General features: G+C 36.4%; 23 protein-coding genes, 1 long non-coding RNA gene, 3 other non-coding genes and 1 pseudogene across 46 annotated transcripts; 14 read left to right on the top strand and 14 right to left on the bottom strand.

The window, feature by feature from the left end:
• The first annotated feature begins 10,587 nt into the window (after positions 1 to 10,587).
• On the top strand, positions 10,588 to 14,412 carry LOC109014823. Its single transcript, XR_004797991.1, has 3 exons — positions 10,588 to 10,856; positions 12,396 to 12,545; positions 13,948 to 14,412. It is a non-coding gene; the product is annotated as an uncharacterized LOC109014823 (long non-coding RNA).
• Positions 14,413 to 27,899: 13,487 nt separating this feature from the next.
• Positions 27,900 to 33,658, top strand: LOC108981804 (probable WRKY transcription factor 57). Its single transcript, XM_018953052.2, has 4 exons — positions 27,900 to 28,703; positions 30,394 to 30,537; positions 31,094 to 31,461; positions 33,213 to 33,658. The coding sequence occupies exons 1-3, from the start codon at positions 28,294 to 28,296 to the stop codon at positions 31,455 to 31,457; spliced, it is 918 nt and encodes a 305-aa protein (XP_018808597.1). The 5' UTR covers positions 27,900 to 28,293; the 3' UTR covers positions 31,458 to 31,461; positions 33,213 to 33,658.
• An 8,992-nt stretch (positions 33,659 to 42,650) lies between these two features.
• LOC108983759 lies at positions 42,651 to 45,566 on the bottom strand. Its single transcript, XM_018955516.2, has 2 exons — positions 43,145 to 45,566; positions 42,651 to 42,897 (listed from the first exon to the last, which is right to left on the bottom strand). The coding sequence occupies exon 1, from the start codon at positions 44,971 to 44,973 to the stop codon at positions 43,330 to 43,332; it is 1,644 nt and encodes a 547-aa protein (XP_018811061.1). The 5' UTR covers positions 44,974 to 45,566; the 3' UTR covers positions 42,651 to 42,897; positions 43,145 to 43,329.
• A 7,408-nt stretch (positions 45,567 to 52,974) lies between these two features.
• Positions 52,975 to 56,906, bottom strand: LOC108999459. Of its 3 annotated transcripts, XM_018976347.2 has the most exons (4): positions 56,525 to 56,906; positions 56,207 to 56,427; positions 54,924 to 55,074; positions 52,975 to 54,820 (listed from the first exon to the last, which is right to left on the bottom strand). In XM_018976347.2, the coding sequence occupies exons 3-4, from the start codon at positions 55,066 to 55,068 to the stop codon at positions 53,337 to 53,339; spliced, it is 1,629 nt and encodes a 542-aa protein (XP_018831892.2). In that variant the 5' UTR covers positions 55,069 to 55,074; positions 56,207 to 56,427; positions 56,525 to 56,906; the 3' UTR covers positions 52,975 to 53,336. The 3 variants fall into 3 exon arrangements, with proteins under 3 accessions (XP_018831892.2, XP_018831896.2, XP_018831897.2); XM_018976351.2 differs by lacking the exon at positions 56,207 to 56,427; XM_018976352.2 differs by lacking the exons at positions 56,207 to 56,427; positions 56,525 to 56,906 and adding an exon at positions 55,906 to 56,080.
• A 2,211-nt stretch (positions 56,907 to 59,117) lies between these two features.
• Positions 59,118 to 62,043, bottom strand: LOC108999461 (UDP-glucose 6-dehydrogenase 3). 2 transcript variants are annotated; one of them, XM_035684473.1, is made up of 2 exons: positions 61,739 to 62,043; positions 59,118 to 60,981 (listed from the first exon to the last, which is right to left on the bottom strand). In XM_035684473.1, exon 2 carries the CDS (start codon positions 60,959 to 60,961, stop codon positions 59,519 to 59,521), a length of 1,443 nt encoding a protein of 480 aa, XP_035540366.1. In that variant the 5' UTR covers positions 60,962 to 60,981; positions 61,739 to 62,043; the 3' UTR covers positions 59,118 to 59,518. The 2 variants fall into 2 exon arrangements, with proteins under 2 accessions (XP_035540366.1, XP_035540367.1); XM_035684474.1 differs by lacking the exon at positions 61,739 to 62,043 and adding an exon at positions 61,083 to 61,135 and having other exon boundaries at positions 59,147 to 60,981.
• Positions 62,044 to 63,608: 1,565 nt separating this feature from the next.
• LOC108983761 (beta-glucosidase 40-like) lies at positions 63,609 to 71,039 on the bottom strand. The gene is made up of 13 exons (XM_018955517.2): positions 70,579 to 71,039; positions 68,986 to 69,052; positions 68,239 to 68,297; positions 67,696 to 67,771; positions 67,118 to 67,189; positions 66,855 to 66,942; positions 66,224 to 66,479; positions 65,801 to 65,916; positions 65,360 to 65,583; positions 65,193 to 65,224; positions 64,561 to 64,663; positions 64,224 to 64,332; positions 63,609 to 64,133 (listed from the first exon to the last, which is right to left on the bottom strand). The coding sequence occupies exons 1-13, from the start codon at positions 70,708 to 70,710 to the stop codon at positions 63,959 to 63,961; spliced, it is 1,509 nt and encodes a 502-aa protein (XP_018811062.2). The 5' UTR covers positions 70,711 to 71,039; the 3' UTR covers positions 63,609 to 63,958.
• Positions 71,040 to 83,242: 12,203 nt separating this feature from the next.
• LOC109014360 (COBW domain-containing protein 1) lies at positions 83,243 to 94,137 on the top strand. Its single transcript, XM_018996791.2, has 9 exons — positions 83,243 to 83,473; positions 83,584 to 83,801; positions 83,889 to 84,003; positions 90,971 to 91,060; positions 91,232 to 91,405; positions 91,495 to 91,614; positions 92,358 to 92,468; positions 93,569 to 93,650; positions 93,750 to 94,137. The coding sequence occupies exons 1-9, from the start codon at positions 83,312 to 83,314 to the stop codon at positions 93,806 to 93,808; spliced, it is 1,131 nt and encodes a 376-aa protein (XP_018852336.1). The 5' UTR covers positions 83,243 to 83,311; the 3' UTR covers positions 93,809 to 94,137.
• An 8,898-nt stretch (positions 94,138 to 103,035) lies between these two features.
• Positions 103,036 to 110,733, top strand: LOC109014361 (probable methyltransferase PMT5). 2 transcript variants are annotated; one of them, XM_018996792.2, is made up of 10 exons: positions 103,036 to 103,261; positions 103,620 to 104,566; positions 104,729 to 104,864; positions 105,087 to 105,327; positions 107,218 to 107,443; positions 107,649 to 107,809; positions 108,030 to 108,333; positions 108,935 to 109,067; positions 109,596 to 109,800; positions 110,233 to 110,733. In XM_018996792.2, the coding sequence occupies exons 2-9, from the start codon at positions 104,061 to 104,063 to the stop codon at positions 109,743 to 109,745; spliced, it is 1,857 nt and encodes a 618-aa protein (XP_018852337.1). In that variant the 5' UTR covers positions 103,036 to 103,261; positions 103,620 to 104,060; the 3' UTR covers positions 109,746 to 109,800; positions 110,233 to 110,733. The 2 variants fall into 2 exon arrangements, with proteins under 2 accessions (XP_018852337.1, XP_018852338.1); XM_018996793.2 differs by having other exon boundaries at positions 103,036 to 104,566.
• Positions 110,734 to 111,797: 1,064 nt separating this feature from the next.
• On the bottom strand, positions 111,798 to 111,870 carry TRNAA-UGC. Its single transcript has one exon. It is a non-coding gene; the product is annotated as a tRNA-Ala (tRNA).
• A 4,615-nt stretch (positions 111,871 to 116,485) lies between these two features.
• On the top strand, positions 116,486 to 120,919 carry LOC109014362 (14-3-3-like protein GF14 iota). The gene is made up of 7 exons (XM_018996794.2): positions 116,486 to 116,713; positions 118,717 to 119,023; positions 119,701 to 119,788; positions 119,898 to 120,007; positions 120,098 to 120,246; positions 120,471 to 120,517; positions 120,607 to 120,919. Exons 1-7 carry the CDS (start codon positions 116,641 to 116,643, stop codon positions 120,610 to 120,612), a joined length of 780 nt encoding a protein of 259 aa, XP_018852339.1. The 5' UTR covers positions 116,486 to 116,640; the 3' UTR covers positions 120,613 to 120,919.
• Positions 120,920 to 125,046: 4,127 nt separating this feature from the next.
• Positions 125,047 to 130,523, top strand: LOC109014365 (triose phosphate/phosphate translocator, chloroplastic-like). The gene is made up of 12 exons (XM_018996800.2): positions 125,047 to 125,852; positions 126,052 to 126,123; positions 126,557 to 126,622; positions 126,715 to 126,793; positions 126,884 to 127,004; positions 127,585 to 127,680; positions 128,278 to 128,390; positions 128,987 to 129,064; positions 129,182 to 129,298; positions 129,650 to 129,749; positions 129,876 to 129,976; positions 130,180 to 130,523. Exons 1-12 carry the CDS (start codon positions 125,560 to 125,562, stop codon positions 130,204 to 130,206), a joined length of 1,263 nt encoding a protein of 420 aa, XP_018852345.2. The 5' UTR covers positions 125,047 to 125,559; the 3' UTR covers positions 130,207 to 130,523.
• A 956-nt stretch (positions 130,524 to 131,479) lies between these two features.
• On the bottom strand, positions 131,480 to 137,074 carry LOC109014363 (pentatricopeptide repeat-containing protein At1g26460, mitochondrial). 4 transcript variants are annotated; one of them, XM_018996799.2, is made up of 7 exons: positions 136,337 to 137,066; positions 135,307 to 135,529; positions 134,726 to 135,208; positions 133,599 to 133,805; positions 133,059 to 133,196; positions 132,777 to 132,965; positions 131,480 to 131,708 (listed from the first exon to the last, which is right to left on the bottom strand). In XM_018996799.2, exons 1-6 carry the CDS (start codon positions 136,963 to 136,965, stop codon positions 132,777 to 132,779), a joined length of 1,869 nt encoding a protein of 622 aa, XP_018852344.2. In that variant the 5' UTR covers positions 136,966 to 137,066; the 3' UTR covers positions 131,480 to 131,708. The 4 variants fall into 4 exon arrangements, with proteins under 4 accessions (XP_018852344.2, XP_018852340.2, XP_018852342.2 ...); XM_018996795.2 differs by lacking the exon at positions 131,480 to 131,708 and adding an exon at positions 131,813 to 132,146 and having other exon boundaries at positions 136,337 to 137,074; XM_018996797.2 differs by lacking the exon at positions 131,480 to 131,708 and adding an exon at positions 132,153 to 132,617.
• Positions 137,075 to 141,076: 4,002 nt separating this feature from the next.
• On the top strand, positions 141,077 to 143,641 carry LOC109014366 (PLASMODESMATA CALLOSE-BINDING PROTEIN 3-like). Its single transcript, XM_018996801.2, has 4 exons — positions 141,077 to 141,420; positions 141,814 to 142,050; positions 142,139 to 142,178; positions 143,009 to 143,641. The coding sequence occupies exons 1-4, from the start codon at positions 141,369 to 141,371 to the stop codon at positions 143,256 to 143,258; spliced, it is 579 nt and encodes a 192-aa protein (XP_018852346.1). The 5' UTR covers positions 141,077 to 141,368; the 3' UTR covers positions 143,259 to 143,641.
• A 2,268-nt stretch (positions 143,642 to 145,909) lies between these two features.
• Positions 145,910 to 150,147, bottom strand: LOC109000893 (uncharacterized hydrolase YugF). The gene is made up of 10 exons (XM_018977930.2): positions 149,897 to 150,147; positions 149,703 to 149,797; positions 149,528 to 149,625; positions 149,330 to 149,379; positions 149,154 to 149,249; positions 148,917 to 149,006; positions 148,286 to 148,378; positions 148,042 to 148,137; positions 146,573 to 146,638; positions 145,910 to 146,375 (listed from the first exon to the last, which is right to left on the bottom strand). Exons 1-10 carry the CDS (start codon positions 150,083 to 150,085, stop codon positions 146,220 to 146,222), a joined length of 1,029 nt encoding a protein of 342 aa, XP_018833475.1. The 5' UTR covers positions 150,086 to 150,147; the 3' UTR covers positions 145,910 to 146,219.
• A 13,866-nt stretch (positions 150,148 to 164,013) lies between these two features.
• On the top strand, positions 164,014 to 169,162 carry LOC109014369 (ureide permease 1-like). 6 transcript variants are annotated; one of them, XM_035684470.1, is made up of 9 exons: positions 164,018 to 164,252; positions 164,560 to 164,862; positions 165,863 to 166,001; positions 166,142 to 166,316; positions 166,644 to 166,687; positions 166,817 to 166,878; positions 167,129 to 167,262; positions 167,365 to 167,503; positions 167,683 to 167,940. In XM_035684470.1, exons 1-9 carry the CDS (start codon positions 164,232 to 164,234, stop codon positions 167,833 to 167,835), a joined length of 1,170 nt encoding a protein of 389 aa, XP_035540363.1. In that variant the 5' UTR covers positions 164,018 to 164,231; the 3' UTR covers positions 167,836 to 167,940. The 6 variants fall into 6 exon arrangements, with proteins under 6 accessions (XP_035540361.1, XP_035540362.1, XP_035540364.1 ...); XM_035684468.1 differs by having other exon boundaries at positions 164,014 to 164,252; positions 167,129 to 167,503; positions 167,584 to 167,689; XM_035684469.1 differs by lacking the exon at positions 167,683 to 167,940 and adding an exon at positions 168,823 to 169,162 and having other exon boundaries at positions 164,015 to 164,252; positions 167,129 to 167,503.
• LOC109014367 (protein root UVB sensitive 3) lies at positions 167,969 to 173,763 on the bottom strand. The gene is made up of 16 exons (XM_018996804.2): positions 173,534 to 173,763; positions 173,389 to 173,446; positions 173,221 to 173,280; positions 173,075 to 173,113; positions 172,915 to 172,977; positions 172,688 to 172,744; positions 172,020 to 172,083; positions 171,469 to 171,552; positions 171,026 to 171,108; positions 170,797 to 170,926; positions 170,446 to 170,538; positions 169,823 to 169,961; positions 169,441 to 169,481; positions 169,170 to 169,357; positions 168,551 to 168,649; positions 167,969 to 168,451 (listed from the first exon to the last, which is right to left on the bottom strand). Exons 1-15 carry the CDS (start codon positions 173,650 to 173,652, stop codon positions 168,551 to 168,553), a joined length of 1,317 nt encoding a protein of 438 aa, XP_018852349.1. The 5' UTR covers positions 173,653 to 173,763; the 3' UTR covers positions 167,969 to 168,451.
• Positions 173,764 to 173,887: 124 nt separating this feature from the next.
• Positions 173,888 to 173,961, bottom strand: TRNAN-GUU. The gene has a single exon. It is a non-coding gene; the product is annotated as a tRNA-Asn (tRNA).
• A 91-nt stretch (positions 173,962 to 174,052) lies between these two features.
• LOC109014373 (pentatricopeptide repeat-containing protein At1g69290) lies at positions 174,053 to 176,788 on the top strand. Its single transcript, XM_018996815.2, has one exon. The coding sequence runs from the start codon at positions 174,078 to 174,080 to the stop codon at positions 176,019 to 176,021; it is 1,944 nt and encodes a 647-aa protein (XP_018852360.2). The 5' UTR covers positions 174,053 to 174,077; the 3' UTR covers positions 176,022 to 176,788.
• Positions 176,789 to 176,870: 82 nt separating this feature from the next.
• Positions 176,871 to 179,524, top strand: LOC109014374 (wall-associated receptor kinase-like 1). Its single transcript, XM_018996816.2, has 3 exons — positions 176,871 to 178,157; positions 178,752 to 178,808; positions 179,224 to 179,524. The coding sequence occupies exons 1-3, from the start codon at positions 177,341 to 177,343 to the stop codon at positions 179,256 to 179,258; spliced, it is 909 nt and encodes a 302-aa protein (XP_018852361.1). The 5' UTR covers positions 176,871 to 177,340; the 3' UTR covers positions 179,259 to 179,524.
• Positions 179,525 to 185,886: 6,362 nt separating this feature from the next.
• On the top strand, positions 185,887 to 192,574 carry LOC109014375 (probable inactive purple acid phosphatase 1). 2 transcript variants are annotated; one of them, XM_018996818.2, is made up of 13 exons: positions 185,887 to 185,986; positions 186,608 to 186,797; positions 187,080 to 187,171; positions 187,304 to 187,370; positions 187,481 to 187,603; positions 188,096 to 188,188; positions 188,495 to 188,624; positions 188,799 to 188,880; positions 189,453 to 189,585; positions 190,016 to 190,221; positions 190,311 to 190,436; positions 191,359 to 191,668; positions 192,116 to 192,574. In XM_018996818.2, exons 1-13 carry the CDS (start codon positions 185,937 to 185,939, stop codon positions 192,419 to 192,421), a joined length of 1,908 nt encoding a protein of 635 aa, XP_018852363.1. In that variant the 5' UTR covers positions 185,887 to 185,936; the 3' UTR covers positions 192,422 to 192,574. The 2 variants fall into 2 exon arrangements, with proteins under 2 accessions (XP_018852363.1, XP_018852364.1); XM_018996819.2 differs by lacking the exon at positions 185,887 to 185,986 and adding an exon at positions 186,007 to 186,191.
• Positions 192,575 to 193,136: 562 nt separating this feature from the next.
• On the bottom strand, positions 193,137 to 195,987 carry LOC109014376 (pyruvate kinase, cytosolic isozyme-like). The gene is made up of 3 exons (XM_018996820.2): positions 195,537 to 195,987; positions 194,314 to 194,775; positions 193,137 to 194,120 (listed from the first exon to the last, which is right to left on the bottom strand). Exons 1-3 carry the CDS (start codon positions 195,786 to 195,788, stop codon positions 193,308 to 193,310), a joined length of 1,527 nt encoding a protein of 508 aa, XP_018852365.1. The 5' UTR covers positions 195,789 to 195,987; the 3' UTR covers positions 193,137 to 193,307.
• A 1,953-nt stretch (positions 195,988 to 197,940) lies between these two features.
• Positions 197,941 to 200,841, top strand: LOC109014377. The gene is made up of 3 exons (XM_018996821.2): positions 197,941 to 198,550; positions 199,086 to 199,417; positions 199,779 to 200,841. The coding sequence occupies exons 1-3, from the start codon at positions 198,100 to 198,102 to the stop codon at positions 200,571 to 200,573; spliced, it is 1,578 nt and encodes a 525-aa protein (XP_018852366.2). The 5' UTR covers positions 197,941 to 198,099; the 3' UTR covers positions 200,574 to 200,841.
• Positions 200,842 to 201,209: 368 nt separating this feature from the next.
• Positions 201,210 to 204,963, bottom strand: LOC109014378 (magnesium transporter MRS2-5-like). Its single transcript, XM_018996822.2, has 6 exons — positions 204,091 to 204,963; positions 203,830 to 203,900; positions 202,493 to 202,621; positions 202,076 to 202,420; positions 201,662 to 201,709; positions 201,210 to 201,562 (listed from the first exon to the last, which is right to left on the bottom strand). Exons 1-6 carry the CDS (start codon positions 204,554 to 204,556, stop codon positions 201,332 to 201,334), a joined length of 1,290 nt encoding a protein of 429 aa, XP_018852367.2. The 5' UTR covers positions 204,557 to 204,963; the 3' UTR covers positions 201,210 to 201,331.
• Positions 204,964 to 205,374: 411 nt separating this feature from the next.
• On the top strand, positions 205,375 to 210,512 carry LOC109014400. Of its 3 annotated transcripts, XM_035684466.1 has the most exons (6): positions 205,375 to 205,487; positions 205,885 to 205,970; positions 207,267 to 208,410; positions 208,762 to 208,920; positions 209,164 to 209,324; positions 209,998 to 210,512. In XM_035684466.1, the coding sequence occupies exons 3-5, from the start codon at positions 207,356 to 207,358 to the stop codon at positions 209,318 to 209,320; spliced, it is 1,371 nt and encodes a 456-aa protein (XP_035540359.1). In that variant the 5' UTR covers positions 205,375 to 205,487; positions 205,885 to 205,970; positions 207,267 to 207,355; the 3' UTR covers positions 209,321 to 209,324; positions 209,998 to 210,512. The 3 variants fall into 3 exon arrangements, with proteins under 3 accessions (XP_035540359.1, XP_018852410.2, XP_018852412.2); XM_018996865.2 differs by having other exon boundaries at positions 205,375 to 205,970; positions 207,354 to 208,410; positions 209,998 to 210,438; XM_018996867.2 differs by lacking the exon at positions 208,762 to 208,920 and having other exon boundaries at positions 205,375 to 205,970.
• An 860-nt stretch (positions 210,513 to 211,372) lies between these two features.
• On the bottom strand, positions 211,373 to 215,845 carry LOC109014408 (annotated as a pseudogene).
• A 6,104-nt stretch (positions 215,846 to 221,949) lies between these two features.
• LOC109014379 (ninja-family protein AFP3-like) lies at positions 221,950 to 230,874 on the bottom strand. Its single transcript, XM_018996824.2, has 2 exons — positions 229,797 to 230,874; positions 221,950 to 222,551 (listed from the first exon to the last, which is right to left on the bottom strand). Exons 1-2 carry the CDS (start codon positions 230,512 to 230,514, stop codon positions 222,130 to 222,132), a joined length of 1,140 nt encoding a protein of 379 aa, XP_018852369.1. The 5' UTR covers positions 230,515 to 230,874; the 3' UTR covers positions 221,950 to 222,129.
• Positions 230,875 to 239,168: 8,294 nt separating this feature from the next.
• Positions 239,169 to 239,240, bottom strand: TRNAT-CGU. The gene has a single exon. It is a non-coding gene; the product is annotated as a tRNA-Thr (tRNA).
• Positions 239,241 to 239,363: 123 nt separating this feature from the next.
• On the top strand, positions 239,364 to 249,393 carry LOC109014380 (asparagine synthetase domain-containing protein 1). 5 transcript variants are annotated; one of them, XM_018996828.2, is made up of 14 exons: positions 239,364 to 239,554; positions 239,928 to 240,282; positions 240,685 to 240,878; positions 240,974 to 241,109; positions 241,705 to 241,983; positions 242,198 to 242,295; positions 242,492 to 242,606; positions 242,882 to 242,987; positions 244,822 to 244,915; positions 245,508 to 245,704; positions 247,152 to 247,251; positions 247,369 to 247,485; positions 248,343 to 248,399; positions 248,873 to 249,393. In XM_018996828.2, exons 1-14 carry the CDS (start codon positions 239,453 to 239,455, stop codon positions 248,984 to 248,986), a joined length of 2,064 nt encoding a protein of 687 aa, XP_018852373.1. In that variant the 5' UTR covers positions 239,364 to 239,452; the 3' UTR covers positions 248,987 to 249,393. The 5 variants fall into 5 exon arrangements, with proteins under 5 accessions (XP_018852373.1, XP_018852371.1, XP_018852374.1 ...); XM_018996826.2 differs by having other exon boundaries at positions 239,370 to 239,554; positions 241,705 to 242,011; positions 242,496 to 242,606; positions 248,873 to 249,324; XM_018996829.2 differs by having other exon boundaries at positions 239,370 to 239,554; positions 240,974 to 241,121; positions 241,705 to 241,941; positions 248,873 to 249,324.
• The last annotated feature ends 4,090 nt before the right edge of the window (positions 249,394 to 253,483 follow it).

Below are 253,483 nucleotides of genomic sequence, written 5' to 3'. Positions count from 1 at the left end.
GAGCCTCAGGATGTATTAAATGCAACGTGGTTCCTGTTGTGGCATGCCCGTCTCTATTCCATTAAATGTGGCGTGGTTCAAGTCTATCCTTCTGACCTGTTTGGACTTTGTGGTTCAGGCACAAGGGATGTCCCTGACTGTCGGCCAGTTGCGGTGTTAGAATGTCCTGCCTCCTGTCCTTTTGTCAGCATGCTTTGCTTGGTCGCTTCACCTCCTGGGTCACCCTAGCCCAATCCTTGTCCTCGGGCCTTGAGATTCTTTGGGCCTCGTGGATAGAGCCCACTCCCTCGGACTGGCCCCTGGGATTACTCCCCTCATAGTACTCCCGTGAATTCCTAGCACACGTGTGGTGGGAATTCAAAACATTCTTGTCGTGCCTTCCTCGAGGGCGTTCCTCGTGGTCGTTCCCCTGTCGTCATTATAAGGGCACTTTGTCTTTCCAACTTCCCGATCGTTGAATTCGGGGCATACCTTTCTTGTCTCAGGCAGTGTACTGGCTCGTGCTCTCTACGCGCTCAACGTGACCTCCCATGTCTCCACAACCCTGCACTGGTTGGGCTTCCAGAGGTCAGCTACTCATGTCATTTGACGTGGGTGTCACCAATTTCGTAGTCCTCACGTCTCCCGATGGTTGGATAGGGTGGGGAGCCCCTCCCCATGTCCTGGGCCGTTTATCGGCTCGTGCTCTCCACGTGCCTGACATGACCTCTCATATCTGCATAGCCCTACGTTGATTGGGTTTCCCGAGGCCACCTACAGTTGGATTGGGTGGAGGCGCGCCTCCGGCCTCTCTCCGTCTAGGGCCGTTTATTGGTCCGTGCTTTCCACGCGCTCGATGTGACCTCCCATGTCTGCAGTCCCCATGTCTCCCGAGGGTTGGATCGGATAGGGCGCGTCTCCCATGTCCTGGGTCGTTCATTGGCCCGTGCTCTCCACGTGTTTGACGTGGCTTCACACGCCTGCGCAACCTTGTGCCGTTTGGGCTTCTAGAGGCCACCTACCCGTAACATCAATGGTGCCTCGGTTCACGTGCGACCCTATATATGGCTTCTCCCTCCTTACATTTTCAAGGTTTGCGTCACTCCTTTTCAATCCCAGTTCGTGTTCATCACCTTCTTCATCTTAGTCCTTATCGTTTTTGCCTGAGTCCTTCGTTGTTCTTCATCTTAGTCCTCAGTTCTCAATCCTTGTTGTTTTTGCCTGAGTCCTCAGTGGCTCCCAGTGACCTGGCTACTGACATTCCTATCGGTAGTGCGTTGGACTCGACCTCGTTGTTGGTAGTTTTGAAACCAAGTTTGATTGCGTAGTTATGCTCTTCCCCAAGCTCTATGACAATGTGCACCCCTACACGCCCCATAGGAATGCTACCCGCCCTTGCATGGGCGGGGTGGGGGAATTTTTTCCTGTACCCCATCTGCGTCCATGCGGGGGCAGGGTACCCCATCCGCTTGTTGAGGTGTGGGAGTGGGCGACCATCCATCCGCCCCCCTGCACCCCCCCTATTGGGCCTTCAGCCCAGCTCATTTATTTGGGCCCTAAATGGCTCAAAATCTATTTTTGGATCACTTCTGGCTGATAATCCATTTTTGGCCCACTTTTGGTCCATAATTTAATTAAAATAAATAAATATATTTAAAAATTAAAATATATATATATAACTATTAACTATATACTAGGTTTCAACTATTAACTAATTAAGTAATAATCATCACTAAAGCATTAAACTATTACAATTTACAATTATACAAATTAAGAGAACTATTAAATTATTATAATATTACAAACTCCTCTAAAAATATTACAAATTAATGAATTATACTATTAACTATTGTAGCAACATTACACTTAATTGTAAATTAACGAAATTATAACTTTTCAATTTGATCAATTTGGGTGGTGCTGTGGCATTGAGTTCACTAAGTGATGAGTTGTGTCGACTGCTGTGAGACTGAAAATCAAAATTATAAAAGTTAATAAGTTATAAAACCTGAAATATTAATAAGTTCAAAATAAAACAAATTAGAGTTATAAAGTTATAAAATGAAACAAAAATCTAAAAAATTAAAACACAAAATATTATAAGTACTAACCAATATGAGATTGGAATTGGGCCATTGGAATTTGAGATGAAGATAAGGCAGATGAGCATAGATTGGTCATTAGGATTCGGCATATTATATTGAAAATATAAAAGCTAAAAAGCATACAAGCAAAATAATTATATATTAAAATATGATATAAAATTATAAATGCAAAAAATAAATAAGGGACACATTGTGCAAACCATGGCAATGGTGGGTCCAATACAAAGTCATACTACATCGGAGGTAGCCGTAGACGCCGTCTCATGTATCACTATAACAATTAAATTTGAAATGAAATTAATGAATACCAATTAAATAAAAATAAATTAATTAATAAGAAATTAAAAAATAAAATTAAAATAAATATCAGATCCAGGCTGATCACCACCCTCCTCCTCGATGTCGGCCTCCTCATACTCAAGAACATCCAGAACATAAATTGGAGTTCTTTTGATCCAATTATGCGTGCAAATCAAAGCCTTCATAGTGGTAGGAGCTAATGAACTTCGAAATGAATCTAATGCACGCTCTCCGGTGCTAAAAGACGACTCTAAGGCTACTGTGCTAACGGGGATGGCCAAAAGACTGCAGGCTATCTCTCCAAGGATGGGTTACTTCACGACATTCACATTCCACAAACATAATATATTGAAATCTCGTGAAAATGGTAGAAGCTCTGCTGCTAAGTATATGTCTATCTCTGACTGAGCCTCTACAGAACTCCGGATGAAGGGGTATGCTCAAACCTCTCACCTCCGTCCAATTTACGTCTTTTCCCAATCTCAACTTTTGGAACCTGTGTGGAGTAGGCGTAGGTGCAGCAATATTACCACCCTGCAGGACGATAAACTCATCAAATAATCTACTAAGGGTTTTCCGAACCATTGCTACAATAAGCTTCGCCCATACTTGCTCGTACGCAAGGTCCAATCCAAATACCATGCCATCCACCTTAAAACCTCGGGTCAAGGACGACAACTACATATAACAAAATATTAGCCCTAGTAAAATCTCCTCAATACTTGTCGTACTTTGACCTCATAACCAATGTGATCTCTCGCAACCTAATGTGACCACCCGCGATCATGTTATCTAATTCTTCTTTTACCCTACATATTTGCTGACATAAATGATGAGATGTAGGGTACAAACTTCCAGATATCGTCGTGGTGATCTCATAAAAAAATCTAAAAAACTCTACAAAAATATATATAATTTCCCAATCATCATCTATAGGTTTTCCCAATCCCTCGTGATCATCAAAATATTTAATATATTGGATGTATTCATCACCCAATAATGCAAATGCCAACTTATATTCTTGGACCGCCTCCAACATAAAAAAAGTTGAGTTCCATCGTGTAGGCATATCAGTATAAAGGCCTTTCTTGGATGTTAGGGCCGCAGACCTCGCAGTAATCTTGAATTTCTCCAACCTCGAAAGAGAAGATCTCACCCATCTCACAGTAGTCCTGACCCGAGCAATTAAGTTATGAAGATCCCTCAAACCATCAATGGAAATAAGATTCAGAATATGTGCCGCACATCTCACATGCAAACACTCATACCCAAAATCTTCTTATTTGTCTCTCTAAGATAGGTCTTTAAATGTCCCAATATGACTTCATTAGACAATGCATTATCAAATGTGACTGTAACAACTCGGGTCAACCCCCACTCCTTTATTATGTCCTCCAAGACCTTTCTAATTGTCTCACCCTTGTGATCGGTGATTTGATAAAATTTTATAATTTTCTTATGTAATGTCCAATGACAATCAACAAAATGCACAGTTAAAGACATATAATTAAAATTTTAGACTGATGTCTAAATACTAGTGGTAAGGCAGACAAATTGACCAGCCAATTCACCACTCAACTTCTATTTTTCAGACTAAAAATATTTTTTTACATCATTTGCTACTATGTGACGAGAATGAATATTAAACTTTGGTTTCAAGTAGCGAGAATACGTTTGGAACCATTTTCCCATCAACAACTTGAAAATGTAGCTCATTCATGATGACCATACTAGTTAGGTGTCTTCTACACTCATTGGGATCATACTTAGTATACCCCCTCAAAGTTGTACTCCCACTAGTCTCATTCGCCATTTTTTTAAGTCCAATTTCTAGCCTAGATTGACTCTTCTCTTGTAATGATCTTAATATTGGACTTTTTTTACATTGATTTCCAGAGTGCACCTTTAATTTTGAGGTGTCATGTTTCGTATAGTGGCATCTATAAATTTTTTAATAATGGTTACACTTGGCTTGAGGGTTATTGGGGTTAAGGGTGTAAATTCAAACCGGAAAATCGGTCCGGACCGGATCGGTTTTGGACCGGTTCTTAGAATGTGAAAACTGGCCGGTTCCGGTCCGGTTCCAGTTTTAGGATTTTTCGGACTAGACCGAACCGGACCGGTTGATAAAAAATATATAAAAAAAATAATATTTGTATTATTGTATATGTAAGTTTTATACAAAATATTATATATATTAATATATATAAGTTTTATATATTATGTATAATTATAAATTTTTATGTGAAATTTTTATATATAATATATATAATTATATATATTCATATATGAAATAATTTCTTATTATAATTTATAAATTATTACATAAAATGTTAATACTAAATCACTAAAAGTTTATAACTAATATTAATAGTCTAATATAGACTAATGACTGTAGTTATACTTATAATTAATACTACAAGTTTTTACTAAAAGTTTATAACTAATACTAATATTAAATATATAGTTTATAACTAATACTATTATAAAATTTATAACTATACCAATAGTCTAATATTAGTACTATTATATAGTCTAATATATTTATAAAAGTATAAAATAGTTTTTTTTTTTAAATTAGTTTTTTTTTTTTAATAAACAAATTTTAATGACAAATTGTGAAATTTACATTTTAAAAAAATTGGAAAACTGGACCGAAAACCGGTAAAACCGAAAGTACCGGTTTAGGAGGGTAACCGGTGCGTAATCGGTTTTGAAAAATATAAAACTGGTACATACCGGTTCAGTCTTAGATTTTGTCCAAAATCGGACTGAACCGGACCGGTTACACCCCTAATTGAGGTCACCACCCTCTAGTTTGGTGAAATGAGCCCAAACTATGGAAGCATGTTTCTTATTGGGCTTGGAGGCTGGGCAAGGTGCCGTAAGGGTAGGTGTCGGGTCAGAGGTAGGGGTTGGAGTAGAAGTAGGAACAGGGGTAGGTGTAAGGGTAAGGGTAAGGGTAGGGATAGGGGTACCCTGAGCATTGAAATGATAGCTCATACTAGAATTTGCTGGCGTATCCATGAACTCAAGCAAATAAGAAATCTGAAATTATAACAAATATAGCAACATGCCAAACAATTAACATCTAAACATTAACATATATATTGGAAGACGAAAGATCAAACATCAAACATAAAAAAGTGAAATATCCAAATTAAAAACATCAAACATAAAAAAAATTAAATACCCAAACTAAAAAGAGATCTAGACGGAGCATCATTGTGTATGGAAGAAATAAAACAACTTTCGGATTGGATGAGTATAAAAAAACAGGAGATCATTATGAATACTAGTGTATTGCGTGTATTCATAAATTAAATAATAAATAGATTTTTTTCTAAATATATATATTATTTATTTATTGATATGTGCGCCATACTATCAACTTTGAGGCAAGATCTAAATTTGACTCTTCTAGTTATTGATTTTAAAATAACTTTACTTTCTATGTTGGTAAAGTCTATTGATCTTCTCCAGAATAATGTGAAAGATCTAAATTTGAACAATAATCACTGTCCAAACAATTAACTATTTGTCAAATGAAAGTTTGAAAACCATGAATCAAACAACATATCAAACAGATTGGTGATCATGTTGAGCTACCTAAAATACGATACAAACAGATTGGTGATCAAGATTTTTGTAGCTAACTAAAAAATAAAACTAATCAATAGCGTGAAGGGTTTAAGTTGAATTCAAAGGATGTTAGTTCATTATAACAAAGAGAAAATCAGTCAGATTATGAGGACAGGTATACCTCCAAATTAATTTAGGGTTCAGTTTTTGAAACCACAAAATTACTTTAGGGTTCAATCTTTGAAACCCTTAAATTATTTTAGGGTAAATCGAAACCCTAAAATAATTTGGGATTCCAATCTTTAGGGTTTCAAATTGGAACCCTAAATTAGGGCTGAACTGAAACCGACGCCATTGGCCGCCATCGACGCGAACCGATCGGCCGCGTCAGGAATCAGCCGGAACCGGTTGGGCATGCAGTGAAAATTTCAAGAAACCGATGTTCAGCGGTTCGGTCTCGGTTTGAAGCTGGACCGGACCGCTGAACCGACTGATATAATAAAATCTTTTTTTTTAATATACACTTAAGTGGAACAACGTTGTTTTATTAAGGATGTAAGAAAAAATTAATAAGTCTGAAACGACACTGTTCCACTTAAACTTAAGTGGAACGGCGTCGTTTCGTAAGAGTCTTCTTCTTCCTGAATCCTTTTCTTCCTGAATTTGATCTCTGCAACTCTCTCTCCTCTATAACTCTCTCTCTCTCCTATGCATACATATACATATATATATATATATATCTCTCTCTCTCTCTTAGTCTTTCTCATTATTCTTTCAGTAGAACTACCAGAGAATCGACGCAGACCGAGATCGCCTCGATCAGTTATGTCGGCACCTCCCCCATTTTTCCAGACGTCGGTAGGTGTCGGTTTTGTCCAAAAACCACGTCGAAGACGTCGGTTTTCACCCCTACCCTAAATTAAGGTATTTAAAAAAAAATAAAAAAATAAATTACGGACAGATTCACACACGATTACATAGTACACATCGTTCATCAATCATTCAAACCATATGCACAATCAACTCTCCACAACACATAATTTACAAAATCTCATCATTCATCTCTGATTAAACCTCATCCTTCCTCCAATCTTCATTCCATAAAATATAAATTACAAAAAATTAAAGTAGATTTAGGGTTTCTTACCTTCAGCGATAGAGATGAAGACGGAGTCACGGAAGGCTATGGTGATGGTGATGGAAACTGCAACAGCTACAGTGACGAAGACGGCAACGGAGATGCCGATTTCATAAGCGAGCTTGATTGTTGTGCGAGGGAGGTACTCGAAGTCGAATTTGATTAACTCACTTGCCCAGTTCGTCATCCGGCCAGACATGTCGGGCTTCTGTAGTATTTTTCTAATGGAAACATCAGTGAGTACCTTCATCGGGTGGGCTTGGATGTATGGCCTCAGCTGGCTTGCGGTAATGACAAATGCAAACGCCAGCATCTCCGTTCGGGAGTATCTAGCCTTGGCTCCGCAAAAAGTACGACTTGTGTAATAGACAAGTTGTTGGTCTCCTCCCTTGCTGCGGACTAGGATAGCGGACATGAAGTTCGGGGTCACTGCCAGGTATATAGTCAAATTTTCCCTCGACTCAGTTTGGCTGAGAAGTGGTGGGTGGGCTAAATACTCCTTCAACTCGCTGAAGGCCCGGTCGCACTCGGCGTCCCACTCCCGCACTTTTCTGAGGACCTTGAAAAAGGGGAGGTAGCAGTTGGTAGATCTTGCGATGAAACGGCTTAGGACCACCACTCTCCCTGCCAGCCTCTGGACCTCGTTAATTGTTAACGGTGGTAGCATACTTACTATCGCATCAACCTTTTTGAGTAGGCCTCAATTCCTATCTCCTAGACCGTGAAGCTCAAGAACTTCCTCAACTTGATGCCAAAGGCACACTTCAGCGGGTTAAACTTCATCCGGTATCTCCTCAGTATTGAGAAAGCTTCCTGAAGTTGGTGATATGCTGCTCAGGTTTCCTGCTCTTGACCAAGATGTCATCCACATATACCTCTATGTTACATCCAATCTGCTTCTTGAACATCCGATTAACCAGTTGTTGATAAGTTGCGTTGGCATTCTTTAGACCGTACAACATAGCTTTGTAGCAGTAAAGTCCCCGGTCAGTGATGAAGGCCGTCTTCTCCTCATCTTCTGGGTTCATCCTGATCTAATTGTACCTGGAGTATGCATCCATGAAACTGAGCAGGGGTGCCCAGCTATCAAATCCACTATTAGGTCTATGTACGATAGTAGAAAGATGTCCTTAGGGCAGGCCTTGTTTAGGTCGGTGAAGTCAATACACATCTTCCACTTCCCATTCGTCTTCTTCACTAGGACCACGTTAGAAAGCCATTCAGGATAGTGGGCTTCCCGGCGATGGCCGCATACTTCTCTACTCTAAAGTTGTGATGCTTTTGCTTGACCTTCTTTGCTTTGGGATCCACACTCAAGTGATGTTCAATGACTGTTGTGTCGATTTCGAGCATTTCTTCTTGGCTCTAGGCAAACACGTCTTGGTGCTCGATGAGGAGCAGCTTTATAGATCTTCTAAGCTCGGGAGCCATTTTGGTTCCCACCCAGAGGGTCCATTCGAGCCTTTGCAGATCCAAGAACACCAATTCCAAAAGCTTGTTAGGCTCTGCTTACCGTAGTGCATGCTCGTCCCTCACTTATTTATCCAGCTCTATCAGGGTTAGAGGTGGGGGCAGGTCGGCACCCTCTCATACTCCTTCGAGAGCTCGGACCTCCTTGGCCTCTGGCTTCAGTTCTCGAGCATAGCATTCCCGTGCTAGGACTTGGTTGGCTAAGAGATGGGGTATTTATACCTGGCCAGGGCAAATCTCGAGGTGGAGGTAATGGATGTGCAGCTCTGTACTGGGGGTCGGGTGTCCTTGCCAACTTCTTCTTGTACTGCATATTTGCTAGGCTTGATTGTGGCTGTCACTAACACCCCAGGAGGCACGTCGTGATGTGCTAAGCCCCGGGATGCATTAAATGTGGCATGATTCCAATCAGGTACGTCCATCCTTTTGACCTGTCTGGATGCCAGGGTTCAGGGACATGGGATGTCCCTGACTGTCGGCCAGTTGCACTGTCAAACTGTCTTGCCTTCTATCCTTTTGCCAGCGTGCGTTGTCCTCGGGCCCTGAGATTCTTCGAGCCTCGTGGACCAAGCCCACTCTCTTAGCCCAGCCTTGGGGATTACTCCCCTCACACATATAATAAATGAGTCGAATTTAATTGACTTATACATAACCTGAAGCATACTCGACCTAGTGACAACAAGTCCTAGTATTTTTCTTCTTTTAATTTCTTAATATCGAAGAATACTATTGACTCCATTTCTTATTTGAGTTTTGCTACTCATCTTTCTCACACACTACACATCACACTTTTATTTATTTATAAAAAATTTTATTTTATTCTTCTTAAACTAATTGAATTTTTCTACTCATTATTCATATACCATACATTTGGTAAGAAAAAAAATAAAAATAAAAAAAGTGTGGTGTGTGGGTTGATGAATATAATTTTTCTTCTTATTTAGGTATTGTTTGGATAATAAGTTGATGTCAATTCATCTCATCTAATTATTATAATTTTTTTAAACTTTCAAACAAAATATAATAAATAACTCAACTTTTTCAAATCTTAAAATAAAAATAATATTAAAAAATAATATTTTATTCAACTTTCAACTCAACTCTCATCTCATCTCAACTCAATTCTCATAGTTCAAATTCGATATAATGAACTGGTTAATTGTTTGCACAGCAATACTTAGGGATGGATTGAGAATTCATAATTTGATGAAATTCAATCTAAATTCTTATATATAAATAGTTGTGGCGACACAAACAAGAAAATGGAATCTTATGGAAATCAATTGTAGATTTAAGTTGGGGAAGTCTTAGAAGGATGATGCTCTAATAAGGTATGTGGATCATATAGAATAAGGAAAATGATAGGGTTACTACCCTCTTACTACTCATTTACTATTTTTGTTGTATTTGGGAGACTTTCCTAAGCCATACACGTGTTGAGATAGGTGATGATTCTCGAGTCTATTTGTCATGGATATGAACACAATTTCTCAAAATGATATAGATTTAATATTTATATAATTATCTAATAGATTATAATTTATTTAAAATTATTTAATTTTAATGAGTTTGAATATAACAAAAAGGAAAATCCGGGAGACCCTTGAATTGGATCTCGAATCCCCCAATTCGATAGATACTTTGTTATTTTTTTTTAAATAATCTTGTTTATTAATAAATTGGTGTTTTTATTTAAAAAAAACATGTTTAAAAAATATGTAAAAAAAAAAAAAAAGATTGCACTTGTCATCCGGCTATCAGTACCTTTTATCCTATCGACGATAGTATCTTAATCAAAAAAAAAATGTTGATAGTTAAGTTGTGAGTATGCAAATATCGTATAATAAAAAATAAATATATATGAGATATATATAAAAAATAATAATTTTTTTTTAAAAAACTCTATGATATTTGTATATTCTATAAATATCGATAAATATACGTAGTATTATTCTAACAAAAATATACACAAATCCTTTTGATTTTCTCTCCTCGGTAATCACACTACTCTAAACTAGATTGGAAGGTTGGAGAGAGACGGCGTCTCTAGTCTTTACCATTCTCATCAACTTCCACTACATGAAAGTTCGTTTCCCATTCCAACTTTATGTTAACCCTTTCGAAAATTCGAGCTGTTCCTCATCAGAATCCGTGTTCCAGTTGTTCACGAAGAAAACTTTCAGTCGAGAACGCTGCTAATAATCAAAAGCAGGAGCTGAAGCAACCCGTTACCCAAGATGAAAGTTTGTTGTTCTTTTCCTATTTAGTCACCATTTGTTACGGTAAATCTAGGCTCTTTTATAAATATGATCATGTTCGGTATCCTTATTTGTGTTGAATTTTTGGTATTATGTTCAGGAGTGGTTGGAGTTTAGAGTTCATTCACATGTTGGTGTGATTTAATCTCTTCGATGTATAAAGTACCACTGAAATTGTATTTCTTAAGATTACGATTCGATTTAACGGTACGGTTGGATATGGACAGAGAACTTTGCTTTATAAGCTATGAGCTCTATACGTTTGGCATGAAGAGAAATTGCCCAAACTAGCAGGCACGGTTTCTCTCATAGTAAAGAAACAATTCTTCAACCGGCATTCCTATTGCCTGTATGAATTTTCTACATACAGCACTTTTGGTGCCTTCTTATGGCAACCATCTTGTTTAGTCAGTGTGCTTTCTGTGCTTATTGAAATTTTGCCTTCTCCCATCAGTTTACATTTCAAGCAGTGATAATTCGAATCTAGTCACATCTTGACATGACCATGTGGGCAAGGTTTCCCTTAACAAATCATTGAAATCCTACTATCTGCTTTACCGTGTAATCATTTTATTTGAGGAAAGCAGATTATTCCCATGTTCGAGCTTGAGTCATACTGCGTTGTGATTGTTATGACATGGGCATGGCTGAAGAGCTATAACTGAATATCATTTTGCTCCCTTCCTATGTTCCTCTCTTGGTGTTGGAAACCTTAGATTAGAGTACATAGCATAAGCGTTTACCTCAAGCAGAAAATCTTGGATCGGGCGTGGTTGTTCCACGGACCTTTCACTGTTGCTGTTCGTCCAAATTCATCCTCAGCAATGGTGGCGTGTGCCACGTGGTAAAGACCAAGACAATACTCACATATTCCACAACCTATATACTGGGACCAGAGAGACATTTGAGAGAGAGAATCCTATTTTTCTTTGTGATCTTTCTAAGGGAACAAGGAAAGAATCAAAAGAAGCTCTACATGAGTTTCTCTGTACGTGCCTCCTTGGCTGGCCATTATAGGCCAGCTCCTATCTTGTAATGAAGTGCCCGTTTCAATGCAAGTGTAACGTCCAACCATAATGACCAGGCGTTACATGTACGACCAAGGGGTGCTGCCACTGTGGGCGCCCCCCATTCCTACACTTGGACAAGCTTGTCCACTGCTGTCATTTGTTTATAGGTATACTACCAAAAAGGTTCACACTTCCAGCATTTTTTAGGAGATGCCAGTGCATGGTCCAGATACCTTCATTACAGATGCACAGCATCCATAGTGTCAAGTCTTAAATATCACACAGAGTTCACGCCATCAGTTTCTCTTGACCGGTTTGAGCTCCCCAAGCAATTTTTCCAGACCACGGATGGTGTTCGCGATACCAATATCATAAATAGAAATGCTAATTATTATTACTATGAGAAGATGAATGTAAAGTAGGCATGTTATCTGTATATGGAGTATCTATAGGTTTTTATTGGGTTTCTGTTAGTTACAGCCACTGATAATTAATTCTTGTCTGCACATTACTTTCAGGAGGGTATTTTTAATTATTTTTCTTATTATTGCAGGGTAGAGCATTGCTAAAAGCAATTGGGGATTTAGAGCTTTCAGGGGCTTATGCAGAGGCTTTGAGAAAGATGGGGCATGATTGATGTAGCTAGGCTGGTCAGATAGTTCGACAATACATCAATTCATCTGCTCTTGTGGATCACTTCTAGGTGAGTAAATGAAAATTAGTCGTAGTTTCATGCCATTTGGTTCTATGACATAATGGTAATCTTGGAAAAGGGAACAAACCCGTTAGCCACATATAGTTACAGTTGAGCCGTTAGGAGCTTCAGACTAATGTAATTTAGCAACTTAGTAGATAAACGAAGTGATTGACTTATTGATTTCCAAATAAATCTGTTAGCAATTTGGACTTTCTAGTCTTCAAGTAATAAAGTTCTCTCAGCTAGTTCTATGGGCCACAGCTGTGGATTTTTGTGGCCTCAATTTTCATGATTTCCTAGTTTCTATTTCCTCTTCCTAAATATACCATCTTGTGTACTTGGGCTATGCCTATTAATATCAATATAATCGTTTACTTATATTAAAAAAAAAAAAAAAAAGTTCTCTCAGCTAGTTGAACTTCAAATATTACCTAAAACTCTTGACTTGTGACTTTGACGACTCCAAGAGTGACATTCAAAAAGTAATTTTGTGAGAGTACAAAAATTGAAAGCCTAACACGGACTTGTTACTGAAAATATTTTTTTCAAACACAGAAACTTATCCAGCATGAGGATTCCACTGGCATACACTAACCTAACACAGACTTGCTACTTTTCAAGTGCCTAAATTCTGTCAGTTAATTATTCACTAGAAACAGATGCTGCACTTGGGTATGGGGGATTAGGGTGGCTTGCTTCCTGCTTTCTGGGCACTGAAAAAATTAAATTGTACTGCATGAGGATATAAACTTAGATACTAGTATAGCTTATTCAAACAGGATATCACAAAAGATGGGGGCAGTGGGAAGTTGCTGAAAGTTGACTTGAGGAATGATACAGCTGTGTTCATTATCAGTTAGAGCAACAATACTTACAATGTGAGTTGTTTGTTATGGTTACATTCTTAAAACTTCAGTGGAAGCATTGCTAGTCACAGACTCCCATGTACTCAAGTGCAATGGAATTTGCTTATTCCTGAGTATGATTTTTTTGTTTATCTCTTGGTTGATTAAAGCATCTTTTATCAGACTGTCAATCCCTGGGAAATTGTAAGAAATGATGTATACCCTGGGAAAAAGTAGTTACTGAATATTTGTGGTCCTAATCACATCACTACTCAATATTTACAATGTGAGTTATTTGCCTTGGTTGCTATAGTGTGATAAATACTCTTGAACAACATATGAATATGAGTTGCCAATGCTTTTCATGTGCTTACTATAAGAAAGAAAGTTTCAAAACAGCCAAAATTATCTGGTTACTGCTGAATTTGAGTGTTGCCATATTTGATGTGCGTGTTATGTATTTTCATGTGCATAAACTTGTTTTCGTTTCCTTCCCATCTATAACTGTCATATCAGCTCTGTACATGTCGTATTTTAACAGGTCCTTTTTTAGTTGTCCACAGTTTGCTGATAGTGAAGAACTCCAATCTGAATGGAGGGAAGAAAAAAAGAAGAAGAATCAAGTTCAAGGTTGCATCCTTCCTCGAGGAGAAATCTGGCTATGTTGTCAAGCCTGAAGGAATGTTTGGTGTCCAGGTTATTCAATAATGATGAACTATATTCTTTGTTCTCTTTTAATTTCTCTGTTAATTTATTGAATACGATACCATGCAAAACAAGAATCATATTCGGTTTTTTCACTGAGTTTGTCCTATATCGTGTAATAAGAGGAGCTACGAACAGTTGGAGCATATCTTTGAGAGGCACAAAAGCCAAAAGCTTGCTTTTGTTTATACAACTCATATGGATAATGTGAATCATCTTTGTGGTATCTGGAGCCTCTTCTACATGCTAGTTATTTGCCTTGGGAAATAGTAAAACTATTTTATGTATTCTCTCAGATGAAGCACATCAATGAATGAATTCAAGAGGCAGTTATTGAATATCAGGGGAAATTTCGTTTCTTTGGGTATGTGTTTGGAGGAAAGGCATTAGCACAAATGTCCAAAAGCTAGGAGAGGATTATGAAAGTCATCAAAGATGTAGGAGCCGTTGTAAATCATAATCCCGAAATTTCTTTCATCAATTGAAATCCATAACTGGAAGTACTGTTATCCATTTCAAGTGAAATAGAGACTAGAGAGGGTGCTATTCTGAGTCATAGATAACAACGAGACTGCTGTGTTGCATCTCATTCTGGCTTCTCTCTATATGGAATAGGACCAAATGGGCTTCATGACAAGGCAAAGCTATAGCCCACTAAGTAAGAAAAAGCAAAAGCCTTCATGGGCCATGACCATTTTTACTCCTTTCAGTTTGACTCTTTCTCAAGGCGACAAGTCTGAATGGTATTTGCTGCCTGTAAACTTCACAAAAGAAGCTTAATCACTGCCAAACACAAACCCTAGGCTTGTCCATTGATCTCTGAAAGTTTCAGTTGGAAAGACCCTTGTCCAGACTACAGCCAAATTCTATCATTTTATCTCGTCTACGTTGATCCATGATAGTAGTTAGTCCGGTATCAAATACTACCCCAAAAAAAAAAAAAAAAAATTACTCCACTTTTGTAGTTAGTCTTGTATTCTTTTTCCACCCCCATTCTAAATGTTATTTCGTTTGATGAAATCTTCATTGGGTTCAGAGAAAGGACAAAAACAGACTGCAGCCAGCCAAATTATGCTGAGGAATCGTATCCAATATTCCCACTTGAGTAATGTTGCATTTGGATAGTGAGGTATTTTTAGATATTCTGTGAATAGTAGTAAAAAAATAATAAAAATAATAATTATAGAATATTGAATAACAGTAAAAAATAAGTAAAAAATAATATTAAAATAATAAATAATAGTGAGGTATTTGCCGAAACAGTAAGACAAGGTGAATCTCTCTCTCTCTCTCTCTCTCTCAAAGCAACAAAGTGCTTAGCTATCAACCATAGAAAAAGGCCCCTGTTACTTCATGTGGATCCTACAAAGGAAATCACTGATGATCTTCAACTGGGAAACACTTTTTATAACTAAACTCCAATCGAGCACATCAATTTGAATCTTAGTAGGGTCCTCCTAACCTAAATTAAAGGCAAGGCAGGCAATGTCTGATCGTCTCCTTTCTCCCTCGGAAGCAACGCAATTAATTAACAACCGATATCTCCTTGAAGTTCAAATGAACTTTTACCAATTATATATAAAGACGATCGAGAACACTTTCTGTAAATTTTTAACACAAAACGCATGAAGCTTGCTCTTATTGATCTACAGTTTTCATTTGCCTGAGATGGCTTTAATACAATGAACAAAGAACAAAAAAAAATTGCTTTTGTGTGTGAAAGTGATACCATAGATCCCCTTTTAAAATTCTTTAGGAACCACCCGGGGAAATGTGTTTGCATGCCATTTAATTAAAGTGGATCGAAAACTGGCCTAACATTCTTAGAAAATATGCAGACTGAGATGCCTTAGAATATGATTCCTTTTCAAAAGTTGCTTTCAGCCTCATCTTTCTGAATGTCACGTTGAGGTGAATATCGCCTAGAGTACCCTAGACCCATGGTTCGGCAGAGCAACAGACACCACTTTTAAAATAGATTTAAAATAATAAATAAAAAAGCTTCATGTTTAGAATCCACTTTAATAATTTGCTTATTTCATGCCCTCTCTCTCTCTCTCACTCTCTCACTCATGCACAGAGAAAATTTGGTCCATTTCCACTAGCTAGCTAGATGATCATCAAGTTGCAAAGGAAAACTAATTGATTATACGACTTCTATCATGGAGACTATCATATATCTTTGGTAATTAAAAGATACATTATCTTTGAAAACTCTCCAAAACTTACAGCTCAGATAGATATCTCAATCCATCTCATCTCATTTCATTTTCTTTCCGAACATAACTAAAAAATAAAAGTTTTTCAATTTCAAATCTTTAATTTTTTTCATTTAATAATTACTTAATCATTACAACTTTTTCAAATTTTTAAACAAAACACAAAAAATAATTTAACTTTTTCAAATCTTAAAACAAAAATTATATTAAAAATTATATTATAACAATATTTTAACTTTATAATAATTTTATTTAACTTTTTTTTCTCTCATTTCTCAAAACTCAATAAAACATCTTAACTTAAACTATTTTATTACTATTTACAAACTATTTCACTATTATTATTATATTCACACATTTTAATATCATCTTATACTACAAGAAAAACCTTAATCTTTAAAAACTTTTTATGCCCATGAAAGACTCCGAAACTCTTTGGCCATCGATTAGTTCAACTTAATAATTTTTCAGTCTAAAAAATGTGGCCTCATGCACCGCACAAATCACACGTGATGAGCTTCATGCAGCTCTGCGCCCAGTCTCTAGTATCCGGCCAACTGCTATAGGCGCATTGCACTTCGGCTTGTCTTGATGATCTCTTTATTTAACATGGTTTTCCTAAAACTTATGAGTTATACATGAACTGTCATATCCAAGAACCATTAAGTACTGATCTTTCTTTCCTTCTTTTGTCTTTTCTTTTTATTGCGCTGATGTGGCATTTGTAATGAGATTTTTCTCTTCTACATCTAGTATTATCAATACATCATTTGCTTAAAATGATTAAAAAAAAAAGAAGGACAAAGCGTGATATAGTTGAATGAGTCATTAATCCAAGTCATGCACTAGGAGATCAGCACATTGGCTTTCCTCTGCATGATTAACTTGCCCTGCTAGTGGCATAAGACTCTGGAGTGCAATAATGCAAGCATTGGAGCAATATAATCCCACCAGCTTGGTCATGAAATAATGAACCAGTCAGACACTCAGCTAACTAAAGCTCTAGCAAATTACGAAGTTAATCTCCCACGATCTGGACCCTTAAATATTACCCTAACACACGATGAACCCCCAGCTACTTATATATATATATATATATATATATATATATAATATATATATAATATATATATATATATATATATATATATATATTCTTCCCAAATTAAGCTCAAAGCTGCATGCATGCCTGCCAATTAAGATAAACACACGATGTACCAAGGTCCTTTGGACCAGATGGCACAAGGCCTAGTCTTCAAATAGGAGAACTAGATTCGAACCCCCACTCCTGTATCAAATATATATATACACACACACGATGTGATGAGTTTGAGCAAAGATCATGTGGTATTGTCCACAACCATAACATGAATGTCTTCTCATCAACGTATAAATTGGGTCAAATTCCCAACTAGCTAGCTAGATTAACTGAAGGAGTACCCTTTTAAAGTTCATTCATTTCTTTATGGCCTAATAAAAAATAAATGAAAAACCTTGGAGCGAGGTGGGTCTGCCATTGTGGATTGCCGCGTCAAACTGTCCCTTTCTCATCGTATTTTCCTTTGAAATAAACAAAGTGGTTTTTGCGACACTAACACGCCTATATATGATGTGATTGTGCTGTTTAATCACACATGAGGTCTTTCACATCAAGGGCGCCAAAACCCTTTCAAACCCAAGTGCTAGCTAGTACTTCATGTGCCAATGAGCTGATCCCCTCACCGGCCCCTTGCCTAAAAAAGCCACATATACTACTTTTTACTAGTGGTCCATATCTATTCAGTCCCTTACATTATAATTATACATTGGAAGATAATATTCTAAAGCGACCCGTCGATATAATTAATCACATGAGAAATTATATTTATCAATCAATGTACTCTGCATGTAGGACATACATGATTCATTAACGCTAGCTACTTATATTTACAAGACCAAAATTTGCATTTAAAAAAAATTAAATTAAATTCTACTATATATATATGTTTCAATATATATATATTAGTATGAAACGCGCGTCCTCATCAACATGATCGATCAGCTTAAAATAGAAAAATTCTAGTTAAACTTGAACGCGGAAAGTAATTAATTACAAGCGGCCCATATAATTAGTAATATGTTTGAAGAAATCGTTCATTGATATATGAAAATTTTAACTTTTTGTGTTGGTCCTTTACATGACTAGTCGCATTAATATATAGCTTGAGCGGTTGAGATTCTACCCAACACTTTGGTGCAAAGTCTTTGGGTAGAGATGAGTTTACATGTCACTTTCATGATCATCAGGAGCAACTTTCTCAAAGGGCGGGAACACACGAAAATGGTCGACGTTCATGAAGATCAAGCTATATATATAGCCTCATGCCTTGCCTCCACCAACTATATATGATATAATGATGACATTTTAATTATATAATTAACAACAGTAAATCTTATGATGCTGCCTTTATATATATGATTTCATCAAGGTTCAATGCTTCTGCCTGCCTGCCTACTGTATCGTAGCTAGCTAGCCATATATATATATATATATATATGCATGGCCCGCGCTTTTTGCTTCATCGTATATCTGTTCATCTCTGATCAACTCATCATGTTTAACTAATTATTAGTCTGTGTCGGTCGGGCAATCTTGGCCCTTCATCTTTTAATTACGAAGTAATGGAAATTATATTATCGTTATAATTATAATAATCCAAATTGTCGGCACATAAAACCCTTCATGTAGTAGATATATATAATATGTATGTGTGTACACACACACATATATATATACACACAAGCTAGCTAGCTAGCTACAAGCATCGTCTATATAATGAAGTGCTCAAATAAATTAGTTGGCCTGGGGCCGTACGTACGTATGCTTAGCATTAAAATTAATTGAGTCATGTGAGGATCGAGCAAAACCTGTTTGACAAAATTAGAAGGGTGACTTATTTGTTCGATCTCTATCATATTGATGCAGTAATGGTACGATATTATATATACACACACATATATAATATATGTGTATATATATATATATATATTTATATATATCATGAATGAGACTTGGCCCTGATTTGATCTAAACATTAAGATATATGGCCCGAAAACGATTGATGCAGAATGTATGCGGACCACATATATCATGGCGTACGTAGTACCACATGATACGGGGGGAGAATGGCTAGCGCGCGGTCCATATTTTTATATATGCTTGATGCTTTGATAGGAGGCCGGCATGCATGCATGGCAATATTGATATGATGGTGGCTGGGATACAAGTGGAATTATGATAACATGCATGATTATACTTTGGTACATCCATTTCTTGTTAAAACGCATCCACCTGATTTGTTCCCCCCACATATACATCATATATATATAATGAATATAATGGAGGCCATCCATTATATCCAAGTGCCCATGGGTGGCTTGGGTCTTGTTTGGGAACGCATGAATCCAAGTGCCTTTACCTTAATGTTTTAATCATGTACAGGAAATTGATGATTAATATATCTAATTGCAAGGTGATCTTTTTTAATTTTGGGTATCAATATTGCCAATGATAAAAACTCTACCTTTTATTTGTAAAAACGTAAAAAATTAAATATTGATGCTACACGTACAATATTTAATTATAACCCTAATTAAACTATTACTAATTAAAAAATTAATTAAACCCTTGTCATATATAATAGAAAAATTATGAAACAAAGCATGATTGACCAAACATAACGGTAAAACCCCTTATAATCAATCACCATTCAAAATTGGTTTGAAATACGTACGACACTTCCAAAACGATACTGATCTTCTTGCTTGGATTTGAAGTTTGAACAATATCTCATCATGTCAAACGAAGCAATATTAATTTTTTCTACCAAAATTAGAATTAATCCATGGATTATGAGAGTCGTCATTGAATATATATATATATATATATATATATATATATATCTCTCTCTCTCTCTCTCTCTTTTGATTGAAGCGTACGTCTCACCTAACTTGGACGTGGAAAGTATCCTACAAAAATCAGCCTACTAGAGGCCGTAGATCACATCAAAATCACCAACGAACTGGTCAAAATTCATCAATCTTCACTGGTTAGCAAGCTAAAACCTTATTTCTTTGAGAAAATTAGTGTACAGTGTGTCAATATACAAAAAAAATTAAATAAACTGAACTATATATATATATATATATATTATATGTATTTCATGAAAAAACCTTATATTATATATATATATATGCATGCAGTATACTGCATATATATTTGTATATATATATATATGCAAATTAATTACTTTAAATTAAGAAAAAAGTTTTAGCCATAAATAGATTTTATAAAAGTAGATTCACAAATTATCGATGTAACTTAAATACATAGTACGCGTCAAATTGTTATAAAACTACTATTATTATAAAATAGATCTAATATACATAACACATGAAACTATATAAAATTTTGAAATTATTTTTATAAAATTTATTTATCATAGTAAAGCTACTCTTAAATTAATCCTAGCTAGTTAGAGAACTAGCTAGGAGTCATTGTCGGCGTGCTTGGCAATCGGATATAAATATAATATGGTTGATGATCTAAACTTGTCATTTCTAATGTTTTTTTTTTACCTCTTCAATTAAAGCTCTGATGAAATTAGTTAGGGCCTGTAGCATTAATAATTAATTAATTAAGCCGCTTAAGAAATTAATAAAAAGCCTTTATCAACATCGATCATGATATATGTATGTAGCTAGCTAGCTAGCTAGCCGTCATCTTTCGGTGTTAATTATTATAAGCTGTCTTTGTCTAATTAATTAGACTACTCCGATCCTATTATTTATAATATATATATACATATATATATATATATATTTATATATAAGTGCCTGCCCAGAGATCCAACAACACTTTTCTATATATCCCCCGGCCTATTCGCGCGTTATCTGCATCATCTATCTCCGAATTATTAATACCACTAAATTAAACCATTAATCAAAACCCTAAGCGCGCATCGATCGCATGCATGCATCCCTGTCAATTTATGCTATATATCCATTTTTATAGAAATATATTAGATATGTTTTTAATTTAAATGAATATTTACATATTTATTAATTCGCATGATAAAATAATATATAGGTTGGCCGAGAGATATAATAATATATAGTTCTAAAGGTAATAAATGACCTAATATTAATGTGTGTGTATATATATATATATATAGTTGTCCAAATTAATATAATTAGGGGCCGGGGTTGGAATCGTGGGATGCTCAGGGTCCACTCTGTATGCCGAGGATGAAGCCGCAACCAATTCGAATTGACTACTAAATTAATATCTTAGTCCCCAAAATTCTCATATATATATATATATATATATATATATTTGTCGTACATATATATAATATGTATTTTAAATAATTTCATGATTATAAACTAACTATTTAAATAGATAATTCTTGAATATAATATATATCAAATATTAACTGATCATATATATATATCATGATGATCATTACCCTTTCATGTGTTAATTTCATGCCTATTAATTTCATGTTTATAACCCTTAATTAATTTATTGATCACATTATTAATCTTCCCATGATTACCCTTTGTATTAATTTATTTGTTTTCATAATCTAATCCAAAAGATCTCGTGAAATGACATGATCGATCCTGGGGCCAGATCTATGATCATCTGTTAATTATACACACGTGTTCTCATTGGTACGTAGCCCCCCCTCTTCTCCTTTTCCTTTCCCAAACACTTTGTGTTTATAAAACGGTGAGTTTAAATAATTCAATAAATAATACTATTTTATATATATATAATGCAACACGACATGATATCAAATCGTTACTTTCTTGCTTTCTTCTTATTCTTCTTTATGTTTTTAGAATATATATATATATATATATTTTTTGTGTAAAAATATATATAAGAAATTATAGAAAGATGATGATCATGATTATTTATGTTGAAGAATATATACTATATACAAAAGAAATCCTCAATGAAGTCGATCGCGGTTGAAAAAGACGTGCTTGCTTAAGAATCAAGTTAGTTTTTTTAAAAAATAAAGAGATTCGGATCATGACTCTCGACCCACGCACACACTATCCCCTCAATCCGCTTTGTTTTTATCAATCTATAATATGATGAAGAAAAGGTTGATCTCCCATCACGTCCATTATTCAGCATTTCTTTAAGATATAAATTAATTAATTACCATTTATATATGTGTGTGTGCTTGCGCATTATTTAATGAGTAATGTTACATACAGTCGTGAAGTATGTAAGTGTCGTGTAGTCGCTTTGAAAAAGAGTGAGATTCATTATTAAAAAATTAATTTTTTTTTTCATATTGATTTCATATTGATTCGTTTTTTTAAAATAATTATATGACGCTTACATACTCACGATTGCAACTATCATTTTTCTTATTTAATTCATATATTTTTTTCTCTCGTTTCTTAAAATCTCATAAAACATTTTAACTCAAATTATCTTATAATTACTATTTATAAACTATTTTACAACTATTTATATTTTTTTTTATCTCATCTCAACATTCAAACAAGATCTAAGGTTGTTTGCATCTGGTATGGCATTCATTTAACAATCATCAACGATTTGATATTTTTTCAAATTCTTTTAATTTTCTTTTATCAAAATAACTTTTCGTTGAAGATTTCGTTTAAGAAAAATTCAGAATTTTGAAAAAGTGTTCATTTATATTAGTACTGTTTTCCCCAAAAAATGATATAACTTTTTTCATTTTTATAATTAACGCGTACGTATATACTTTCATTTAATTAATTCATTATAAATCGATCGATCGTATGGGTGTATAATAATTAAAGCCTAAAGGCGATATATAGATGGGCACGCGCGCGCATACGTCTAATTAAAGCCTAATCACGACTAAAACTCTTTCAACTTAGATATAATTAAATTGTAATTAGATTGTAAGGCTACCATCTCCCTTTCCATATATAGTAGTACGTACGATCAGTTCTTGATAAAATTTGTGCCGCTTTCTTTAATTGTTTTGATAATATCATTTCTTAATTATTAGAATATTATTTTTTAATATTATTATTATTTTAAAATTTAAAAAAATTAAATTATTTATTATATTTTATATTTTATATTAAAATTAAAAAAATTTATAATAATTAATTGAGATAAATTAAAATGTATTTGAGATCCAAACTGGCAGTCGCTGCCGCGGACAACCCTCATGACCAATATTCACAAAGTCTAGCTATATACATATAATATATATATATATATATATATTTATAAATGACGATCGAGCTAGTACTAGTACTACTGTTACTACTATATATATATATATTATATAAAGTGTAGTACTGGACCACATTGAAGGCCGTGGTGCCCTGGCTAGCTAATTGATGGCATGCTGCATATTGATCGATGCCTATTTTTTATTGGGCATTAAATTGGAGCACTAATTCATCAACCACCGTTTCAGCCTGCATGCATATATATATGTATATATATATATATAATATGCTTTACTTTATTGATCTGTATATATATATATATATATATATATGTAGGGTGTGCATGCATGGTAGTCATGTTAATTCGGTAAGAATTATGTAAGAACTAATAAGTACGTACAATATGGCCGCTAGCTAGCTCTTGCCGTCCGGCGGGGGATCAAGTTTTAACTACTTACTACTTTTTTCCACTTAATGTTAATCAAAAGCTGTGAAACGGTGCCAAGACAAATACTATTAGCCTTTATTTGGTTATATAAATTATCTTATTTAATTATTACAATTTTTTCAAATTTTTCACACAAAATATAATAAATAATTCAATTTTTTTAAATATAAAAATAAAAATTATATTAAAAAATTATATTATAATAATAATATTTTATTCAACTTTTAACTTTTATTTTATCTCATCAGTAACTAAAAGAAACTTTAATCTCATTGTTCAAAATACTCATGACGTATTGAGTTAGTGTCACATGGTGGAAATTTTTATTTTCATTTTTATGCATTATTTGCTCGAATAGAGCGTAAACGTTAAACGAATTTTATGTCTAACGTTTTTTCTTATCGCAAACCTTGCTCCAAATTTTCCTCCGGAGGCATTGCTCCCAGACCCCAACAAGGCTCTCGGCGTTGCAAATCTGTCAAAATCCATAATGTATTCTTGTTGAATTAGATCATCAAATCGAATAGACACACCAACAAAAGTAACTAACTAGCATTCCCAAAACCATCAAGCTGATAATAAAATTCCATATTAAATGATAATTATATATATATATATATAATTTAAACACACGGCTCCCAAAACTGATCCCTGCAAGCAAATTAATTAATGGAACTATATATAAAGCTCGTACCAGTACGGGCCAGCCAATATTTTTGCAGCTTTTAACACCTCTCAATTAATTAATTAACTAATTGACACAAGCAGTTAATTTAACCCACGTCACTCGTGTGGCAAAAGACTGGCCCGTACGTACGTACCCTAGCTAGCTAGCACTGTTGTTGGGGTAATTAGGCAGAGGGGAGATTAAAAACTTGTACATTAGTTAAATTAGGTTATGATGTCCGATATTGAGTTTAGAGCTGTGCTACAATTATCCAAATTATATTTTGAATAGAGTTATTGAATAGTATATTTTAAATTTTTATTTTTTTATATATCTTTTTTTATTATCATAAATATTTAAAAAAATAAAAATTTAACAACATCATTAAAAAAATATTTTCTTAATCACTAACTAAAAAAAAAAAAATATTCTCATTCAGGACATTCTTTGGGTACTCTCGAATTTGAGATCCAAAACATTTCTGTTGAGTTTATATCTATTAAGAAGGCTGCTTAAAACAAGATAGTGAAATTTCACCCAAAATATATAAAAACAAAATGATGCATCCTAGCTAGCAGCTAGCTAGTCCGGTACGTGCACAACACCGACACATGATGATCATCGATCATGATCGTAACCTGATTTTTAATATTAGCAGAAAAAATAGCATTATTCCGAATGCTAGCTCGTGTAGTTTCAAGCAGGTTTATAATCATGTGTGTTGTTACCACTTTCGAATTTAATTAGTTGGATTAGTTTCGATTGCATTGGATCTGTTGAGTGAGAAATATGATACGTGTCTTTTATCCAACGAGTCGATCGAATTCTTGTAAGAATTGGATATCTTAATCTTACTGTACGTACGTGCAATATTCCAAACTAAAATGGGTTTAGTTGATGATCAGGTGTTTATTGATTTACATGATGAATAACTTCACTAGTTTGATGGATTCCTGAAATGGGACCAATGAAATAGTCTCTCTAATAATTTGTGGACTAGAAATTAAGATTCCCATATATCTCGATCTTTCCTTTGAAAAATTAACTAATTTAATTGGTTCTATCTTTTTATACATTAATATTACCAATACTTTAAAACTACGCGCTTTAAATAATTAATTAATAAATATCATGTCACATCATTAGTCTAAATTATTTGAGGGTAATATTATATATATATATATCTCCTCTATTATAATAAGTAGCTATCTAATTGTAAATAGTAATTTTTGTAATTTTTTTATTAATTTTTATTTTTTTCCGTTAAGTAATGTTTTACCAAAAGGCTCTTAAGACCCTTAATCATTTGACGTGTAGCTCCCTTGTAGAATTTAATGAAAGATCATGTTTTACCAAAAGACCCTTAGTAGCCCCGCGACGCACATGAATTGACGTCTATTTTTTATATCCTTTTTGTTTAGACAGTGTGCTCATTTTCCTTTCTTTTTGTTTCAATTTTTTAAAATAAAAAATTATTAAGATTTTATTATTATATAGAAAATAAATAGATAATCCAATATGGATGCAAACCAAAGCTCAAACTTTGCTGAAATTTAGATTTTTTTTAATCTTGATTTTTTGTCTTTTTTTAACCTTGTATTTTTTTTCCCAGACAAATAAGCTATTGACTTTTTCATTTTTTTTTTATTTAAATCATTATGTCAGGTACACCCCGGGACTAACGCACCTGGAGCCTTTCCTAGCGCATATATATATATATATATATATATATATATATATAGAACTTTCTATGAAAAATGAACGTACAAGCATCTAAGTTTGAAATTTTAAAGCCTCAATTTGGTAAGTGAAGTAGTTTCAGACTATTTCGTTACTATTTGCAAATTATTTCTTATTATTCATTATTTTTTATTGTTATTTACAAATCATTTGATATCATTTCAGCATTCAATCGTAGCATAAGTATATCTTTGCATAATGCTTCTCTAGCTTATGCTAGGAAAGAGTCCTTCGATCTAACAAAGAGTCCTTCGATCATGAGTACCCCTCTCCTAATAGGTTATTGGTAGTCTCAAAATTAAATTATCAATCTTTATGAAGTAAGATATTACAAAATATATTTATAAGGAAAATGTGAAAAAGACCATATTCATGTCAAAATAGATGAAGATACTTTTGAGTAATTTTAGAGTATATGGAACTTTTTGACGTGTGAATTAGTAACAACTGATCCCCAGGTTAATGACTAATTATAAACTTGTTCCAAACCTTTTTTTTTTTTTTATGGAAAATAGACTACATTTATTTATAAAAGCGAAGTTACAGCTACGATTGATACATACAGAGAAAAACACAGATTACAAGGCAACTACTCACGGTTGAGGCTCTACTTGCACCCATGCAAATTCTTTTGTGACTGGTATGGTCTTAATTTCTGTAACTCTCTACAAACAAACCGTCTGAGAGACTACATTCTACCTAAAGCAGAGATTTTAAACCCTATATTTTAGAGGAGGAGAAGACTTTTACTCTATGGACAAAATATCTAAGAGACTATTTCTTTTTTATTATTAACATAAAACAAAGAAAATAACAGAAAACGTAAATAATAAATGAAAAAATAGCGAAATACAGTTTGAAAAGCTGTAGATCCGTATTTTCAATCTTAGAGAAAATAAAAAAAATAAACACAAAAATTGTAGTGGCGCGTGAGGACTTGTCCCAAACCTTGTATCACTAATTATTGTTCACTATCTTAAATTTTATCATTTTCAATTACACATTCGCATACTATTGAAGTGGTTGGCATGTAAAACTCTTCAAAATATGTCATGTCAACGAGTATTATTAAGAGTAATAAAGTTAAATATAAGCAATAATATTACGCAGATAACATTAAATGATGTGACTTTTCATTTAGAGCAACGATACTCTTTATCATATGACTATGTAGTCCAAATTAATAAGTTTGTGGGATTAAACTTTAAAGATGATGGAAGCATAATGGAAAAAATATAACTTGCGTATTGAATATAATCTTTCCGATTAAAGGGGAAAAAAAAGAAGAAATATGGTTGATAAATCGTGATGATTGGAGCTGATCCCATGCCCACGCCTTGTTGGGTGAGTAAAAAATTAAAATAAAAGGCCTCTCTCTCTCAATCTCTCTCTCTGTTGTTAGAGCCACCAAACAAAAGTGCAAAAATTAAGGAGAGGGGAGGGGGGAGAGAGAGAGAGAGGTCTGTTGTCGGAAAGTATTTTGGGAGTGATTTTACTCATGCGCGTGGGGACCCCCCTTCCCTCCCCCTCCTGCCTTTCCATTCCAATGCTTAAATATCAGCCTGACCCGTACTATTTTAGAGCTTGACGGCGATTTTTCTAACTTATCTCTTTTCTATTCCTCTCTCTCTTTCTCTCATTCCTTTTCCTCTATTCTCTCTCTCTCTGTAACTGTGCAATGACGAGACTAAGCTTTCAAGCCCTTCTAAAAGTTCATAAACTATGCGTCCTTTCTGACCTCCAACGAACACCGAAACCCTAGCTTCCTTCCTTTGCTTCCCCCACCTCCCCTCACTTATTACCTTACTTTCCCTCTCTCTCGACGGAATTACGCTAAATTCCCCTGCGAATCCGGATTTCCAGCACTCCCGAGTGGATCCTTGTTTGAGTTATGGACGAAGGGGACAAATCCGATCCCGGACCTGAGTTCACCAGCAACTCGAGCTGGCCGCTCGGCCCGGACCCGGACAGCGTCTACTTCTTCGCCAACGACAGAGAAAGCAGCATACTCGGCGAGTTCGGGTGGAATTTTCAGCCGGATGACCCGGACCGGGCCGGCCTCCACGATGGCTCCGATTTGACTGGAAGCTTCGGGTTCCAGGACCACGACCAGGACCACGACCACAGCAATAAGAGCAGCGACTGCGCCTTGCAGAGCTCCGACCCGGCGCTTCCTGTTAGGTCTGACAGTAAAGTCCGCGGAGACCTCACGGCATCCAGTAATCCTTCCGTGTCTTCTAGCTCCAGCGAGGATCCGCCAGAGAAGTCCACTGGCTCCGGTGGAAAACCGCCCGAGATACCGTGAGTAATGGGTTCCGTGAATACATATACGTATATATACACTATATTGATCTCCATGTGACTCACTGAATCCTTAGTTAAACTTGTATTTTCAAGGGCAAATGGCAGGCTTTGAGTGTAGGATAATTGGCCCCGGGGGGCGGTGAAGGGGGAAGAAAAGAATCGTATCCGATTATAGTGGTTTTCTCTTTGGACTTGGGGAGGGGGAGAAAATGCAATTTTGTGTCCGTACATCTAGATACCATCAACTTGTTCATGCAAGTTGGACCGAGGTAGGTCCGTAATTTCACCGAAAACATGGGGTCTTCCAGAGGAATTGGGAAATATTAAGGAGCTTTTTGTCTATTAATTTTAACTCCTCGAACACCGCCGCTATTGCGGCGGGAATGGCGTGGCTTAAGTTTTTACTCTTTTTTTTTTTTTTTTTTTCTTCTTTCCTTTTTTTCTCTTGCTTTTCGCGAATAATTTGTATCAAATTTTTGCTGAGAAATCACGAAATTAGTTACAATGAAAGCGAGAATATAGCTTAAAAAGTATATGATTCTAATTTGTCGGGGAACTTTTTCGGTTATTTACGCATTACTTTTTGGCATTTAGATTCTTAATTAAGTGATCACTTCGCTTTATATGAAGAATCAAGGATCGATAATGATCATATGCATATATAGAAGTTTGTTTTATGTTCTTCATATATTCATAATTTCCCTTGAATGCCAGTGCATTAGCATTTCATGATGGCATCGTCATGTAATCGAATTTGATATTTGTCTTGTAAATTGTACGACATAATGCTATTACTGCTTCTGATCTAAAGGTGTTAGGTTCTTGTTTCCAAGTAGCTAGCTAGCTAAGTGGGTTTCTTCTTTAGATTATTGTACATCAGTACATGATCTCTATATGTAAACATAATGTTCTTAGTTAGTTACAGGTCCAGATCATTTAATTAATTTATTAGCCACGCACCAAATTTAGATAGGTCTTTGATAGATTAGCTTGAGCCTTTTTCTATGGGTTACTGTATTATAACAACATGCTTCTAGATTTGTTAATCCTAGCTGCATTACTTTGAAAAGTCTTCTGCTAAGTCTATTCATATATATATATATATATATATAGATATATACGCTAATTTCCATTCTGTTTTCTCAGCCAATATTATATAAACGCTCATTAATTGCCAATACTGCAAAAGAAGTTTAGCATCAAACTGTATTCATGATTTCAAAAGTAATGTGAAACATTCACTCATATGATTTTTCTGTCATTAAATCCCTCTTTGAAAAACATGGGAAAATTTTGATCTCCTGTGCACATAAGCTAGCCTTTCATTCTTCTTCTGTTTTTTATGATCCCTCCTAGTCATAAGACTGCTAAATTAAGTAGCTGAAGAAATGCATAGATCAGTTATACTGAACATTGAAGCTTCACGTATATACTCTTAATTACACCTTGATCACTTTTTCTTTCTTGCTCTTGAGTGACCAATATCAGTCGAACAGTTCGACGTGTGATTGCAAGCCGTTGGATAATTTCATCTGGTTATACATGATTTAAAGCAATCACGTGATTTCTTCCTAGTTTACATATTTGTTTGTTACTAGCTAGCATGAGTTCACGAATTATTAATAGCTAGCTTTTCATTTTTAGGATCTTGTTTTTGTTTGATAATTGTAGGTTGAATATTTTGTAGGAACAAGGTTAGAAAGAAAGGGCAAAAGCGAATCCGGCAGCCTCGTTTTGCGTTTATGACGAAGAGTGAGGTTGATCAGCTCGAAGATGGCTACCGATGGCGCAAATATGGACAGAAGGCAGTAAAAAATAGTCCATTCCCTAGGTCTGTAACTACGTACTTCTCTTCAGTTACTAGACAAATTATTATTGTGTTTCCCATGTTTGATTTTTACTCTTGTTGTTTTGTGGATTGATATGATCAAAATGAATTTTATTAAATTCTTTTCATTTACACGTACTATATATATATGTTCCTTTCTCGTTATAAATCTCCAGTACCATTTCTAACTTTTGCTACGCTCGATCTGTTTATTTCCATTAAGTAAGATAATAATATAAGTTTTTTTAGGTCCAAAATTTGAAGTCTCTAATCTTCTCAGGCCTTTTTATTATTATTATTATTTTCTTTATTGTAATGGTTCAAAATAGCTTTTGGGTTCCCCAAATTAACTAATATTATCGCTCCCTAGCTAGCTCCGCAAGTAATAGGTCATGAGCATTACTGACAAGCCTCATAATTAACCTGTATGTATCTTTGAATTTCTTCTCACTCATATTTTACAGGCCGAAATCCAAAGTTTCAATACACTTTTTTTTTAGAAATATTTAGTAACTTCATATATGCAGTAGATCGATCATAGTTTCGATGTGGCATACAGGAGCTACTACCGCTGCACAAATAGCAGATGCACCGTAAAGAAAAGAGTGGAACGCTCATCTGAAGATCGTACTATCGTAATAACTACATATGAAGGCCAACACTGCCATCACACGGTTGGATTCCCTCGAGGTGGAGTGAATATTAGTCATGAGACCTTTACTGGGCAGTTGGCTCCTCCAGGATCACAATTTTATTATCCAGCTGTTCAGTTACCTCAACAAAGTCCTTCTTTTCGTATGATACAGTCTCAACAGATACCAGCAGGTGAATCCCATTCGATGCCCGAACCAAGTACCCCACAGTTTCCCACTGATGAAGGATTACTTGGGGACATGGTGCCTCCTAACATGCGTAACAGATGAGAAGGTAACACAGTATTATATATAGATCAACTCTCGTCGTAAAATGTGTAAATTTGTATTCTTTATACATATACGCCGTACGTGTTCATATGCGTGTGTCAGTATGACTAGCTAGCTGCGTGCGTATGATCTTAGAGAGAGAGAGAGAGAGAGAGAGTCAGTCCATTTTCATATTGAAACCCATAACCAAGTCATTTTGGCACATGACTATAACCCAAGCGGAGTACCATATATGTCTACGAGTGTCTGTGAGCCAAGTACGAAGCTTAGGTTCTAATTAGGAGATCGCAACATGTACAGGACCTCCAGAAGTAGAACTATTAATATATATATATATATATATTTATATATGGTACTAGTGTTGATGATATCTTGGTTAAAAATGAGATCACTTGTTAAGCTGGGACAGATCATGAGTAATAATGATGAATTATTGCTTTTGTCCTACCTACATTTGATTCATTGAATAATGTCTACCTCAGATTTTACATTTATATATGAATCTTGGTCGCAGATCATGCATAGAGCGTGCAATGATTTTTCTGATTGGCTTTATGAATGATCCTCCGTTGATGTGAATCACAGAAAATCATCATGAGTACGTTGGTTAAAAGTTTTCAACATAATATCACATGGCAGAGTAATCTATACGAAAAATTGTCAATTATTATTATGGTTTTTGTTGTTATTATAGCTGTCACTGCGTTTATTTTTTCCGTTGCCAAGATGCATATATAAACTATTATTCATTAAAAAACTCAAAAAGAGAAGAAAATGAAATTAATTAAGAAGCAGTACAGAATTTATCAACCTGGTTTATTAATATATATATATATAAATGTTCCAGGTTTAGGTTAGGATGCCATCAAGTAGTTTCACTTTTGTCTTGAAAAATCTTTTGCTTTTGTGGACCGCAGTTGTTCCTGACCACGCCTAACATATAACCCCACCAGCATGAACTGTGGATGACCATTGACCATCGATCGACCATCTAGCTAGCGCTAGTAGAGTAAGCTAGAGATAATATTACGTGTACGATAGCACTGGTCGGTGAGAAGTGTTCTATGGTAGGACAAAGCCTTAATTGTGATGGATACTCATGTGTAGTACTAATTGTTTCCTTGTGGCATGCATGCACCATTTTGCCAAAATGATCATGTAGTTCTCAATTATTGGCTGTAAATTTTATCCGCTTCTAAATATACAATTCAGAATTATTAGTGTTTGTGGATCGAACTATTTTGTCCTTCTTATCATGCATGTATCCAAACGGCTTATATATATATAATTTACACAAAAGGCTGTGCTGTGGTTGGAAATATTAATAAAATAAAGAAAGAAAAAAAATTGATGAAGAGCTGAATTCTAATGACCACTAATTAGAATGTAGTGAAATGAGTACTGATCATCTCAACTGTCTGATCCCTTTTCAAAAAGAAAAGATATATGTGGCTGCTTGCTGCTGCTGGATCTGTGGTGTGTGAATATAATATATCCAGCTTTTAGGATTTTTTTTATATGGTCCTTAGCTTTCATTTATTCTCACTCTTAAAACGTACGCAATTAAGCATGATGATCAGATAAAGGAGACGCGTTAATGTGGATCCCAAACTGACAACTCTCTGTGTTCATGTGAATCATGCTAGAGTTATAGAACATGAAAACTCATGTGCATGTTGATGCTTGCTAGCTCTTTTTTGAATTTCTCTGTTGGATTTTACATATTTAATTAACCTTTTCGATCCATTTGGACAGGGCATGCAGTAGCGGGAATATTGGGTCGGTAACGTCCACGATCTTCTCAAGATGGTAACAACCCAAAGCAATTTTCAAGGCGGTATAGTAATCCTTTTTCTGTCATATATTAATTAAGTGCACGCATCTCATCATATTCACGGGCGTACGTACCCAGGTATTGAGCATGAGATCATTTATTCCAGACCATCATTAATTTTGAAGATGATTATAATTAATATGTACAAAATTTCCTCAAGAAACTGATCATGTATATATAGGGTAACTTTTGTTTTGTTTTTTCATTTTGGTTAGGTTTACAGCAGATTCAATCTTAGAGTTAGATCGGGATGGATCTGAACCTTAAACCATCTTCATTCGTATCGCTAATTTTTTTTTTTTTATTATTATCATTAATTACTTTTTGTTCAGACTATAAAGTAAAAGTAACTGGCTGTTTTTTGGTCTCTCTCTCTCTCGGGTGGAGTTCTTCATGGCTCGTACGTGACTCTGAGATACATGAAAAAAGAAAAGGCCACTTGGACTGGACCACCCAGTCGTTGGATCAGTTGCGTGAACTTCGATGTTGCTTCAGAGTTAGCCGACATTGCCTTTTTAACCTTTATTTATTGATTTTACTGGGAAAAGTTAGCTTTCACCCTGATGCCTCGGGGCGGCTTTAATTTACCCCTTTTTTTTTTTTTTTTGGTCTTTACTCTTTAGTGATAGGGTGGCCACACTCCACATACCATACCGTCCATAGATAGTGGTGTAAATTCAAATCAGAAAATCAGAAAACTGATTCGGACCGGATCGGTTTTATCAATTTTAAAACGGTTCAATTCGAAATCGATTCTTAAAATATGAAAATTGACCGGTTTTAATTTTAAAATTTTTAAAATTTGATTAAATCGGACTGGTTGATAAAAAAAAAATATAAAAATTAATATTTTTATACATAAATTTTATACAAAATATTTTATATATATTAATATATATAAGTTTTATATATAATGTATAATTATAAATTTATATGTGAAATTTTTATATATAATATATATAATTATATATATTCATATATGCAGTGGCGGACCTACACAGGAGGGCCATGGCCCTCCCAAAGTTTGAAAAAAAAAATGTATTAGTCTTTTTATGATTTAATAGAATTATATTATCTCATATTGTGTTGGTTTTCTCTCTAAAACATTATCTTAACTTCTTCTACAAAATTATTTTGATCTTATAAATTATTTTGACTCAAAAATAGAATAAAAAATATTTTATTATAATTTTAGCTTTGCTCGGCCCCCCTATAACAAATTTTTGGTTCCGCCACTGCATATATGAAATAATTTTATATTATAATTTATAAATTATTACATTAAATGTTAATACTAATATATAAGTTTATAAATAATACTAATAATCTAATATAGACTAAGACTATAGTTATACTTATAATTAATACTAAAAATTTTTACTAAAAGTTTATAACTAATACTTATATTAAATATATAGTTTATAACTAATACTAATATATAACTTATAACTATACCAGTAGTCTTATATTAATACTATTATATAGTCTAATATATTATTTAGCTATACTAATATATAAGTCTATAACTATTTAACTAATACTAATAGTCTAATATAGACTATAGACTATAATTATACTTAATTACTTATAATTAATACTAAAAGTTTATAACTAATACTAATATTAAATATATATTTTATAACTAATATTAATATATAACTATACTAATAGTCTAATATTAATACTATTATATAGTCTAATATATTATTTAGCTATACTAATATATAATTCTATAACTATTTAACTAATAGTCTAATATAGACTATAGTTATACTTATACTAATATAGCTATACTAAATCACTAAAAGGTTATAACTAATACTAATATATAAATATACTAATAGGCTAATATTAATACTATTATATAGTCTAATATATTATATGGCTATACTAATATACAAGTCTATAACTATTTAACTAATAGTCTAATACTAATAGTCTAATACACCCCTATCCGTAGGCTTATTTACCACCAACCCTCCAATCTATGTGAGTTTTTGGCTTGTCGTCTCGGAGTGCAATGTAAAACGTAGGGTTGTAATCGATTCGAGCCGAGCCGATTTTTGGCTTGTCGAGCTCGGCTCGACTCAAAATACTCGAGTTCAAGATTTTGTTATATTCTTTGTTCGAGCTCGACTCAATAAGCTAAACACTTAACTCCAGCTCGAATTGTGGATTTTTTTATTTTTTGAATAAGATTTAATAATTAAAAAATAAAAAAAATAAAAAATCTAATATTAAATTTATACAACTAACAAGTAGAATCTCTATTGAATTATAAAATTTTATAAAATTTATAAATAATTAATATCTAACTAGTTGATATTTATCCAAAATAACAATATATTATATGCCTACATATATTATTAGTACATACATTTAATATGATAGCATATATATATATTTCATATATGGTTCTCATATACTAGTATATTAAATTATTATTTTTATCGACTAATTATTTTACAAATTATAAAATATACTTATGAAGTATATTCACTATATAGACATAAATAATTAGATTATATATTATTTTTTAATTATAAAAGTGGTTTGTTCATATTATTAGTTACTACATATATATGTGTATATATACATATGTGTATGTATATATTTATCAATATATGACTGAGTTTTAATAGAGTCGAGCTAACGAGTCGACTCAAGCATAAACGAGCGAGCCTTACCGAGCCTTAGCCGAGTCGAGCAGAGTTTTATCGAGTATGTGTCATTTACAATTCGAGTGGGTATCTGCTTTCACGAGCGAGCTTTTTTTTTTCACGAATCGAGATCGATTCGAGTTTAACCGAGTGAGTACCGAGCAGGTTATCAAACAGACTGGTTCATTTACAGCCCTAGTAAAAAGTCATGGTTTCAACTTTTAACAGCCAAGACACCCTGCCCTGGTTATTAAAATCACGTGGCCCTGCTATTTGTTTCGGAGTAATGCTATCAATTAGATAAATTTCATATAAAGTTTTTATAAAAAGGTGGGTCTCATTCATATTGAATAATTTTTTTATATTATTTTTTATGTACGATCTACTTTTTTATAAAAGGCTTGTATGAGACTTGTCTATTTATAGTTTGTATAAATTATTTCTCTTTATTTCAACGTTGTACTTGTTTATGTGTAAAGGGGCAAATATATTAGAAAAAGACCCTTCGTGTTCTTTTCTATGGAGGGACTAAAATAATAATACAAAAATACTTTGTTAGTAGTACCACATAGGGTATATATAAATGAGAAATGGGAGAATGAGTGTAACGCTAGATCATAAATGATATTTACAGTTATAGATTGCGAATATATCGTACATATATATATATATATATTTTTTGTGAAAAAAAATGAGTAAATATTAGATTTATATGAAAAACCCAATCCATTCTTCTTCAATAGGAGTGCGCAATGCTTGCACAACTAATAACTATATCTAGCTTTACCCTTAATTTTTTTTAATGTAAATCTCATATTTATTCACTTTTTTTTAAAAAAAGTGTGCAGCATTTGCATACTCTATAACTACAAATATTATTTCTCTTAAGTAAATCCATTTTGAGGGTTTAAGAGATGAGTGTTTATGGTATGAGGATCACTTCGATTTGCTATTTTTTAACGGAAAATGCTAAGTTGCCCTAGTGTATTTTGATTTTATTTTTAAATGTTTAAAAAAATTACCACTAGTGTATTTGTGTGATTTTGTTAACATTAAAAAAAAAATAGTAATTCTTTTTTTTTTTAAATAAAATAAAATAAAATGCACTAGGGGTAACTTGAGGGATAAGTAGCAGCACCCTTTTTTAATTACAATGTTGATTAAAATTGATTTGTTTATGATGTTGTACGTATATCCAATGAAATATCATTACAAAATTTAGTAAAAGTTTACTTATAGACAGATAATTTTCAACAATTAATAGAACTTTTAAATTCTTTTTTTTATATTTGATTTAGGGATAATTTTGTATCTTTTCTATTATCTATATATACTTTTGAAAATTTTATAATGAGTTGGAGCTTAGTTTCAATCTGTTAATTTTTTCAGGAAATTGGAAGCTGGTACTTCCAATTTAATTGATAAATTCAATATATTAATTTAGTATTAGATAGTATTAGATCTACTTAATATTCTTTCTCATTCATGCTTTAACTTCAAATAATAAAAGTTCTTGGCTCCATCCTTAACCGATGGGTTCATGCGGGATTAGATGGATAATATGAAATATAGTATAGATGGTGTTGAGCTTGCGAGCATGTGGGTAGAGTACTAGATCATTGGGGACAAAATTAGATTCCAATAATAACATAGGCAGCTAGAGTTATTGTTTTATCCTGAAATGCAGGCATTATGCTTGGACATAGAAATAATTACGTACAAAAAAATATTGAAACTCATGATGAGTTTAATATTGGTCAAACCATGTATATAAAAATCCAAAGAATGGCCAAAGGCATTTGGTCTGATTGGCATAACCCACGTACAGTCTCCAAAATGGAGGTCTGGAGTTCGAAACCGCCCTCTCCAAAATGGCTTCCATTCCCACACATGTTGAGTCATAAGTTGACACGTATACAAATGATGTTTATCAAGTATTCATTTTGCAATAGATATGATGCAGCCACCAAAAACTTGTTATAGACGTAGTAATTAGTCTTAATTTCCTGATCATGGTCATGATACTTATTAACATCTAGGCATGCATTCTAGAATATTGAAAAGCAAGGTAATGAATTGAGGTAAATCAAAAGAGTTTTTGATCTGCTTTTGACTATAAGGTTATGATTAGGGGAATTAAAAAGATTCTTGTGATCAAATTAATTAAGAGGATTATGGGTATAACCGAGTCAAGTTTTAGTGATCGAGTAGTGGGCCGGTGATCAAGTTTTATCTATTTAATTTTAGAGAAATGATATTTGCAGTCGTGAGTGTGCAAGCGCCGTGTAGTTGCTTTGAAAAAAGTGAATAAATATGAGATCCACATGAAAATAAATTAATTTTTTAATAGTAGACCCCACTATTTTTCAAAACGACTACACGACGTTTGCATATTTCATGACTGTATGTAACATTACTCTTAAAATTTGAATTTTTTCATTAGCTTCTAATTTTGACACAATAGATTATTTATATTATATTTTATAATTTCATCTACAAATTTTTAACAAACCTTGATTTTTCGTTAATATCTTAATTTACAAAGTTTAGAAACATATGTTGATAAAAATTTGAGTAATACGTTTAGTATTAAGAATATGATTTCTTCTAATATTTAAGCTCTTTATATATTTAAAATATTATTATTATAAATATAGAGATTATATCTATTCTAAAAAATGACAAATACCAAATTATTCGAGTTTATACAAACTTATACAAGTCGAGCTGAATTTTGTATGAGTTGTATTGTTTAAAAAATCGACTATATATAATCTTTTATTTAACGAACGAGTACTTATTTAATAAAAGAATTGAGTCAAACTCAATTTTGACTGAGGTTGAATATAATAAATCTTGTTTATTTATAACCCTAAAGATGATCTTATTTTATGAAACTGCTCTACATTATAAAAATAAAATAAAATAAATAAGACTATCTGACAAACCGCTCTACACCAATCAAGATTAGGTAGAAGCAATTTGGACGATTCTACTGCCCAATCTATATATTTTTAAGAAAAATGATGTGTACAAAATATTTTACGCATTAGTAATTTTATATATAATTGAAAAGTGTGTAAATATCACGTAATTATTTTGAAAAAAAATAAGTAAATTTTACTATTAATTTTTTTACATGGATCTAATGTTTTATTTATTTTTTTCAAAACTATACGATGATTACATAATTTATAATTGTAAATATATTTTCTCTTTACATAATCATGTTTTTTTTTAAAAAAAAAAAAAAGGCAATTGTGGAAAATAGCATTATTTTATAATATATTTTTTTATAAAATTATTCTCATCTTAAAATATTACTGTGAAATATGTGGTGTATATGGTTATTTTTTCTTTTCTAAAAGCAAAGTACGTACTGTCATATATAGCTTTGGACCGAACCAATCAGCGAATGCCGAATGGTCTACACTGTTGGGTCCCCCCGTCTGACTCTCTGACTCAGCACCCGTACAGTACCACCGTGGCTCTGTTTGGTAAAAGTGCCGCGTGTTCCCCGCCGTGTCTTTCGGGCGTAAAATTTTGCCATCTATATTAATATTGCATTCATCTAAGAGAGAAGTCGTTTTTGAGCTACATCTTGATCTGCCTCTTTAACGTTTGTGCATATATCATATGGTTGCTGTGTGAGGCCTCACAGTGCATGCCTATGCCGCCTCCTCCTCCTCCTCCTCCTCCCCCTCTTAACTCTGAAAATTATTAAAATATCATTCATTTTCCAGATGATGAGAATAATGTTCTTTTTTTTAAAAAAAATGAGCAATGCTAGATACAGTCTCCATTTGAGAACTGCAATACAAGCCTAGGCTATTTTAATTTTAAAATTTTTTAAAATTACAAAATTATCCTTCCTAAAATTATATTTTCTCTCATTTTATAATGTGCCTGCACATACAATCTCCACTTGAGAACTGCAAATAGAATTTCTCTTCTGGTAATTGGAAGTGTATACCCAATCCAGATTCCGATTGGCATTAATGTTTTGTAGGCAGCGGCGGCAGCAGCAGCAGCAGCAGGAGGTATGATGGGATTACAGAGCCGTGCGTATGACATTTATGGGCCATCAAGGGCTGGCTCCTCTTGAGTTGCTCCACCACCAAAAGTGGGTCCATACAACCTCAGGCTGGCCCATTGGGCCCTTCTCAATTATGCTGATTGACTTAGGACGGTATATGCTTCATTGGCCCAGTAGCTGAACTGTCACTTCCAAGGAAGCATCTTATAGGGCCCAACTTCTTTTACCAAATAACCCATAATTTTTTTTTTTTTCTAAGAACTAGGAAGATCTTAAAATTAGTTTTGTTTTTCTTTTCTAAAGTATGATTTAAATTAGTGATACTAGTTATAAAATTTCCGATAAGGAAAAAGTAACAAGTTGAAGATTAAAAAATAAAGTAAACGAATACAAATACTCGTGATGAAAATAAAAAAATAATTTTAAAATTTGAATCTGATGCATTCAAATCTTATCATGATGTTAGTTAATACACGTCAAATTGAGAATAAAATAGCTGATAAGGTAGCCTATTTAAAAATTGATTCGTTGTTACCTTGTATAGATAGTCAAACAGCTTTTGTTTGGAAATGACAGGAGGTTTCTCCGAGGATAAAATCCACATCACATTTCGTGGGATGTCAATTCAGTGCTCCATGCTCATGAAACCATGGACGAGAAAGGGTGGCAGCCTTTGACCTCTGGTCGGCTGCCGATCAAACCACCTTCGGTTCTGCTTTATGTCCTTTTGAACTAAACTTCCACGTATTATTCCTGACATGGAAAAGAAATCCTTGCCAAGTTGGTTTTGCAAAGTTGTGGGGCCTAATCTTTCTAATAATTGAAATGATCTATTCACAGCCCATGATTTTGGACTTAAAAATGAGATTTGCAGCTTCAAATTAACAAATCTCAAGCCCAGGCTCATAGATGTTTCCCTTTTCCCACCCTAGTGATATGACACACACACACACAAACACAAACACAAAAGGGCATTCCATGTGGCATGGAAAAAGGTAAAATGCAGAATCCATCATCAAAAAGCATGGATTTATTGGTAATAAATAATGAACAAAAAGAAGGAAGTGTCGAGTGACATGTTTTACGTACATCTTTCCATTGTGATTTGTTCACCCGAACAAGATAAAATGATTTATGGTGCCCGCAGTTCATGACCATGCAGCAAAGACTTACAAGATTGCCGCCTTATGATTTTGCAGCAGCAAAATGCAGTGAAGTGGGCAGCTATATGTTATGTGTGTAACAGGTGTCCCGTGAGGACATTAATTGGAAATGAATGAAAAAGTTCTTTGCAACTTCATTGATGACACATCTAATACATTACTGAGGTGCAAGTTGGTTTGTCTACGCACCAAAATCTAAACTAGTAATACTAGATATAATTATATATTGTGTAAGTATTATGCACTTCTTTTAAAAATAAGTAGAGTTCATTATTAAAAAATTAATCTTTTCATGTATATCTCATATTTATTCATTTTTTTTTAAAATAATACACGAGTGCACAGCATTTACAAACTCTATCGCTCCAACTATCATTTCTCAATCCAAACTCAAGCCAAATATTGCAAACAAAGTGAACCCAGTAGTACACATTACAGAATGCAAGCTGGAGATGGAGTGTGGGTTGTATGTGTTCCTCAAAAGAAAGCAAACCAGACCAGGCTCTGCCATTTCAGAAAATAATGTTCAAAGCCGTACAGATCCAAAGAAATATGTGTGTTTAATTGAGGCAGCTCGTAATAAAGCTTTTGGGCAAAATTGAAATGACTTTAAACCTGTTGAGTCCCATCACCACTTTCGTCCAAACAGTAATGGAGTTGGGGACAAGGCTGGATAATTGCATGTCTCGACTGTAAAAGTGTTTCGGCTAATTTTATTTTATTATTATAATTTTTTTAAATTATTATATAAAATATAATAAATAATTTATTTTTAAAATTTTTAAAATAATAATAATATTAAAAAATAATATTTTATTTAATTTTCATCTCAACTTATTATTTAAATTGACCTAAAAATACCTTTTCAATTGCTGTCCTTTTCACAGGACAAATGAAAAAACAAAACAAAAATACAAAAAAAAAAAAAAAAAGAGGAAGAAAAAAAGGACAACCCAATTCAATATTTCGTTGAACCACTTCATTCAGCTTGCGTGAGAATTGGTCCTTCGTAGCCAAAGCCCACTGGCTCAGGTGGTCCTTGACTGTTGCAAGCCGACTCACTCCAAACCAACCAACCCATTTTATAAATTATATGTACATGAGACTGGATTCTCTTTTCCAGTGCTTATTGATTCATTTGAGACTGGATTCAAATTGATTAATTACCTAATGCAAAAAAGATACGTGTCATTAAATTCTTATATGGACTCCACAATGTCAGAAAATTCTGTACGGAATTTGAACGGATAGTTAAAGATGATCCTTGTTCGTTAGTGTTACACAACCTCCTCGATCTACTCTCCACTTTGGAATATAATAAAAGAGTGCATCGAAGTAGATAATATCATATGCGTTTCAGCCGGCAAATTCAAAGGTTCTGAGAATGAGCACGGACTTCACAAAAAAAAAAAAAAATAGCAGTGTTTTATGAACTTTGAATGCATAGTGCTAGGCATCAAACTTCAGAAGGAAATTTCCTTAAGAACTTCAAGTCCCAATCTTTAGCATGAAACTTTATAAACCCACAATCAAAAGCAAGAGAAAAGCTGTTCAACAGTGAATTTAGATGAAGTAAATCCTATATACTGGGGGTGGAGGTCAGAGCCTTAGTAGTAGCTCAACCCTGCTTGGTCCAGAGGTGAAAAATGTTGGGGACAATTTTGCAAGGCTTGGAAGTAAATCTCGTCAGAGCCCAGTGTAGCAGAGATGTCGTAATTCAGTGCCTTCAGAAAGGCAAAGCGGATACCTAAAATCAGAGTTCACAGTCACTCATCGAAGTAGTACTAGTAGTATTAATGGAATGGGTCAAAAAGAAAAATTAGAAAAGAGTAAAACTAATTCGGTTCACATACGAAAGTGACATAGATGTCTGGAGTTAATAACAGTGACCAAATAAATGAAGAACTTCAATTGCAAGAAATAATGCTGCAGCCCAGAAAACAGAACAAAAAACAAAAAACAAAAAAAAAAAGCAAGAAAAAGGTGCTGCTTACGGTGCCAGAAGCTGTAATATTGGAACATTTAGCTCAAATGAACACCCTTGAATCTGAAGCAAAATGGGAAAATGAAAAAATTTGGCCAACTTGTCTGTACATACACCCTCGCATCATCACGGAAGTATGACAAAAAATATCAAAGTTGGTCAGCGGCAAATCGAGCTTTTGTGGATGTTTGAAACCTACCATGGCATGAACTCGGCAGGCCCATTTGCCTCTTCCTCGACAGGAGCAGGAAGGTTAAGATCAATTAGACCATGAAACTCCGGAACCTCTTGCTTGAGCACAATAGTTCCTTCTCCAGAACCTCCAAAAAAATGGGACCTCTTGTGACCACCTAAAGCTTGCCCCGACCGGAAAACTCTGAAGCAGATTGGGCACTCATGCCCCTTGCTTTTCTTTGTCCCCAATCTCTTCACGGAATGAACAGGCATAGTTCGATTAATGGAGGTCTTGACACCGCAAGACTCGACGGTTTTACTATAAGGCTTTGGGACAGGCAGAGAATCAGTTTCTATGTTGTTTTCACCCCTATCATGTACGGACTCACGGCAGCCACTGATCTGTGTATGGCTAGCTCTGTGTGGCCCCATAGCGCGGCGAGAGTGGAAGCACATCTTACTGTTCACACACTCTTGTTTGCTTCTTTTCTGAGTATTCTTGAAGGTTTCGATATTGGAACAGACGTTTTTCATCTTCTTGTGGGAACCCTCCAAAAATTCAGGACTGTGGGAATCATTTTTGGATTTCATTCTTGAATTACACATGACGAAAGCTCTCCCCACTTGACCATATCCTTCATTTCTGATCAATTCCTTCCCAAATTCAGACGTCACAAACTTGAATCTGTTTGAACTTTTACCCAATTCGGCATTAAAGCATCCAGTTCCATATCCAGATTCCACTTTGGGCTTCTTAAATTCACCACTCGCAATAGACCCATCAACAGAAACATCTGATTCAGCTTTTTTGGGTCCATTCCTAAAATACCCAGAATCAGAATTATCAGAAAGGCTAACGTCTGAAGTTTTTAACTCGTCACTTCGCCTCTTCAGGTTTACAAAATCATTCATGTCAGATACATAATTCCCAACATTCTTCACAGTAATTTTTAAATCGATAGACGATGATTTGGCCTCTAAAACCACAGAATTGTTATTCGAAGATTCTGCCACAGAATTCAAACCACCTCTACAAACAGAGTCCCTAGAGAACATCATCAAACACATTGCCGCCTCTTCTTGTTCTTGTTCTTGTTCAATCTCCGAGACAGATGAGGAACCATTTGCCAAAGTATAAACAGAAGGGTAAGTATCAAGAGTCTTGTACCTCATTCGTTTCGATCTCCTAAGCTTCCTCGGAGCTGATGTATCGGTAACTGACTGAGTGTCCATTTCTGGTTTTTGATTCTCACTAGTCCCTGAGTGGTCCTCAAATTTGCTAATTAGCTTCTCTTTCTCTGAGTGGCAAGCCATGTGACCACAGAGAGCTTTCAATGATTGAAAGCATTTGCCACATTCTCTGCAAACCCTTTCCTGAAGTGAACCAGTTCCTGAATCCACAAACCTCCATGTTCTCTTGGGGTTCTCCCTAAGACCGTAACTGGAATTCCAACCAGCAGTTTCAGGCCCAGAATCTCTCTTGCTATTCTTTCCACCATCCAGAGATGGAAACTTCACTAAATCAGCATTAGCTTCGACTACTTGTTCTTTCTCAGCTGAATTCTGATTCATGTGGGTTCTGATGTGACCGCCCAAGGCCTTCCCACATGGGTATCTCTTGTTGCAAAACTTGCACACAAACTTCTTTTTGTGCTTTTCTTCCATAGATTAATTTGATCGCGCAAACCAACGATACCCAGGAGACAAAACAAAATGAGAAAACAAAGTCTTACCTCAAATCCCGAAGAACGCTACATTCCATGATCTTGTTCCAACAAGAACACCAGAACGGTAGAGAAGCGGACCCAGATCGAGAAGTTCGGCTGCAGATCACGAAGTTTCTTGCTTCTATTTTTTTTTTACCAGTGGTGATAAACAAGGAATCAAAAAGGGCTCAGATGTGATAGTTTGGTGAAGTACGAGATCCGACCCACAGTAGGGGTCCCTTTAAATTCCATCTCCATGTACTCTATCTCCTCTTGAATGTTCATAAATGTAATGGGGTGGAAAAGAAAATTCGAAATTGTGCAGAAAAGGGTCGCTAATGATGGCGACGAACAGGCCTATGAAGAACAATCAACGCAAAGGCATGACTGTGTCACTCTCTCTCTAAATTCTCTCTCTTGTTTGTGCTGTAGTTGAGGAGAATTCCATGCATGGAGGCAAAAGACTAAAGAAGGGAATAAAAAGATAGGCAGCACGTGTACTCGGTTGAGAACCTTTCGCTGATAGATTGGACGGTCAGGATTCATGGGCGTTTTGAGGATCCCAAAGAGTAAGGAGTGATAGATATGGCAAACTGAACTGAAACATCCAAACTACGCCTCAATTTTGTCTTGCTTGTAAGCTCTCACAAACAAATAATATTGCCATATTTCGTTTCGAATCCACTTTTATTCACTTTCCATTTGTTGGTACTTTTTGCAGAATGCCCCCTTTTCTTTTGACCTTGGGAACTAAACCAAAAAAAAAAAGATGGGATTTTTCATCTCTGTCATTAGTGAATAAATTTCAATCTGTACATATATTGCAGCGAGGCCATTCTGCAGCCATGGCTCCAAAGTGAAGTGATAATTTGAAACAGTCGAATCAATATTGATTGAGCTCTTTCGATTTGTTAATTATGAATTGCACTCATCGAATTCCTCCAGTGATCACTTTCAGGATAGAGGGAAAAGCTCCTCCCTTTATTCCACTCGTTAGCACTTGAGATTTCGGCCTGCTTTTTCTATTTCAATATCATTTTGTTTTCTGTATTTCTGGATTTCGCTTTTGTTCTTCTATGGTGATATTGATATATGGTATCCAAATTGCCTCCACACATCTGCCGCTTCTCTTGCCCTTCCCATTGCTTTCAAACGCACCCAACATCCTCGTCCCTTTCTGCCATGCGCAGCCATCTTTCCTCCCTTTAAAACATCCTCTGAACCTCATAAAACCACCCACACCTTCACATAAGCAAGCAGAATTGAGATTTTTCAGAATTTCTGCAATTTCAATCTTCAGAATGTCCAACTCTCCTTCCACTTCGAGAGTACATTAACCAGTCTCAACCATGTCTATCAAGAAATAGCATTTTTTTTCTAAACACTGAAGCTCTTTAACCAAACGTTGCAATATAATTAAACTCGTGCACAATCTTTTGTTGACTTATATCATCCACTGTATGAGTCATTTCAAATCAATATAATCAATGAATTGCTCTAATAAGTTAATAACTGTTTAAGGATGATCCTGGTGACTATATTCAGCACCAATTTCCAATTTTTTTTAAGATTTTGTTGAACCGTCATCCTCCTTATGATGCATTTCTTTTCATTAATAAACAAGAGATATTTACTCATATCTGAAAAGAATATAGCGAAAAAGGAATGAAGGCTGTGTAAAGAGCAGTCCACATTAGGCTACGAGGTATAGATTCATCCAATTCCCATCAATTTCATCCCATCACTGTAATAATTTGCTTGCCAAATGTGCAATCCCAACTATAGAAAAAGGGGACTGTTGGTTTGGATTCGATTTCCTTTTTTTTATTGGATGTGTCGAGCAAAGTGCACCTTTTCCTTGGTGGAATTCCTTTTCTGCGTGACATTAAGAACAACCTGCAAGTAACCTCTTTATCACTATATTTTTCATCTATTCTCGGATGCTGAAGGATAAAAGATTACACTCACTGTTGATGTCGTGTTTCGCGAGCCGGGGTAACTTTATGCCAGCAGTGTTCGAGCGATCACCTGCACAGTAACTAGGGGGGACCTCGGGGTCCGTTGATCATCCGATACTTAAATCAGTAATGGTGATGGAGATAATAAATAGTAAGAAGATGAGAGTTTAAGGTGATTGTGATTGATTACCTCGCTTACGGCTAGTATTGTCTTATTTATAGTTAACGACCTGGTCTCCACGATATTGGGGTGTTCTATAGCAGGAGATAATATGTTTGCGCTGTCGATTCGCCGAGCTACCCTTGTGGCGTCACCTTGCCGAGCTATAAAGTGCTCAGGGTGGCTGGGTATTGCTCGGGCCTTGGGCCGCATTGAATGCGACATGCCTTCTGCTCTGGACCGCATTGAATGCGGCATGTCTTTCATTAATTTTGGGTGTAAACCGTCGCAAGCCCTTTCGTCTGACACCGAATGTTAGGTTCATTCCCTCTTAAGTCTTGCTTGTACTTCCTGTAATGATCAGGACCCGACCCGGACATCATGCCTGAGCCCTGACTCAAGTACTATTGTGTACCTGGGCTCTAGTCTGGCCCATGTCTTCGACGTAGTTCTACCCAAACCTCATATCTAGGTTGTAACCTGAGCCCTGCTCTTGGCTCAATGTAAGGGATTTTCTCCCTTCACACCCACGACTCTATATACACTCTTCGCTTGATACCTATGACCAGACAACTCGTTAGAGCCTTGTAACTCCTAACAACATGCATGAGAGATCTTCACAAGAACTCTCTGTTAACTCTCCCACGTAACACACCCGAATGGTTTAGCCATTCTTTCAGAGCTTAAAAGTTGTAATCATGGTGAGAACAAGGTGTTGGTTGTATGTTACAAGCCTTGACGACGGAACGGGTTATGCGAGGTTCGACTGGGAAGGACGTGGATCCAGACGACGTGCCTTACCTATGATGAAAATAAAATACAAGAAACGGAGCCCGCCTCTTCAAAACAAGTTTGAATAATAATTTTCTGCATAATTCCATTATTTCCTCGTACAATGATATACTCCTTACAATATTCAACTTTCCCAAAATATCATACGTAATTAAAGCTAAATGTAATATTCCCAAAACAGAGCAAAAGTCACATAAAAGGAAAGTTTCCTAATGGGTGGCAAGTGAATAAGGGGAGCGGCAACGTGAAACGTGATCGTCGAGCTCGCCCATTAGGAAACTTTCCTTTTATGTGACTTTTGCTCTGTTTTGAGAATATTACGTTTAGCTTTAATTACGTATGATATTTTGGGAAAGTTGAATATTGTAAGGAGTATATCATTGTACGAGGAAATTATGGAATTATGCAGAAAATTATTATTCAAACTTGTTTTGAAGAGGCGGGCTCCGTTTCTTGTATTTTATTTTCATCATAGGTAAGGCACGTCGTCTGGATCCGACGTCCTTCCCAGTCGAACCTCGCATAACCCGTTCCGTCGTCAAGGAGAGGACATGGAGATCACCGGCGAGCGTTGGATATGGACGGTCCAGACTTTCCCAAGGTCGCTTTGATCTCTCTCACTTGTCACCCTCCTCTTTCTCCTCCTCTGCTCCTTGTTCGCCTCCGAGTCAGATCACAAGTATCAGCAAGATGACCCAGTTACCCTTTGGGTAAATAAAGTTGGCCCCTATAATAATCCACAAGAAACCTACAATTATTACAGCCTTCCGTTTTGTCGTCCTCTGGGCAGTGCAGCTCACAAATGGGGTGGTCTCGGCGAGGTCCTTGGTGGAAATGAACTGATTGACAGCCAGATCCAAATAAAGTTTGGAAAAAATGTGGAGAAGGCTGTCATTTGTCCTCTGGATCTTGATGAAGCAAAGGTTAAACAGTTTAAGGATGCAATTGAGAATAATTACTGGCTTGAATTTTTCATGGATGATCTGCCTTTATTCGCGAATATGGACAGATTGCACGCCCACTCACACAACTGCTAAAAAAAGACTCTTTCGGCTAGAATGAAGGAGCAGGGGCAGCATTTCTGCAACTCAAGAAGGCGATGACATCTGGTCCAGTTTTGGCTCTTCCAAATTTTTCTAAACAATTCGTGATCGAGTGCGATGCTTCCGGATTCGGGTTAGGAGCGGTCCTCATGCAAGAAGGGAGACCCATCGCCTATTTCAGTAAGGCTCTACAAGGAAGGAACTTAAGCCGATCCACATATGAGAAGGAAATCATGGCACTCGTTTTTGCTATTCAAAAATGGAGGCCTTATCTTCTCGGAAATAAATTTGTAATACGTTCGGACCAGAAAAGTTTGAGATACTTATGGGACCAGACCATAGCTACGGAAGCACAGCAAAAATGGTTAGTAAAACTCATGGGATACGATTTTGCTATTGAGTATAAAAAGGGACGGGAAAATTCGGCTGCAGATAGCTTATCCAGACGGGAAGAAGGGGCTCGAAAGGAGAACAGGGCATTTGCCATCAGCATGCCGCTGCCTCTGTGGACAGACACCATCCGAGAGGAAATATCGAACGACCCCGTGTTACAGACTTTAAAAAAAAATATTGAAGCAGGCGAAGCCATCGGACCATGGAGCATCAAGTCTGGAATGATCTTCTATAAAAATAGAATTTTCTTGAAACCAACTTCTCCTTTGACTAAACTCATTATCAGTGAGTTTCATGCAGGTACGCATGAAGGTTTCCACAAAACCTGGCAAAGACTCAAGGCTGTTTTTTTTTTTTGGCATGGAGCGATGTCCCAGATCAAAGCATTTATACGTGAATGTGATATTTGCCAAAGACATAAGAGTGAACATGCCAAACCAGCAGGGCTTCTTCAACCACTTCCGATTCCGATCAATGTGTGGGCGGACCTTTCCATGGATTTCATAACAGGATTGCCGAGTTCGCAAGGGAAAAATGTAATTTTTGTCGTGGTGGACCGTTTTTCGAAATTTGCTCACTTCATGGCTCTCAAACATCCCTTCACAGCAGCGGCAGTGGCTCAAGTTTTCTTTGAAAATATTTTCAAGTTGCATGGACTTCCTACGTCCATTGTTTGTGATAGAGACCCCACCTTTACGAGTAAATTCTGGCAAGAACTCTTTGAGTTGCAAGGCATTAAATTCAATTTCAGTTCATCGTATCATCCGCAAACGGATGGCCAGACGGAGGTGGTCAATCGCACCCTAGAAATGTACCTGCGCTGCTTCACGAGTTCCACACCTGCAGCATGGGCCAAATGGTTACCTTGGGCAGAGTACGTGTATAATACCAGTAGCCACTCTAGCACGGGTCGGTCTCCCTATGAGGTGGTTTATGGAAAGGCACCTCCAACACTACTCACATATGTACCTGGAACGGCAAGGGTAGAAGCGGTGGAACAGACACTCATGGAGAGGGATCAACTTCTGAAAGATGTAAGGCTTAAACTCCAGCAAGCTCAAAATCGTATGAAGCTGCAATATGACAAGGGGCATCAAGAGAGGAGTTTTCAAACAGGTGACATGGTTTATGTTCGGTTACAACCATATCGGCAACAATCTGTAGAGAGGAGGACCACAATGAAGTTAGCAGCTAGATACTTCGGTCCATTCAAGGTCTTGGAACGAATTGGTTCAGTGGCATACCGTCTCCAATTTCCTGAAGGATCGCGCGTTCACCCGGTGTTTCACGTGTCATTGTTAAAACTGAAATTGGGAAAACAGGAAATAGCGGCTACGGAGTTTCCCGAGGCTGCTCTCACTTCCACTCCGTTACAGCCGCAAGCTGTCTTAGCTGTTCGTGGTCAAGGGCACAAAGCAAGGGCGCTCATTCATTGGCAAGGGTCCAACCCAGCTGAAGCCACCTGGGAGGATATTTCAACGATCAAGTGGCAATTTCCTGAGTTCAACCTTGAGGACAAGTGTCGAATTGAAGTGGGGAGGGATGATACGGGTGTCAATTAAGGAAGTGCATAGGAGGATGATACGGGTGTTACGAATGGCAAGTGAATAAGGGGAGCGGCAACATGAAACGTGATCAACGTGATCGTCGAGCTCGCCCATTAGGAAACTTTCCTTTTATGTGACTTTTGCTCTGTTTTGGGAATATTACGTTTAGCTTTAATTACGTATGATATTTTGGGAAAGTTGAATATTGTAAGGAGTATATCATTGTACGAGGAAATAATGGAATTATGCAGAAAATTATTATTCAAACTTGTTTTGAAGAGGCGGGCTCCGTTTCTTGTATTTTATTTTCATTATAGGTAAGGCACGTCGTCTGGATCCGACGTCCTTCCCAGTCGAACCTCGCATAACCCGTTCCGTCGTCAAGGCTCGTAACTTTTTGGCATCAGAGCAGGTCATGGCAGATTCCCGAATCAAACGCCTAGAGCAGCATATGGCGAATTTCGGCAGTATCATGGAAAGGCTCATGAAGAGGTTCGAAGAAACCAGCGCGAAGGTGGACTCTATCGCTAACAGAGGCAATGGCGAGGGAGAAGACTCTGGATCGCGAAACAGGAATGGAAGGAATAATGGTGGTCGGCAGAATGCAGCAGCACCAAAATTTGCAAAATTAGACTTTCTGAAATATAATGGTTTGGAGGATCCAACGAGTTGGATTTACAGGGTGGAGCAATTCTTCGATTATCAACAAACTGAAGAGGTGGAAAAATTACATTTGCCCGCGTATCATTTAGAAGGGGCCTTGACGACGGAACGGGTTATGCGAGGTTCGACTGGGAAGGACGTCGGATCCAAACGATGTGCCTTACCTATGATGAAAATAAAATACAAGAAATGGAGCCCGCCTCTTCAAAACAAGTTTGAATAATAATTTTCTGCATAATTCCATTATTTCCTCGTACAATGATGTACTCCTTACAATATTCAACTTTTCCAAAATATCATACGTAATTAAAACTAAACGTAATATTCCCAAAACAGAGCAAAAGTCACATAAAAGGAAAGTTTCCTAATGGGCGAGCTCGACGATCACGTTGATCACGTTTCACGTTGCCGCTCCCCTTATTCACTTGCCATTCGTAACACCCGTATCATCCTCCTATGCACTTCCTTAATTGACACCCGTATCATTGTATTGGAAAAGTTATTAATATCTTTCATATTTAATAACATGACATCTTATAATAGAACGTAATACCATGTGTCCATACACAGATCAAGTACTTGTTGTTGGAAAGCTTCAGTATCTTCCCAAATCCTCTACAACATTAAAGCAAGCACAAGTGCTTGGCAGATCCACTCATAAGCAATTCCAGAAGTAGGCCTGGTCCAACAAATATTTCTAGCTTGATTCGTTGAGCTGAGGAGTGAGGAGTTAGGACACAGACTACAATTCATCTCACATTTCCGGTAAACTTTTTAAAGGGGAAAAGAATGTAAAGTGAGAAGCATTCTATTGCGCAATGAGCAACTTTCATCGATATCTATGGAAACATTTCTCTCATTTCTATTCCCCCTTGTCTGTTAAATTTTCACAACGGTAATTCCTCTCATCTCTATTCTCCCTTGTCTGTTAGATTTTCACAATAGTAAAGACGCTCTTGTGTTAATATGTAACTCTTACCCGTTTAGATTTAAAGATGAATTGAGATAATTTTAGATGAGTTGAATAAAATATTATTAGAATATTATTTTTAATATTATTATTATTTTAAAATTTGAAGTAATTAAATTGTTTATTATATTTTATATAAAAATTTGAAAAAATTGTAATGATGAGATAAGATGATTCGAAGTGAATTTCAAATCCAAACAGGACTCCTTGTTGAGAAAAAAAAAAAAAAGTACGAAGCAATTGAGGTCCAAAGTCTTGCTCGAGGCTTCTGTAATGCATCAGTATCTGCAAAGAGAAATACAATCTGCTCTCAAATCTGTCCAGTAAGTAGGAAGTCCTGTGCTCAACTCTGTACAGTTTACATTTACGTTTTAACCACTGAGCAGTGCGTTACCCATTTCAATATAAAGTTTACATGTGAATATTAAGATATATAACAAAATTGGCTTCCACCCCAATAAAGAGGTACGGACTGAATAAAATATACAAGAGTTATCGACGTACAAGAAGGCATTTCCTCGAAAGCACTAGTTACCAAATAACAGACTCAACGAGGATGTAGACAACATTTTAACATGCTGACCCCCTCTTCTTGTAACACTTATTTACCCGGGAAAAAAAGGATGTACACCAGGATAATGGAAAACAAGATATCCCACGCTTTAGGGAAAAAAATTCTTGCAAGACAATTCCACCTGCCAAAGCCTCAAAATCTTGGCCCTCTCGCAAAGGCCGCACCAGATATGTTAGTGTGCTAAGAAATCGATACCTATCTCAAGGGACACCAGTTGATGCCTCAATCATCCATCACCTTTTTATCTGAAGTCCCTTGCCCAAAAATCTCTTCAATCATGTTCCATGTGGATAGAAGATCAAAACCTTTTAATGAAGCTGATGGGCAGCTGCCATCCCAAGCTTTAGCATCATAGGGCTCCAGTAAATTGAACTGACCCACTGAATCATTAGACCAATCATCTTTGCTGTGCAAACATTTGGCATGCTCACTCTTAACTCCACACACTTGTAAAGCATTTTCGCTGTTAACAGGATCACAGGAGCTAGTCATATTGGCTTGACAATCAAATGACAGGCATGAGTCATCTTGTGCACTGAGATCCTCCTGATCACTCCCTGAAGTCTTATCCACATGCTGAACCAAGGGGTCAAATTTACTCTCATCAATCAACTTAGCGTGTGCATCCGACGGAAGATTCATCCCACCATCTTCTATGAGAACAACATCTCTACCAGATCTATCGCCACCATCACCATTGCAATCATCATCACCACCATCTTTGTTGTTGTCATCATCATTGTCATCGTCATCATCACTACCATCATCTTCTTCAGAGGAATCGGCCTGGGTATCTTGATCAACAGGTGACTCGATAGCAGAGTCCACATCTTCTTCTGACTCGCCAACCTCATAAGAGCCTCTTCCATGCCACTCATCATCATCACTGTCTATGTCCAGCAAATTAGACCTATTCTGAGCAGCACGCCTCCGCAGCATGAACACATTGAAATAATAGCTTACAAGCTCTGATTTACTTCGAGAAGGAAATACCAAAGATAGGTGTTTCCAAAAGTTTCTACCCAAGGATGCAGGACTGGAGTAAACAGCCTCGTGAAATATCTGCTCTTCTTCTTCAGTCCACTTGTGTGCCACTTCCTCACCCATGTCAGAAAACCCTAAATTCACAAATTTTTCTTCCCCAAGTGTTCTTCTAAGTTTCTCCCGTGCTTCCATAATATGTTGGTGAATGCATCTAATAGAGCCAGAATCCAGACAGTGACAATCTGTCCTACCATCTCCAGCATAGTCACCCCTGTCTATAGACAAATTTGGATCAGGCATTGGGACAATCAAAGCCCCCATCAGCATCTCCTCACTGCCACCATCATCAATGCTGGGAGTAAGCTTTTCTGTCATGTCTAAGTTGTTCTCATTTATGAGTTTGCCCCACAATGGAATACTGGCTTGGTGATTTGTACCAATGGGAACTTGCTTTCTAGGAAAATGATCCAAGAAAGAATGATAGGCATCCTCAAATGGAACAAATCTTCTTCGTGGGAAATCTAACTCAAAATATTCTGGATAAATAGATGAGTATGCCGATGCCCCAGACCTAGCATCTTCTTCACTAGAACTGCTGGAAACCAATGACAAGGGGTCATTGGTCCCGAAACCCTTGTCAACTAAATTTGAAACATCTGTGACAGTGTCTTTTTCAAGTGCCTCATGCCACTGAAATTTATGAAGGCCATCCTCATACTCCCCTGTTTCATATAAAATATGTCAAACATCAACATACATCTCGCAGTTCAGTCAGGCTAGTGCTCCATAACACATACCAAAAGATTGTATGCCACCTATTTCTACCTGAAATAATAGGTTCCTGTGGGGCATTATCACAAGAAACAAGTTCATCACATGGATCTGGCATATTGCTATACTCAAGCTTCCTTGGGTGCTTACAGTGAAGCTCCGGGAACTCTTCAGCATCAAAAGGCCTTTTAGATCCCATCTTAACCTGCAAGAATCACAATTAAAAGTTAAATTCTACAACCACCAAGATCATTCACAGAATTCAGAACAGAAGCTGTAACAGAAAGAAAACAGACAAAGAAACTATTGTACATGCCAATACACCGAAGATGAGCATGTCTATTTGTGCCTGTACCCAAAGTTACAAAAACTGAATGCATGAGGCATGGAGTTATGTATAGTGTTTTATTATGGTTTACATGCATGACAAAACACAAACACGTCACTATCATACACAGATAAAAACAGATTGCATGATAGGAGAAGCAATAATACATGAATAAATCATCATCAGAAGAATGGTCAGCAAAATGTTGCAGCATCCAATCCCTATAGGACAACACAATTTTCTAACAAGGGATTACAGAAATTCATATAAAGCATGTTAAACAACTTAAATCACATATTTTCTAAGAGCTTAAGCCAATAAGATTGTGAACTTCAATAATTTATATAATATTTACTCCACCTCACGTGCAGGACCAGACAGTACATGAACCTGATGTTGAATCGTGAAAGAAATTTACATTTTCACTAGAAGGTAGAGTAGAGTCAAGGTTTAGGACCATTGCTCTGATACAATATTTAATCACAAATTGTCCCAAAATCTTAAACAAGTGAGAAAATGACATCTAATTAATTTCAACATCACAGCTTTGACTTAATATTAAAAACCTAAAAAATTTTAAGGATAAATCAAGCCCATAACAGAAAAAGAGAGCCTTAATCAAATTTTGAAATCCATATATTTTGAAAGAAAGTATTGGCTAATAAAGTTAAAAAATTACGATAAAATCAAAGATCATAGCATTATCACCTTGATACCACAGTAAGCATATGGGTAATTCAAAATTTATTAAACCAAACATGCAACTCTGCTTGCTGCTAGTCTATTGTAGCCATAGATGGCATTACTTGATATCCAGTTAATATACACATGGAGAAAACCTAAAATAATTAACAATTAATTAATAAACACATTGTATAGTAAGTGAACTAATAGAAACTAAAGATTTAAAACTATGTAAAAACCATAAATAAATAAACTAATGACGCAAAACTAGTAATAAAATTATCAACAACAAAGATAAAAAAAATAGTAAAAGCCAGCTTTTTACCTCCCAAATTCGTCAATTCGAAGGACCGCAAAAGAAAAGTGTCGAAGAGATCAAGGTAAAACCCTAGAAGCCTTAATTCAGTTAAGATATCACGGAATCAAACGCCAAAGGTGAATTCCCTATGCCCTTGAACGCATCCCCAACTTAATTACACCAAAGACAAAGGTTCCAAATCTTTCTGAAAACCTAACCCTAGTCGAAGCTATTACACACCCGAATTGCTGGTATATCGGAGAAATTACGGATAAAAAGATCAGAAATCAATAAATCGCTAGAAAAGAAACGAAAACCCTCAAGAAATTTAAAGAAAGAACAAACCTTAGCGAACCGAACGCTTCAGAACCCTAGAAATTAGAACGGGTCCAGACAATCTAAGAAATACGTGCATGAAAGAGAGGGGAGTTTACCGAATCATGAAATAGAAGAGATAACGATAAAGTATTGAAGGATTGCAATGGTCTAAAGGGCCGATTACAAACCCTAAATCGAAAATCGGGTATGATCAATGGCGTGAATTCAATTTGGGTTCAATTAATAGAGGACAAAGAGAATTGAACAAATCTTCGATTTATAATTGAAGGTTGTAAAATTTATCGGAGGAAACGCTGGGCTGGATCCGAGAAAAGTCGTAAAGAAGGAGGACGATGAAGGGGAAAGGAATTTAGATACGGTTCGTGAAAAATTAGTGGAAAAAATAAAAACCGGGTTAATCAGATACCCGAGAGCGTTGTCTGGCCTTGGCCCTATATAGCAAAACCGGCCCACTTCTGGAATTACGATAAAGTCCTCCCATAATTAGCTCTCGATTTTTGTGAGCAATCATTCATTTATGCTTTGATCAAAAATAAATTTATAAATTATAATTTGATATAATATTTAAATTAAAAAAATATTTTTATTATAAAATAGATTTAATATATCACATAAAGATATATTAAATTATAAATTTATTTTTATAAAATCTTTTTTTCATAACTATAACACTTGTCATCGTACATTATGACAAGTAATATCTAGTTTGATTATACAGATGAGATAAGTTGAAATTAGATGAAAAAATTATGAATAATAGTTAGATAGTTTATGAATAATAACAAAATAATTTTAATTAAGATGTTTTATGCGATTTTGGAAAATAAAAAAAAAATTGAATAAAAATATTATTATTAGAATATAATTTTTTAATATAATTTTTATTTTAAATTTTTTTTCAAAAAAATATTTTTTATATTTTATTTAAAAATTTGGAAAAACCATCCCAGAGGTGTTGCAAAACATCAATATTGGGGCTTTCAGTTTCAATCACTTGGATCATATACTGGAGAGTGGAGATCCATCTAGATTGGAGTTGTACTGCTGATGTTTTGAGTAATGCAAATTCTCGTACGCATGATTTAGCGAAATGGGTTGTTACCTCACCAGCAGGAGTCACTCTCTTTCTCTATCCTTCACACCTTGGTTCCATGCTCATTCACTGTAAAGGATCCACCTTTACTTCTATAGCTTGTGCATTTATGGACTTAAATTAGACCATTAGTATCGGACTAGCCAAATATCAATTAAGTCTAAAATACAGTTGAGTTCTACTTAAATGAGTTGCATTGGACTAATTAAAGTCTTTTGTGTGAAACTCTGAACTACAGAAAATGAAAAGGGAAGTCTAAACTTAACCAATTACTATTTACAGATCAAACCCATATTTAATTTCTAAACTTTTGATTGTTTGTTTTCTAATGTTAACACTAACTATATGTTAATTAATAATTTTATAATTTATAAATTATTAATTAACATATTTAATTTTCAAACTTTTGATTGTTTGCATTTTAAGGTTAACACTAGCTTTATATTAATTTATAATTTAATAATTTCTAAATTGTTAATTAACATATACTTAGTGTAGTAGAAAAATATGTTTTTTTTTAAAAAAAAAAATTACTATTAAAAAAATATTATTATATTATTATTTTGACTTATTTTTACCTAATCTAATATAGTATTATATTTTAATAGCTTTGGCTTTTAGCCAAAAAAATCTAATTTTAGCCAAATTTTGCCTACCAAAAAAATAATATCAAAGAGTAACTGGACACTATTGATGATTTGGAGGCTTCAAAGAGAATGTCATTCAGAGCCGAAACCTCTTCCATATCTCGGGACTTACAAAAATTGGTTTTCTGTTCAAACATGCCGTCTAGGTTGAACTGCTAGCGAGGATAACCCTAGCAAGTAATTTGGGCATATTATTAACACAATTCTTCACGTGTCAGCTTAAAAAGGAAGCTTGCTGATCACAATTCACGTCTAATTTTACGGCTATTGGTAAAGAGTAATATCACCTACACTCGTAGAATGTATAAACATCATATAATCATTTTAAAAAAAAAAAATCTATTATTAAAAATATATATATTTTTTTATATAGATCTTATATTTATTCATTTTATTTAAAAATGATTGCGCGTCGTTTACGCATTCATAACTGTAACTATCATTTCTCTTTATTAAATGCATTACATGTATGATAGATGGGGGACTAGGCTTGCAGGAATTATTCCAATCCCTCTAAATAATCATTAGGAAGAGGTAGATCCAATGTGGGATTTTATTCTGCAGCACAGGTAATGGATTGAAAATTTTGGCGTGTATTTCTTTCTTTAGGTAGAGTTTGTGCTGCTTTGTACTGCATATTTGCTTGGTGTTGTTTCTTGAATGCTAGTGTGTTGTACTGGTTTTGCTGAGTTAGTAAGGGCTGGCTTTTCACCCTTCTTCAGTTCTTTATTTGGAGGACTCTTCATTTTTCTTTTCAGTTAATTTTGGAGAGAAGTGCACAAGATGCATTAATCATAATCTAAAAAAGTTGCCAAGAAATCACGGCTCTGACCATTCGCTTTTATTAAATTATTGAAAGAATGAGAAAGTAGATGAAATCCATTGACAAAATCCCAAAATATAATCCACAAGGCTCTTAAAATTGATGCTCAAAAAAAGATTTACAGTAACCAGGTATGAAAGATAGAATGGTAGTAAATCTCCCGGTGTTCTCTGATTTATTACACTCTTGTATAATAGAGAAAGAGCATACTCTGATTTTCTACTAGCTAAAGGCAGATTTGTAGACACCAGTGTCTTAAAACCCACAGATGAGAAACGAAGCAAGAAGAAGCATAAACAAGAAACAAGAAGAAACACAGGGAATTCAGAAAGAAATAACCAAAGAAAAAATTAAACATATCATAGGACATCCTCTCTCAAATATCAAATTTTCCCCTCCACCCCGCCAAAAGCCTATACGATTATGCTTCTCAGTATTTATGCGACTGCTGGCAAATCTTTGAGCCATGAATCTAGTGGCTTTCCAATAGAGTAAACGATAAACCCAATTTCCCTCAACTTCTCCACATCTGCAATATTCCGGCCATCAAACACAAATGCAGGCTTCTGCATATTGTTATAGATCCTCTGGTAATCAAGATTCTTAAACTCATCCCACTCAGTCAGAATGCAAATACCATGAGCATCCTTTGTTGCCTCGTAAGCATCCCAAACGACACTAACTTGAGTGATAGACATAGGGCTTGCTGGCTGAAGATGAACTGGATGGTCCCAATCGAACTTCTTCATTGAAAGATCCCTCTGGATCTGATCCTCAGACACTTGTGGATCGTATATGCTCAACCGGGCTTTGTCCCCCAACAAACCTTTGCAGACATCAATGGCTGGGGTCTCCCTGGTATCACCAGTGTCCTTCTTGAAAGCAAACCCAAGAATTGCAATCTTCTTTCCCGAGACTGTGTTGAACATTGAGGAAACAACCCGGTTCACAAACCGGGTCTTCTGGTAGTCATTCACCTTAATGACCTGTTTCCAGTAATTTGCAACCTCAGGAAGCCCATTGCACTCACAGATATAAACCAAGTTCAAGATGTCCTTCTGGAAGCAAGATCCACCAAAACCAACACTGGCATTCAAGAACTTGGGCCCAATTCTTGAATCCTTGCCAACGGCATGCGAAACCTGGGTTACATCTGCACCGGTAGCCTCACAAAGTGCTGACATGGCATTCACAGAAGAGATCCTCTGTGCCAAGAAGGCATTGGCAGCAAGCTTAGAAAGCTCAGCAGACCAAAGATTAGTACATATTATACGTTCTACAGGGACCCAATGGGCATAAACATCTTTCAAAGCCTGTATCGCCTTTGCACCTTCTGGGGTCTCCCTACCACCAATTAGAACCCTATCGGGATTGAAAAGGTCTTGAATTGCAGTTCCCTCAGCAAGAAATTCTGGGTTGGAGAGAATTTGGAAGTTGATCTTCTTGCTATTGTGGGTCAGGATCTTTTCTATTGCCTCAGCCGTTTTCACTGGCACTGTTGATTTCTCAACAACAATTTTGTCAGATTTTGACACATCAGCAATCATTCGAGCAGCACTCTCCCAATAGGTCAGATCAGCTGCTTTGCCAGCTCCAAGGCCCTGGGTTTTGGTAGGGGTGTTAACTGAAACAAAGACTATATCAGCCTCTGCAACATGTTTCTCCACATCAGTAGAGAAGAAGAGGTTCTTTCCTCTGCACTGCTTCACAATATCGTCAAGTCCAGGCTCGTAAATGGGAAGCTGCTCGCTGTTCCAGGCATTTATTCTTGATACAGATATATCGACCACAGCTACTTCAATCGCAGGGCACTTCAACGCAATCACAGCCATGGTAGGCCCACCGACATACCCAGCCCCAATGCAACAAATCTTAACCATTTTTATTTGTTCTCAACAGCCTGAAAAAGAGGGGAAAAAAAAAAAAAAAAAAACAGATCAAACTAAATCAATCGATGGAAGTTTACCCCAAATGCATAATACCAAAAAGAGAACTTTTAACCTCTTGAAGTTCAAAGTGACCATCACTTGTATGCTTGATCATACAATCAGTGTGAGATCTTAACAAACATAAACCATCTAATCAGATAACTAATATCGAAACTTACTTTAATCGGTACATATATAATCTTATCATTAAAGCAAATTAACATCAGTTCCACAGTGACATCACAGTACTCATTTAAATGAGATTAATTGGCAACAAGACGGGTCTCCAAGTGTAGATTTTAGTTTAAATTAGAAATATATGACATAATTGAAAGTGAAATTGAGTAATACTGAGAGAGAGGGAGCAAATTTTCTGACCCCAATGTGGAGATCACCACAAAAGTTACAGATCCAGAATTAGCGCATGAATAGGTAATATGTAAATGAATTGCAAGCGGTTGTCTCATCTAACACAGCTCAAAGATGGCATAAAGGAAGTTCAAATATCAGATTCACACCAAAAACATGACAAACAGGAACAGATCTGCCCATAAACAAACTCATACGCCCACCATAACAAAAACCCAAAATTTCCATCGCAACCAAGACAAAAGAAACACAGTATTATAAATCTCTCAAAGCAGAAATCCAAATCAAGCACAACCCACGACGGCAAAACACGGAGCCGAACTTCCCACGACTCAGTTGACTATAAAGCAAATTAATTACCTCTTCGGATCGAGTGGAGAGAGGGAGAGAGCGAGAGAGGGAGAGAAATCCGACGCGGAAGAAGAAGAGAATGAAAGAGCTTCTTCTGCCGAAGATTGAGGGGCTCTAAAGACTTCTTCGTTCTTCCCTTCCATATATAGTACCCCACCACCACCCAGGCTTCCATTACTCAGATTTCCGTGACCGAATAAAACATTACATTTACCGCTTCTACTGAGCCATTTGCATTCAACACGTTTTCAATTTCTCCCATTACCCATCATGATCCGACATCTAAATACCAACCATTTTTTATTTCGTTGAGAATGTCCTAATTTTATATTTACAAGTTTGGTCAGAATTCATAAACAAGTCAAGTTATTATATAAAAGGAAGTATTCAATGTCAAACACCAAAGAGATATTTTACCAGAATTTTTTGGGGACTGCCATAAAATGTTGTCTCTATGTTAATCATTAACAGGTACGGAGAAAGCTTCAAATCACAGGAAAGTTGGTGGGTCCGACTGGATTGGGTGAGATAAAAGCCAGCGGATTTGAAAGAAGAGAAATCTTTACCCATTATTTTACAAAAATAAATTAGTAAATTAAATTATAAATTTATAAATTTATTTTTATTTTAAAATAAATTTATTATATCATATCAAATTATATCTTTTTATAAAATTATTTTATGATCATAATACTTTTTAAAAAAATATATAAAAAAATTGGCAGGCACAACATCTTTTATAAAATTATGTTTTAAATAATAAATGTTTTTATAAAATAATTATAAAAATAACACACTTTTGAGTGTCATTAATCTTCAAATTTGTGGTCCATTACCTTTATCTTTATTTTACATCTCATCTGCGTTCTGCTCCTCACTTCTGCTTCTCTTGTATTTTTAATTTAAATTAAAGCATTTTTAATTAATAATAAATAAATAAAACTTGAATTGTAAATTAGTCAACATGTTGTTGTTATAGTTGTTGCTATTATTTAGCAGACGTGAATAACACTACTCTAAAAAAGGTTGCTTATAATTGTGACGTCCACCTTCTTATTTTTATAAGATCATAAGGAGTCATTTTCAATTAGGTTCGAAAAATTATAAATGTATCGGTCATCTAATTATTCGAATTCGTGTCAAATTGGTTTTCTTTTTATCGTTCTCCATAATTACATACATCTTTCTCCATAATTACATACATTCTTTAATGGACCCACTTTAATTATTTGATTATCCTATGATATAATTCATAAAAAATATATAAAAAAAGATTGAAAATGTTAAATTTTTAAAAATCCAACTAGAAATTGGGATCTCAATAAAACTATTTTTTAAAGAAAAATGATACATACAAGTCCAAGTGTACAAATCTCTTGCACATGCTTTTTATAAAAAAAAAATATGAAAATTTTATTTTTTCTTGATGGGCCCACAGTTTGGGACTTAAATATTTAAAATTTATACTTAACATTACTTATTTTTAAAAACTCGAAATCCAATCAATTTTGGCAAAAAATACAAGAAAGCAAGAAACACATACCAGCCTTGTTGTTGATGGATTTAACCCTTTTCAAACGTATCATATGGTCAAAGGAAGTTGGGTTTTCAGTTTCCACCCCACTAAAAAGTCCACTAAAATCCATAAAGATTTAAGTTTTGATCATTGGAGTCGTTTACAGATGACTCACATTCGTATTCAGTGGCAGATATGGTATTGGACCAACATTAGAAAATTCAAAGAAAAACGCCAGGCCGAATTCAGATATTCTACTAATTAAAATTGAAAACAAAATCACAGCGAAGGAAGACTGGATGATCCAAACACATTCATGACTATTATAATATATCAATTTGAAACACAAAGAAAGCTGCTGGATGCGGTTATATAATGCGGGCTGGTGTTCAAACCGCATTATAAACCTGGATGCAGATCCGGGTATAGCTAGCCGGGTACCCGGATTTACACCCCGGTCCCCTGAGTTGTAGTTCAAGTGAATGTGAGATATAAAGTTACAATCCTGACAAAAGAAACATATCCTATATCCAACAACTAATGTAAGGAAAATACTGCTCCATAAATTGTAAACAGTTAACTTAAAAACCTTTCAACAAATGGAACAGGCTCAAAAGTTATTTTGATTAACACATAGGAAACACATTAAAAAAAAAAAAGAAGAAGAAGAAGAGGAAATGTATGTAGTTGCTGCACCTTCATTTTCTCCATCTTTAAGTGGATGTCAAAAAGTTCTTAAACCATTGAACAGAGTCCTTTGGATATCTCTTGAGATTGTCATTATAATCAACAAAATAGAGACCAAATCTGGAAGTGAATCCAGCTGCCCACTCCCAGTTATCCAATAAAGACCATGCAAAATACCCTTTAACATTGCAGCCATCTTCCCTGCATCATCAAAGTAAAACATGTTGGATTCTATCAACATATGACAGTGAACTTATATGTACCTAAATGTAAGTGGGCACTACTTCATACTTGATTGAAGCAAGCAGGTTCGTTAGATGGTCATGGTGATATTTGATCCTTTTCTCATCCTTTAGAGCATCTTTGAGGGGGATAAGTTGGTCGTTTGGATCATCCATCCCTGTTCAACCATGAAAAAGAAGATTTCTCATTGATTTTTTTGTCATAACTGAAGCATTGATAAGGGTAAATATGCTCAAATCTGAGAACAGTTCTTTTGACTTTCCCATCCAATGCTATTTAAGAAAGTGTTGCTACTTAGTTTTCATTGGGATATGGAAACTTCCTCGGTTTTATTTTCTTTTATTTTTTCATTGTGGCAGTTGGGGGAGGATTTATAGAGAATTACCGTTTTCAGTGATAAGAACCAGAGGGTTTCCATACTTTTGCTTGATGTAATTCATTAAGCTTCTGATCCCATGAGGAACTATGTACAACCATATAGAATTGGCCTGCAATTTATCATGGACAATATCTAATCAGTTAGCTAGACAAACTAAACCATTAAGAACAATGCTTGCATGACAGATAGAGGCTTTATATTTTTCTGCTCTCACAAAGTCCAGAAAATCTTCCAAAGGGAAAGGAAAATTGGAATAACTTCCAAAAAAACAAATTGATCAAAGCTAGATTGGAAAAACATCCCCTCAAGTTCTTGTCTGCTCAAGTTCTTACCTGAACTTGAGGATCTCAAGAGGAGAGAGATAGACACATCAAATGAGTTCTACATCATTTGTTGTTGCCCATCTAAATGAGCAGCTAGGCAAATATTTTGGTCAGCATTAAATGAACAATAAGTAATGTAGGGCTATTTATGTGTTTATTTATCTCCCATTTTGAGGCCCTCAACTTCAGGCAAGAACTTGGGAGACCTTGATCCAGCTAGATCAATGCTGTTTGGCACTCTATCATGTCATGCATGTCACTTGTCTTTACTTAAAATCTATACATTCATCCACCATTCATACTTCTATTACATACCCTGTCTCCAATAGGTATCCCATTTCTCAATGCTGAAAGCAAAGACAAAAACATGACAGAGTAGAAGCAGAAAATTAATGAAGTAGATGATTCTTAACTATCGAAACATCTAAGTTGAGTCTATAAAATATTAAGACCAATAAATAAAGGGGCCACCGTTAACTTACGAAGTGCAATGGCACCAGAGTCCGCAATGGAGTCGTTTAATAGGTCACCAATAAAATTACTCGAATTAATTTTTGCATAATATGTAGTATAGTAATTTATGCCAACAAAATCTAAAGAACCCTTTAGAAGAGAAACGTCGGATTTAGAAAATTCAGGCAGCCGGCTTCCAACTCTATTTCTCATTGAGCTTGGATAATTCCCGAAGATCAAAGGCTCAATAAACCTGCAAATATAACATTATAATTCCACTGAGTAACTGCACAGCTCTACTCTGCTTCTCATGGCAGAACAAAATTCGCTGATGATAGCAGCAGTTATCTACAGGGATTAGCAGTAAAATTAACGATACTGCCTGTCCAATAGCCAAAAAAATATCCCTTTTCTTTCTCTCTTTCTTCAAGTCTTTTTGACTTAATATCTGTTGGATGATTAAACGTTACCAGCCAAGCTGAAAATCTTGGGCTCTTTGAGTAGCTTCAATGTCTTCTGTGGAGTTTGTTGCTGGTTCATACCACTGAACATCGAAAGATATCCCGACAGATCCATGCTGTTTTGACTGCACAATGATTTGGAGCATTAGGACTTAGCTAGTTTTGTTTAAATGAAGCTAATCATGAATTCTGCCAAGAAATGCATATGAGCATGACATGAATGAAAGTCTTGAAGTGCTCCGAATAACCAGTACAGGTTTTGCATCGACTTCATCTTCCATCAGCTCTTCCTAGTTCCTACTTCTGATTTAGTTGAAGAGGATCACGTTTTGATTTGTTTCTTCTTACATTTTACCTTGACATCTATTCCACTTCACCAATAACCAATGTCATTCTTATCATGGTGATGTGATATGGTAGCCATCATCGTACCTTGTATTTTCTTCTGTATATTTGTGCCGCATTTGCATGAGAAAGGAGAACATTGTGGGCAACAATGTAAGGCTCAGTTGCAGAGTTTCCTGCGCTACACAAAATGTGAAGCACAATGGAGCACCGTCCCGGTGCCTGGAGACCCACGTCATACCCTTGGATAACAAATGTATGGGGCTCATTGAATGTGATCCAATGTTTCACCCTGTCACCAAATTTCTGAAAGCATGTCTCGGCATATGTTCCGAAGTCCTTTCTGCAGCGGAGATAAAAGAAGTTATTTGAATTGCAGAAGTATAAGGAAAATGAATTTTTCACCCTCCAACTAAAAGAGATTTGACTCTTTACATTCCAAACTATCAACACTTACACATTGCATTCTCAAATTAAAAATAAAAAATTGCAAGACTGTCATTTCACCTATTTTCATCATCTTAATTAATAAACATAATTGGACGGATGCCACTTGTCAAGTTTTGGTCGGTAGAGTGTAATACATCACGTTTTGTAATTTAGGTGAAAAGGTAAACTGCTTACCAGTTGGAGTGTAGAAAGTGTATTTTCCCCCAAAAGTAGTTTTTAATCATATTTATGAAGAGGGTGAGAAAAATACAAATACAGGATCATTTACATGATTTGGGGGTTCAACCATCCATTGTATTTGTCTTCTAGGGCTTGAGGAAGGTCCCAATGATAGAGGGTCACATATGGTTCAATCCCTGCACATGTTGTCTTGCATCACATTAGCATAGAAGAATATGAGCCCAATGATAATGTTTTGATTTAATGCCTTTGATCATGCATCAAACTAATCACCAATTTGATGGTTACTTAAGCCATCAGAATGGTTTTTATCAAAGGATCATGACCCTTAGAAAGGATATGTAAGCTTACCTTTGGCTAGTAAAGCGTCAATGAGGTTATTATAATGATCAACTCCAGCCTGGTTGATTTCACCACTTCCATCTGATAGAAAGGAACTCACAGTGAGATCGAACTTTCATCTTTATTTAATTCTCCTCTTCTTAGGTTGCACAGAAAGTGTATTAAGAACCAAACAAAATCTTTGAACAGTTGTATTACAAAACAAATTCACAGTTGCGTTAGAACTGCTCCAACATTGTGTCATGTTACACAATTTAATCAGTGCTTTGCTATAATTAATTAATCCGCATGTGGCTGAGGACCAAGCTTAACTTCTGATATGAGTGAAGTAGGAGGCAGCACATTCTAGTAAATCAGAGGACAAGGCAAAAAGTATCTCATTTTTTCATGAAAATTTCTTCAAAAACACGGTTTCATTGATGATGTCTGACATATGTAGCCTGCATTTCCGCTAAGCAAATCCATCTTTGAGCCATCCACAGTCCAAAGATTATTTTGGTTTAAGCACTACTACTAATGATTAGAGCTTAATTTGCTTGCTGCATTAGCACTAGATGAGAACAGATATGATTCTAAAGAAGACTTACTGGGGAAAATTCGAGACCAAGCTATTGAAAACCTATAGGCATCCAGTCCCATGTCCTTCATCAGTTGTATATCTTCCTGTTTGCAAAAACAAAAACAAAACAAAAATGGCCCTTTTTACCACGAAGAATCATAGAAAATAATTCCTTCAGAAGCTTTTTGATTGCTGGCCATAAAAAAGCCACTTGTCCAAAAATTAACTTGCAATGTGCCTCGAAAGCATCCAGAAATGTTGCAAGATGAATCAACCATATATTTGTTGCAAGTCTGATTTCTGACCACTTGCACATTCAAGATTGTCCTACTAATTTGTGCGGATCAACAAGAGTGACTGAGTGAGAAATTCTGTGGGACAATTTATGCATTCAAATCAGGATTTTCTGGTGGGAAAACCAGAAGGAATTATACTTGAAAGACACACACATTGATCTTAGAATTCTCTAGCGACTAATCCCTCAATAAATGCATGAGTGAGATCACGAATCTAAACAAGCTGGCATTAGTTCACCAAGAGAAAGAACCGAAAATGGTTTCGGGAGATTTACATTGTAGCGGTGGTACTGATCCACAGCAACATCAGCATTACTGAAATCAGATATTTTACCTGTAAGAATGCAAGGTAAAACACCAATTAGATCCCTCTAAAAAACTGGAAATTCTCACAGAGCTTACAGGCACGAAGATCAGTTTTATTATTTGAAATTTATGGACTTGTGCTGCATTCCAAACGGTATAAAAGGAAGCCAAAAGCTCTACAGTTCCCCGAATAAAGCGAACTCTTTATTCATTGGTCAACTATATATGATTGCCACAAAACTATTTAACCTTTTATGCATATTTGAAGTGCCTTGTGATACCCGAAAGAGGTATCACACAAATAGTGCAAATTAAGAGATGTGCAAAATAGCCAAATCAAAATGGCATACTTTATGGGCAGGTGATATTTTGCATGGAAAAACATAATGGTGGACGCTTTTAAGTTTTAATATGGGGCAGCTATAACTGAGCTTATGTTAGGAACACGTGTTATTTTATAAAAATATGTTTCTTACACGAGAAATATTTGTTCTACACAAATTTTATAAAAAAAAAAATTTTATAAATTGACGTGATTTAATATGATACGTTAAATTGACGTAGTCTAACATAAATACTTTAAACCACATCAGCGTGTGAACTTATATGCTCACGTAAACACACCAAAAACGAAAATGCACATGTATGTATGTGGTATCAGTATCTGAGCTTATGGCGCAAGGACAGATTGTTGTTCCTTATAAGAAAATATTTACCGAACTTATGTGAAAAAGTGTCCCAAATGGACGGTCCCCTCCCATCCTCTTTCACTGCTCCTTCATACTGCAAAAAAGGCAACTCATTAACAGCATAGATAGATTTTAAGTTCAAATCAATAAAAAAAAAAGGGGGAAGAAATTACCAAATGCATCTGTTAACCTTGGTTTAGGCGAAGAATAATGTTACTCTCACCGCTCTTGGTCTCGCTCAGTGTAAAATTATTTTTTTAATATATTTTTTTTTACTTAATGATTAAATAAGTATTTTTTAATAATATTATAATTTTTTTATTTTTTTAAAAAATATTTTATAGTATTAAAAAATATATATATATAAAAAAAATAAAAAAATACTACATTTTACACTGAACGGAACCGAGAGCGGGAGAGGGAGCGGGGGCTGAAGGAGGACTCTTAGGCGAATAATCCTCAAAGAACTGACTCTAAAACCGTCCACTACCATAAATACTTTTTTTTTTAAATTACAAAAGTACCATTAACTTGTTGAGTTAATTACATATTTTTCATCCTATTATCATTCACATGCAGACATTTATACGAGGTTATTATTTAGTTATTTAATTTAGTTTTTCCATAACTAATACATGCCTTCAACATCAATAATATTACGTGCGTGTTGCATTGACGACGTTGGTGTTAAAAACTTAAATAATTCTCTTGAATACGAATATTTTCTCTTTGACAAATAACTAGAAAGTAAATATTTTAAGTATTTCAATTTTCAAATCAGGAATTTGTAAAAAAAAAGGATATATATATATATATATATATATATATATTTTTGGTAAAATATCCTCAAGTTGTCAGTGAGAAGTCGAAGAAGTTGTGTTTGGATAGGGAAATATTTTTAGATATTTTAATAGTAAAATAATAATGAAAAAATAATAAATAATAATAATAATAATAATAAAATAATAATAATAAATAATAAATAATATAGAAGATATTTATTACCGAACTAAAGCCTATTGGCACTTCCTCATGCGGCCTTGCCCACGAGAAGAGACACTCCAAAAACAGAGCGAGACAGTGATGGAGACAGAGGGGATGAGAGAGAGGGAGAGATGGAGCGTTAACGGTAGTCCCTATTCTCTCGAATTGGAACCCGATGTTGTAGCCTATATCCTCCACTGACAGCTGAATAACCGGCTAATGGATGAAAATGCCCCCAGTGAGAAAAGGAAAAAAGAAAAGAAAATATATTCCCAGGTCTTTTCATCTCCCTAGTTCCTGTTAGTTTTTGAAGATGGAAAATCTCATATTCTCAGATTCTTTGAAGATTGAGAAGAAGAAATAATCCAACAAACTTCATTGTATTTTTCTCGTGTATCTTGTCAGTTGTCACCACGACTACACCCGCAAAATCAGAAGAAAAACACCGAAGTAGTGTCCCATGATGTAAAACAGAGTAAAATACTCGTGAGGAATCCAGTTCCTCGCAGAGAAAATCAAGGTGAATGAATCGTCTTCTACTTTTCTTGCGAAGAACATGGTTAATGGGTGTTACAGACAAAATATCCTTTGGCATAGAAAACGTCTTGGATGATAATTAATGGGGACAAGACCAACCTGGAAAGCAGCAGAGGCAGTGCCAAAAACAAAACCCTTTGGAAAGCTTCCTCTGGTAATCTCCGATGAACATATCTGGATCCCACAAACCACCACGTGAAGTATCACCAAAGCAATGCCTCGTCTCAGCATCGTTGCCACCAAATGGAATATTATCGGAAAAGGGATATTATATATTCTGTATATACTACTGGCCTGGGAACTAAATGACTGATTTGGATTTACAGGAATGAAAGAGATGAAATATTTAAACTCGTACAGGAATGAAAGAGATGAAATGTATAGGGGCAGGTTGAAGAGATCTGAGCACAATGTAAAATGGGGTCGTTGAGTAAAAGCTTAAAAAAAATGGTGGCACAAGATAGTAGTGGTGCGTGATGTGCCGTGGGCATGGGAATGGATACGAAGATGGTGGGGGGTTTTTGGGAGGTTGGTGGTGAGCTCTTTAGTCATCGGTTCACACGCTTAATGAATTTCTTATTATTCTAGGCATCCTTAGGATTTTGCTACTTTGTTTTTTTTTTTTTATCTATTTTTTGCTTTGCTTTCATCCACGCACGACTGCTATTTTTGTTCTGGATTTGCTAGATAGAAGCGAGTTCGTGTATCATATTATATATCGATGATTTTTTTTATTTAAAAAAAAATAAAAAAAATATTTTAAGAGAAGAAGAAAATCTCATATATCATAAAAATTATTTTTATCTTTAATTCACATCATTTCGTTAAATATATATATTATATATCAATATTGATACACAAATTAATATATAAATTTACTTGCAATAAGATATTTCTTTTTGTTCTTTTATTTGTTTCATTTTCACCTACTTGTTCATAATGAGCTATTGACATACTGTTGATGGGACGCTACGTTTATCATTTTCCTATCGTTTTTTCTGTTTCTTAGTGACACTGTACTTATTTGCTTGGCCGACGATCACAACGGCGAATGACCGTATGGTGGTAATCGACGATGAGATGTCTTGCAATTTTTTGATTCAAACACTTTCAATAATTTGGATAGTGATAACTACAACATTTGGCACTATTAGGTCCTAAGACGTGACCCTCTTGAGATGAGATATTGGGCTGAGTTAAGATGAATATAATTTTTTATAAATAATAATAAGTTAATATGGTAAGTTTTGTAAGATTCATTTAAAATAAGTTTAAATATGTTTAGATGTTAAGATAATTTTATATGTATTTATGAAAAATTTTAAAAAGTTATGGTCTCACGTGTAAAGATGTGTTGAGTTAAAAAAAATTATGGATCTCGCTTGTAAATAAGTGTTGAGTTGAAAAAGGTTGTGGGCTCCAAACGTAAAAAGGTTTTAAGTTGAAATGAGTTTAGTGATTTGAGGGTTGAGTGTTTGGATATTAAATTGAGTTGAGTTAAGATGAAAGTTAAAAGTTGAATAAAATATTGTTAGAATATTATTTTTTAATATTATTATTATTTTGAGATTTGAAAAAATTAAATTATTTATTATATTTTGTGATGAAATTTGATAAAGTTATAATGATTAGATGAGATGAATTGAGATAAATTTGAGATCCAAACTGACTGATTGGACTAAATTGATCTCAGTTCAATTCAAATTTCAAACGGATCCTAAATGTTGAAGTCTAAATGATCACACGTAGTACTTAATGCAATAAGATTTATTAGATTTGCAACTACTGTTAGTTATTAGTTACAAATTAGTTAGAAGTGGTTAGCTTGTTAACAGAGGATTTAAGCTCAAGTGTTTGTATATAAATTCGTCTCATATATAGGAATCAGATACATTGCAATATACCATCTTCTATTCTCTCGACAATTCTCTATTCTTTATCAAGTAATGTTATACACTACATTACTATCTCATTTTCATTCTACTAAATAGTATATGACACATTTATTACTATTAGATGTTAAATAATCATGTAATAAATAATCATTTAATGATAATAAATGTATCACATTTTATTTAATGGGATCAAAATGAGATGGTAATATAGTGTATAAAATTTTACTTCTTTACCTCCAACTCCCTTTTTGATATGGTATCAGAACTTTTTTGAGATCCACTTTATTGTAACTAATAGCTAACAATAGTTTATAGTTATAACTTACAATTCTAATAAGATCCACTTATTGTATTGTTTCTCTCTAAAATTATAAAAAAAAAAATGTTTAGAACATAAAATTGAAGGAAATCTCATTATGTCATGCATATATGTGCATATGTTCACGTATATATTACCTGTATAGAAAATTTGAACCTAAAAAGGAGCCGTATTTGTAGGTGGGTTCTGATGGACAAAACAAGCCTTTTCTGTTTTGGGCTTTCTTGCAGATGTTTCGGACCACAGATGTATGGTTAAAGAGTAAGGTCCCTTTGGATAGAGAGATGGTTCCATTTCATCTTATTTTATTTCATTTTGATATTTAAATATAAATACTTTTTAATTTTTTCATCTAATAATTATCTAATTATTATAAGTTTTTCAAACTTTCAAACAAAACATAAAAAATAATATAACTTTTTCAAATGATAAAACAAAAATTATATTATAATAATATTTTAACTTTATAATATTTTTATTCAATTTTTTCTCTTTCCTTTATCAAAATCTCATAAAACGTTTTAATTCAAACTATTTCTAGCTCACATCAACTCAAATATTTTTCTACTATTTATAAATTATCTCAACTCATCTCATCTCAATTTACTATTCAAATCAGGCCTAAAGTTACTCCTCCGGAGTGAAAGCATACCCAATGTGCACTATTTTCAGTTACAAGTTCTTTTTGTGGCGATCTTGACGATAATATGGATCGTCACCTCATCATGTGCGTTTAATTTACCAACCAATTACAAGGTAGAAAATTACATTTTTTTTATTCGACAAGTTTAAAAATGGCCTTGTGTAAAACAAATGGCCGATTAAAGCTGTAAATAAACAGAGCAACTCGTGAATAGCTCGAGCTCGGTTCATGTATACTCGACTTGAACTCAGTACATTTAATAAATGAGATGTTTGTAAATATTAATATATATTCGAACATTAAATGAGCATAATTCATATAAACTCGGTTTGACTCTATTTAGGCTCGTAAACAAAATTCGTATAAACTCAACTTGACTAGTTTGAGTTCGTTTTTAAGTCGAATTCGACTCGATATGATTCGTTTGCAGCCCAAGGAGATATTCCACTCTATTTAATCAAATGGTTTTTGCAATCGTTTAATATTCATGACTTCTAATATACATTCTTCAATTCCTTTACTAGATAGTAAATAAGATATTCAAATTGTGGATTTTTATTTGTGCTAGCAAAATAATTTGAGTCATTTTGTTCACGAGCCGAAGTGAGAATATACTATTCATATTATTAATACGGCACAATTTGATTTATAATATTAAAATTTATAAATTTTTTTAACAAATTAAATGTTGCCACATCAGTAATATAAAATGTGTCTTTATGAATAAAAATTTTCAATTAATTTATATCTCTTGCCTCTCAACTAAAGAAAAGCCACCGGGTCATAAATCAAAGTTTTTTCTTTTAAAAAAAATATTATTTTATTTGCCAGATGTAATCAATCCAGTCGTTTCATCAATTTCACACTCTAGCTCTATCATGCCCTAAAAAGTTGTCATTGCTGACCTTGCGACTACGAGAAATGTGACAAGACCCCAACAAAAATCACCTTAGGAAAAGGTCCTAGGCATGCATAGATAGTTGAGATGGGGCCACTTTCGGGGTCAAGCCCAGTTTTATAAGACTTCCCTAGGGGTCTAGTGTATGCCCTAGGAATATTGCAGGAATGACACGGGTCAATTAGAACATGGCTCACATATTCTCTCTTGATCGTGCCATGGCTCAGCCCTGACAGCTCCTTGACATTAATGCTGACATGCCATGACAGGCCCCCCAACACAGCCGTTGGCATGCCATGACAGTCCCTTGATACTACCGCTAACATGCCATGACAACCCCTTAACATTGTCGATGACATGCCTTGACAGTCCCACGGGCCATGTCAAGACACTGTCACTGACATACCCTGACAGCCCACGGGCCATGCCCTGACACTGTCCCTGACATGCCATGGCACGCCCAACAGTAGCCCAGTGCCTAGCAAAGTGCCCAGCTGCAGCCCGAAGCCCATCAACACGCCCAACAACCCATCAGCCTGGTCAGCAGGCAGCCCTAGCTTCCATCAGCCTGTCTAGCAACATCAGCACGCTCACAGACATGCCATGGCTCCTGCCTGACAGCACCACAAGCATGCCATGGCCCCTACCAAGGCACGCCCATGATAGCCCAACAAACATGCCATAGCCTCTACCATGACACACACTTGATAGCATTGTTGGCATGCCATGGCCTTTGCCATGCCATGCCCATGTCAGCACCACAGACATGCCGCAGGCATGCCATGACATGTCCCTGACGCTCAACAGCACATAGTAGGCATGTCATAGCCCCTGCCATGACATGCCCTTGACAACCCAGGGTAAGGCTATTGACATGCCTCATTAGCTTCACCACGCACCAACAGCACATGGCCAAGCCATTAGCATGTTCGGGCCGTGTCAGGACATGCCCAGCGCGAGTAGCACAGCACGCGCACGCCCTGTGTGCACGCCTAGTGCGCAGTAGTCCAGCGCACGCAACCATGCTAGCAGGGCAGAAGCCCCATGCACCTAGCCCAGGTCTCCCAGCAGCCACACACCATGCTCAGCGGGCCATGCAGACAGCCTCAGCGCCCAACGCCCATGCCACCTAATTGATCCATTGGCACATCATAAACATGCAGCGCCCATGCCATGCACACAGCAGTAGCAGTCCTGGGCCATGACAACACACCACCACCACCACTAGCAGGCACGCCCAGCATGCCATGGCAGCCCAGCAACCATGCCATCATGCAGCCTCAGCGCCCAGGACCTTGCCTGAGCCATGTTAGACATGCACCAGTAGATAGCCTTATGCCTGGACCATGCCAGCCACACGTACAGCATGCCCATGGGCCAGCTTAGGCCACTAAGGGCCAATGTCATGGGCCCCACACCACTATCACTTATTTATTTATTTTATTTATCAAGGGATCTATTAAGGTTTCCACTTTGTAATCTCTATAAATAGGACCCTTAGCATCTTAGTTTATATCTTTGGATAATTTGACATTTTTCCGTTGTGGAACAGTTTTATGTGTTCTTGAAGAACACTTTCGGTACTTTTGCACTTGGCTCTTTTGGGTGCAATTTGTGAATCCCAAAGAGTTAACACCTTGCAATTCGTGAATATGTGTTGAATCACTTATCTATCCATTTATCTATCATTGTTTTATCACCTTGCAATTCGTGAATAGGTGTTGATTCATTTTATTATTCTCTTATTATTTTCCATTCAATGTTCATTTCATCTATTTGTTAATCTTTTGCATGTTTTTCATTCTCTATTCAAAAATCTAAAAAGACATTGTTGTTCTTATCTTTTCTAGTTGTTCATATATTTTCCTTGCATTTTCTTGCATGTCAAACATATCCTAAGCTATATTCTTCATATCCTTCGATTTCTCAAATATCCATAAACACCAAGAAATAAAGTCATCATCTTTTCTTTGTCATCTAAGGCCAAATTCACTTTCTATAAATTCCACCAATTGCCATAGCCAAAATTCCCTAAGCCTCCATCTTTCCAATCCCATAATTCCATATTTTCCACCTACCAAAATTAGCCTTCCTCCATCCACATTAGCCCTAGCCGAAAGTCCAATGCCTTCATCCTTCCATACACATCTCTTGCCCTAGTTGGAAACCCTAGCCTTCCATAAGGATTTCTTAAACTTTAGGAATCTTAACCCTAGCATCCATTCATCCAACTAAACCCTAACAAAACCCTAGAGTCCAACAAGGTAATTTCTACATTTTAGGACTCTTCATCTCATCTTCTAAATCCAATCCCTAAAATCACTCAATCACTCAAACCACCAAATCCCTAAAATCTCTTCATTCCTAGAATCACTTAAATCAATCATTTCCAAATCATTCTTCCATTTCCAAAACCGAAACGCAATCAATCCCTAAACTAATTTCTACAATTTAGAAATCATAGCTCACTTATCTCCATCTTTCCAAATCCTACCAAAGATCCTCATCCACTAGCCATATTCAAATCTTATATTCCATCTCCAATTCCTTAATTCTAGGAACATCCCTAGAATCACTCATTCCCACCAAAGACCTTCCTCATCTTACCTTAGCCAACCCTTAAAGTCAAGGAACTACCCTAAACTCATTCAAGCACCATCCATCTCCATCATACTTTAGCCAATCCCTAAATTCAAGGAAGAACCCTAGACTCATTTAAACACCATCAAACTTCATCATTTTACCATATCTAAATCCTACATTTCTCATCTTATGTTAGTCAATCCCTAAAATCAATGAGCAACCTTAAACTCATTCAAACACCTTCCAAACCTTAGCAACCCATCGTAGACTCTAACCCTAGTCCATCACTTCCTAATTTCGTAATCCTCCTTATAAGGGAAGTTGACAAAAGTTCAGATAACTCATGAAGCTGCCATAGTCGAGAATCAAGGACACCAAGTTTGCAATTCAAGCTTGTCGAGAATTATTCCTTTTGTAATAAGTGCCGAGAATCATGAGATTTATTTTCTGCAATTAATGCTTCCTGAGAATCATCCATTTTGTAATGAGTGCAGAGAATCATGGGATTTATTTTTCTATAATTAGTGTTGTGTAGCTACTACTATAACGTCTATATATTTCTTAAAATAGAGTTCGAGTCTTGTATATAACTACTCTATAGAATCAATAGAAAGTTGAGTTGAATCTTTCCATTCAAAAACTCCAGGTAACATCTTCTCTCTCTTTGTTTCAGATATTTCTCATTCACATGTTGCCCTAGAATCTCTTGATTTAGATTCGAATTTACCATCATCAAATTTTAATTTAAATCCTATACACACCAATCTTCTATTGTCAAATTCGAATTAAGATCACGTTCCCATTAATTTGGCCCAAACAGAAAATCCACCTTCTCAAACCCATACCATGGCCACACGGTCAATGAACAACATCTTTAAACCAAAACAGATTCACATGGTTACAAAACATCTCATTCCACCAACTCTTGAACCAACGCGTGTCAGCCAAGCTGTATCAAATCCTCAATGGTGTGAAGCCATGTCCAGTGAGCCCACTACCCTTATGAGGCATGGTACCTGGGACTTAGTTCCCCCACCCAAAAATTGTAATCCAATTATATGTAAGTGGGTGTTTCGAGTAAAAAGGAAAGCAGATGGCTCAATAGATCGGTTTAAAGCACACCTTGTTGCAAAGGGGTATAACCAACGTTTTGGACTTGATTACAAAGAAACCTTTAGCCCCATAGTTAAACCAGCCACTATAAGGTCAGTATTAAGCATTGTTGTTATCAATCGATGGGAATTACGACAAATGGATGTAGACAATACTTTTTTGCATGGGAAGTTAACTGAAACTGTGTATATGATGCAACCTCCCTGGTTTAAAGATATGTCCAAAGCTGATCATGTGTGTAGATTGAGAAAAGCCATTTATGGCTTCAAACAAGCCCCGAGGGCTTGGTATTCAGCCTTGAAGAATGCTCTCATGGAACTTGGTTTTCAAAATTCAAAAGCTTATTCTTCCTTATTCATTTATCGACATGATTCCATTACATGTTATTTCTTAGTCTATGTCGATGATATTGTTATTACAGGAAATGGTAAAAAATTTATGGTTTCTGTTATTGAAAAACTTGGACATCAATTTTTCTTGAAGGATATGGGTTCACTTCACTTCTTTTTGGGAGTGGAAGTCATACCAATTTGTGCAGGTCTTTTCCTATCACAACATAAATATATTCATGAGCTCTTGCAAACCACGAATATGTTTGGTACCAAGGATGTTTCTACACCATTTTCAACCACCACATCTCTTCATTTAGTGGATGACACCGCTGCTGTTGATAGTACTGAGTTTAGGAGAGTGATAGGTAGCTTGCAATATCTTTGTCCCGACATTTCATTTGTGGTTAACATGCTCTCACAATTCATGCACAAGCCAATTGTCACACATTGAACATCAACCAAGAGACTTCTCCGTTATCTCAAGCAAACATTGTTCCATGACATTCATCTAAAAAAATCTACAATTTCATGTCTCTCAACCTACAGTGATGCTGATTGGGCTGGAAACATTGATGATTGCACCTCTACATCGGCATATATCACCTTTCTAGGCTCAAATCCAATCTCATGGAGCTCTAAGAAATAAAGAGTAGTTGCATTTTCATCTACATAAGCGGAATATCGGGCTCTTGCCAATATGACATTTGAAACTATGTGGCTTCTTGCTTTATTTCAAGAACTTGGCTTTTCTCTAAAGGCGTCACCTTCAATTTTTTGAGATAATCTTGGAGCAACTCATCTAAGCTTCAATCTGGTGCAACATTTACGGATGAAACACATTTAAATTGATCTTCACTTTGTTTGTGATCTAGTTCATAAAGGAACCCTTCATGTTCGGTATGTACATACTCAAGATCAACTTGCAGATTTATTGACCAAGCCACTGTCAAGACAACACACAAAATTCCTAAGAAACAAGATTGGTCTTGGCAATGGAAGCACAATCTTGCAGGAGTGTATAAGGGAAGTTGACAAAAGTTCAAACAACTCATGAAGCTGCCATTTAGCCAAGAATCAAGGACATCAAGCCTGTAATTCAAGCTTGCTGAGAATTATTCATTTTGTAATAAGTGTTGAGAATCATGGGTTTTATTTTTTGCAATTAATGCTTCCTGAGAATCATCCCTTTTGTAATGAGTGTAGAGAATCATGTGATTTATTTTTCTGTAATTAGTGTTGTGTAGCTACTGCTATAATGTCTGTATATTTCTTAAAATAGAGTTCGAGTCCTGTATATAACTACTCTGCAGAATCAATAGAAAGTTAAGTTGAATCTTTCCATTCAAAGACTCCTAGTATACCTCATCCTCTATACTCTTTAGCCATCACCCAAAACTCTAGCCCAACTTCACCATACCAACCCTAAGCGTCCCCCAAGTAGTCCCAATATCAAGGGCAACCTTCAAGCCGTTCCACATTGCATCAAACACACCAAATCGTCACTTAGATTACTCGAACTCATCATCATCATCATCATTTCACCACTAAACATCATACCTTCATCAACCTAGAAACCCATCATTACAATCATATATGCAAGGCCAAGCAAGTTGGCAGGACACATCCAGTCATCACAAGACGAGGCGAGCTCGTGGACCCCCTAATGTTTAGAGATTGAATCAGGGTCCTTAACAAAATGGTTGTAGAGTAGTTCACAAAACAATTCCGAAAGTTTGCTGAACTAAAGCTCCTCAATTACCATTCTATTGACAAAATACTTTTCACGGATTTTATTGCAAAATTCATGAAAATGTGTGTATATATATATATCTTTCTCTCAGAGAGATAAATAGCATATTCAACAACAATGCCATCCTTCATATTGTTTACATGTTATATTTAATTTATAAAAAATTTAATTTTAAATTTATTTTGCAAATCAAAATCATGACATGTAAATGCTACATAAATATAATCTTCTTTCTTATTAAATGAGAGTTTGACCACACATGAGAGAGTGTTAAATGTTAATATATAAAAATAAATAATCGGGTCAATACTAAGAAGATGTTTGGAAAAAAATTTCATCTCATCACATTTAACTTTATTTAATTTTCAAACATTATTTAAATACAAACATTTTCAAATTAATAATTAAAATTTTTCCAAACTTTCAAATAAAAAACAAAAAATAATTTATTTTTTTTCAAATTTCAAAATAAAAATTATATTAAAAAATTATATTCTAACAATATTTTAATTTTATTATATTTTTTATTTAACTTTTTATCTTTCCTTTTTCAAAAATCTAATAAATACTTAACTTAAAGTATATCACTATTTTTCACAGACTATTTTACTATTATTAATAAAATTCTCATCTCATCTCATTCTCTAAACATCACCAGACTGCACGGATTAATCTAAAAAATAATCTAATTAATAATCAGGTCATGCTTAATTAATTAGAGTCCAAATAAATTATATCTTAAGTATATTACTGTAAATGATATCTCCAAGTGGTCTTCGTTTCATAGAGATATTGATACAATTATAAGTTGTGCAAGCACATCATATATTTTTTTTATTTATTTATTTAAAATGAGTGGAGTTTATCATTAAAAAATTAATTATTTTATTTTTTTTAAATATGTAACATTTACACAATTTATGATTAGTGCAAATATCATTTATCCACTTACGTATATCTCATGATGTTATCCCTTTAATTGCCGTGTACTTCTTAGTTCCTATACGGCTATATCCGACAACCCTGCATGGCGTTTTATTTCCACAAGCTACACAGCCTCCCCATTATCTACGATGACAGAGAAATTGAGAATGGTGTCCGCATTCTACCAATAAATACAAATATACTTTTTAAAAAAAAAAAAATTCAACCATTTTTTATATATCTTTAAAAATTAAAAAAAAATTATTAATAATCATTTCCTTAATTATAAAGTAAAAAAAATTTTAAAAAAATAATCAATCAATTTTGTCAGTAGATATTCTTAGTTCAAATAGCATTTTTCTATCTACAAATAAGAGATCCTCAGACAGGAAATTATGGAAAGGAAAATGATTTATACAATATTCTTCACAATATTTTACAAAACTATACTTTAAATAAATGATATTTTTATAAAATATGTTAGAAAAGTAACATCATATTGCAAAAATATTCTCATCTTAAAACATAATTGTAAAATATATTATAAAAATATAGTGTAATTATCATTACTCGTATGTAAATGAGTTTAGCTATACTCCGAGCATACGTACACGGGCGGGCAGGCGGGGCGGGAGGGCGGAGATGGGGATGGGCAAGAAGAAGGCAACATTTGTGTTTAATTTACTATTCAAACTAATTTTGTGTTACTCTTCAGACAAATTGTGTGTTTACTATTCATAAACGGTGCATGAACAAACTACAAAATCTGTTTTGTGCCATCCGTGCTTGTCTGTCTGTTCATACCACACTAATTTTCCTTATACTCACTCCTTCAAGAACCAGCTACCAGCCTACCATTCAGTTTCGTCCTTCTCCTATCATGAAGATAAATCATTCTTTCATTCTATATGCGTTGCTTACCGAATTATGCCATCCCCTATGCTTTTTAGGCCACAGAGTTATCAATACGATGTGTTTAAATTAAGAGAATTGAAATATATTATTTAAAAATAAATCTATAAAATGATGTAATTTTATGTGATCTGTTAGATATATTTATGATAAAATTAATTTTATAATCTAATATATCACATCAAACTATATCATTTTATGAGTTTATTTTTATATAATATTTTTGTAATTAAAGTATTTCTCTCAAATTAATTTGATTGACTGGGATAAGATAAATTTTAATTGGAAAAAAAAGTATGAAGCACTTGATAAATTGGTGGGCCCATTGGGGGCATTAAGAGCTGGGTCTGGACTCTGGGCTGTTATAAAGCATACGTAGACAGCCCAGTTCAGATACGAGCATTTCTAATGAATTCTTCCTTCTATTTAAAATATATTATTAAAATATATTTATTTTTTTATTTTATATATTAATTTTTATAATATATTATACATCAATTTATCTATTTTTTCTTCTTATCATTTAAATATTTTATTAATTTTTTTATTTATTTCAAATTTTTTTCTAACTATCAATGATATTCATATATTTTAATATTTATAATATCTTCTCGTATATAATATTATATAATTATATCATATTTTGAATTAATCAAAATTTATAAATTAATTTAAAATATAAGTTATTATTATTATTTTTTTAAAATGAAATAGATAGTATTAGAAAATCCAAAGTCATCGACGACCAAAATCTTTTCATGCTTAGTCCATTCATCAGTCGGATATTTTAGTAAGCATCGGGTAAGGGTTGAATGTGAATAAAGAGAGTTAAAAATTGGAAAATTCAGCATGGAGGGAAGATAAATCAATTAAAAGTATTTACAATAATGAGCAGTATTTTTTACATCCAGAGATTTTCTACAGCAAAATATAAAAATATATTTAAAATAAAAGATTTAATGGAGGTTATTTTTTAAAATATTTCTTTATAGAAAATTTTATACAGTATATTACCATCTTACTTTTATCTTACTAAATATGATATGACATATTTAACATCGTTAATGATAATTTATTATATATTTTTTTATCATCTGATAATAATAAATATACTATATATTACTTAGTATGATCAAAATTAAATAAAAATATAATATATAATATTACTTTTTTTTTCTAAAATATAAAAAAAAAATAATATTATACACCACACTCTCATCCTATTTTGATTATACTAACAGTAAAGCTAGTTTACTTTATCATTACAATTTTATCAAAATTTTATATAAAATAAAATAAATAATTCAATTTTTTAAATCTTAAAAAAATATAACATTAAAAAATATAATCTATCGATATTTTATTTAATTTTTCAATCATAACCTCTCGCTCTCAAAACAAACGAGTCTTAAATCTCAGAATTTGTCTTTCTGCTTCTAAATCCTTCGAACAGGAAGAAGAAAATGGAGGACGGAGAAGACGAAGAGGCACCTCTCGCCGTTCGAATTGATGAAATCGTGGAACCCTACCCTCTCGAACAATCCAATTCGAGGCGGCTGGAAAACAATGACGCTTCGGTAGGGGTAACCGTCATTACGGGCTATCTCGGAGCTGGAAAATCCACTGTAAAGCTATCAATCTCATTATTATTATTATTATTATTATCCTTTTTAATGAACTTTTCGAATTCTTCAAGTTAAACAATGTAGCTCTGATGAATGGATTCTTCACTCAGCTGGTGAATCACGTATTGAATACCCAACACGGTAAGAGGATAGCGGTGATCTTGAATGAGTTCGGTGAGGAAATTGGAGTAGAAAGAGCGATGATAAACGAAGGAGATGGCGGCGCTCTCGTTGAAGAATGGGTTGAGCTGGCTAATGGTTGTATCTGTTGTACTGTCAAGCACAGTTTAGTCCAAGCACTTGAGCAACTTATACAGAGGAAGGAGAAGTACGAAAGTCTGGACAGATTTCAATCCTATGATATGTGATTACTGTTTTTATTTTTATTGTTAAAATTTTGATTTTGTTTTTTCAGACTTGATCATATTTTACTGGAGACCACAGGGTTGGCGAACCCGGCTCCACTTGCATCTGTTCTTTGGTTGGATGATCAGCTGGAATCAGAGGTCAAGCTCGATTCGATTATAACCGTAAGTTTCATTCATCTACGAGTTTACCATGTAATTAATAATACATTAGCACATCATTTTTTTGTCGAATTCGTGTTGTCATTGTGCTATTCAATCACTCGTATCAATATGCCACTGATTTTTTTATTTTATTTTATTTTATCACTAAGCAAGTTTATTGATAGAAATACGCATATCCCAAGTACAAGGGACATATACAAGTGCAACACCTAGTCATTATTGTCTAGAAATACAAGAAAGTCATGGAGATTCAAACCATTGAAATCTATTATAATTGACCAATGGAATAAAGTGTTAATGAAGAAGGTTCTAAGCTCTTCCATTGACCGCTCACAATCTTTAAAGCTTCTTGCATATCATGCCATAGAATTCAATGTTCCAAACTTAGATGAGATGGAGGATTGAGATATGATGAAGCTTATGAGCTAGAATATACCAAATTTTGCATTGTACTTGTATATTTTTTTTGATAGGTAAAAGTAAAATTTTATTGAAATAAGGATAGTAACAAAGTACACTAGAAGTATACAAGCAGATCATGAAACCTAATTACAACTAGGTACTAGTGAGAGATACAAGCAGGTCATGAAAATTGTCCGTATTACAAATAATGGCTGAAGGCCAAGAAAATAAAGTATTGTAGAAGAATCACTTCAGCTCCTCCAAAGAACGCTGCATGTCTTCAAAGCACCTCTTATTTCTCTCTAGCCACAAGCATCACATAATGCAATGAGGGATCATTCTCCACACAGCAGTTATACGTGAATTCCCCCTAATTTCTGTCCAACACCCCAGAATATCCCTAACTTTTTCTGGGCATAGCCCAAGCCACCCCTGTCCTATTAAGGATCTCATTCCATAAACATCTTGCCACTTCACAATGTAACAAAAGATGATCCACTGATTCTCCATTACTCTTGCACAAGAAACACCAATATGCTATAATAAGATCACGTTTTCTCAAATTATCCGACTTGAGGATCCATCCAAGAGATGTAGTCCATACAAAGAAAGTGATCTTAGACGGTACTTTACACTGCCATATGGCCTTCCAAGGAAAATTATGATCATTAGAAACTCCCAAGAGGGCCTTGTAGAAAGAACGCACCGAAAGTTTGTTATTTCGATTCAAAATTCAGGTCATTTTATCCTTCGTCTCACTGCCCATCGATATTGCATATAGAGTCAAAAAAATCAGCAAGCATATCCAACTCCCAATCATGAGCAGCTCTCGAGAAACTTACGTCCCAATGGACAACACCATTAGAAATTATCACTAAGTCAGCCATATCAACCTCTTTGCCGCTGGAAATCTGGTAAAGCGTGGGAAACACCTGCTTTATAACCCGTTCACCGCACCAAGCATCATGCTAAAAGTAAACTCCATCACCTCTTCCAATTGCAAATCTAAAGCACTTGGAGAGTCTACCCCATCCTGCTCTAATATTTTTCCACAAGCCCACGACATGTGTCCCTCTAACTTCCTTAGAACACCATCCCCCCATCATACTCCCATACTTAGCATCTATGACTTCTCGCCATAAACCCTCCCATTCCTTAGGTATCTCCACAACCATTTCCTCAAAAGAGCTTTATTGAAGACCCTCACATTGCGCACCCCCAACCCACCACATTGAATGGGTAAGCAAATTTTATCCCAACCCGCAGGATGAAACTTAATTTCTTCCCCCATGCCTCCCCAAAGAAAGTTGTGAAAATTTTTCTCCATACAAGAAGTCACACTTGCAGGTAATAGAAAAAGGGATAAGAAATATGTAGGAAGGTTAGAAAGAGTGGTCTTGATAAGAGTCAAATGACCACCTTTGGACAAATATATCCATTTCCACCCAGCCAATCGTCTTTCAATTCTTTCTAACACACCATCCTAAATGATTTTTGTCTTGAAAGCAGCTCCCAATGGGAGGCTAAGATATTTCAAAGGTAGCGAAGCAACCTTGCAACCCAAGATACTCGCCAAGACTTGGATATTATGTACACTACCCACAGGAACCATTTTAGACTGTGAGAGATTTACCTTCAAGCCTGACACCGCTTCGAAACAAAGTAGTACAACCCTCAAATACTGCAAATTAACATTGTGTGGCTCACAAAACAAAAGTGTGTCATCAGTAAAAAGAAGGTGAGATATGGAAACCCCACGCATTGAAAATCCAGCAAGAAAACCTTCATTCATTGCTGCTCGCAACATTCGATTTTGTGCTTCCATAACAACAACAAATAGCAAATGGGAGAGTGAATCTCCTTGCCGTAAGCCCCTAGAGCTATTAAAGAATCCTTCCGGTGCTCCATTCACCAAAACCGAGAAGCGAACTGTAGATATACAATACCTAATCCATGATATTCATCTATCCCTAAATCCGCACCTCCCAAGTAAATAACACAAAAAGTCCCAATTAACATGGTCATAAGCCTTTTCCATGTCTAACTTGCACAAAAGTCCCGGTATGCCCTCCTTGATTCTACAATCCAAGCATTCATTGGCTATCAATACCGAATCAAGAATTTGTCTCCCCTTTACAAAAACATTTTGAGATTTTGAAATAATGCTACTCATAATTGTGTTCATCTGGGTAGCGAGCACCTTTGAGATGATCTTATATACTCCATTTATAAGACTAATAGGCCGAAAGTCTTACACATCCACAACACCAACTTTCTTAGGGATAAGAGCAATAAAAGAAACATCAATGCCTTCTTCGAATTTCCCAAAGGTGTATAGTTCCTTAAAAACCTGCATAATATCTCCACTCACTACATCCCAACAATCATGATTAAAAGCCATCAAAAACCCATTAGGACTTGGGGCTTTATCCTTTGCCATCCCACAAATCACCTGAAAAACCTCCTTCGACTCGAATGGTCTCTCCAACCACGTAGAGCTTAGCTGGTCAATAGTCTCAAAAGGCATACCATTAAGTTTGGGTCTCCAAGAGGCCGTTTCAGCAAGAAGATCTCTATAAAAGTTGACAATTTGGTTCTTAATAGTATCATGATCCGAGTAAACCTGTTACCCTCAACCTGAATCACCTCAATAGCATTATTTCTATGATGAGAATTAGCCACCCGATGAAAAAAATTTAGTACATTTGTCTCCTTCCTTCAACCATAGGGCTCGTGACTTTTGTCTCCAAGAGATTTCCTTCATAAGAAGCACCTTCTCCAAGTCTGAAGTGATGGCTGATTTCCTACAAGAGGCCTCAAACAAAAGCGGGACGTTCATCTCCCTTTCCTCCAAACCCTTTAGTGCCTCCAAAAGGGACAATTTTTTTATTATTAATGTGTCCAAAGACTTCAATATTCCACCTTTTCAAGTCCCTCTTTAATGCTTTTAGCTTACCCGCCAATGTGAAGCTTGATGATCCCTCAAAGGAATACAAGGACCACCATGACCTCACCTTCTCCACAAAACCCTCGGTTTTCAGCCACATATTTTCGAAATATATGTTTCCTTCGTGAATGCCTCCACAATCCAGTACACCGGGGAAGTGATCCAAGCATACTCTATCCAATCTCTTTTGAAGCAAGGTAAAATAATGTGTCTCCCAAGATGGGGACACCAAAAATCTGTCCAAGCGAGACTAAGCCCGGTTAGTAGACCAAGTATACATGCCACCTATGAGTGGTAAGTCCACCAAGTCCATATCGAACATAAAATCAGCAAACTCCTCCATTGCTTGACTATACCGGACTTCTCCCGATCTTTCACTAGGGAACCGAGTAACGTTGAAATCACTCCCAATACACGATGGTAAATTCCACCAGCTGCCCAATCCCGCTAATTCCTCCCATAACATCTTCCTAAGTGTGTCCACATTTGGCCTGTATACACCAGCAAAGGCCCAACAAAAACCATCATCTACATTTTTGAATGAACATGCCACCGTATAATTCCCAACACACTCCTCAATGGATTCAATCACCCTCGAATCCCATGTGACAAGGATACCCCCGGATGCTCCCTTGGATGACAAGTACACCCATCTCACAAATGGACAACCCCAAATACTAGTGATGATGCTACGATCTATGAACTCCATTTTGGTTTCCTGCAAACACACAATGTCTAATTTCCAATGCCGTAAAAGATTCTTCACCCGTAGTCACTTATTGGGGTCATTAAGACCCCGAATGTTCCAAGAGTGAATTCTAGGCTTCATGTATCGACACAACATTTCCCTTTATTCTGCTCTTGTTAATACTCCCCTCTCTTCCATCATAGTTAATTGAACAAGTGAGATGCTTCAGTTCCCTGTTTTTCCTAGAGGCGGATCTAGGAGATTGAACTTGACCCTCTTCGATAGTAATAAGTAGTGCCCTGAATTGCTCCTCAAATCTATCACATGGAATCCCCACATACTCCTGGATATCCTTCATTTTCTGAATCACCCAATCCGAAGGCGCGCCCTCTGTTGTGAACAAAGGAGACAAAGTGCGTAATGGTACAGGGTCCACCTTTGCCTCCTTATTTACCAACTGGTTCAGTTCCTCAGGCCTAGACGAAAAGTTAAGGGGCTTCATTGCCCCCTGTGACTGCCCAGAAACTTTCGTTGGAGTAGAAAACACATGCACATCTTCCCCCTCGATCCATGGGATTCTACCACTGTCAACGGGGAAGTAGCTTGAGACCCATTCCCACTACCTATCGGCCCTGTCTGTGTCTGTTGTGGTTGAGATTCTACTGCTGCCGGTGAGAAAACACTGAGACCCATCGCTGGGTCAACCATCAAAACCACAGAAAGTTCTTTTTGGACCATCGTCGATGGTTCCTCAGACCTTCGCGCCCCCACCATCGGTATCTCGGCCTCTTCAGACCCTCGCGGCCCCATGGCCTCTTCATCTCCTTCTCCCGAGTCCTCCTTCGTCATTGTTGAGCTTCTCGGAAGGTTTGTTGGGTTCGCCGTGGGATCTCCCATCACTAGATTAACCTACGAGACCAACACATCTGTTTCCCGTGAGATCTCCTCTGCCAATGACTGACCACCCAATGGCTGACCACACGTTGGAACCCCCTCTGTTGGAAAAAGATCTTCGGCAATGGAAACGGAGCTGTTGTTGTAGGTGAAGCACCAACATCCTCCCTCGAACTGGTCTGTGCTGGACCCAACACATCGAAGGCAGGGATGGTGCATAAATCCACCACACATGGCTCTGCAAGTGTAGCCTCCAACAGCGTAGCCCCCATCAATGGTTCCGCAGCCTTCACCGGAGTCCTCTGGTCCTTCGTCGGCTCAAGTGGCTGCCATCTACCGCCGTCGACGGTGCCAGATGTAGGTGGGTTGCGTTTCCTCCATTGGCCTGTTTGCCTGAGCCCGATGGATACCCATTGAAAGCATGGGCTCTTTACCTTTACTAGCCCGCCCATTAAGCCCAATGGGTTGTGACCCAACGCCTGTCCCCTTAGGGACCCGTAAGTGTTTTGTTTGCCCCTAGATGAAGAGGCCCCTTCACCTTTGAAAGGCCTAACTCCCAGACCCAGACCCAGACCCAAGCCCACTCCCACCCCTACCCCCACCCCCTACCTCCTCAACACATTGTTTCAGCCAATTTAAATTAAGCTACAAGTCCCTCAGCTGGTTCTTCATCTCAGTCATTGTCCGAAGGATTATTTCCTTTTGTAGGCCAACAACTCCCCTGTCACCACCCTCACGTCCCTGGGTTGCTACAGAAACGGCGACACTTTTAGGCTGCAATGTTGCGGCTCCTGCAGAACTGACGGGACAGGTCCAAACATCTCGGTTGTTGGACAACCTCCATGTACAACCAGGAAGAAAGCTTTAGCAGCTCTACCGTCCCCGCTAACGGTGCCGCCCCAACAAAACAACCTTCTTGATCAATCTCCCTCAACGCCTCTGTCACTTTCCGCCATCCCATTCCATCTATATCTTCAGGGATGAAGATATAGTTTCGGCGCCTACCCCGTCAGTACTTTACCAGTGCCAAGAACACTCCCTATGAGTTTGTACCCTCTATGCTATAAAACCTCTATCACCTTCCCGATGGCTTGCATAAACCTCCTTCCTCCCAGCCTTCGCACAATCCTCCAGAGCTTTAGTGAACCAACAAGCCGTGGCCTCCTCCAAGCTCATATTTTTCACAAACTTTCACCCTTTTTTAGTAATGTTCACCCATCGGCCTTCCCTTGACACCTCAAATATCTTTAGTTCTATAACAATGGATTTTGATCAACCCATTTTCCTTCCCATACGATCAAAGCTCTATTACTTATATATTAGTTGTCCAGGAACGTTGATTCATACTTTTTTTTTTTGTTTTTTGGTATTTGTTATGTATTTGTACTACAAATAAGGTATTACAAATCAAGTTTATGGTATAGATATATAATGGTGGGCTAGATTTTTGTTTTGATTGGCACCAGGTGTCCGGGAACAGCGTCCTGACTAATCCTGGGTGTGCACATGCCCTCGGTAAATATTTTCCCGCAAGTGCACTTCGGATAATTTAAGGAAAAAATCCTCCAGTCTGATGACCCTTAGAGATTGTTTGCATCCAAGGGGATTTGAACCTTCGACCTGGGGGAGCATACCCCTAAACCCAAAGCCTTTACCACTTGAGCCAACCCCTAGGGGTTTGAGCTAGAATATACCAAGGGATTATAATGGGAAGTTGTTATATATTTATACCTTTTGATTTATCACTGATTCATACCTTTTTTTTCCCTTTCCAAATTGATGCAACAACATATGACTTGTTGATCCACATGTTCATGCAATTTCAAGTTATGTCCTTGCATGTAGTGTGCTCATTCTATGTTCTTGTATTGTAAAATACGAACAAGTCTCTGAAAAAATACTCAAAATAAAAAATAAAATTAGAAACCACAGATTCATATGATTGAAAAATGTCATAAGATTTGTTAATCACGAACTACAATCAAGAATTTTTTACTACTCAATATCTTTCTTTGAATGATTTGCTGTTTTAATAGGTTGTTGATGCCAAAAACCTTCGTTTTCAGCTCAATGAGCATCGAGCTTCATCTTCATTTCCTGAAGCATTTCTTCAAATAGCATTTGCGGTAATGATGTTGTCAATTTATACTGTCCTGACTGATTTTGGATACAAAATAACTCTTTGTTTTTAATTTGGAATTTTGTGTTATATTGCTATAGAGTAACTTATCAAATAAAAATTGAAAAATAGAGTGATGTGAGCACTTAAGAGACTTATAAGTGTGTTGTTTGTGTAGGATGTTGTAATTCTCAATAAGGTTGATTTGGTTTCTCCAGAGGGTTGTGGAGGTGGTTTGGAGGAACTGGAGAAGGAAATTCATGACATTAATTCCCTTGCAAGCATCATCCGTTCTGTTCGGTGTCAAGTTGACTTGCCTAAGATATTAAACCGGCGGGCCTATGATGCTTCTGTTAGTTGTACAAAGTTTAATTTTTCATCTGCTGGTTCATACCTACTTTAGTTAACTGATCTTACTGACTTTTTTTGTGTGTTTTTCAGTATGCCACTCATTTAGAAGCACTGTTGGAAGAAAGCCGTTCTCTTTCTAGCAGGGATATTCATGATAGCGGTGTGAGAACCTTATGCATTTGTCAGCCACAACAGGTTGATCTTGATAAGGTAGTTTTCTGAAACAGCCAACGTGTCAATCATCTTCTGGAAAATTGATGTGATGTGTATTGTTGAACTTTGTGTCACTTTATTTACAGCTTTGGATGACTGATTTCAACTATTACATTGCAATTAGTTGGATTCTGTATCTTGCAGCTGAATGATTAGTCGTTGCTGATCACGTGTGGTGTTTTTGCTCATTGTCCATATGAACTAGGCTGCTTTTAGATAGGGAACCAATATAAAAGTGTATTCGTCCTAACAAATCTTAGAGTATTATAATCATATGTTATGGTGCTCCCCAAACTAAGAAAGTTTTATGATCTTATGTTATGGTGCTCCCCTAACTAACTAAAAGTGTGGCTCTAGATCTGTTGGATGGGCAGAGAAAGACTTGTAGCAGCGAGAAACACTATTTGGGACACAATTTTCTGGAGGTTCAACATAATTGAATATCTCTATTGTTGGAAATGACTACACTTCCATGAATTTGGAAGAACATAGTTGCTAGATCCTGGTTGTTTAAATGCAGCAATATCACAAATAATAGTTGATTTTTTTTTTTCAATTGGTCTGTGTCACAAAACATTTGATGATTCAGGGAATCATGCACATCACATAAAGTTACTAAGAAAGTTTTTTTTGAGGATTCCTGTCTTCTCTACTTATTTTATGTCATACTAAATCAGCTCTCCCATGTCTAAGTTGCTATTTCTGTAGGACATCATGCCCTGATAGTCCATTGTTTATAGGTTCGTTTATGGCTTGAGGAGATTCTTTGGGATAAGAAATCTGGTATGGAAGTTTATCGCTGCAAAGGAGTTCTAAGTGTTCAAAATTCTGATCAACTACATACTTTACAGGTACAAACTTCCTCAAGTGCTCTCTTCTTCAGAAGTTAACTTGTACTGCATACCTAAAACTGCCAATAGCACTGTTTTTTAGTTGCCTTTTGGGTGACTTCTAGAAAACATGTTTTATTGATAAGTACTTCTCCTTTTCTTTGAGCTGTGCTATCCTATATTGGGAGTGGAGCTCAAGTTTCTTCACCTAAAAGTTTATCACAACCATTAAGTCTACAAGAGGACTCTTAAACAAAACTGTCAATAAGAGGAGGTCCAGGAAATGGCAGATATGCATAGGCCATGCTGAGGCTTTATATATGCATTGAGGGTTGTAGCCTAGTTAATATTCACTTTTTTGCTATTATAATATCCTTTTTTAAGAGGACAGAACCCCATAAATTTATTAGAAAGCCCTTACTTGTGGTGGAGGAAAACCGTGGTATAGGTTAAGGCATTTTGTCAGCAAAGTACATCATGAGTGAAACTATATATAAGGAACTATAGATAACTATACACTCTTTTCCTATTCACAGTGACCTCCTTTACAATGTATATAACTGGTAGTCCTATATCATCTAATCTCATTATCCCTTTGATCTCTCTAGGGACTCTGTGTGTTGTTAGTAATTCCTCGGTACTCCCTTTTGCTCCCTGCTTGGCCAACCAATCAGCCCCTTGATTTGTCTCTCCGAATGTGTGCTTCACTAGGCAATTCAATTACGACGAGCAGGCCCAAATCCTTTCCAAGTACTCCCTTACCGCCCAGTGCACCTCTCCCCTGTGTTGCCACCAGTCAGCCAATAGCTTAGTCCATCTCTACTTCTATGTTTTAAGGCTTAGCCTCGTGTGTAGTTGTACAGCATCTCAAAAGGCTCTCACCTCAGCCATATTGGTTCTTTGTCCATAATAAACCATAAAAGCAGCTACAAAATCCCCTTGTGAGTCTCTAATCGCCCTCCCTCCACCACTTTAACCAGGGTTACCGAGGCTACATCAATCTATATTAACCTTCACATACATCTTGACCTTTGTTTTGAATGTACTGATGGAGTTTATTTAATTTTGGAGAAGCTAATTTGTTGGATGCCTGTCATATAGAAACCTTATGTTCCTGGCAGGCTGTGAGGGAGATATATGAGATTGTTCCAGCTCGCAAATGGAAAGAGGAGGAAAATCAGATGAACAAGATAGTTTTTATCGGTATTCCCTAATGTGCCAATGTTTTTTCAAGGGAAGTTCTTTCTGACACTAATCAAGGCACCTATTTTATTCTATTTGTCCATTTGTTTTGCATTGCAGGTCAAAACCTAAACGAGGATGTTCTTACTGATTCCTTCAGCACTTGTGCAACTTCTTGACTTATAAATACTAGCAAAAGCACAGTTGATTGTCATTATTTATCAAAGCTAGAAAGGTAAGCCGAAAATCATGACTCGAAGTGGGGGGATTCAGAAACTTAAAACTTATTCTCAGCATTCACTTTGATTTCTTTAAGTCCTACATCAAGCATTATCAACTTGGCACACAAGAAATTAGAATGAATTAACCTGTTTCTAATCCTTCAATATTTTCCCTTGTTAAGTTGTGATTACGGATTGCATGAATATATAGTGACTGCAACTTTTTTGTGGTGACATTTAAGTCGGTGATTATACCGTATATTGGTGCTAAGTAATTTCATTTTATTTGTTTGATGTTCTCTTGGGTGCTTTAGTTTATTTTCACTTGGTTCTGCTTGTTTCGCTGATATTGCATGAGTTTGATTACTAGCATGCTTAAGCGCAGGGAATGGATACAAGACTGCATTTTGTTAAATCCCTTTTGTTTTCCTGTGTGTGATTGTCACATATAACCGCTGTTGAGCTCGTCCCTCATTTGCCTACAGTCGCTTTAATAATACACTTTTTATTTTTCTCAAGCAAGCATTTCATTATCATAAATAGATCAAAATACATGAGGGGGAGGGATTCTCCAACAAACATCCCGTTACAACAACTACTGTGTAAAAGTGAAAATAGATCGGGTTTTAGAATAAAAAAATTGGTCTCCACCCATTCCTTGCAAAGAGGGCGCCATCTTAAATGATGGCTTTTTTACAGTTCGTTGTGCAAACTATGGTGCCACAGGCGGTGGTTATTAGTGATGCATTGAAGTTTGTTGACCTGAGATGTTCGCGGAAGAGACTGATGTCCCCAGCCTCAAAATATTTGGTTAGGGAAAGCAAAAACATAGTGGGATAAACGACATCGACTAGCCCGAACTGTTGATGGTCGAGTTTCTTCGCGACCGCTTGTGACAACGCGTGGAGTCCATACGCCGGTGATAATGAGACGAGGTGGGTCATATCTAATTGGGATGAAGAAATTACTGGTACGACACGTGTTGTCGTCGGAAGCGGTTTGACGCGATGGTGCATGGTGGCCACACGCGGGCTAAGTTGCGGGTGAGAGTCACGCGTCGAGATTTTCACCTCAGTTCCCCATTGTACCAATAGATCGGCAACTAAGTTGTGTGATGGGGTGTGTGTAGACAATCAATCACTGGAAGGTGGTAGATTGGGTCTAGACCAAACCGTGGAGGGAAAAAGTTAAAAAAACTAGGAGAAAAGTCTAGAAACAAGATGGTACCGGAAATAAAACGGAGAGGAGTTTAGAAACAAAATGGTACTAGAAATGGAACGGAGAGGACGAAGTACTTTTGCTTTTAGAGAGAACTGAGACTTTCTCTTTCTAGAGAAAGAGAAGCGGGATACAAGTTTTCTTTAATGATACATCACTTTCAACTTGGGATGTGTAAGGGAATTTTTCCCTCCTATTGCCCCGTATGGCAAGCCCATTTGAGGGATCTCTAGGGGAGTGAGTCAAAGAGCCCAATCAAGCCCAACAGCCCTCCTCTAAAAGGAGACAGTGGGCCTTTAGAGAGTACTCGGCCCATGAGCAAAACTCACACATGAAGTAATTCACTCGTGAGAAAAGCGGACGGTAGGGCAGATGAGACTCGCTGCCCTGACACCCAACTCTCGGGAACCTGTGTAGGTAGGTGGGCGAGAGATACGGGGAACCTCGATCTCCTTACAGTAGACATGGAAGGGCTTAATAAGGAACGTCCGCAATGTAAAGTGAGTCAGGGAGCCGCGCCACATTAATGGCGCCACTCCTCGGACTCTATGCCACATTAATGACGACGCCCTAGGAGCCACGCCACATTAAATGATTCTGACTAAGTGAACAGTTACATGAACTCCCCGAGATCAGGTATGGGCTATCCTCACCCAGAAACCTAATATAAAAGCCGACCCCCAAGTACTAAGAACGCTCTATGATTCCGCTAAGTTCTTGCACAAACTATTAAGGAGATATACTGACTTAAACATCGGAGACTTCCCGGCCTCCACCAAGGCTCCCCACTTTATATGTTTTCTTAAGTGTGCAAGTGAAAGACCCAATATCCGAGTTGCTGGAACCTGGCCCAAAGGTATACGAAACACAACATTATCATTGGTTGAGTACATGGTCAGGAAAAGTGACAAACTCCAGTCTCAGGTTATCTCATCTCCTAGAGAGAAAAATACTTGAGGAACAACTAGACACATTTATTAGTCAATCATAAATTTGTAACTCTTGAGAAAAATTATTTGTATTGTTTTAAGGTGTGCAAATTCTATACAATCTTTTTAAAAAAAGTACAGTAACCATGAAATCTGTATGGAAAGGCCTTTTTTTTTTTCCTTTCTTTCTTTCTTTACAAAATGACTATATTGGAGTTGGACATATCAAAAGTATATCTAACATTACTCCCATGACAATGATGCACCATTCCAAGAGATCAGACTTCCTGTTTTGGAGGACTCTTAGGAGGAAATGAATGTTATCCTGCAAATGGAGAGTTAACTTCATCAATTATCAGAAACATTCATTATATGCACAATGTAGTCTGGACCTCCCCGCATACCCTCAACCAATGATGGCATCTCTTTTACAACATAAGCTAGAGCAAAGACATAGAGTTTCACGTAATCAAAAGCAATTTTAAACCAATCATGTTGTTATTCATAACGATTGTGATTAGAGTTTTGAAAGATTCTCTTATAAAACTCCAAGTAAGACCACTAGTATAAGTCCAGTTGCAAAATCCTTACTGGGAACCACCACATGACTCAAATTTGCTGCAATTCAGACCAATAGGAAACACTAATCAGCCTCTTTTGGATGTGACTCAAACCCTCACTCCCTGCCCCCCTTGGCCCATTTCCTGTATTTGGGGCAAATTTCGACCTAAGACCTACCCAATTGCACCCCATCTCTTGACAACCTAATTCACGACACTGCCTCCTAGCCCAAAAGTCAATTGATGAACATTAACTCTATGTGTTTATAAATATTAGGAAGACAACATCATTGGTTAGTCTGTGAAATGGTTAGAAATTGTTTCATTTTACATCTGACTGACCAAAACAATTAAATGGTATAAAATTGAGGGAGAAGAACAAGACTTAGGCGAATTCTAGTTTCTACGAACATAATAAGAATTTGAACCAAGTAAAAGGATAAAATTGTTTCTTGATAATCTTACAGTATGTTCTGTAGAGAAATCACAATATCTGATGACAATATAATTTGAGGAGCGAGAGGCAGGAGGAACTTCGTTGCTTAAATTCTCGGCTTGCATGCTCTTCAAATTGATACTGCCAAAACCATGAATCCTAGAAAATCAGACCGTGCAAAACAAAAACAAATGACGGAGGAAAAAAAGAGGTAAGAGAGGGAGGGATAAACTGTAATAGTAATCAACAATTATGAATTGTACGCCTGGAAAAGTCAATAAACGTTCTCCCGCATTCTTGAATTGAGAAAGAAGCAGGGAGTAAGATGTAGGAAATTTTTGAAAGATGAGTAAAATTTAAGAGAAAATTTAGCTATTAATGCATTAAGAGTACTCCTTTCTCTCCTTCTCTTCCTTGGCACAACACAAACTGCGCCAAAGATCGAATTGTCTGGTTCTTGCCTTCCATCCCCTCCCGGTCATCTACAATGAAGGCTGCCAACCACTCTACACCCTCTCTCCCTCACTTGTGTTTGTCTATTCTTCCTCGGTGCATTCGTAGCCGCAAAGAAATGTAGTAGGTCTGGTCATTGTGAGTCTTCTGTTTCTCTTTGTTGATTTCACTTCTTCGAGTTCGAAGTTTTGACTGGAACCCATTCCCTCACTTTTACAGGTACGAGAAAAAAACTTATATTTTCTTCTATTCCTATTATGTAGGGTTCACTAATTTGAATATTTTGGAATTTTCTTCTCTTCATACTTGGGTTTCTCTAACTCAAGATGAGCGCAAAAATTTAGCCTTGTATGAAAATCATGGGTTTGCCTTTTCTTCTTAGAGATTTTGAAACAAATAATGGTTGTTGGAAGTTGGGTTTTATCTCAAACTTATGAGATAAGCTGACTCCAATGCTGGAGTATAGTCATAGAAGTAACAATTAGAGCTAGAGTTCTGTTTCAAAGCTCGGTGATTGAAAGCTTCAGTTTTTGTATTGTGAGAGAATAGTATGGTTTGCTTGCATACTAAGCCATCCACCCCAAGTTCTGGGTTTTAATCACTAGAAGAAGTAGAAAGATTCAGCAAATCCAATTCCTTTTGCCTTCAATTAGAATTTTGTGAAGATAACATAAAACATTGTTGTGCATTCCCACATGTCATATTGAATAGCTTATCAACAATTTCATTCTCTGAAAACAATGAATTGGTAGTAGGAGTTTCACTCGATTTCGTGTAGAAAGGTAACTGCCTTTCATGCTTTCATCTTTGATTGAATTCAATGCTTATGTTTCTTTGCAATAAATGGTGATTGTATTGAAAATAATATTTTTTGCGGAGTTTTGTATTACAACATTCATTTTCCCATGATAATTCTTTTTTTGGGGCGGGGTGGGGGAGGGTTGTTCGCAGGATATGGTAAATAGCTCCTCAATTTAGTAATGTACATTTTAGAATCAACTTTAGAAGTAGATAAACCTTTCAAGTCCTCTGATGATTTCATGAGCGATCATTGTCTTTTTAGACCATTCTACCCAACTTGAAATACCTTTTATGTTCTTAAAATTAGATAGATATGGTACTGCTAGCATGTCGTCTAGCAGCTTATGACTCCAGGATTTCAATAGTTTTTGGTTGGTTCAGACTATAGATGTATCGTATTACTGTTAAAATTGTAATGGGCGGTTCGGACTATGTTTTTGATGGATATTGCTAATTTGATTATGTGGTTGTGGTCCATTAATATTCTTCATTTTCTAGTTACACCTGTATATAGGATTTTAATGGGACAAGAAGGTGTCCACAACAATTACCTACCTGCATGGAATTGAAGTGGCACAACAAGTATGCGATTATCAACATGATTTTAAATTCTTTAAACTACATATTGCAAATCACAACAAGCAATCATTTGCTATGTTACATTCTTTACAACAAATTCTACGGTCTAACATTAACATAAATTCACACCCACAACATATTTAATTACAAAGCCTCACAGCCACAACAATAAACTGAGTTACAACCACAGCCTCACACTTTCTCATTGCTTGATGGCATTGGTAGTGTGACATTACTACACCGTGTCATCGGTTGTTGAACTCGTCCTGACTCCTTTGTAGTATTTGATGGAGTGTATAACATCGTTGGTTCAAAATGTGACATTGAGAGAGGTTGTAATTAGGCATTGTTAGAACGACTCAAAAACATGTAATAGAAGAATTTTAAAAAGCTTAGAAGGAATCTACCTGGCTACCCCATGCATATGTATATGGATTTAGATATGCATTTGGATGCATTATAAATGGTGGGTAGTACGAATTTCTTGGACCATAATATCCCTAAAGTACACGAAAAAAATACATTAACTAAATGGAAATATCAGACACAACGACATTTCTAAATGACCAATGTGTATCATACCCGAGTCGGTGAAATCGATCTAAAAGACCTGGGTGGCCTTTCATCTTTCTCTTTGTCCATCACACTATTTCAACTAAGTTTTGAGAACGAAGTTACTAAACAGAAATGCATAAATCATTTCACACTACTACACTTAAAATATGTACACTTTAAAAATGTTGACAATTTAACAGTTAAATAAATATGGAGGAAAACAATGTCCCTAAGATAAGCTGTCCATAATTTTTCTCATAAATTCTTGATTTATTAAAAAAAAAAAAAAGATAGCCTATGCGGCAAATGCTTTTGGTGAAAAGGAGGAAATGTTTATCGGGTATATTTGCAACTAATTGGGGAAGAGTTATGGACTGGACATTGAATAATCTAAAAAGTTAAGAGATATAAGGGCTATTATATGCAACTTGCATTGGGTGCCATGGCATACCACATATGGTTGCAAAGGAACTGTAGGATTTTTGGTGGCCTAGTTCGTTCCGAAGAGTGCAGATTCAAAAACCATCTCATCGCATGTAAAGACTGTCTGTATTGAATAGGACATTTTGTTTTCTGTGGTAAACTCCCCTTTCTGTACTTAGCAAATGAGGTTTGTTTATATCCCTGCTTAAGGTTCATTGTTTCTCTTACTGGTAGGTTGACTGAGTCTGTATAGCTGTGTTTTAAACTTCCATACTTTGGAATGACCTCATTCATCCAAAGAAAAAAACAAAACACAAAAAAAAAAAAAAGGTCGTGAAAAAAGCTGCTTCGTGTTTGAGCAGCTACACATGATGGATAATGCTATGTTAAAATCACCTAATGTTTTTAGATTATAGACATTCCATCCTCAATATATTGATATGCATATATACATAATGGCCAGCAAAGAATAACAAGAAGATCAATACAAAAAACATAAGAATGGGAATGAACGCACAGGAATGCAAACGCTTGATTGGAAGCGGATGGATATTATGCTACACAAGCACCCTTAATGACTTCTTATTATCCTGCAAATTTTCAAGCAACAGGTATATACATGGTTAATATTTATTTTTTCAGTGTCTGACATTCAATCTATATAGAGAAGAATAATCATTATAGTGGTTGAGAAATATCTTGCCTTCTCAATCGAGAGAGCTCAGGCTCTGCCAATAGCATATCTTGCAGCGGTTTTACATTCAACTTCTCCTTCACTGTAGCTATAGAAACAAAGAAGAAACCCAATTCTATTTTCCTCAATAGCAAGCAGGTTTCTCACATTCATTTTCTCAATTTTGGAAACACAATAGATTCTCAATTAAAATGACAGAATAAACTACATTTGGAGGTCAAAAGGACAAAATATATAGATTGTTGAGTGTTAATGCCTGTGCTGCAAATTCTCATGTGTCGTCATCAGATATTGCCGCATAGGCTACGTTACCAGATCAAAAGCTTATGCCATATACAGTTGAGATATCTCATAAAATCTTAATTTATTAAAATCTTGATTTAAATTGTACCAACTTTTGTTCAATTGCCTTTAATCGGTCAGTAATAAAAAAACAACCCCCACCCACCATCGATCTCTAGTAATAATTCAAAACCCTAGGAAGAAAATCCATAGAAAAAAATGGGTCAGGCACCTCTAGCTTCCAGATTGCAGAGAAAAAAAATCCAATCTTTCTATATAGAGCTATGAAAGAAAACTATTACTTAGCATTTGAGGAAAATCCAAACAAAGAGGATATAATTGGGCCATAAAATCCTCCATGTTCACGATAAGAACTCAATCATGTACAAACAAATGCAAACACATCAAAGAAAAAAGAGAGAACCTGAAAAATAAGTGTAAAAATAACTTAGCCATGTACATCGAGAGAGAGCCCAATCTAGGTATGAGTTTGTTCGGTCGGTCGGTCAGTTGTCTTCGACTGGGCCATATAGTGCCGGACGTAATCCAAGGAAGGCAAATGTGACCTGGACGTCGTGGGTGAAGGTGGGCGTTGGGGTGAAGTGAGAGGTAGGAGAATGCAAGGGAGGGGAAAAACTTCGAAATGGAAATTTGGAATAGAGATCGGATAAAATGTGTGTTTCACTGTGTAGGAGGGAAAATAAAACTTGTGTAACCATGGGTGTGTGGTGTAGGAAAATGATGGCAGATGAGTAGATTTATTCCAAAAATTAGAGCTTTAATACCATGATCCTTCAACTAACTGTTATCCATTTTTTTTTTAATTATTATTATTATTAAGACGATGACCCCAATCCTCCCCCCCCCCCTCCTCAAATTAATGAAGAAAAAAGCTAACTTTTGCTTTGTTACCTTTTCTTTTGCCTTTCAAAAGAATCTAGTTTTGCTTTTATATACATGTGTGTGTGTAAAGGGTGGTGCAAGCGGGCTGTCCAACTTTTACCGTTGGGCATATCGTTAGTATAAATTTATAGTTCTTTTCTTAACATCTTTAACCATTAAAAAAAATTAAAAATTATATATAATTGTGTAAAGGGTGGTGCAAGCGGGCTGTCCAACTTTTACCGTTGGGCATATCGTTAGTATAAATTTATAGTTCTTTTCTTAACATCTTTAATCATTAAAAAAAATTAAAAATTATATATAATTTTATTAATAGTTATTTTCTTAATTATTAAGTAAAAAAATTAAAATTAAAATATTAAAATATTCTAACAATAATTTTGAGCGGTAACATCGAAAATACCAAATAGCATTTTCTATATATAAATATATGTATATATATATTAAATTAAATATATTTATGTATATATTAAAAAAATATAATTAATCATCATTTTTATTATTCTTATTTCACCAACACACACCACCAGATTTCGGTCACCAACCTGGACCTACCTACCTACCTGACTATAATATTTTTCCTTCTACACAAAGGGAGATTAGGTCCTGGCTATAATACTGAGGTTACCCTTTTTTTAAATTTTTTAAATTTATTTTGTGTTTACAACAAGTCAAGAAATAAATTGATACAATTTAGAAATTAATTGAAAGCCAGAAACAGGACCAGTCTGGAGTTGGCAAATGCAGAGCTTTGTCGCCATTTTCAGGGCGGAAATACAAATAGGGGAAAAATACAAAAGGAAAAAGAAAAGGCAGAAAGCACCGAAACCAGCAAACAGGGATTTGACTGACGTGCCCGGAAAGGCAACAAACAGCCAGTGGAAATATAATTGAGACATACAGCTAAGCTAAGCTAAGCTATATCTGTGTTCTGATTGGCCCGACTCTCTACCTGAAACTTATGAAAGCGATAATTCCTCTCTCTCTCCCCATTTGGCAACCATTTCTTATCTTAATTAAGGCTGTCTGTCTGTCTGTCTGTCTGATTATCACTCCCATTAAATCAAAGATTCAAGGGCTTTGATTACACAATTTTTTTATAACACTTTATATAATTATATTTTAAATGAAAAATATTTTTATAAAATAATATTATAAAAATAAAAATATTTTTATTTTATAATATTATTAATTATGTATATATCATTACTCCTCAACTAATACACCTCCCAAAAAAACAAAAGGAAAAACAACTCAATTCTGAATAATAAAGGTTCCACTTTCACACGGCCAAATCTCCACCGTTGGTTTCCCTAAAAGTGGAATGGAAGTCCTTTGAGCAACTTATATATGACATTTATATTCCTACTGATCATCTTCTGTCCATAATTCGTGTGCACTCTGGAAAATAAATTATTGATTAATTTTGCTCTGATTTTATTCCCACGTCCCCAAGAACCAGAACCCGCTAGATTTGGACTCACCCCTGTAGCTGCTTTCCTCTCTCTCTCGCTATTTCTTTTTCCTTACAGTTGGTTCGGAATCTCTGTCTCCATTCTCTTCAGCGACCCATAACTGGTACGCCTCCCAAAACCCCTGTTTCCCCCATCTTGTTTCAAGTTGTCTCTCTCTGGTTTTGGATCAATGTCCATTGGCCACTGTGTTTTTATCTGGATGGGTAGTGATTTGTTGTTGGTTTGATCGGATCTGTGTTCATGCCTACCCTTTTCGAGATCTGGGTTTCGCTCACTGGATTATAATAGTGGAAATATGATCCTTTTGTTTTCCTCTGTTTTTATGCTTTTTGGTGAGAATCATGAAAAAGGAAAGGAATACTTGGAATCTCACGAGTAAATGCGATCTATCGTGGGATTCAGCTATTTTTATCAGCAACCAAACCGAACCGTTAGTAACCCAGTATTTGGCTTATTTGCAGGTTGATCAAGTCTATTAGGAGGATTGGTTTCCGTACTGGGCATTACTCGGTCGTGATCAGTTGGCTTATACACCTTCTGGATTTCCAAATTATTTGGAGTTGTAATTCTTTTAGATTTTTTAAAAAGATTTGGGTAGTTGATCCATAATTACGGATCTGGATTTCGTATCCACATTTTTTATGGTGGTTATCTCCGAGTTTGCGCTGAATCTTTTCAGAATTATGTGACTCCATGGTAAAGTCAAGTGGAAAGAGAGCTGTTCGGACATGTGAAGAGTTTCTGTTTCAATGCTTTGGAAATAGTCCAGATTCATGGTAAAATGCACAGAAGCTTCTATGTTATGATTGGTGGTTTTCGCTGTTTTTTAAGATATAGATTCGAGTTGGTTATTTAGTGGGTTTTCTTGACTCGATTTTCCAAGTGTGTTGCACGATCCGGACATGAGAAGCTCGTGGTTTAATAAAGTATCCGTCATTTTCGGCCCCAGACCACCGCTCAGCTGGTTACTTTTGTGCCTTGTTAGCTTGCTCGCGATAATTGCAGTATTAGGCTCGTCTTCTTCGAACGCCTTTGACTCTGTAACTGCTACGCCGGACATTTATTTAAACTATAGAAGGCTAAAGGAGCAAGCAGCGGTTGATTATTTGGAGCTGAAGTCTCTTTCACTTGGAGCTAGTCGGCAAAGAGAGCTTGGCCTTTGTGGCAAAGAAAGAGAAAATTATGTACCTTGTTACAATGTTTCAGCAAATTTGTTAGCTGGGCTTAAAGATGGGGAGGAGCTTGATCGGCATTGTGAAGTTCAAAGAGAACAAAACCGGTGTTTGGTTCGCCCACCTAAAGAGTATAAGACCCCCCTGAGGTGGCCTGCTGGCAGGGATGTGATATGGAGTGGAAATGTGAAGATAACCAAAGACCAATTTCTGTCATCCGGAAGTATGACCAAAAGGTATTTGTTAGTTATAGCTAGCTGCTGAGTCTGTGAAATTACCTCTTACTACAAAAAGCACTAGAGCTTTTGTTACTCACTACTTTTCTTTATGATTTCTTGGTTGGGCTTGTGAGCTATTAATGATTTGATTGTGTATACTTTTTGAATGTGTCATGACAGGTTGATGTTACTTGAAGAGAATCAAATTGCTTTTCACTCTGAGGATGGATTGATCTTTGATGGTGTTAAAGACTATTCTCGCCAAATTGCAGAGATGATAGGGTTAGGAAGTGACTCCGAATTTCTTCAAGCTGGTGTAAGTTTTTTTTTTTTCACACACCGTTGGGTTTTAAAAATCTGGAATTTCTCAAATGCAATTCTATATTGTCCTCTAAATGTTTAATAACTAACTTTATATCTCAAAGCAACCATGCCATATTTTTCTATTCCTTGTGGATTGCTTTCTTTCTCCTTTCTGATAAAGAACAGTAGAACTGTCAGTGGTATGCATATTTTCAAGTATATATGTTAATTACAGGTGCACAATGTACTAGATATTGGTTGTGGATTTGGTAGCTTTGGAGCTCATTTGGTCTCACTGAAGTTAATGGCTGTTTGTATTGCGGCTTACGAGGCGACTGGCAGTCAGGTCCAATTAGCCCTTGAGAGAGGTCTTCCAGCAATAATTGGTAGCTTCATTTCAAGACAGCTTCCATATCCATCCTTGTCATTTGACATGGTTCACTGTGCGCAGTGTGGTATTGTTTGGGACAAAAAAGGTACCTTTAGTGTTAGATTCACCATATTATCATTCCCCTTATAGATAATGTGCTTCCTTTGGATGTTGCCAAACTTGTTTCTGCTTGATTCATGTCAGTTGGATTTTTATTACTTGCCTTGTTATCTTCTTTCCTTTTGTTTAATGTAACACTGCTTCTCCATCATTTGAGTGCAGTAATAGATATACATAGTTCTTACCTAGAGTGATAGGGCACTTTAGCACCATCAATTGCGAGTTAGTTCTAGTCCAGTTGACTTTGTTCTCTCCTTCGATTACTCTTTTGGAAAATAGTTTTTGAACATCATTCAGTACTATATAATGTCAAAATTAAAATATACATTTCTAAGCGAAAGGGTGAAGTTTCCAAAGTTGTTTGTTTCTTTTTTTTTTCCAACCAGACTAATAGACACGTTTAGGGGGGCACTTGCATGCCATTGAAGTTAATGGGCATGATTTCAATGATAAACAGACTTACAGTACATCTTGTGCCACATATAAGAGGTCAGGTAAACCACTCAACAAAATGTATAGATGTTAACCACTCAACAAAATGCATATAACAAGTATGAACCCAATGGCTTAATTGAAATGAGTTCTCCTAGGTAATAAGAAAGTATGAACCTTTCTGTTGTGTTTTTAAAACTCCCAGAAAACATCAACTGCTGTCTTCAAAAAGAAAAACAGAGTACATTATAAATACTTAATTAATGATTTGAGTATTATAAAAAAATTCATTAATTGGAAGACTTGTTTTTAATTATGTGATTTATCATCATTTTGATGAACCTTTTTTTTTCAGTTTTACACAACATGGAAGAATGAATCAAGGAGTATTTTCTAGAGAATCAAACATTTTCTGGTAAATTGTGGACATAAAGAGAATCAGTTGGGTATTCAGGGATAAAAAAAAAAATGCAATTATTTGAAGACTTGTTTGGCATAATGGGATGGAGTTTGAACTAGCCCCTTTTTGGCTCGGTGACTCAAGTTTTGGAGTGAGTTTGGTTTGCACATGATAAAATCTTATTTATTTTGTTTTCTATTTTTATCTGAACTAGCTCAATATTTTTTGTGATTCAAAATTTCTTCTCTGCCCTTAAGCAAGGGGTAAAGGATAAGGTCACAGTTTTGATCTGATACTGAAGCACAAGTTTCTGTTAGCTAATTTTTTTAAGATCACAAATTATTTGAAGGCAGCTTCTTAGTTCCTTTTTCATTTTTTAATTTGTATTTCATCTAGCCACCAGAGTCCAGACACCTTTACCTTGCTTCAATAAAACTACAAGCTTTGCAACCGACAGAAGCATCACTGTAACTTAAGTTGGCATCTCTGTTGGCACCATATTCATCCTGCTGCCAGCAGCATCACAGCTATAGTATTTTATAGCAGTGATCATTCATAAAGATTTGTTTACTTCATGCATGAGGAACAGCCATATTGGCTTCATAAATGCAATAAAAAGTTGTACTTTTTGTCATTTGAGTCATTTGGTTATCCCTTGATGCAGAGGGTTTGAATGTTGGAGAAAATATGTATTTGGAAGTAACATTCAAAGTTTGGGGCCACACCTCCTAGTGAAAAGCTGGTGATTTAACCAGTTCCATTTAGGGAAACTTCTAAGGGTGCGGTGCACGGGACCGGGGTTTACTCTGCAAGGGTGGGTCTAAAGGGCCCTGCCTTAGAGAGGTTCCTCAACATAAAAAAAAAATTAAAAAAAAAAATCAAAGTAATGAGGTGTTTGAGCCCATGAATGCTATTTTAAAGTTTCTAAATTTTACTTCACTTTTCTTTCAAGATTACTGTGAATTTATAGACTTCAGGATAAGTATAGTTTGCTGCTGTGATTAACATGTCTTTGATACGTGTAATGATGATTTTATTAAACAGATGGGATGCTACTTATCGAAGTTGACCGCGTACTCAAGCCTGGAGGTTACTTTGTGTTGACCTCACCCTCAGGCAAGCTGCAAGGAAGTTCAGTGGGAATAAAGAAGAGAAACATGTTGACACCAATGGAAGAGTTGACCCAGAGAATCTGTTGGAGTCTTCTAGCCCAGCAAGATGAAACTTTCATCTGGCAGAAGACTGTGGATACTGATTGTTATGCCTCTCGGTAAGGATCTAACGAATAGTGCACATTTTTCCATTAATAATTTAGAAAAAAAAAAATAACTTGGGCGTTGGTTTCGATACTCAAGGAGCTACAGTTTTAGCTTTGATATTTTCTTGCTCCATTGAGGTAGTTATATTTGTGGAGCTGCCACGCTTTCTTTTTAAATTACTGCTTTAGTAATGGTTTCTTTTGTTCTTCTTTGTAGCAAGCAGGTTGCTATACCACTTTGCAAAGAAGGGCATGATATTCAATCATATTATCAGCCACTTGTATCTTGTATAAGTGGTACCTCAAGCAAACGCTGGATTCCAATCCAGAACAGATCTGCTGGTTCCCAATTGAGCTCAGCCGAGCTTGAAGTTCATGGAAAGTATTACTTTATCAAGATTTGATTTTCTTCTTATCACTACTTTTGTAGTGTTACAGTTGTCTGTCCATCCAATTGTTTCTTTAATTTTTATGCTTCTAGATCTACTGGTACCTTTTTATTCAATTCCTCACCTTTTTTTTTTTTTTCTGATCTATTCAATCCCTCACCTGTTTGATAATGTTGTGCCAATTTACTGACCGGCTTGTATCTTTGCAGGAGTTTTGCCTGAAGATTTCTTCGAAGACTTGCAGATTTGGAGATCTGCTCTAAAAAACTACTGGTCTTTGCTTACACCCTTAATTTTCTCTGACCATCCAAAGAGGCCTGGTGATGAGGACCCATTACCCCCATTTAACATGATACGCAATGTGATGGACATGAATTCTCATTATGGGGGTCTAAATGCTGCATTTTTGGAGGAGAAAAAATCAGTATGGGTGATGAATGTTGTACCCATCAGAGCTCGTAATACACTTCCTGTTATACTTGATCAGGGCTTTGCTGGTGTTTTGCATGACTGGTAAATCATTATTTCAGTTCCTTTTAAAAATTCTTTTGCTAACATTGAATATTTTATGTCAATCTTTATTTGAATTTGCATTCTCTCATTTTTTTAAGTTGAGACTTGGGGCGAATCGAAATCTGTAAGATGTCAAGCGATATTCTATCTAAGCCTTCTCAAATATGAGACATGGCGAGATTGGATTTATAATATAGCACTTGCTTGCGGGACATATATGTCACAACTTATGATTCAGATTAGCTAATCTAGAAAAAAAGAAAAAGAAAACAACTCCCAAGTCACAACTTATTTGTATGTAATTTCTGAGGTTTCTTCATGGAATTAATATACATGGGGTTTCTGACCTTGCTTTCCCAATTTTATTTCACTTTTGGAGACTCGGCTTGTAAGTTTTAGACAGTTTACATATACTTCAATTTTATGATTCAGAACATGATGTTCACGAACTTTGGTTCTAGAAAAGAGCCTGTATTCGTTTCTTGGATCCAGAAGTTGTAATTTGATGTTGTCCTCCAAAATTTGTCAATAGCACTGTTTAGAAGTAAGTCGCTTTGCAGCTTCATGGCTCTATGGTTGTGATCTATCTATTGGTGCACAGGTGTGAACCTTTCCCCACATACCCGCGGACATATGATCTGCTTCATGCAAATGGGCTCCTTTCACATCTCAGTTCAGAGAGATGCAGCACAATGGACTTGTTCTTGGAAATGGACCGCATATTGCGCCCTGAGGTATATGTATTGTTAGGCTATTCATTATTGCTTATACTGGCAAAATTGTATTGGGAATTGAGTATTTTGCAACTCAAATTACGACAATGCCGGCAAGACCTTTCTTGTGTTATTCTCATGAGTTATGCCCCCTTCCTACCTTCTTTCTTGTCTCTGAGCTGGCTTTTTCTCTGCCGGAAAATCTTATGCAATATGGGTTTGTTAAAAGTTTTAATTTAAATTGGAATAGTGCTTGGGCACCGTTCTAGACCTCTGGTGGTTTGAGTTATCCCTTTCTCCTTTTTTTTTTCTTGTTCCTGTCCTTGTTTTCTATAAGAAACCACCCAAGATACTTATACATAAGTTCATCTTGTCCAATGCTAGTTTCTCTTCTTTCATTGTTCTTACAGTGTGCAAGTCCACTTACATTTGATGTGCCCTCACTATAAGTTGTGTCCATGATATTTCTGATGCAATGGTTGCTTGGATGTCAGCTGCTATATGGATGAAGTTCATAACCTGTTATACAAAATTGTGATTGGTTTCCAGGGATGGGCTGTTCTTTCTGATAAAGTGGGAGCCATAGAGATGGCACGAACTCTTGCTACACATATACGATGGGAAGCAAGGGTGATTGACCTTCAGAATGGCAGTGACCAGCGGCTGCTTGTTTGCCAGAAACCATTCATTAAGAAATGATAGATTGAGTATCTTGAGGTCTCACCTTTGTGAATGTGTACACATTTTTTCTCTGGTAATTCCTCTAAATTTGTCTGAAATGTGGAAATATTCAGGTGACTATACTTATAAAAAAAAAAATATTCAGGGGACTATAGTATTCTGTCGATAATGACTTGATGTTGCTGTTATAGAGTCGGCCATACACCGTGCGAGAGTTTGAAAAATTAAATTCATAACTAGAAAGAAATTAAACTAATTAGTAACTGTAGTCAGCTTTGGCTGACTTTAAACTGAAAACTGGTTTAGGTCATTATCTTTTGGCCGACTTCTTTGTGGTTGTGTGAAAAAATGCCTTTAAAGCATAGCGATTTTTGTTGATTCCCTGTCTAAAGCAGCTTATTACACATTAACAGTACTGAGGATGCAACTAGTAGAACAACTCTGTCTGCACTTGTTTAAGTTTTACTGTTTTAGCTCCTGAATAATGCTATGATATCATTGGCAGGGATTTCGATCGTTTTGGTAGCAAATCTATGTAAGATATGCCCGGAGATTGACGGATTTGACCATGTCCACCACCGAAACAGGCATGTGGAAGTTGTAGATTAAAGAGGTCTTTCAATTGTCCAAGCGTTTGGAGCAATTCATTCATCCAACATTTTTGGCATTTGTTTTTCAAATTTCTTTATTGATTGATTTTGGACTCCTTGCCATGGGAGTCAAACAATCGCTTTTGTTGAGGAAAGAAAGGTCAAATAGCCACGAAATGTTAAGAGTGGAAGTTATATTTGTAACCAGTTATATATTTTCTGTCGTGGGCATATTATATTATGTTATATGTTATTGGTCAGCTTAAGCTGTGGGACTCTGGAGGACTGAAACAGTGAAAAATACAAAACCCCCCATATGGTTTTAATAGATATAAAACCATAAAAATATTGAAATTAAACAGATTTTAAGATCTTAATGGTTTTGTATATATTTGCTTTTAATTTTTTTGGTTTAATTTGTTTAGTTTTTTTATTTTTTTGCTTTAGTGGTTTTTCATTTCTTATATCTGCAGGCAATTCAGAATATCTGCAGGCAATTCAGAATTCTGGTCTCAGTTTGTCACCTCTATTCAAAATACTATTTATGTCAAATGTATGTCTGTATATATATTTATATATAGTGACATGAGTTCATGGAGACCGGAAATATGTCACCTGATACCTGAAAAGTTGAAACTAAACCCATCAAAAAAGAGGATGACAAGGGGAGTACTGATCGATCTGTCCATGTTTCTCTACAACTTGCTTTTATGTTGAATTCATTGATCACACGAACTTCTGATCATAATGAAAGAGATTAATCATTCTGTGATGCTCGTAGTTGTAATCATTCTGAAGTAGTAGCTTCCCCCCTTAAAAATCCCCATAACTAAGTCCAAGGATTCTAAAGAAAACAGTATTCTACAAAAAACAAAAAAGATTATTCATCAAAACAATTTTGTTAATCTTGCTCTTCAAACCAACGGACATCAGTTAGACCGGATCGAATAAAAGGTGGGAAAACCTACATTAAAACTTGTTTCAAAAAACTATTAAAAAACATTTGATTATTTTACCACAGGATCGGCCGAAGATTGATTTTCAAGACAAACAGGCTAGGACCCTCTGTGGTTTCTATTTATCAGCTTCATCCTTTATGAATTTGCCTTTGGATGTTTCAACATCCTTAGTAGAGTACTAAGCAGAAGTCACCGATGTTTAAAAGCCTTTCAGATTCAAATCAAGATTAGGAGGTTGGACTGTTTTGGCAGAATCTTCCAAAAATTATTTGAAATTTTTGTCTCGTTTTACTAGAATATCTGAAACAGAGTCAACAAAAGAAGATCTAGATCCTGTGAAAGAATTTCTTCTTAGACTGGGTACTAGAGGTTGATCAAAACTTATTTTAAAAGTACCATCAGCCCACAGGCACCTGGGAAATTCTTACACTGGGTACCAAAGGTTGATCAAAAGTTCAAAACTTCCTTTCTACACATTCATTTTAGCTTCACAAAAGTACACTAATATTTTCAAAAACAAGTGGAGATGCAGGGGATCGAACCCTGTACCTCTCGCATGCAAAGCGAGCGCTCTACCATTTGAGCTACATCCCCGATTTATTATAAACCTGTTCAACTCTATTGTTGTACTAAAACTACTGTGCGACGTTGAGAATTTTCTGAACCTTATTCGTTCCAATTTCGAGCCACTGATCTCTACTAAAAATAAATACTATTGATGAACATTACAAATTGATTTAGAAAGTTGTACTTATAAGAAGTCGCGAATCATACCATGAATTCAGCATTAAGTTTTATCATTTTTAATATGATTTGTAAACTCGATGCGAAATAGAAGGATATATAGGCGAACTTAATTAGATTCAAATTAATTTGACACAAACTCGATTGACCCAATCAATAATCATAAGAAATAATTATACATACAATCGTGAAGTGCGTAAATATTATGTAATCATTTTGAAAAGAGTGAGATCTATTATTAAAAAATTAATTTTTTTATTTGGGTCTCATATTTTATTCTTTTTTTTTCAAAGCGATTATACGACACTTGCACACTTCACGGTTGAAAATATATTTTCTCGTTAGTAAAATGTAGGACAAGGACTGTTCATCCAAGCCATAATTTTTCCTAACCCGATCCGAAACCCAGATAACCAGGTTCTAGTTATGGGTTCCAGCCCGAAAGAAACTCGGGCCGGGTACCACATAATTAAGGAAAATGCTAGTTTGCCCACTTATTTTTCCCACTCACTTTGACCACTTGTATATTTAATTTTTTTTAATCTTTTTTTTACTTAATGATTAAGAAAATGATTTTTAATGTATTGGTGTATTTTTTTATTTTTTAAAAATATTTAAATATGTTAAAAAAATATGAAAAAAAAATTGAGAAAAAAATAAAAATACACATTTAAACTATCGGTCAAATTGAGCGGGCTACTTTGGGCAGCAGAGCAGCCCGACTCCATAATTAAACCCACATAATTAAACATTTTTTCTTGAACAAAAGATTTGTAATAGAATATAGACTTTTAGACTAAAAAAAAAAAAAAATTATGCTTTCCAGCATTATCTTTTTCTTGAAAAAAATTATAATATAGTCTTTTATAAATAAATAAATAAAAGGTACAGCCTGGAACCCGAATTTCTGGGTTATAAGGTTTCGGCCCGAATCATAACCCGGGTATACCCAGGCTGGAATCCGTCCCGGATTTGAAACCCAGGTTTCTAGCCAGGTATACCTGGGTACCCGATCCGAAATCCAGATGAATAGTTTTAGAAAAATATTTTGTATATTTATAAGGTGTATAAGCTCTGCATATTCCTTTTGAAAAAAAAATAAAACACATCTAAAATCGATATAGAAAAAAGTTATTTATATATAATAAATTTCACTTTTTTTCAAATAAATTGGATAGAAGTTACCCACCATAAGACTTTATCTTGAACTAGACTTTGTATGAAAAACTTTAATTGCAAACCTAAATTTTGACTCACGAAGACATAATAAGTTGGGTCCCACGACAACAGGTGTGTTGACACATCAGACTTACAAGTAACATAACTAATCGACATATGTTATATTTTCTTTTTAACATTTTGTAGAAATTAGTTTTTTCAAAATTATAAAATACTTGGAATTGTTTTAAATACTTATTCAATATTTGAATTCTAGAAAATTTAAACCTTCTATATCTGTAATATATTATCAACCTCATGGATAATGTTATCAACCCGTTCGTCATGTTTTTTATCGTTTTCGATCTTTCACCCGTTCACTTTTATAACTTCATTTGCAGATCCACGCCCCTCTCTTACTCTTCTGCAAACTTAGCCTCTCACACATCATCCGTTCCTCTTCTTCCTCTTTTTCTTTCTCTTATTCTCCTCTGCAACTCAGCCTTTCCCCTCCCAAACCCACCCTCCCTCTATAGGTACACTTTGAGGGGCTCCATGTAGTCCTCGAAGCAGAGGGTGGTCAGGGCCCACCGTAGATTGTCACTTCTACATCTGAAACTTGTCGGATGTCTCACCGGTGATGAAGCTTATGATGTATTTCATTTTCTTTGAGATCAATTTCAAGATCTATTTAATTTTCTTTGAAATCATTGACAACCTTCACCTTAGGAGGAAGTAGAGACTTTGGGTGGAACCTCATACTGGTCTTTGAGACCTTAAGGGCAGGTTTGGGGCACAAGACAAAACACAAAATTCTCATCTCATCTCATCTCATCATTACACATTTTTCAAATTCACATACAAAATATAATAAACAATTCAACTTTTTCAAATCCCAATACACCTTTTTCAAATTCCAAAACAATAATAATATTAAAACATAATATTTTAAACTTCAAAACAAAATATAAAATTCACATCCCACCCTCCAAACCTAAATGATATATTCAACATAATAAGAAGAGGGTCTTCACTCTGTAAGTAACTAGGCATCATTTTGCTCACGAAAACAGTAGCTTGCTTGATTTATTCTCAGAGAAAAATGTAAAACTTTGTTTATTTCTTTGTGGGTTTGATTTTCCTGTCAAAATCTAGAGTCTTTTGAATGAGCTATGATCCTAATTAGATCCGAAGCTACTACTTACCCGAAATGGCAAAAATATGTGAAGATTAGGAGTAAGATGGGCAGCGGGAGGACATTTATGGGACCCATTTCCAAACTATTCACTTCTCTCTCTCTCTCTCTCTCTCTCTCTGCTCGCAAAAAGTGCATCCAGTTGCGAACTTGGCGTTAAGATGCCATGGGAGCCTCCAGTGGTCTGAAGCTTTCTGGAATGCAAAAGTGAGTACTGAGTCTATACAAAGGGTTTTTGCGAGCAGCCCGTTCAAAATCTGCCGAAGATCGACGTAAGATCGAATCCATTGTTTTTAGTTGAGTTTTGTCAGAATTCTAAGAACGTAGATCGCAAAAGTTTTCTCTACATTGAGTACTTACATCGCCGAGGTAAGAAACAAATTGATTAGCAGTGGGGAGAAGAGAGTCTAAGATGTTTTTCATGTAATTCGACAGAGTATTTTTAGATTTCGACGGATTCGGTGGGTTGCATTGTATAAAACCTGGTATTAAGTTTTGATATGATGAACCCGTGTCTGTGCGGGTTGGGCAAATCGGGTGTCTCCGACGGATCGAGCCAAAGGCTATTTTTGCATAGCCCTAATTTACAATTTTGGAGAGAGATAAGAAAGTTATATTGATACGATCCTAAATAAGTTAAACATGTGTGGTACATCTTTTTATTATAGTCCACTAAGATTAAGATATTGATGACGATCCGACGTGAACTCAAATGACCGGTACAAATTAACACTAATTATTATTTTTTTAATAATATGGCATCTTTTAATAGCAAATGAATATCACACTAAATTTTCTAATTCCCAAACTAAATTATCGAGGTGATAATATATGACACGACTCGTGGACCCAACACAAACATGATACAAAATTAACGGATTTGAATTTAATATAAACAGGTTTAGGTCAATACAAATTGACCCATTAAGACACAATTAATAAACAGGTGAACAACGGATTAACCTGTTTAACCCGCACTAACTCATTTAAATTTTATTTTAAAATTATAATTTTATTATTATTGAGTTGTAATGTTGGTATTTCTCAATATACTTATATCTTTATTGTTGAAATTATAATTATGGACCTATGCTCATATTTGTTGTTGTAAGACTTGCAATATTGGTTTTGTTATAGGTTAAAATTTGAAAAATATTGATATTTTTTGTTAGTATATCGTCTTATTATTATTATTATTATTTGTAGATATTGTGGCTACCAATAAATATAAATTTTAATTTTTATATAAAATTATATTAATCATGTCAAATAAGTTATGTGTGTTACAATGTTAGTTTAATTCATTTATATGAAACAGATCGAAATGAGTTGGGTCGTGTTGACTCATTTATAATTAATTATTAAATGAGTAAGAGTGACACGATACGACACTTTATTTAAATGGATCGTGTTAGGGTTTGAAAGTCTCACACGTTTAGCTTAACGAGTTGGATTTGTGTTGACCTATATAATCGAATGCTCGTGACCTAACACAATACGAATACGACCCGCAAACACGAATTGCTACTCTTACTAAATTATGAGGAATACAATCTAGATGGATTGAAGCCAATTAGCCAAGAGTATTGATACACACAACATATTTTTACAATATATTTCACAACAATATTGTAAGATAGTGATATTCTTGTAAAGTTATGTTGCTTTTATAAAATGTTTTACAAAATTACCATTCATTTAACACATTGTTGTGAAATGCGTTGTGAAAAATACTGTGTATAAATCATTTTCCATTAGACAAAACTAATTTAAAAGAAATTATATTTATAGTCATATAGTGCGTAAGTGTTACGTACTCTTTTTGAAAAATATGATTAAAATGATACTCATGTAAAAAAAATTAAAATTTTAATAATGAATCTAAAAATATGCACAATATTTACACAATTCAAAACTGAAAAAACGTTGGGAGATTCTTAAAAAAAAAAAATAAATAAATAACGACGACAAAATCTCCCGAATCGCGCGGTCTTCTTTTGAAATCCCCGAAAGCCCCGACCCCCGCCAACTAACGGTCCAGATCTGGTCTTCCGACCCCCCAGAACTTGCTCGATCTTTAACACCCATCTTAACCTCCCCCCACGATATAACGCACTCTTTCCGCTCGCGATCTCCTCATTTTGTTCCTCTCTCACTTTTTTTTCTTTTACCCTGAGACGAAAAAGCTCCGCGGCTTCTCGCGTTCGTTAGCTCGCGTTGTGTTTTGTTTGCTGTGATTTGATTTCTGCTGTTCTCTTTTTGGGAAAATGTCGACGGAGAAGGAGAGAGAGACCCAGGTTTACTTGGCCAAGCTCGCCGAACAGGCCGAGCGTTATGAAGGTTCTTTCTCTTGCTTGGTCCGTACTTTTTGTATATTTAGTTGTTTATTCATTTTCTTGGGACATTGGTCTGGATCCCATTGTTTAATGCCTCAGTATTGGGATTCGCTTGTGAAATGGTATTAAATCACTCGTGAATCCAAGTTTCTCTTGTCTCGAGGTTTATGCGTGGATGTTTGATCGTTTGGAAATATGGCCGGAGATGTTGGTGATGGGTTTTGCTGGTTTATTTCGTTGTTTGTTGTTGTTGATGAGAACGGTTTATTGGATCGGTCTTTGCGGGGGGAGAAATACATTTTGTTATCTTCTTTTGTTGATTTGAGACTCAATGGAATCCGTGTTGGAAAGCTAACATAAATTTGGTATATTATTATAGAGATTTGTCTTCTGCATCGCTAAAAACCGGCATTATTGATGGCATTGCTGGTGTATTCTTCCTGTTTGATGTATAGCTCTACGCTAACTTAGGGTTGAGCAAAAATTCGAAAATCCGACTCCGCTCCGACTCTTATAAGTAGAGTCGGAATTTTTTTAATCAAGAAAGTCAAAGTCCAACTCCGACTCCGCTAATCATATATATTTTATATAACTATAACTTATATAGTTAATTAAATTCAATAATATACTAGTATAAGAAAATTAATATAAAATAATATGCTTATACTATAATATAAATAGACTAAATTCACTAATAATAGTTTAGTATATGTAAACACTATATTATTAACTATTACTACCATGTAACACTAATGTATAATAGCAACTAATGTATAAACAATAATGTATAATAACATGTAATAATAATTATATAATAACTAATGTATAATAACATTTAATATTAATGTATTATGTATAAACACAAATCTATAAATTTATAATAACATGTACTAGTAATGTATAATAATCAATGTGTAATAATATGTAATACTAATGTATAAATATTAACATATAATAACATATAATGCTAATGTATAATAATATTAATTTGTACAATGATTTATTTTTTTAATTTTGGTTATGTTTTAATAAAATTGAAATTGAAAAAATATTTTTAAAAAAAAATTGAAATCTGGAAGTCCAAATCCGATTAGTGAGAGTCCAAAATTGTCAAATTGAAATTTCAAATGGGCTAAGAAAAAAAGCTCAATAAAAAAGGCCAAATCCAACTCTGCTCCGACAAGTCGGAGTCGGAGTCGGATCGGAGGCTATGCGAATCGGAGTCGGAGTCGGAGCTAGGGCACTCCAACTCTGACATTGTCAGTGCTCAGCCCTACACCAACTGTTCCATTTAGTTATTCGGAAAGAAGAAAGAGAAAACGATTTGGTTTGTGGTTTACCCTTCTCAGTGCACTCCATCAATTCATCTGAAGAAGGGAGAAGGAAAAAGGACAATGATGCTTAAGAAAGGAAACTATCTTTTCTTGTCCTTTTTTTAATCTTTTTTATTTTAATCGTAAGGCATTTTTTACATGCGATGCATTGGGCAGTACATGAACTTCACTATAATGACTCGTAAATGAGTAAGGATCTGGGTTAAGTTATGCCCTTATACATAGTGAACTACTTATTCAATGTTTTCTTTATAAACTTACTTTTTTTTTTATTGCCACTAGGTGTGCGGGACACCTGTTTTCTTTATCAAATTACTTAGCCGTTGCTAATTTTTCTGCTAGCTTTTATGAAGTGAACAGCGTTCACTTCCCTTTGATTAGTTAGTGACTGGTGTGTGATGTTTGTTAAAATTGATCTTGGTTTGTCTTTTTGTTTTTTTCGTTTTTTTTTTTTCGGCGGGGGAGGTGGGGGGGGATCATTCCCCTTTATTTGGTTCTTTGTCAAAAAACTGGATGATATGTACATCGCTGTAATAGTAAGACCATTAATGGAAAGCAATTTATTTATTCAATTAGAAGCTACAGTTTTATAGTTTATATTCTAGAAAGTGTTTTCCAGTTATATAACAAAAGTCATCTCTATCTGAAATCTCATATTCGATCAATGGGACAGAAATGGTCGAGTGTATGAAAAGGGTAGCAAAACTTGATCTTGAACTGACTGTAGAGGAGAGGAATCTCCTATCAGTGGGATACAAAAATGTCATTGGTGCTCGCAGAGCTTCTTGGCGCATTATGTCATCCATTGAGCAAAAGGAAGAGTCCAAGGGAAATGAGCAAAATGTTAAACTTATTAAGGGTTACTGCCAGAAGGTCGAGGAGGAACTCTCCAAGATATGCAGTGACATTCTTGCTATCATTGACAAGCACCTGATTCCCTCTTCCACTTCAGGAGAAGCCACAGTTTTTTACTACAAAATGTGAGTCATGTTTACTTAAGAATATATTCCGTTGTTATTTTTTTTTTATTGGCACCGGGTGTCTGAGAATAAAGTTCTGACTAATCCCGGGGATGCATACACCCTCGGCAAGGAGTTCCCCACAAGTGCACCCTGAATAATTCAAGGGGAAGTTCCCTTAGTCCGATAGTCTGTAGAAATTGTTTGCACCCAAGAGAATTCGAACCTTAGACCTTGCAGAAGCATACCATCAAGACCAAGGCCTTTACTACTTGAGCCGACCCCTAGGGGTTATATTCCATCATTATGCCACTTGCCAAATCAACCCATGTAGGTCCATGCAACCAATTACTTTCATGCTCATCCATTTTTGTTTATTGATTATAGTTGTCTTTTTACCCAATATGATTATAATAGAGTATATTCCAAAAGATAACCAGTTTCCAATATGATTGTATGTTACTTTTTCTGCCAACATACTCACGGTTAACATGTAACAATGTAGTCTGTAGACTTTCTGATTCATCCCTTGTTCCGGTTTTGTAAGAGAGGCAAAGATGTGGCCATCGGTCATGGAATTAAATTATTTTAAATTTCGCTCTAATTTTGTTTGCATGTTTATGCACCGATGATGCTTATTACTTTGGAAATATTAGTTCGTTTTTTTTTTTTTTTTGTTGCGTTATGCATGAATGCAGGAAAGGTGATTATTATCGGTATCTTGCTGAGTTCAAGATTGACCAGGAAAGGAAAGAGGCAGCTGAGGAGTCATTGAAGGGATATGAGGCATGTTCATTTGACATATCTTAAATTTCCACCAATGGTCAACCAGAGCATGCTCATGTATCATTCTTTACTTTTGATGTTACTTGATTTTCCTTCCTGTCTTTGTTAGGCTGCTTCATCAACTGCAAACACAGATCTTCCATCAACCCATCCTATCCGTCTTGGCCTTGCTCTCAATTTCTCTGTATTCTACTATGAGATAATGAATTCTCCTGAGAGGTATTAAGCTGCTTCCTTTTGTCATCTATTGAGGGATTTAAAATTACATCCTAGTTATTGTTGTCTTAAAATTGTTACTGAAACTTGCAGGGCCTGCCATTTGGCTAAACAAGCATTCGACGAGGCAATTGCAGAGCTGGACACCTTGAGTGAGGAGTCTTACAAGGACAGTACCCTGATCATGCAGTTGTTGAGAGACAACCTTACTCTCTGGACCTCTGATTTGCCTGAAGATGGAGGTATTATAGACCCAGTAGCAATATATCAGATGCCTTGATATCATTTGAATTGTTGTGAAAAAAAAAAAAAAACCTCTTGTAGAATCTACTTGAAACGTTTAGAAAACTTTTAAAGCTTATCAGGTCACTTCCCTGTTTGGTGGAATACTGAAGCTCTCTGATGATTATTTTTAGTCAGACGTATTTCTGAAATTGGAGACTCAAATGTAAATGCTCTCATGCAGGTGAAGACAACCTCAAAGGTGAAGAGTCCAAGCCTACTGAAGCCGAGGCAAGTGCTTGCATGACTCCTTTATTCATTTAATCAAATACTGAATTACCTTCGTTATTACTAAAAATCTAGTCTGAACCATCTTGCAGCATTGACTTGGGGCACCTGAGTGAGCCCTGCCCCTGCTCGTAGCAGTTTGAGATATCAGACTACTTCGTGAGGGTGGTGGCTTCTTCAGCTTTTCTCACAACGGGTTTTGGGTCCAACAAGATCGATCAGTTCTCTGATTAATTTTTTTCTTATTTCTTAATTTATTTTCATCTTCCTTTTATTTTCCATTTGCTCATTGTTATTTCATCCAAACATGTTATTTAAGCAATGGTTTTTTTTTCTCTATTTTTATTCACCATCGTTGGGAGACGGGAATAAATGCATAGGATACAAAAGATGGTAGTTTAACAAGTTGATGTGTAAATAATTAAGCCGTCATTACTCAATAATTTTAATTAATGGATTAAACAAAAAAAAGGAAATGTATCACAAATCACATAATACATACGAGAAATTCTATTAAAAAACTTATGCATCACACTATTTATAAAACATAATTTAATTTGTAAAATTTAAAATTTATCTTTTAAAATAAATTAAAACATCTGCATTATATATCATTTACATGATATGATTTAATTGTAAAATTGATAAAAGTTATTAAATATAGATGAGAACTCCTACAGATACAAATAGATTATATAAAATAAATTCACATTCTGATGTGGTTTTATAGAGTCTGTTAGATTTATTTTATAATAAAAATAACTTTATAATCTGATAAATTATATCAAATCACATCAATTTGTAGTTTGTAGGTTTATTTTCATTTGTGGCTAAACTATTTTCAAGATAAGAAAAAATCTACACAATCTCCCATCCTCCACATACCACATATTTTTTAAATTTTATTATTTTTTTCTTTCATCAAATTTTTAATATATGAATAATGAATAGAAAAATAAAATTATTTTAAAAAGAATAAACTCAAAAAAAAATTAAAAAAAAATTAAAAAATTAAAAAATTAAAAAGAAAAGGTGGTGTGTGGAGGTTGGGGAGGTAAGATTGTATAGCATTGCTAAAGTTGACTCGAGTTTCACCGAAGTAGGGGCATGAAAGTAAATCGACGTCGAGTTCAAATTTGCTTCTAACGTCTCTTAACCGCCTTTTGGCGGCCCCTTCGCCGAGTCGAAGAAACCGAATTTACACTTGCACCACGTTCGATCCGTTTCATTTCTTCAACGCTCTCTCTGTTGGTCTTACAAGCACAGACCCTTCCATGGCCGAATACAAAGACCAGAGCAGCCGCCCCCCACAAAGCTATCTAGCTCTGTCTAAGAACCTGATCGTCATGGGCTAAGCCGAGATCGCGGAATCTGATGGGCTCGATGGAGCGGCTGGGTCCAGACCTGGCCTCGGTGCCTAATCGGATCCGGCTGACCACTGAGTCGAATGGAGTCGATGATGGGTTCTGTGCTGGGTCTTCGGCATCAATCGCATCGTCGGTGCCCTCGTGGCTTACTGTAGAGCCTCTGCCTTGCCCTGTTCTGCTAGTGTTGTTGCTCGTCTTCATCTTGCTTGGTATATCTTGGCGAATTCCAGAGAAGATCATTGCGAAATTCTTAGGATCAGAAAAGAGTTGGGCAGTCCGCGCAATACCGCTGGTCCTCGTGATAACCCTGCATTGGTTATCGTTATCAGAAGTTTCCAAACGTACGTCCGAGATCTCAACATACGGTGACGACAGTTCAAACGACGAGTACTGCTTCTTTTTCAAGAAAGAGCCATTAACGCCGCCTTTGGCTCTCGCGGTGTTGATCATGTTGTTATTTGTCATGGCGCAATACCAATCACGTATGAGGAACATTTTGCTTTTCTAAAAAGTGGTTTTTTTTTTTTTTTTGTAACCCTACGTTACACACGATATGGATTTTTATTTTTTATTTATTTATTTATTTTTTGTCGCAGGTATGTTGTATAAGGCTGTTAGTATAATTTTTTTTTTCTTTTTATTTTTATGTTTCGAGCATTTTTCCCGGGAGCAACTGCATTTCATGCCCCTTTCATTCCCCTGGTTTCTCTACGGATATATGTATCATTATCATACACCAAAATGTTGCTTCCAAAAAAGCAGTGTCTGGTACTGTAAAATTCATTTATTTACTTTTTATAAAACGAAAGCATTTTTTTATTCGCGATTTTCTTCGTTTAGGTTTTCGGAGTTTGATCCAAAGGGACTCTCCGGGAAGAGCAGAGCTGGGCATGCAATGTGATTGTGGCCGAAGTTTGGGCCTCCTCTTGTAATCGCACCTAATGGGTTGGTAGGAACTGACCCACAAGATTATGTTTAGGACGCCAATTTCAATTGGAGGCTGCTACTATGTTACCGTTATGCGTGTTCCTAGGCCAAATATCATTTTTTTATTTTTTTATTTTTTTACATTTTTAAAATATCTTTATATATTTTTTAAAAATAAAAAAATACCAATACACTAATAGTTACTTTCTTGATATTAATCAAAAAAGAAAAAATTAAATATATAAGCGATCAAAATGAGGTGGCAAAATCCTGGGACATAGTATCATTTTTTAGCATTGCTATTCATAAGCCCATACACCACACACCAAAATTGTTTTATTTTTTTAAAATTTTTTTAAAGTTTTTTTTTATTTTATTATTCTTAAAATAATTGAATTATTCTACTCATAATCCATATACCACATATTTGATAAGAAAATAAAATTAAAGAAATCATAAAAAAGATGGTGTGTGGTGTATGAGGCTTAGGAATAAAATTTTTCATCATTTTTCATTTTAATTTGATATATTTAAAACCAATTTTTTGGGACATGACTTTTAGGGGTTGTTTGGAAGAGATTTATTTTATTCCATCTCATCTCATCTCATCTCATTTCAAAACATTACTTAAACACAAACACTTTTTAATTTCAAATATTCAACTTTTTCATCTAATCATTACAACTTTCCAAAACTCAAAAAATAATTTAACTTTTTTTAAATCTCAAAACAAATATAATATTAAAAAACTATATTATAACAATATTATAACTTTATAATATTTTTATTCAATTATTTCTCTATCATTTTTCAAAACTCAATCAAGAATCAGAAATCAAATAATTTCATTATAATTCATAAATTTTTCATCTCATCTCATTTCCCAGAAATCCCTTAGTTACATTTGAAATTTTTAAAATTGAAAATATATATATTGAAGAAATGAAATTAAGAGATGAACCCTACCCAATATCTCGTGGGTGGCATTCCCACCAATTCATGTAGAGGTTCGAGGTATCATAATTATCAATACCATATGTATGTATGTATGTATGTATGTATGTATAGTAGCAAGTAGCCAAGTAGGGACACATCTAGAGATGAAGATGACAACGACAACACAACATCGATGCTAATAATGCAAATTCGTTCTTGTGTAGACGATGATGATGACGACGACAACGACCAATAGCAAAAGCTTTGCTATCATTTTAATGCTTTGCCGACCATAATAACAACACCAACAATTACGTCAACCATCATGCGCTGTTGCTTTTATTCATTTTATAGTTCAAAACGAGATACCTTTCCTTTCTTTTCTTTTTTTGTTTATTATATTATATTTTATTTTATTGGAGACCCATATAAAATATGACAGCCCAATTAACTGAATATAACTAACCTTCAAACGGTTGGTAATCGTAGGCTTAAGCCAAGTTACACCAGTTCCTCCAGCTACTGGTTGCTGCATGGCTTCCCAGTCCCCACCACCAAATATTTAGTATTTCTAAATTATTATTTAAACAAAAAGAATTGGGCTTCTTCTACTTAATGTTTAAGCATAAGTCAGGATCAGATTCTTATGGAAAAAGTTATCCATGGAGAAAGTTGATCATTAGTCATGAGACTTACTTTAATTGGAATATTTTTTTTTAATAATTTTATATATAATTATGAAGTGTATAAATATCGTGTAATCATTTTATATAATGACAACATTGACCAAATTGGAAGATTTAAAAAAATCTTAATTGTAATGCTATTATCATCGTCGTTGTCATTGTTGTTATCATTATTATTATTATTATTATTATTGTTATCGACATTTTTTCAAACAGTGTTGTTCACAGGGTCATTGGCTGGCCTGCCAAATGAGCGGGTGTGATCCGGAATTGAAAAGGGTTGAAGAATAATATTATGAGAAAAATTAAAAATAAATGAAATAAAAAGGTTTCATTCTAGTTGGATAGAGATGTTGTTGCCTTTTTTTTTATTATTATTGTAAAATTATTTTATGAAAACCTCAAAAAACTGTCTATTTACAACTTGTTTGTGGACTCCAAGGGACAACAGCTCTTGTCCATTCGGAAAAGGTATAAAATTCTAACTATGTAGAACCGTAAAATATATGTATGTTTGTGGGTGTTTGCAACTTTGATAAATGGGATCCAATATGTTAGTTGAAACTTGAAGTACCAGTCACCTAACTTACCATATTGCACTTCTCTTTTGCAATGAAAATGCACAAAGCAGACACCGTAAAAGACGAAAGAATCAAGGAACAAGCTACCCACTCCATTTTACACTCTCTCTCTCTCTCTCTCTCTCTCTCTCTCTCTCCCCCCATTATTGGAGTCCATGACATGATGAGGTTATGATCACTCTCTCCAAGAACTCCCAGAAGCTACTATGCGGTAGAAGTTCGTTCTCAGACTCGTAACGCTTCTTTTCGGAGATATCTTCTGTAACAGAAACTGTTTTGATTATCAGGCTCTCAAGTCTCGACCATTGTTCCTCTTTTGTCTATTTTTTTAAGCCAAAGTCCACAGATTTTACTGAATATTTTTCAACAATTAATATTTGGTTTGTATCGATCTTTGTTTTTGCAAGGACCAATTAGATTTCTCTGCTTTCTTTGCTGCATACAGCTTCACTTAGTTTTCAACGTTTTTCAATTTCATTGTACGAGTTAAGGGCCCCCACACTATTTCCCTCATCAAAACTCAGCATAGTTTGTCTATCTTTTTGCATATGATGGCTTCAATCACCAACCCATTTCAGTCTTCAATCCAAACTACACGACTTTCTTCACTATACTTATCACCCAACAGAGTAGTAACAAATCCCTTTGTGCTCAAGACTCGGTCACTGACATCTAAGACCACATGCTTGGCGTTTTCGCCGTTACCGGAGAACCGGGGACCTCCCATACATGTTGAATTCTCAGGCAAAACCTTGAGGTTTTCCGGTTGGAGTGAGCTGTTGAGGCGTCGAGGCTCTATTGAATTTCCGGTTGTGGAAGCTGCAGCCGCGGATGCCGATGGGTCAAATTCATCACTCTCCTTTTTTATTTTTCATTAGTGAAAATTCTTCACTATCCGTTTGGATGCTGAGAAAATGGAATAGAAGAAAGAAACATAAAGAAGTTTCCTTTTTTTTACACGGGTTTTCTAAGCAACCAAACGCAACTTTTTAATTTGGGGTGGGTCTGCGTTTGTTTGACATACTTATCTGAAAATGCAGGCATGCGAAGCCTTCTAAGAGCTTTGCTGAGAGATTTCCTGCGTTGGTCACCGGTTTCTTTTTCTTCATGTGGTAAGCTATCATAGCATGTAATGTACGTGTGTCTGTGTGTGTTTGTTATGCCATTTAGACATTTTTTTTCCTTTAACCAACGGAATTGGGAATATGGGGCTTTCTAAATACCATTAGACCAAAAGGTCCATTGCTGATGCCCATTTTAGATGTAAGAATCTGAAGAATAGTGACAACTAGTTTGAAATTAGTTGATTGAATTTGTCAGTGTGTTAGATTGCAAGGGGTCTTTTTAAATACAGACTGCAAGCTATTGTTGAGTACATTTACAGAATAAGTTAATGGGGCTCTGGTGTTTTCTTTTTCTTTCCTTTTCCAGGGCTTTTCGGTTCAGAGGTGGTGATTATGTATTCTTTGTATGGCATGTGTCTCGCACTAATGTTTAGTAATTAATTTATTCTTATTGTGCTATCAATTTTTTTTGAGCATGCAGGTACTTCTTAAATGTCATCTTCAATATACTCAACAAGAAAGTCTATAATTATTTCCCATATCCATAGTACGCTTCTTTGACCATGCTTCAACTTCCCTTTTTCCATTACCATAGCTTTTGACGAATCGCCAGTTGAAACATATTTTATATCTTTGCAGCTTTGTCTCTGTTGTACATCTTCTAGTTGGAGTGGTGTACTGTCTTGTTTCTTGGGCTGTTGGTCTACCAAAACGTGCTGTAAGTCTTAATTTCTTCATGTTCCATTTTTTCTTCTCCAGATACATGCATTATCACTTGTACTAATGATTTAGTTTCCCCTGCAACCAGCCAATTGATAAGGATCTCTTGGCAGTACTGACTCCTGTGGCATTCTGTCATGCCCTTGGGCATGTCATGTCCAATGTATCATTTGCAGCTGTTGCCGTATCTTTTACTCACACAATTAAAGGTATAAAATTTTCCGAAAAAATGCAAAAGCTTTTTATGCTTATATCATTATTTTATGTCTATTCGTACTGATGGAAGTCCTTGAAATACCTCTAAGTGTATGCATGCATGTCCGTATCTACACTTTTTATGAGATCTTTATAGGCATGAGGCTATATTGTTTCGGTGGCAGTTGTCAGCATCATATGTTCAACTTGTATGTTCCAGAATTAAAAGTTCGTTGTCCTCGTAACATTTGTGCTTAAAGAAGGGTGCTGATGGTGATGCTTAAAGTCTGTTCTGCATCATCATCTCCTTGGGCTTGATGATAGTGATGATGCGGTTTGATTTTTTTTATACAAACATTTGTGCTTAAAGTATCCTGAAAATGCATTCCTGCATAAATTCCCATTGATGTGTCAAATAGATACAACTACTGATGATTTCTTTGACTTGCATGTTTTAGTTTGTCATAAAAGTTTTCTTTATTTTAATTCTGCTAAACTACTTTGATGTTTAAGTTGTACGTATGCCTCTTTGAACAATTGTATCTGACCATTGATTTGATCTTCTCTCTTACTAGTCTTGATTTTTTTCTGCAGCCCTGGAGCCATTCTTCAATGCCGCTGCTTCTCAGTTTATTTTGGGCCATCAAATTCCCCTGTCACTGTGGCTATCATTGGCCCCTGTAGTTATTGGTAATTCTTCAAACTTCTATTTTCTCTTTTTGTAACACCCCGTTCCCGAAAAGACATTTTAGAATTTTCGAGGAGCCAGTGTGCTACTACTAAACTTAAATATAAAAGTTTTTCCTTTTTAACAACGTGTCAAATACGAAAGAATTCCATAAAATAACAAACTTCAATAAATATTGAAAATCCAAAATAAAGAAAAAAAATCCGGTAGAGAGGAGTTGTATTATAAAGAGGATTCATGGGTTTGGAGGGAAAATAATAATAATAATGGAGATTTAACTCTAGGTTTATAAGAAAAATCATCTGATAATTTGCTTTAACTCATAAAAAATTTTATCTGTAATTTTATTTCTAAATACAAGATCGGGCCGTTACACTTTTACAGAAAAAATCGAAGCCTGATTTGATAATGCTCATACATAGGACATTTCACTCTTATATTATATTCCTTTTTATATGCACTGTATGCATGCATCTACAGTATGCATTTGCAGCCAAATTCTCAAGGACATTGCCAATTTGCTTCCTAATCTGAATCCAGTATAAAGGCAAGCTTTTATAAGTCATCAGCTGATAATCAATCTGTGACTTCTTTTTTAGGTGTATCAATGGCCTCATTAACTGAACTTTCTTTCAACTGGACTGGTTTCATCAGTGCAATGATTTCCAACATTGCGTTCACCTACAGGAGTATCTATTCAAAGAAGGCAATGGTAAAAGCTTTCAGCTAGTGTTCTACTTGCTAAGAAGCCATTTCTGTAATTCGTTTTATGAGGTCCAGTGCAGTTTCTAGGCTCAAGTGCCTTGTTTTATTTCATGCTCTTTGGTCTAGTTCATGAAATTGGAAATTGATGGAAGGATTTCTTATGAGAGAGCAACCCTATGGAGTTTCATTATCCAATAAATATCCTTACATCAGAATCTGTCCCATTCATGATAAACTTTTGAAAATCAAAGGCATGTTTTGAAATATGCGTGTTCTAATGAAAACTTTTTTTCAGTACAGTTGTGTTTTACTTGTTAAATGACCCCTGTCACTTCTGCTGTGTTTGATGTGTGAAATGACTCCTATGTAACTGCATTTAGCGGCAAGGCATTGCTGAGTTGAGTTGATTGAAGTGATGTCTTAGTGTTACACAGGCCAATTGTTGTAACTTTTTGCAAAGCACCATAGTCATATATCATAGAATTACAATACACCCTTTGAGATCTTACTGCATACCATGCAATGACTGAGACTTTTGTAACTAGAAATATATTTTTGGAAAGATTGTCTATACGTTTGATTCAACCACTTTGATTGTAACAGACAGGAATGGACAGCACAAATGTGTATGCTTATATTTCAATCATTGCCCTCTTGGTTTGCATTCCACCTGCAGTACTTGTAAGTCAAATTATAACCAATATTAAGTTTTGATAAGCTTAATGTTTCATTAAATGTTTTATATAAATATATATATATATATATATATAACTATGGGATTCCTTGCATTGCTTTCAGATTGAGGGCCCCCAACTGATGCAACATGGTTTTAGGGATGCTATTGCCAAAGTGGGCCTATACAAATTCTTGTCTGATCTGTTCTGGATTGGAATGTTTTATCATCTATACAATCAGGTATGCCATAGACATGCCATGTGTCACTGATCCTTCTCAAGTGTGTTTGATAGCTGTTGATGTCGGCATCTCGAACTTTTCTGGTTGGTTTCGACCTTTGTCTGGGTTAGCTAGCAATATAGGCCTATACTAATTGAATGGAACAGGGATGAATATCATGTGCCTCTATCTGGGATGTTTACGCAACCTGTGGTCTTGCGACCTTGTCTTAGTGTCTTGTAGAAACATGATGTGACTCAAATTTGCTGAAACTGAAACATTTTCCATCTCTCTGTCCCCAGCTTGAAAGATGAAGCCTTTTGTTGTACCCATATCTGTTGACTTACTTGAGGTTTGAACTTACAATTGCAGCTTGCTACCAACACTTTAGAAAGGGTTGCACCACTTACACATGCAGTTGGAAATGTTTTGAAGCGAGTTTTCGTCATCGGTTTCTCCATTGTTGTATTCGGTAATTGCTGTGTTTATTGATGCCATTTATATGAAGTATTAAACAAGCAGACAGAATTTTCAGTCATTTGAAAATCTTATATTTGACATGGTGTTTTCATTTTCCTATGATTGCAAAATTTGTCAGGCAATAGGATATCCACACAAACTGGGATTGGTACTGCTATAGCAATTGCAGGTGTTGCCATCTACTCCTTAATAAAGGCAAACCTGGAAGAGGAAAAAAGGGTACGATTTCTCTTCTTTCTGTAATATATTGTCCGTCCTTTGTCTGATTGGCCGAGCTTAGAGTTCAACACACCTTAGGGTAGCACTTGGAATGAAAATGAACTTGAATGAAATTCATGACCAAATTATTATTCATCTTTATTCAGATCTTTCGAAACCATTTTCTCTTTGACCTCACATGATTTATCACTAACCATTTTCAGAAGGCTGCTGCAACTTCCAAATCATAGGGCTGCACCCTTCTTCATATCGATGAGGGTAGCAAGGAAGCCCATATAAAGTAGTTGGTGAGTCAGGCTCAGACGGCTGCTGCTGTTGTTTAAATTGGAAGGTTCAACTTCTCAAACTTTGCGTGATCGCTTCCATTATAATAACATCTTGGAAATAGAGGAAAGAAATAACAAATTCAACAAACTCGTTTTGTAGTTTAGCCTCTCTGAGTTGTTTCGATGTTGTAATTTTATTAAAATAAATAATCGAAGTTGTATTTTATTCCATGAATTTGCACTAAAATATATGCTTATCGTAACTTTCCTCTCTTTTCCGACACGTACATTCTTCTGTTTCTCCGCATCTTGTTTCCTTTGGAAACATGTTTGTGTCCTCCAGTAGGCACCCGTGAGAATAAGTCCCGTTTGGTTGTTGAACTTTATTAAGATGAACTCAATTTAATCTAATTTTAAACTTAATCTAATATCTAAACACTCAACTCTCAAATCAATAAATTTATCTCAACTCAAAATCTTTTTACGCATGGAACCCACAAACTTTTTTAATTCAAAATCTCTTTACACGCGAGACACATAACCTTTTTCAAATTCTAAACTCATTTTAACATTTAAACATATAAGTCACTTAAATGGGCACCATAAAACAAACTTCATCATCTCAACTCACTACTATTCATAAAAGAACTCAACTCAGCTCAACTCAGCTTAAGGCTGCGTTTGGATATTAAGTTGAGCTCAGCTGAGTTGAATTCTTTATGAATAGTAGTGAGTTAAGTAGTGAATAGAGTTATGTGAAATCCATCTAAACTGAATTTAAAATGTATTTGAATATTAAGATGAATTTAGTATTTTTTATAAGAAATTGAAAAAAATTGTTAGTCTCATGTATAAAGATGTTTTAAATTCAAAAATATTGTAAATCTCACGTGTAAGAAGGTTTTGAGTTGGAATGAATTTAGTGATTTGAAAGTTGAGTATTTGAATGTTAGATTCGACTTAAAATTAGACTGAACTCAGTTAAATTCAGTAACCGAACAAAGCCTTAGAAGTTAGAACACATGATTTCCACCTCTTCAGATGGTGCACACGTAGGGATTAGAACTATTTACATTAATAAAGAGAAGAGAGGGCATACCAAGGATTAACTGATACAATATTCCAAATTTGACTTCTCATGATCTCTCCTCTTTCTCAGCTTCATCAGTCAATAGCGTCTTTACTAGATGTTAGCTGATCTATTTTGTGGCTCAGCAACTTCACGAGTAAGATGGTGACAAAAGTCACATACGCAGAAAACCTTATTTGAATTAAGAGAGTAGTTTACAGATTGTCAATACCACATTGAATTGTTCACCTACGTTTTCATGCCCCTACCTCAACATGCTTAAGACAGAGAGAACATTATTAAGAAACACTCACTTGTGTCAGAAAACAGCATATCCTACCTCAAGCCGCTCACATCATAAGCAGAAAAGGCAATGCTCTGACAATCACAATGCGACCTACAATGTGTTGTAAATTGATCATATGAACAATTTAAGCAGGTTATTCGGATTCAACTATTGCATTTCAACATCCATGCCACAGCATAACAACCCACAAAGTATTGACATGGAAATCGAAATGCCTACTCCGGACATTTTAAATTACTGGTTTTCTCTTAAAATTATTCTTCAACATTCAAAACTCTCTCGTTTAGCAAGTTAGTGCCCTCTAGAATTTCTACATTTTTTTTCAGAAAGCATGGAAAGAATACATAGAAGTATAAATGATGCTGTAGGGCGCTCTGATTCCAACACATCATGCCATGACTCAAAATCTGAGAACTATCTGATAATTTACAAAGCATGAAATCTCATTGAGAGAGAAGCTAGACAACTTTGTGAATTTGGCGACCAAATTTTTAGCACTGAGATTTTCCAGACCAAAAAGAGGCAGATCTGCAAGCAAAGAAACAATGACTAATAAGCACATACACGGTTGATGTATGGCATGCTACTTCATGCTTCAAGCATATATTAGTCCTCTTTTCTTATGAAAAACCGAGTAGCAACTATCTTTTGTGCCAAGACGGAATACATTCACAGGACAAACTTTAAAACTGAAATGATGTGCCACAAAGACAAACTTTTAGGTATTGGCTGTGATCTTCTGAACGGTGAAACTAGGCACTTGCAACATAAAACCGCCTGATCTCTACCCCCAAACCCCTAGGGGTTGGCTCAAGAGGTAAGGGTCTTGGTCTTGGTGGTATTCTTCCTCCAAGTCTAAGGTTCAAATCCTCTTGGGTGCGCAAACATTTCTACGCGCCATTGGACTAGGGGAATCTCCCCTTGAATTGTTTGAGGCGCACTTGCAGAAAACTCCTTGCCGAGAGATTGTGCACCCCTAGAATTAGTCTGGACATTGTTCTTCGACGCCCGGAGCCAATAAAAAAAATTAAACAATGTACTTGAGAATAGCCCAAATTTGAAATACATTGGCTTTAGGTCAGCAGGACTGGTTCAGGCCACGAGAATAACTACTTTTTTATTCTTTGATGTATGTATTCATAAATTGTGTTCATTTACCTATCTGACGAAACCGGGGTTGTACTTGAGATTAAACAGCATGTCCCTGCGAGTCTCTGCACCCATTCGAATCTTGAACTTTCTAGCCAGGGCCTGTACCTGGTCATCCTGCTCATAGTCCATCTCACGAATACAACGCCTTCTGACCTTTTTAAGTGTTTCTTTCGATGGTACAAATCCAGCAGTTACCTGACCAACAGGTTCATTACACAGGACATTAGATTGTTTCCATAGATAACAGACCAAATTGGAAAACACAAACCAAATAAAAAATGCAGTTACCATCTCGTTGATCACAGAGAGAGCAGCTTTTGGATCTCGGTTGAAGAGATGAGCATCAACAAGCAATGAATATGACATTGCATTTGGTTTAACACCCAAACTTACCAAGTGCTCAAACACTCTTGAAGCTTCAAATGTCTGCAAAATAACCACAAATTAAACTGAGCAAGATGTTTGTTCTTTAGTGTGTGCATGTGTGTCGCCCTTCTACAATGGGTGGGCATAATCATGGACTGCAAGGAAATAGAAGTTTTGGCAGTCCCTTAATCAGCCTCAATACCAGATGTGAGTACCACCACTGGTCAAGTTTCTTTTTCTCCCAGATCAACTCACTGCAACGTCCTCATCCAGGGATTTAAAGCTAGGAGACAGATCAAGGGAGCATTAAGAATGCCAAATGAGAGTATTATGCCCGTCATAAAGTGGGTCCTCCCTGTGTGTGCTCGCACAGGTGCTTGCGTGCGTGTGTGTGTGTGTGTGAGAGAGAGAGAGAGAGAGATATGGAGGGGGGAGGGGAAGCAAAGTCCTCAAATATCCAACCTTCTTGAGTCTGCCAAATGCATGCATCAGACCATTGTATGAATGAATATCAGGGGTCAGTCCAAAAGTGGAACCAATTGCCTCGAAAGTCTGGTAGGCACGATCAAGGTCCCATATATTTGCACAACCTACAATTATGCAATTTAGAGCAGCAACAGACTTGTAAGGAGGATCTCCACGGTTTAAATTTTCCAGTTGAAAATATACCTGAGGAATATGACAATAATACAGATCAGCAAGAAGATGCAAACAAACAAGTAGGCTTAAGTCATAATACCTAGTCATATGAATCACATATGCATTTTATAATCACCAGCAGAGGAGCACACAAAATCTACTCTATTCTGTCAGTGTATCAATCTTGATGTACAATTACAATATTATATAGTCCAAGATAAGCAGAACTGTCAAAATTAACAAGTAAACCAAATGCGCTTCAATTGAAAGATTGCATATCAATTAGAAAACAAACATAAAACGAACTAAAAGCCCTATAAGTAATAATTTGAAGCTATATTGATTCAATGAAGAATATAATCAAAATGCTAAGCATATAAGCACTGGGGAGGTTTCGACAGTGAGTTGAGATAAAAGTTAAAAGTTGAATAAAATATTGTTAGAATATTATTTTTTAATATTATTTTTGTTTTGAGATTTGAAAAAGTTGAATTGTTTATTGTATTTTGTTTGGGAATTTGGGAAAGTTGTAATGATTACATGAGATGAAATGAGTTGAGATGATTTTGGTATCCAAACCTCCCATTAGTGTTTTTCTCATGAGATAAACAAGTGGCATGAAAAATATATTTGGATTTCTTGCTCCAAATAAAAACAAACCTAAAGGGACATAGAGGATGGGGAGTTGAGAGGATATGCACAATATTTCTGTTTTCGACTAATTAGTGTTGCTGGGACTTTTAGGTGAAAAGAAAACAACCATATTAATTTGTATCATCAACTCTCAGAAACTTAAGAATAGCACAGCAAATGCAAGTTATTGAAAGAGAAGATTGTGATTATATAAAAAAAAAAAAAAAAAAAAAAGGACTAATAGATGGCCAGCGAATGAACAGAATTATATGATTGGAGAATGCTATTTGATAACTTTCAAATATGGAAAGACATACCGAGTCCAAAGTCTCAAAACCCTTTTCAGAGCAGGCCGTGACCAATGGGTTTAAAGAGGTAAATGGAGAGAACATTTCTTGTTCTGCTTCTTTATTGGGATTGCCGTACATTGACTCAAATTCATTTAGGGTACTAAAAGCCCTCTGCAGATTTCCCAATGATGCAAGGGCATATATCTTCCCAAGGTAAGATTCTGGGTTAGGGGCCTTCTTTTCACGCAAAGAGCGTCGTAAGATTGCCCACGATGCATCCAGGAGAGAGGCGCTGTAGGTTCTACCAGCAGTTCCCAGTGCCGACAAAACTAATCCTTGATCTACAGAAAGCAGAACAGCTGGCCTCACTTGCTCACCCCGAGCAATCCATTTGGCCATAAATTCCAGGGCATAGTATGCTAACTTGCTATTATCTTCTTGCATTGCAATTTCTGCAATATAGTTACACAAGTTCCAGGAAGGACAAAGAGCTCTGTTCTGATCCATTGCCTGAAAACACCAATAGAAACAGCCACCCATTAGAAACAAGTGAAAAGTATACCTTCATGCAGGGAATGTTTGAAGTATTTATCCAGTTAGTCATGTACCTTGCACCTCTCAATGATTGACACCAATGTATCTAGCCTGCCCTCATTAACACAACTCCGCACACATTCAGTAAAGACCTTCGTTGACAACATATAACCAGATTTTAAAGCCACATCTAAATATTTCAAAGAAGCATCAATCTTGTCCGTCAAAAATAGCATGCCAACAACCAAGTCGTATGACTCATCATCAGGCATAGATTCTTTCCCTGTCTGCAGCATCCTGTTAAATGGCAAGTGCAGATGATACATTAAAAAAGTCAATCTATAACTGAATACACATATATAAATACTCATTGAGTCATTTCCTTAGGATATCATCTCCAAAGAGGCAAAAGTAAAGAAAGGAGATCCTTCTGAAATATTTAGCTTTGAGAATTTTTTCCCACATATCAAATACGATGCCCAAAAACTGCATAAACTATAATGACTGGTTTCTCTACATGTTCAACGTGTAAAGAAAAGGGTCTTAATGCAGTTTACGTACTACTTCTAAATTAGGAAACTTTTAGTTGAGCCATTTTAGGTGTACTATTATGCTTGCATGTGAATTTCAGTGGAGATCAGACTTGCACGGTTTGAAGGGAATTTTACAAGCATCTCACCCCCTTGGCATTTTTAATGCATTCATTTACTTGCACCAAGAGGATGCAGCCAGAACGTTATATATATTGGTGATGTCACGGCTAAATATTCAATTATAAAAATTGTAAAGCTTGCAAATTGATCCATGTATATAGGCGTATGGAACCCAAGTGTATATAATTCGATGTTAGAAGAAAACTAAAAATTAAAAACGAAAAAAACTAGGACTTGAAATTCATACAGAAGCAGTAGTACTCAGCATTTCGTTTTTTAGCACAAAGACAATCCTAATCAGCACAAAATCATGCACACCACGACATTTCCAAAGAGAAATTCATCTACGTATACATATAGAAATCTTCCAAACATTTCCTATATTTGTGACAGGTATTGCTATACAGGTATTCACATAATATATATTCTGAAGAAGGACTGAATGGCCAACCGTTCGAGCAATTTGGTAGCCGCCACGGTCTCCTTGGCCTTGTACATGGCTTTGAGGACCAAGTTGAACGAGGCCGTGTTGGGAAGGACCGCATAGTCCTCCATCTGGGCGACGAGGTCGAGCAACTCGCCGGCCGTGGCGTTGTTCATCAAGTTGGCTCTCAAGTAATGGTTGTAGAGATTGACATCGGGCTTGTTGGGCTTGCCGGTCTTGTCCAAGGACCGAATCCAGAACTCGAAGAGTTGCTTCATATCGTCCCAGCGCTGGGAGGTCATCCAGTCAGCGAAGACATTCATCAAGCTGTGAACGTCAAGGGTTTGGGACAGGGATTGGATGCGAGAGGTCGGGGATTGTTGGAGAAAACCCAGGGGAATCAGGGACTGAGTCAGGGAGGTGTTGGGGATCGGGCTCCGCCAGTTCTCGTTGTAGAGAGGGCTTCCCGAGGCCGGGTTGGGAGGGAGTGAGGTAGAGGCTGAGTGTGGTTCGGAGTGAATCGAATCGGCGAGCTGGGGCTCCTGGGAGAGAAATGTGAAGGTTGAGATGGTCTTGAAGAAGAGGTTGGAGTCGGTAATGGTGGTGGTCTTGAATAAGGCTCGGGTGCGAGTGAGGATCGCCATTTGGGAAGCCATTGATTGGGAGCTTCCTTCACTGGAGGAGTAGAGCTGTAGATCGTCTCATTTGGGTCCAAATTCAGTTCTGAGCCTGTTTGGCTAGGGTTTTGGGACGGGGGTGTTATTGGCATTATAATATATTATTTGGGGGAGAGATGTCTTTCAAATTCAAAGAGACAGGCCCTTGCCATTCGAGCCTTGGAAAGGGCAAGGATTTGCCATGCTCGTGAGCCCAAACCTCAATCTGCCTCCCGCGAATTGTGAAATGGGCCTGGGTTTGGATAAAGAGGTATCTCATCGAGTTATTTCGTTTAAAAAAAATCTATTTATCATTTTAATTTTTATCATCCTCCTATCATCTCATAATATAATATTAGATAATTAAAATTTATAAGTAAAATATAATAAATAATCTCTAATTATCTAATGACACATCATGAAATGACGGAAGGATAATAGAAATTATGATGATGATTAGTATTATTTTTTATTATTTTTATGATTTTATCTTAATACGTAAATATGTATATATTTAAATAGAAAGGTAAAAAAAAAAAAAAGAATCACATATTTATTTATGTAAAGCTTCCTTGTAGTATCAAGAGAAACTAATACCAAACAGGTGGAATTGGGTGCGTGGTAGGGCCAGTGAAGTTTGTACACAAGCAAAAGAGTTGGCAACAAAAGTGACAGTGACACGATAATCAAGCCTAAGAAGACTAATAATACACGTGATTAGACGATGTTTGGATGTGTTGCAGCAATCATATAATAATGCCTACAATTTCATAGCCTATTTGACCCATCTTTTAAATTATTTATGTAGCAAGAAAGTTTGGGTAGACATGACAATTTTTTTACGAAACCTGAAAAATTCACTGAATTAATAGGTCCCAACAAAGTCGGTGCGTTATGACACCACATCAACTATAAAACAAAACTATTAAATATTAATAAATAATTCGTAAATAATAGTGAATTATTTATAAATAATAATAATAATAATGTTTCCAAATATGCCAGATATAAAGGCATGTCCAGGAAGAGGGAGGGAGGGAGGGCATATACTGTACACGGTGTGTGATTGTGGTCCGTTGTTTATTTCTGTTGAGAGGAATTTCAAATTTTCAAAGCCCCAATCAAAGACATTAGAGACTCATAAAATAAAAGTGATCCAAAAGCAACCAACCACGGAATTTCAAAGAATAATTCCGAATGTGTTTTTATCTTTTGGGTTCCACCGAAAACATGCTAAAAGCTCTCATTGCCATGTGCTTTCTCATCTTTTCTCGATGACAAATGATTATCGACTTATTCTCCCATTATTATTCATGAGATTTTAGCTTGAATTTGAGAGGAGAGGAGAGGAGAGGAAAGCCGAAGATTGACTCTCGGTGAATATATCAGCAAGTTGATCAAGACATAATTGATTTTAATGCATGTGCATGTATTCATATCGCTTGCAATATGTCGATGATGGTGTGAATTTGTAATGAAAGTGCTAAAACTATTAAGGACATGTTTGGATACATAATTCATTTCATTTCATTTTATTATTATAATTTTTTAAAATTTTTATATAAAATAATAAATAATTTAATTTTTTTAAATATCAAAATAATAATAATATTAAAAAATAATATTTTATTAAATTCATCTAAAAATATATCATCTCATTATCAAAACCATTCTAGAGCCTTAGTTCAAGTCATCCCAAATTTCCACTTTCTTGATAATTTATCCCTTATAAATCCAACTGTTAAACTGACAATCTAATCTTAATGATGGGTTAAGCTGTGTCTTAGTTTTTTAGATTTGAAAGCTTGGTGACCAGATTCAAAAAAAAAAAAAGGGGTAAGAATTTAAAGAAGACAAAAGTTCAACTTTTTTTTTTTTTGAAAATTTTAAAACAACCTTTGCTTTTGTTTGTTGGGTGTCTTTATTTCTTTCAAATCTAAACGATATATGGGTTACACAATTTTTAATATGTAAAACGTACTTATTTGACAATATTGCTTTATTGATCATACTTGTACTTGAACCTATAAAGAAAAGAAAAATTAGGTCATAAATATTTGTTTTTGAATTTAAAGAGTAAAGCTAATGATTCCAAAAATATGATTTTATTTTATGCATAAGTCATTATTTATTATTTTACATTTTATATTTTATGAAAAATATCTTTACATTTACAATAAAAAATGACGAGCAGGTGATCATTGATCATATTGTTTCTTCCGGTGACTTCTTGTTTTGTTCTTACCCTTTTCATTTCTAAATTGTTTTCTACTTTTTTATAATTTAGTTGTTTTCTAGCAAATTTTTTAGCTGGCATGTAAATGATGTTTCTGGCTTTTTTAGATGAAAAATTATAGATATAAATTCTATACTCTACATATTCACTTAAAAATATATTAGTGTATATTTTTACTCACATAATGAAAATGATTCTAGATATATTAATAAGTAAAATATAATAAAAAATAAAATGATATGTTTTTAAATAAATGTACAAGGTGTGGAGCTTAGAGGTAGCATGAGTCCATGACTCTTTTTTGATACTGTGCATTTATGTTACCTATTTTCACCCAAAGAAAAAGATATTTTCTCGAGTTTTTGGCTGAATTAGAAAATATAAATATTTTTTTAATTATTTAATATTACATTAAAAGTATAAAAAAAATTGATGTACGGCTATTTTCGTACACAAAACACTGATTCCAGTAACAACGTGTGAAAAGTGAAAACCTTTATTTTGGAGTATGAGCACTACTAATAGCTTTTGTATTATACAAAAAATATAAATAATTTAAAGAATTATTTCCAAAAAAAAACTCCATTAAATTATATAAAATGAATTATAAAATACATTTAACTATAGTATCCTGTTATATATAGCGGGTACTGTTTATCTTATAAATTTTTTTTTATTGTTGATATTTTATTTACTTCTTTATTTTTATTTAGTTTAATTTTTATTATATAAGTAAATTATTTTTATTGTTCATCATTTAAAATATATATATTTTATTTTTTTCTAAAAAATATCTTGAAATTATTTTTAAACCAAATTTTTATATTTGATTTGATTTTTAATTTTTATTTAATTTATATATTTTTATTTTGCATATATAAGACTGAATTATTTTACATTGTATATAAATATAAATTACAAATATAAAAAAATATATGAATATTATAAATTTATTAGTAGAAATGAAATATTTAAAAAGAATAAAAAAATATTTAAATAATATAAAGAAAAAATAAATAAGTTGATGAATAATATATTATAAAAATTAATATGTAAAATTAAAAAAAATTTAATGATATATTTTAAAAAATAAAATAAAAAATCTATTGAAATTGCTCTTACTAAATTTGCATCAATATTTCAAGGGTGGTTGGGGCTAATCAATGCATGATCATTGCTCAAGAGAATTTAACCCTTTTTAGACGAGGTGGGTATTTTTTAGTAAATTATAATCTTATCACTATTTTATAACTAACGTGAAATGATGAAAGTTAATTTTATAATATTAAAATTTATTTTTAATGAAATAAAATAATTTTATTTTAAAAATAAACCATAAAATAATTATAAAGGAATTATAGAATAATCATTATTATTTTTATTATTTGATAATTTTAGGAGAGTAGCTATTTACCTATTTCACGTCAAGAAATTATTTATATAAATATTAAATAGATAAATTTCGTGTAAATTTTTATAAAAAAATAAATTATTTTTAAAATACTTATAAAGAAATAATTTTTTATTAGTAAGATCATTTTTTTATAAAAAAAATTTATACTGTCTATTTAAAATTTATAACTAGGATTGCTCTTTCACGTCAGCATGGGTAAGATGCCGATGGCTCGGACAAGAATAAAAATATAAAAGGAGGACAACACAGCACTGATGCTAGCTCACAGTGACGGCACACGGAAAAGAGCGCTACAATGGTAGGCCCCCAAAAAACAGAGTACCAACCTGTTATCTGGTTAAAGAACCACGCAGGGCCGCAGGATGGGTTAGGTTTTGATCACCCCCACGAGTTTGTGACCGTTTGAAAGCTTCGACACCAACAGTCAAATACGTGACAAAAGGCTCCAGCTTGCTCACTTCCCCAAAACACGCTATCCCACATTCATCTCACAACTATATTAATTCTATAATGTAAAGGTTTATTTGGAAATTAAAAAAAAAAAAAAATTGTGATGTGAAAAACATAAAAAAGGGTTATCAGATACAGCCACTCACTCTTCACTTCTCTACTACCCACCCTCTCTTCTTCTCTTCTCTAGAAATCTCCACTACCCACAACCTCAGCTCTCTCTCTCGATTTCGAGCTCAACTAACTCCCCATAAAGGATAGTTATTTTCTCGTATAATTGTCAACTGCAATCTTGCATCAATCATGGCTGTTCTTGTATATCTGGTGCTTTTCCTGGCCCTGACTGGCCATTCAAGTAAGTAGCTGGATTTTGGGTATTTTTTCCTCTTTCCCTGTTTCCCATTCTTATGTTTGTAAAGGTATGTCTTTATTGTAACTCATGGTTTCTGGGATGGTTGTGCATCGTATTTTGCGATGGTTTTATCCTGTTAGTCGCTCTAAATCTCAGACTCTTAACTATATATCTGATGAAAGCGTTAATAAATGAGAACACCTTTTCTTTGCTCACATGGCCAAGATAGAGCTGGAGAGAGTATCTACTGTTGTTTTCCTTGATTTATTGTTCATTTTTTTTATATATAATTTCCTTTTGCTTTTCTTTGGGGGGTGGGGGTGGCGAGTTCTATGAACTGACTGATTTTTTTTTTTTTAAATCAAATTATTTATATATTTTCATTTTCTTCTGCAGGTGCTACGTATTGCTTGTGCAAAGACGGGAATGCACAAGCCCTTCAAAAGACACTGGATTATGCTTGTGGAGCTGGAGCTGACTGTAACCCCATCACTCAAAGTGGTTCCTGTTACAATCCTAACACTGTAAAGAATCACTGTGACTATGCTGTAAACAGCTATTTCCAAAGGAAGAACCAAGCCCAAGGAAGCTGTGATTTCTCAGGCACTGCCACCACTAGTCAAACTGCCCCCAGTAAGTCCCTTTCTCACACTTTCGGCCTGCAATCCTCTGTAAAATACTTTTACTGATTTCAGTCTTCATTATTTTGGGCGATTCACAGCTGGAGCTTCTGCCAACTGTGTTTATCCTGTAAGTTCCAGGTATGCTTCTTATTCAGGGAGTGTTTTCGATCCCTTTCTCACAAGAATGAAAAGTTTATTCAGCTTTTTTCTTCGAATGAAAAGTTTTCCCATTGTTTGTGAATTGAGGAATCTGGGTTTAAGCTCGAATCCCCTTTTCTTTCTCTTCTTCTCTTGCTTTTTTCTCTATGTAAATTCTACTGGCAAAACCCGAGTCCCTGCTTTCTGTTCTATGATTCTTCAGGGTTTAGGGTAGGTGGAGAGTCATTCTTTCCTTCACCTGTGTCCGAATACCCAACTGTCGACGATTTGATGGAGATGAATTGAATTGAGTTGTGAATATAGATACGAGTAGATTGAAATGTACGAATTAGATTGAGATAAAAGTAAAAAAAATAATGAGTTCAACGCTCAAACACAATCTAAATTGCAGTTCTAAACTGGGTTTTGCTAGCATAAACAATAGCTGCAAACTAATAACTACTTCCTCGAAATGGGTTAGTAATTCCTAAACAGTGATTCAGAAAAGCAGATGTTGTACCTCAGAGTTCCATACCTTTCATTGATTTTTTTTACAATTGAGGGCCTGCATCCTACTTACTGCTGTGGCCTGTGAGCTGTCACGATGTTGATATTTCACAAGTACATTTGTCATCTCATTCCCCAGATCTCAGCTTCGTATGTCTTCTGCATGCTATACACAGAAATTGATTTGTAGAGTTGGCTCCAATAGTTTTGCATATTATAATTACTTTATATTTAATAGGCTTTCTTTTTCTTTTTTTTTTCTTTTTCTCATTACAAATTCAGATCTTGGGCTTAAATGTGTTTTGTTGTTTTGGTCTATTCAGCCAAGCAGGTACAAGCACAACCCCATCAACAACTCCCTCAACCACAACACCAAGCACAACAACACCCACCACCACGCCCACGTCTACAACCACAGGCACCACTCCTACGGTGTATGGGGCAGGAATCAGCCCCATAGGAAGTGGCACCACAGGCATCAATGACAATGAAGGTGTGGCTCTCCAAAGTGTCACTAATCTACTGTTCTCCTCCCTTGCCCTGACCTTCTTGTCAGTATTGCTGTGGGGCTGAAGGGAAAACATAACAAGTCACAGGAGGGAGGGGGTTATAATTTAGTGGGGTTGATGTGTGGAGTTAATGTTGCCACGACAGGAGGGATAGTTAGAGATGATGTAATTTGATATTTTGGGTGCGTTGGTTATCAATGTATCATATAGAGGCAAAACCCCACTAAGTTTTTTTTTTTTTTGGGTGTCTTCTATGTGGAGAAGAAAGCTGGGGAATTCGATTCCTTTTTTTGAGTGATAAGACCTATTGGGGGTAGAACCTAATCTCTTCTTTTTAGATGTTTTTTTTTTTTGTTTTTATTTGTATATCTAGAGAGTTAGTATTGTTTTAAACAAATTTTATTACCCCCATCTATGTAGTAAGTTTCTTTCTGGATTGTTTAGTTTCAAAAATATTTCATCTATTCTCGCATTTTATTATTATAATTTTTTTAAATTTTTATACAAAATATAATAAATAATTTAATTTTATTAAATTTTAAAATAATAATAATATTAAAAAATAATATTTTATTCAATTTATTTAAAATTATTTCTATCTGACTTACTATTCTTATTTGTACCGTTACTGTTAATTTTGAGGAATTTTAGATTATCTAATTTGAACACGTTTTGTGGTTTTGCTTTTTGTGACCATGGGGCTCGTTACTTGATCTAAAGGGAGGGTCGGTGTTCTTTATGTTATGAATTTAGGTCCCCACCCCATCGGATAAAAGACAAATACCATGGAACCTTTAGTTGTTTTAAAAGTAGAGAAAAGCTGTGGTACGGCATCAGCGTAGGGTGTCGGCTTTGGTTAAGATGGGGATGGAAAAGTGATCTGCAATCTGGGCCATTCAGTTCACTTGGACAAGTGGCAGAACCAGCGCAGAATAATTGAGTTTTACATGCACGCCCTCTTTTTTTTTTGGAGCTTGAGAGGAACTTGTGAACAACCTACCAACCAGTTTGGTTAACACCTGAGAGTCCTGCCGTAAGATTATAAGTTGAATATATCGTAATTACAAAATTGAATAATGCCATGTTAGGAATGTTACGTATAAGTTTTAAATAAGTTTTAAATGAGAATTATTATAGATACAAAGAGATTATATAAAGTAAATTTATAAATTGATTTGATTTTATAAAATTTGTTAAATTTATTTTATGATAAAAGTAATTTTGTAATCTGACATATTATATCAAGTCATATGAGTTTGTAAGTTTATTTTTATACAATTTCTTTGTGATTAACATATATATATATATTTATAAAAAGTGTACGATCTCTCTTTGAAATAAAGTAATGATTCAATGAAAAAAATAATTATTTTTTATATGGGAACTATTTTCTGTCAAGAGGTAAGCATGAAACATTTTAAAAATGTTTTACTATAAAAAATAGAGTAATGCTTAACTATAATCCTCAGTTGTGTCTTACGCACTTGTAAGGTACACAATTAAAAAATAATAATTTATTTATGTGAATTTTAAATTTATTAATTTTTTTAAAAAGTTGTGTTGGATATTTGCACATTTAAGATTGTAAATGACTTTACAACCACACACATATATATATATATATATATAGAGAGAGAGAGAGAGAATCTGATTGGAAAAAACTCGAACGAGAGTTATTGATGTATGTGTGTAATGCATTTACTTTGGGCTGTGCAAACCTGGTTTGACGAGTAGTGGTCCAGCTTCATCGGACAAGCATATAAAGTTTCCTTTCCTAAAATCAAGTAGATCTCCCTTGCTGACTCTAGAGTTTTTAATGCTAGTAAGGACCTATTTTCGTGAACACCACCATGCTGTTCAAAAAAGGGTAACGAATAACTCATTTAAACAAACAAAAACTTCATGTACTCCAAAAATGAATTTATAACAACGACAACAGCAGTTCTAGTCTGGATTATTTTCACATATATGAGTTGAGATTAAAATTAAAAATTAAATAAAATATTTTTTAATATTATTTTTATTTTAAAATTTGAAAAAGTTGAACTATTTATTTTATTTTATGTAGAAATTTAAAAAAATTTTAATAATTAGATGAGAAGAAAATTTTTGTAAAGAGTCAGGCTACTCTACCGCCCAGAATAGCCTGCTCACTTTGACCGCTAGTTGCTCTTGCAACTTTTTTTTTTTTCCATTTTCCTATCTTTTTTTTTTAATATATTTAAATATTTTTAAAAAATAAGAAAATACACCAATACATTTAAAATCATTTTCTTAATCACTAAGTAATTTTGTTTTTTGTCCGAGCGGTCAAGTAGAGCGGTACAACTTGAGAGGCAAAATAGTTTTTTCTTTTTGTAAAAACAAACGAGGCCTTAGCCTTGAAGAACTCTTAACTATTGTTCATCAACATGAATAAGTTTTTACTGCTCATCTAATCATTTGACTAGATATGTGAATTTCACGGGCTAAAGTAAGCAAGTTTGTGCTCCAATCAAACATTCTCATCAATTTCTAGAAACAAAGCAAGAAATTTACAATTATGATGCAGATTTTTCCCTTATTATTTTGGTAAGCAAAACGAGACAATGCAGATATATAGCACACACTAAATCAAGATTTCGTCCATCCACAGTGAAAGCAATTCCTAAATCAAGGAAAATTTTAGAATCTACAAACTCACAAAATCCATATAAATTTCCAGTAAACAAAGGGTTCAGTTACGTGAAGGGTTAAACTGCTTTAGAAGTCCTTGGGTAAAACATAAAGAGTACAATGACTGATAACATCTATATATCAATGGCGAACAAGTTTCTAGAACCAGCAATATATATATACAAAGATGACACTACCAAACCATAAAACGAAATGAAAATTAATACAAAGACGGTTCAAACTTAGAAAAATAACTCTACAAAATGGCCCTTAAATTAGCTCGTTCCAGAATTACATTACCAAATCCTTGAATCTGGTGAACAGCACAGCCATCTCTATGTCATTTATGCAAGAGATTGAGAGTGGAGCTTCAATGTTGGTGAACACATTCCATCTCTTTATAGCAATCTTCCTGAACATATTCTAGAATCAATTTTGCAACTGAGTTTGGCTTTTCCACGTGAGGAAGGTGGCCACATTCTGGTAATTGCCGTATAATTGCATTAGGGAGTTCACAGTGCAGTCTCTGAATAACGAATCAAATAACCAAACAAGTCAGTTATTCAAGCTGAATCAAAGAAATGGTCATTATAAAATCTCGAAAGGTCATTAAAGATGAGCCCAATATATGCGGACAGGCACGGTGTGTGTTTGGAATGCCTTCAAACATTTTTGTTCTTACTTTCTGTTGCATTCTATACTTTATCCATAAAATTTACTAACCACTCCAAGTTTGTTGCTAACGATCTGGTCATTCTCACCCCATATGATAAGTGTCTTCTGATTTACCTGTTGAACAAAGTCGAGAAATAAGGTTTTAAGGGAGTATAAAGCTTCTTGGCATTTACTTGATATGATATTATTATAAAAAGAGAAACTCAAAGTTCTATGCCTATAAATCTTCATCTGGAAGACTGGAACATACAGCACCTTTTTTTTTTTTTTTTTTCAGATAAGTAAAAAGAGCTTACAGCTCCTTTTTCCCACACATTTCCATAGAAAAACTCCTATCGGGATCCATTCCTTGGTCTCTGTCCCCCGCTTCTCTTTCTCTCTCAGTCTCACACACACACACACACTGGCTGTAAGTAATCTTTTGGATAATTCTAATTCCCACACATTTCTGTAGAAAAACTCCTATCGGGATCCATTCCTTCGGCCTCTATCCCACTCACACTCACACACACTGGATGTAAGTAATCTTTTGGATAATTCTAATTCCCACACATTTCTGTAGAAAAACTCCTATCGGGATCCATTCCTTTGGTCTCTGCCCCCCGCTCCTCTCTCTCTCTCTCTGTCACACACACAGTGGCTGTAAGATATCTTTTGGATAATTGTAATGAACAAGAATGACGCCTATATAGCACCCATGATGATACACAAGGAACCCAACTGACCTGCAGTCAAATTCATCCCTAGAACTACAAAACTTTTGGAGGAAGCCCTGCTACATCTTCCGCGAGGAATTATTGTTTTCCTTGCTTGTGCATCAGTTTTCATCAAAGAAATTTAATAAAACCATTAAACATCCCGACAAGCTTCACTTAACTTTTGTATTGGCCAAAATCCCTCCAACCACATATCGTTTTGTGAACAAATTTCAAAGGAAATTACCGATAATAAAAAAAAAAAAAGAAAAAAAAAAAAAGACAAATTTTGAAGGAACTTGGGATCCAAAAAAGAGGTTGAGAAGAAGCAGCATGAAGTTAACATGCATGATAAGAAATCTAGGGACTTGCATTTGCCAATCATATTTCCCCTGTTGGAGATCATTCATAAGTTTCCACAGGGCATTACCAACCATTTTTTGAACCACCAAAAAGTTACAATGATCAAACAAGTTTAAAACCCATCATAATGGGATATTTCCCTTTTTTCAGCTGTATGGTTTGTTTTCTTTTTTCTTTTTTAGTAAATAATGAGTCAAGCCTTTTCAGTGCTATAAAAAAGAAGCCATAAAACTAATAGAAGCCAAAAAAAAAAAAGAACTGCTTTTAACACGCATTCCACATTAAATGTCTCAAAATAAATTAAGGATATATGAGCTCCTGAATTGAATGTTCTCCCATTCATGAACAAGCACATGAGATGTTCTCCTTCATGTGCACAAAAAAGGGCTCTATTCTATATCCAGAACTGAAGGACACTAACACTGGTTGAATTAAGTGGCAAAACAATTTCACATATACCTGCTTTATCTGTGAACTAACGTTGTAACCCCCACTGATCATAAAATCCACAGTTGCATCTTCCCACCAAGGCAATAGACAATGCAGCCGGCCCACCTAGAAAAGATAATAAGAACATCGTTAGAGTTCAAGTTCACCACCACATCATCCCCATGCATTTGTTAAAAACCAGCAAGATGATAGATATTTTAATTTTTCCTCATTCAATCAGAGAGAAATATGTTGTTTGAGAGGAAATACTCACATTAGTCCAATCTAAGCTGGTACTAAACGAAATGCCAGTGAAGGTCAAAAAATTTGCGTATAAGCGCAACGGGATGCTCTTCAATAAATATACCTGGTCCAAAATAGAGTACCCACAGTCATTGCTAAAAGGTAGAATAGAAGGGAAATATTCTGTTGCAGGAAAAAGGTGTCCAAATTCTTCGTTTGCCGTGAGTACAGATAATTGAATATCTTGTCCTGCCTCCAGGAGAAAAAGGGATAATTTTTTTTTTTGCTGGGGTGGGGGGTAACGGGTGTGCTGTGTTAGCTGCCAAACAGCGCATCAGGACTGCAACCAAAAGGATCAAGGCTGACTAAGCACTAAATCAGCGGATGTTGATGCATAGTGGCAATACTAGGGAAAGTCATTAAGGTGTTAGGTTATGTGCAACAAAGACCAAATGCTGTATAAAGGAATATATAATTCAATTCAAGACATCACTGATACAAAGGAAAATCATTAATTTAAACGATATAACATAGATTAGACTTCGGCAATGAGCAAACATATTATGATGTATATGGATCGTGGCTGCCTTAAATAAATTTTGATAGAGGAAATAATTTAGACTTGTTAGTAGCCTGAAGTTAAGGTTTTTGTAAAGACTCACCCCGGCATATGCTACTATTCTGGGTAAATCTGCCAGACTTCCTGTGCCTTCTGCATATACACTTGCGTCAATTAAAATCAGCTTTTCAACCTGGAAGAAAAATGAACTTGAAATAATGATCTTCCATAGAATGTTAGAGGCACCGAGTATAGCAACTTCTTACAAAGCATAACTTGTATCTCTCACTAAATGGATTGATGCTTTATAAGCACAAGTTCAATCATCTAATGTACTCACAGCTTCTGGATGATTGACTGCAAAGTCAATTGCAACTGCAGCACCTAGGCTTGGTCCAACCAATATCATTGGTTTTTTTATGTAGGAGTTCCAAAGCTGTTCTCGAGAAGAGACAAATCCAATATGATGATTTCTTAGACGCAAACCAAGGATAAAAGAAAACCATGAACTAAAACCTGATAAAAGTGTTCGCGCTTGGATGTCACATCACAACTTGGAAGCCTTTCTGACATGCATTAACAAAAAAAAAACGAAGAACCCATTACAAATCACCAAAGGAGCAGAAGAACACCCCCCCCCCCCCCCAAAAAAAAAATAAATAAATAAAAACAAAAACAAAAGAGATGAAGAAGAAGACTAGCATATAAACAAACCCAAATCAGAGAAACCCCAACCAAGAATGTCCACGGCCCAAGCCTCCAAACCAGCTTCTTCGAGCAATGGATGCGTGTATCTCCATTCTAAACAGGAGCTGAAAAAATAGATGTAGTGTTGATCCCAAAAGACAAATTAAGCAATCAAATCACTGAAACGGTAATGCTATAAGACCTGTCAAAACCATGGAGAAGAACCACTGGACTTGTCTCGCTCCGTATCAATGGTCTCACGCAACTACTCATTATACAATTATCCGAGAAGCTCACCTGAAATTATCGGCAGCCACATGCATTCGCAAAGATATCAAGCGAATTAGTCACCGAATTTTCAAAAGCAAAAGGAAAGCCAGAGAGAGTGAGGATTACAGATACGGGGAGTCTCTCAATTCTGGTGGCGAGCGTACGAGCAAACGGGTCTTTGATATTTTCGATTTCTTTGGGGAGGAACGAAGGGAACCCAGCTAGGGTGGAGTAGACTCCGAGACACTTTGGGGCTCTGCGCTTGGTGTACTTTAGGGGTGGTGCCGGTGCGGAGATGGGTGAGAGAGCGAGCATCTTAGTGGGTGTACCGGATTGAAGGAGCACGAGCAATGCGCGGTTGTGGTGATGCGGTGCTCTTAAATAAATTGCAAAGAGAAGATCTTAAATAGACGTGAGGGTGTGATATTTATGTTGAATTGTGTTGAATTGAAATGATTAAATATTATTAAAATATTATTTTTAAATATTATTATTATTTTAAAATTAAAAAAAATTAAATTATTTATTATATTTTATATTAAAATTTAAAAAAATTATAATAATAAGTTAAGATGAATTTAAAAATTAAACTAAACCTTAAAATTAGTTATTTTTAAAATTATTTTTAAAATTTAAGAAATAAATAAATCTGTAATATTTATTATCGATTTACTTACGTTCGAAATTTTTGTACGAAGAACGCGCTAAATAGTGGATGCTACTACTCGGCTGTTTGGCATTTACGGTTGGACGTGTGCCTAGTGCAATTGATTTTATTTATTTATTTATCTTTTTAAACATATTTTAAATATCTTTAAATATGACAAAGAAAAATATATAAATATACTAGTAATCACTTCCTTAACTATTAAAAAAAAATTAAAAGATGATGTTGTGAAAAATGATGACAGACAAAGCAAAACAAATACAAGCAAATCAATCACACAATACAAAATTAACGTGGTTCAACATGTGCTTACGTCCATAAAGCTGTAAAAGATTTCATTATATTGAGGAATCACAAAATATACTTCAGAGTGAAATTTGAGTGTTCAATTTACCACACCATTCATAATAAGCATATTTATAGTGTTACAAGGCATAAATTTTAATTTTCACTTTTATGCGTTATTCCCTTGAGCAGAGTATCGAGCGTGCCTTGGCCAAACTCTTTATTAGATATTTGCTCGAGCGACTTATCAAGCGAAACTCAAGTGAACATTAAGCAAACTTTGTGCTTGGTGCATCTCGACTCAACGCAATATCAAAATTTTTTCCGACCCCCACAAGGCTTAGGCCATGTAGCGCATGCTTGGGCCGATGGCATATCCTTGTCAGGTCAAGTCATCAAATCGGGCCAACACACCAACAAACCAAGTTTCATAAACCCAACATGCATGAGCGGTCAAAACCAGTGAGCAAAATGAGATGAAAAACTAGCATTTTCTATATGAGTTTTGCTATTCATCATCCTCATATACCACACACCACACTTATTTTATTTTAATTTAATATTATTCTTTCTAGACTAATTAAGTTTTTCTACTCATCATCCATACACTATACATTTAATAAAAGAAAAAAATAAAAAATAAAAAAAAATTAAATGTGGTGTGAGGATGATGAGTAAAAGTTTTCTTTCCATATTGTATCTACTTAATTGATAATTCAACGAACTTGACTAATCTATTTCCCAAATTCCAGGTATATGATGATACGTAGAGGAAACTGTATTTGCTCCAAGATTCTTGTGAAAGGAGTAATCCCCTGGGTCTGGGCTGGGCCGAAGCAGACTGGACCAGGTCGCCCGGGGGGCATGGGTTAGGATGGCCCAGAAGGCCCATAAGCAGGAAAGGGAGGGAAGACGTGCCTCATGTGGGGACTGGTCAGGAGTACAACTGCTCTTGACCACCCATGATCCAAGTGTTAGGATCAAATCAAGGTGTCAGGAGGGACACTGACACCCAGGCACTGAAGGTAGCACAGACGAAGCCCCTTGCGCTCGGGTACTGACGGCAGGCTAACTTGATATGATTACCTCGCATTAATGGGACGGAGGTGGGCACGCCACAACAAGGAGCCACTCCGCATTTAATACGCCCCGGGGCTCGATACGCCATTACGTGCCTCCTGGGGTGTCAGTGACAGTTGCAACCAAGTCTAGCTAGTCTGTACCGTGGTAGGGAAGTGGTAGGGACACTCGACTCCTGTACGGAATTGCACACCACGATCTTCACCTCAAGGACCAACCTAGCCAGGTATAAATACCATTTCCCACAGCCAGGAGAGGGGTTCACACTTTTAAATACTTCAGCTCTCATTCTCATTGATTGAATATATCTCTCTTTCTCTCATTCCCAATTACTAACTTAAGCATTGGAGCTACCACAGCCTTTGAGCCCCCTACTCTCCATTTCAATAGAAACCTGACCGAGCTCAGTTGCATGGAGTTATCTAGGCAGCAAAATACGACATCAACAGTGGCACCGTTCGTGAGATTTCTTTATTTCCTATAGTAACGTGTCCTTCACATGCTGGCAACAATGCGCTCCTAAGCCTCATGTCGTGAACCAATGAACATTTGGAAATGTTGAATTTGGGAAATAGATTCATCAAGGCCCATATGACCTTGCACGGGTTCACGAGAGAGGTCACGTGCATGGAGTTTCCTCTCACTCTGAAGGGGACGACGTGAGCATGGTTCGGGTCTCTACCACTCGGGACCATAGACAGCTTCACTGAGCTAGCTTGACTCTTCCTGACGTAGTTCATGATGAGCTGAAAAAGGAGGCAACCTGCTGCCTACCTCTTGACTATGAAGCATTGAGACGACGAATGTCTAAAGTCGTACCTCTATCGGTTCAATAGGGAGCATGAGGATGAAAAGATCACCCTGGCGGCCCTGCTGGGTGGGGGTCTGGCCCCATAACCCCTTCATGATCGAGATCACATGGAAGAGCCAACTTCATTGAGGGAGTTCATGGACCGAGCTGACAGTTTCATCAACATTGAAGATATGCTTCAGGCACTGACGGCCTCCTGAAAGATCAAGTTGGAAAGGATAGACAATAAGGCCGCCATCCAGAGTGGTGGAGTGAGACAGGAAGGTCGCAAGAAGAAAGCACGCAAGACAAAAGGCAAGAAGGAGCAACCCACCCGTGGGCGGGTCGAACCACGCACCCACTCTAGCATGGCCGTGGAGGCTGAAAGAAACCCGAGCTCGCAGGGTGAATAATGATAGGGCTCGGCCCGCTTTAAGTACTACACCTACCACCAAACTGATAGCCACTGAATAGAAGATTGCTTCATCAGAAAATGGAAGATGGAAGAGTTGGATGCTCTATTAGACCAGCGGGGTGACGAGCGGCACGACCAATGACTTGATGACTACATGCAGCCATGGAGAAGTGAAAGTCCATTAAGGAGAAGGGCTGGAGGGAGACTCAGAGCGAGCCTGCGCTGAAGAAGCTAGGCTAGATGAGACTGTCCGGTGGGCAAAATCCGCACAATTGCAGGAGGGTATGTCGGAGGAGGAACCACCTCCTCAACAAGGAGGGCCCACGCCAGAAAGGCTAGGTACGACGAAGTGTTCACCACCAGCAGGGTAGTCCTGAGCACAAGGAGCCACTCAGGGGGGGACTGTCATAACCTTCAGCGAGAAGGATGAGGAGGGCATTTTGCACCCTCACGACGAGGCTTTAGTAGCAATTGTGCAGATCGCCAACTACCTGACGCGAAGGGTCCTGATCGATAACGGCAGTTCTGTCGACATCCTACTCTGGGAAGCTTTCATTCGAATGGGAATCACTCCCGATCAGTTGCGCCCGGCTTTGACACCTCTCAAGGGCTTCACTGGAGACATAGTCTAGCCAATTGAAGCTATCATCTTGTCCATCCTGGCAGGGAAGGCCTTGAGAACGGCAACCACTGTGGTGGATTTTCTCATGGTAATGGTCCCTTCCTCTTATAACGCAATCCTGAGGCAATCAACCTTGAACCACTTTCAGGCAGTGACCTCCACATTCCACCTGAACATGAAATTCTCAACTCCCATGGGGGTGGGAGAGGTTCGTGGCAAGTAGGTCCTGGCACGAGAATGCTACGCTTGGGAACGGAAACCTGAGGCTATAGAGGTTCGATCTCTTGAAGGAATATGAGAGGATGCCGGCCCACCTTTGCCTCCAACCTTGATGGAGCTGGACAAGGAAGTAAGGGATAAGCAGGCCCTACGGCAAGCAGAACCCAATGAATCTCTGGAATTGGTGTCTGTGGATTCACAGAGACCTGAACGGACTATCTAGGTGAGAACCAAGATGGCCCCCGAGCTGGGCAAATCTGTAAAGCAGCTCCTCGTCGAGCACCAAGACGTGTTCGCCTGGAGTTACAAAGAAATGCCTGAAATCGACACGACCGTCATCAAACATCGCCTCACTGTGGACCCTAAGACAAAGAAGATTAAGCAAAAATGCTATAGTTTCAATGCGGAGAACTAGGCAGCCATCGCTGAAGAGGTAGACTGCCTCCTGGCTTCAAGGTTCTTCAGGGTTCTCTGTGCTGCTAGTCTCTCGTCCATCCTCTTTCCATTTCTTCCAGTTTCTTGTTATGTGTCTTCTTCTCTGGAACTCAAGAAAACGCAGAATAAGCCAGTAAACAATTCAAGAAGTAACAAAGAAGAGGCAGGAATCTTTCTTTATTTGCAGAAGAGAATTTCGAGCATTCTCCAAGCTCCTTACAATCAAACTTAACTCAATTTTCCCGATACTCTGCCTATACCCTACCCTTCCTTTTATAGAACAATCATAAGAACTAAAAGACTAACAGATTCTAACTAACTCTTATTTCTGTTACAACAAGAAGAACAAAAACGACGTCGGTTTATTACAGAGAACGCACCGTTTAACTAAACCTTGTTATTACATGAATTCAAACGCACCGTTTCATTAATTCTCTAAACGCCCCGTTTGACCTTGGTAGTTAATTCCGTTGCTTACACTCATGATCTTCATACATCTGCTCGCCCTTTCTCCCATCAAGATTTCTTCACCTAGAACGCACCTCACATTCTCCCCCTCTTAAAGGACTTGACCACAAGTTCTTCACCCAGAACACACCTCACAACACAGTTCCCACAAGGTGTGGGTAGAGTTGTCTCAATTTCCACAAGCTTTCCCAAGAAGAATCCTCCACTGCAGCCCCCACCTAACTCACAAGTACTTCTGTCACAGTATGATTACCACTCTTAGAAACTCTTCTCTCCAAAATTTTCTGAGGCTCAGGTTGTAACTGACCACTCGAATAAGTGGGAGGTAATGTTGGTAAGGGTACAATATGCTGGCCAAGTTTCTTTTTTAAACACGACACATGAAAAACTGGGTGTATTTTTGATGAGCTAGGCAAATTTAGTTTATAAGCAACAGATCCCAACTTTTTCACAATCTGGAAGGGTCCATAAAATCTTGGTGCTAGCTTCATGTTATGCCTCGTTGCCACTGACTTCTGCCTATAAGGTTGGAGTCTTAAAAAGACCCAATCACCCTCTTCAAAAGATCTTTCACTTCTATTTTTGTCAGCATAGAATTTCATCCTATGCTATGCCTTCTTTATATTGTCTCTCAATAAGTTCCACAATTCCTCCCTTGACCTTAGCTGCCTATCAACAGCATCATTAGAGCACGTACCTGAGACATAAGCCATCAACTTTGGTGGTGCATAGCTATAGAGAGTTTCAAATGGAGACATTTTGATGGAAGAATGCATAGTAGTGTTGTAACACCATTCAACAATTGGTAACCATGAAATCCATTCCTTTGGTTTTTTACTGCAATAACACCTTAAGTACCCTTCCACACATTTATTCAAGGCTTCTGTTTGACCATCTGACTGAGGATGGTAAGAAGAACTGAAATCCAAGGAGACCCCTTGCATCTGAAATAACTGTTTCCAAAATGAATTAGTGAAAACTGCATCTCGGTCAGAAACAATTGATCTTGGTAGCCCATGCAATTTGAACACCCCAGAAAAGAAAACTTGAGCAACCTTAACAGCTGTATAAGGATGTGAAAGGGGAAAGAAATGGACAGATTTGGTTAGTCTGTCCACCACAGAAAATCCATTAGAATTGGGCAACCCATCAATGAAGTCCATGGAAATATCCAACCATGGAGATTGAGGTATAGAAAGTGGTTGTAAAAGACTAGGGTACTGCACATTTTCATACTTGCTGACTTGACAAACTTCACATTCTTTCACCAATCTTCTGACATCTTTCCTCATGCCTTCCCACCAAAAGTCCCTTCTTGCCCTTTGTAAGGTCTTATGATATCTCACATGACCTACCTGGGGATTGTTATGGATGAATTGCAGCACCTTGGAGTGGAATGAAGTAGAAGGAATGACAACCAACTTCCCCTTCCTCAGCAACAAATCTTGCTGAATGGAAAAATGTTTTGGTGCCTCCTGACCCTGCTGCAACTTAGTCAGAATTGCAGAAAATTTAGAACAGGAGGAATAACTTCCTTTCAACTCTTCAATCCACAAGGGATTTGGAAAAGAAATCATTGTGGCTGTTCTTCCTCATCTCTTCTCGAAAGAGCATCAGCTACTAAGTTCTCTTTACCCTTCTTGTAATCAACTGAAAAGTCATAACCAATCAGTTTAGACACCCACTTGTGCTGTGACTCAGTGCCTATCTTCTGCTCGACCAAAAACTTCAATGCTTGTTGGTTAGTTTTGATTTTAAAGAAGTGGCCCAATAGGTAAGGTCTCCATCTCTGGATAGCAGACACTAGAGCTAAGAGCTCTTTCTCATAAGTAGACAAAAGTAGTGCTTTTCCCTTTAAGACTTTGCTATAAAAGGCAATAGGTTGAGAATCTTGCATTAAGACTGCCCCAAGGCCCACACCACAGAAGCATCACACTCAATGGTGAACACTTTGGTGAAGTCTGGTAGCCTCAACACAGGAGGATTGCTCACAGCTTTTTTCAAGAGCTCAAAGGTAGCAGCAGCTTTATCATTCCAACAAAATGAATTTTTCTTCAACAAATCTGTTAAAGGTGCTGCTATGGAGCCATAACTGCGTATGAACTTCCTATAATAACTTGTTAATCCTAAAAATCCTCTTAAGGACTTCAAGGTTTTAGGAATAGGCCATTGAATCATGGTTGCTGTCTTGGCAACATCAATTTGTACCCCTTTCCCCAAAATAATGTGGCCCAAGTACTCAATTTCATGCACACCAAACTTACATTTAGACATCTTTGCATAAAGTGTATGCTGCCTCAAAATGCCCAACACAGTTTCTACATGCAACAAATGATCACCAACATTTTTGCTATACACCAAAATGTCATAAAAAAAAACCAAAACAAACCTTCTTAAGAAGGGTTTGAAAATATGGTTCATTAATCCTTGAAAGGTGGCAGGAGCATTTGTAAGACCAAATGGCATTACCAAGAACTCATAATGGCCTTCATGAGTTCTAAATGCTGTCTTGTGAATATCCTCCTCCTTTACACGAATTTGATGATATCCAGCCCTTAAATCCAGCTTTGAAAACACATGAGCTCCAAACAGTTCATCAAGAAGTTCATCAATTACAGGTATTGGAAATTTATCTTTAATGGTTTCTTTATTAAGGGCTCTATAGTCGATGCACATACGCCAAGATCCATCAGCCTTCTTAACCAATAACACTGGTGAAGAAAAAGGCTTTGGCTGGGTCTTACTACACCAGTTTGCAACAATTCATGTACAATTTGCTCTATCTCGAATTTCTGGTAATGAGGATACCTGTAAGGTCGAACTATAACAGGTAGGGCTGAAAACCGAAGTACTCGGTTCGGTTTTCTCATGAAACCGAAACCGACCGACCGGTTTCTTAATAAGAAAAAAACCGATCGAAACCGACTGCTTTCGGGCCGGCCGGTTTCCGGTCGGTTTGATCGGTTTGAACGGTTTGGGCTTTTCTTGGGCCCTTCTTTTGGGCCTTTGTTCTATTATAATTGGATCAATTCAACAAACTGTTTTGGGCTTTTTTTTTTTTCCTTATTTCATTATCCAAGTTCTTTTTGAGCTTTTTTTGAGTTGATTTCATTTTAAATTTTAATAGTAATATCATTTATAATTTTCTAGTCTTAGTCTATTACTAACTAACTATATTAATTATTACTTACTACTTATTACATAATTAAAAAAAATAAAATTAACTTCACTAGATGTTTAGTATTACTTAATACATATTAAAAAAAAACAAAAACAAAAATAAATTGTCTTAAGCATAACAAAATGCAACTAAAAAATATAACATAATTAAATGACAACAAATTGGATAATTGCTACTTGCTTCTTTAACTTCACATCGTCAACCTTCAATCTTCAATACTTGTCACGTTTGATTGTGTGCCCAACTCTATATACAAACATTAATAAATATTAATAAAAAAATAAAACATCAAATGTTAGTGAATTTGGTTTATAAAAAATACTAAAATTAAATTACAATGAAAACAAATAAAATATTACCTGATTCTACTATGAAGCTCTCCACATTATCCATAGCCTCCCGGATATCAATGGTTGTTGCTGAATGTCTTAACCAATTTTGAGTACAAATCAGTGCCTCAACAGTTCTTGGAGCCAATGAACTCCGAAAAGGGTCAAGCACACGACCTCCCGTACTAAATGCTGACTCAGACGCAACCGTGGAAACAGGCATAGCCAATAAGTCTCGTGCAATCCTCGCGAGTATAGGATAGTTAGCCTCATTAATTTTCCACCAAGTCAACAAGTCAAACGATGTGGAGAGTGCCTCACAACCTTCTGATAAATATCGATCTACTTCTGTTTTGGCAATAGTAGATCCCATGGCGGAAGATGCTTTATACCACTCATAGAACCATTTGGTCTCACGCTTGCCATCACCATCATTCATGGTTCTAGATGTCGGAGGGGGCACATATTCTTGGCTACTCGTGGTGGAGCCGAATTCCACATTATATTCTGCATACAAATCTTTCAATAATTGTTTCACATTCGACACCAACTCATCAGCACGAAACTCATCATGAACTTTCTTCAAGTGGAAAGTAAGAAGTCCTAACTTGCTTCGTGGATCAAGCACAACTGCAACTAACAAGAACAAGTTCAGCCTGTCTAATGACCCCCAATACTTATCATACTTTGTTCTCATATTTATGGCCATACTCCTCAAACAACTATTAGGACTCTCACTCAACTCCATCAACTCATTTTGGAGATCACAAATCTCTAAAAAACTGGTGTTAGCTGTCACATATAAAGACCCAGAAAATCTATTAGTAGCATCATAAAACATCTCCAAAAATTTAACAAAAACCCTCACTGTCTCCCACTCCCTAGCTTTAGGAGGCCCCATGTGCCCAGACCCAGTGCCATCATCAAAATAAGAGAGGTAATTATAATCCTCACTCTCCATCCGCCTGAAAGCCTTCTCAAACTTCTCAGCTGCCTCCAACATCATATAAGTTGAGTTCCATCGTGTTTGTACATCAAGACACAACATTTTCTTATAATCAATTTTTTCTTTTTCAGCACATCTCTTAAACTTGTCTAATCTTGCGGGAGATGAACGCACATATCTAACTGCAATTCTCACCATTGTGATGGCGTCATTACACTCCTTCAAACCCTCATTCACAATAAGATTCAATATATGAACACAACATCTCATGTGCATGTACTTACCCCCCAACAAATTTCCACTCAAAAACTGTTTCAAATATGAAATTGCTGTATCATTTGAACTTGCATTATCAACTGTCACAGTAAATATTCTATCAATGCCCCAATCATACAAGCATGACTCAACATATCTCCCAATAGTTTCCCCTCGATGATTAGGGATTAAACAAAAGTTAATGATTTTTTTTCTGCAATTTCCAATCTTGATCAATGAAGTGTGCAGTTAGACACATATAATTCAAATTCTGTATTGATGTCCATGTATCGGTCGTCAACGAAATCCTCATGCCACCATTTTTTAACACTTTCTTCAATTTTTCCTTTTCACTTTCATACAATTTCATACAATCTCTTGCCACTGTGACACGACATGGCACTTTAAACCGAGGTTCAAAAGCCCAACACACTTTCTTAAATCCCTGTCCTTCAACAATTCTAAATGGTAACTCATCGACAATTACCATCTCTGCAATCGCCAACCTCACAACATCTTCACTATATTTGTGGGTTACAAGACTCCTTAACATACCGGCACTCTCTCCAACCCCCTCCTCAGGTGTTGCCTCACCTGTTAATATTTTTTGGTACCTATCCAAAGGACCACGTTTATGAGGATTTTTAGGACATGAAGGCAAATGGTTTTGCATTGTTGAAGTCCCATTCCTCTTTGAGTGGCAAGCATATGTTTTGCCACAATAATTACATTTAGCCTTTGGATCATCTATAACATAACCCTCCACTTTCGTAAAATGGTCCCAAACAATAGATGGATCCTTCCCTTTTCGTTTCTTAGGTAATGGACAAGTAGTACTAGTAGGGGCACTAGGGGGTTTTGATGACTGGGTCTCCCTCACATCATCTCCCAAGTTAATGGTTGGTGTTGATGTATCAATATCAATCGGAGACGACGAAGAATCCATCTAATTATAAAACAAAACATAAATATTACACGTTAGTACTTAATACGTTATCACGTACATTATCACAACAGCTAGTTTGCAACATAGCAAACATCACAAGTCTAAGACTCTAATCTAAGTTTAGTTCACTCATCACATTTCATGTTTTAAATTCATTAATTCAAACTTTCAAAGACTAGTAAGAAATAAAATTAACAAACATACCCTACAATCCACAAGTCTATCACAGACACACGCACAAAAATTATCACTAATCATCACAAATTATCACACTGTAAGCACAAAAATTATCACTAATCATCACAAATCATCACAACTGCCTTAACCAACCAAACTTAGATGCTTCAACTTTAGTGACTTAAATTCATCACCCATCAAATTTAAACACATTAAATCTCCAATTTTCAATTTTCAGTTCACAGATTCACACACACACGACACAAAGTCAATCAACTCATTTTCACAGATTCACATTTCGGACAGAGTCACAGAAGTTCATCAACTCAGATTCACAGAAACACACACGACACAACTTCAATCACAAACCACAATATTTTTACTAACTATGACAAACCAGAGGCAAGCAATATTTCATATGGCCACGGAAAAAAATTCCTCAAGAAATGTGAAAATAAAACTTACAGTGAGTGAGATGTGGGCCGTGTGGGTCGTCGCCGTCGGCGATGAGAGAGGAGACAGGGTTGTGCCGCTGTGGGTTGTCGGCGACGAGAGAGGGAGTCTGGGTCTGGGGTCACGCCGTCACGAGGTCCGGGGAGAGAGAGGGAGTATATGGCCACGGGGTCCGGGGAGAGGAAGAGGGAGATGGAGTCTGTATGGCGGCGCCGGCTATGGCCTATAGGGGTCCGGGGAGAGGGAGAGGGAGAGGGAGAGGGAGGCTGCCGCTGCTTCGAAGCCGAAGGATTCAAGGAGAGAGACGAAATGAGATTCGGCCATTCGGGGGTCTAAAGTGGGGGTTCTAACCCTAACCAAAACGGTGCCGTTTGGTTTAGACCAAACAGCGCCCGTTGGCCCCGTTTAATTTTTTTTTCATAGGTTTAAAAACAAAACGACGCCGTTTCATGTGAAACGGCGTCGTTTTGTATAAGAAATATATTTTAAAATATATATTTAAATGGTCGGTCGGTTCGTCGGTTTAGACCGGGGTTGAACCGCAGACCGAACCGGCCGACGTCGGTTTCATTGATTTCCTACCGCCGGCCGACCGGTTCTCTGCCGGTTTCGGCCGGTTCCTGAATCCGGCGGTCGGTTTGAGTCGGCGGCGGTCGGTCCGGCCGGTTTGTGTACAGCCCTAATAACAGGAGAAGCCCCATCCTTCAGGTTGATTGAGTGATCAAACTCTCTTGTTGGTGGCAATCCAACAGGTTCAGCAAACACATCCTGGAATCCTTCAAGCAACTCAGCCATTGGTCCTCCAGTACATACTTCATTATGTGGTTGCTCCACAGGCCTTAACTGTAACAACCATGCTTGTTGACTTATAAAATCTGATTTAATTGCCATAGTCCCTGACAACATGTGAACACTTGCAGCAGTCAACCCTTGCAACTTAACCATCTGCCCATTCCACTAAAAACTCATTGACATATCAATAAAGTTCCAAATAATGTTGCCTAAGGTTTTTAACCATTGAACTCCAAGAACTATATCACATCCTCCCAATGTTAATACATGAAAAGGAACAGAGAACTTCAAACCTTGAATCTTGATTAGTTCTTCACCCCTTCCCTGGCTCAAAATCTTATCACCATTGGTGACCCTTACTTGCAAGCTGTAGTCTTTTTTGACATTCAACTTAGCTTCTTGAACCACAATAGGATCCAAAAAGTTATGTGTGCTTCCAGAATCAATAAGAATTTCAACTGAACAAGGGCCAATCTTGCCATGCAACTTCATAGCATTTCCATTACTGCAACCAGAAATAGCATTAACAGAAACTTCTAAAGAGTCCTCAGCATCACCCGATACCTCTCCCTCTTCTATGATCACTGATTCTTCAATAACAGGCTGGATTTTATCCTCCTCCGCTTGGATCAAATAAACTCTGGGATTCTTGCACACGTGACTGTGATTCCATTTTTCTTCACAATGATAACAGAGGCCTTTCTTCCTCTTCTCATCCATTTGTGAAGAAAAAACTCTCCTTGTTGGTACCCCATGCTTCTGAAACTTGGAACTATCATCCACAATTTCCCCATGGCTCTTAACAGGCACTGCTGTGTTGTTTTTCCAAGACCTCCTTGATGCCAAAACATATTCTTCCTGGATCTTAGCAAGGCCAAAGGCAGCATTAAGATTTATAGGGTTAAGCATTTTTACAGGAAGTCGAACTTCATCTTTAAGGCCACTCATGAAATAGCTTAGTTTATGCTTTTCTGACAACCCCTTCAGCCTATTGGACAAGGCTTCAAACTGTGCTTTGTAAATAGCCACAGAAGATACTTGTTTCAATCGTGTTAAGGACTCCATAGGATCATCATAGGCTGTAGTACCAAACCTGACCAGCAAGGCTTTTACAAAGGATTCCCACATTGTAAAGATACCCCCATCCACTGCATCTTGATACCATACGAGGGCCTCACCCTCCATATGATATGAAGCCATTAAAAGTCTCTGATTCATCGAAACTTGATGATATTCAAAGTATTGTGTTACTTTAAAAATCCATGCTCCTGGATTAGAGCCATCAAAATGGGGAAAGTCGAGTCTAATGCCCCTTGGAAACCTCTCCTCTTGATTCAAACGCCTACCAAACGAAGTTTCTTCATGATTCTCCTCCCTGCGAGAGTTAACTTGCTGAAACTCAACCAATGACTTCAACATATCAGAAAATTGATCGAGTCTTTCGTGAATGCTATTAATAGCATGGTTGTGGTCTTCTAATTGCTTCAAAACAGCTTCCTGCTGAGCCTTCGAAGCAGCTGCGCGCGTGCTTTCAACCATGGATCGCCAATCTGATACCAATTGTTATGTGTCTTCTTCTCTGGAACTCAAGAAAAAGCAGAATACAAGCCAATAAACAATTCAAGAAGTAACAAAGAAGAGGCAGGAATCTTTCTTTATTTGTAGAAGAGAATTTCGAGCATTCTCCAAGCTCCTTACAATCAAACTCAACTCAATTTTCCCGATACTCTGCCTATACCCTATCCTTCTTTTTATAGAACAATCGTAAGAATTAACAGACTAACAGATTCTAACTAACTCTTATTTCTGTTACAACAAGAAGAACAAAAACGACGTCGGTTTATTATAGATAACGCACCGTTTAACAAAACCTTGTTATTACATGAATTCAAACGTACCGTTTCATTAATTCTCTAAACGCCCCATTTGACCTTGGTAGTTAATTCCGTTGCTTACACTCGTGATCTTCATACATCTGCTCGCCCTTTCTCCCATCAAGATTTCTTCACCTAGAACACACCTCACATTTTGCACTTCGGAAGTAAAACAGTTTGTTGTTTGTTTTTTCTGTTTTGGTTCAGGGTATATTTGGAAGATTCCTAGATGGGAGTCTGAGGTTGTGATTGTGATTGTGATGTGAGTGGGGATCTCTGTCAACTGTTGTGGTGTCCCAGATAATTTTGCAACAGTTTTTTATTGGTAGGTGAACCGTCTCCATATCTCAATGTCAATGACAACTGTTAGTTATAATTTACACTCATAAACATGGTTTGTAGATACTTTTGAGATTTTTGTTCGGTTGTGTTCTTCTACTAACACTCCATTATTTTCATGAATTCGTGAGTGGTGGACGACGAGGGCAGCTGGGTTTCCACTCTTCTTCTTCTTCTTCTTCTGTCTTATGATTGGATTTTCTGTAATGGTAGGTTTTCTGTATAATTTGGCCTCCCAAAAAATCAGTGATTTGGAATCATCTCTTCCCTTCAATTTCCTTTTGTATATGGAGATTTACGCTTTCTTTCTCATTTATAGTCAACGCTTATATTTTTCCCTTTATGGTGGCACCCATGCATTTCAGATGTTTTTAGCAAGTGAATTCCCATCCTGTTTCATGGGCTGGAATCATTCCAAGTGCTAATATTGGCCATCAAACTGAGTGGCGAGTGTTATACTTGATGTGTTTGGAAAGGCAGATAAAATAGAGTAATTCATATTGCCTCTCCCTGCAGGATTTCTTTGGAATACCTTCATCGATAAATCTATCAACTGAGAGGATTATATATAGGGGATTGAAAGTGTACATCGTGGAGAGCAAAGGAGGTGCCATTGTATGTATGCTGCTTGCCTTGATCTTCCTAGGCACATGGCCTGCTATTCTGACTCTCCTGGAAAGACGTGGTCGTCTTCCTCAACATACTTACCTTGACTACACGATCACAAATCTCTTGGCTGCTGTAATTATTGCTTTAACATTTGGGGAGATAGGCAAGGGCACAAACGATTCACCCAATTTCTTAACTCAACTTTCTCAGGTGAGTTCCTAATGGATATTAAAGGCGGTGTTCTTACCATCTTCGTATTTCTCAAAGCATTTGAAAGGCAGTCCTCGCCGATAATGACTGCCTTGTGGTAGGTTCTTACCATCTTCGTATTTCTCAAAGCATTTTTGGCACAACTGTTGTGAATTATCATCCTTTAAAGCAAATTATGTTGTTTTCCCTTCTTTTTTTAATGTTTCAATATTCTTCTAATGTGGCCTCTCACAAGGGAAGGAAATATTGATGGCATGAACTGGTCCTGTTGTTGGCATCAGGCACATGCTAAAGTAGAACCTACCATAAATGGCTGTTTGTTTGTTTTCCTTTCAAAGAAGGATGAATATAAGACATTTTTAACCTTTTACATGCATATGACTTAATATATGTAATCCCAATTTTGTTTGCTCCCATTGTGGTTAAAAAACAACCTTTTTTAACATACATGCCAACCTTGTACTTTGCTCTCTCTCTCTCTCTCTCACTCTCTCTCTCTCTCTCTCTCTCCAGTCCACCTGTCGATTGGGGCTATCACCTTTACCATGCATGTGACATGAATAGAGGCACAAGTACCGCCTAATATCAGTATAAAAACAAAAAAGAAAACAGTTAATCTTTCCATCTCTATGTGGGCTGGGAACCTTAATGTCTGTGAACTATTTAGCTGTAACTGTGAACAACTAAATATGGAGCTGCCAGCCCAGTGTAAGTAGATTGATAGCCCTGTTTTAATGCTTTGTTAGATAGGTGGAAACCATCAGAAAGTCTGGGTGTAGATATATGAACAGAAGACTATCAATCTACATAAATTAACATTCTATCCTCCATGAGGCACTAATTATGAAGCATTATTAATCTTAATTGTGCTGTGTTTCACATAGAAGTAGTTCTGAATCTTCTGAGTTGATTGATGCTGCATACTTGGACATGAATCTTGGTGCAATGGCATCACATCAGTTACAACCGATTCATGATTCTGCTAGAGTTCTTGATGCAGGATAACTGGCCCTCTGTTTTGTTTGCAATGGCTGGTGGGGTGGTGCTCAGCCTTGGCAATCTGTCTGCACAGTATGCTTGGGCTTTTGTTGGTTTATCAGTGACACAAGTGATCACTGCAAGCATAACCGTTGTTATAGGTCTCTCTCTCTCTCTCAGAGGCATGTCAATACGCATGCAGTGTGTGTGTGTGTGTGTTTGGATATGGAATTCAGGAAAATGAAATAAAAGCCTGGCAAGATGTCTGCTTTCATTATTGGCTTTGTTCCAACTGTGACAGGCACAACAATGAATTACTTTTTGGATGACAAAATCAACAAAGCTGAGATCCTTTTCACTGGTGTTGGTTGCTTCTTGGCTGCGGTTTGTCTTGGCTCTGCTGTTCACGCATCCAATGCAGCTGATAATAAAGAAAAGCTAAAAAATTTGCCAAGTGGTTGTATAGTTGGAGCTGAGTATGCCTCTTTCCTTCATAGTTATGAATGGAATTGTGCTGATTTGGAGCTAAAGGTTTCTCGTCACGATAATTAGTGTTGTCTAAAGTTTTTAAGAGATTTTTTTTTTTCTCTGGAAAGGAAATGCAGTTGTAATTTTCTCTTCACCCTAATCTTGATGGCTGTTTTTCAACTTATCTTTGCTCTCATGGTTTTCCTTGCCATGGTTTTGCATGGATTAGGTCAATTTCCACTAAAATCTCTCCAGCATCACACGTTCTTTTCTTCCTCTTCAAGCAATATTGCTCATGTTACGCTGATGCATCTACAAACTGAACCTTTTGCCAGGGCTATGGATGTTTCCATGTCTAAAGAAACAATTACAAACAATGGTAAGGAACTCTCTCTAGACTTTTATTTTCTATGTTTGGGCTCCTTTCATTTTATAATAAATTGGTAATTCTACCTTTTTCTTTTAATATTGGACATCAATAGTATTGAAAATGGAAATGGTTCTGCAGATAAAGCCAAAGCCGGGACTGCTGGTTTTCTCATAGAACTAGAGAACAGAAGAGCTATTAAGGTGGGTGGTTTTGATTCGACGTATATATTGTTAATTTTGAAATATGGAATTTTCATTTTTTTCGTCTCCCACCTGCACATAATAAATTTGAGGCAATTATTCTTGAAGTTATGAACTCATGGCTGCCAAGAACCTCTATGCTAGTTGGTTGGCCTGCTTTTTTCTTTTTTGAAGGAATTGCACACCATTATGCATAGATAGACAAATATATATCCATGAATGTAATGTATAGGTATGATTCTGATTGCAGGTGTTTGGGAAGAGCACTTTAATTGGACTGGCCATAGCTTTCTTTGCTGGTGTCTCCTTCTCTCTATTCTCACCAGCATTCAATTTGGCGACAAATGACCAATGGCACACTTTAAAGGAAGGGGTTCCTCACTTGTCAGTCTATACTACATTTTTCTACTTCTCAGTCTCTTGTTTTGTCCTTGCCATCATTCTAAACATCACCTTCCTTTACCACCCTGTACTAAATTTACCTAGATCGTCCCTTAAGGCTTACCTGAGAGACTGGAACGGCCGAGGCTGGGCCTTTTTGGCTGGGTTTTTGTGTGGGTTTGGCAATGGTCTCCAATTTATGGGAGGTGAAGCTGCAGGATATGCAGCTGCAGATGCAGTTCAGGTTAGTTTTATTTCATTTACAAAATAGCATGCGAATACTTGACTATAAAATTATATGATTTTCCTTAGTGACGTTTTCAGTTTAAATACCACCCCTTATTGTCTTGGACAAGGGTGTGCCTGTCACACTTGCACGTTCACCAACTTCTCAGTGCTCATTTCAATTTGGTGTGATATCAGGCACTTCCACTCGTGAGCACTTTTTGGGCCATCCTACTCTTTGGAGAGTATCGAAAATCATCACGAAGAACATATATATTGCTTGTCAGTATGTTGTTTATGTTTATTGTAGCTGTTGGATTTCTTATGGCATCATCAGGGCATCGAAAATAATCATGCTGCTGAAAGATCGTTGTCTGGAAATTGTATAAAACACAAGTAATCAATCCAACGTGACTGTGAGAGCTTCACAGCCAACAGGATACAGTTCGCTCAAAAGCATTGTAAATTTCTTGGTACTGAATAATAAAAGAAGAAGACAGCTTAATGTAAATGACATACAAAGATGTCCAAAAATCATAATCAAGTTATTTCTGACTTCCAAGAAGAGTACTTCAGCTCAAAATGAAGAGACAGAGACCAACTCATCCAGACTGCTACTACTGTCGTTCTATGCTTGAAATTGAATTTGGTCGACTCGTTTGACATATCAAATGCATGGATGAATAGGAAAAGTTGGAATGTTGCAAGTTGCGTGTTTCATAATAGAGTTGTTGAAACCTTTTTTTTTATCAGTAATAGAGTTGTTGAAACCTTAATTTAAAACAACACATGGTGATAAATAAGATCCATGATGTATGGATTTCTTCACAAATAATCGTATGCGTAATGCCAACAAAATCTCCACATCCGCCTAGAGGCTTGGGATAGATCCTTATCAGCCAGAACTGCAATGGAGCCAAAAATGACTGACTATGTTCCTCTGTTAAGATTGTCATCTAACAGTTCTCTGTACCGAATAACCAAGATTGATCAATGGCCCCGTATCATGGCAAGTTGCACTAATTTCACCTCATATCACTATCTTTATGCGATAAAAACAAATCACCTAGTCCATCTTTGCATCCAAAGGCTCACAGATCCATTTTGCCTTCCAAACAATAGAAGGTGATAGAAGTCGTTCTGTTTTCCAACCTGAGGACCTTAGCTGTAAAACAATGAAAGAAAACAATTCATACAGCATTTGAACCATAAACGATATATAGAAGTGACGACATAACAACAATCTTGTGCTTCTGAATTATCACAGTAGAATACTAATATATTTCCATGAGTTCAGCTCCTTTTTCATTCCTACAGAAACCGATTTTTTTTTTGCAGCCACACCAGTGTATGGAGAGGTGCAGGACTTCGCCAATAAATAATACATAGAACATATACTCTACTGCATTTGGAGAATCCACTGCAACCCTCAATCTTTATGGATCAGTACCAGGAGAGGGGTCCAACACATGCCAAGATCAAGGGTGTACTGGATATCCCACCCAACAGTGGAGATTGGTTTCACCCATCATAGAAAAGAATATAATTTTAAGTAATCCAGTTGGCACTCTATATGATAATGTATATGCCATTCTTCCAAATGGGCAGCACGCACAATCCTATTGGGTCATTAAAGATGCAAAAATGAACTGATTGAAGTAGAGGATAAAAAATTAAAGATGTACCTTTTGAATAAAAACTTCGTAATGATTATCCATCCATGATTGGCTCTCCAAATGCACAGACTTGTTTTTATCTGTAAGATTTGCCATAACAAGGGCATGAAAAAATGACTGCAAGACATCTGCAGATGTCGAGTCTTTATGCAAAGTAGCATGGACAATTCCCTGCTTCTCCACTAGCACATACTTTGCTGTGAAGAGTCAGACCAAAAGAACAACTGATGAGCTAGAGTTTTTAATAGAAAATTCATTTTTATATAAAGTAGAGCTCAACCTTTCTTGTAGTGAGATCCTGCAGAATGCAACAGGTCCATCCTGTTCAAAAGTATTGCTTAATTTGTCAATTTTGTACAATAATGACTTGAGAGATCTAACAGGATCTATATAATAATTGATCCACATGATATTCATGTCAGCTTAGCAGTATAGTGTGTTGGGCTCCGTTACAAGTGTGATCATACAATTGAGGTGCCCTCACAAAAAAAATTGTTGCAGAAGTGCAAGCAGCACATTGCTGCTCTTTGAACAACATATAGTCCTAGAGGGAAGAGGAAACCCGAACTCCTTTCTTTGGATATGTAATCAAGAAGGAAACCCATAAACCGTAAAGGAACCTTCATGTGAAGTTAATAAGATGAATGGATTTCAAAACTCACAGTTCCGAGTGATTAAGAGAAGACACCCTTACACCTAAGTGTACTTGCATGTGTATCTGTTTAGCACTCTTGGAGCTCCATGAAGTGGTCCATGCGGGTAGTACATGCTCCATCCTAGAGACCTTTTCAGGTGAGAGAACTGAAAAAACACAGAACATAAAACAGAAATTGCACTGAGTGGTCCAATGATTGAGGTGATTAAGTACTAAAATGCCATCGAAACATAAAATGAAGGCGTTAAGAAATTTAAATCAAGCCTCGAAAAACATTGTAGTAATTTTGTGTTAAATTAAAAGGCATTAATATTGCACTAGAAAAATTACAGTATGGCACACGGAATTTTGTACAAGAGCAGAACAAAAGCGAATTAATAACTGAGAATACAATGTTCAAGAGGAAAGTCATGGCAAGCCTGGCTTTGAATCTGTTAATGGCATCAGTTGACCCTACAATGATATGGAGTGACTAGAACTTTGACAACGTACAGACTACAGGGGCCAAATAATTTCTGGTTATTTGGATCACTTCAATTCAGGAGCTCGATTTGACAATAAGTTGCAATGGCAGGAAAAGGGAAGTAAAAACTTAGCCGGCCCTAGGGAAACAGCAACCACAGGACCTACCTTGGCCAGTTTCCAGGAAATGCTGCAAAAGAATTGAGCTCCTCTCAGGATTTAGTGAGGTTAAGACAAGGCATCGGACAGCCTTGTAGTTTGCTGCCAAAAAATTGAAATATTTCTGAACCAAGATTAATAAAAAACCCACACACAGCCAGATTAAAAATTAAATAAGGCAATTTAACAAAAATTGGAGAGAACATTGGAACAGGTGCAGCATCTCAAAGTCTTATATCTATAATTAACTCCAGGCAAACTTAAGTCAGATTAAAATGTCATAAGGGCTCCTGGAAGTTGCATGTCAGGTGCAATGGTCAAAGAGAAGCTTCCATTGCAGCCGTCATGTATATAACTTACCATATATATGGAACAGGGTGAGTGACAGAAAAGAAAACCAAATAGCTAGTGCATGCCCCATTGTAATCCGAGCAAGAAGCATTCCCAAAGCCATGCCAATCATTGTTGCCAATGTCTCTTGACTTCCTTCCTATCAGCAACATACAAAAGCAAGTCAACAGTTACTCCAACTGATTAGATTTAAGTTTACATGGTTCTCGTCCAGTATTTAGAATATCAGCAGCAGTACCTTGGCAGAAATATCTGCAGCATTACTCTGAAGGGCAAAATGCTGTGTCAAAGCAGCTCTAGTTGCTCCACCAGCAACACCAGCTGATTGTGAACAATATGGGAAAAGATGGAATTAAAAATTCTGAAAACTGCTCCTTTGCATCATCATTTTTCATTTATTTTGATAGATTTAGACATTTTAGCAAGATATGTAAAGCTATATAGCAAAAAAGAATTCCTGCATACCAGACTCATTTGGCAATGAACTTTTATTACTTATAGAAACTTATTGTAAAAATGAAATAGTATTCCAATGATTCAAAACTCACAACCAGTAACACCCATGGGGAAAGGATAGATGTAACTTTTATACTACATGGCAACAGAAGTAAACAATCAATTAGAAGCCATCAGTAACTTGTAGTTCTTCAGAATGTATGATTTAGGAAAATGAGTACTTACTGAATGATCGTGATAGGCTCCCCAAGCAAACTACAAACACGAAAGCTGAAGGAAACAAGGGGGAAACCAGGTCCATCAACATTCCTGAAACCGTTATAACAACCATTCTGGTCATTGTCCACCAAATCAGTGGCCACAGGTTCAACCAGCTATTAACGGGCAAAGCGATATTATTTAGAACTAGCACTTCATAACATACAATAATACTCACGCGTATATGTCCAAGTCCAAGCCGTATATGAGCTTATACCCAAAGAAGCAATCAAGGTATAATTAAAATCAACCATTATAAATCATAAGAACCTTTTCCTTTTAAGCAATGTGGGATCCCATCCACCATCTTCTCATACTAAACCCGGAACGTTATAGTATGCACTTTTTTTTTTTCCTATTGAAAATTAAACTGCCCAGCTTTGAAGACATTTTTTTAAATGTCCATGTCCAGCTTTGAAGACAAAAATAACAAACCGAAGCCAAAAAGGAGGTTTGTCAGCCTGCATATGCACCCCCCCCCCTAACACACACAGACACAACAACTTATGAGAACGTACCAAGATCATTCATAAGATCTGCGATTAAACGCCACATTTTGGCATTGCTATCCAGGTTTGAGCCCTGAAGAACAGAGAGTCACACAGCAGATAAAATATGTTTAAGGAGGAATCATGCGGACAGAATCCTTAAGTAGGAAGTGAACATGTTTAACAGCCCATAACCAAAAGAGATGGCCCATAACCACTATTGTGATTGGCTGCATCACTTTTTTTTTAATATAAAATAACTGTTTTAGCCAATCACATTAATAGAGTGCGCAAAGAGTACGCAAAATTGACTGAATGTAGCAGAACTCTATGAAGAAAGATGGATTTGTTTGTTAATCTATCTTTCTTCATAATGTGTGGATGCAAATATATATTTTTTTGATATGTAAACGATTGTATTAATAAAAATATATTTGAAGGTTATCCATCTAACTATGCATCCTTTGAGATTCAAATATGTATTATCTTAATATTACCATGTTTACCGCACTAAGTTTGAATTCTGAAGTGATAAGATGATGATGTGGCAAAATCTAAACCATTGAACATAAAAGAAATTGGTTCGGATTGAGTGAGATCCATCTAGCGAAGTACCCTAAGTGCTCTAGGGGATATTAATCAAAACAAAGTCAAAATCTTCTATGTAATTAAATAAGCAGAATTATAGAACCACTGACCTGGTAGAATGTGAATAAAATGCCTCCAAGCATTCCAGTTAGGTCCCTCAAAAACCACTGTTCAATGTTCCAAATTTATAGTCAACATATTGCAAACTTAATAAAAGAATAAACCCTTCTCCCAAGTTCCAACTGCTTGGGAAGGACAATTGTTAACACAAACATCCCAAATAAAATCAATTTAAACTGAAATATACGCTATGCACGTTTCGCATGCATACGCTTACCTGAAATGTGGCACCAATTACAGTCGCGGATTTCTCACCAACTCCAATAGCACTAAGAAGAGCCTAAAATTTGATTTTAGCGCACCATGTTTTAGTAACCATCAGCGGGCCTTCGACAATGCATCGAAACTTATAAATGTCAAACGTATAGAGAGCATACTTGTGTCGAAAGCATGGTCCGAATGTACGTTGAAAGGCCCTGTAGAAAATAACTCAGCCACATACGTAAGTCAGCGACAATTTCCCACATTCTTTCTTACGATGCCTCTGAATCCATTACCATGTTTTGATTTTGATCTTTTTTACCTGCAGTGAATCCCAGACTTGAAAAGGTACATAATCTGGAGTCACACTGTTAGGAAAACCCTGCACTTTGAGAAACCAAGATTAACGAGACAAACATCGGGCTTGATTTTCGTTTCTGAAAGAACACTAGAGGAGATTAAGAAAAAAAGAAAGAGAGAAAAAACTTGCCTCGGGTACAAATGCTTGGAGAACCCGTCTCCAAACATGGTGGAATCGGCCACCAGACCTGCGTGTATTTTTTAAGTAAAACAAGTCAACGAAACGAATAAAGCCTAATAACGAAAAGCCCCAACAACGAAAAAAAAAACACAACCTTTGGACGGAGAGAGAAGGGGAAGCAGTAATGGTGGCAGTTCTGGAGAGCTTGGTGGAAGAAGAACCATTCCATTCTTCTAAGATGACCTCCGTAGAGGACGATTTTGATGCTTCCATGAGAGAACTGAGTCAAAGTGCCTCTGTCTCCGTCTGATCCAAGGGAACGGAGAGGAGCTCAGGTCTGTTCTGGTACACCGTACTTCTTTTGCCAAAGTAAACAAACAAGTGAACAACGTTGTTCTATTTGACCAAACTGTTTGTGTATACCCGAGTTTATCCCTATGAGCACGTGCGGGTCATGTTTGAATAAAACACAAACAAAAAAGTTGGGGTTTATAGCACAAAATAAAAACGCTAGAAGGAGGGCTCGAACCTCCGACCTTGTGGTTAACAGCCACACGCTCTAGCCAACTGAGCTATTCCAGCTGTTTATTCTGTTCTTTCTTTTAATGCTCAAAACGTAAACTTTACTCAAATGAATCCACAACTAGGGAAACAGAGTAGATGCATGGAGAACTCGGAATAGAGAGCCCGGTAGAGAAATGTTGAGGAGACCACTCTCCTTTCTCCCGCGGAGACCCTTCTCCTCCACACCCGAAGTTCCATCCCTCTACTCCTTCCTCCAACCTTCCATCTTCGCTCTCAAGAAAACCCCATCACCACCGCCTTCGGCATCCCCAGACCAACCTCCGCGAGCCCTGACCCCAGATCACATAGCCACGCTAGAGACCACGCTCCACCAGTCCCTCCTCACCAGCAACACCGATGAGGCGTGGAAATCCTTCAAGGCCCTCACCAGTAACACTGTCTTCCCAAGTAAGTCCCTCACAAATTCTCTCGTCACCCACTTGTCCTCCCTCAACGACATTCACAATCTCAAGAGGGCTTTTGCCTCTGTGGTATATCTTATAGAGAAGAAGCCTAAGTTGTTGGATTTTGAAACGCTTGGGAATTTATTGAGTGCTATGAAATGTGCCAACACTGCTGCCCCTGCTTTTGCTTTGATAAAGTGTATGCTAAAAAATAGGTATTTTGTTCCCTTTGGATTATGGGGGAGTGCGCTTGTTGAAATAAGTAGGAAAAATGGTAACTTTGTCGCATTTTTGCGGGTTTTCGAAGAAAATTGTAGGATTGCTTTGGATGAGAAGTTGGATTTTATGAAACCTGACCTGCCCGCTTGTAATGCGGCATTGGAAGGGTGTTGCCGTGAACTGGAATCAGTGAGCGATGCGGAGAATGTTGTTGAAACAATGTCCATTTTGGGTATTAGGCCAGATGAATCGAGTTTTGGCTCTCTTGCCTATTTGTATGCACTTAAGGGGCTTGGAGAAAAGATAATTGAGTTGGAAGGTTTGATGGATGGATTTGGTTTTTCAAACAAAAGTGCCTTTTTCATCAATTTGGTTAGTGGGTACATAAAGTCGGGCAATTTAGAATCTGTGTCTGCAACTATTCTGCATTGTTGCGAAGATTCAAAGTTTGGAGAAGAAACTTATCGTGAAGTGGTTAATGGATTTCTTAATAATGGGAGTGTCAAGAGTTTAGCAACTTTGATCATTGAAGCTCAAAAGTTAGAGCCTTCGTCAGTTTTGGTTGATAGATCTGTGGGCTATGGTATTGTTAATGCTTGTGTTAACCTTGGATTATCAGATAAGGCACACAGCATTCTTGAGGAGATGGATGCTCAGGGAGGATCCGTAGGGCTTGGGGTGTATGTTCCGATCTTGAAGGCTTACCGCAAAGAGCATCGAACAGCTGAAGCTACTCAACTGGTCATGGAAATTACCAATTCAGGCATTCAGTTGGATGTAGAAACCTATGATTCTTTGATTGAAGCATCCATGTCAAGCCAAGATTTTCAGTCGGCTTTTTCTTTGTTTAGGGACATGAGAGAAGCAAGAATACCTGACCTTAAGGGTAGTTACTTAACTATAATGACTGGCTTAATGGAGAATCATCGGCCTGAGTTGATGGCTGCCTTCTTAGATGAGGTTGTTGAGGATCCTCGTATTGAAGTGGCAACCCATGACTGGAACTCTATTATTCATGCTTTTTGTAAAGCTGGGCGATTAGAAGATGCAAGGAGGACTTTCAGAAGGATGATATTCCTGCAGTTCGAACCAAATGACCAGACATATTTGTCCCAAATCAATGGATATGTGACTACAGAGAAATATTTCAGCGTTTTGATGCTGTGGAATGAGGTTAAACGAAAAGTTTCAAATGATGGGCAGAAGGGGGTCAAATTTGATCACAATTTGGTGGATGCATTCCTTTATGCTCTGGTTAAGGGAGGTTTCTTTGATGCAGTGATGCAAGTTGTGGAGAAAACTCAGGAAATGAAGATCTTTGTGGATAAGTGGAGGTATAAGCAAGCATTTATGGAGACCCATAAAAAGCTCAAAGTGGCAAAATTGAGGAAGAGGAACTTTCGAAAAATGGAAGCACTTGTTGCTTTCAAGAATTGGGCTGGCCTTAATGTATGAGCTTCAACTGGGTGTGGTATGTCATCCATTCTAGCTTCAGCTGACAGCTCTGGCTGCTGAGCAACCAATTTCTTTTGATGGAATTTAAGGCAGAGGAACATGAAGCTGGCTTGCTCTTTCAAAAACCGAGCTTGTTTGGATGCATGCAACGGATGTTCCTGATGCTTGTGCCGTTGACAAAGGCTGCTATTAACAATGCAGAGAGAAAGCGCGTGCTTGGAACTATAATGCAGATGAAAGAGGGAACATCCGCAAAATGAAAGATCTAATTGCTTTTTTGAATTCACCAAGTCCTATATTCGTGATACAAGCTCGAGGCTATCCCAGCAACACAGGATACGATCGTGACAGTTAACGAGGGTTGAATTTCAGAACTAGTTTAATGAAGCGACTTGCTCGGGCAGTTTAACCGGTTGTTTGGTGTCCTAAAATTTATTTCAATAATTTTTTTGGGAATATGTAAACTTTTAGGTGTAACTGGAGGGAATCAGTTAAGAGGGTATACAGTTAACTTCAGTCTTAATTCGGTTGGGAGTTCTCATAGCTTGTCAGCTTCACTGGGAATGCAGAACAACTCATAAACATGTTTTGCTGGAACCCAATACGGGAAAACTACTTTGTCTTGTCTTACTCTTGTTTGTCTCTTATTTTATTTCTTTGGGTTAAAATTTTAGTCTGAAACGCTCATGTTTTTTTGCCCAGATGTGGCAGGAATTGAAACCCAGTTATTGTGAATCTAAGCAGTTGCATGTGCAGCATATTTTTCATTCATGGTTTCATTATTGAAGTGAGATCAGTAAGGGCCTAATTTGAACCTGCATCAGTTGGTAGGCTTGCCTGGTATGTGGGTGTGTTTGCATTGGAATTTAAAAAAAAGAAAGAAAGTGATGATTCTCATTTTCGGGAGCTCCTGAACCTTTTTCATTTTGTAAGCTCTCGTCAGCTTTTTGTGTTCTGGGATTTATAAGATTGTCCAAAATCCGTGTAGCTTAGACCCCACCAGGGAGCAATGTCTAAACACAACTGCGATCTTGTCATCCTTATAGCCCACCATTTGGTGTCGATTTTCCACTTTAGTCCTTTCTACTGGTGAAAATGCATACTGCTTTGTAGCTAGAACCCACAAAAGATGGCACAACTTTTTAGGAACAGAAAAGGAAAAAGAAAGACAACGTTGAAAAATGATCACCTCCACCGAAAAGAACACTAGCCATTTCTACCCATATCTTTTCAATATCAAATACTCGAGTGGAAACCTTGAAATACTTTGCTTCATATTTTATGTTTGAATCTCTCAAACTGTTCCAAAACCCTCACCAATGTCACTCACCTCCAGTGCTTGGATCTTCATGAACATCCTGCTCTTGCTCCCATTAGTTTCCCCAGTCTCTGCCGCTTCCCACGCCATCCCAATTAATGGTACATGTCATGACACATGCGGCACTATCACCATAAAGTTCCCATTCGGCACCGGTTTTGGATGCGGGCATCCTGACTTTGCCAGGTACATAAAATGCAGCTCCGGGACACTCCAGTTCTCTACTGGCACTGGCATTTACACTATTTCCTCCATCGACTACCCGAGCAGCACCATATTTGTTACAGACCCCCTTATGTCAACTTGTTCTTCAATGCAAAACTCTGGGAGCTTCAGCTTAGATAGGGCAAGCCCCTTCACTATAACTGAAGATGATATCTTTGTTTTGCTCGGTTGCTCTACAACCTCTCCTGTGTTTGATCTTGATGAAGAGCTTTGTGATACTGGCTCAGGTTCTCGTATCTGTAGAGGGCTGTATTCTTGCAAGGGAGTGACAGGCATTGGACTGCCACAAAATGCGCCCATTTCCACATGTTGTGTTTATGACTCTCCGAGCGGCCTTGGGTCAGGTTATGCTTTGGACCTTCCTAAGCTCCAGTGTTCATCATATACATCAATATCTGGGTTTGGGGATGATGCTGGGGATCCGATGCAATGGAAATTTGGAATCTCTTTGCAATATAATGATTCGTATTCTACTGATAAGTGTAAGGATTGTGAAGCAAGTGGGGGTTTGTGCGGTTTTGCTGGCTTGGACCAGTCATTTGCCTGTATTTGTAGAAATGGGGTGAACAGCAGCAACAACTGCCTCGGACGAGGTTAGTTCTTATCCCATGCTCATTGCTTATGAGCCATAGACTTTAGGCAGGATAGGTATTCTCCATTTCAATTACAGTGTCCGTTTAGCATAAAACATGGAATATTTTGATGTACTTATAACATAATGTGACATCAAAATACTCGTGTTTTACACTAAGATTGCGTTTAGGTAGTGAAGTGATCTCACATATTCCGTAAAAGGAAATACTCTAGCTACAAAATGATTATACAAAAGCAATCTCACAAATTGACATGGCTTGATGTGATTCGTCAGATTGTAAAGTTACTTTTATTATAAAGAAAATCTAATGGATTAGATGAAGCCACATTAGTTTTTAAGATTGTTTTTATGTAATTCCTTTGTGAATGTAACAGTCCTCGTAGTGAAAAGTATGTAAAAAGTAATAATAAATAGTAATGGAATATCTGCCACCCAAACTAGCCATAAATAAATACTATCTATCTTAAATGAAAGAGAGAAAATCCCATTCCCTTCGAGTAAAGCACATGGGATTTCTGTTTTCCTTCTTACCCTTTTTTCCTTCACTTTATGTCTGAATTTGAACTTTGATACGTGGTTTTCATATGTTCAGGGTTTGCTTGGAGCGGGACAGTGGGACTAAAAACTCAAATGAAGATGGTTCTTGGAGGTACACAAATTGTCCAGCCCTTTTGCCTTCTTTGCTTTATTTTCTTCTTCCCCACCAAAGCCTTCCTTTGTTTAAGAATTGTTAGGCAGGGTAGCGCTTTCGAATACCTTTTTCTCTTAAACAGTTTTGTGACCAGATTGACGTCTTTGTTTTTTTTTTTGGGTCATCGTTTTTTGCCTCTCTGAAGATTCAACATAGAGCACATATTCACAGATTTGACGTGCAAATTATCTACTTTATGTCCGTTTTCTTCTGCCATTACTTCGCTACAGCTAGAAGCTGCACTCCAAGGAAACATGAATAAATATCATTCACAACGATCAAAAGAGTTGATAATTTTCTTCTGCCTTGTTTGATAAAGCAGGAAGACAACATAAACATGATGCCCTTTTCCTTTTGCTTTATTTTTCAACAGGATTTTGGTTCTTGTGGATGTTGCTATTGCTTTGAAGCTGTTGGGATACCTCAAAAACTTTTGGGATTCAAAGTGCCAATGAAGGGCTTATTGGAAAAGCTTGTGATCTCACAATCTTGGTGAAAGCAGTGACATAGTTTCCATGTGGAATTCATACAATCCTCAAGAAATTGTTCGCAAAGATCTCAACACTTTGAGCCTAGCTATATTGCGACTTCAATGATTTTATGAACCTTTTTAAGAAGAGCATTGAGATAATTTGTTATGGATGGCAGCTGTTAATTATTTAATTTAAACGTTATATGTTCTATTGTTTTGTTTTCTCTATGAAATTTATATATATTAACAATGGCATAAATGGGGGTCAATAAAAACTTCAGTTTAATTACTTCAAAAACATTAACAAAAAGTGGAAATGGATAAAGAGTAGTTATCAAGATGGTTGATTCAGTGGTCTTGAATGGAGGTTTTGGACCATTTTAACTTGCTTGTAGTTGTGCAATATCCCACTAGAAAAGGTCGCATTTTCATAGGTTGCTTTGAGATGTTCATAGGAGAAATTCGCTTTGAGATGGATAAGAGAAACTGACTCTCATCATTAAAAAAAGAGTAATTCTACATACAATCGTAAAGTGCGTAAACGCCGCGTAATCGTTTTAAAAAAGAGTGAGATCCACTATTATTTTTAAAGATCCTACAGAGATTGAATGTCTTGCTATGTTTAGAGGGCTTCAGCTATGTATTTCTATGGGTTTAAATGAACTGATTGTGGAAAGTGACTCTTTACTTATAGTGATAGAGGTACAAGCTAGTGGAAAATCTTTGTCACTACCAGGCAACCTGATTCAAGAAGTTAAAGAGTTGATGCAGAAGATCCAATGTACATCATGCTAGGTGCATAGGAAATGAGGCTGATCATAAACTTGCAAAACATCCTTGGTGTGGTGGAATTCAGGTCCAGATTTCATTTCCCAAGTTCTTTGGACAAATATGCATTTGTATTATTTTTCTTCTCATTGAATGAAATGGCTTTGCTATAAAATTAAAAAATAAAAAATAAAAAAAATCATTTATAGTATATATATATAAATATAAATGCAAGTAAATATTGTTATTTGCTTCGAATATGACATTCACGAAACATTATCAATAGCCTAACATATATTAGAATTAGGGGTGTTCAATCGGGCCGGATTTTTCTCGGGTCCAGTCCGAAACCCGGAATCCGGGTGGATCTGGGCGGTTATCCGCCCGGATTAAACCCGAGCGGGTAAAAAAAATTTCATACCCGCCTGGATTGTTTTTAACCCAGTTTCCGTAACCTGCTGCTTGTTTTCAAAAACACTTGTTTTGATTTAAAACGGCGTCGTTTTTGCTAATGGAAAACTACGTCGTTTGCAACCCTGAGATTAATCCTCATTTCTTCGAGTCCCCGACTTTCCTAAGTTTCCTTCTCGTCTCATACTTGTTTCTGTGTCTGTCGCTGAAACGGTGAAACCCTAGCCCTCATCTCACTGGTTTGCACCCCTCGAGCGCCTCTCTGCCTCTCATTTCACTTGAGTCCTCGAAGGCTCAGAACCCATTTATCTCAATTGAGCTGAAAAGTGAAACCCTAGCCGCTAGCCGTCACTGCGAGTGCCGAGTCTGCGAGCCCCATCTCTCTCTCTCAACTCCGAAACCTACGGTATGTTCATCTCTCTCGCTCGGTTTATATAGATATTTTTATGTCGTGTTTAAAGTTAGATGCACTTTGGATTTGAGTAAGTGGGTTTGGATTTGTGTGGGTTGTTGGGTTTGATTTTTTTTTTTATCTATGTTTTGTTGTGTTTAAAGTTAGATGCACTTTGGATTTATTTTTTTCATTGGTTTGCACACAAGGAAACATATTAGCAAAACATGAAATAAAAACTATATTACAGTAAATTATATGGGCTAACCTGAGGCAGAGTAGTAACTGTTTCACACTTTAACATTTGAAACTTAAGTTATATATGGTGAGCTACAGGGTTCAGATATGTATGTATACAAACTATTGATTTACTGTTTTTAGTGAATCTAGTTCTTCATTTATTCTGATTGGCTTCAATCTACTATTGCATTTTTCTGTTTCTTGCATTTATTCTAATTTACTATTGGTTCGTTTTTGGATTGTTGGGTTTGATTTTTGTTTGATCTATGTTTTGTTGTGTTTAAAGTTAGATGCTCTTTGGATTTATTTTTTTCATTGGTTTGCACACAAGGAAACATATTAGAAAAACATGAAATAAAAACTATATTACAGTAAATTATATGGGCTGGCCTGAGGCAGAGTAGTAATTGTTTCACACTTTAACATTTGAAACTTAAGTTATATATGGTGAGCTACAGGGTTCAGATATGTATGTATACAAACTATTGATTTACTGTTTTTAGTGAATCTAGTTCTTCATTTATTCTGATTGGCTTCAATCTACTATTGCATTTTTAAGTGACCCTTTTGCATTGTGCCCTTCTCAGGGTTCTCACTACTCACAGTTCTGGCCGGTAGTGCTTGCAAAAGTGACACAATTACACAAACTAAATTTTGCATCCAATGTGTAAATTTTGTACTTCCAAATGAAAAGCCTAAGTTCTCATGCTTTGTTGGAGTTCTAAACAGACTAAATGGCCCCATTTGTTTCTTATTACTCGGACCACATTAGTGTGCAAAAACATATTGGGCCAAGAGCCTAAGATCTTTTATTTTTTATTTTTTATATAAGTATATATAACCTAAGATCTTTCCGAATACAATTTTCACAGAAAGAATAAAATCTTCTTATTTTGCCTTCACGTGTTTACCTTTAAGCACACATATATATGCTTAGCTGTTTGGACAGGCGCTAGTACTTTTGTTTAGAACAATTATATTATTTAGGGTACTCATGATCATGTTGTTATGAAACTATAATTGTAGGTTTAGATTCTTCTCTGTTTTTTCTATCCCATTTCTTTCTGTTTATTTGTTTTATACATCCTTTTACATTTCACTGTCCTGGACTCCTGATAATATCATTGGACAATGCTGAAGTATATACATTATTTTTTATGTTTAAAACAGATGTAATGTAGTTTCAGTGGTAGTGTTGGTGGATCGGCGCCTATTTCATTGGACATGGAGGAAAACACTAGTCATTTAGTGCCTTCCTATATGAATACCCAAAAGCCCACACAATCTCTCCCCCCAAAGTCAAAAAGAGCCAAGAAGGCTACGAACCAATCTTTTGTATGGAATCATTTTATAAGGGTTGAACCTATTGATCCCATTGCACCCAAAGCTCAATGCAATTATTGCTTTAAGATTTATGGATGCCATTATAAAAATGGTACTTCATCAATGTCACGACATCTAAGATATTCTTGTCCGTACTCTCCCATTAGAGAGAATAAAAATTTTGGGAAGGATAAATCACCATCACACACTGGAGTTAAGATGGATGGTAAAGGATCTAGTCCTCAAGTGTTAGAACAATATGATCGTGAAAAATTAAAGACAATGATTTTCAATTTGTTTATCCAGTGTGAATTGCCATTCAAAGTTATAGAGCATCCGGCATTTATTAAACTTTTGGGTTATTTAGAGCCTAGACACACTTTGTCATCCCGAACCACCTTCCAAAAAGAGTATATTAGTTTATACAAGGAGGAGAAGCAAAAGTTGAAGGCATTGTTAAGTAGTCAAAGAGTTTGTTTGACCACCGATATATGGCCATCGGTGCAAAACAAGAATTATATTTGTGTTACATGCCATTATATTGATCAAAGTTGGTTATTACACAAGAAAATTATAATGTTTTACAAGATTCCTAATCATAGGGGTGAGACCATTGCTTGGATGTTAGAGTCTTGCTTAGTGGATTGGAAGATTAACCGCATTTGTACGATCACCATGAATAATGCTTCATCTAATGATATTGCTATTGATCATGTGAGGAGGAACATAAGAGATAATGAGTTCACAATTTTGGGAGGCGAGTTCATACATGTACGATGTGCTGCACATATTTTAAACCTCATTGCATTTGGGTTGTATGATTTGAGACAGACTGGATATATCGAAAAGGAGGAAGTAAGTAGCTCTGATGTCAAAGTTTTGCATCTACACTTCTGAAGAACATGACTCTTCCTTATTTACAGTACCTCGTTTTCATTCACTTATTAAGTTCAATACTATCATATCTTCATTACTGTTAACAGTGAAGGAAAAGAGGAATACTTTCTAAGACTTTCTACAAATCATGATTTGGAATTTCTAGTTCTGTGTATCTCTAGTTAATGTCTTAAGGAGCATGGTTTGTTTTCTTACGGAAGTTTGCCTGGGGATATTGACAGTGATATTGACAGCGATTCAGGTGGAGTTTTGGATCTGTTTGTTACTGACCATCTTGGGCTATCTCCCTGGGATTATTTATATTGTCTATATATGAGATTAGGAATCTGATGTGTGGAAATACCTTTACTGCCAAGATATTTTAATATGAAGATTATTTTGTTATTTAAAATGAAGATGATTTGGTGTCCTATCAAGGTGCAGCAGGGACGAGAGCCACTTGATGTCGACTTTTGTTCAATCACAGTGGACGATAGTTTAGATGATGACCTTTTGCTGCAGAGACTTCATAATGTTGCTAGACAGAGAGAGGAATTGCAACAGACTGAGATTGACTTCAGAGCCCAAATAATTGCAAGATCTGAGACAATGGGAATGCAAAGCAACTTTGATGCACAGATCAAGGAATATGCTAATGCTGCTACAAAGCTTCAGGTTTGAATTTGTGATTCAGTTTATGTTATTATAGGTTTTGAATACATTTGTTTTTAGCGTGCAACTTCAGAAAAGGAATTTTTTTCCTTTAAAGTAGATGGAGAAAACAATGATAAGATATTCATGTCATCATTTTAAATGTGATATATGATAAGACTGGCATGACCTGATTTTCATGTGGAGTCATATGGGGACTGTTTTGAGTCTTAAAGAAATATATTTTATTGAAATTGCATGTGGACTCTGGCTTTGATCTCTAGGAGCAGACTTCTGAATAGGCATATACTGCCCAATAATTCTCATGGTGTTCTAAGTTTGGGTTTATTTGGGCAGGAGCAATTGCATGAAAGGGAACAGGCCATACATGAGTTGGAAAGGAAGATGGAAGAAAAAGATAGGGAGCTTCATGCAATTAAATTGGACAATGAAGTGATTTGTTGAGTGCTTGATTGTTTTTAGTATGTTCTTCTTCCTTTAAGTGAAGTGTGATGTATTATTTCTTTTGTTCTTTGTAAATTTATGTTTTAGTTTAATTAGTTGTGATGTATTATTATTTCTTTTGTTTTTTGTAAATTTATGTTTTGCATTGTGATGTAACAACAATATTATTTATTTTGTTTGTTAATTTATTATTAGAATTAAAAAAAAAATTAAGTGCTATAAAAATATTTTTTTAAGTTTTAAAGTCTTTAAAAAAAAAATTAAGGCCGGATTTATCCAGTTATAACCCGGATTAATTAATCCGGGTTATAACCCGGATCTGGATTAAATTCGGATATCCGGTTACAATCCGGATATCCGGATTGAATCAGTTATCCGCCCGAATTAATCCTTAACCACCCGGATTTTAGCATCCAGATCTGATTATGGCCGGATATCCGGATCCGGATCCGGTTGAACACCCCTAATTAAAATATTTACAATATAATTCATTGCTTGTAATTAATGTTACGATAGAATCGTTAAATATAATTTTTCATAAAAAAAGTGATATTTATTGAATTTAATATGAAAAGCCATAAGTATTATTGATAGAAAAGTAATGTTATATACAAATTCTAAATAGATAAGTCTTACGTAGATTCTTTGTGAAAAAGTGAATTCCAACCATAAAAGAATGTTTTTTTTTTTATATACTTTTTTAACATCAATATTTTTTTTTCCAAAAACTTGTACATAATTTATCTATTTAAACTTATACAAATCATTTTTTTAAAATAAGACGTAATATCCTATAAAAAAAAAAAAAAAAGAAGGCGTAAGATACTAATTAATATGGTGTCACTACAACCCTCGAGGTCTCTACTCTCGTCATAAGTACATTTTATCTTCTTTTTTTAATATATTTTTTTAATACTCTTAAACATGTTTTTTTTTTTTTAAATTTACAAAATTATTAAAGAATGAATAATGTTATATATAATCTTAAAATACATAAACATTACATAATTATTTTTTTTTAAAAGTAAAATTTATTATTAAAAAAATTATACAATCGTATTTACTCAATTTTTTAAATAAAATTATACAATTTAAAGACTCCACCGTTACATATATCATTCCTCTTTTCTAATTAAGGTGAAATTTGAAAGTTAAGATGAGAATTTTATATTTTATTTAAAAGTTTAAAATATTATATTTTAATATTATTATTTTTTTAAGATTTAAAAAAAATAAATTGAGATTTAAAAAATTAAATTATTTATTATATTTTATATAAAAATTTAAAAAATATATAATAATAAAATAAAATAAGATAAAAAATTTTCCTATTCTAGCGTGACTAATACGCGCGGAAGAGCAATTATGAGCAGCGTTCCACAACCTTGTACTTTACCAAACAGATACGCCACGCGTGCCATTCGAAGTGTGTCGTTCAGTGCCCATCAATTTCAACGGTACCTTGATAATCAGCTCCAATCTCGGTCCGATGACCGAATCTTCTATCAGATATTCCCCGAGTTCAAATCTCACTTATAGGTATCAAAAAATCTAATCAAATTCTTACTATTCATACAACCTCCACACTCCACTGATTAGCCTAGATCTCACGTATAAGCGTTGCAACTTTCATCTCTTCAATCTTACAATGCTTTTATTTAGGAGATAGGCTAACCATCTTCGGTTTTAATTGTATATTTACTTTGTATTGAACTTGGGTTCGCAACAGTTCAGTCTTCGCCAGGTCAGTTCTTATCCATCACAGTTCTCTCCTTTTCTTGTGCTTGCTTCAGTTTCTATGGATACCCAACTGCTTGCTATGATATTTTGGAAACCAGTTCCTTATTTTCATATTTGCTTCCATTACTGGGGGAATCAGTATATCTCTGTCAATATTTACAAACATGTTGGCCTGCTTTGTTAAGAAATTTTGTTGGACTCTCTCTCTCTCTCTCTCTCTCTCTCTCTGTGCTTGATAATAATGGGTGGGTAAATGGCAACACTCTGCATTTCGTTTTCGTTAATGCTTCTGGGAAGATAGTATCTGAAGTGTTTTTGACCTTCTCCTATCGACTTATTGAGGGTATTCTATAAAATTCTTTACTAAGAACTCACTTATTGTGTTTTTTGTTTTAAATTTCTCCTTTTAATTGAATTCAGGTCCTGGGTGGGTATTGGGATGAGAGGACTAAAGCTGATCTCCTTGGCAGTTCTATTGGTTCTTACGAACCTTCCAGAAGCGTGGTCACATGGAGATCAGCCTCTGTCGAAAATTGCTATTCATAAGGCAATATCTGCTCTTCATGAAAGTGCTTATGTTAAGGCTTCTCCTGAAATTCTCGGAATGAAGGTACGCTCCAACCGCGCCATGTTTGTTTTTTTCAAATTGCCCTTCTTCTTTTTTAACTGTCTTAGTATTTAAGCATTTGTATTCAAAGAAAAACTTGTTTGACTGACCTTGATGATGATGTTCAAGTTCTCATGCTTTTCAAGTTTTATCATTGTGGCCGTTGATCTCCTGTGTAGATCATAGAATGTGCCAGAGAACCACTGAGGCAGGGATCAACCCATAAAATCATGAAGAACATAGTTTTGTTCTCCTGACTGATGCGAGTTTTATTCACTTTTCTAGGGACAATCTACAGAATGGGTGGCGTTGGAATATGGCTCTCCAAACCCGTCAGTTGATGATTGGATAGGAGTATTTTCTCCTGCCAATTTCAGGTGAGTACATATCATTGCATTTCAATTGACATTTGGGACCTTGCGACGTCTTCATTGTTTCATGTGCGGCATGTGCCTGCAATTAAACCAAACGGCATTGATCTAAATGGATGCCTTTTACTTCATTTTAAGTGCTTCCACCTGTCCCGAAGTAAATCCAAGAGTTTATCCCCCGCTACTGTGTACTGCACCTATTAAGGTTCGTTCTGCACAGTGGGATAGCTTTTCTGAATTAATTCTTAGCGTGATATTCTTTGTAATTGAAAAAGAGAAGAAAAGTGAACTGGGATTGTCTTACTTCTTTTGCAGTATCAGTATGCAAACTACTCCAGTCATAATTACAAAGACACTGGGAAAGGATATTTGAAGCTTCGGCTGATTAACCAGAGATCAGACTTCTCTTTTGCATTATTTTCTGGTGGCTTGTCAAATGTATGCTAAAAAATGTCTTTTCCTTAGCATCTGCATATCTATGCATGACTAACTTGTACGAAATTGTTGGGATCTAATAGTTCTTATGTGATGGGTGCTTCTGATCTACTGCTGGATAGATACTTTTGGCAGCTAACCCTCTTTGATAGTACGGTAGTAGCATCTAAATGTGCAAATGTCTTGCCAGGAGCAGATTAATGCTTGGTGGACTACAATATAAATCTAATAATGCCTTGGTCTTGAATACTTATGTTGGAAAATTGAATCCTTTTTTGTCACGCTGCACTCCATTGACAGTCACCATTTTTCTCCTATCGCTGGCATTTATGGCTTTCTGCAAGGCCTCTACCTATGTCCTTTTGGCTCTCTCCTCTCCTGTGCTGTCATCTTCTTTTATATTCAACACATTTACTTTTAGTTGTTATTTTTATTTTTAACTTGATTAGCCCTCGTTGCAATTGCTTATTTATTTTGCGTTGCTTTTAATTATAGCCCAAGCTAGTGGCAGTGTCAAACCATGTAGCTTTTGCAAATCCAAATGCACCAGTTTACCCACGCTTAGCACAAGGAAAAGAATGGAATGAAGTAAGTACAATTTCTTCTTTCTTTTAAGGTAAAGGAGTCCTCTTCTGTTGTGTGCCTAGAATATGAATGCAGAAAAAGATAGTTCATTGCATCCCACCTTTTTTTAAGCTATTCTTTTATCTAGAAGCTTGTGTTCCATTTGTTTACTGGCACCTTCTTGTACATTTTTTTTGCCGACTTTACTTTTCTTCTTTCCCTTCAGCTATATAATTGGATGTGACAGTTGTTGTAATGCCACCTTTGTAGTTACTGCTTTTACTTAGCGTTCTTACGACTTTCAAGGAGATAACTTGAAATGGTACTCAGATGACTGTGACATGGACAAGTGGATATGGGATCTATGAAGCAGATCCTTTTGTTGAGTGGGGTCGAAAAGGAGGTGACCGTGTGCATTCCCCAGCTGGGACACTGACTTTTGATCGTAACAGCATGTGTGGTGTGTAACATTATTTCCTTTGTACTTTGTTTTCTTAAAAGCTATATGGGAGTTGGCCCTTTCTTTAAAAAAATTGCTTTATGGTTCATTTTGCTATGCAAAATTGTCAAAAATTCCCAAAATTGGGTTATGTCCCGTTGGTAGATATTTTACTTTACCAATGTATATCCACAGGTGCACCAGCAAGGACAGTGGGATGGCGTGATCCTGGATTTATACATACCAGTTTTCTGAAGGAGTTGTGGCCAAATGCTTTGTATGTTTTATCTTTATCCTTGCATATGATGTTTTTTCTGGATGTTTCACCTCTTAAAACATTGGGATTTTTGGGCCAAGTTTTATGCTGAGAGAAGGACCTTTGATGTAGACTTCTAGGCACATTCCATCCATAATATTCAGGTTTCTTTTGGCAGAATCTTACTTTCTGGCCAAAAATCATGGAAACTTCAATTTATATATTTAAGTATGACTACAAAGTTTAGTGCAAGGCTGATATAAATAAAATACCTGGTGGAATGATATAAGAAATATTTTATTGTGCTGTCATTTTTTCCTCATATTTTTAGCGGTGCAATCATCCATAATGATGATTAGTTCACCAAGAAGAAAAGTGAAAATCTGGTGTTAGACTAATTGCTCTCTTAACTATTTCTCTCCATTATGAAGTGGTCCAATACATTTGAAATTCTAAATATAGCTCTCTGAAAAGGACTGAGTTTGAAGTAATAATAGTTTTCAAGATAAGGTTACTATAAGGTACTATTCACAGTTGGCTGCTTTACTTTACTGGCAGCTAAACATTCAATATTCTTCTTATTGATTATTCAGGTATACTTACAAGCTGGGGCATAGATTATTCAATGGTACCTATTTTTGGAGTGAACAATATCAGTTTAGAGCTTCTCCTTATCCTGGTCAAAATTCTCTACAACGTGTAGTCATCTTTGGCGACATGGGGAAGGTTTGAACTCATGGAAAATACTAAATATATCTCATGAAATCATACTATTCAGTCATGCTAAAATGACTTTCATATGTTTATGGTTGCACCAATTATATATATATATATATATTTATATTTATAGATTATCAATACCATCAGGAGCATAAGTATAAGAAAATCAATCAACAAGAACACACTATTATCTTGCTCAACCTTTTTTTTTATTATTCTGCGATAACTTTAAATCTATAGATATATGATCTTAAAGGAGTATATGCAATTTCTCACTCCCGAGTAGGATGTGCAGCTTGTTTCAACTCTGATATTGATTTGCGACATTGCTATATACGTTTCTTTATGTTTTAAAACAGCATTTGCTAAGATAATAATTCCTATCCAATGAATTATGTGGTTTCTGGATATTCGGCTAAAATCTTTCACCATGCAGGATGAAGCTGATGGTTCCAATGAATATAACAATTTCCAGCGTGGCTCTCTTAACACCACTCGAGAGCTTATTCAAGACATAAAGAACATTGATATAATTTTCCACATTGGAGATATATGTTACGCAAATGGGTACCTTTCACAGTGGGACCAATTTACTGCACAGGTTGAGGCAATTGCATCAACGGTGCCTTACATGATTGCAAGGTTTACCATAATCTCCTTGCATACAAGATTTCATCATATACTTTTCTTTTGCGCCGTCTTATGTGCCAACTGGTAATTTCTCCTTGCAGTGGTAACCATGAGCGTGACTGGCCCGGGACTGGATCTTTCTATGGGAACATGGACTCTGGGGGAGAATGCGGCGTGTTGGCTGAGACTATGTTTTATGTCCCGGCTGAGAATAGGGCTAAGTTCTGGTAATTGGTTCGACTTTGTTGAGCTTTTCATTGCAATTATTTGCATTCTAAGTTTACTGATAAAAAAAAAAAAAGAATTATTTGCATTCTAAGCTTTTTGTTATTGTTTCTGATAGTTGCTGAAGATTATTATACTCACACCTTTGACCTCAATAATTTATGAATTGAGCAAATCCAAACTCGTTTAATCATAATAAATTAGTCGTTTAATCCTGTAATAAATATAAGGGAAAAATTAGTCATCAAATCATAAATATAAGGGAAAAATCCCCAGCGTAGATGAAAGTTTCTGAAAAGCTCCTGTTACCTGCAGAAGAAAACACATGCTTTTCCCCATCAAATTCATTTTTCAGGAGTTTTTCAAATAATCACATGTATTATTGCTTATAGTTGCAGATTTCTCCTCCTTGACCATAAGAACCAGCCCCCAGATAGTTCCTTGAGTTCACAGGAAACTGACCCAGGGGAGAGAAAAAGAGAGATCTATATATATATATATATATATATATATTAAGCTAACCAGACTAACACCCCTTTCTTGTGTAGGCATTAAACAAAGGATCTTGAGCAGAGGTTCTGCACAGCCACCCTGGAACAGAAACAGGAGCAATGTATAATGGTTCATTACTAACAAGGGTTCCTGCATTCAAATGAAGCACCTGCACGATAGACAGGCTCTGATACTGAGTCAAATATAGTTTTATTTAGAGTTATAGCAATATAGGATGTGAGAGGGAAGAAAGAGAAAGTAGGGCTTGAGACGAGATTACCTATCAATCATCATTCTTCTCTCATTGTGTTTATAGGCATAAAATTGAAAATTAAAACTACAACAATTCTGCCATAGTTTGCCCACAATACCTTTTGTAATTGGACTTGCTTCTATATGTTAGAAACTGGCTTGAACAATCTTTCTTTTCAGGTACTCCACTGATTATGGCATGTTCCGGTTCTGCGTAGCTGACACAGAACATGACTGGCGAGAAGGCACAGAGCAATACAAGTTCATTGAGCACTGCTTGGCATCTGTTGACAGACAAAAGCAACCATGGCTAATTTTTCTTGCACATCGAGTACTTGGTTATTCATCATGTACCAGTTATGCAGAAGAAGGATCATTTGAGGAACCAATGGGGAGGGAGAGCCTTCAAACTCTCTGGCAGAAATACAAGGTGGACATTGCTGTGTATGGCCACGTGCACAGTTATGAAAGGACATGCCCCGTATACCAGGTCTTTTTTCTAATTACTTCATGCACAGTTATGAAAATTCGATTTTGGACTGTTTCGAAAGTAGCCTTGCCAATATTGAAGACATATTTTGTGACTTTGAGATGTCAAACAAATTATTGATTTATAGGATATAGGCATTAATGATAATTTTATGCTTTTCTCAAGACAACATCTACTAGCAAAAACAAAAGCGTCAACAACAGTAGTAGTAAACAATTAAAATCATGGCCGTCGCCTCTATTGGAGTTACTTTGACAGCAGATGCAGATTTTCTTTTTAGCTGTTTATTTTTGTGCAAATCTCTCACAGCTATAGGTCGTTGGTGTGCAATTTGTCAAATATCCCTTTACAAATAACATGAGACATCCTTTTTGTGAAATATTTGTTGGCTATCAGCAATTGTATTCTAGACTTTTGTAAGTTGATATTTGTTGCCACTCTTCGCAGAATATTTGCACCAACCAAGAGAAACGTTACTATAAGGGCACCTTGAATGGAACAATACACGTAGTTGCTGGTGGTGGAGGAGCAAGCCTTTCACCATTTACCACCCTCCAAACCAAATGGAGTTTATATAGAGACTATGACTATGGATTCATAAAACTTACAGCATTTGACCATTCAAATCTGTTGTTTGAGTACAAGAAGAGCAGGGATGGAAAAGTTTATGACTCTTTCAGAATAACCAGGGATTACAGGGACATCTTGGCCTGCACTGTGGATAGTTGCCCTAGCATGACCCTAGCATCTTGAAGACGGTAATTCCTGTAATGGCTTCACATTGATTATCATGTTGTATCACAATAAGATGTGACCAATGTTTCCTCGGATGCCGAGAAACTATTGTAAGAGTTATTTAGCGATAATTATAGTTTAAAAAAAATAACTTTTTCATCTTTTACAATAGTGTTGGTGTTGGTTTAAATTAGTTGAGTTGGGTAAGCGTTGCGCACTTCTTTTAAAAAAGATTAGAGTTTATAATTAAAAAATTAATTTTTTTTATGTAATGCTTGCATAGTCTAAGACTGTAAATATCATTTTTTTTTTTTAACATGAGTAATGCTAGGAGTGCAAGACGTATTGACGTTGCATGTGATCTGATAACATGTTCATAGTTAATGAAGAAAAGCTGGAATGTAAGAATACTACTTATTGCCGGACTCGTCACAATTACCAGTTAGATATCTCGAGTATGTCAAGAAGGATACTCGTTAAATAAATCTTTTCATGACCATTGTGTAGGAAAGCATCCCCCGAAATATGAAAAGATATGCTGAACAGAATACCTCCCGAAATACAAAAGAAGTAAGCTTCTCCCGTTTGTTACTTTGAGATGCTACAAGAGATTTATTATATAAGTTTAACAAATTGATTTATTGATAAGATTTTGTATTAAATTTAGCATTTTTTGTCCTCCAAAAATTGAGTACATCACATGAATCTTCTTTCCATGATTCGAAAGCATTCCTAATATCAGAAAGAGTAGTTGAATAGCTCCCTGAAAGACAAAGGAAAACAGGAGGATCCGAAGTAAAGGATACAAAATTGTAGTGATGGTGCATCTAAACCATCAACGTGTCAAAGATCCTCACCAAAACTAGATTAATAAACTATTGACAACAATCCGACGAAACAAAAGTCAATTAACGGTCATGATCTTGATAATAGACGCAGTGTTTACTCTGTGCAACACGACGACCGAGTCCCCAGGCATGCAGAGTTTCTTCGTCTTTGCATGTTGGAGGGCCAACTCTATGCTTTCCTCGGTCGACTCTTCAGGTGAAGCTCTTGCAGATGCTGAGCACAAAACAGGACACAGGCCCCTATAAACAAGGCTATGCCTTGCAGGCGCCTCATCACTGCAAGACCAGTCGAAAGAATCTGTTGTTATCTCTGGAACCACCACAGACAGAATGGGCATGCTCGGCCTGTACTTAGCCACCAGCTTTGCTGTGCTTCCACCTTTGGTTAGGACCAAAATTAAGGCTGCTTTGATGCTACGGGCAGTGCTCACTGCTGAGGAGGCCAGGCTTTCTAATGGGCTCATAGGCATCGTTGCAGTTTCCATTATTCTCTTAAAAAGTATTCCATAGTCTATAAAACTCTCTGCCTCTCTGCAGATTCTCACCATGGTTTGAACAGAAATTTCAGGGTATGCCCCAGCAGCAGTTTCTCCGCTAAGCATCACGCAATCAGTGCCATCAAGAACTGCATTAGCAACATCTGTGGCTTCAGCTCGGGTTGGCCGGGGAGATTTGGTCATGGATTCCAACATCTGGGTAGCAGTCACCACTGGTTTTCCTTGCGTGTTGGCTTTCAGTATCATCCATTTCTGAGCTAGGAATATCTTTTCGATTGGAATTTCCATTCCTAGATCACCTCGTGCAACCATAAATGCATCTGAGTTGGCTAAAATATCTTCGAAATTAGAAACGCCTTCTTGATTCTCAACCTACCAAAACACAAGAAAACAGTCCGTATATCAGAATGTTATCTTGGTAAACTAGTGCTACAGTCAATATATATATGATCTTGAAGACAGAAGAGAAATTCCTAACTCAGACATGTCTCCTTCGAGTTTTGACAAAAAAATCTTCAAATGTTTGCCAATCCTAGCAAATGATTCACATATCATATCGACATACCTTTGACATGAGAAGGATATTCTTTGCATGCGGTCCTAACAATTTTCTGACCTCCACAAGGTCAGAACCTTTGCGAACGAAAGACAAAGCAATTATGTCAATCTTATTTGGAACTCCCCAATCCAAAATATCCACTTTGTCTTTATCAGTTAAGGTTGGCAGGTCAACAATAACCCCAGGGAGATTGACATTCTTCCTCTCACCAAGAACTGCAGAGTTTTCACAAATACAATGGACCAAACCTTGTTCCTTGCCACAAGCCACGACAGTAAGAGAAATACTTCCATCGGCACAAAGAATAACACTTTGTGGCTTCAAATCCTCGGCCAACTTTGGATAGCTCATACTTATCATATTCTCATCACCTTCTATGCTATAGTCAGTGGTGATGGTAATGGCTTGACCCTGCTGAAGCTGTATGGGTTTTGATCCCTTCAAACGCCCAGTTCGAATCTCGGGACCCTGTAAATTTTCAAATGAATATTAACAACAACAACAACAAAAAAGACATGAAATCAACAACAGACAAAAAAGCCAAGTATCCTCAACATGATCTGCAACTAAATTGAAACTTCTTCTGAGGAAGGAAACTAAGAACCAGGTGAAAACACTGAGTCCAATATTACTGGCTCGGTGTAGATAGATACATGGACTCAGTCCCCCACGAGTGTCTTGTTTGGAAAAATTCAGCATCGATATAATTAAGAATCTTCAAAGCACAACAAAGATCTTTATTTCTAGAAAGTAAATTAATTAGCATCATTCTGGAGCACATAAACAGAAACTTGAAGAATACGAAAGAGATTTTAATGCAGTACCTCTTCTTTTACAAAGCATCTCTTTCTACAACCGCAATTTTTTTTCTAAAGCTAGGAAAATTTATACCACTGATGATTTATGGAGAAAAGTTTAAGGCAAAGCAGTTTCTGACCGAATATTAGAGGTCAATTTTCATTAAGACTCAACTGTTGATGAATAATCTAGAAAAACCAATGCTTTTGCAATAGCAGTACAATTTTTCTTTCTATACCAGTACCAAGTAGATAATTTTTCTTTTCGTGTATACTTATAAGATATATAGCAGGAAGGCTAAAATACCCAAATCTCAAAACTCTCACCCAATTTTTTAGTGCTAAGAATTAAAGGAAGAATTAATCGAACATACTGCATGTAACAAGATGAAAGATCGAAAAGAAAGCTTAGGAAGAACAAGGAAAGAATACCTTAGTATCCAACATGACAGCACAAAGAATGCTGGTATTGTTCATAGCAGTCCTGAGATTATTGAGGGTCTCCTGGTGGTAAGCATGATCGCCATGGGAGAAGTTGAAGCGAGCTACGTTCATCCCTGCCCTCAGAAGCCTCTCTAGCATGTCCACCGATCGAGACGACGGTCCCAACGTGCAAACTATCTTAGTCTTTGGCCTCTTCTCCGCCCCAGCCGTATTATTCACAGCCCCCAGAATCTGCTCCATTTATGCTATCACCAACTCACGAAACAAAACGCAACAGATCGAGAAAGATCGAAAGAGAGATCAGAAGACTGGAGGGTTTCGAAAGGTTTTCTTCGTAGGTGTTCTTTATGGCTCTATCATTAAGCGGAGGACCTGTATATATAGGAAAGCTTCGTGCTTGTTTCCCACTCCTGGTCGGTCCTAGTTTTTGAACTTGCTTAGGACTCAAGCAAGTGATCTATCCTTCTTGAAAAGGGAGTATCGAATACTAATAATAATCCTAATAATAACAGTAACAAATAATAATCCTAATAATATATCAATTGGATTAATTCGTGCTCAATAATATCTCCCTTTTTGTTAATTATATATATTATTCATCTGAAATTCAAAGTACGTCTTAACATTCGTATTATTGACGTGGGCTTTTATATCATTCTGAATAATTAAATTATTTATCAAGAAGTTTTATAATCACGAAAAAATTTTATAAAAATAAATTTATAAATTGACGTGACTTCATATAATATATTAGATTTAATTACAATAAAAATATTTTTATAATCTAATGTAATACATCAAATCACGCTAATTTTAATTTATAAGTTTATTTTTATAGTTGAAGTGCATATTAAATCATTGATTTTTCCTTGCCCTTTTTTTTAATTAATTGTTGAGTATACACGTGTAAGTGAAAAAGAATTATCCCTTAGCATTGGAAACGTAACACAAGTGTTGGATTTAATGTTAATATAACAATTTTAGGCTAAATTAAGACTTGCCATTCTCTTTCGTATATGTAATAATTTTTTGCTTTGACACTTAAAAAAAATACAATTAAGCATGAATTATGAAGCCAAAGTAATAATAAATAAAAATTGCATCACGTCCCCATTGTTTCTATTTTTTTATAAAAAAAAAATGAATAGAAATTTGATATTTCTTATCTAATTTCTAAAGTATCTTCTTCTTAGTATTTATTGAGTCATTTTATTTTAATTTTTAATTTATCTTATTTACATATCTCAACCCTCCACATGTAAAAGGAACAACATAGCCATCCGGTTTTCGACATTAAGATTTAAAAAATAAAAAATAAAGACCAAAATCTCCTATCATTTGTAATTACTAATTTAATAAAGAGGAAAAAAAACTTTCATCTTGTGAGCTCTGATTCTCTTTGACTTTCTCATTATTTTAATTTTTTTTAATTTTATAAAAAGTATTGTAATCACAAATAAATTTTATAAAAATATTTATAAATTAATATAATTTCATATAATACGTTAAATTTATTTTATTATATAATTAATTTTACAATCTAATATACCATATTAAATTATGTCAGTCTGTAAATTTATTTTTATAATATTTATTTATGATTAAAGTATTTCACTTATTTGATTATCACTTTTTTAATAAAGAAAAAAAATTATTAATCTTATTGTGACTTGTTATTTATCCATTTGCCTTTTTTTTTTCTCTCTCGTATTTATTACACTTTGAACTCTTTTTATTTTCACTAGTTAATTGTGAAGTTTTTTTATATATAAAAATTGCTCTTCTCGGTCAAGATTATGAGAATAATTCTACAATATAAACCAAAAATTTTAAACAATTAGGCTGGATGTTTAGTTTAGTTGAATTCTTTATAAATAGTAATAAGTTGAGATAGTGAAATGTCTGTGAGATCTATTTAAAATAAGTTTATATATGTTTAGATATTAAGATAAATTTAAATGTATTTATAAAAAATAAAAAAATGTTATAATTTTTAACGTAAAAAATTTTTGAATTAAAATAAATTTAAGAATTTGATGTATAGATATTAGAATAAATCAAAATTTGAGCTGAAATCAACTGAGACGATAGTAGTAAAGGACCAGTCGACTTGACTACAGGTATTAATAAGAAGAGTAATTCTACATACAACCGTGAAGTGCGTAACTGTTTTGAAAAAGAGTGAGATCCATTATTAAAAATTAATTTTTTTCATATGGGTCTCATGTTTTATTCATTTTTTTCAAAGCGATTACGCGGCAATTACGCAATTCACGGTTGTAAGCATATTTTCTCTAATAAGAAAAAAAATATCTCACATTTTTATCTCACGTTTCTTTTTTATTATCATTTTCAGACCCTCATTTCAGTCCAAACAGTTGCAGATAACAGACTGACGTGCGTTGTTCCTCCTCAGCTGTCTGGTAATTGGATCAACGTCTCTCCTTTGTCTTCTGTTTTCTTTCTGTTCGGTTTCTCTTTCTTTAAAGCCAGACTCCAGACTACAGAAATGAATTTGAGGCCCTGAGGAGGCTGAGGGTGTGATTTTTACATGTCAGAAGAGAAGGAAGCAATGGATTTTTGGGTTGTTCCCGCACTTTATGGTGCTAGCTACATAGCCGAGTACTGGTTTTCTGATAAGGAAAACGAAGGAGCTTCGGAGAATTCCATTTACTTCCAGCCCGGTCCCCGTAACCAAACAGGAGGAAATCTTCCTTCAGATTCTGCAAATGGCAGTTACGATGAGCGTGGTGATTTGTTAATACCAGAGGTTTGGGTTGGTAGAGGTAGCAGAAGCAGGAGGCCGTTTAGGGGTAGGTCTGTTTGTGGGTATTTTGTAAAGCCTGGGGCAGTGAGTCCTTCAGAAAATTGTGTAGTGACTGCGCTGCTGTATAGAATGGAAGAGTATTATGCGTACACTTCAGTTCAGTCACCAACACCTACAACCTTGGCGGCAGCGACGCCTCATTTGGTGTCGGATGGGAGCCTGACAATCAGCAGAGGTAGTAACAGTTCCAATGAGGACATGCACATGCAAATGGAGAGTAGAAAATTGAAGCGAAACATAGGGAAAACGGCACGTTCTAAAAAAATGATCTTTTCTCTGGTTTTGATTAACTTACTTTGACATTTCGTTTTATGTTTACGCTACTCTCTCTCTCTCTCTCTCTCTCTGTGATTAACTTACCTTGAAATGTATGATTGTAGGAGGTTTTAATTAATTTAAGTCTTTGCAATAATTAGGAACTTAACAAAGTAACCTATAGAGTTCATTACAGAGGGCTTGAACTTCTCCCTCCTAAAAGGATTAAGATTCGCCCTTTACACAATTCGGGATATATTACACACAAGGTACTTGAAAAATTAAACTAAATTTGGGTGGCCATGGAAATGGAAATTGTTTTTGAAGATCTACTGCTTTTTACAAGAGGCAATTTACATGTCCATCAAGCATCTTGATTTTCAAGTGCTTGGCTTGATACGTGATTGTATATCTCTTCATTTTCCTTTTGTGCTTAAAATATTTACCGTTATTAGGTTCACCCAATGGAATGCTTCTTTTCTTTCTTGGAATCACTATTGGAATGATGTCTACCATAGTTGCTCATAAAAGAGAAGCAGAAAAGTTAAATGACCAGCTGAAGCAAACTAAGCAGTTGGTTCAAGATTTGCACGAGGAGATTGAGATGAAAGACTTGCTTACTATTAAGGTGCTTGGGAATAGGGACCTAGAGAAGAAACCAGATTATGGGAAGACAGAAGACTGTGTGGCAATAAGTAAAAGTGAGGCAGAGCTTGAAGCTGAACTAGAAAGGTTGCAATCAAACATGAAACCATCTAGCCTGGAGACAATATCCAACTATGTTGAGGTAATTATGCCCCTAAATCTTATCAAATTTGTATGTGAGCCTTTCTTCGTGCCCAAGAGCCTGGAGACGATATCCGATTGATTATGGGAAGGCTGTGTCCTGCCGGTTTTGGTGTCCTCTTAGACAAACCTCATTCGTTTTTGGCATACTCTTAGCAACTCCTGCTGTGATCTCGCCTTCAAGAAGAATCGTCTTCTCACGTTCCAGACCATACACTGAAATTAAACCAATGTGTGGTACATTTACCGTTATTAAGTAATTTACTGGTCCAGTTCAGATTAAAATTCTGTTTTCCTTGTAAACCACGAGAATTTACTTTTGTCTTCTGTATTACAATACTTCTGGATAAGTGTTTTTGCAGCTGGATCCCGACTTTGTGGTGGATGTTGTTCGCGGAGATTTGAGACCCATCAAGATCCATAGGCTATCTGGTGGTTTATCTGACTCAGATTCTGAAGGAAATGAGACCTCCACCAACCACACTCATGCTGAATACCGTGCAGTGTCACCTAAGGAGTTGAGCATGCGTCTTCATGAGGTGATTCAGTTGCGGCTTGAAGCACGCATCAAGGAGCTCGAAACTGCAGTTGAAAAGACCAGGAAGAGCTTGCTTTCTGTGGAATCAGAAAATATGATCTCTGAGAATGACTTGTGCATGGAAAAAGATTCTTTATTAACCAAAGAAAACCGAACCTTTATAGATGAAATCAATGACATGGATGGGCCCTCCGTTATAAATCTGTCAAAACAAGCCTCGGATACTTATAATGAGGCTGAAAAAGGCAATATCAGGATGGCAATAACAGAGGAAGAGGCTCCACTAGACACGAGTTTTGACAGTTACTTTACTGCGAAAGAATTGAATCCTTTTGACCAAAATCTGTTTAAGGACCAAATCGGTGATGTTAGAGATAATGGGTCAATGTTACAATATGATATAAATGGGGACAGATGGTCAAGCAATTCAAATCATGACCAGATCAGGATTCGGGAAGAGAAGACATCAAGGAGCTCAGAATCAAATGATATATGTGAGAGTGAAGATGGCGATGAGCTGGAGAAGTTTTTGATAGAGCGGATCGTGGAGAAGACCAGGCAAGGTTCTTCTGTGGTTTTGAATGCTCAAAGAATTATGTATTCAATGTATGACCAATAGTTCACATGATGAGAGAGAGAGAGAGAAGAAGAAGAAAACATGTATAGTTCAATCATGGATATCACTGAAATTTCTTTTAACAATACATAATTAGAAATGCTCTGACAGATTTAATATTGCAACTGAAAAGGAGAAATTTCTATAATCCCAAGATGTTCTATCAAATGTACCGATGGAAGTTTGAGGGTGAAGTTTAAAGACGGTCGCACAACAGGTGTTTGTGAAAAAGTCTCACACACCGTGAGAGTCTATCGAGAGCCTTGTATTTTATATAACATGTACAGAGAAGTATTTTGTACAGAATTTGTAACATTACAAAGTTTGAAAAATAAATTAAGAGGATTCGGTGGATGTGATTTCCATTCTAGTGTGAAATAGTAGCCGTTGGTTGTAGAGTTTCCTTGTGTAAAATTTGTATCGGTTGTTCTAGAGTCTGAGTCTAGGTTGCTGTTGACAATTGTCAATAAAGTTTATACTGGCACTACCTTGTCTGTGAAGGACACATCTTGGCTCCAAGTCAAAAGCAGCAGCTGCTGCCAAATAACCAACTTTAAGTGGTGATCAGATGGCCTAGCATCTACATAATAAGGACCAATGTACCCTTCCAAAATAGCACCATATACACCTTATGTTAGTAGGAAGCTACCATGCACTTTTAATGCTTTTATAGTGCTTATTATGCTTTTAATAAAATAGGAACGGGATAGTCAAAAGATTTTCTTGTGACTTTTAAGCTACCTAGTTGTCAAGTGCAAAATTTACAACGGGAAGACTTTCTTGTGCCGTAAATAAAATAGGAAAGATAAATACAAAAACCCACAGGCAACACCAGTAATAGCCACAACCCAATATAATGTAGATGGATAGTCAAAAGTCGAGTCTTCAAAATTCATTCCAAATACTGCTGTGACAGTAGCAAATATTGTAGCCACAAAGAGCGCAGCAGTAAGAAGCAACTGAGATTGTATGAGCCGGTTCTGAACATTTCCCTATTAATGTACATTTAACACATTAGTTTATATGTTTAGAAATTCAAATGAATGCGCGAAAATGCTACATAAAATCTGGAGGCATCAATCATGCCTTACCAGTTTAATATTGATCAAATCTTGAGTGTCATCAGTGTATTCTTTAAGCTGCATCAATAGAAGCAATGGAATTTTGATATCAGTATCAGCAAAGTAAAGTGGCAATTCCTCCAAATCACTTTTTTGGAGGACCCTATCCCAATAACTAAGTGCCTCTCTTTCTGAGTATACACAACATAACATGCTCAAACTTTCTAAATTCCATGCAATAAGGATTAATGATATGAATTCTAATATGCAAGCTGATCGGTTAAGATTAGAGACGTGGCAAAGTCACTCATAAGACATAAGGTGATATGAGTAACTTACTGATTTTCAAACTTTAGAGTTTTTAAATAGCTGCCATTTGTTTTGAACCCAAAAGAAACATAAAAGGTCAATACATGCTTTACAGGGAGTCAAAATATCTCATACCGTTAACAACTTGCTCAGGGTATTGTCAACAGTGACAAAGTATGCCTCAAGCAACATTTCTAGTTCTTCAATGTTTTCCCCACCAGGAGATGAACCCATTGAGCTTTGATATTTGCTCGAATACATGATACTACTAACAGCCCTTTGTAAAAATGGAGCTCTACTGAAGGCCCCCGCAGGTGAAACAGGAGAAGAATTTGAAACCTCTCTGGTCCCACCTAAAGTATTAGTTGGTGCACGAACATCACTTAACAGATAAGCCTCAGACCTTTGTTTCTTCTGAGTCAGATACATCTCAGCCATGTCCCCATCATCATCCATAAGATGTTCTATTTCATCTCGGATCTGGAAATTTAATTTAATTTAGAACATGAGAAGCATGAAGATATCCAAACATGAAAGGCCTGACAAGTTTACCTTCTGAACCCGCTGAGTCAAGGCAAGGAGCTGGCCTTTGAGTCTACGCACACGTTCTAGATTAAGGGTACTAATAGATGTTGCTAACTCATCTAAGACAGGATATATCTCCATTTCCAGTTCTTTTACCTATCAAATCCAGAAACTTCTTAGTGCAAGGAGTTGAACTGGCAATAATGTTTCAAGCTTTGGTTTGTCAGGTAGATGTTCAAAATCTAACATTATACAACAAATGTACGAGTAAATTATGTTTTGGAAATATTTTGATATAACTATCTATTCTTACCCACTTAATAGCTTCTAGAAAACCCTGTTTGTACCAAGCCCACCAATCTTATAAAAATGCACGTGAAATAATAAGCTTGCGACATTGGAAGCAATCCTATAGGTATAGTTTCAGTACTATGTTGTTTTCCTACTAAATTGTTATGTTAAGAAATGTGGATGTAATTGACAAACTTTTAACAGAAAGCAAGAAGCCAATTAGATTTCAATGGTGGAGAAGTCTTCATATAGGCACAAAGGAATGGAGATTGAGGTTTTGTTGACTGTCTAAATAAATATGGATAACTTGAATGGCTAATATCCGATCAGTGCATTCTTTCCTACATGCATGAAATGCATCCAACAGGGTTGGCAAAACCTAAGTTGAAGACAAAGTTATTTGACTAATAAAAGAACAACAAATGTTGATCTGGATTCAATCCGATCCAAGAATGCAAACCTAGTTTCCACCTAACATGAAGTAAGTTAGATTATCGTGTATATAAGGCCTCAATACATGTCTATTTAGTTTCAAAAGCCTATGCCAAGCAAAGGTTGTATTAAACTAGTTTGCACACCCCCATATTTTAAATTATATTCCACAAGAGGGGCTTGCTTATTTTAATCTTTAGGGAGATAGAAGCCCTTATGCTGGGTTAAAGTCGGTGCGTCAAACCAACCATAACAATCAAAAGTAGCTAAGACTGATCGTGGCGCATCCCAGGACCACGGAATGCAAGTCTAAGTGGTGAAAGATTGGTTAAAAATTCTCATCAGAAAGTATAGTGGACTATCAGATGGACGAAAAGTGCCATACAACCAGCCCACCTTGTAACTCTTCTGGCTCATTAGCATTCCAAAATGGTCGCATCGAGGGGTGGATTTTAAGAGTGCCATTAGCATACCTATCAGATTTGGAGACAAAAACCAAAAAAAAAAAAAAAAAAAAAAAAAAGTCCAATGGAATATTCTTCTGAAAATTAAAGTTTAAGAACAAATCCGACACTATAAAACTGGATTCCTTCCCTATCAAGGACTTCCATAATTGTTTGGCAAGTGGTGCAGATTGTTACCTGAGAATCAAGAGACATGCAAACTAATTCCAAAGCCAGCTCCAATGCCCTAAATTCGAAAGGCAGATCCTCTGAATCAAATTGGTTGACATTGTAAGCAATCCATGCAGCATTTAATTTTGTAAACTTGAAAGTTTATAAACCACCGTAGCATTGCACGAGCATCCTTTTTCGGCAAGAACTTAGGATGGGCTACTGAGGGTTAAAAGCAAATATTCAGTTCAATTCAGTAAACAACTTAGCTTGGTATGCTTTTCTTACCAGCTTGATCTACGTTTGTCTGAAGGCGTTTGCACAATTCTGACTTGTACTGAAGAACACATTCATCCAAGGAATTCATCAGGATAACCTCATCAGCAGTGATTATACATCTGATCTGTTCAAGACTGACCACAATAGCCTTCTCCCTTCCTAATATTGTAGAAGGATAAATGAACACAGGGTCTAAAAGTCGGAGATCCCCAGCAGGCAAACAACAATGTGTCATTATAGTAGCCTTGTCGAGCTTCAAAATCTTTGAGTTTCCATTTTTATCAATTTTTATCCAAGATCGACTTCCATGACCTCTTTTCTTCAATTCTGCTGTAAGACTAGACTCACGACTTCCAGACCCACGACTTCCAGACCCACGACTTCCAGACCCATCTAAATTAGATCTATTGGTGTTCCGAGAAGATGCAGACTCAGGAAGATCAAGTGGAAGAAAAGGATACCGTGATTCTTCCATTAGATTTAACTTTTTCCGGCTCTTCTTCCTGATTGAAGAAAAGTCACTCTGTCCACAATCTTGCTTGCGCAAGAGGGTCACCCATAACGTTATCCATTTTCTTTCTTCGTTTCTGAAGTAAAACCTAAAAATTAGAAGCGTTGTATATGAAAACAAAAATCAATTGACTAATGTGAGAATTTTCGTAAACATCAGACTCGAGGTAAGTAAAAATGAAGGTTGTAAATGTGAACCAAATCCCCAAAAACTATCACTTCAATGGAGAAGCAATCAACTATGACTGGTTGATACAAGCATCCATCAGAATGATGAACACATGAAAGGACGTTGCTACGTCTACAGAGAAATCGAAATTCTCTACCACACACTTCATTTTTTTTTTTTGAAGTATTGACATAATATCACGTGTCTTGTTAAAAAAATTAAAAATACAAATACAAAAAAAGTAGAAAGAATCTAGGGTTTAAGTTTTCCATTTTTTGCTTTGAATATATTTTTTGTATTTTTTTTAATAAATGAAATACATCAACGGGACAAAGTGAACGTATAATCTAAAAAAATATTAGGCTTTAAATTGTTTTTAAAAAAAAAAAAACCACAAATCAATATTATTACTAAAGTAAAATATATTTTGTAATAGAAAGAATTATTATAGTTTAAGATGGCATATCAAACTACATAATTTTTGTAAACTTTATTTTTATAAGATTACACCATTAAAACAAAACAAAAACAAAAATACAAATAAAAACGCACCGTATAATCCTCTCTCTTCGCCGACCGACCCAAACTGAGAGTAGTTAAAAAGAAGGCGCGAAACGCAGATATCGTTGGTTTCGGGCTGGGGAATGGAGCTGAAAGCGCCGAAAGTGTCGCAACGCCTTTCGTCGCTCAGATATTTCCCAGACACAACCCTAATGTCTTCCATTTGGTATTCTTTTGGTTCCTCCGTTTTCTTTCCTTTCTTTGACCATATTTATTTGGCGAAAAAAGCAAAACAACAGATTTGGCAAAACAAAAACCAGAAAATTTTACGGTTTCAGGTTGTACGTTTGTGCTTTCCCCATCATTCAAATTTGATTTCAGCAACTTTCTCATTTGGGGTTGAACAATCTTGGGTTTTATTTTGATCCAACAAATTATTCTTTTGTTCCCCTTCTGTCTCTCTCTCCGGGGTCTCTCTTTTTTTCTTTTTTTTTTTATAAACTCTCCGATCTCTTCTTTGTGATAAAGAAGAAGGAGGTTTTTTTTTGTGTGGATTTTCGCTTGATTTTTTATGGCCTTATTTCCTTTGTTGAGTTATTTATCATATTGATCTTTGGCTCAAGGGGAAGCTTATCATTGCCGGTGCCGCTTCCGGCGTTTCGATTTCAGCGGCAAGGCATTGGATACCGCAAGGCTTTTTATTATTGAAGTAGGTTTCTTCACGATCACATTTCTCGTTCTTCTTTTCTTGTTTGATTTATGAAAATACATTGCGCTGTTTCCTTCCTCTTTCTTTTTGGGATCAGACACATTAATTTCATGGTTGGCATTAATTGATTTTGAGATGCTTCTCTAAATATGAAAATGTTGAATTGAAAAGTTAAAAACTAGGCCGATAGAAAATGCATATAAGTAGCATTATCTGGGTTTTAGAATTCTGAACATGCCAAACGTTCTAGTGACTCCTAGAACAGGGTTACCAACGGTTAGTTTGGAGCTTCTGATCTGAGCTAAAACAAAGTCAGCTTGTTGAGTAGAAAAAACGGTGATGTTTAGCTTTTTCTATAGGAAAATTAATGTAATTGACATATCTTATTTCTTTGTTTTTAGATTTTAACCTTTTCCTTTGAATGGAATATACTTGCGACATTTTTCTCCATGAACATACTTCGACACAGGTATGTTCATGGATGATGTCGTGATTATATAAGTATGTTTGAAATTGATGAGAAAGAAATTCTTGTCCATTATCGGTTCTAATGATTTTAACGGTGCTGTTAAATTGATTTTGGACAAGAGCAAAGAAATGCGTTAAATGAGTATAAGCTTTAGATTTAAAACGCATAAGATATATTCAAGTAGTGCGGGAAAAATCATCAACAATTGTGAGAAAATAATGAGCCCCATACAAAGAAAGGGTATGATAGTCACCCCAAATATTATAAAAAATGCGATTAAAACAAGAAACATTTGTATTAATATGATTAGAAAAATGTAATCTTGTGTGCTTAGAACAAGCATAAATATCACAATCAGAGAGAATATAGGGAGAATTAAAAAAAATTGGGAATGGTTAGAGGGATCACCTAGACATTGATGTCATAGGGTCTTATTAGCAGTGGGTTGAGCAGCAAAAGCCAGAGGAGGGTCGGGTCGGTACACGTAAAGCCCATTGCATAGATCACCCGCTCCAATTTTATCTCAATGAAGCATGAATTTCTCGTATGTACATTCTCTTTTGTGTTTAGGTGTGTATTACTAAACAAAGTGCCTCTTGGGTTCATTAATTTTCTGGTTGTCAATTGAAAAGGGTTATCCCTTTATATATTTTCGTTCTTTCTTTTTGAAGTTGGTTAATACCTGGCTTTTGATGTGTGTGTTCCATTTAGCTAGAAATTCTTCTACTACCTAATTCCTGATGAAAACTGTCGTTGTATCATGCATGTGAAATCCTTGACATGCTATTTAATGTTCCTTATTTTCGCCCTTTCATCCATTTATGCAGTTGACTTGCAATACTTCACTGCAGAAGTAAGAGCCGAAATTCTAATCACACCTTTGGAACCTTAATGTCGGTAATTAATAATTTCAGTTATGGACTTGGAGCATGGTTGCCTTAGCAGTACGCACTTGGGAACACACCCAGAGATTACTGAGGGAAACGGAATAAGTAAGCATTCTGAAACACGTCCAGAGGTTCTTGAAGGATGTGGAGGAAGTGAGCACTTCGAAATAAATCCATTTCTTATTGATGGGAGCCAAAGCATTACGGATGCTGAAACGCATTCAATTGAAATAGACAGGACTGGGAGCAGTAGGCATTCAGAGACACAGGCGAACGTTATAGATGGAAGTGATAGCTGTCAAGAGGATCCTAGTAATGAAGGCGATCCACATGCCCTAGCCAAAAGGTTAGGGCCTTCTTATTCTTCAACTTCATCTTCATCACATTCGTCATTGGAATTTCTCTTCCAAGGAGATTCAGTTGTAGCCTCCAAATCTGGACAATCCACTCCTTCCTTCCCTTCACCTGAAAAAGATACCCAACTGGCATTCCAAGATGAAAGTGAAGTTTCCAGCAACATCTTTTCCAAATCAGATGAGCGTGACAATGATGGTCCAGATCCCTTATCGACATCTCAAGTTCCTGAGATAAACCATGAATCAATGGTGCATGGTACGTCACCAACACAATCCCCTCAGGTACAAGTGATGAATCGGTCAGGAGGATACGATCCTAACAGAATTCCGTCTTCTGTGTTTGCAAGAAGTAAGTCCACAACGCCAATGGAATGGAGTGTTGCTTCCAATGAATCATTGTTTAGCCTTCACATAGGGAACGCTAGTTTCTCCAAAGACCATGTGTTTTTGTTTGGTGATCTAAAGCCTGAAGAACTGATAAAATCGGATGAGTTGTTTGCGCTCAGCCCAACCTCTCCACTTCCAGAACTGGGAACTGACAAAAAGAATATCAAGATAGCTCATGATTCTGAAGCTACAGTAGTGGCTGATGAGATCGTTAAGGATTCAGAAAGAGTTAGTGTGGAAGCTCAGAGTGAGGAAAAGATGTCACCTCCAGTAGTTTCCTGGAATTCCTCTAGTCTCTCCCACCGTTCAGATGAGAGTGTAGCCTCATTTGCTTTTCCCATGTAAGTCTATGTTTATTCTTTTAATAGTGAACACTACCAACATTTTCATGCACGTTTTCTCTTTCCACATTGATGATTTACTGTGAACTTAAAGATGGATGGATATGCATTTTGTATGCATATTACGTAAACGGAAGTGTTTCTGTTTATACCCAGTTCACTGAAATCTGTACGTTTGATGACTCATCGTGTGTAGGAGTCGCAAAGATATGCCTCTACATTGAGGTGAATGCATGCTTGATTGCTATATTTTTTTCTACATACTACACGTATGACACCTATGTCGTACTTTCGGGAAAGTTACCAAGCCTAGTACTCTGTCAATGAGGAATACCCTTTTGTGTGATGCAGAAAGAAGAAATGTGCATGGACTTTGTGCTACTGTTCTAATTGTAGCTGGGCGTTCCACTACTGTACATGGCCAAGCTGCTACTGTTCAAATTGTAGCTGGGCGTTCTGCTACTGTTGGAACTGTAGCCGCAAAAGACTTTGTTGTCATTCTTCTACCATGTACGTCTCTATTTCTTTACCTACCTTAATAACTGCATGAGAAGCATCGATTGAACACGCATTTATTCTTTACCTACCATGTTTGTTATGATGGTTTGTGTTCCTACTTCCTAGTTAGATGCTTGATCTCTTTTCTGGTTTCTTGATCTTTATGATTTCCTAATGTTACTTGGCTCGTGGTACACTCCATGGTTTCTTTAAACTATACAATCACATTGATTTAGTCTGCTGTAATTGATGCAGTTTGGCTGGAGGGGAAAGGAGTGGTCGTCTCAAGACAGATGGAGGGAAGCGGCTTCAAGAGCCACCAGCCCCCAAAGTGACTTCAAATTCAACATCCAAATGTTGTTTTCCTTGCCTTTTTTGGCGCCCATGGTGCTTTCGATCTCATTGTTGTTGAGCAAGTGAGTGCTACAAATCCTTGAGGCCATTTGTTCATATGTCTATTAATCTCTAGGTACTTAAAACAGAGGAAAGAATGAAATCTATGCAAAAATTTAATTGGAAGTCTTAAAAGGCCTTCGAGATGCGAGGGCCCAAAGTTTGTTGGACTTCTTACCATGAACAATTAAATAATATCTTTTATTCTAGTCCCAGGTTCACATATGTCTCTCTCTCTCTCTCTCTCTCTCTCACACACACACACACTCATATGGGTCTCTACATATGGTTCACATATGGCTCTTTGAATGAGGATATGTTATTTGGTGTTATCCTATTTGCTGCATTTGTTTAATATTGAGAAGAAAGCGTTAATGGAGGCATCATTTGGTACTTAGGCCTATGTCTATTGGAGTTTAGATTGTTAAGAGCATCCAGCATGTTACTCTGTTTCAATCTTCGATAGAGCAATAAAATTAGTTTCTGATATACACATGTTATTTGAATTAGATTGTATTGACCTCCTTTAGTGGGAAATGCATTGAATTGGTTAATTACATAGTAGGTGGAAATGAGAAGATGCTTGGAGTTAAATGCAATGTGATAGTACATATATTTAGGTCCCCCGTCAGTCTGCATTTGGTCTTGACGCTCAAGAAACTGAGAAACTAAAGCCTATATCTTGCTTTGTCACAGAAATTTGTAAGTAAACAATTTCAGGCCTTCCCTTTGCACATGGGGCAGTCAAGTGGGCAGCTCATGTCATCTACAGAGATAGGGCACCCCCATCAGATCCCTTGCTCTATCCGGAAGTCTCGGGCAGTCTGCATTTTGGTGTGGAAGCCACAATATCTCGGCTAATTCTACCAATATATACTCAAATATAACAGAGAAAATTCCTTTGAAAAACTGTCGTCTTCCCTTGGCCGCTGCTGCATCAGAAAGTCGAATGTGCCAACTGAATAGGAAGGGTCACCCCATTACTAGAAATACTTAAAAACTTTATCTGTTGCCTCTTCTGAAGGAGTCTGGTTTGCTTTTTTAGGGGATTTTTTTTTCTAACCTTACATTAGCAACTTTGAAGGCAGTATTGTATGTATGGCTAAGGGGGATTGAGGATTATGAAAGATAAACTCCTTTGAGGGCGTTTTGGAAATGAATAATAGTAATTATAACAAATATATATAGAGAGAAGTGAATTTGAACAAGCACCATCAAGATTCATCGACTTCATACAGAATCACCCGGAGAAGGGTGTATGCATACAATTTTCATTTCTTTTAATAATTTCCAATCATATAATGTTTGTTTGCAGCAAATAAGAAGAGCTAAAATCATTTTTGCCTCGTTTATTTTTACAAATGAGATGAGATTAATTGATATTAAAGTTAAAAATTAATAAAATATTATTAGAATATATTTTTTTATATTTTATTAATTTTTAAGATTTGAAAAAATTGAATTATTTATTTTATTTTATATAGAAATTTAAAAAAATTGTAATAATTAGATGATATAAGATGATATAAACTTAATTAAAAAGAAAAGAGTTGTGAAAACAATCGAAAGTCAGAATCAAATATAAAAAACATCTCACAGAAGTCAAAATTTCTGTATAAGTATATTTTAAAATAAATAATAAGGAAAAGCAGAGCAAAGTAGAAGTCAAAAAAACAAAAGGCGAAAGTCAATGTCAAACACCAGTAACAATTATAATTAAGATCCTAGGAAACCCCCTCCTATCCTCTTGCCATGGAGCAACGTTGACAGTGCACCATCAGCCAATGGATTAACCCCGATCGAGATTGCATCCATAACTTCTGCTTCAGACATTATCTTAGTTCTTCTACCTCTAATCATCTGCTGCTTCAGTCACTTGTGTAGATGTAATTATAGAAAAACCTTTAATTTTTTAGCTTTCCCCTCCCAGGCAGCATAGGAAGCATCAAGTGTTTGTACGTAATCTGTGCATTTGCACCCAGTCCCAACTTTTGTTTTCATGAGGTTGTTGTTTGCATGCCCCTTGTCTCGGTTCATTTTGCATTAATATGCCAAACAGAAGTGATAGTGATTGATTACTTACTTTATAAAGAAGAAAGTAATGGTAAACTCATGACCATGGAATAATCCCTAAACCCTTGAAAACAAACAATGAAAGAAACCACCAAAAAACAAATGTAACCACAAATAGACAACTTTCCTCGTGTCTTTTTTCTAAGATAAGCTAGTAGATATAATCACATAACTCTCATCATCATCATCCCCTTCTATGGGAGTCAATCAATGCCTGCAATCTTATGCAATAAATCGGAAGCGCCATCTTTACTTTCGGGAGGATAGAGGAGCAGTAGCTTCCTGGTAACGGTGAAAGGTTCCGGTGAAGTCTGTGAAGAGTCCATCAATACCAATCTTGTTTATCCAGAAATCATATTCAGCATAAGGATCTTGGTGGAAGTCAAAGTGCAGGAAAGAATTTTCATTTCTGAATGTATATGGATGCACCTGAAATGACATGAAAACAACATAGCTTTAGAACCCCTTATAAACAAGCCAACCTTCACCAATAATTTAACTAAAAAAAACTGTATGTACCTGTAGGCCACGAGCATGAGCTCTGGCAACAAGATCAGTAACTCTATCCAAATAGTTATTTCTTGGAAAAACAATTGTATCCTTCCAGGGTCCAATCCCCACCACATACTTCTTTATGTAATCAAAATACATATCCGAAGTAATATCCCAGTATGACTGCACAAAATGTTTATTGAATTAGGAAACACAATCAGAAAAACCCAAGCAATTGCTAGAAAATGTTGCTGCATGAAGCACCAAGATAATGCTTTTAACCATGACAACACAAGGTAATTATGTAGTTTATGCAGAAATGTCATGCAACTAGAACTGCAAGGAACAGGATGCAAATTGCCTTATTGTCATAACTATAACTGAACAGGATGCCATACATAGGAACAGGATACTCAAATAATCTAATCAATGAGGTCAGTAGGTCATGAGTCCAGAAATCACCTAAAGGATAACTGAACAAACATCTCTGAACATTGACTCCTGTAGAGAATATTGTCTACTGTATTCTAATAAAAATGGAAAGCATTTTTCTCTTATAAAATTAAGGCACCAATGGCAAAAGAGGTCACAGCTTTGAGCTCTCCTGCCAAATACACCTCTAGCTCTCGTGTGCATTGATTGTAGGCTTTGCCATTGTAATGCTACTCATCATCATATGATGTGTCATTAAATGATTGGTGGCTATTTATTATATTTCATTTGTGAACCTCTCATCTAATGCCACGTAATGGGATGATGAGAAGATGATGAGAAAATGGATGATGAATAGATTTTTTCTTCCTAATATAATGCAGACAAAAAAAATATCACCTACACTGGGAGTTAGTGAGAACGTGTTTATGAGATGAACAAAAGAAAATCAGATTTGCAGAATGAGGAAAAAGAACAAACCTGATTGGTATCTTCTGTTAGTATTGTCACATCATCAATTAAGAAAACTTTGGGCAGCGCGGTGAGGTTTGAAATATATACGAGTGAAGTTGGAGCAAAGGACTGGATAAATGCAGGTTTCTTCAGCCATTCTTTTGACATATATGAACCGCTATATCCGTATTTCTGCAGCATCTCCACAAACTTATCTTCAAACTTCTTCCCATCTGCCCATTTGACCTGTTGTAAGAGATTAAACTTGAGAACTTGTGAAAAATATGGCTAAGGGACTATAAAGCAGATACTCTGTGAGATGGCATAGTTTCAGAATCCGGAGCATAATAACGACCACAAGAAAATCACTTGCATGGTTGTTGACAAAAACAGGATTTTTAATCTCTGGATAAATTCCAACAACTCTTCTTGCATTTAATGCAATTGAGATGTACTCTTCAAAGGTGATAATTGGGAATTTCCCTGCGAAAAAAACAATTGGAAAAGAGTAAACTTCATTTGATTAACTAGATTTTGTATACTTGTTTCATAGAAAGAAATTTTACAAATGCTCAGGATCATGTACATTGAAGTGGCTGGAACAAATGCCAACTTCAAACTATGTTTTGACAATGTTAGGACTGTCATTAAGCTCAGAGTCTCGGGGCACATATGCTTGACACATCATAACACCCTGATAATGACATGTCCTGGTGGTAAACTTGGATTAATATGTTCTGATAGATCAAGATCCTACCTACGTGCCTCCAATGACTGTTACAAAGTGAAACGTACCATTATATTGTTGATCTCGAAAACTGAACCGTTGCTTCGCTCCCAATGACTGCAGCTCTTCCAGTGTAAAATCAACTGCAGAGAATCAAAGTCATGACGAGTTATACAGTCACAAAGGAGTGAAAAGAGAATTGATGCAAAGATATTCCAGCATGCTCACACACGTAGATTCAAAATGGCATTGGCTATTACATCTTATACTCAAAATACACCCAACAATAAATTCAGCATAAAATAGAAGCCTTACAGTCGTATGGAAACATTCGAAGTCAACTGTGATAGAAGTAGAAAAAAAAAAGTTAAAAGGATTATCTTTGATACCTACGAACCACCCGGTCATGTTGACGCCTTGAACCTCATACGTTCTTTTTCTATCAGCAAACTCCGTATGGTTTGCAATATCAGTTGTGTCATCAAGTGTTACATCATGGTGGCATATCAGCACGCCATCTTTAGAGGCAAGGATGTCTGTTTCTATGAAATCTGCCCCCTCTTCAATAGCTCTCTGCAACGCCCAGATAATGTTTAGGCACTATTCATTCTTACTTAGAAAAATTACAATGCATAAAACGATAAACATGAACATAACCATCCAATGTGCAAATAAATTGATGATTGAACAGAAAACAAGGATGGCTGCTTGATAAATTATAACTCAAAATCCAGGTAACATGGAAAAAAGTGATGGAAAAAACAAACAGTGATAACCCCCCCCCCCCCCAAAAAAAAAGAGTATCTTCAGTAAGACATGTACCATGTATGCTACAGCAGTTTCTTCAGGGTACTCCCCATTTGAACCTCGATGAGCAACATTGTATGGACGGGATGTTTGTAGGGGCTGTTTATGACGATGAGCTATCGTACTTGGAAGTTGAAACAACGGTCTTCCAACACAATGCCCAATAAATAGAAGAAGTAGGAAAGTGACCAAGCCTGTCAAGCGCAACATTATTGTTCCTATTAATTTTCTTCGAGCAAAAAAGAGAGATCATAAACCAAGTAGTACTTTAGCCAACTCCAAATTAATTTCATGAAAGTAGAGAATAGATAGCTTTCGATTGATGGAATACACAAGCCCTTTTGAAGTAGTTCTTGATCAAGCACTCTGCCAAACTCAATTATACATATCTATCAATTCAGTTAAATTTGCAAATAAGCCCTCGTGAGCTGTACATGAATAGTACATTCAATCTTTTGTCTTGTTTATTTGAGTTTTCACGTAGAAAAATTATTCTCATCAGTCAATATTCACTACTCCACACCACATACTTTATGAAAAACGCCCTCATACCTTCTAGTTAAATAAAAAAAAACTATAAGTGTGTGATTTGAAAATAAATAATGACCGATGCATAAAATTATTCTTCCACTTAAGATCGATAAGCATGCACCAATGTAGAGAAACAATAACTAATGTTCCAAAAAGATAACTAATGCCCCCCAACAAAAAGAACATAGAAAATTAGAAAATTAATAAGCAAGGACATTTAAAAATGTAACTTCTATAATTTTATTATTTAAGGCATATGATCAATTCTAGATCTTCTCGATGGTCGATTTATTGACCCCTTGATGAGGAAAACTTGCATTCCTTTTATTTACGAATTAAATGTAGAATAGCTTGATATTTGAGGCACGCACAGACGCACTCGTATGTATATTGTAAAACTCACTAGAGCAAGACAAAAGTGCAGATTGATTTCCAGCAATATATGCAGTAACCCGACAAGCTTCCCCCCTTAAAAAGTACAAAGAAACAGGTCCCACTTCTTCGGATGTAAAACCAAACCGAGGATCTTGTCCAAGAATCACAGTGCAAAAGTCTCAAACATCTCTATGATCATGGAGTAGTGTAGCGTCTAGTCAGATGGTTATAATAACAAGTTGCTTAACACAAGAAAACTTGAATAGTTACAACTTTCATAGACTCAGGTATTGAAGAAGCCCATCCTCAGATTCCATTCTGAACCTCTGATAAAAATCGAACGATTCTCATATATAAAACAAATCATTGCACAAACGAAACATATGGCAAGAAAACAAAAACAAAACAAACCAATGCGAGTGAAGGACAAAGTACTTAAACAACCCAAAGACCGATTCCCAGCAAAAGGAACCAAAGAAGGCCCTAAGGAAGGGAAAAAAGAAAGAAAGAAAGAAAGAACAGATGACAGCCAGTCAGCAGACAGCCTCAAAAATCACAGAAAAGCAATAGAGAAGCGTAGATACGTACAGGTCTTACCAAAAGACGACGTCATTGCTCTCTCTCTCTCTCTGCCTCACTCACTCACTAGTTCGCTCTCTCTCTGGATACAGGAGATAGCGAACTGTTTCTATACTTAAATAGCCGGTGGAATAACTCGATCGAGGCATATTAATTATAAGAACTTGGAATATTCTTTCATGCAGAGACGTTATCGGCATTCTAAACGTCCGTCTGTTGGGTTTTGTAAATATCAGATAAATATTATCATAGACTTCAATCTTGACTCAATGACTAAACTTCAATCATTTCATTTGACAGAGTCAAATCATTATATAAGGATAACACAGTACGGTAAGTAAATATTGAATCAGTAAATATATTTTGAAACCACTCGATCGATCTCTTGACCCTTTGTGAATAATAAGGTGGAATATTCCATGCAGGAATGATGATCTTGATCGTTGTAATCCATATGATTCTTAGGAATGCTAATAGCTAGGATCGAATCACCTTCAACAAACTCACATGCATTTTACATGAGGTTGTTTATATGCAATCCCGTATACACACATACATACATGACGCATATACATATAATGCATATATATATATATATCATGTATGTATGTATATTGAAGCCTTCTACGTACTGCATATACAATAATACAATACAAAAATATTATAAACATTAATTTGAAGTACAAATATATATCAAGTAGAGGTTTATCATGACATACATGATGATTTATTAATTTAATTTATAGTATATTATATTTAGAGATAGATAAGAGTTTTTCTTTTTTAACAAAAATTAAATTAATATATTTATTGTTAAGTACTAGCTAGAAGGAGAATGTTATAAAGAACATAAAACAAAAATCATACATATTAAATCTAAAGAATTAAATAAGAGAATTTGAAGGACTCCCAAAGAAGAATAAAAAAAGATTACATGCATCCTAGCTAGGAGTATATATATGAGGAATTTTCAAAATCTTTGAAGGGGAATTTTTTTTTTTTTTTAATTCTTACATAGAAATAAAAATAAAACTTTCTATTTTAAAAAAGAAGGTTTTAGTCGCAGAGAATATCGTCTTGACTCTTGATAATTACTAATTACCATATATATATATCAAGTTATTAAAAATATATAAATAAATAAATAAACATCGGGGTAATAATTAATATGATATAAAAAGAGTAGTATGGGTGACCGCCTACGTCTCTACATAGAAATATATAATTAGGAGCAAAGGAATTTTAATATCTAGGCTGTAGCAGTAATTGATAAAGCCAGATAAACAAAATTGATAAAGCCAGTAGAGAAACCATGTAAACCGTAAACCGTACCGAACTTGTGGGTTGGATTCAGTATCAGGTTTGGTTCGGTCCAATATCAATTTTATTTTTTTTTAAATCGGTTAAAATTGATCTGATTTTGATTTTTCTTTTTCTAACACCAGACCGACCGGTTCATATATATATTTTAATTTTTTATATTGTATAAAATATTTTTTATATAATTGTTTATATTATATATAATTATATATAAAATAATTTTGTATTATATGATAAATTACTTGTTAATATAATATTAATTTTTAAAATCCTATATCACTATAATCTGCGGTATTAATAGTTATACTAATACTATATCACTATATATTATAATATACTATATTATATTACTATATTATATTACTATATTATATATTATAATATATAACTATAGTCCAATTATCATATACTACAATATATTATCACTATATTATTATACATTATAATATATTATATTATATATACTATATAATATATTCGAAAAACTGGACCGAACCCGACCAGAACTAGTAACATTGGATGTAATGATTTATGGGTGTAACCGGTGCGGTATCGGTTCTTCAAATCTCAAAGCCGGTATATACTGGTTCGATTATAAAATATGTCCAAAATTAGACCGAACTGAACTCATTACACCCCTATGAATGGCTCACGTAAATGGATTTCCTCTCCTTCACAAGCTCATTGGGCTTCGACTCAATACCCGGCCCCAGAGTCCAAATTTGCCTCTAAAGTAAGTTGCCCATAAGGAAAAGTAAGTGATGATGACTGATAGGACAGACAGGTCTAACATCGTTCGGCCATGTTTCGCTCATGGGGACTTATACAGGGTAGAATGGGAAAAATCGAGAACCCTTAATCCTCTGACATGGGGACATCGATGGACCACCAAAGGTAAAAGAAATTGGGAAACCACGTCGCATTAATAGCACCACTACTCGAGCTACATGCTACATTAATCACATCATTGCAAAGGCATGTCGTATTAAAGAACTCTGACAGAAAGAGCAATACAAAGCACATGGACTTCACAAGGGCAGACACAATCTATCCACCCCCCCAGACTCCCGCTATAAATAGCAACTTTCAGGTACGAAAAATGATCTCTGATCTCTAGACTCTATCACTTATTTACGAACTTCCAATGCACTTTACTAACTTTGGCATCAGAAACTTCCCGGCCTCAAGACCACCCTCTCCCAATTGCCTTCTTCTCTATTTTCGTTGGCTCAATCTTGAAGACCTGAATTGATGGAACCTAATCCAAATGCGTACAAAACACGACGTTAATAGTGGCGCCTTCTGTGGGATACGTACCTACAACCACACGGTACGAGAAAGGTTCGCGATCGTCATCATTTTCTTGGGCAACGACTACTTGGGCCGAATAAAGAGTACCTCCACAGAAGGGCCTCCGAGAGGAATGGAAAGGTCTTCAGAGTCAGATCTGACGGGAGAAATCCTCTAGGGCTTTTTCCCTTTCCCCTCCATCGCCGGGCTGGGGGAGCAGCTGCAGGCCCGGGATGTGACCACCCTTAGCGGGAAGGCCACGTCGAAGAGCAAATTGGGCAAGGGGCCAAATACCGACGAAAGTTGTCTTTGACTAGCAGAGCCTCCGAAAGAACGTTGTCCTGATTGGCCTTCGCCCAAGCACGGACGATCTCGATTCTAAGTGTCTCGCCCGGGATGACGGTAGGACGACAACCCTTATCACCACCCACAATCCCCATATATCGTGAACAGGGAGCCTGTGCCAATTGCCATGGCCAACAAGGAACTCTCATTGCGGCATTGTACTACGACTCTAGTAGAACCAACACCTAGACTGGTCTGAAGCCGTAAATGTGAAGGCCTCGCCTCAGAAGATTGTGAGTGAGGAAGAATTCACACGCCATGAGATTCGGGTAGTCAGTCACGGCCTCCTTTAATGCACAATGCCAGATGATGCAGCACAACACAATGATCCTTCACGCACTAGGAAGGAGCTGAGTAGGCACCAACTCAAGAAAATCCGACACTTCTCGCATTGGACGACAGAAGGGCAACATGAGGCCACAAGAGAACATGGCGGGGTACACCGCAATCTTGGAGGCGTAACCCTCAGAATCTATTGCCCCTTCGGTAGGAAGAGGCACCTCGAGTTCCACCATCCAAGGAACCCTATAGGTATCTATCAACAACTTTAACTCAACGAAAGTCACTTCCAAACACCATGAGAAACCAACAAACTCCTTTAGAACGATGTGTCGCCCTAACCATTGGCGGCACGGACAATGTCGGAAGGTCTAGCCAATCCAGAAGGATGCGAGGATTCTTTGGGAGCCATTAGCAACCAGAAGGAAAGAAGAAAAACCAGAGGAAACAATACAATGAGAAGTGTTTGAAAGCAGAAAAGAAACACAGGATACCCAGCAGAAGAGAGAATGGACAAAGTAACCCATTGCTAAGAAGAAATGAGGCCTTATATAGGCAAGCCTAACGGTTGATATCCCGAGGTAGTAGGAACCCACACACCCCGCTAAGTACCAGAATCTCATAATCGTAGCAATTCCAACAGAGCGTATCCAATGATGCGACATGGGAAATAAATAACTGCATGACGCGAGTAATGACGAAGGGACTAAAGGGGCACCATTTAATGCAGAACAGAATCATCAAAATACAGCCATGCAAGCTAGAGACAAACCATTGCCAAATTTAATGTAAAGACTAAAAGGCTACTTGGATATAGCTGGGGAGCAGGAGTGCAACAGGTGATTGTCAAGAAATCCCCCTCCCCCCCTTCATAAGTCCACTGGGCCTTGACCCAATACCCAGCCCCAAGGCCTAAATTTGCCCCTAAAGTAAGTCGTCCACAAGGAAAATGAAAAGTAAATGATGATGGCTGATGTGACGGACATGCCTGACATTACTCAGCCACGTTCCGCTTAAGGGAACTTGTAGAGGGCAGAACGGGAAAGACGGAGAACTTTTGATCCTCTAACATGGGGACATCAACGGACAACCAAAAGTAAAGCAAATCGGAGAACCACACCGTATTAATGGCACCACTACTCGAGCTACACGCCACATTAATGACGTTGTCGTAGAGGCACACTGCATTAAAGGATTATGACAAAAGGGACAGTACAAAGGACATAGACTCCACGGGGGCAGACACGATCTGTCCCCCCTGAGACTCCTGGTATAAATAGCAACTTCTAGGTACGAGAAACGCTCTATGATCTCTAGACTCTCTCATTTATTTACAAACTTCCAAGGCACTTGACTAACTTTAGTATCAAAGACTCCCCGGCCCAAGGCCGTCCTCTCCCAATTGTCTTCTTCTCTATTTTTACAAACCCAATATTGAAGATCTGAGTTACTAGAATCTAATCCAAATGCATACGAAACACGATATTAATAGCTCAAATACTGCTAAATTATCTTCCAAAAAAAATTGTTAAATTGATCGTACTTATTCCGCTCCTGTCTCTCAGTCTAGTTACACCAACCATGGATTCAAACTGATTTTTCCTTTTAAAAGAAAATAAAAAAAGAATTATTCATATTACAGCTTGATACTTCAAGAATTTACAAATTTGGACTTTGTTTCTACATTTTCCTTGAAGTTTCTCGGATTTGATTGGATGATAATAGACCTTTCAACGGTCTTTTGACCCATTTAACAGAATTATTAAACTCTCCTATACTGAAAGGCTTATAATTTTTGTTTATATTTTGAAAACTGATATTTGCAATCTTAGTATTACTCTTATATTTTTATTATTTTAAACTTATTTAGTTATTTTTGTCTAAATTAATGGCGGTTTTTACTTGAGTAAGCTGATACTGAAACATTACAAATTTAAAAGAAAAAAGTTTCAAGCTGCATTGTCATTGAGTCAAAGTTTAGAGAAATAATATTAGCAATTATAACGTAAATGAAATTTACATGAAAAAATTAACAATTTTGTTACATAAAGTCATTTACATATTTTTTTGCACACTCCACTAATATGGCGGAGCTCAGCATTTATTTTATATTAAAAAAAGTGACAACCAAATCACATCATAAAGTATACAAGGAGAAAAAAATTAATTTTTTAATAATAAACTTCACTCTTTTTCAAAATAAGTATACAGCGCTTGCACAACACAACACTACTCATGAATTTATTAACCCAAATGATTTTGTATTGTGTATATATCATTACTCAATGAAAATACGGTGGCTTAGTGCATGCATTTACACGGCCATTTTTTTGTGGTGGCCAGAAAATGGCCATGCCGTCTAAGCGTGGTGAAAAAGAAAAAATCTATAAAACTTCTTACTATTCACACAATTTCCACACACCACATTTTTTTTAATTTTTATTATTTGTTTCTTTTATCAAATATTTAATATATGAATAATGAATAAAAAAATTGAATTCGTTTAAAAAGAATAAATTCAAAAAAAAAATTAAAATTTAAAAAATTTAAAAATTTAAAAAAATGTGATGTGTGAAGGTTTAAGAGGTTGTGTAGCATTACTCGGAAAAAAATGGCCACCCCGACCAAGTGGGACCAAGGGTGGGTGCTAAATGGGAGTAACACACGCCCAATCTGTCTTCATCTCACGTGTCCAGCAGAGTCATCTATGATAGTTAAAGAGAAGACATAAGCGGGGATTTTCTTTGTAGGAGTAAGTAACAAGCCATGGCGTTTCTGAGATATTCTTGACATTTTTGCTTTCATTTACAGTCACAATTCTGGACACCTTTCAAGTGTCTACTACTGGCACAATAAAGGAAATCGTAATCTCAGGTAATTACATTACTCATTTTCCTTCTATATGTTCATAAATGAGAGTAGGGGGAGGGGGTTGAAAACAAAAAGACCACAAAGACATGCATTTATATAAATCTCTTCCATACCATATTGAGAAATTGTATGAACATGGAGCAAGCTTTCTTTGAAAATCTAGCCAAAAAAATTTAAAAAAAAAAAAACGATATTAGTTCTAAATTTTATCGTCTTCTACTATTTGTTGTATTTCACAACTCCCCTCGCCCTCATTATGAAAACGAAGCAGAGGAAGGGTTTACAACTATATGCCTCAGTGGGTGAGCGACATCACCACCACCAGCATGCTTGACAAACTCGGCCGCTGAGAGAAAGCTTCCATGGCATACACACATTATCCTCACATCCTCACCCTTCCCATACTTGTACAGAATGCCTTCTATTCTTCGACCATTAGGACCATCTCCTTTTGTGAAAACACATGGCATATCTTCCATTGCATTCATCCCAATTTCTTTACGTCTATTTTCTGCACAATCATGTTTCTTTGATGGACTTTCCATCTCTGCTATGGAAGTTCTGCATGAATTTTCCTCGGTCTTTGTCACCGAAGAACCTACAGCCTCCTGACTGCTTCGCTCCTGCAATGACTGGTTACCGACAGGGCTTCTTGCTTCACCACAACTGCCCGATCCTGCAAAGCATAAGAAGAACCCAGAGAAAATAAAAGCAGAAAGTTTTCCTATATTATTCCATACCCTTGGCCCTATCTAGAATCTATTTGATTACAAACTCATAAATTTGACGTTATAACGATAAAGTATCGCTGGTAATTCCAGCTACGCATCTTTTTTAACATTACAGTTACAAACATTTGCTCATACATGTCTACCATTCATTGTCTCCAAGCATAGCTAAGATTCTGTTTGTATTTATGCAACTAGAAAATACTTTTAAAAGGAAATTAATTTGTTTTTATTATTTGGTTGAGATCCTAAAAATTATTTTCTAATTTTTTATCACACAAAATGTGTCCATTGCAACTAACACAAAATACAATAAGACCATTTATCAAAAAAAAAAATTACAATAACACTAAAGCCCATTCATTAAGATGATATATTTGAAATGGACAGCTGACGGTGAATCTCAAGTCTTTTTGGGGTACCAACAGGGATTGACTTAGGCGATGGATCAAAGTTGGCGACAGTAAATCTAGAGTTCAAAACGGTGGAGAGGAAGTCTGCAGGCAGTGGCACCGATGAAGAGATTTTTTTTTTTTTATAAGTAATAAAATCATATATATATATATATATATATATCAATACGAGTAATCAAGTACACTAGACGTATACAAGAAAACATCTAACCTATACAAGAGAGCCCCTAATAACCCAAAAAGCCCATGAAACATACTCAAAATACACCAAGCCCGAATTGGAACGTAACACACCTCCCCGACCCCAGCCCTTTTTTTCCGTAAAACTAATCGTCTACCCAAACATCCCACTACGAGATCGTCTTCACAATGCCCTATCTTTAATCCTCCCTCGACTTGGGTTACCTCCCTTAGCACCGCATTTGATTGCCCATGAAAGACGCTTTATAACTCCCTACTTTTCTTAAAATGTCATTTGGTTTCAAGCGTGTGATTCACCTCAATCGCAGTGAGTAGAGCTTCAAATTGGTCTTCATATTCTCCATATGAAAGCCCCAGGATTTGCTGAAACCCGTTAACTTTATTCAGAACCCAATTCGATGGTGAACCCGCTATATCATTTAACAGAGGAAGAAAAACCAGGGAAATGACATTATCCCCCGCCACAGTACCCAACTGCACTCCCCATTCTAAACCTTCCCCCACACAAGGCACCAACGACAAACCACTAGTTTCCTTCCCGCCATATGGTTGCTTGACAGCTATATGGTTGTTGTCCATTGTTTCTGTCACCATTACAGGTTCCTTCCTTCCATCAACATTGCTTGACTTTGCACCACCCCCCGACGATCCTTGCCGTGTCACTTTGTCTGACCCTACTGCTCCCTCCGTAGAACAAGTAGGGGAAGCACTACCTTCTGAAACCTCGTTTGCATCTTCTAAAAGAGGCTTGACTGTTTCTTCCAAAGTACTTGAGACCCTGGAAGGATCCCCCGTCTTCAACTAAAGATGAGCCCTGGACAGAAGTACCAACCCCATCTGCATCTTGTGCCCGAGGCCATACAGCTCCCCTCAGGAGGCATAATGACACTGGCATGGACAAAGATACCAGCATCTAACGACCCTATCTGTGACGGCGTTGAAACGCCCTTTGCCAGCACACTTGTGACCTTCAAACCCGAAAGATCTACCCCCCGCCCTCCCTCTTCCATACTCGACCCACCACCAAAACCCACGACTAAGTCCAGCCCCTTATCCACTTTAATTATCAGATCTTTCACATACTCCATAACTCTCTTCAATTTAGCTTTGACATCCCACAAGACCCCCTCCACCTCTCCCAATATCACCTAACGACTTTTGTCTCCTACAAGTGCCTTACTATTTCCTTCTGCCGCCGAGTTGATCTCGGCCGAACTACCCGCCATTGACCTCAACACCGCAACGTACGAAGCACCTTTGACTAAGGACGATCTTCCCACTGTTTTTCCATCAACAAACTCCCCACTTCGAATAGTGATTTTAGACTCAATAACACTTTGAATGGACTGCAGAAAGCCTTTCCATCCAACGTCATTTGCACCCTCCGGAATCACCAATAAATCTTTCCTCCTTCCATTCCAGAATTCTGAGAGTTGCAGAAAGCTTCCCTTTTACCATGATGTTGATTGATAAAAACTCAATTACCCATCCTTAGCTCTCTGAAGAAACCTTCATAATAGATAAGTTCTAAACAATCTTCAATCCCCTTAGCCAACTACGAAGTTGTCATCCCCCCTATACACATGAATTTAGCTATCATTTTGCTACATTCAAAAATACGAAAACTATTTCCTCCCTCTTTCGTAAAAACAAAAGTTTTTTATCCCACTTTCAACCACCTCTCGCCTTCCAACTAAGACAAATCCACATCGCACGTCATCATCGTCAAATCCTACTATAAATCTGTGCCCACTACTCCCTACTGCCCTCGCTTCATCCTCTTAAGGTAAAAAAAAGATTTGTGCCCACAAAATGGTCTCCCGGTCGCCGGATTCCATCGATCAAGTCAAAAGCAGGTTGCAGGCAAAGACTCAATGCAACTTAAAAAACCAATACTGTGAAAACTCAATGCAACTAAAAAAACCCAATCGCCAGAGGGGAATCGACGTCGGAGGGCCCTCAAAAGAATCGCCAAAGCCTGTCGACCTTGTCTAGGCTAGTGGTGAGAAGTCACTTGCCGGTGGTCGAGGGCGCAGGGTGCGACGTCGAAGGGCTTTGAGAAAGAGTCTTGCAAAAAAAGCAGGCCACCAGCGCCAGGACCTACGCCAGACGGCCCCCAACACTATCGTCAGGGCCCGTCAACCTTGTCTGGGACAGTGGTGAGGATACACTTGCCGATGGTCAACGTAGTCTCTGAGAAATGACAGAGAGAAAACTTGCAAAAAAAGAAAACTAGGTCGCTGACGCTAGGACCTACACCGGACGACCCTCAGCAGGGTCACCAGAGTCCTTCGACCTTGTCTGTGCGGTGAGGGGTTACTCGCCAGTCTAAGGTGGTAGCACGAAGGCAACGGTTTGTCTCTCTCCAGGTTTCTATCGCATGTTAACCGCTAAGGTTTCTCTCCAAGGAAACAGATCCAATGAAGAGACATTGGGTGGGGTCAGATGGTGGTGGCCTAGGTATTCTCTGACGTGTCAGGGAGTGAAGGTGAAAGGGAGAGGGACGTAATGATAATAATGGTGCAAAGGTGCAAGAATAGGTAGGAAGGTGATTATGGTGGTGACTGAGTGAAAAAGTTATAGGAGGAGAGAGTGTTGATGAAGGCAATATAGAGGAGTAACAAGGAAAGAGCTCAATGCAAAGGATTGAGTGGGGAGAGAGAGAGAGAGAGAGATCCAAAAAGGCATAGAGAGAGAGATCCAAAAAGGCATAAAGAGAGGAAGGTCCAAGGGAATAAAAGAAAAGGGAGAGAGAGAGAGATTGGAGTAAGGATATGAGCAAACACAATGACCTAGGGTGGGGGGGACTTCCTTTTTGATCGGATCTTAGAGAGGTTAGGCCTACGGTTTGATAAGGGGAATAGAAAAATTAAGGCGCTGAACTCTAAAGCAAAACCTATTGTTAGGGTAGCTAAGATAATTCCGCTACAGATTGGCGAATGGTCTGGAAAGTTTTACTTGATAATTGTGCCAAGACTTTTTTTCCCAAAAGCATCAATCATCAATCTGCCCAGGTTAACTTCGGATCATTCTCCCATCATCCCAGATACCATGGGTATGTACATTTCTTGATAAGTATAATATGTATAATACGTATAATAAGTATTATACGTATAAAAGGTATAATACGCATAATAGGTATATTTGTACGTATAATAAACAAACACACTCACATTTAATTGAACCAATGACCTCACCCTTCATCTATTGTTTTCTGAGAAGCATACCATTCAAACCCAAAGACCAATGGCTCAAGGAGTTCAAACTAAAAAGGAAATCGGGGTGCCAATGGGAGCAACTTCCTTTCAAGAAGAAATGGAATGATTCTCATTCCCCCATATTCCCTAAATCCTTTGCAAGTACTCTTCTAATTTTATGTGTTCCCCATTATTATCAGTAGTAACTTGCTAGATTGCTGTAAGAATTTCACATTGAATTGAAAGGTTAATTTCTCCAAGGAACCATAATTGAGCAGTACTCCCTACATTCCATATAGAACTTTCTTGAACGAGCTGGTTGCACTCTCACGCATAACAAAAAACCGCTGGTCCATATCTAATTTTGAGTAATACACAAACAGCAAAATGAGTTAGCCTTCAGTTATGCAGACTCGTGTAATCACGTGATGCTGGGCATGATGTGTATGCAATACAATTGTCCAAAAATTGCTATTAATGCTGTCCGGACCATACAGACTTGTGTGGTGTGAGGGTTAAATATCAATTCCACCAATTACCAGACATTCAAATGAAATAAAAATTTCTTTTAATCACACTGTACATTGGATCCACTGGCATCCTGACCTGCTATCCCCAAAAATTATTGTGCATTAGTTTCCAAGAATTGAAATTAGTCTCATACTCCCATGATCACCCTAGCATGACAATCTTTACCACAATGTGCCCGTCTGGTCACTTGAGGATTATCTCACTGCTCCCACTAGGGAACCAACATCCCTTCATCCTTTTCCATTCAAAGAGGATTTTTGTTTTCACAACATTCCATGGGATGTTCATCAACATCATGTAGTTCAACCAAACTGCGCACCATCAGTCCAGTAGTTCTGTCAACGCCCCACTCTGGAAACCAACCTCCCCTATATCTAGTCTAGTAACTCGAGTAAACCTGCCTCAACTTATTTGGATGTACGTCTTAATAATTTGTAAAAGTACAAACAAGCACATAAAATGGTCACATTGTTCAAATATCCATAAAATTATTTGATGCATATCAACTGGTGAACAAAGAGATCTGCACCTAAATGAGGACCAATCGTCTGACACGTAAACAATAGCAGACAAAGTATGCGTTTCAAAAATATAATGTTGATCCAGTGACAGTTAACACGTTAATGATGTTGTTATGGCTGAAAATATGGAAATTCACTACCTTTACCCGTCTGAAGCATGGACTAAGTCAACATTTAACAGACATTAAGGAGGTGAGTGATAAGTGTGGGTGGAGCAGATGACAATACGCTTTTTGCATAGGGAATGAAAATCTGAAACTTGATTCAGAAGCCTGTTCAGTAAAAGAATTTTTTATTTCATTTGGTCAAAAACATGACACCATCTACCAACACATAAGCCTCTCTACCCTTCCCCTGAATTGCATACCAAGGCAACGGTATCTTGGCATTAGCATAAAACTTTGGTGGGTCAGAAATACCTTGGGTAGTAAGAGAAAATCATGAGAAAATGTTCTAGATCCAACCACATGAATGTACCCAAGGGTAAAATAATTGACAGACTTGGAGGTTAGACTAATAACAATCCTCCACCTATTTTTTTGTTAGCAAGTACAGGTTATAGGAGCCATAATGTGGGTAGAAGATTAGAAAATGGCATTAATTGTGTTACTAGTGAAGTGGACCAAGATATGCTTGCCAATTGGAGAAGGTAGGCTACGGTTAGAAATCAAGCTCTTTCAGGGAAGCGACTTGGCTTTATGCTCGTGAGAGAGAGTCTACGGAGGGTGCTCGTGGACATGAAGTATGGAAAGTTGAAAAGTGGTGGGTGTTCCAATGAATTACATAGGCTTACAGGGTTGGTCTATGGAAGAATATTAGAAGGGGTTGACTAGATTTTTCTCACTGTATCAGATTTGTTATAGGTGATGGGTCCAAGGTTCGCTTTTGGCATGATGAGTGGCATGGTGATCAACTTGAAAAGTGCTTTCCTAGAGTTATCCAGACATGCTAGTTCAACTCCAGTGATGTGTCAATTTTTTTCAGGGACATATCATCTTATTAAATCTTTTCAGGACTCTTTTCCCAGAGATATTGCCTTAGATAGGAACACATTCAGAAAATAAAACAAGGAACTTACAGAGTTGATTACGTATACAATGGTTCAACATGTGCCCATAGTCATTAACTGTAACATCCAGCAGTCATTATGCATCAGTGCCCGACAAATTCTTGGACTGGGAGGAGCAAGTTTCCATTTCAATATGCATAGAAACTTTGATGGGATCCAGTATACAGGTAAGAGAATTTGTATGATTGTAAAGTTAAGCTGTCCACTGCCGTTGCCTAGGGACAGGCAGCCAATTATAACACAACCAACATTCAGACAACTCCTTTAATAAAAAATGGTCCCCACCCCTCCTTCTTCCAATGTTTGGAAGTTTGGCTTTCCTCTGAATTTTGAGCATGTTAAAAATGAGTGTCCAAACAACTTGAGAATAGCCTACTCATCAGGTTTGTCAAAAGTACTTATCAAAAAAATCAGGTTGGTCAAAAGTTAATCATTGAGGCAAAGTTCCTGGTCTTTCAGAAATTTTATTCAACTTAGCTCTACAATTAACTCTGTTTATTCCCGAGTTTACTGAGCATATGTTCAAACAAGCAAACAGGAGCATCCACTAAACTATCAACTTATATGTTACAGCAGGGTGGTTTCGGCTTTGGGCTCAATTACTGTGAAACAACCTGTCCTTGCATGGCTCCTTATGTAATCTATTCTATGTCTGCAGGGAAACAATTTACTTTGATGTTTTAACTACGTATTCCACTAAGATTTATGGAAAACGTACACCACTCAACTAGACCTTAATACAACTACTGGAGTTTGACAAGTTGAGCAATTCATCCTCAAGAAAAGAAGGCAATATAGGCCATAATATTCAACATGATTTACCAAATTTCTCAGCAACCAAAGAATTGATGAGCCTCCCACCCAAAAACAACTTTAGAGTACCTTCTTTTATAAGCAAGTAACCGTAGAGAGTACATCACAAAAACACTGTACCAAACATAATTACAAATAAAGAATTTGGTAAGCTTCAACCCACAAACAACCTTAGAGAGTACATAACAGAAACATCCAACCGAGAATAAAATTAAATTTATTTTTTTTTAAATAAAAATCATAGTATTGGTCTACTTCTTAAAACGAAGGGAAATAATCTCTCTCTTAATGCAATAGCAAAAACCAATTCCAATAGTAAACAGAACAATTAATCTAAACAGGCCACAAATATTAAAATTAGTCCAAATCTACGTACATACATAAAAATTTATAAATAATAACACACAAAGAAAATCAGATAAGCATATAAAATAAAACGAGATAATACCTTGAAGATGTTTATTCTCCAATTCCGACATCCCCGACGAGCATCCCGCTTGCGATTCGCACGACCGCTGGGAAGACGGGCGCACAAACTCCTGAAATCCCAAGAAACCACCCTTCCCTTTCGCTGTTGCCTCAAGGACACCGCCTAGCGCTGCCTCCCTCGCCGTCGAAGCCCAAGCGGGAATCCTCAAAGGCGACGCCACGGTCGAACTAAACCTATTGGCCGCTGCAGATTGCGGCTCATCTCTCAAATTCAACCCCGCTAGACCCTCGCTTTCTTTCCTTTCCTCCTCTTTCTCTGCCTTGGAGCTCCTCTGCTTCTCCGACCGCCTTCGCTTTGCCACCATTCGCCGCAATGTCTGTAGCTCCTTCCTCTTCCGCCACTCCTCTGTCTCCGTCGGAAGCGAAGAGGTCCTCATGAGTGTCGGGTACGATGGAGGCTTCGAAGCTAATGACTCATCGTCTCGAACCACCGGCATTATTCCCGCTATGGAGGACGACCGGATTAGCTTCTTTGCGCTCTTGTCGACCCCGAATCGACCACCCAGCGAGAGGCCAAGATTTAGCTCAACCTCCTCCGAATCTTCACTGGGTGTCGCATATTCGGATTGCTGCGTACTGTTACACGTAAATCTCTGCAATAAATCTCTCGGGTACTTATCTAATTGTAGAGAAAGATTTTCCATTGCTCTACTTCTAGCTTCTTTAGCTTCACCCATGTCTCGTACAACAGGATGAACGAAGAAGGCAAAACCACAAAAGCTTCAGCAACTGCGTCTTTGCAGATTAAACAGAACAACTTTATGATCTGGTTCTGCTAAACCCATGATTATGATCAAAACTTGCACTCACTAACGCTACGTCTAGCCCAAAAAAGGGAAAAAAAACGCTTAAAACAAGAATCCAACCCAACATGGACACGTCATGAAACGTATGCTCTCTTTTATATCCACTGTTCTTTTATTAAACAAAAAATCAAGCAAACAAATTGTGGGCGAGGATGAAGCAGCGAGAATACAAAATCAGAGCATAAAATGAAGAGAAGAACAGAAACCAAATCAAGGAAAATAAAAGCAGAACAGATGATGATTATTTTGGGTCTGTACCTGTTGAGGGGGAAAAATAAAAATAATATGCCGGAAATACCCTCCACGTTTTGTTTTTTTGGGGCAGAAAACTACTCAGGGGAGGGAGCCAAGTGGCGATCGGGAGAGGGCTCCAGAGAGACACGTGGTCCTCCTGACACAGTTATTAATTTGCTTTTTTTTGGCGTCCTCTACCAACAACATCAACATGTCATTGTGGGAACTGGGAAACACGTGTCGGGGACAAAGAGGTACTCAGGGAGTACATACCACGTTTCGTTCTAGGTTTGGCACCGTGGGAATTAGACACGTGGGTGTTCAGTTTTGGGGCATCGTAAAAGCTGCGGCGTCGGGTTTGGTCGAGTTTTGCGACTAATTAGCTGTCTTCCGGTCTAGATTCCCTCAGCAAGTCACGGTACTGTGATACTGTTTCGGGGGACTCTGCTTTACCTCCGGTTCCCCCACTTTTTCCTAAACAAAATAAGGCTTAGTTTGGATTAATGTTTTGAATATCGTCTAAGAAGTCGTACTGACTAAAATATTAAAATAAAATATTTCAATACTAATACTATTTTATATATTATTTTAAAATAATCGATATAAATTATAAATATAAATATATATAGATTATATTTTAAAATAATAGTCTATATATAAATAAATAATATATAATTACATATATATAAATTATAAATAGCTTAATCTAAATTAAGAGTCAAAAAATAAGCTTGCAGTCTGAAAAAATAAAAAATAAAAAATTGAAAGGCCAAAATATAGGCCAATACAAGCCGAAATTGAGGTCGATATTTGGACCAGTACGAAATATATATAGTACATGTACCGGTTCAACGGCCGGTGCGGCAAATATTGTCCGTACCGGTTGGTACGGTACGAGATTGAAAATAGTGATTTGGATTACCCATCTATGTATTTTAAATTTTTTTATTTTTTATTATTTTCTTTTAAATATTGTTTTAACATTCTTAATCATTAAGAAAAAATTAAAAAAATATATAAGTTTATTAATACTCACTTCCTTAATCATTAAATAAAATTAAAAATAAAAAATAAAAATCAAATACAAAAAAAGTAGTAGATGGATAGTAGTAGGGTAGTAACCCTATCATTATTCTAGTTTAGATACCAAAATCATCTCAATCTATCTCATTTTATCTTATCTCATCATTATAAATTTTATAAATTTGTACATAAAATACAATATGAAAAATATCTGAGCATAACTGGGATGAGATTTTCAACCACATATGAAAAATATCTTGGCTTATCTGTACTTGTTGGAAGATCTTAATATCAAGCTTTTAAGAGTATACTGGATAGAGTCAGAAGCAGGGTGAGTAGCTGGAAAACTAAGGTCTTGTCACAAGCTGGGAAGGATATCTTTTTGAAGGCAGTAATCCAAGCTCTGTTCACTTTTTGCATGAGAGTTTTTAAGCTACCTAGAGCTCTTTTGAAGGAGATCAATCAAGTTATAAGAAATTTTTGGTGGAGCCAACAGCAGAATGAAAAGAAGATTGACTAGGTTTCTTGGAATCAAATGGAAAAGGCCAAGTCAGCAGATGGGTTAGGATTTAGAGAGTTGGAAAGCTTTAATTTGGCACTGCTTACCAAACATGGATGGAGAATCGTGCAGTATCCATAAGCTTTGGCTAGCAAGGTTCTAAAGCAAAAGCATTTTCCTATAACTTCTTTCATTGAAGTGAAGTTAAGTTCTAATTCATCATTTATTTAGAAGAGTTTGTTTGCATCAAAGCTAGTGGGAGAGGATTCTATGTGAAGGATTGGTAATGGTAAACAAGTGAGGATTTGGAATGATCAATGGATTCCTCAGCCATCCTCCTTCAAAATACAAAACTTGCCTTTTGTGCTGGACAATGATGCAAAGGTGTCAGCCCTCGTAGACTCAGACACTAGGGCTCGTTTGTTTTCGGAGATGAGATGAGATGAGTAGGGGTGTAAATTTAAACCGGAAAACCGGTCCGGACCGGACCGAACCGGACCGGTTGGTCCGGTTTTGAACCGGTCCGGTCCGGAACCGGTTCCTATTTTATGAAAACCGGCCGGTTCCGGTCCGGTTCCGGTTCCGTAGTTTTCGGGACCGGACCGGACCGAACCGGACCGGTTGAAAAAATATATATATAAATTAATTTTATATATTATACAAAAAATATATATATATAATATATAATTATATGTTAAATTTTTATATATAATATATATAATTATATATCATATATGAAAAAATTTCATATTATAATTTATAAATAATAACATAAAATGTTAATCTTAAATATGAACATTTATAATTTATTTGATCATATATTATTAATATAATTATATATAAAATAATGTTGTTATAATTTATAAAATAAAAATTTAATATTAAAGATGAAAATTTAATTGATCATATGCTTTAAGCATAATATATATATTAAATTTTTAATAACATTTTATAATAAGAATTAACACTTTATTATATGTTTTTTATATTTGAAAAAAACTGGAAAACCGGACCGGACCGGAAACCGGTAAAACCGGAGGTACCGGTTTAGGAGGGTAATCGGGGCGTAATCGGTTTTGAAAAATACAAAACCGGTACATACCGGTTCGGTCCTAGATTTTGTCCAAAACCGGACCGGACCGGACCGGTTACACCCCTAGAGATGAGATGAGATTAAAGTTAAAAAGTTGAATAAAATATTGTTAGAGTATATTTTTTAATATTATTTTTATTTTGGGATTTGAAAAAGTTAAATTGTTTATCTTATTTTGTATTGGAAGTTGAGAAAGTTGTAATGATTAGATGAGATGAAATGACAAATGTAAGTTAGTTCAAGAGGAAGGTCGTTACATCCCTTTTATGTCCTTTATGTTTCCAAGAAGAGGAAACTGATCTTCATGCTAAATGGGAGTGCACTTCTACAAAGCATGTGTGGAGTATGTGCTAAAAAAAAATTCAAAAGTGTGGATTGTCTGCAGTCAAGTTTCTGGATCTGATTGCCACCATTATTAAGCTTTTTGAACAAGAGTTAGTGGAGGAGATGGTAGTAACAATTAAGAAGATTTGATAGTGAAGAAACACATTCATCTTTAAATGTACGTTCATTCATCCAATGAGAATTGTGAATCAATCAAGACAGTTAATTATTGATTATCAGAATGCAAACAAGGAACTCGTTGCTCATGAACACTATACTACATAGAGTTTTGTTACTCATCATCCCCACATATCACATACCGTATGTTTTTTAAATTTTTTTTTAGTTTTATTCTTCTTAAACTATTTGAATTCTTCTACTCATTATCCAACATCCATACGCCACACATTTTGTAAGAAAAAATAAATAAATATGATGTGTGGTATGTAATAATGATGAATATAATTTTAAAAAATGATAGTTATAATCATAAGTGCGCAAATGCCACGCAATTATTTTTTAAAAAATGAATAAATATAATAGTTACATAAAAAATTAATTAATTTTTAACAATATACTCTATTTTTTTTAAGTGACTATACGTATATTTATATATTTTTACAATTATACGTTATATTATTCTATAATTTTTGTACGGCATAATGTGTTGCCACGTCGTCAGATACTTTTCTCTATCCTTTTTTTTATCGGTTAAAAATCTTGAGTACGTTCTTACCAAACAAGTAAACGAGGAACTCGTTGGCCAAAATGGGCAACGAGTGCGCTGAGCCACGTGGTTCCTTCCAGTCCAGTCCCGAATTATGTCTAGCGAAGTGGGACCCAACATCCATGTTGTACTTTTTAAGGATCGTGTTAGCTAGCATTCCATCTACAATCAAATATGACAATTATTAACAAAATATTATTTTTCTTAATTCTCTGGATTTTCTTAAACGAAAATTACTTTTAATTTGGCTGTTTATTAAAAAAATTAAGGAGTTTAAGAATAAAAATTTTATTTATAGTAATCAAATGTGGTTATTAAATGGAGGGTTAACTATAATTTTTCTCTTTTTTTAGTACAAACAAACGTTATTCTTTATATTATAAACTTTAATTATACTAATTGATGTATTCACGAGGAAAAATTGACAATCAAATTCATGAATTGGAGGTGCCTCCTTCCTCTCTTTTTCTTAAAAAAGTAAAGACTTCATATTTGATTTTTGCCAGAAGCCTCCTCCTCTCTCTCATTTCTTCATTCCTCCATTCACCTTCATTGCCTACTAATATTTCTCTTGCATAGTTTTATTTTACTTTTTTCAAAATTGAAAAAGTCAGATCTATAGCTTTCCGACAATTCCCGAGAGACACGTACGACACAAGTAAATTCATAGGTCGAAAATAGTTTGAAGGAAAGTGATAGTTTTGCGAAAATCACTACGCATAGTTCTCACAGGCCGCCCACATCTGTGTGTGGTCCTCACGCGCCATCCCTTCTGACAGCTATTCTCGACACATGCGCCAGATTACAGGACTCACTACCGCCAGACATTTCAAACCTGACCTTTGTGGTTGAAAAAAAAATAATTGTATTGCCATCATGGGCTGTTATAAATTCTGAAGTCTACTGAAATTGGTCAAAACTGTAATCCGTCATTTTTCCCATCTATTTACTGTTTTCTTTTTTAGTTTCCTTATTGTTAATTAAAAAAAAATGTTCGTCTCTTGGAAATTTATTTGTAGAGGTTGAGTAATCTCTTTCTATAAAGTGTAAGGTTGAATTTTTGTTTAGATAGATATTGTTATCTCTTTGATATTTGTCTGTAGAGAGAATTAACAATAATGAAAATTATATCAGTCACAAAATGAAATACTATATTGGTGTAGCTCCAAATGCATTATTTAGTTTATGATGTCATATTTGATATAAAAACATTCCATAACATATCCAGTCATGGATGTAAATTTTTTTGATGAATGAATGATAACGGTTTTTCTTTAAAAAATTATACTAATTGATGTGACATATTATAAATAATTATATATTAAAATGATAAATATAAGAATTTATTTAAAATAGAATAAAATAATAAAATTTATAGTAAAAAACATGAGTCATCAATTAAGTGCATATTGAATAATTTGATGACATGTCAAAGTTGGCGAGGGTCTCCACCATGGGTGACTCAGTTGGAGTCGGATCCAAGATTTTCTATTCCAAGTGTGAGTAAGATAATATATTAATATTCCCTCTCTCATGGTCATCCATATCTTCTTAAAAAGGTGACTTGGGTGAGCCACGATTTATATCTTTCTGTAATGCTAAAAATTATTTCTATGGATATTATTAGATTGGATGATGATTTTTTAATAATTCTTTCCGAATTTTAGATTTATAATACTTATTAATTAAGTAGTTGACATTTTTTTAAAAATTATTAAAACAATAATAAATATTATGAAATTTACTTCATATAAATTTCATAAAATCTGGATAAAAATACTAAAAATCATTTATGGGACAAACCTCGTACACTTATAAAACATTTTCCTCGACAAGAAAAAAAAAAAAAAAAAAGAGTTGTTTTGCAATGATATTTACCGATAAAGGGGATTTATCGCCGACCAATGTTAAGGAATGCGTAGTAGAGTCTTTGTCTCGGATAATTTTGATCAGAATAACGGCGAGACTTTAATAAATCAGGGTAGAGAATAAATGAATAAAATTTTAAATACGAAAGGCGAATGGTTAACAGGCAAAAAGGACCAAGAAATTGAAGAAAAGATGGAAGATTCTTTCTTTCTTGGTAGAAAGATTTGATAAGACACGTCATTGATTCTGACATTTGATTTGAAACATTGTCAATGACATCTGCTCGCCACGTGTTGGGTAGTCAAAGATTAAAAAAAAAAGAAAAAAGGACAATAATTGATGTCTGACCACCCATGAATCAGCCAAAGCACACCCTCGCTTTAAGTTATCTCTCTTTATAAATAAATATATAATATATATATATTAGTCCTTCCAGGGGCAACCGGGGGTGAGAACCCCCGTGGCATCGGCTGGCCGCATCAATTAATATTAAAAATAAAAACTAAAAAAATGAAATGAGGGATATGCGTCTTCGTTGATCTTTCGAGCACATGTAGGTAATTTTTATTAGAGAAGTTCAAGCACTTGTAGGTAATTTTGTTGTTGCTTCAATCCGTAAGACCACAAACATCCCTTTTAAAGAATAGATAAAGACGTCGTCGCAGCTTCTTCGTTTGATTTTGTTTTTAGGCATCTTAGTTTTAGGTCAAATCCCCTACTTTATTTTGTTTTATTGGTTTAATGAATGTTCAAAATTTAATAGCTAAAATTGTTTCCATTGTTTTATAGTAGATATCGTTGAATGTTAAGAATCTAATAGATGAATAACATCTTTCCCTCTCTCTCTCTCTGCAAATCCTCTACTTGATTTTGTGAAAGGAGGATAGAGACGAATCCCACTAAAAAACACACGTTTCTTGAATTGCTCATATTCATATTCACAAATTACAAGACCTACGAAGATAGATTGTTCATATTCATATCGACGATCACAAGATCCAGCGTTTCTAAAAATTGATGATAGAAACCAGCAACTCATTTGGCATCACAAATATCTATCAATGTAAAAAAAAAAAAAAAAACCTTGCTCACAAATAAATTGCCCAAATTGAAACATTAAGAAGACTGAATCAAATTAAATGTCAAAAACCCAAAATCTCTAAGGAGGGAAAAGTCTCTAGTGGTAGTATTAATGGAGTAATTGAGAAAAATTGAAGGTACGATAGGAGGGAAAAGGGGCAGACGGGGTTAGTGGAGGAGAGTGGGGATGGAGAAGACAAATATCATACTTTTGTCTTCGTGGGGATGGAGAAGTCCCGAAGCGACGAAGGGGATCAAAATAGAAACAACGTCGTTTGTAATTTGCCATGTCGGACGCGATGTCGCGGGAGTTTTCCAAGTCGGTTGCAAATATAATTTTTCAATATATATGTATATATAATAATGCTCAGTATAATCTATGTGCGTAAGCTTTACGTAATTATTTTAAAAATTAATAAAATTTAATTAACAAAATTATTATTTTTTACATAAATTTTATATTTATCCACTTTTTATGTGGTGCTTATACACTTATAGTTGTAAAATATCATTTCTTATATATATAAGAACTAATTTATATTTTTTTAATTACATAAATTAAAGTGACATACTTAAATAATTTTATATTTATTTATATAATACAATAATAAAATTTAAATTGAAAAGGAAAATGTATTTTTACCTATATAACATGTTTTTATACAATTTCAAGTTATAGTGTTGAAATCAAGTTTTCGTTGCATTTAAAATTCAAAGCAACACGCTAGACATGTTTGGTTAGAGAGGATTTTTGCAAAATTTTCAGTTTTTTAATTAATTTGAGATATCTTTTGTATTAAATTTAGTTTGGATAAAAGTTTTGTGATTGGTAAATGATTAGACAGATTTTTTTTTTAAAAAAAAATAGAGAATCCTTTGATATTTAAAAAAAAAAATTGGATGGAAGTTGAAATTTAAAAAGTCTTGAATAACCAATATGCTTTTCATTATGCATTGAATTCATAAGGAATCGAAACCATTTTGTCAATAAAAATGTTTAATATGTAAAAAGATTTAAAAAAATCATAGTTTTTTTTAATAGTAAAATTTATAAAATGATGTGATTTATTATGTTGCATTTAATTAAAAAAATATTTTTAAATATTTTTCTTATAAATTTAACACTATATTTTATAAATGTTCAAAAACATCTCATCCTCAATTAAATGTGAGAAAAAAAAAATATTTATATCAGCTTACTGTTAACTGTAGTTGCAACATATCTAATATTTTGAATTAAAATTAAAATAAAATATCACATAAAGTAGACTGATGTATAATCGGACTGTTGTGAGAAGTTTGGGATACGAGAGAGTAACATCCTCCTCATCGTACACTTGCAATTACTATTATATTGACATCAATGGAGATCGTCAAGCATATGAATCATGATGGGAAGCTCTTTTTCAAACAACAGAGATTTTTGACTTTTTCTCTCCCTCCCTCCCTCCTTGGTTTACACGTGCTGTGTTAGAGCATTGGATATTATTGTGTCTAAAGTCTGGCATTAATGTCCAAAAGTTGGACAGAGTTTCTCAAATAATTGTATTAAGGCGACATAGCCCAATCCAACTATAACTGTTTAAGGCAGATAGATCGTGGTGAAAACTTGGGCCCGGTCCAAGGAAGTATTTATACTACTCAGGAAACGTACGAAAAGGATTAATAAGAGATGGAGCTCCCGGCGAGGATCGAACTCGCGACCTTTCGCTTACGAAGCGAACGCACTACCACTATGCTACGGAAGCTTCCGCCACTCTCAATCCTAAAGTTATTATATACGGTTTGTTACGTGATAAATTTATAATTTTACTCTTTTATCCTCGTATTTCATATTTCAATTTTTCATAGCAAAGCTCGTTACATGTACAAAGAAACCTTGGACGCTCAGGGTTTAGAGGTAAGTGAGCTGTGAAGGGCGTACGCGCAGAAACCCAGAGCGAGGGAGGAATTAGGAGAGATGTGTGGAATTGCTTTGATCATCTCAGGCATTCGTATCTGTAAAGCGTCGTCTCTGTTTCTCGAGTCGGTACCTCCAGCCTCTTCGCCCAAGGCTGAGCAAGTAAAAGCTTTCCATCTCTTCGCGTCTGCGATTTTCTCATTTTCTTTTATTGCTTTCGTTCTTCTTATTCATCAAGTGTAACCAGATCGTACTTTACTGAGAATGATTATTGTTTAGTGTTGTCCAAATCTTCTTCTGTATTTGAAAACTTTACAGAAAAAGGGTCTTCAACAAAGTCATTACCGGGGGAAGCAGTTTACGGATTATATTATAATACTATTTGTTGCCGGGACTTGAAATGTTATTTAGTTAGAAAGGGGTTATTTGGGTTAAGATCTCTCTCAATAATCAAGGTTTTTTCTGTTGAATTTTGATTCTGTATGAACTATTGTATAACCCTTACTAATACAATTAATTTGTATTGGTTCACCAGCTGGTGTTCTCCATTGATGATCTTAAAGCAGCTCTGCGCGGAAGGGGTCCCGATAGCTTGAGTAGCAAGAAAGTTTTCCTTTATTCAAACACTTCAAGCACCGTCGAGGAACAAGAAATTATATCTTTTATTGAAGGAGAAGAAGAAAAAGAAAGGGACCTGGCATACTTGCAACGTTTTGAGAAGAAAAATAAATGCTTATTTGGTGCAGATGGAGAAGCGCATGAGCTAGAAAATGGTTTTCCTAAGTTTGCAGCAGAACTTCACTTTGTTGGCGCCACATTACAGCTCAGGGGGATTAATCCTATTGTACAGCCCTTGGTGGATATATCTGGGAATATTCTTGTATATAATGGTATGTTTAAGATGTCTCTGCTTGCGTCAATCCGATGGGCTTGTGCTTGATCATGAATTGACCCTTCTCCTGCATCTATTTCTTTCACTCTTTTAGTCTCGTTTGTCACCTCGAGTTTTTTTTTTTTGGATCAGGGTTCTACTGGTGTTTCTTGTTGGCGGTTGCACTTGAGTTCATTTATTATGCTAATTTTTTTTTTTCAATTTTAGTTTTCTACAATTATTTAATGGGGAATATGGCAATGTTCTTCAAGTAAATCTATGTCAATTCAGTGACCAGATGCATTTGACTTTAAACTAAGGCCCTAGTTTGACGTTTAAAACTGGTGTCTTCAACTCCATTCATATAGTTTTCTTTCTGATAGGTTTTATATTTTTCTAATGTTATGTTTTGCTTTTGAAGGTGAAATATTTGGAGGAATTTACATTAACAGTGATAGCAATGATACTGAAATTCTTCTGCAAGCCCTGGGAAAGTGCTGCCCCTCCAATTCCCATTTATGCACAATAACAGACTCTTGTGATGAAAAAAGACAAAGTTCCATTCCAGGTGTTCTTTCTGCAATTAAGGGTCCATGGGCTGTCATCTATTGGCAGGTAACTGGTAAGTTACTATTTGTTTCGATTGCATATGTGCGAATATATCTTATTTTCCAGCATCTTATTTCTTAAGTTTACAATGTAATGTGCAGGAGAGTTCAAAAACCCTGTGGTTTGGTCGAGATGCAATTGGTAGGCGGAGCCTTCTTGTTCACTGGCCAACTTTGGAGGATGGTCGCTTCATGCTATCTTCCGTATCACCAGTTTCTTCCATTGAGCAGAGCTCTGGTATAATGCTTGGTAGAGCTTATTTCTTTCGTTCTTCTGGTTCAAACTTTTTTGACAGTGTCTTGTAAAGCCAATTTGTTAATTACTCTTTATGGAGAAGGAAAATAACTTATTGGGCAAGACTTTTAACACATGCACCTTTGGCAAATTGAGCTGCTCCACATAATTTCCCTATTTTGTATTGCTGTTTCTTTTTATCATTGTTTTTTTTTTGCTTTCAAATCTGAGGTGGAAATATTGATAATAACATATTTCCGTCAGATAAGATATTCTAGTATTTTTGTTGACGCTCTTCCTATATTTTAAATTATCAAACACTTCTATAAAAACATTTTAAAACGTCAATGACAGTGTAACCTGAAAATAATTCCTTCCTTTCCGATAAAAAAAGAAAAAGAAAAAGTGTACCCTGAAACTAATTCACTTCCACTTAATGCCTTATATTATTGTTTTGGCTTTTAATATACTATTTGCATAAGTTTTACATGTGTTGCATTAACCTGCAAGCTCCTTTCATTTTACCTTTCAGTTTTTCCAATTGTTGACTCTTGAAACCAGTGATATGTAATATCAAGTGATGTCAAATGTACCCCAGGTTTTGAAGCTGAAAATGGATTTAACAAACTCAAATTCTGGGAAGAGCTTCCATGTGGGATATACAGTATATGTTTTGGTTCTCATAAATCAGATGGGTTTATTTTTGGTGAAGTCAGAAAACATGAATGGAAAAATGCCATGGTAAAAGAACTGCTTGATTGGGAGAGAGTTTCTGTTGAACCCAAACCTGAAGATGCAGAGCTCTCTCATTGTAAGATTGCTAGAGAGCAGCATGGTATGCATTCAGCTCATTCAAATATATTTCCATCCAAATCAGGTGAATACCATATCATCATGTGGAAAAGGTACCAGTAGAAATTCCAAACTTACTTACAAAATACAAACTACTTTCATTTTGACTCGTGAAGAGATGATTGCTGAATGTAACCATTTAAAAAAATATGATTGCTGAATCTAATTGTATGTTTTTTTGTTTCCTTTGGTTTTTTTTTTTTAATGATGCTCTAAATGTGGTTTTATATTGTGAGTAGGGCCTGCACAAGCTTCAATTTCAGGGCCAGCAAAGACTGTGCTGATTGCTTTAAAGGAATCTGTGATGCGCCGCACTTCACTGCATACAATTTTTCAGGTTTCTGATTGAGCTCAATTACAATTGTACTCAGTTTCATCCTACGGAGTAGTGGGAGACGTGTATTTTTGCTTGAGCACTTTATTGAGGGGTAGAAAAATTGCGATTATCTTGCAGTTTAACCTTGAGTAAGCTTTTGGTTTTGTGATTTTTCAGCTTTTGTATTAATAATTTTCTTTTGATATGAAATGCATAGGCAGTTACCTGTGATATAAGACAAGAGGCACATGCACCAGTGGCAGTTCTCTTCTCTGGTGGATTGGATTCAATGATACTTGCAGCATTACTGGATGAATGCCTAGATCACAGCTGTAAGTGTTGCAGAAAAGCCAATTTATTGGAGTTGAAACTGGGGTCAAGAGAATTACTTTTATTTCTTTTATATCTGTAAACAAAATTTTTATTAATGATATTGATAGGCATAGGCCAAGTACATGGGACATATACAAGAGCAACACCTAAGCATGAGTGTCTAGTGATACAAGGATGTCATGGATATTCAAGCCATTAAAATCTATTACATGTATTATAAAATCCTTCTGTGAATTCAATTGATAAGCTCACGGCTATCAAATTTCATTGACAGATGAGATTGATCTGCTTAATGTGAGCTTTGATGGTCAGTCTGCTCCTGATAGAATTTCTGCTAAGGCGGGAGTAAAAGAGCTGAGAAGAATTGCACCCTCGAGAAGGTATGCTCTATGGCAAGGAACTTTGTATGGAAAATTATGCACATACAACCTTTACAACCCTGTTTTAAATGAGGAGCATTTTTGTAAAATAACTTAATAAAAGTAACATCGTTTTACAAGAATACCCTTAATTTAAAACATAGTTGTATAAAGGGTTGTATGTGTATCATTACTCCTTTTGTATGAATTGGTCTTTGGTATTTCAAAACATTTTATAGGTAAGACAGTTTTTGAAAGAAGAAAAAGGGTGTTTCACCAGTGCACATAAAGTATACAAGATATCCACCTAACAAATAAAAGGAAAAGTGCTAAAAGTAGAAAAAAAGCTACCCTAGTTTGGACCATTGTCCAATGAAAAAGTGTATTAAGGAAGGATAACTTGAGCTCCGACATCTACTAATCAGAATCTTCAAAACTACTCATTTCTTTTCTCCAAATATGCCACAAGTGTGAGGGGGTCTTCCTCCACAAAAGTGTGCATTGCTATCAAACTGCCCTTTCCAACATGCTAGTGGATCTATCACTCGAGAAGGCATAACTCAGTATTTTCCAAAGAGGCCAAAAACCATAATCCAAAGTGCTAGCACCTTGCACAATGAAATAGAACGTGATCCACAACTTCCCTATTCTTGTTGCAAATGCAACACCAGTTAAATACTATAATATCCACTTCCCAATGTTACAGGGTAAGAATATTCCCTAACGCCGTTGTACAAATGAAGGAATTCACTATATAATCTAGGGAGACCCTTTTCCTCCAAGTAAGTTTCCAAGGGAACCCACCCGTTGGTAGCCCAAGTGGTAAGGGCGAACTTGTGTGCATGTGCCCCATGTCACAGGTTTGATTCCCCCTGGGATCAAACTGCGATTTAAGTGGGAGGCCATGGCGGTGGGTTGCTGTGCTAGTTTCCTCGAGGGTTTAGGTTCCATGGGTGAGTCCTAAGGGCTCTGTCGTGGAGTGGTTCCCCCATCATTAAAAAAAAAAAAAAAAAAAATCCAAGGGAAAAGATCTCTATCTTTGAGCACACAACACATTGCAAAATTGCTTTAACTCAAACATTCGTTTGCTGTATCCCAAACCATTTCATTTTCACCAATATGTCCCGCTCAACTCGACTACAACTAGTCAAAGAACAACATGAAGAGATACACCACTGAAGAGAATAATGCATAGTTGATAATAGTGATCTAAGACATAAGTGTCCTTAAAACGAGCAATTGCAAATTACTTAGGAAGGCACCTTTTCAAGGATTTGATTACCACACCACACATCTCGCCAAAAACCGGTCTTGGACCTGCTATCCTGACAAATCTAGTAAAGCGTCCCCCAAATCCCATTTGATGCTTTTCCAGAGGCCAACCTTGAAAGACATGTTTACTTCATGGGATGACCAACTACTGCCCAAGCTTCCATACTTTGTGTCCACTAGCATCCTCCAAAGGCCTTTTTTCTCTTTTATAGGCATAATGTCATTGCTATACTTTTTATGTTGTGTGTTTTATAAGTAACTTGTTTTTCACATACCCACCCGCGGGTAGCCCAAGTGGTATGGGTGAACTTGTGTACATGAGCCCCATGCCACTGGTTTGATTCCCTCTAGGATCAAACTGCAATTTAAGTGGGAGGACATGGCTGTGGGTTGCTGTGCTAGTCTTCCCGGGGGTTTAGGTTCCATGGGTGAGTCCTAAGGGCTCTGCTGTGGGGTGGTTCCCCTGTCATTAAAAAAAAAAAAAAAAGGTAACTTGTTTTTCACCTTTGTCTTGATGCCATGTTCTCTATAATTATCTTGCTTGTGCTATTTCTTATGGATTCACATTGTATTGGAAATGCAGGTGGAAACTGGTGGAGATTGATGCTGATTTATCGAAATTGGACCTTGAAACAAAGCATGTTATGTCGCTAATAAATCCTGCCAATACTTACATGGTCAGTTTCCTTTTATAGACTAGTGCTGTTTGTCTTATTCTGTGATATGCCATGCATATAGCATCAATGTAATCGTGTAAATGGTCACATATTCTTATGGCTTTCTAGCCGATACGAAATTCCTGACATCATGGCATAACGTTGTTGAGACTCTTAATTATTTGAGTAGCATGCTTTTTATTTTGTGTTCTTTTAGCAAGTTTACAGTGTAATTCGCCTTTAGTTCTTATAAGGTACCTTATAATCTCTAAAATTACTTTCTTCTCTTTTTTTTTTTGCCCCATGAAAACCATAAATAAGCACATTTTCTAATCCCAGATCCCTCTTCTTCTCATTTAATACAACATTTCCACTGTCACATTTATTTACATGGACAGAATATCACATTTCAATAAAATTGCAGGATCTTAACATAGGAATAGCCTTATAATCTCTAAAATTACTTTCTTCTCTTTTTTTTTTTGCCCCATGAAAACCATAAATAAGAAGCACATTTTCTAATCCCAGATCCCTCTTCTTCTCATTTAATACAACATTTCCAATATCACATTTATTTACTTGGACAGAATATCACATTTCAATAAAATTGCAGGATCTTAATATAGGAATAGCTTTATGGCTGGCCGCTAGAGGCAGTGGTTGGGTGTATGAAGGTAATAACAATGATATTGATGAGGATCTTGAATGTGTTGAATACAAGTCCAAGGCCAGGATTGTCCTTGTTGGTTCTGGTGCCGATGAGCAATGTGCTGGCTATGGTAGGCATAAAACAAAATACAGACAGGGAAGGTATTCATTTTTCACAAATAAATGGATTAGTCTTGTGACCTGTTTATTTGCATGTCTGTAAACTAATTTGTGTGTGCGCGCGTGTTGTTTGACTGTTCACATCTATACTGTAATGTAGCAATCTTTTGCCAATATCGGTGTATATCATGTAATGTTCGAAGTTGCCTTACTACATGTTTTCATGGCCGTTGAAAAGGGGATGCACATAGGTAGGTGGGTTTTCCTCTAGGGAAGGAAATAAACTTACACTTTTTTCTATGATGTGGAACCTCACCAAGGCTGGGTCCTTTGGACACACCCCTGGGGAGTAAACCCGGATATACAATCCACCCCCCACAACTGTGTATCTGGTAATCCAGGGGAACTTCTAGCCCGGAATCAAACCTAGGATGTTTGAGTCTACAACTCATCCCAAGTCCATCTTTTGACCACTAGGTTGCACCCTGACAGGTAAGTTTGATGCACTCTTGCAAAAAAAAAAAAAAAAATGGTAACATTGAAGTTAACTGCATATTACAGGTTGGCAAGTTGATTCACAAGCAGTTTAAGTTGTAGAATTGGCCCCTAGCCTATAGGGTTATGGTCTGGTTACGAGAAAGATTGGCCAATGGTCTTTGTAGGAAATGGCATTTCCTTCTCCCTAAAAGACTTGGAGGGTGAGATCACTGGTTCATTGCCATATATATGCTGTATTTTTCTAATAAAGAAACAGGGAGAGAAAAATGGGCTGGGGGCAGGTGGCTTCAAAATTTATCTTCTTGAGATAGACTGATCCCTGTATGTGTATGGTTGTGTCTGTATGTTTTTCGGATCAAAGCCTTCATCATTGTTTAGATGCTTGTGCACGTTTGCATGCATATGGGTGTCTCTGAATTTGTTTCAGAGTCTACCAAGATTAAGTGCATGCCATGCTCATAATTATGGGCTGACTCTACAGTTACAGCAGCCCTGCATCTGGTGGAATTGTATTCATGTGTTGTGCATGTTAATCTTAATATGCATGTTGCACGAACTTGGTAATTCGGTATTCTGATTTTATTTCTAAATTTTACAAGGAAAACTCTGCATATCACACATCATCCCACTCTTATCCCACTATGATGAGGTGGCATTGTGCATCAACCCTTAAATTTTTTTCCTAAAACAAGAGATGATCCAAGGGTGATGGAAAGTGTCACATTTCAAAGTGGGATGAAAGTGGGATAATGATGTGGTATATAACACTGTTTACAATAGAAGATGTATTGGTGCTAAACTCATTAAAAAAATGGCCTGCTTCTTACGCATTAATGTGTTAGCACCTGATATTTATCCTGTTTAGAGCCACCGTGATACAGTATAATGTCTGGCCTATTACTAAACAAAGCATTGGTAGATTATGGAGTGATATATGTTTGTTATGTGCCTACTCAATCTGGTGGTCTAATATGCTGTCATCACTCATCAGTTGGCTTGGACTACACGAGGAAATGAAATTGGACATGCAGAGAATTTGGAAGAGAAACCTAGGAAGAGATGATAGATGTATTGCTGATAATGGGAAAGAGGTATTGTTAAAGTCTCAGACAAAGATGATTCCTTATGTCATTTACTTGTCTCATGTGGTGAGCATCTAATTCTTCCCTGTTTTGTTTGTTTTTGTCATTATTATTTTTTCCCAAAAGGCTAGATTTCCTTTCTTGGATGAAGATGTTATAAGGACTTTGCTTGATATTCCTTTGTGGGAGGTTGCCAACCTGGATCAACCTAGTGGAACCGGTGATAAGAAAATTCTGAGAGAGGTCAGTACTATATCTTTTATTTAGCTACTTTCTCTGTCATGCCATACCATGTGATAGATGACATGGACATAGAAATACTGCTATGTACTTTTGTTTGATTGTTTTTTTGGTAGCATACGAGAATATGCCAGTATATGCACATGCTTTTGTAAGAGCATTTTTTCCTGGGCTTTTATGCATGATATTTACAATTGTTATTTTCAGTACATAATGTAATGGTACGTGAAGTCAATCATATGTATTAATCAGTATCTGAGAAATCAGCAGAGTTCTGCAAGAATAACATTACCTCGATTAACAAATTGAAGCTGCATGTGGTGCAAAGTTCTGTTGGAAAAAATAAAAAAGACATCCTGCTCAACAGGATTTAACTATGAACAGAGCTCCATGGAATGAAGTGGATGCTCTAATGTAGCCTCTGAAGATGAGGGAGTCCCAGAATGGTAGGTGGGGTTGGGGCTAAGAACGAAACATTTTTATCTAATCTAGGTTGAAGTTTCTCGAGGTTCACTCTGTCCCACATCATCTGGCATTGTTCAGTTGGTGTACATAGACATCTCTTTTGCTGCTAAGGTTCACTTGAGAGGGAATTTCAATTGCTTTAGCACTAAATACTTGGGCTATGCCTATTCCTGTTAATATAATCTTTTTACTTATAAAAAAAATTGCCTTATATTTCCATATTTGATTTTGCACTTCATTACTAAATCATTTGCTATCGTCAGTCTTACTAATTCATGTGGTGAGTGCTGGCCAGAAATTATATCCATTCTCTACCTATCCTATTTAGATTATTATTTTATTTAGTTTGTTTTTAATATTCAATATTTAATATAGATATCATTATGTTTGTGAAGGTTGCACAATTGCTTGGTTTATATGAAGCGTCAGTTCTGCCTAAAAGAGCAATTCAGGTGTGCTGATTTACTTATTCATTTGAGTGTTATGACATTCAAAAGCATGTATTCATATGCTTTGATTTTATGCAGAACTTAACATTATGCGTTCTTTATCCTTTTGTTTGTAGATAGCAGTAATATTTCCCATGGGGATGCCACAGTACTTTAAATTCATATTTTACATATACATATATGCAACTGTCAATTTCTGTTTATGCTATAATCAGGACTATATATCATATTGAACAATGATTAAATCAATAATACCAGTTTTGAAAAGTTTTCTAGTTGAAAAATCCGTGACACAACTACAAAAGAAAATGAAGCATACTTGATTTAATAGCAATGGCAGTTACCTAGATGAACTTTGAGTTAGTTTCAAGCAAAAGCACTTGAAAGCTGCGCTGATGCTTAATTAGGAAGAAGGTTCTATTGCTAAGCACTGTTTAATTATGAGGGGTTTTAATATTTCTTCTTTACTGGTGTAGTTCGGTACAAGAATTGCACGGGAATCAAATCGAAAGAATTTTGGTAGTAACCGTGCAGCAAATCAGGCATCGGCAGGAAGTGCAGCAATTCACATGCCATCAAATTTGACTTGAGACTGCCCTTGCTTAATCCCCGGCATGTGTTCCTCCCTTTCCTTCGAGAATTCCATGTGCTTGGGTCTAGCTTTCCCATTTTTGGTCCTGGCTCTGAAATTAAACGAGGACAATGGTGACAATGAGCCGGCAACATTGTTTTGGTGCACAGGGGCACGTTATGTTCTGCTGGCATCATAAAATCTTTCCATTTTTCCCTACAAATTTGAGTGTGTTTTGTTGTATTAATCGGGATTTGAGAAGATTATAGTTGCTGTAGCTGATCCTGTGTCATTTTTTTTTGGGAGGTCTGTTGGCAGCAGTGGTTTGTCTGCTTTATAGTTAATCAATAGGACTTATTTATGAAATATCTCATTATTATTCATTATTTTATTATTATTTTTTATAAATTTTTCACTATTATTCAATATTTTATCATTACTATTCACAGAATATCTCACTACACAAACACAATATTACCTTTTAGGAAGACATTTTGCGACCGCGCTTCTGAGTTCCATCATAAAAACAAAAAAATAAAAAAAATGTTAACGGTTTCGTGTATTTTCTTTCGACCTGATGATCATTTCAAGCTTCATCCCGGTTTTGCCTCCCTTTCCATTTAGAATTAGCACTGTTCATACGGGCCGGGTTTTTTCCCGGCCCGGTCCGAAACCCGGGTAACTGGATTCTGGTTCCGGGTTTCGGCTCGGATCATAACGGATCCGAAACCCAAATTATAAAACCCGGACCAACACGGTTCGGGTGGGACCCGGTACCCGGGTCGGCCTCACCCACCAATAAATCACCTCTCTCTCTCTCTCTCGTCTCTCGCTCCCTCTCGTTTCGCTGCCGAGCAGAAACCCTAGTCTCTTGCTGCTGCCATCGCGACGCCGTCGCCACATCTCTGTCGTCGTCGACCTTAGATCGTTATTCCGGTAAACCCCCCGACTCATATATATATATATATATATATATCTCTCTCTCTTATCTCTCGCTCTCTCTCTCGTTGCGTTGTCGCAGAAGTAGAAACCCTAGGTCCCTAGCCGCCGCCATCGTAACCCCGTCGGGCGCATCTCCTTCGCCGTCGCTGCATCTGTTTGCCGTTGAGATGGGTCGTGCAGTGGTGGATGGCTGCTTTGATTTGCTGGTGACCGTGTATTTTTGGAATGTTTGGAAACTTGTTTTTTGTTTTAATCTGTATTGGGTATCGACTTTCTGTATTTTATCTGTTTGGTTGTTGAGAAACTTGAAGGAAAAAAGCCCAAATTTATTTCCTTCGTCATTTTCACTCTCTGTTTGTATAAATAATGTACTCATCCATGCTTGTTTCAGTCCAAGAAAATTTCCATAAACACCATAGTTGAGTCCAGTGTATCTGGAAATTGGAAATTTTTTTTTTTGAAAGTGTATCTGGAATTTGAAGTCGATGAAAGGCTTCTTTCATCTTTGTCTAAAATCCGGATACGATCCGGAACCCGGATTTCCGAGTTTTAAAAACCCGGATTCACCCGGGTTTCGGCCCGGATCTGACCCGGATCAATCCGGTCCGGGTTTCGGTCCGGATTTGAGATCCGGGTTCCTGGGTTGGAACCCGGATGAACACGCCTATTTAGAATTGACCAGTATATATGGTTTATCATTGGGCAAGTAACATTGGGGATTGTTTTTTTGGAAGAAATTCAATACAGAATGATTTCGCTAGCTACCTTGCAATGAAGTAAGATATGAGACACTGATTCTCCACTCCAATTGCACATACAAAACCATTCTGGCACTATAATATATCGCTTCTTCTTCTTGAACCTCCCTTTTTACTCTCCTAGTTATTTTCTCTTTGTACAGTTTTATCGTGGGTGATCTCTTCTGGTCTGGAATCATCTTCTCATTAGCTTTTTCTTGGGTCTGTTATAGTTCTGGGTTAAGATGGGCTTCGTAAAACACTTATTAATGGAAACTAAGATGTTCATTTTATCACTTGAGGGGGGAAATTGTTTTTGTATTACTGAAAGAGGCAGGAAGGTTATGAAGGAGATGATTTTTAACCTTTCTTGCGCTCATTAGTTGGCAAACATGGTGGATGAATGCTACTTTGCAACAGGAAGAAAGGATTTGTTCAAGACTTCAGGTTGGGTCTTTGGCAATAGTTGCTCACTGGCGTGTTAATACTTTTGGGCACTACTTGGAAGCAATTGAATTCGGTGGTAATGGACGTTGATGAATGCTTGTGTTTCCAGTAGGGATGGAAGGACATGGGTGGAAAAATCTGTCCATGGAGATTAAACATGTTCTATCTTACCTCCCTAAGGTCCCAGCAGAGGGTTAGGGTGGTGGGAAGGGGAAAAAAGGTGGGTGGGCAACCTAGGTCCTATGCTGAGGCTGCTAGTGGAGGTAGAGTAGGTAGTAGGGTGGTGGTGCATGGCAGTATGAGTCAGACGTTGGCTTCACAAAATGGAGAAACAGACAAAGAGAGAGGGGGTGCAGGGGAGTGTCCTTTGGCATGAAGGGTTGTTCGAAACTCCTTACCTGATTTAGTTGGAGCTGGTCTGTCAGTTACCTGTGCAAGGGAAAGTGAGGGGCAGAAGGTTGGAATAAATGAGGAGTTGATTGGCGTGAAGGAGGAACTCAGCAATTTGAATAAGGCTATTGAAGTTCTTATAAGTAATGTGGACTGGGATTTAATTCCTAGGCTGGGATTGGGATTGGGCTTGGGTCATCCTGGGTCTGGGTTAAGGTTGAAATCAAGAGCTAAGATAGGCGTGGGCTTGGGCTGGACACGCCAAGCCCAACCCAAGATGAGGTGGCATCTCAAAAAGGCTAGGCCTTCTTCTGAGAAGGGCTGCATTAGAAACCTTGTGCCAGGAGAGAGCTTGCGATCTTAGGAGGCTATGCAGTTGGAGGGTGTGTCATCAGGAGGGTCTATGACCAATGGAGAGGCACATAAGGGTACGACAAACATTTCTGGGTTGACTCCAGCCATCACGATTACGACAACGATGTTGCTGGCTGTTGTTACGATACCGCAAGAGACTATAGAGGAGAGGATGGGTGAGCTGTTGAGAGGGTTAGAACACTGTGAGAAGCCACAAAACATGTCGACGGTGACTTCGGGCCATCTGTACTGTCCTCAACTGCCCAGAAACCGTGTATGTGAGTGACTTTGGTAACTCAGAGGAGGGTGTAATGGAAGGGACTTTGGTAGTATATGAGTCTACAAATGGAGTGGAGATGATGGTCGAAGGGGGGGAGGACGCAGTGAGGGGCAGGTGCCCTGTTGAGGGGACATAACCTACTCCATTGAACTCTTTTCATCTGAGGGTGTCAGATTGGGTAATTCAAAAGGCCATGGAGATCAAACATTTTGTTGGGATTACATGTGAGGGTTTTGAAGATGAATTTTTGGCGTTACTCACAACTATTGAAGCTAGACATGCACAAGCCAAAGATGTCCCCTCACTTATTTTGGACAAAAAAAAGAAAAATAGAACTCAAAAAGCTTACGTGGGCTATGAATGATGAGGGAGGGGAGCAGAGCTCTTGCTGGGGGTGTGTTAAGGGAAGGGCAACGATGGTTCCGATATGAAGCAAAAAATTATATTTTGGAATGTAAGGGGGCTGAACGAGCAGGCCAAACGACTCCAACTCAGAAACTTACTTCGACAATGGCAGGGTGATATCATTTGTTTGCAAGATACTAAGCTAGAATTAATTGGAGAGGGCATCATGTTGGGTGGTCATATCTACCTTCTAAAGCTGCATTAGGTGGTGTTCTTATCATGTTTGACAAAAGGGTGGTGAAAAGAGTAGAGGGATATGTGGGTGAATTCACTATGTCGTGCTACTTTGTAAATATAGAATATGGGTTCCGATGGGCATTTGTAGGAGTCTACGGCCCTAATATTGACTAAAAAAGAAGATTAATGTGGGAAGAATTTGCGGAACTATTTAGTTGGTGGGAGTTACCAAGTTGTATAGGGGGAGACTTCAATGTATCTCATTTCCTGAGTGAGCGGTCAAGTACACCCCACATCACACCCGTTATGAGGGAATTCTCTGACTTCATTTCAGAACAGGCATTTATAGATATCCCATTAATGGGAGGCTTGTATACTTGGTCCAACACTCGAGAACTCCCATCTTGATCGAGAATTGATAGATTTTTGTTAACTCCAGAATGAGAATTACATTTTCATGATGTAACTCAAAAATGACTACCTAGAGTGTGTTATGATCATTTCCCTATCTTTTTGGACTGCCAAAGCATCCAAGGAGGCATAAGGTATTTTAAATTCGAAAATATGTGGCTTAAATCTGACGATTTTGTAGACAGGGTTAGGTAATGGTGATCCTCGTATGAGTTCCAAGGATCTCCAAGCTTCATTCTGGCAAGAAAGCTAAAAGTGTTGAAACACGACTTGAAGCTATGGAATGAACAAGTGTTTGGCAATGTACTACTACAACGACATTCTCTTTTGGAGGAGTTACAGGGTTTGGAGGGTGAGGAGGAGGCAAGAATTC

This window comes from Juglans regia, chromosome 13, assembly GCF_001411555.2.
Source record: "Juglans regia cultivar Chandler chromosome 13, Walnut 2.0, whole genome shotgun sequence".
Lineage (NCBI taxonomy): Eukaryota > Viridiplantae > Streptophyta > Magnoliopsida > Fagales > Juglandaceae > Juglans > Juglans regia.
This window is presented reverse-complemented; position numbering and strand designations above follow the sequence as displayed.

Excerpts from the sequence above, each read along its gene's own strand:
- LOC108981804 (XM_018953052.2), top strand. The coding sequence starts at position 28,294 with ATGGACGAAGGGGACAAATCCGATCCCGGACCTGAGTTCACCAGCAAC. Across the intron at positions 28,704-30,393 it reads GGAAAACCGCCCGAGATACC|GAACAAGGTTAGAAAGAAAG; the intron begins GTGAGTAATGGG and ends AATATTTTGTAG. Across the intron at positions 30,538-31,093 it reads AAAAATAGTCCATTCCCTAG|GAGCTACTACCGCTGCACAA; the intron begins GTCTGTAACTAC and ends TGTGGCATACAG.
- LOC108983759 (XM_018955516.2), bottom strand. The coding sequence starts at position 44,973 with ATGGAAGAAAAGCACAAAAAGAAGTTTGTGTGCAAGTTTTGCAACAAG.
- LOC108999459 (XM_018976347.2), bottom strand. The coding sequence starts at position 55,068 with ATGGGATCTAAAAGGCCTTTTGATGCTGAAGAGTTCCCGGAGCTTCAC. Across the intron at positions 54,821-54,923 it reads ACAGGAACCTATTATTTCAG|GGGAGTATGAGGATGGCCTT; the intron begins GTAGAAATAGGT and ends TATATGAAACAG.
- LOC108999461 (XM_035684473.1), bottom strand. The coding sequence starts at position 60,961 with ATGGTTAAGATTTGTTGCATTGGGGCTGGGTATGTCGGTGGGCCTACC.
- LOC108983761 (XM_018955517.2), bottom strand. The coding sequence starts at position 70,710 with ATGCTGAGACGAGGCATTGCTTTGGTGATACTTCACGTGGTGGTTTGT. Across the intron at positions 66,480-66,854 it reads TGGTTGAACCCCCAAATCAT|AAAGGACTTCGGAACATATG; the intron begins GTAAATGATCCT and ends TCTCCGCTGCAG. Across the intron at positions 65,917-66,223 it reads TATACAGAAGAAAATACAAG|TCAAAACAGCATGGATCTGT; the intron begins GTACGATGATGG and ends ATCATTGTGCAG.
- LOC109014360 (XM_018996791.2), top strand. The coding sequence starts at position 83,312 with ATGGAGGACGGAGAAGACGAAGAGGCACCTCTCGCCGTTCGAATTGAT. Across the intron at positions 91,406-91,494 it reads GGCGGGCCTATGATGCTTCT|TATGCCACTCATTTAGAAGC; the intron begins GTTAGTTGTACA and ends TGTGTTTTTCAG. Across the intron at positions 91,615-92,357 it reads AACAGGTTGATCTTGATAAG|GTTCGTTTATGGCTTGAGGA; the intron begins GTAGTTTTCTGA and ends CATTGTTTATAG.
- LOC109014361 (XM_018996792.2), top strand. The coding sequence starts at position 104,061 with ATGAGAAGCTCGTGGTTTAATAAAGTATCCGTCATTTTCGGCCCCAGA. Across the intron at positions 104,865-105,086 it reads CCGAATTTCTTCAAGCTGGT|GTGCACAATGTACTAGATAT; the intron begins GTAAGTTTTTTT and ends TGTTAATTACAG. Across the intron at positions 109,068-109,595 it reads ACCGCATATTGCGCCCTGAG|GGATGGGCTGTTCTTTCTGA; the intron begins GTATATGTATTG and ends ATTGGTTTCCAG.
- LOC109014362 (XM_018996794.2), top strand. The coding sequence starts at position 116,641 with ATGTCGACGGAGAAGGAGAGAGAGACCCAGGTTTACTTGGCCAAGCTC. Across the intron at positions 119,789-119,897 it reads AGTCATTGAAGGGATATGAG|GCTGCTTCATCAACTGCAAA; the intron begins GCATGTTCATTT and ends TGTCTTTGTTAG. Across the intron at positions 120,247-120,470 it reads TGATTTGCCTGAAGATGGAG|GTGAAGACAACCTCAAAGGT; the intron begins GTATTATAGACC and ends GCTCTCATGCAG.
- LOC109014365 (XM_018996800.2), top strand. The coding sequence starts at position 125,560 with ATGATGGCTTCAATCACCAACCCATTTCAGTCTTCAATCCAAACTACA. Across the intron at positions 125,853-126,051 it reads GCAGCCGCGGATGCCGATGG|GCATGCGAAGCCTTCTAAGA; the intron begins GTCAAATTCATC and ends CTGAAAATGCAG. Across the intron at positions 129,065-129,181 it reads GCATTCCACCTGCAGTACTT|ATTGAGGGCCCCCAACTGAT; the intron begins GTAAGTCAAATT and ends CATTGCTTTCAG.
- LOC109014363 (XM_018996795.2), bottom strand. The coding sequence starts at position 136,965 with ATGGCTTCCCAAATGGCGATCCTCACTCGCACCCGAGCCTTATTCAAG. Across the intron at positions 135,530-136,336 it reads GCTACCAAATTGCTCGAACG|GATGCTGCAGACAGGGAAAG; the intron begins GTTGGCCATTCA and ends GCCATTTAACAG. Across the intron at positions 133,806-134,725 it reads GTTTTGAGACTTTGGACTCG|GTATATTTTCAACTGGAAAA; the intron begins GTATGTCTTTCC and ends CATATTCCTCAG.
- LOC109014366 (XM_018996801.2), top strand. The coding sequence starts at position 141,369 with ATGGCTGTTCTTGTATATCTGGTGCTTTTCCTGGCCCTGACTGGCCAT. Across the intron at positions 141,421-141,813 it reads GGCCCTGACTGGCCATTCAA|GTGCTACGTATTGCTTGTGC; the intron begins GTAAGTAGCTGG and ends TTTCTTCTGCAG. Across the intron at positions 142,051-142,138 it reads CACTAGTCAAACTGCCCCCA|CTGGAGCTTCTGCCAACTGT; the intron begins GTAAGTCCCTTT and ends GGCGATTCACAG.
- LOC109000893 (XM_018977930.2), bottom strand. The coding sequence starts at position 150,085 with ATGCTCGCTCTCTCACCCATCTCCGCACCGGCACCACCCCTAAAGTAC. Across the intron at positions 149,626-149,702 it reads CTTCTCCATGGTTTTGACAG|CTCCTGTTTAGAATGGAGAT; the intron begins GTCTTATAGCAT and ends CTATTTTTTCAG. Across the intron at positions 148,379-148,916 it reads GAATAGTAGCATATGCCGGG|GTATATTTATTGAAGAGCAT; the intron begins GTGAGTCTTTAC and ends ATTTTGGACCAG.
- LOC109014369 (XM_018996806.2), top strand. The coding sequence starts at position 164,232 with ATGATTGGATTTTCTGTAATG. Across the intron at positions 164,253-164,559 it reads TGATTGGATTTTCTGTAATG|GATTTCTTTGGAATACCTTC; the intron begins GTAGGTTTTCTG and ends CTCTCCCTGCAG. Across the intron at positions 166,879-167,128 it reads AGAACAGAAGAGCTATTAAG|GTGTTTGGGAAGAGCACTTT; the intron begins GTGGGTGGTTTT and ends TTCTGATTGCAG.
- LOC109014367 (XM_018996804.2), bottom strand. The coding sequence starts at position 173,652 with ATGGAAGCATCAAAATCGTCCTCTACGGAGGTCATCTTAGAAGAATGG. Across the intron at positions 173,447-173,533 it reads CCTTCTCTCTCCGTCCAAAG|GTCTGGTGGCCGATTCCACC; the intron begins GTTGTGTTTTTT and ends AAATACACGCAG. Across the intron at positions 170,927-171,025 it reads CTGCAGATATTTCTGCCAAG|GAAGGAAGTCAAGAGACATT; the intron begins GTACTGCTGCTG and ends TGTTGCTGATAG.
- LOC109014373 (XM_018996815.2), top strand. The coding sequence starts at position 174,078 with ATGTTGAGGAGACCACTCTCCTTTCTCCCGCGGAGACCCTTCTCCTCC.
- LOC109014374 (XM_018996816.2), top strand. The coding sequence starts at position 177,341 with ATGTCACTCACCTCCAGTGCTTGGATCTTCATGAACATCCTGCTCTTG. Across the intron at positions 178,158-178,751 it reads CAACAACTGCCTCGGACGAG|GGTTTGCTTGGAGCGGGACA; the intron begins GTTAGTTCTTAT and ends TCATATGTTCAG. Across the intron at positions 178,809-179,223 it reads AATGAAGATGGTTCTTGGAG|GATTTTGGTTCTTGTGGATG; the intron begins GTACACAAATTG and ends ATTTTTCAACAG.
- LOC109014375 (XM_018996818.2), top strand. The coding sequence starts at position 185,937 with ATGACCGAATCTTCTATCAGATATTCCCCGAGTTCAAATCTCACTTAT. Across the intron at positions 188,625-188,798 it reads TGATCGTAACAGCATGTGTG|GTGCACCAGCAAGGACAGTG; the intron begins GTGTGTAACATT and ends GTATATCCACAG. Across the intron at positions 189,586-190,015 it reads TCTTTGGCGACATGGGGAAG|GATGAAGCTGATGGTTCCAA; the intron begins GTTTGAACTCAT and ends TTCACCATGCAG.
- LOC109014376 (XM_018996820.2), bottom strand. The coding sequence starts at position 195,788 with ATGGAGCAGATTCTGGGGGCTGTGAATAATACGGCTGGGGCGGAGAAG. Across the intron at positions 194,776-195,536 it reads CTGTCATGTTGGATACTAAG|GGTCCCGAGATTCGAACTGG; the intron begins GTATTCTTTCCT and ends GAAAATTTACAG. Across the intron at positions 194,121-194,313 it reads ATATCCTTCTCATGTCAAAG|GTTGAGAATCAAGAAGGCGT; the intron begins GTATGTCGATAT and ends GTGTTTTGGTAG.
- LOC109014377 (XM_018996821.2), top strand. The coding sequence starts at position 198,100 with ATGTCAGAAGAGAAGGAAGCAATGGATTTTTGGGTTGTTCCCGCACTT. Across the intron at positions 198,551-199,085 it reads GAGCCTGACAATCAGCAGAG|GTTCACCCAATGGAATGCTT; the intron begins GTAGTAACAGTT and ends TACCGTTATTAG. Across the intron at positions 199,418-199,778 it reads CAATATCCAACTATGTTGAG|CTGGATCCCGACTTTGTGGT; the intron begins GTAATTATGCCC and ends GTGTTTTTGCAG.
- LOC109014378 (XM_018996822.2), bottom strand. The coding sequence starts at position 204,556 with ATGGAAGAATCACGGTATCCTTTTCTTCCACTTGATCTTCCTGAGTCT. Across the intron at positions 202,622-203,829 it reads GCATGTCTCTTGATTCTCAG|GTAAAAGAACTGGAAATGGA; the intron begins GTAACAATCTGC and ends TGGATTTGATAG. Across the intron at positions 202,421-202,492 it reads TGACTCAGCGGGTTCAGAAG|ATCCGAGATGAAATAGAACA; the intron begins GTAAACTTGTCA and ends TTAAATTTCCAG.
- LOC109014400 (XM_035684466.1), top strand. The coding sequence starts at position 207,356 with ATGGACTTGGAGCATGGTTGCCTTAGCAGTACGCACTTGGGAACACAC. Across the intron at positions 208,411-208,761 it reads GCCTCATTTGCTTTTCCCAT|AAAGAAGAAATGTGCATGGA; the intron begins GTAAGTCTATGT and ends TGTGTGATGCAG. Across the intron at positions 208,921-209,163 it reads TGTTGTCATTCTTCTACCAT|TTTGGCTGGAGGGGAAAGGA; the intron begins GTACGTCTCTAT and ends TAATTGATGCAG.
- LOC109014379 (XM_018996824.2), bottom strand. The coding sequence starts at position 230,514 with ATGGGTGAAGCTAAAGAAGCTAGAAGTAGAGCAATGGAAAATCTTTCT. Across the intron at positions 222,552-229,796 it reads GGAGAATAAACATCTTCAAG|GATCGGGCAGTTGTGGTGAA; the intron begins GTATTATCTCGT and ends TATGCTTTGCAG.
- LOC109014380 (XM_018996825.2), top strand. The coding sequence starts at position 239,453 with ATGTGTGGAATTGCTTTGATCATCTCAGGCATTCGTATCTGTAAAGCG. Across the intron at positions 247,486-248,342 it reads ATAAGAAAATTCTGAGAGAG|GTTGCACAATTGCTTGGTTT; the intron begins GTCAGTACTATA and ends ATGTTTGTGAAG. Across the intron at positions 248,400-248,872 it reads TGCCTAAAAGAGCAATTCAG|TTCGGTACAAGAATTGCACG; the intron begins GTGTGCTGATTT and ends TTACTGGTGTAG.